Raw genomic sequence first — 234,821 nt, forward strand, 5'->3', positions numbered from 1 at the left:
CGTGTGTGCGTGCGCATGTGTATTTGCTTATGTACGTTATGTATATTTGTGTATGTACGTGTTGTACATACACATAGATTCATAAATATACATACTCAGACATAAACAGACATATACATATACACGCACACATGAACTCATACACACGACACAAAACATACATAAACAAGCAATTCAGCGGAAAAAAAGATTAAAGAAATGAAAAATATTTATGGACATTGCCGAACAAATACTTTGAGAGACTCAGTTTCGGGCTACATTCCTTTGAAAAATATTTTATCACGAACAGGTCGTATGGAATCACATACTAGCTCTTATCAAGACTTCAGAAACTCTATAGCTTTGCCTTTCATCCTTTCGAGGTCGATAAGTACCAGTTGCGCACTGGGATCGATTTAATCAACTGGCCCCCTCCCCTAAAAAGCTTGTGCCTTGTGCCTAGAGTAGAAAAGATTATCTGTCTCAATGCTTCTTTAGGTTCTGAGTTCAAATGCTAAAAAGGTCGACTTTGCCTTTTATTCTTTCGGGGTCGATCAATTAAATATCAGTGAAGCACTGCGGTTGATGCAATCAACTAGTTCCCCCCTTCAACAAATTTCAGGCCTTGTACCTTTGGTAGAAAAGGTAAAAAGGATTATCTGTCTTAATGCTAAGGCGGCGAGATGGCGGAATCGTTACTGCACCGGGCAAAATGCTTAGCAGTGTTTCATCCGTCTCTACATTCTGAGTTCAAATTCCGTCTAGATCTACTTTGCCTGTCATAATTTCTGGGTCGATAAAATAAATACCAGTCGGTTACTGCGGCCTATATAATCGATTTCCTCTTCCCTCAAAAACTGCTGGTCTTGTGCCAAAATTCGCAGCCATTATTTGTTTCAATGCTAAGGCAGCAAGCTGGCAGAATCATTAGTACGCCGGGAAAAAAGCTTAGCGGCATTTCGTCCGTCTCTACGTGCTGAGTTCAAATTCCACCGAGGTCGACTTTGCCTCTTATCCTTTCGAGATCGATAAGGTAAGTACAATTTGAATACAGGGGTCATTATAATCGATTAACCCCTCCCCACGAAATTTCAAGCCTTGTTCGTTGGAAAGATACTTAAACGTTTTAAATACTTAGCAGCATTTCTCCCGATTCTTTACATTATATGAGATTGTTTTAGTGAAGCATTGTGAGATATAATTTAGAGAATGCAGTTGCGTAAAGCCGGAACAATGCGAGAAGGTGCAAAGTAAACTAGAAAATGAAAGGAAAACAGAACAAAGTTGCAATTTTACTATGTATTTTTATATTTCGGGGTGAAGACCCCTTCTTCAAAGTATTCAGAAAAGCGGTGGTAGTAAAAAGCGTGTTGATCAGAAGTGTGTGCGAGCAACATACTTTTTTCTGAATGCCCTGAAGAAGGGGTCTTCACCCTGAAATATAGAAATACACAGTAAAACGTCAACTTTGTTCTGTTTTCTTTTCATTCCCACTGCGTGGCACCTTGGGCAAGTGCTTTCTACTATAGCCTCGGGCCGACCAAAGCCTTGTGAGTGGATTTGGTAGACGGAAACTGAAAAAAGTCTGTCGTATATATATATATATGTATGTATGTATGTATGTATGTATGTATGTATGTAGTATGTATGTATGTATGTATGTATGTATGTATGCATGCATGTATATATGTATATATGTATGTATGTATGTATGTATGCATGTGTCTGTATATGTATGTGTATCTGTATCTGTGTTTGTCCCCCCCAACATCGCTTGACAACCGATGATGGTGTGTTTGCGTCCCCGTAACTTAGCGGTTCGGCAAAAGAGACCGATAGAATAAGTACAAGGCTTACAAAGAATAAGTCCTGGGGTCGATCTGCTCGACTAAAGGCGGTGCTCCTGCATGGCCATAGTCAAATGACTGAAACTAATAAAAGAGAGAGAGTAGTTTACTTTGTACTTTCTCGCATAGCTCCGACTTTATACAACTACATTCTTTAAATATATATATATGTGTGTGTGTGTGTGTGTGTGTGTGTGTGTGTGTGTGTGCGTGCGTGTGTGTGTGTGTGTGTCTATGTGTGTATGTATGTATGTATGTATGTATGTATGTATGTATGTATATATGTATGTATGTATGTATGTACGTACGTATGTATGTATGTATGTATGTATGTATGTATGTATGTATGTATGTATGTATGTATGTATGTATGTATGCATGTATGCATGCATGTATGTTTGTATGTATGTATGTATGTATGTACTGTCTGATGACATCATTTCTTGATCAAAGCACGTTCACCAATGCTGACAGGATATAAAAATTTTAGATATATTAAATATCATTATATATATATACTAGCAGTATCGCCCGGCATTGCTCGGGTTTGTAAGGGAAATAACTATATAAGCATTTTTAGAGACTTAGTTCCCTTATAGATGCCAATTCGGGCTTTCTTAGCCATTTCTGTTTTGGTGTCTTCAAGCCATGAAGTCGTTGTTCTAAAAGAACGCTGGTCTCCTTGACAACGCTTTACGACATTGATTTCCTTACACTCCCTTCCCCACAGTTTCACGAGGGAGGGAAGAAGGGGGAGAAGCAAACAGGTGCAGGTGTGACCATGGACGCCAACTCCGCCGCCATCGACACACGAAAAATTATGCATTAAAATGGAATAAAAAATGATGTTAAATTATTTTTAAAATCGTAGACTCATCGTAGACGCGTGCTGATAGCCAGACGGGCTCGATATTAATCACGACTATAAGATATCCGAATTTGGTTAAACTGCACCGCAAAATGTGGGAGGAGTTAGGAATCTAAATCGAAGGGGACAGACACTCACACAACTAGAGTTTTATATATATATATATATATAAGGGATACTAAATACATTTCTCAATCTATCATAACTTATTAGTTTACACAGGTGCTTCAATTGAGAAATCTATATATATAAAACTGTAGTTGTGTGAGTGTCTGTCCCCTACGATTTAGATTCCTAACTCCTCCCACATTTTGCGGTACAGTTTAACCAAATTCGGGTATCTTATAGTCGTGATTAATATCGAGCCCGTCTGGCTATTAGCGCGCGTCTACGATGAGTCTACGATTTTAAAAATAATTTAACATCATTTTTTATTCCATTTTAATGCATAATTTTTCGTGTGTCGATGGCGGCGGAGTTGGCGTCCACGCTCAAACACCTGCACCTGTGTTTGCTTCTCCCCCTTCTTCCCTCCCTCGTGAAGCTGTGGGGAAGGGAGTTTAAGGAAATCAACGTCGTAATGCGTTGTCAAGGAGACCAGCGTTCTTTTAGAACAACGACTTCATGGCTTGAAGACACCAAAACAGAAATGGCTAAGAAAACCCAAATTGGCATCTTTAAGGGAAATAACTCTCTAAAAATGCTTATATAGTTATTTCCCTTACAAACCCGAGCAACGCCGGGCGATACTGCTAGTAATAAATAAATAAATAAATAAATATATAAATAAATAAAATTAACATCCTAAATATTCCGCAAGTTAATTCAAGGGAAATAACCCGTTGGGAATGTTAGAGTTATGTCCCTTGCATTACAAATTACAAATCACGCAGAACTTTGGAAATGCAAAGTAAATTTACTGTATTCAAATATATTTAATTGGTTAATTAACCACGTTAATAAGTTAGAAACTTCTCGATAGTTTAGTTGGGGAAGTATTCAATTTAGATATCTCTCCATTATAATTTTCAGGAAACATTGATATAACGAAACAAGAGGCAGACAATTTCTAGAATCATCCATCAGGAAGATCAAAGAGTGTCATTCATTAACTCTTTTGATACCAAACCAGCCCGAGACTGCTCCTTATTCTCTGATGTAAACTTTCTGTTTTAAAGTTATTTGAATTAAAACATTCTATCCAAATTCTGTTATTCTTTTCTTCTTTTACTCTTTTACTTGTTTCAGTCATTTGACTGCAGCCATGCTGGAGCACCGCATTTAGTGGAGCAAATCGACCCCAGGACTTATTCTTTGTAAGCCTAGTACTTATTCTATTCGTTTGTTTTGCCGAACCGCTAAGTTACGGGGACGTAAACACACCAGCATCAGTTGTCAAGCGATGTTGGGGTAACAAACTGACACACACACACACATATATATATATACATATATAAGACGGGCTTCTTTTCAGTTTCCGTCTACCAAATACACTCACAAGGCTTTGGACGGCCCGAGGCTATAGTAGAATACACTTGCCCAAGGTGTTACGCAGTGGGACTGAACCCGGAACCATGTGGTTAGTAAGCAAGCTAGTTACCACACAGCCACTCCTGCACCTGTAAATTACGTTACAAACACCAGCTTAATAATAACGAAGTTATTTTAGTAAATTCTTCCTTATCTTCATAATTAAATTAAATAAAACAGTGTATTTCAACAGAAATATGGAAACAAAAGAGCTAATCCAAAATCAGAAAGGAATCGGCTTAAAATTGAACAACTCGATAAAAAAAAAATTAGGCTGTGTGGTAAGTAGCTTGCTTACCAGTCACATGGTTCCGGGTTCAGTCCCATTGCGTGGCACCTTTGGCAAGCGTCTTCTACTAAAGCCTCGGACCGGCCAAAGCCTTGTGAATGGATTTGGTACGCAGAAACTGAAAGAAGCCTGTCGTACATATATATATATATATAATTTCTTTACTACCCACATGGGGCTAAACACAAAGGGGACAAACAAGGACATACAAACGGATTAAGTCTATTACATCGACCCCAATGCGTAACTGGTACTTAATTTATCGACCTCGGCGGAATTTGAACTCAGAACGTAACGGTAGATGAAATACGGCTACGCATTTCGCCCGGCATGCTAACGTTTCTGCCAGCTCACCGTCGTGTGCTATTTTAATATTATTTAATGATGTAGGGTGACGTGCAGGCAGGATTGATACCCTGTTGGATAAAATGCGTAGCCGCATTTCGCACGGTTTGAGTTCAAATCCCGGTGAGGTCGACTTTGCTTTTCATCATTTCGAAATTGATGAAATCCGTACAAGTAGAGCACTGGGGTCGATGTAATCGACTTATCCCCGACCCCGAAATTGCTGGCATTGTACCAAAGTTTGAAACCAATATTCTTTACTAATGTGATATTCTTCTATTTGGCATTCGTTTTAGTTAATATCTTCTTTAGTACCTTCACCCCAAACAAATATAAAGGCTATATAAAACTCCTTATTATGTTTGTATTCCCTAATATTATTATCAGAATCTGTAAACGACCCGATAAATCATCGGACACCATGCGTCGACAGTTGTTTCATCAGGTCGCTTGTGGATTTTATTTAACTGTTGCATACGTGTTTGTATCGTGTGTCCTTGGTCTAGAAATTCTACGGGCTGAGACTCATGGTGCATTGCTGTTTAGAATTATATCTGAACACACACTCTATGTACTGGCAATTTCTTAGCATTTGTTTATCAATAAAATACTCAAATTGCTATAGCATTCAACAACTTGTCTATTAAATATGTGTTCCACTCCTTTTACGCTTTATAAGCATAACATTTCCACACCTCTATAAAACATAAAGGTAGAGGTGACAAACAAACGTATACAGTATAATACACAATAGAAAGTGGACACTAATTGTCTCCATTAAAACCAGAGTAACAACTACAACAAACAAATTCAACCATTCACAAATAACACCTATGAAAACTGCCATTATACATCAAAGTACACGATGCAACTTACAACACATTTATAATACTTTTAAAATACAAAATAGGTAAAACACACACGCACTCACTCACACACTTACTAAGTGTTCATTATGTCGTTCAGCTCCAGTTCAAACATAATCAAACAAACATATCAAAAGCACTCGACCATGGCCGTTCTGTTTTTGTGGGGCGAGGAGTCTCTTCAGCGTGTCGTCCTCATTTTAAGATAGTAGAGAGAGTGTGTGTGTGTGTGTGTTAGTTAAGGGCACTGCAGCTGTCGTTTCTAGCAGTCGAGTACCTGCGTAGAGATTTACTCATTAACCATGAAATCAATGGAAAAGTTATTTCCCCTTTCATTCATAATTATTTCGCATCGTGAAGTTTAATAAATTTGCTCTTCGAACAAGGAATGTTGTTTTCGTCTGACAAGCCATGACTACTGTTAAAAAATATTTAGCAGGAAAAGGTATAGTAATTCATTATGAGAAATGTGGTATATGTAATCCAAGAATCACTTTCGTTTGAGCTAATAATTGCTTCTGATTTAGTCATAAAGCGAGTAAATTTCAAGGGAGGGAGTCTACACGATCAACTGTTGTACTTGATTGCTACTTTATTTTATAGACTTCAGAGAAATAAACGACAAAATTGACCTCGGCAGGATTTGAACTCAGAAGGTAAAGTGACAGAACATATACAGTAAAGCATTTTCCTTTTTTTCTTATAATAATAATAATAATAATGAAATTATTGTATACAATGCTCAGGTGCACCACAACTTGTCAAAAGTGCGTATGAAGTATATGCAGTAATGTACAAATGTCTGGAAAGCGAACAGTGTATGAGTCAGATACATGCTTGCGTATGTATGGAGGGGAGAAAACCAGGTGTAGTGTTGGTGAATCTCGGGAAGCATGGAAGTTTTGAAGGATGCAGTGCTCCAACAACTAACAACTGATGCCGGCAGTTTGTTCCATGCTTCAGCAACTCTTAGCGTGAATCTTAAAGGATTCTACTAGTCAATCACTCCTAAAATTTTTAATTCAGGCATAAAGGCAATGAAGAAAGGTAGTTGATTATATAGACCCTAGCATCACACTATTGTTTTGATCTCAAAGAGATAAAAGGCAAAGTTGACATCAAGAAAATTTGATCTCAGAACATAAAGAGCCAAAAAAATATTGGTTTTAAATTTTGGCACAAGGCCAACAATTTCGGAGGAGGGGATAAGTTGATTCCATCTACCCAATGCTCAGCTGGTATTTATTTTTATTGACTCCGAAAGGATGAAGGGCAAAGTCGACCATTGCAGAATTTGAACTCAGAATGTAATGATGGATGAAATGCCATTAAATACTTTGCTGGCATGCTAATGCTTCTGCCAGCTTGCCACCTTAACCAGTACAAATATTGATTTCAAATGTTAGCACAAGGCCAGCAATTTCAGGAGAAGGGATAAGTTGATTACATCAACCCCATTATTCAACTGTTACTTATTTTATTAGCCCCAAAAGGATGAAAGTCAAAGTTGAACTTGACTGAATTTGAACACAGTAGGTGAAGACAGAAGAAATGCTGGTAAGCATTATCAATCACCATGCTAACCCAGCTCCCCACCTTAACCAGTTCAGATACTGCACAACATTTTGTCGTCTGTTCAAGCTTGTAGAGTATGTAGTCACCAGTGTAAACAATAAGAAACAAATTTTTACTACTTTACCAATGAGATAAGTGGAAAGTTGAATGAAAGGATGAGAGAAATCATTGTTTTTGATTCATCAAATGTTTATTGTTAAAAGATTGTGTTAGACTTGACCATTTGTTGAGAAACAACAGAGTAACGACACAAAGTTCTTTTCATGCAGTCGCTCAGCTTGACTGGCAGTATAGTTATATGTAGGACTTTGTCTGGCCCTGGCTGCCCAAGATTAAAAACTGAATCCATGCACTTGTTGAACAATCAACAAGTGTATGGATTCGGTTTTGAATCCCACACAGGCAGGGCCAAACAAGCAACTACATGTATATATATATATATATATATGTGTGTGTGTGTGTGTGTATATATTTATATAATATATATTAATATATATATATATATACATATAGGCATTGCACGGTGATCGCCATAAGCTTTAAGCTTATATAAAAATACCATTATCATTTTTACAGGATTGTGAAAATGGCGCCGTATAAAAAACCATTTGCACCAAAATATATATATATATATATTTCGGTGCAAATGGTTTTCAATACAGCGCCGTTTCTACAATCCTGTAAATAATAATAATGGTATTTTTATATAAGCTTAAAGCTTATGGCAGTCACTGTGCAATGACTAAGGAAAATAATCTAATAAAGGGACATATAAGCCCTCGACAGAAAAAAAGAAGGGTTTCCTGAAAAGCCTTCTTTTTTCTGTCGAGGGCTTATATGCCCCTTTATCAGACTATTTTCCTTAGTCATTGCACAGTGATCGCCATAGGCTTTAAGCTTATATAAAAATACCATTATTATTATTTACAGGATATATATATATATAGGACTTTGTTTGGCCCTGCCTGCCTGGGATTCAAAACCAATTGATGCCTGATGAATGTACGCATGTACGGGAAACTATTAGTAATGCAATAAGTACATGTAATATATATATATATATATATATATATATATATATATATATATGTATTTATATATATATATATATATATATAGAGAGAGAGAGAGAGAGAGAGAGAATGACAGAGAGAGAGAGAGCAAGAGAGAGGGTGAATAAATGAAGGCTAGTCTCCTCTACCATAATGTAATTTTTAAGTTGATAGCAGTTTTGGTATTTCATATTGCAGATTCTTCATACTTATGGATCTGGTTGTTGACCATCTGAGTTGCTAGTAACTTCAACTTATCTAGAAAATGTCTCCAGTACTTGACTGGCACTTTATTTTTATCATCCCAGGAGAAATGAAGGGTGAAGTTGACATTGGTAGGATTTGAATTCAGGCCATAACTAAATAATGATAATAATACTGCTTTCAAATGTTGGCACAAGGCCAACAATTTAATTTGGGGTTGGAGAGTCGATTGCATCGACCCCAATGCTTAACTGATACTTATTTTATTGAACCCGATAGGATGAAAGTCGACCTTAGCAGAATTTGAACTCAGAACATGAAGATGGACAAAAGGTTGCTAAGATAATATACCTCCTGAATTAGTGGAAAGCTGCCAATTTTAGAATAACATCTGGAGGCAAGAGGTTTCTCACAACCAAAGTGCTGAGTAGATTCATTCTGTGAGATCCAAACTCCATCGCCCTGAGGCTGCAAAATAGGACTATGTGTGTATAACAACAGAAGATGTAATTGAACAAGTATTAAAACTCTCAAATTGGGGAGCGACAGGGCTAGATGGACTCTAAGGCTACTGACTCAAGTGGTTTAGGTCAACACACAAATGAACTAGGTTGCAATTAGATGATTGCCTACAGAGTGGTGTAGTTCCAGAATGGATTGTTGAGGGAAAGACAATATTGTTGATGAGAGTTTAGTCTAAGGGCAGTGAGGTTGGCAATTACTGACCCATTGCTTGTCTTAACCTCTTACGGAAAGTATTAACAAGCATCCTCGCAGGGAAGATATATATGTTCCTTGTGGAAAACAAGCTACTTCCAGAAGAACAAAAAGAATGCTAAGAAAAGGATCCAAGTGCAACAAGGACCACCTTGTGATAGACAAGGTCATAACGAAGAACTGCAAACAGTACCAAAAAGAACTTATGTATTGCATGAATAGACTTTAAAAAGGCTTATGCCATGATGACACATTCGTGGATTCTGGAAATACTCGGGATGTGTGAAGTAGCTGAGAATATGTGTACACTGATCAAGAACAGCATGCCTAGTTGGAAAACACGTCTTTCCTGTAACAACCAAAACTTAGCTGAGGTAACAAACAAAAGAGGTATCTTCCAAAGAGATTCTTGTTCACCTTTGTTATTTGTTTAGCCTTGATCCCACTTTGGAAAGTCAACATGCAGTACAAGCTGAGTAAGAATGAATCTCATCCCAACTATCTTCTCTTCGTGGATGATTTTAATCTGTTTTCAAAAGTAGAGACTGAGATGGAGAGGCTGGTTGAGACTGTACAGATAAGCTGTAAGGATATAGGAATGGAATTCAGGATCTCAAAGGGTAACACCAGTGTGCATGTATGATAGAGTGCAAATGATTTAAGAGAGAATTAGGTATAAGAGGCATCAATTGCAGTGTGCAGAAGTGAAGACTGTGCTGATGCGGTCATGTGATGCATATAGATGAGGACAGCTGCATAAAGAAGTGCCAATATTTAATTGTGGAAGGGGTAGACCCAGGACGACATGGGATACAGTAATGAGAAAGGATCTTCAGATGTTGAGACTCATGGATGAGATGACAAGGGACCGAGACTACCAGCAGTTTGCTGTGCTTGAGAAGACATGTCAAGCTAAGTAAAACTATGGCTGTCCACACATTCAGGAAGGGCCCCTCAATTATTGATGTCACTAACCCTTTCCTCCCAGTTCACCTCATCTCCACAGAAACCATACCAAAACAAACAACTGGAACCTGACTAGCTCCTGTCAAACCGTCCAACCCATGCCAACATGGAAAGTGGTTTTTAAATGAAGATGATGATGACATTTGTATCAATATAACTATTGGGGCACTTAGCTATGTTAGTGAATGTTTAAGTGATTATTTCACAAAGTTAAGATCTTTAGCCAAAGAAAATGACTTTGTAAATACAATATGTGTGGAGGCGCAATGGCCCAGTGGTTAGGGCAGTGGACTCACAGTGGGAGGATTGCAGTTTCAATTCCCAGACCAGGCGTTGTGTGTGTTTATTGAGTGAAAACACCTAAAGCTCCACGAGGCTCCAGCAGGGGATGATGGCAACCCCTGTTGTACTCCTTCACCCCAACTTTCTCCTATGCTTTCTTCCTGTTTCTTGAGTAATGCTGCAATGGACTGGCGTCCCGTCCAGCTGGAGGGAACACATACGCCATAGAAACCAGGAAACTGGGCCCATGAGCCTGGCTAGGCTTGAAAAGGGTGCATAAAAAATAATAAATTAATACAATATGTATGCAGAATACTAAAAATATGCAAGACTTTTCTAAAGTTTGGCATGTAACACTCATTGCTTTTGTTATCCAAATTCCAATGATAGAACTTTGTTTCTTTATTAGAAATCCATTCTTTCCTCGTAGGAGGAATTCAGTTAATTAAAAAAAAACAAAAAAACTAATAAACAGAAAGTGAAGTTATACACACATACACACATACATATATACATATGTCTGACAAGCTTCTGTACTGTTTGCATCTACCAGATCACTCTCACAAAGCATTGATCAAGCCATGGTTATGTTAGAAGATTCTTTCCTAAACTGTTTCACAGTGGAATCAAACTAGGAACCACAAGGTTTTGCCAAGGCCAAAAAATATCTTACCAAACATATATCTACTTAACTTAGTAAAAAAACAAAATTGTGAAAAATTAAACAAATAAATAAATAAATAAAATTAAACAAATAAATAAATATATTTCTTTCTATTGAAAAAAAAAAGAAAAGAATATTGTTTCACTAGATTCAATAATTTCTGAAAATCAAAGTAGACATTTAAATAATCAATTGAACAAACAAACTGGATAAAAACAGAGACAACCAAATTTTTGATCTTTTTAGTATATTGGGTGGTAGGAATGATGGTAGGGATGAACAGCAACAAATACTACCAGCTCACATTTTGCTTTCATTGTTTATAGCAATGAATAGTATGACCACTGAATGGATTCAATAATGCAGAGGTCTATAAACATATATGTGTGTATGTATATATGTATAAACACACACAAACTCACACGCACTCACACACACACACACACACTCACACACATTGGCTGAATGATCAAAGGATGTTATATAGTGTACTTGTTTATGGAAAGCATCCCCCACCCCACCCCAGCAGAAACCAAAACTATGGTTTAAGGATTGTATAAAGTTCTCATTAAAGATATGTGAGGTATAGTTGGAAAAGAAAAGTTGAAGGCATGTGACGTCAGTTGGAAAAGCAATGCTTGTCATAACCAATTGTGGAAATGAGTAAAAGAAGGAGTGGTATATTTGAAAAATACATTTGCATTCTTAAAGTAAGCGAATTGCTTGAAAATGCATTGCCAGTGTAGTGAGTGGGGGAAGTTTTGTTCCTCCGCAGTATCTTTTGATAAATATATCTATCAAGAGTTGAAGGCAACGAGCTGGCAGAAACGTTAGCGTGCCGGGCGAAATGCGTAGCCGTATTTCGTCTGTCGTTAAGTTCTGAGTTCAAATTCCCCCGAGGTCATCTTTGCCTTTCAGCCTTTCAAGGTCGTTAAATAAAGTACTAGTTTCGCACTGGGATCGATGTAATTGACTTAATCCCTTTGTCTGTCCATGTTTGTCCCCTCTATGTTTAGCCCCTTGTGGGATGTAAAGAAATATATATCTATCGATCAGAAGTCACCAGCAGAGCCGCAAATGTAAAACATGAATTTGTCTGAGTACACAGTGTTCTTAATGGAAAGTGATCATCATCCTCGGTCTTAAGTGGATAGCCTTTATCATCATCATCATCATCATCATCATTTAACGTCCACCATCCATGCTGGCATGGGTTGAACAGTTTCACAGGAACTGGCCTGACAGAAGACTACCCCAGGGTACTATGTCTGTTTTGGCATGATATTTATGGCTGGATACCCTTCCTAATACCAACCAGCCTGCAGAGTGGGCTGAGTGTTTTTATGTGGCACCAGCATAGGTAAGGTCAGTTTTGGCATGGTTTTTACCGCTGGATGCCCTATATGGCACTCTGTCGGTTACAATGACAAGGGTTCCAGTCGATCCAATCAGCAGAACAGCTTGCTCGTGAATTAATGTGCGTGTGACTGCGTGCTCCACAGACACATGTACTTTTAACATAGTTCTCAGGGAAATTCAGTATGACACAGAGTGTGATGAGTCTGGCCCTATGAATTATAGGTACAACTCATTTTTGCCAGCTGAGTGGACTGGAACAATGTGAAATAAAGTGTCTTGCTCAAGGGCACAACACATCATTGGGAATTGAACACATGACCTTATGATCATGATTTGAATACTCTAACCACTAAATCATATGCCTTCATAAACATGCACGCACAGATACATATGTATATATGGTAAAGACCCCCTTCAGTCAAGAATGACCATGGCATTGTACCTAGGAAGTTCTCCTCCAAAGCACAAGTCCGGGTAAGGTTGTTTATGAAAGAGCAGCAGCTGCTCCCGCATACCAGCCTCCCATCTCCATGCCACCAATGTTATCGACGGAAAAGATAAAAGCCAATACAGCTTGGAATCAGTGACATCACAACTCATTTCTACAGCTGAGTGAACTTGAGCAACGTGAAATAAAGTGTCTTGCTCAAGAACACAATACACACTCCGGTCCAGGAATCGAACTCACTACTTCATGATTGTGAGCCCAACTCTCTAACCACTGAGCCATGCACCTTCACATATTTGTGCATGCATGTATGTGTATGTGTGAGCATGGAAATTAGCTCAGGCTTGTTATGTGGTTAAGAAGTTTATTTCCCAATCATGTGGGATATAAGAAGAATCACATGTAGTGTGCAAGAAAGAAGCCTGTGATTTTATGGACATGTTATGCATATGGATGAGGAAAGCTGTATAAAGAAATGTTAATCCCTTAATGTGGATGAAACTGTGGAGGAGGGAGATCTGGAAAAGTATGAAATGAGTGGTTAAAACTGATCTCAGGACCTTGAACTTCATGGAGGTGATGACAAAGAACAGGGATAACTGGTGATATGTAGTTTCAGGGAAGATCTGTTCACCTCAGTGAAACTGAGTTCTAGAAGCACTGTGTATGTATCTATATCTGTATATATACATACATACATGTATGAATGTATGCATGCATGTATGTATGTACGTATGTCATTATTCAGTTTTATTTCAAGATTTCTTGCTAATAGAGAAAGAGCTGGTTTCTAACCTGGTCCAAGGCTCCTTCCTTGGAATTTCAACACCATTGAAAGGGTATTTTTATGTGTGTGTATGTATACATGCAGATTTGTATGTTTTGTTTTATGTATGTATTTTCATGCATATAGTCCCATGTCTAGATATTATGTATGTATGGATGTTTGTTTGTATGCATGTATGTATATATGTACGTATGTATGCATGCACATATGTATGTATGTTTGTATGTATGTATGTACACATATACATTACATATAGGACCTTTACCCAATCTCCTCCTTAAATAACCCATTGCCACCCATCATCTCTTTAACTGTAGCTCTCCTTTGATATCACTTATTTTTCTCATTGCCCAGAACCATTTCACTTGGTATCCATTCTTCTTCCATTAATACTGCCCTCTCCACCAACAGTTTACATTGATCACCTCTCTCACTCCTCCCCCCACATGCAATGAGCCACCAACACTCTCCTCATGCATTGTGCCATCATCTCTCTCCCTCCATTCCAGCATCTTACCCAGCCACATGTCATCTCTCTCATCCTTCCCCTATCTACTCTATCATCATTACTATCAGGATGGGGGTTTCTCTCCCCCATCACACATTTTTTTCTGAATTCCCAACCACTCCCAAATCATGCATCATTGACCATTTCCCCTCCCCTTTTCCCTTATTCACTACATCCACCTTCAACCATTCCCAATCTTTGCAGTTGTTGCCAACCTCCCTTTCTCTCCCTCATTCCCCAACTTCTTGCTCTACACATATACTCTTGCAAACAAATATACTCCTATTTCTTCTCTTCCCATTCAATTCTATTCACTTTGTACATTGAGGGGCTACCTGAGAACCTCATCACCACTATTTTATTTCTTTCCAGCTCCACCCGATCATTCTCTCCCTCTCTTCTAAATGTGAATAGCCATGCATCTCCTCAACAACAAGAAATCCGCCCCGCCATCAGCTTTCAAACTTCAACCCATCATCTCCTTGCATAAAACCATTCCCTCAGAGTTTGAAGTACAAGGCCTCAGTAGTGTTGGTGGAAAAAAAAAGCATCCAGTACACATTGTAAAGTGATTGGCATTAGGAAGAGCATCCAGCCATAGAAATTATGCTAAAGAAGACACAGAACACGATGCATTCCTTGGATCCACTGGGTCCTGTCAAAACATTGAACCCTTGCCAAAATGGAAATTGGGTATTAAATGATTATAATGATGATGATGGTGGTGGTGGTGGTGGTGCTGGTAATATATGCTAGCAACACACAGCACAACTTTGACTGACAAGTTGCTATCCCAATACCTGGCCAACTGTGTTCTCAAAAAAAAAAAAAGGGTACATTTCGACTGAAATATAAACACATCATGTGTTTGGAATTTGAAGACAATTATTGATCTGGAGATCAATAGTAGTATGACAGCTTAAGTCATTAATCATTTTCATATTTGCAGAGAGTTTAAAGTATTTGAGTGAAATTTGACATTTATCACCATGGGTTGTGCCTTGATTGAGCAGAACAGCCTGATGGTTAAAAGGCATTCCAACTGTGACCTTTCCATCTTATTTACAGACAGCATTTAAGACCACACTATGTTACGTACCCTTGCTTATTTAAAAAAACAAAACCCCAAAAAAGATGATAGGGTGTAATTTTTGGCAGATTTAGATGCTATTCCCAGCAGGGCAAATGACCATGTTGAGGTTCTCCCATTGGTTCCTTATGAGTTTTGGTAGTATATATGTGAAGGGTAGGTAATACACTGGGTGTTGATTTGATTATCATCTACATCTTTTTCCTTCCCATGAAAACTGGCATTGTGCCTCGTTGAAAGAAATCAATATCATCAGTCTCCCCTCAAATCAATATTACATCATCAGCCTCCCTCCGAATCAATAATATTACATAACAGCTAAAGAAATCAATAATTTCATTGTGTGTTTGTGATAAGCACTGCTGGCTAGAAGTAAGTTCTTGCGTGATTGTTAGTCAGAACCCTCTCTTTCTCCACAGTTCTAAAACCACCTCGTGTATACCACTAAGGACTTTCAGAAAAGTATGAATGCTACAACATCACCTTCTTTCCCCCAGGAGTTTGGACAACTGAACTGATTCCTCTAGTATATTACTGTTACTTATTTTATGAATCTCTGAACAAAAAAACAAAAACAAAGCTGTTCCTTAGTAAGATTTAGACAATTGGATTGTTATGGATGAAAGTAAATTTTTAAGAGGCATTTTGTCTGGTGAACTGCTACTTCAGACATCTTTACTGCTTCTTATCAGACAATATTACTGATCAAAGCTATCACTGATTGCTATGTAAATATTGATTTTGGCTTGCTTCTATTATGTTATATATAAAGACAGTGTAGAAGTCACATAATTTTTAGACAGCTGGACATTTCTGTTATGTAATATTTTAAAAAGGCTGTATAGAAGTCATATATTTATTAGGCAATTGGACTGTCTTATAAGTTCAGAATCTGTTTATGTGGACCTTAAATTTTGCAAAAACAGTCTCACTGTTTGTACTGCAATAATGTTTCAGTTAATGTGCCCCTAGTGTTTACACTAATTTGTTTGCCTAAAATCATTTCCGATATTTTTCTGAGCTGATGCTGAAAACAGAAATATTTTGTTCCTTATTCTATGCACATAGAAAAATAATTTCTTTCTATACAAGGAAGAGAAATATTAAAGTAATGTTCATATAAACACATGAAAATGCAATCATATGGAAACAGACTCTCTCTCTCTCTCCCTTTCTCTCTTTCTCCCCCTCTCTCTCACACACACACATACAAGACTTAAGACAGGATATGCACATCAAATAGTCATACATGTAATAGCAAATGTGCTTGTACAAACATACAGACAAAGCATACAAAAACACATGCTCAAACATGCAGGAAAACTTTTACATTTGAAAAATTATTGTAATAAATAACATTTGAGTTGGTTTCTGCATGTGCACATTTGCTTTTAGTGGTGTTTATGTATGTCATAGTCACAGTTGCCTTGTACATGCATACACACACACACACATATATATATATATATGCATGCACACACACACACATACACACATACATATAGACATGTATGTAGACATATACATTGACAAAGAGACTATCGTATGCAAGCCCAAACATATGTGTACAAGGGAGTGTGCTTGTGTGCGTGTAAAAACTAAGTCTTGGTGAAATTGCTTTGTAGCTGGCAGGCAGAAGAAAACTGATGAGAATGGCTGAAAGAAACTGGCTCATTTGTTTTACAGGTATCACTAATCTATACTTATGTTGAAACCAAATGAAATCACTTAGATTCTAGTTCAGTTTGGATTATCTATATTCACCTCTATTTAGCTTTAAAATAATGCTAAGTTTCTGACAGGTCAAATAAATGGATATTGAGTACACAATCAGAGTACAGTGGAAATCTATGTGAAAACTGAGATTTTGATTCTTGGTCACAAATATCTCCAAAAATGATTTCTATATACAGTAGTAGTAAGAGGTTTGGTTCTCAACCACTCACATCACCTCATGTTCAGTCCTACTGCATGGTGTCTTTGGAAAGTTTCTTCTGTTATAGTCTCAGACCAACTGTTATAGCCTTGTGAGTGGATTTGATAACCAGGAAAGTGAAAAAGGCGGTGAGCTGGCAGACACGTTGGCACGCCAGGCGAAATGCTTAGTGGTATTTCATCTGCTGTTATGTTCTGAGTTCAAATTCCGCCGAGATCAACTTTGTCTTTCATCCTTTCGAGGTTGATTAAATAAGTACCAGTTACACACTGGAGTTGATATAATTAACTTAATCCGTTTGTCTATCCTTGTTTGTCCCCTCTGTGTATAGCTCCTTGTGGGCAGTAAAGAAATAAGAAAAGTGAAAAAGCCTGTCATGTATAAATGTATGTACAGACAGACATAAAAAGTTAGCTTTCCAACCACATGATTCAGGGTCCAGTCCCACTTGTATCCTTTTAACCCTTTAGCATTTAAACCAGCCTTATCCAGCCAAAATATTCTTCCTATTTTTTGTTCAAACTAGCCAGATCCAACCTTTCACACCTACCCTACAATGTTGGTCTGAAATATATACAGTCACATAATTGAAATCTCAAGTCTAAAAGATTAATTCAAAATGATGTGAATAAACAAGCATTACATAAGCTAGAATAATCTGAATGGTAAAGGATTAATATTCCCCATAGGTAGTATAGAAATCTTAATATTTGTCTACTTCAGTAAGGTGACGAGCTGGCAGAAACATAAGCACACTGGGCGAAATGCTTAGTGGTATTTCATCTGCCCTTACGTTCTGAGTTCAAATTCCACTGAGGTTGACTTTGCCTTTTATCCTTTTGGGGTCAATAAATTAAGTACCAGTTACGCACTGGGCTGATGTAATCGACTTAATCCGTTTGTCTGCCCTTGTTTGTCCCCTCTATGTTTAGCCCCTTGTGGGCAATAAAAAGATAAGAAACGTTAGCACACCAGGCAAAATCCTTAGCATTATTTCGTCTTTATGATCTGAGTTCAAATTCTTCCAAGGTCGACTTTGTCTTCATCCTTTCGGAGTTGATAAATTAAGTACCAGTTGCGTACTGGGATCGATCTAATCGACTGCCCCCCCCCCCCAATTTTGGGCCTTCCCAAAAATTTTGGGCCTTGTGCCTAGAGTAGAAAAGAATATTTGCAGTCTTGCAAGTTACTTGGCAATCTCACTAGTGCTGGTGGCAAACAAAACAAAAAAAAAGAAAAAAGAAAGCACCTAATACACACAATAAAGTGATTGGCATTAGAAAAGACATCCAACCATAGAAACCATACCAGAGCTGACATGGAACATGATGCTGCTCTGAGGTTCACTGGATCCAGTAGAACCACACATCCCATTTCATCATAAAATGGATGCTAAACGATGGTGGTGGTGGTGGTGGTGGTTGTGGTGGTGGTGGCGGTGGTGGTCGTGGTGGTCGTGGTCGTGGCTGTAGTGATGATGATGATGATGTAGTTATCAGTAATATACTGGAGATTTAATGCAATATGCAAATAATATTCAACAAAACAGGTATTTTCAATCTTCCACTGCTGATCTGGTTCCTTTTGGGTTATGCAAAATAATTATTTCTTCCTTGGGATTGAGATTATATTCTGTGGAGAATAAAATAGAATTTGTTCCATTTTACTTTAGGTCAATTCTGATGTTTATTATCTTTCCTGGTTTCCTAATGGTGGTGGTGGTGGTTGTGGTGGTGAGAGTGATGGAAGGCCACATTGGTTTAAGTTGTGGTAGTGATGATGATGACAATGAGAATAGTTATAGTGGTGGTGGTGGTCGTCGTCGTCATCGTTGTCGTTGTGGTGGTCGTGGTGGTGAGGATGATAGTTGTAATGGTGGTGGCTTAGGTTGTGGTAGCAATGTTGATAACAATGCTGATGCTGGATGACAATGATGATGGCAGTCACAGCAGAGGTGGTTTAGGTTGTGGTAGTGATGATGATGATGATGATGGAGATAGTGGGGGGATTAAATTGTGAATATGATGATGATGTTGGTGGAGGTAGTGGTTAGATTAGGTTGATTGTGACAGTAATAGTGATGGTAGTGGTGGTGATGACAACAATGCAATCTACAGTGGCAGTGACAGAGATGGAGATAGTAGTGTGGCTAGCCAGCTGATATGGTCTGAATGTAATTACCTACATGTAGTCAGTCTTAACAGAGCCACCCCTGCCCTCCAGCTTGTAAAAGTGTTTCCAACTTCCTCTGCTTGCAATCTACACCAGCTTGTGTGTAATAAGTATTCTGGTTGCTAAAAGCAAGTGCAACTCAGAGGAAGCCAACACCTACAGCAATATACCTGAATATGTTCTTTTAATATGTAATTATATGAACATTCTTTTACACCTTAGATAATAATAATAACAAGAGCACTCAGAGAGCACAAACCTCTGCCAAGACAACACCAACGTTCTCTCAATGATTAGTCAAAGATGATTTTTAAAATAAGAATATCTGAAATAAACTCAACTGCTCTCACAAACGAGAATACTAAAAATGAACTTGGCTGCTTTCAAAAATTAAGTAAAAAAAAACAGGAAAAATAATCCAGAATCTTTGATCAATCCCCAAATTAAGCAGTTTGTGCCAGTCACAACACTAAACATCCCTGAAAGTTTTATCCAAATCCATCCAGTGCTTCTTGAGATATGTTGTCCACAGACAAAGAAACACGGTTGGAAACAATACTTCCACCTTTGCTAAGGCGGAAATAATAATAATAATAATTTCTAGCAATATCTGGTGAATATGGAGGGTGGGGTAACACATCCCAGCCGAGCTGCAGCAATTTTTGTCTGGTTCCCAAAGCATCAAATGCCAAAAATGAACTTTTTTATCTTCCATTTTAAAGGGTTACAGAATTAACACAGGTTATAGGAACATAAATCTTCTTCCACGAAAAGATAGCTTAAACTGTGCTCTAAATGGAAGTATAGTCAAATCCTATTTTATGGAGACTCACCCATGTTCTAAAATAAGTCGAAAGGTAAGCTACTATAAATCGGCACAAACTTTCCAGACAACCAAGATATATATATATATATATATATATATATATATACATGTATATACGAGGTGGGTGGCTGAAAAGTTCTTGGCTTTGGGTAAAAGGAAATATAGGTGGATGAGTTACTTAAGATTTTATTCAGCATATTCCATTCTCAGACTCGCATGCGTATTGCAGTAGCCCTTCAATTTTTCTAATCCCTGTAAAAGAAATCAGAAGGTTGGGACTCCAACCACACTTTTCATGATACCCTTAAAGTCAGGAACTTTTCAGTACCTCTTGTGTATATATGTTCTTTTATACTTTTACTTGTTTCAGTCATTTGACTGTGGCCATGCTTTTAGTCGAACAAATCAACCCCAGGACTTATTCTTTGTAAGCCTAGTACTCATTCCATCGGTCTCCCTTGCTGAACCGCTAATGTACGGAAAATATAAACACACCAGCATCAGTTGGTGGGGGACAAACACAGACAGACAAACATACAATGTCATTATTCATTTTCATTCCAGGTGCCATTATATTAAACATTTGCAAAGAGTAACCATACCATGCACAAAAAATTCAGCGGAACTGTCACATTTTCAAAGAGGTCGTATTGCTGGGCAATCTGAGGCTGGTCTTTGCCAGCGAAAAATTGCCGAAAATCTTCAAATTCCTTTTGCTACTGTAAATAGAATTATAGTGCAATTCAAAAGCCAAGGAAATAATCAACAGATTCTTGTCCCGGCTGCCTTGGCCCTTGGAAAAGAATCTTCGCTGTTTGAAGAGAATTGTGGAAAACGAACCCTGTTCAAAGGCTTCTGATATTGCAGAACAGTTAGAAGTTAGTCCAAGAACATGTGTTACATATCTGCATAAGCTTGGATATTATGGAAGAGCCACTTGAAGAAAACCTCTCCTTCAACCAATTAATATCATGAAAAGAAAGAAATGAGGAGATGCCAGAAAATTGCAGTTCATTTTAGGTTAGAGTGATTTTCTCAGATGAACCCAGATTTGTACTATTTTCAGACATTAGATGTGTTTGGGTCTGCAGGCTTCCCAATCAAGAATTTGATTTGAAACAACTCCAACCAACTGTGAAACATGGCAGTATCTCTGTAATGGTATGGGCAGCTGTTACCAGCAATGGTCGTTCTGAGCTGATTGAATGTGTTGGAACCATAAACTCTGAAAAATACATCGAAATACTTAAGCAAGGACTACTTCTGATGTATTCACATAATAACATAATGAGTTTTTATGGCTCCATGCCATACAGGGAAAAGGAATCAGCAATAGCTGACTGAAAATGGGATGCAAAAGCTTACTTGGCCCAGCCAATCTCTTGACATGAACCCAATTGAAAATCTTTGGAGTATATGAGATAGACATGTCAGTAATGTTATGGATATGCCCTGCCCCTCTGGCGAATTTGATATGTCACGTAATGTTATGGGCTGGCTCTGCCCCTCTGGTGAATCTTGGACATGTCATGTAATGTTATGGGTTGGGTCTGCCCCTGTGATGAATCTGACATGTCATGTCATGTTATGGGTTGGGTCTGCCCCTCTGGCAAATCACCAGATAGCTTCTACTAGGGAACTATCTATATGGATAACCAGTCCTTCTACTGGGTCAACATTTGGCAGACTCTCCTTCTCCCATTCATTCTCCACATTCAGCAGTCTTTCATAATGGCTTCTCCCGGCCTCTTTCTTTTCAGAATCATTAAAAGCAAGTGCCCATCCATTCGAACACATTTCTCTCCTGTGACATCAGAATTTTCTCTCACGCACTGTCTTGCAATCCAAAATACCTCAGTTCTTTGGTCCTCATGTCACTGGACATTGGCAAACTTCTTTTCTGCTTCGCTTTTGGCTATGTATACCTGCCACCCAGCCTCCCTTCTGGCTACCTGGTACCGTTCCCTGCTACAGACATCCTTCCAGGCTTTCCAGTATATATCATCATCATCATCATCATCATCGTTTAATATATATATTATATTTTGTGAAATTTGATTTAGTATTTCTAAATTGAATTTTTCCCTGTAAGTTTGGAATAATATTCGCTCATATATATATAACAGGTGTGCAATTCATTTTACATTTAAAATTTGAAATGAAAATATAAAAAAGCAGACCGTGGAGTGAGAAGAGAAGTCAGTGAGTTACTGAAAAGGTTGCAAGCACCAATGGAAGGACTTTGACTAACAAATAAACAACAAATTGGTTGTTTAACCAACATATTAAGCAAATGATTGATTAGTTAGTTGGTTAGGTATTTAACCAAATTACTAATAATAAAGAAGTGGTATTGAACTTGAGCATGTGTTATTATTATTATTAGCATTATGACTTTTCCTAGACAACAAAACAAAGTTATATGAAAAATATATGCAACAACTTCAACGGCCTCTTATCTAGGTTTCATTCTTGCAAAGATATCTATTACTCTATTATAATCCACCTTAAGTAACCAAGATTTTCAAAAAGAGCAAAGCTAATTGAGACAATCTATCATCACCCATTATAGAACAGCAGTATGACTATATGTGCTTGAGCCAGCTGAAGGACTGTTCTGCAACTGTCTCAGTTATCAGTAAAGTTTGAAAGATGTGACAATGTGGACAGGTTAAGCAAAATGGATCATGACACTAAATTGGTGACGGATCGCTTGCTTGACAATTGGTTTTATCTGCTACTGTTTGTGCTCATTATCTTTTTGTATATGTTTTTGAAAAAAAAGGAACTTTGCTCAATTCTAGTTTGACTGTGGATGACATCTGAGTTTTATTGATGATGTATGTGTCTGCTAAAATTTCAAATTAGTTCTCAATTATCAGCTAGGTTTTTCTTGGCAGACTTAGACATAATATAGCATATAATAAAATGCAAAAGCAACTTAATAAACCTGTCTTCACTATATATATAATGGTTGGTAGACAACTGTAAATTCTAATCAGGTATTTTCTGAGGTAGCAGTGTTGTATGACAAATTTGTGAAGCAGTTATAATATGCCACAATAGACATATTAGTGAATAACAAGAATATATTATAATTTCATTTGAGGCAATGATACTTCATTCATCCTTCACTTCTGGTTATCAATGAACAAGTTATGTAAATACATCCTCATTTCTCTTATATTGCACAAGATATTTCATTAACTATAGTATAAATAATTGCATTCTACATTCATTAATTTCACATTTTAATATGTGTCATTATGGACACAGTGGGCTGGCAGAATTGTTAGCATGCCAGGCAAAATGCTTAGCAGCATTTTGTCCATCTTTACATTTTACAAATTCTTCCAAGGTCAACATTGCTTTTTATCCTTTTGGGATTGATGAAATAAGTACCAGTTGATCACTGGGGTTGATATAATCGACTTAGGGCCCTCCCTTGAAATTGCTGGTCTTGTACCAAAATTTGAAATCAATATGTGTTGTTATTTCTAATATGTGCTTGTATTTGGTGGTTGTGACCATGGCTCGAAAAAGTTGAAACTCTGTGAGATCATCAGCATCAAAGAGGCTTTCATAACATCACAGTTTATTTTGGTTCCCCAGATGCCAGCAGCCACCGATTAAACACAAACAACTGAGAATACAGTTTGAAATACTGAGAGGTTGGTGAAGTAAAGAAATGTGTCCAGAAAGTTCTTTCAAGCCAACACGGTAAAGTGAAGAAAAAAATGCATCTAAAAAAATTATTTGATTCAACTTTTATCACGCAAAGGTATTAATGAATTAAAAAAAGTACCACTTTTTAATAATGCATTCAGGAGAGTAGTTACTCTTCCTGCTTCCCTTCTAGGTACACCACTGCCTTAGAATTATTAGCATTGTTCTAATCTAAAGGAATAATATATAATAATATATTAATAACATAGCATATGATGAATAAATTTTATATTTTGTGCACAGTGCACAAATATAACAATAATGCAATAATATAATAAATAATACAGCAGCAGCTGGTGGTTGTGGTGGTGGTTCTTTCTAACTGGCTGTGTGCCACAAATGAAAAGGAGAAATATTGTAAATTTGAACTCAATCCCAGTGTATTACTTGTACTCATTTTAATAACTCTGAAGAGATGGAAGGCAATAATCTGTTCTGAATTGAAAGTAGCTGTAAATGCTGCAAAAGAAAGCATTTTGGCTGATACTTTATGTTATTACTAATACCACTGCACTAGCATAATTGCAGTTTCAAGAGGTGGTTTATAGTCTGTTAAATCTGCAGTAATACTTGTACTGGTACATATTTTGCTGACCGCAGAAAGACAAAGAGTGAAGTGACCTCTGGGACATGCTTAAATAACATAAAGCAATTTGTCTAATATCTGACTGATTCTGCTGTTTCCATTTCTTCTTACACTCAGTGGATTTCATAAGCAAGATAATAATAATAATAATAAGCCGTGTGTTTACTTCATTTAAACTGAATCTTACGGCTAGACTCTTCCTAATCTTGAAACCACTGGCACAATCTTGTACACAGTTTTGTCTTGGTATAAAAGATGAGCTACAGCAAATATTCTGCTCAATACCACAGATTTGCTTGTCAGTTGTTTAACCTTAACCAGTTAACTATGTCCCTTAGTAGCTGACGACATGTGCGTCTCTGATCATGAGCAGAAGTAGTGGGGGAGCATCATAGCCATGTGTTGAGAGGGATTCTTTGGGGTTTGAATAATTCACCTCTGGAAACATGAGTGTTTTGTTCAACTTCCCTAAACAACACTTATTCAGAGACCTTTTGAGCAGGATGGGTTACTCAACGAGAAGAAAATTCTAACTGGGCCCCACCTGCAAGGTCATGTACTGTTTATCTGGATATGAGATCACCATGTCATGCACATATGGTTGTAATGCATGTGCCTGGTGTACCCTTATCAGACGGGTAGTCATGATGGGTATATTGGGCTTCATATATACCCCAGTGTCACTTTGATGGCATGCACTGCTCTCTCACTCAATAATAATAATAATAATAATAATAATAATAGTAATAATAATGATGATAATAATAATAATAATAATAATAATTATTATTATTATTATTATTATTATTATTATCATTTATTGACCACTAGGTCTGAACACAAAAAACAAGGGACACATGGAGTTTAACATAAAAACTGAGTAAACAATAAAATAACAATGACAATTAACAAGAAAATTCCAACAACTAAAATCCCTAATAGAGGAAAGTTCCACCCAGGGCCAACCAAGGCACCCCACACATCCTAGTCCTTCTGACCACCAAGAGCACCTCAGACAGGCACCCCTCTTCCTCTCAACTGCTCTGGCTTACAAGAGAATGTTCAAAATAAAATAATCCTTTCCACTAAAAGCACAAGGCCTGAAATTTTGGAGGAGGGGACTTGTCGATTACATCAACCCCAGTGTTTTACTGATACTTAATTTATCAACCCCAAAATGATTAAAAGCAAAGTCAACCTCAGCAGAATTTGAATTCAGAATGTAAAGACAGATGAAATGCCACTAAGCATTTTACCCGGCATACTAACGTTTCCACCAGCTCGCTGCCTTAATAATAATGATTTCAAATTTTGGCACAAGGCCAGCAATTTCGGGGCTGGTGAGTAAGTTGATTACATTGAACCTGGTGCTCAACTGGTATTCATTTTATTGACCCCCAAAAGGATAAAAGGCAAAGTTGACCTTGGTGAAATTTGAACTCACAACATGAAGACGGATGAAATGTTGCTAAGCATTTTTCCTGGTGTGCAAACGATTCTGCCAGCTTGCCACCTTCTTAACCCTTTGAGCCTGTAACACCAGTTTACTGGTGGATGGTTTATTTTTCTCTATACCATAGCACCAATCTATTATACCGTAGCACCAGTGCCAGGTATATGGTCAAATAAAGTTCATAAGGTCAGAGCTCAAAAAGTTAATAATAATAATAATGGTTTCAAATTTTTGGCACAAGGCCAGCAATTCCAAGGGAGAGGTTAAGTCAGTTGTATTAAGCCCAGTACTCAGCTGGTACTTATTTCATCAACCTCATAATGATAAGAGGCAAAATCAGCCATAGCAGAATTTGAATGCAAAGCATAAAGACAGATGAAATACCATTTTTGCCTGGTGTGCTAATGATTCTGTCAGCTCACCACTTTGATGATAATAATAACAATAATAATAATAATCTTTTCTGCTATAGGCATAAAGCCTGGATTTTTGTTGGGAGGGGGACAGTCGATCACATGTGAATTTGAACCTAGAGCATAGCAGCAGATGAAATACTGCTAAGCATTTCACCTGGCGTGCTAACAATTCTGTCAGCTCATCATCTTGATAATAATAACAATAATGATAATAATAATAATAATAATAACAATGATGATGATTTCTTTATTGTAATGTAAACACGGTTTACATTAAGAAAAACATTATGGACAGTACAGGACAAAAATAATAATAATAATCCCTTGTTATAGATCAAGACCTGAAATTTGGAGGGGAGAGAACTAGTCAATTACATTAACCTCAACGTTCAACAGGTACTTATTTTATTGGCCTCATAAGAATGACAAACAAAGTTGACCTCAATGACAGTTGAACATAAAGACAGATGAAATGTTGCTAAGCATTTTATTGGGCACAGTAATGATTCTGCCAGCTTGCTATTTTTAATAATAATAATCCTTTCTACTAAAGGCACAAGGCCCGAAATTTGGGGGTGGGGACTAGTCGATTACATTGGCCCCAGTACTCCACTAGTACTTAATTTATTGACCCTGAAAGGATGACAGGCAAAGTTGACCTCGACTGAGTTTGAACTTGGAACGTAAAGATGGACGAAATGCCGCTAAGCATTTTAATTCTTTCTACTACAGGCACAAGGGCTGAAATTTGGGGGAGGGGGCTAGTCAATAAGATCAACCCTTTTTTTCGACTAGTACACATTTTATCAAACCCGAAAAAATGAAAAGGCAAAATCGGCCACAGTGGAATTTGAACTCAGAATATGCAGACAGATAAAATGCTAAAATTGCCAAGATGGCTGAGGGTGTCTTGGCATCACTTACCATTTCTAAAATTGCCAAGAAGGCTGAGGATGTCTTGGCATCACTTACCACATTGCTAAAATTGCCAAGAAGGTTGAGAGTGTCTTGGCATCACTTACCAAGTCCTTTGTGAGCTGCTCTCTGGCTATCTATCTGAGGCTTTATACAGCTATGGTGTGGCTTCACCTGGAATTTGCATCACCGGTCTGGAACCCCTATCATGCCCAGGATATTAATCATCTGGAAACCATTCAGCGACGTGCAACCAAGAGAATACCCTCCATCAGGCATTTGTCATATTCTGAACGCCTTACTTCCCTGGGCATGGATACATTGAAACTCTAATGTCTGGCAGCTGACTTGGCAGACACCCATAAAATTATTAACCATCTTTCTAAAAACAACTCTGAGCACCTTTTTAAACTCCACCTGTCTAACACCCATGGACATGTTTACAAAGTCAGAAAACAGCACAGCTCCCTTGACTTTTGGAAACACTTTTTCACACTAAAAGTTGCTGAAGTATGGAACAAACTGCCGGCATCAGTTGTTAGTTGTCGGAGCACTGCATCCTTCAAAAATTCCATGCTTCATGAGATTCGCCAACACTACACCTGATTTTCTCTCCCTCCATACACATGCAAGCATGTATCTGACTCATACACTGTTCACTTTCCAGACATTTGTACATTACTGCATATGCTTTATATGCACTTTTGACAAGTTGTGGTGCACATGAGCACTGTATACAATAATTTCATTATTATTTTATTATTTAAGCATTTCTTCTGGCATGCTAATGATTCTACCAGCTGACCACCTTAATAATAATAATAATAATAATAATAATAATAATCCTTTCTACTGGAGGCACAAGGCCTCAAATTTGTTGGGTGGGGACTAGTCGATTATATTGACTCCAGTGTTTCACTGGTATTTAATTTATCAACCCCAAAAAGATGAAAGGCAAAGTCAACCCTGGCGGTGGCGGCGGCAGGTGCAGCAGTGGTGGTGGTGGTGACAGTGGTGGTGGTGGTGGCAATGGTGGTGGTGGCGATAGCTGTAGTGCTAGAGGTGATAATGATGATCATACTTTCCACCTTCCATAGCTGCAAGCTCTAATACATTTATATAATAAATGTTAAAACATGAGGGGTACACAGTATGTGGGGCTACACAAAACAAAGTTATATATAAAAACAAAGAGAGAGAAGTAATGACATTATACAATGTATGTAATAAAAATTGATAAAGGTTACAGTCTGTAATTATATAAAGCACAATAATTAAGACCATATGATACATAATCAAAGAAAAACATTTAAGTTTACCCAACCTTAGAGTGGTGAGAACTTTCTTGTTAGGCTAGATCAGCACTATTCATGGCTCTTCTTACCTGCCACTTATATTGTTTCAGAGAACCATCAAAGGCGATCCTGGTGGAGACATTTCCTTAAAAAACTTCATGTCTTTTGGAGGAAAGTAGTTTGCAAGGTCATAAATTTCTTTTGTGATTTTAATCAAAAGTCTTCTGGGTGCTCCCAGTTATTATCCCCAGTCTTTTTACCTGTCCACTTTTTGATTGACTGGTTCTTTTCTAACTCAAGCAGTCCTTTGTTGTAACTTCTGAAAATTATGAACTTGCCCTGTAGATTCTCCTATCTCCTGGTAGCTTCTGAAAGTGCTGGCTTTTTGTTTCTTTTATCATTTTTTTTCTTTTCTCCTGTAACAGTTTGCCATTCTTTGTCAGCCTTCATTTGGTCCTCATTCTTGCAAGTGGATAGAGTGATATTGCTGAGAGGAGAAGTCTTCAGTATCATCTACTTTTGAGATCAAAGTCAATTTCAGCCATTTGTAGATGTAACTAATGATGCAGCCCCCTGTCTGTTTTACTTATCAATTATTAAAACCAAGAATGAGACTAAGTCTTTTAGCTATCCACAGCAGCCGCCATGACGTACTGTCTCTTTTTTTGTGTTTCAAACATTTTGGGTCAGAGAATTATCGTTACAGCCTCAATTATAAAAGCTGGGCTTTTTGACCATGCACTGTCAGACTCATAATTTTTTTTTTTATCTCTGTGTCCATGACACAAAGGAGCACAGCTCCAGAATGACTATAACAGTCTTGGAGTGTCATAAACATTCAAAGTTTACGCTGACCCTTCTCAATCATATGACATTCATCTTCTCTTCTACGCTTGTCACCCAGCCACCTTATACTATAAAAGTAAAAATGAGTCCAGGTAAGTGCCAATATTAATGCCTCTGACATGTGTTACACTGGTCCATGTGAATCTATGAACAGATGTTGCACACTGTTTCTACCTAATGTTGAAAGTCAAGCAGATGATAGCAGAACTCTCTTTAATTGGTTTCCTGAGGACACAGTGAACTCCCCACTGTCTTCTTTCTGTGAAGGAAAGGTAGATCAGTTTTATTCCTTGCTCACTTCTGAATAAGTTCACCAGACAAAGAATCAAAATTCCTCGTGACACTATTCTCTTGCAGCTTCTCTAACTAAACTTAGTCCATCTTCTGAATTTCTTGGAGGCAATTTTTGCAAAACAATTTTTTGAAATTCCCACTTGCCATTGTGGAGGAGTGTTATTGCTGTTACTGAATGCTATTTTTTTCTTCTGGAAAACTCACTACCATTCTCTTTCACACAATATATTTCCCAATATAACCAAGTTTGTTCACATTATTTTACGTTGTACTCTGTAGAATTCTTTTTATTTTTATTCTATTCTCTCGTTGCCATTATTGTATGCAAAGAAAATCAGACCAAAAATGTTTGAGAGAAGTTGTTTCCCACCAACTGAAAGAGATGTAAAATAATTAAATAAATTCTCAGCATGCTGTGTAAGTTTAGGTTACATCTCACACACACACACACACACATACACACACAATAATAATAATAATAATAATAATAATGATAATGATAACGAAACAACCAATTCCTTGGAAAAGATGGTAAACCCAAAAAGTACAGTGAGAATGAATGAAAACAGCCATTCACAGCTCAATACTACTACTACTACTACTGCTGCCACCACTACCGCCACCACCTCCACCACTATCGCCACCACCTCCACCACTGCCACCGCCGCCACCACTACTGCTGCTGTTGACGATGACATTGATGATGATGGTGATGACGAGGAGAAGGAGAAAGATAGAAAAATTAAGGTTTCTTACATAAGCTCAAAGCAATATATATATATATATATATATATATATATATATATATATATACACACACACACATACATATATATATATATATATATATATATATATATATATATATATATATATATATACATGTATACATACATACGTACATACATATATAAATACATATGTATGTGTATATATATATATATATATGAGAGAACATTTGTTTACAACAGTTTTTATAAGAGAAATTCTACCTCATTGCTAATACAAAAAAAAAAACAACATGTAAAAGACTTTGTTATCAAGCTATTTGTAACTACTATTAGCACAAACCACCAATACAGGCTGTTTTAGACAACAGAAGTTAAATGATGCCACAGCTACTGAGTATAGGAATTGTTCTATGGCTACTAATGCAAGCAAATAACTGCCAAGATTATTGAAGAAAAACATCCTCTACAGACACAACCAAGCAACAGATGATTCTGTAGACATACAGAATATTTCCAGATAACATGTAAACATCTAAATATAGGTTTTACTGATATCACTGAAGAATAACTATATTTTTTATCGAAAAAAATTTTTTAAAAAAAACATTGATACTGTAATATTAATTAGGTGTAAAATATATAAATTTTATTGCTGAGAAATATATTTCAGGTGAGCATTCTACATACTAAAAACAAATAGTATGAAGTTACATATGTAATATAAGTTAAAATTTTTTGGTTGTTTGAGATTATCTTGGCAATTAATGGGCCAAAATTAAAGGAATATCTGAGAGCCTACCATGTCTGTATTTAATATACAAAATTTTCCCCTGAGGTATTTTTCCACTGCTGCATTGTTGATATTTATAACCAATGTTATTACATATTGATTACTCTTACTAATTAAGTATATGTTTCACTGAGGTGGTCTAACGAGACTGAAAATTGCTTTCGTTAATCTCTTATTATAAAAGGCAGATTTTATCTGCCTCCCTTTGGGAGTTATACAAATCTACAATATAGGATTTCTTCAATTACAATTTACCTAGCATTTTTAAGAGTACAATGCATCGCGTCATGGCAGGTCCAGTTTTTAAAATTTAAACTCCAATTAAGCAAAATTTACAGAAAACTCACATTCTGGTGTGTGTGTCAAATGCTTTTCTTAGTCTGGTTTACACCACACGCAAACGCACACACACAGTGGGCAAGGAATAAAATGAAAGTAATTCACTTACTGTAGTGAGTGATTCTTTCACTCTGCCTCCCACTTCCTCTTTACACACATAGAAAAAACTTTTATTTTTTTACATAAGTAATGAGAGCGAAAGAGACTAAGAGAAAGCGATTGTATGACGAGGGAAGTTCCTTTGAAGTTACCGTGCATGGGACTCATTGATGTACATGTGTGTGTGTGTGTGTTTGATGGAGTGTGGGAGACAGACAGTATGTTGTGTAAGTGAAGTGCTTCTGTTAGTGTGTGTGAAGAGACAGAGAGAGTAATGTGTGAAAGAGAGAGATAACTGAAATTTTTTACTCGGTTTATGTGTATATGTATGTATGCATGTATGTGTGTGTGTGTTTTTGTGTATGTATGTGTGTGTGTATGTATGTATTTATATATAAAAGAAAGGTTGTGTGTCTGTCTACTCCGATTTAGATTCCTAACTACTCCCACATTTTGCGATGCAGTTTAACCAAAACCGGGTATCTTATAGTCGTGATTCATATCGAGCCCTTCTGGGTATTAGCGCGCGTTTACGATGAGTCTATGATTTTACAAATAATTTACCATCATTTTTTTCCATTTTAATGTATATTTTTTAAAATAAACGGAAGTAACTCTCAAACTTCACACCAATATGCGTGCTCATATGCGACGTAATATCACATCACCAGCATTTCCTCACACCCTCCTTGCACTTGGCGAAGGCAAAATACCAGGGGATGAAAATGGTAATATTGCCATCGATTCCATTTGTACCATTGTTAAGACGCCTTCTGATCTCAGAGATGCAGTGTTCCCAGATTTACAAGCTAATTATCAGAATATGGATTGGATTGGCAAAAAGGCTATACTGGCCCCGAGGAATAAAACTGTTCACCATATTAATGATGAAATGCTAAAACTCATTCCTGGGGAAGTCGATGTATATCAGTCTATCGATACAACTCCTGACCCAGAGGACGTCATCAACTATCCAATAGAGGTACTCAATTCCTTTGAGCACCCCGGACTACCACCACACTTTCTCAAACTTAAAGTTAGTGCCCCTATAATGCTCATCAGAAATTTGGTTCCCCCAACACAATGCAATGGCACACGTTTGGCGTTAAGTCCTTATCTCCCACCGTAAGCTTATTTCAATATTTGCCTGAATAATCATCATAATTCAGTGCAATCATTAACAGTACTTTCAAGCAATTCAGCCCCGAGCAACGCCGGGCAATTCTGCTAGTTGGTTATAAATTTTAGATTTTTAACCCACAGTATCTATATTATCAAACTGATCCTATTTGAGTTAGCCCCCTTGCTTGTTGATTTTCGATTTTTAAACAATATAGGCATAGGTGAGGCTGTGTAGTAAGAATACACATGGTGTGGTGAGAAGCTTGCTTCCCAACCTCATAGTTCTGGGTTTAGTTCCATCGCATAATACATTGGGTGTCTTCTACTATAGCCTCACGCTGACCAAAGCCTTGTGAGTGGATTTGGTAGATGGAAACTGAGAGAAACCCATCATATATATGTATATATATGTGGGAAAAATAAGTTCAAAAGAGAACAATTCAAACTTTTTCTACTAGTTCACCTGTTACATTATATTCTACTATATACACGTGGCCCTGTTTATTATACTTTGTCTTGACCTGCTACCATTTTTTTAAACATACCTGTTAGCGACCAATAAATGTGATAAGATATAATAAAAATTGTGCATCATTATTAAAGCTTAATGAGTCTTCTTTTTGTTTCATATTTATGAATTAGATAATGGTTATAGACCCAAATATAATCATAACCCTCCATAAAGGAGGCAAAGTAATACAGCTATAGCACAAAAGCTTAAAATTAACCATTGTTAAGAAATTTCGAGAGACTGGTTTGACTGCTGATCAACCTGGATGAGGCTGAAAAAGAAATGTGTGGATCTCTCAGCTTATCAAAAGTACCAAAGAAAAGATACAGAAAAATCCTCATTATTCCATTAGAAAACTGACTGTTACAGTAAAAATAAGTTGAACATTAATGTATCGAGTGCTGAAGTTGATCCATTGTCATGAGCTCACACAAGTTTATAAAGCCATGAGACTGGAGAGAAGTCGTCTTATCCTGTGTCAGATTGCTGAAGGCACACTGCCCAACCTGGTGTTCTTGGATGAAAACATATTTGATATTAAACAAACAGTAAACCACCAAAATGACCGACGTTGGAATGTATCTGGTTCCATCGAGGGTAGACTCGTAAATCAATGTCAATTATGGTTTGGGTGGCTGTGACAGCCACTGGAAGCTCTCCCCTCGTTTTTGTGCCCTCACGTATTAAAATTAACACCCAGCAATACATTATCAACATTCTGGTAACTGAACTACTTCTATGGGTGAATGAGCACTTTCAAGGCACACCTTGAAGCTGCCAACAGGACTCAGTACCATCCCACAGCACCAAACAGATACAACACTGGATTCAGAAAAACATACCATCATTCATAGACAAAGACATATGGCACTCAAGAAGCCCCGATCTCAAGCCATTGGATTTTTCTGTTTGGTTCATTTTGGAGACAAGGGTCTCGAGCACTCCTCATGTTTCACTCAATGCTCTAAAGGCAAAGCTGCACCAAGAATGGGCTTCAATTTCGCAAGAGCAGCTGCATGCCACATATAAAGCATTTGCACCTAGACTTAAGACAGTGAATTGTAACAGAAATGGTCATATCAAATAAATGTGGTAATGTCATAATTGTGTTTCCTTTACCACTGCATTGGAGTGTTTGAATCTGAAATGTAACAAGATTTTTCGCTGGCAAAATTGTAAAAAGTTGGTTGCCTTAATTTTGGGACACCTTGTGTATATATATATATATATATATATATATATATATATATACCAATATATATATATCAATGTGTGTGTCTTTGAGACTCACAAAGGCAATGACTGGTGAGTGAGACCTTTGGTGATGTGCTGTTCTTGAGAGAACCTGTATAGAGCCTTGATTTGGTTGAGAGTAAGTAATATAAATTTTGTCCTATTGTAAAAATTTGAAACCATATTATTATTATTATTATTATTATTATTATTATTATTATTGAGTGAGAGAGCAGTGCATGCCATCAAAGTGACACTGGGGTAAAATATATGAAGCCCAGTATACTCATCATGACTACCCGTCTGATAAGGGTACACCAGGCACATGCATCACAACCATATGTGTGTAACATAGTGATCTCATATCAAGATAAACAGTGCATAACCTTGCAGGTGGGGCCCAGTTAGAATTTTCTTCTGGTCGAGTAGCCTATCCTGCTCAAAAGGTCCCTGAATAAGGGTTGTTTAAGGATGTTGAACAAAACACCCGTGTTTCCAAAGGTGAATTATTCAAACCCCCCAAAATTCCACTCAATACATGGCTATGATGCTCCTCAACTACTTCCGCTTGTGATCAGAGATGCACATATCATCAGCCACTAAGGGACATGGCCAACTGGTTATGGTCAAGCAACTGAAAAGTAAATCTGTGGTATTGAGCAGAATATTTGCTGTAGCCCATCTTTTATACCAAGACAAAACAACGTACATGATACTTCCAATCAGTTAAGATCAGAAGCCATGAGAGCCACTGCCTGGTACTGTATCAGAGCATTTATTATTATTATTATCATCATCATCATTATTATTATTAAGGTAGCAAGCTGGCAGAATTGTTAGCACATTGGAGAAAATGCTGAGCATCATTTCTTCTGACACTTTACATTCTTAGTTCAAATTCAACTGATGTTGACTTTGCACTTCATCTTTTCGTGGTCAATCAAATGCATACCTGTTAAGTACTGGGTTTGATGTGACTGACTAACTATCCCAATTTCCCCTTAAACTGCTGGCCTTGTGCCTAAATTTGAAACTAGTTGTGGTGGTGGTGGTGGTGGTAGCAGCAGCTGCAGGTGGGAATGGAGAAATACGTATGTTCTCTTCATTGTTGATATTGGCAACTCAAAAATAATTATTTTAATTCAGGCTATCCAGGCACTATCATCATCATCATCATCATCATCATTTAACGTCCGTTTTTTTTTTAAAAAGTCGAAATAAAAAAAGACTAATTTTTTTTTACATAGCAAACTTTTTAATTTTCACCCATTAGTTCTAGCTTTGACTGAAGCATTTTTATGTTTATATATTTTTTGTTTTTAATTTGCCTTTAAATTTGTTTCTTTCTTTTTCTTTGTTTGTTTTTATAATATTGTCTAAGTTCTAATTTTACAATTGATTGATCTTTTAGATTCTTTATTTTGCAAATATTGATGAGGGGGAAGCATAAAAATAATTAGTAAATTAAGTTTCTGATTGAGTTGTTTTCTTGCGGCTCTTGGTAATAACTCATTATTTATCAATTTTAATTATTGGGGTGAAGTCCAAGGGAGATTTAGCTACTATTTTTAGCATTTTGAGCTGCCTTGTACAAGCTTACTTCGTGGTTTGGGATCTAGTTTTAATTCCTGGTACTTAGCTAGATATTTCATTTCATTTCCATTGCTAATATCTGTTTATTTTCAAGTTAAGATTGTTAGAATACTAGCATGTCAGTATGTATTTATATATATATTCTTTTTTGCCCTTTTCAAGCCTAGTCAGGCTTATAGGCCTGGTTTCCCACTTTCTGTGGCGTATGTGTTCCCCCCAGCAGGAAGAAAGAGTGAGAGAAAGTTGGGACGAAAGAGTACACCAAGAGTCGCCACCACCCCCTGCTGGAGCCTCGTGGAGCTTTAGGTGTTTTCAATCAATAAACACACACAACGCCCGGTCTGGAAATTGAAACCGCGATCCTCCAACCGTGAGTCTGCTGTCCTAACCACTGGGCCATTGTGCCTCTATATATGTGTGTGTGTGTGTATATATATATATATATATACACACGTCCTGTCGTTATGTTCTGAGTTCAAATTCCGCCAAGGTCGACTTTGCCTTTCATCCTTTCGGGGTCAATAAATTAAGTACCAGTTATGCACTGGGGTCGATGTAATCGACTTAATACCTATGTCTGTCCTTGTTTGTCCCCTCTATGTTTAGCCCCTTGTGGGCAATAAAGAAATATATATATATATATTATATATATATATATATACACACACACACACATATATATATATATATATATATATATATATATATATATATATACACACACATATATATATATATACACACACACATACAAAGTTTTATGTATCTCTGGTTTAGAATAGGTACACCACATCCTTGCCTGTTAAAAGACTTAACTAAAGGGGTTGGCAAGAGAATGGGTGTCTGACAGTAAAACCTCCATACATAAAAGGAGATAGGCTGCACGAAGTTTCTTTAACCCTTTAGCATTTAAACTAACCATATCTGGCCCAAAATTTCTACTTGCTTTATGTTCAAATTGACAAGATCCAGGCCCTCTCACCTAACCTACAATGTCATTCTAAAAATAAACAATCACATCATCAAAACCTTCATGCTACAAATCAGTGCATGATTAATTCAAAACAATATGAATAAATAAGCTTTAGATTTGACGGAGTGATATGAATGTTAAAGGATTAAGCAAATCTGACTAGTGTAGTAACACAAATAAAGGAGGAAGTTAAAATACAAAAAGAAATTAAGATTCTGAGAGAGGAATTGTTCATTGTTTATAAGATTTTGAAGGAAATAAATGTCAAAACTAGAAAAACAAGAAGAGCAAAGTCTCCTTGCCATCAAAGAAACACTGAGACAATGCATACAAGTTAAAAGCTATGCAAAACCAAAAAAAATAGAAGTAAATTTTATACAAATAAATGATCCACTTTATATGAATGAAGTTGAGGAATTTTGGAAGAAAATTCTGTAGTAGATAAAAACAATATAAGGAAGTAGGTTGGATTAACAAGAGAAAATGAGTGAATGAAAGATGTGGAAGAACGATGGATTGAAGTGGTAAACCTAAGAAAACTGGCACTCCATCGGTTACGATGACAAGGATTCCAGTTGATCTGATCAACGGAACAACCTGCTCGTGAAATTAACATGCATGTGGCTGAGCACTCCACAGACATGTGTACCCTTAACATAGTTCTCAGAGAGATACAGCATGACACAGAATGCAACAAAGCTGGCCCTTTGAAATACAGGTACTACTCATTTTTGCCAGCTGAAGGGACTGGAGCAATGCGTAACAAAGTGACTTGCTCATGAATATAATGCATCACTGGGAATTGAACTCATGACCTTATGATAGTGATCCAGATACCCTAACCACTAAGACATGTGCCTTTATGGTAGACCTAAGGCATGGAAGTAGCCAGAAAAATAGATCAAATCTTCAGTTATTGGTTTGACACATTTACAGGAATGCACAAGATATTTGCCAAGGGAAAGAGTGCACTAATACAAAATCCAACTGGTTGACAGCAGGCACAATATACCCCACCAAAAAATAAAGAATTATAGACCTGTTATATGCCTAGCCATTACTTACAAAATTCTGTCTTCAGTATTTATTGAAAGAAAACATCTTCATTCCACAAGAACAAAACCAGAAGTAAACATGACTCCAATGGATGTAAAAGGCAACTGATGATTTAAAAAAATGATACTAGAACATGGATGTAAATGCATGTGCACATAAGGATACACATCTTAGAAGAACTGAATGTAAGTGGGGTAAGAGGACAGACAACAACGAAAAGTGAAACTGAAGAGGGCACAGATGTGTGACAAAAGATTTCCGGACAATGGACATGAGTTAAATAAATAAATTAATTAATTAATTAATAAAAACAGTAATAAATGAGTGAAGAACAAATATATAGTGCATGTTTTTATTTGGCAAAAAAGAAATGATCATCCCGAAATACTACAATAAATACTTGAAAATAATCACACAAAGGATAAAGTTAAAGTGGATTGATTACTGAAAAACTTTCGACAGTGTTCCCCATGAATGGATATTAAAAGCTCTTGAAATATACAAGGTCTCTCCAGTCATTTCTTTCTTTGATATGGTATGACAAACTGGACAGTACATCTCTTTTTAAGTCGCAGTAAATGATACTTTATTTTTCTGACTCCAGAAGGAGGAAAAGCAAAGGTGGCCCTTTGTTGGGTTTGAATTCAGAGTACAGGAAGCTGAATCAAAATATTGTAAAGCATTCTAACAGATGCTTTAAAGACTTTCTCAATCTGTGACTGTCAACCTTATACTAGGGATAGCTATTTGGTAAATGATTAGTCATAATTATTTTGTAAATACTGAGATTCTAACATTTAAATATTTAATGGTTGGCAAGGTTTTTAGCAAAATGGACGAATAAACATTGAGGTACACATCAAGTTGTTGCAATAAATGAGTGTACATGAATAGACAAGTTGATGCATATCAGGAAAACAGAAAAGAAAACACTCAGAAAAGATACGTAAAGGAGTGATTGAGAAAATAGTGGCTTAATGTTGTTTAACAACATAAAGCAAATTTCATTGACAATGTTAATTGTAAGGAAGACTAAAACAGAGAGAACGAGGTTAACAAGGTACAGAAGCAAAGTGTAGAAAATTGTTCTGTACTAGAAACAAACAATGTATATATATATATATATATTATATATATATATATATATATATATATATATATATATATATATATTATATATATATATATATGGAGTGGCTGTGTGGAAAGTAGCTTGCTTACCAACAACATGGTTCTAGGTTCAGTCCCACTGCATGGCACCTTGGGCAATTGTCTTCTACTGTAGCCTCAGGCTGACCAAAGTCTTGTCAGTGGATTTGATAGACAGAAACTGAAAGAAGCTTGTCATATATATATGTGTGTGTGTGAGTGTGTTTGTGCATCTGTGTTTGTCCCCCACCATCGCTTGACAGCCAATGTTGGTGTGTTTACATCCCCGTAACTTAGCGGTTTGGCAAATGAAACTGATAGAATAAGTACTAGACTTACAAAGAATAAGTCCGGGGTCAATTTGTTTGACTAAAAAGCCGTGCTCCAGCATATATATATATATATACATACATACATACATACATACATACATACATACATACATACATACAGGATGCGATGGGTAAATTGTCGCCTTCTTATATTTTTAATTTCATGCATACGCATTGTTTTTTTGTGAGAAAAACAGCACCATGATGCAATTCACCCTGCCAGAAATTTGGAAATGACATGGTGTGCTGCTTTGCATTTGCACCGGAAGCTCCAATATGAGTATTTCAGAGTGTTTGGGTGTCAATCTCAGGACAGTGCAATTTGAGGACATGTACCAAGAATGATAAAAATCAAACATCCAGTCAACATAATGGTATTCGAAATGATCACTAGTGATGATGACGTTATGCCTCCATTCATCTTCCCACACAGCCTCAGACTCAACACGGAGGCCTACATCAAGTGTCTGGAGGAGGTAGTGCTGCCCTGGGTCAAGAGGGTAGCTGTTGGAAGACCCTATGTCTCGTAACAGGAGTCTACACCATGCCACACAGGCAAGAGAACCCAGTCATGGCTCTCATACAGTTTCTGCAACCACATCAACTGTAACATCTGAGTACCGCCTAACTCCCCAGACTGCAACCCCCTTGATTATTATGTGTGGGGTGCAGTTGAGTGAGAGACCAACAAAACTCTTTGTAACACCAAAGATGAACTAATGCTATAGAGTTATAGCATTATTCACCAACTTAAACAAGAAGACCATCCAGAAAAGTTGCAGGAGATTCTGAAGTCCTCTAGTGGCCATGGTTGAAGCCAATGGTGATTTTATTGAATAAATTTACTCGTTAGTATTCAAGATATTTTTATGTAATTTTGGTATATATATCTGCTAAAATGAGATGCCAGTGTTATTTTCATTTTTGCATAATTTAGACAATAGTTTATTCATTGCACCCTGTATATATATATGTATATATATATATATATATATATATATAGATTTCAAATTTTTGATAGAAGGCCAGCAATTTCAGGTGAGGACTTAAGTTGACTATATTCACCCCAATGTTCAACTGGTACCTATTTTCTCAACCCAAAAAGGATGAAAGGCAAAGTTGACCTTGGAAGAATTTGAACTTAGAATGAAAAGATGGACGAAATGCTTAGCATATTATAATATGCTTAGCATATTAAAAGTTTGGTTTCCTGAAAAAAGTACCACTTATAGTATGACCCCACTCAAACCCCATCTGCCCACCCACATTTTTTTCTTAACTGAAAATTAATTTGCTTATAGAATTTTTCACATATTTTAATAGTATTTTTAGCATAGATTTTATTATATTTTTAAAGTAATTGATACTCTTCGTTTTAAGTAATGATAAATTGCATTTATCTGTACTGCCAATTTGTCTCACCTTACCTTGCTATTTCCTTTTTGTTTTTTTCTTTCTTTCCCTTCCTCTTCAACCCCACTTTTCTTCTTCTCTTTTCATAATCAGTTATTTTATCACTAACCATACTGTTCACTATTCACTTTCACACCTTTCTAATAAATAAATATATACCTCTCTTTTCTTTTCCTTTTTCCAATGTTTAACATCTTCTTTCTATTATCCATTTCCCTATCTATTTTCTTTCGCAGCAAGTTGGCCTTCCTTTTTTCTTATTAAACAAATTAACACTAAACTTTGTGTATTCAGTATCACACAGTGTTATATCCACATACTCCTTTTTCTTTTTTTATTTTTTCATTATCATCTCTCTGTGTTTCCTTATCTATTATTTTCTCTTCTTTCTCTCTGCTTCTTCCTATCTACACCATGTTGTTTTTATCATTCTGTGCAGTTTATTTGCAGCTTTCGTATCTAAATATGCTTTCAGTTGTTAAATGTCGAAATTTTAGAATCTAAATGTTTACAAACCATGTTTTAACCAAATATTTATCATATATTTATTACCAATACAAACATAGGGATTAAATAGAGTTCAATCATATCACAATACTGTAATGTGAAACCCTTAGTAACACCTAAAAAATGTTACAATTTCTATTATTATTGTTGTCGTTGCTGCTACTATTGTTGTTGTTGTTTCGCAGATATGTTAGAATACCTGACAAAATTCCTTGAGTTATTTGTACAATACTTTTATATTCCGAATTAAAAATCCTACCATGGTCAACTTTGCTTTTCATCCTTTTGGGTTAATAAAACAACATATTATCAGGTGCTAAGATTATTGGAATTGGCTAACCCACTTCCCTCAAAAATGCTTGCCTTGTACATAAATTAGAAGCAATTGTTGTTGCTGTTGTTATCCGTGATACTTTCACTCTGGCAGGTGTTATACCAACACTATACCAAAAGAGGGAGCCATATCCAAGGGTCAAAGGTCCTTTGGGTCATTCCTTCTCTTTCAAGTTTCTGACTTCTTTATTGCCCACAAGGGCTAAACATAGAGAGGACAAGCATATTAAGTCGATTACATCGACCCCAGTGCATAACTGGTACTTTATTTATCGACCCCGAAAGGATGAAAGGCAAAGTCAACCTCGGCGGAATTTGAACTCAGAAAATAACGGCAGATGAAATACCGCTAAGCATTTCGCCTGGCGCGCTACTGTTTCTGCCAGCTCACCACCTTTTTTTTTTAAATTCAAAGGTAAACAATTCTCTTTCAAATTTCTAATACCTTCCTTAGAATCCTTACTGTTCCTAATAAGGCTTTTTTCTGCAACAGCCCCATTCTGATGATAATTCTAAACTTCTCAAGCCATGCATCCAACCTTTTACTAACTGCTCTGTTTTATTATTATTATTATTATTATTATTATTATTATTATTATTATTATTATTATTATCATTATTATTATCCTCTTCTTTCAATTTTGTTTCCATTTCTTGCCAAGTGTCTTCCTGACACCTAAGGCAAAGAAATTCACTGTATACATTGGTAGGCCATTAAAATAAACACACTAGATTGTTCATTTACAAAGTCATGTGGTAGAAAAAAAGGAGGAGGAGACAAAAAAGAATGAAAAAAAAAGAAGAAAAGAATTGGCAAAAAAGAGAACAAAGAAAATAAGGGGGACAAAAAGGAAAGAAAATTCACAGTGACAATGCTCTTCTCAATACAGTTAAAACAAATCTTTTGCACTTCTTGCATGGATGGTAAGCCAGGGATCATCCTCTATTATCATCATCATCATCATCATCATGGTAGTGAGCTGGCAGAATTGTCAGCAAACTGAATGAAATGCTTAGTGGCTTTTCGTCCATGTTTACATTCTTAGGTCAAATTCTGCCAAGGTCAACTGTACCTTTCATCTTTTCAGGATTGATGAAATAAGTACCAGTTGAACACTGGGGTTGATGTAATCAACTAGCCCTTCCCCACAAAATTTCGGGTTGTATACATATAGAAAAAAAGGCATTATTATTATTATAAAGGCGGCAAGCTGGCAGACTCATTAGCATGTCTGGCAAAATGCTTAGCGGTATTTCGTCTGCTGTTATATTCTGAGTTCAAATTCCACAGAGGTCAACTTTACCTTTTATCCTTTTGGGGTTAATAAATTAAGAACCAGTGAAACACTGGAGTCAATGTAATTGACTTATCTCCTCCCCTAGAATTATCATTATTATTATTATTATTATTATTATTATTATTATTATTATTATTATTATTATTATTGTTGTTGTTGTTCACCACCCCTAGGTCAGTTATTAGGATGGGCATCCAGTCATAGAAACCATGCTAAAATGGACAATTGGAGCCTGGGCAACACTCTAGCTGTCCAGCTTCTGTCAAACCATCCAATCCATGCTACCATGGAAAACAATCATTAAATGATGATATACATAGATGTGTGTGAATATATGTGTGTGTAAATCTATGTATATATATATAAAACATACATATATATATAAGTATATATATATATATATATATATATATATATATATATATATATATATATACACACACATATATATAGATGTATATAGAAAGGACTCGTCGTTGGACGACGAATGAGGTTTCGACAATTTCTAACTGGACAACCACAAAGATGATTTGTTTATAGTGATCAAATGTTTGTATTGACATAAGCTCACTCCCTCCATGAAATCGACATTACCTGTGCAGGTGCAACTCAGCGCCACATGTTAAATGTCAAAATGATCACAGAACAATGTGAAACGAAGTGCTTTTCTCAAGAACACAACATAACGCTCGGTCTTGGTAATCGAACCCATGATCACTAAGCCATGCGCTTTCATATATATATATATATATATATAGATATATAATTGTATATGGCTAAAATAACTTTTATTACAGAACAGACCTGCTCAGTCTGGACGGAGGAGGAGGAGGAGGAGAAGATAACATTGATGAAGAAGAAGCTTCAACTTCTCTAACAAATGTATATATAATTGTATATATGTATATATAAAAATGTATGTATGGCACAGATGTGGCTGTGTGGTAAAAAGCTTGGTTCCCAACTCACATGGTTTTGCTTCAGTTCCAATTCATGGCACGTTGGCTATCTTCTACTTAAGAGTGGATTTCGTAGACAGAAACTAAGAGAAGCCCATCGTGTGTGTGTGTGTCTTTGTGTCTATGCTTGTTATTCCCCACCCCTGCCACGCTACCACTTGACAACCAGTGTTGGTGTGTTTACTTCCTTGTAACTTAGCAGTTCAGCAAAAGAGGCCAATAGGATAAGTGCTGAGACTCCCTTTGGTCATGAATGACCATGGGATTGCACCTAGAAAGTTACCCTCCCAGGCACAAGTCTGGGCAAGGTTGTTTATGGAAGACCAGCAGTCACCCATGCATACCAGCCTTCCCTCTCCACACCACCAGTGTTATCCAAGAGAAAGGCAAAGAGGCTGATACAGCTTGGCACCTGTGACATCGCAACTCATTTCTACAGCTGAGTGAACTGGAGCAACATGAAATAAAGTGTCTTGCTCAAGAACACAACACACAGCCTGAATTCGGACTGCCAACCTCACGATCGTAAGCTCAACGCTCTAACCACTAAGCCATGCACCTCCACAATAGGATAAGTACTAAGCTCAAAAAAAAAAACATAAGTTCTGGGATAAGTACTAAACTCAAAAACATAAGTCCTGGAGTCAATTTGTTTGACTAAAACTCTTCGAGGTGGTGCTCCAGCATGGCCGCAGTCAAACAACTGAAACAAGCAAAAGAATAAAATAAAAAAATAAAAGAATATGCTCACACACATACATACATGCATACATAAAATTATGTAACTAATGTGAACACTACATTATCATGATTAATCTACTAGTAATATTTATATATATGTTGTGTTGTTGGCACTGATTGTCATTAATAAATGCATGTGTCCATCTAACAGCTGTGCCTATCATCAAATATGTATAATGCATGTAAGCATCAATGGACAGTGTGATGTTCTTGTTGAGTAGCCAAAATAATATGACACGGCATTATTTGAAGCTGTTATCTCCTACAGCCTGTATGAATTGCTGTCTTACCTCTATTATACACAGAAAAAGACAAAAAAAAATAGTACCAGACTCTTTCAGTGCAATGAATTGAACAAGGGTGCGTCTAGCAGGGCAAGCAATCCGTGACCTGCTAGAAACAGTAGCTAAGTTTCTCTTGGGTCATACTTTACTATCTGTAGCATATTTGATAACGTAGTCTAAGAGATGCAGTATGTTTCCAGAAATGAGGGAGAGAGAGGGGGGGAAGATGGGGCTAAAACAACTTTGATCACAGAACAAACCTGGTCAGTTTGAACAGAGGTTGAGGAATGGATGAAGGATGGAGGGAAGGAGGAGGGGAGGAGAGGAAGAGGAGGAGGAGGAGGAGGAAACATTGACAAAGAAGAAGCTTCAACTTCTCTAACAAATGAAGAAATCTCTATGGCTTCTTGACCTGCCTAGAAATAGGAATCAAATCTTCAAATTACACATTCTACCAGCTTGAGAGAAAAAAATGTGGTTGGTACATTGGACCACATAGTTCTGTAAAAATAAAAAGAAAAACAGAGGAGAGGGTTGTGGTTGGAATTTCTGTTGAGCAACAAGTTATCTCTTATAAGTAATCAAAAATTAACAACAAAAAACAACAGCAAAAATTCCTCCAACCCAATCTATTTACCAGTATTGTTTCTGAGTGTGTATGTGTGTGTGAGTGTGTGTGTGTGTTTTCTGAAAGTAATCTTTGAATGAAGGCATTGATAACTAGGTCAATAAAATGCTGTATAATTAACAAATAAGTCACGAGTTTGCATATTGTTAGCTCAGCTGTTCTGTTTGCAGAAATAGGCAAGCATTGTTGACATGCTCTTTGAGGATCAACTGTAAGTATTTTACAAAACGTTTGGCCTCACAGCTGAGCTCTGAATGAGAAGTTCTATAATTGAATACATTCCAGTCTTGACTATCTCATCCTTTTAGAGGTATGAAGGATTATCCAATAATGTTGTTTCTGTTTTGAAGCAGTAGAAGTGCAATTTGTGGAGGTGTGTGGCTTAGTCGTTATGGTGCCAGACTCTTGATTGTAAGACTGTGGTTTAAATTCCTGGACCAGGTGATGTGTTATTTTCTTGAGCAAAGCGCTTCATTTCATGTTGCTCCATTCCACTCGGCTGACAAAAATAAATAATCCTGTGACCGCCCAGTGTGGGGAGTTGATATGACATGGAAACCAGAAAGCTGGCCCTTATGAGTTGGCATAACTCGAGATGGTAACTAGAGAACTAAAAAGGAAGTGTAATTTTAGGGAATTATGGCATGAAGGTGGCATGTAAAAAACACCATTTGAGCGTGGCCATTGCCAGTACCACCTGATTGGCCCTCGTGCCGGTGGCACATAAAAGCACCCACTACACTCTCAGAGTGGTTGGCATTAGGAAGGGCATCGAGCTGTAGAAACTCTGCCAGATCGGATTGGAGCCTGGTGCAGCCATCTGGTTCGCCAGTCCTCAGTCAAATCGTCCAACCCTTGCTAGCATAGAAAGCAGACATTAAACGATGATGATGATGATATGCTATTTTTTTCATAAGGTTGGGCAACCATGTACTGTCTCTTTTGTTGGCTCATGTATTTAGGCAGTTAATCTAATTCCATATTTCTCACTTTATCTAGCTATCAGGAATAGGTACCATATAATCTAAGCACATCGTATGCAATGCATTAGCATTCTAAAAGGAGCATTTATTTTTCACCTATTTAATCTCTTGGACCCAGAACTAATTTCCAACCATTAATGACCTTTGTAAGCTTAGAAGACACAAATTATATTTGGGTATGCCATATCCATTTTCAAAACACTTCACTCTAAAATGAAACAGACCTTGTAGCATTATCTGTATATATCATGAAAAGTAACCAACAACTTACCACTATAAACAGTAGTAACACTGTAAAATTGATAAATATTTCAGTAGCTTGCAAAGCAGATTTCAAAATCTCTCTCAACCCTTTTGTTACCATATTTATGCTGAAATACCCTGCCTGTCTTTCAATTAATCTTGAAAATAATGAAGAATTTAGTAAGATAACTTTGTTGCTATTAAGTTGGTATCTAGACCACAAATTAACATGAAAATTTTGACAGAAAATTTTAATTTAGATCACTTTAACACAGGGAATTTGTATCATAGAACTGTAGGTGGTTTCAGGCAGGTTGGTATTAAAAGGGTTAAGTAAAGTTTGGAGAGGTATGGGCTCTTTCAACTTAAGAATATTATTTCTTAGATTTTTTTCTTTACCAGTTCACCATTTCAATTTTGCATGTACACATAAGAAAAAGTAGTCATATATACAACACAATTTATTGCATGATAGCTTTATATTAATTTGATATTAACATCCTTAAAATAAACATTAAGGAAAATAAATTCTGCTAACACAAAGCAAACATTGATAACGAATTGTTCAACCTAAAAACAGATTTCTTTCTGAAATCTCCAAATTACCCCTGGAATTTTGAAATTTTGCCCCCAAGTTAATAATTACCACTTTAGAGATACTATGTGAAGACAATGTATATGGCATGCTAACAACAGAGCTTCTAGCAACAAAGAAGTTTTTCTCAACTGCTAGAAATAGCTGAGGCATATCTTTGAAATCATTCCTTATCACCTTAAAAAGGGAAAAGACATCGGCTCATACAGACTAAATTAAACTATTCCTAAAGAAATTACTGGAAGCTCAGGGCTTGAATGTTTGTTTATTAATTAATTTATTTATTTATTTATTTAACATTGATGACTTACTTTGGACAAATGTGGATTTAAACCACAACTATAGCATAATTTGTGGTGTTACAGTGGCTTACAGTGTTAAGGAACTCACCAGTTTCCAGTAAAGAGGTAGTAGCTATACCCTTTATGCTATACCTGGAATGTGTGGAATGGTGAGAGGAAGTTAAATAATGCAGACACAGTAAGTTTTCAAAAGAGCATAGTCTTCTGTACTAATGCTGCATAACATTGATAGACAGACAGATAGACAAACAAACTGACGGAGAGATATGTTTGTGAATAAACATTGTATGGAATGATAACAAGAAATAAATACTAGAGAGAGATGCATGAGAAAAAGAAATTTTAAGTTCATCATCATCATCATCATCATCATCATCATCATCATCTCATTGTTTTGCATCTGCTTTCCATGCTGGCATGGAATTAGTTTGCCAGTTGAACTTAGCACTTAGACTTTTATATATAGGCCTAAATTAAGTGATAGCATAATTAGTGTATAGTTAAGTGCTAGCATAATTAATGAGACAAAGATGTTCTAATTAATTGAAATTACACCCATGATAAAAAGAAAGGGTCATTAGCTTACTCGTTGTCATTCAGAGTGTCACTCTGAATATTTTTCCTTATCTTTTATTTCAATGTAATTACACCTTTTACTCCCCAGCTACATCATCAACATTGTATTTTTTTATAATTGATCATCTCCTCTGCCTTTCTTAACTGGAATTGATTATTAAGTTAATGATTCTTTTCCTCACCAAGTGTCTAATTTTAATAAATTATAATTTTTTAGTTTGCTTGTATAACTTCAGAAAATATATGAAATATAAATGTTCAATAACATCATGTAGTCATGGACAAAAAATTAATTAATTAATTAATTAACTATGAAAAATCACCTGGAGCATTCCCATGAAAGGAATTGGACTTAGTTGGGATAATTGCATAAAAAATAAAACTTCCTGTTGCTTGAATTGATGGAATTATTTGAGATGTAAATTCTTAAATTTGTATTAACTATTGATTTATTAAATGTCTAAATGTATGAAATAGATTAATATTTACTCAGTTATAATTTTCCAAGACTATTAACCGCATTTTTAGAGATGGAAAATATTGTAATATTTACATCTGTGATATATTTTGATCAGTTTAATTTCTGGTCATTATTTGATTTCTTATTCTTGAACATTTTTATAGTACAGTACCAGATTGGATTCATTTAAAAAAAAAAAAGAAAAGAATATAGTATTAGCTAACTGTGGAAGTAAATACATTATGTCAAAACAAATAAAAAAATATATGAAAAAGTAAATAGTATGGCTGTGTTGTAAGAACCACATGGTTCCAGATTCAGTCCCACTGTGTGGCACCTTGGGCAAGTGTCTTCTACTATAGCCTTGGGCCAACCAAAGCCTCGTGAGTGGATTTAGTAGAAGAAAACTGAAAGAAGTCCATCATATATGTGTGTGTGTGTGTGTGTGTGTGTGTGTGTGTGTGTGTGTGTGGTGTGTGTGTGTGTGTATGTATGTATATATGAATGTATGTATGTATATATATATATATATATATATATATATATCTGTGTCTGTCTTTGTCCCCTCCATCACTGCTTGACAATCAGTGTTGGTATGTTTATGTCCCTGTAACTTAGTGATTCAACAAAATAAGTACTAGGATCAAAAAAATGAGTCCTGGGATCGATTTGCTCGACTAAAATCCTTCAAGGCAGTACTCCGGCATGGCCACAGTCAAATGACTGAAACAAGTAAAAGTAAAAGAAAAGAATAAACACCTGAGATTATAGTGGCTGAAATATCTTTCACTATAGGTATATTTTAGTGGTTTTCAACCATTTTTTGCCCAAAGACCTTTTGATTCCTATTTTACTTGACTTAACCTCTTTAACCATTTGCTGTATATTAAAAAAATCTTACTGTATTTTTTATAATTAAATATTATTAGAAATTGTATTTAAAAAATTTTAATATTTCAAGTATTGTAGAAGTGTAACCAATTTATTGAAGATAAATTTTAACAACAAAATCTTATATCGACCCCCAAGGACTATGTGGACCCTGGTTGAGAATCATGTGTTTAGATGATCTGGGTTGGCTTGGGGCTAATCAACAACAAGAAGGAAATCTTATTTAATGATCCAACACAGAAGCCTCTACACTAGAGATGGCCAATCTGCAACCCAGGGGACTCTCTGAATGGTGTGTCAAACAAAAATATTACCTTGAATTTTTTCTTTTTTTTTTTTTTGCAGTGTGGCCTGCCTAATGATGAGTTTTGTCTCATGCAGCCCACTTCTTGGAAAAGATTGCCCATGCTCTATGCTGTCGTTAGTTCAGCTTGAAGTAGTAACCAAATATTCCTTTGATCATAGATCTGCTGAATCTGATCTAACCCAGGGTTAAACAACAACAGTACATGATAAACAGAATTATTTAACTGTCATTTGCAGTAGTATGGTACATACAATGAAATACCATTTTACAAAAGCTTTAATGCTAAAAATAGAATATAAAAATAGACACCACAAATGATGGAGATGAATAATTGAAAAAAAGAAAAGCAAAAACACAAACAGAAATCAGAATTAAGTGTTTTTAATCTCATTAATTTTCTGTTCGCTCTTCAGAACGTGTTGCTGTACATTTCTGTGATACATCTGTTATTATACATACATACATATATATATTATATATATGTAGGGGGGGTTCGTGCATGTGTGTGTGTGTATGTATGTATCTTTTATGTTTTATTTGTTTCAGTTATTTGATTGCAGCCGTGCTGGGGTACTGCCTTGAAGAGTTTAGTCAAAACAAACCAACCCCAGCACATCTTTTTTAAAGTCTGGTACTTATTTTCTCAGTCTATTTTGCTGAAGTGTAAAGTTACAGTTACAGAGATGTAAACAAACCAATACTGGTTGTCAAGTGGTAATGGTGGTGGCAGTGGGACAAACACGAATATGTGTGTGTGTATATATGTATGTATGTATGAATGTATATATACAGAGTACAATGGGTAAATTGTCACCATATTATATTGTTAATTTCATGCATGTACATTGTTTGTTTCTGATTTTGTCAACTACACAATATAGAAGCCTTAGTTGGGCATCTTCCATGAGAAAAACAGCACCATGATGCAATTCATTCCACCAGAAATTTGGAAACGACATACTGTACATCTCAAAGTGTTCGGGTGTCAATCTGAGGACAGTGCACAGGATTCAGAAAGAGTTGAATGAGTCTAATGGTGATTACAAAAGTATGGTAGCTCAGAAAACTCACAATGATCATTCTAGGAAAAGGATTCTTGAATTTGTTGGTGAGATCCAGGCCATGATTGACAACAATTCCTCCAAGTCAATCAGGTCCATTACCAGAGATGAGAGTGTCTGAGTTACTACCAAGTTACTGTTGATTCGGGTAGCCGGTCCTCAACTGGGTTAACATTCGACAGACTCTCCTCCTCCAATTCATTCTCCACATTCAACAGTCTTTTATAATGGCATTTCCAAGCCTCTATCTTTGCAGAATCCTTAAATGCAAGTGCACCATCATCCATGTGGGCACATTTCTCTCCCATGTCATCGCACTTTTCTCTCACACCCTGTCTTGCAATCCGAAATACTTCAGCTGTTTGGTCCTCACTATGCTGAACATAGGCAAACTTCTTCTTTTCTACTTCTCCCTTATGCCTGTCTCCTAGCTTTCCTTCTAGCTATCTGATACAGTTCCCTGCTGCCCCCACTCTTCCAGGCCTTTCAGGCCTGTTTCTTTGCTCAAGTAGCCCTGTCTATTGTATTGTTCCACCACCACGTTACCCTGGCTCTGGAAGGGGCTTTGCACCAGCCACAGATTTGGTCTTTGGCACTCAGTAAGTTGTCTTGCAGGAATTCCTAGTTGCCCTCTAAGTCACAAGTTTGTAGCTCCTCCTCCTTCTCAAATTTCTCAATTAGGATGTCCCTAAATATTTGACCATATGAAGCGTCCTTAAGCTTCCAAATCTTTCTTTTCCAGATTGATCTGCTCCTTGGCATCCTTGTGACCTGGAGTCTAAATTTGCTAATGACTAGTCTATGCTGGGATGTACATTCTTCACCAGGAAGGGTCTTTGTATTTAAGAGTAACCATGCATCACCCTGTCTAGTGAGAATGAAATTGATCTGGCTAGCAGTCACCTGATTTATAGATTATCAGGTGGCTGGCCTGCTTCCTGAAGTTGGTGTTGCAGATCGATAGGTTATTTGCATCACAGAACTCCAGTAGCTTTATTTACATTATTTACAATTGACGGATATTTGTCCTCATCTTGTTTGTTGTTAACACAATGTTTCAGCTGATATACCCTCCAGCCTTCATCAGGTGTCTTGGAGAAATTTCGAACCTGGGTTCTCATTCCTAAGGTATTTTTTGATATTGTTGTTGTTGTTTGTTGTTGTTGTTGTTGTTGTTCTTCTTCTTCTTCTTCTTCTTCTTCTTCTTCTTATTATTATTATTATTATTATTATTATCATTATTATTATTATTATTATTATTGTTATTGTTATTATTCAGGTCACTGCCTGGAATCGAACTCAGAATCTTGGGGTTAGTAGCCTGTGCTCTAAATCACTATGCCATATAACAACAACAACAACAACATCATCAAAAAATACCTTAGGAATGAGAACCCAGGTTCGAAATTTCCCCAAGACACCTGATGAAGGCTGGAGTGTATATCAGCCGAAACATAGTGTTAACAACAAACAAGATGAGGACAAATAACTGTCAATGTAAATAATGTAAATAATGTACATAATTCCTCATCTCTTAAATATAGAACTCCAGTAACCTTGTTCCTTCTTCATTTCAGGAGCCAATTCCATGATCCCCCATGTCCACCATGGAAGATACCAGGCTGCCATCTGACATGCCTATTGAAATCCCCAGCCATGGAGATTCCAATGGGCATGTCGGACAGCAGCCTGGTATCTTATATATATATGTATGTAATGTATGTATGTAATGTATGTATGTATGTATGTATGTATGTATGTGTATGTATGTATGTATGTATGTATGTATGTATGTGTGTATGTATGCATGCTTCTATACGACTGAAATCTGAATCATTGCTGACACGGGATGAATAGCTAACATCTGAATGACTAATGTCATTAATGGTATGAATACATGAGTATAGTCACATATAATAAATACTCTGCTACTTTGATTATTATATGTTATTGTCATTGTTGTTATCATCATCATCATCATCATCATCATCATCATCCTCATCATCATTATTATTATTATTTATATATTTATTTATTTACTTTACACAATTTAATCAGAGTAGAAAGGTCAGAGGACATGACTTTTTTTTATCAAGGCCTCCAAGGCTAGTGAAAAGAAATTACCGTCAGACCAGAAACCAAATCTAAATACTTAGAACAGAGTGAACTGTACTAAAGACTCTCTACTAAAGAGCTAGGTAGTTGCATTAAACCTCATAATGAATTAGGTTTATTGCCCAATAATAGGAACTATCCTGTCAACAGTCTTCCACATAGTTTTCGTCAACTAAAAATTTTGCCCACAAGGCTTACAAACCAGAAACCACATAATAACAGTGAAATTCTTAACCGCAAAACCATGCCTTAGATCAGTGATTCTCATCTGGGGTCCACATGACCCCTGAAGGTCCATATATGATTTTTAGGGGTCCATGCAAGGAAAATAGACAATTGGAATCCATGGTTATAGTTCAAGGGTCAATGAAAAAAAATTTTACTTCAGATGTATTTATTGCAAGAAACTGCTGTTTCTTTCTCTAATGTTTTACATTATTCAAATATGTTTCCACACTGAAACATACTCTCTCTGATAAAGCTAATGCAAACCTACACAAATGAATGGATGAAAAGCAAAAGAGGAATTTTGAAACAAGTGTCTGTAAAACTAGTTTTTAAACATTGAATGGCTGTTGGGGTTCACCAGAATAAAATAGTACTCAAAGGGATTCATAAATAAAAAAAATAATAAATGGTTGAGAATCACTGCCTTAGATAATATCAACCCTGATCAAACAGACTTATATCAAAAGCATTCCAATAGTGACCATCTCATCTATCTCTATATAAGTTGTCTCTATATAAGTTTTTAAAGATGAATATTTAAAAGCTAAAAGTCAAATAAAAATTGAAAAATTTTTTGTTCACCTTGTTTAATTGCTTATGTTTAAGAAAGTGGTAAATTACATGTTTTTAAGACTCACAAGTATTAGTGAAGATTTTGCGATGCCTTAAATTATATTTTTTTTTATTTCAGGTGCAGTTGGATAGCCCCTAGGATAGGTAGGACTCCATAACCTAATAGTTCACAACTTCTGTTTTTACTTTTTATTCCATTATAGTATAGTGAAGTTTAAGGGAAATCTGGCTGCTGTTTTTAGCCTGCTGAGTAGTAGCATTGAATCTCCTAGATTGCTTAATGACTTTTGGTTGGGAAGAACATTCTCAACAATATTTGCAGTGCTGACCAGAAGTTCCTCTTTCAAGGAATTTGTATTTTTGTACTGCAGTTTTACTATGTCAAGCAGTGATTAAGTTTGTTGCTTTCTCAAGATGAATACCGCAGTTTAGAAGGCTTTCAATAGTATCATCATCATCGTCGTCATCGTTTAACGTCTGCTTTCCATGCTAGTGCATTAGACTCTAGGAAGCTATTTATTACGTGCGCACACACACATGCACACACTGGGGATCTGAGAGATGAGAGTATGGCAAGCCTGATTGGATGATGATGATGATGATGATGATGATGAGGAGGAGGAGGAGGAGGGCATAAGGTCTTAGTAAAAGTGATAAAAGAGGCAAGGTGTGGAAAGTTCACTTCTGCAACTTAGTGGGTTGTAGTTGTGTTAGTCAGTGAACCAGAGGCTTGCTGTGTTGTGTTTAAATTCTCTCCATGCAACAGAAAAGAAATGAGATACAGAATCCATGACCACATTTCAGAATGGAATAAGTCTGATTTTAGTGCCTAACCCAGTAGTTCTCAACTGGGATCCATATGGCCCCTGGTGGGAGGGGGGGGGCAGTGTGGCCCTTAGGGATCCATGTAAGATTTTCGTATTAAAATTTATATGCAATAAATTGGTTATATTTCTGCAATGCATAAAATATAAAAAATTTTTATGCAATTCCAAATAATAGGTGCAGGAGTGGCTGTGTGGTAAGTAGCTTGCTTACCAACCACATGGTCATGGGTTCAGTCCCACTGCGTGGCACCTTGGGCAAGTGTCTTCTACTATAGCCTCGGGCCGACTAAAGCCTTGTAAGTGGATTTGGTTGACAGAAAGTGGAAGAAGCCCGTCATATATGTATGTGTGTGTGTGTGTGTGTGTGAGTGTGTGTGTGTGTGTATGTTTGTGTGTCTGTGTTTGTCCCCCCAACCACCCAACATCGCTTGAAAACCGATGCTGGTGTGTTTATGTGCCCGTAAATTAGCAGTTCGGCAAAAGAGGCTGATTGAATAAGTACTAGGCTTACAAAGAATAAGCTCTGGGGTCGATTTGCTCAACTAAAGGCGGTGCTCCAGCATGGCCACAATCAAATGACTGAAACAAGTAAAAGAAAGAATAATATTTAATTATAAAAATACATTAGAACTTTTTTTTTTATATATTCATCAAATGGCTATGGAAGTTCAGTAGAGAATAATAGGAATCAAAGGGGTCCATAGGCGAAAAAAATGGTTAAGGACTACTCGTCTGATCTATTCAGAAAGGAGTAATGTGTGAGTGAAAGATGGGATAGTCACATTTGGAACTCTGTTGATCATAGGTTTCCTTGGTCAGGGTTAATTTGTTGCTAAACAGCAAATAATAAAAGATGGGGAAAAACAAAACAAAGTGTATCAGTAGAAACAATATCCAGAGCCAAAATAGTAACAAAAGTTAATACAGAAAGGAAAAAATGGCAATGGCCTAAACAGCAATTATAGCAGCAGCAGCAGTAGCAGCAGCAGCAGCAGCAACAGCACAACAACAACAACAACAACAACAACAACAACTACTACTACTACTACTACTACTACTACTACTACTACTACTACTAATAATAATAATAATAATATAATAATAATAATAATAATAATATTAATAATAATAATAATAATAATAATAATACTGCTGAAAGAAGAGTAGTAACAGCAGAAGCTATAAGAGACACTAAAACAGTAACAGTAGCAGTAGCAGCAGCAATAGCAGCAGCAGCTGTTGTAGCTGTAGTAGTTCTAACAAGTATTAGCAGATATGACTGTTGTACCAACATCAGTAGTCATTGTAGTAGTAGTAGTAGTAGAAGTAGCAGTAGCACTAGTTTTAAGTGCAGCAACAGGAATACCAGTGAGGAGCCTTTAAATGGTCATGCAACCTATTAGAAATAGCTGTCAAATCATTTTTAAATCACACTCTACAGTGTTATGTAAAGAAGGCTACATTCAGCAATGGACTCATTGATATACAAAAAATGTGATGATCACCGATGGAATATCTTTGATCATAGGTCAACTGAATCAGAGATGAACGGGGACTAAACAACGATAAAAATAGTGGCTACTCGTATTGCTGTTTGTTTAACTCCAGATCTCTCAGCTACTGACGTCGGTCTTTATTTTTACCTCCAAACAGCACCAGATGGAAGGAGGAAAGTACAGCCAAAGAACAAAGAAGTGTTGGATTAACTTGTGTTGTTTAGGTCAAAACTGATAGCCAACTGAAGTATAAAAATAGCAGAGCTATACTAACCGCAATCTACAGTGTTAATGGGCTTTCTTCAGTTGTGTATGTACATAAATTTATGTGCAATAACTGGGCTTAAGATGATCCTTTCGGGCTTGTTGAGAACATGACAATCTCCCTAGTGCTGGTGTTTCAATGAAGTGCACTCAGTACACTCTATAAGGTGGTTGGTGATAGGAAGGACATCCAGCTGAAGAAACCAAGCCAAAAATGAAATACATGAGCAAGATGTGGGCCCCTGGGCTCATCTAAGACAGTAGTAGCAACCAATTAGAATTGACTCAGATGATGATGACTCATCAAACCCTTGCCGAAATGGGAAAATGGATATAAAGCAATGATGAAGGTGATGATGATGGTGGTGGTGGTGGTGGATGAGGAGGAGGAGTATGATGGAGAATTGGCATGGGTGTTACAGTATCAAATAAAATACCTAGCAGTATTCATTTCAGTTCTTTAGATACTCTGAGTTCAAATCTTGTTAAGGGCAACTTTAGCTTTTATTTTTCAGGGTCAATAAATGAAGCACCCATCTAGGTGGCTATATTAGTAGGACATGGTGACTTGTGGTATGTTTCAGCCCTTTGTGTTCTAAGTTCAAACTTCACTGATGGTTAGAGCTAATAGCCTGAAAATAGCAGCATCCCTGCCTAACTGCAATTAGCCTACAACCAGCATAGATGGCATGCTAAGGCTTTCATCCAACAACAACTCAACAATGGAAGTGTATGTGTATGAATTTGTGTACATATGTGTATGTGTGTATATGAATTTGTGTGTGTATATCACTGCTATTATGCATAAGTGTCATAAGTTCAAAACTTTGCTTTATCAGAAAACAAAAACACAAAAAAAATGTCTCCATTCTATAGCAAAACCGTTGTACTACACTTTGACAATTTTTGATAGCTTAGCATCTGCAGCAGCTGGAGATATGATCATTTGACCAAAAGAACTGGCTCTTGGAAGCAAAGATAAATATTGAAAAAAATGTATTTGGCCAAATTTGGACATATAACAGTTTAACATAATAGCAACGATATGTATGTGTGCATATGTGTATGTGTGTATATGAATTGGTGTGCACATGTGTTTGTGTGCATATGACTTTGTGTGTATAGGTGTACATGGAATTTGTATTGCTATGAGTGTGCAGTTGAGAAATTCAATTTTCAATCACATGGTTTCAGATTCAGTCCCACCTTAAGAAAATGTCTTCTACCAAAACCTTGTGAGTGGATTTGGTAGACAGAAACCGAAAGAATTGCATCATATATGTGTGTATGTGATTGTGTTTTTTTTTGTCTTGGCATTGCATAAATAGTTGTTAGTGAACAGTGTTGTCCTTCATTTCCAATTTTTGTAAGAAAAGATTTCTTTGGGTAAATATTACCTTGCTTGGAAACAAGTGAAAGTTTGTAATAGGAAGGACATATGGTCATAGAAAATTTTCCCCAATGAATTCTATCTGACCCATACAGGCATGGAAAAGTAGACATTGAAATGACGAAGATGATGATGATGTGGACATGTACATGAATTTATATGTATGTTTGTATACTGTTAAGATACAGACATCTGCCTTGCACTGTGCTACTCTTCTATGTATCCCTCTACTCTTGTGTGGCTACACCATATTGCACCACATTGAATTGAGCCCTGTAATACTTTTTGCTCTCCATCTATGTTGTAGAACAATATTAATGGCTAAGTTATCATTGTTGTCAGCTCAGCCCTGATAAAGAAGACTTACAATCAAAGGTGTTGAACAACAGCAGTTAGGTTGAATAGACTGTTGAGATTTATGTGTCATGGCCATCAACTCATTAGAGTGCTGGTAAAAGTATATGAACTACTGACCTCTCTGTGGGTTATCTCCTAACTTATGCAACTGGCCATTCTGTCAGATAGGATCAACAGTGATCTGCTATTGGTAATCATGTAAGCCTACACTACCTATTTCTTTGTTGGACCATTAGCAACAAAACTGGGAATGTCATTCTAAGGTCTAACCCTAGTGTTTGAAAGGTGAATGAACACTCTGACAGGAAAAAAAATAATTACTGTAGATGACCTCAACATAGAGTCAGTAGTCATCCATCAAACTTTTTAATGGAGCAAGGTTCCATTAAAGCTTTTAAGTCTTGAATGCCAGCCACAAACATATTGGCCTAGCTCTTCTTCTAACTCAAAGAAATTAAAGAAAGAGAAACCTTTTGGTAGCTGTGAGGATCACCTAAGGTAGCTTGAACTAATGCTAGCTTAATATATTTGTTTTCTGTCACCTTATTGGAGTTACAGATACATTCCATTCCATCCAATTGGCCATCTATGTCATGTTTTCTTAGAAATAATCCTTTTTATTAAAAGTACAAGGCCTGAGATTAGGTGGGAGGCAACTAGTCGGTTACTTCAACCCCAGTGTTTCACTAGTACTTAAGTTTATCAATCCCGAAAGGATGAAAGGCAAAATCAACCTTGGTGGAATTTGGACTCAGAATGTAAAAATGGATGAAATGCCACTAAGCATTTTGTCTGGCATGCTTATGATTCTTCCAGCTTGCCACCTTGGTTTGTTAGAAATAATAACAAATATTTACCTTATATCACACCCTAATATTTAAAAAGAAAATGCAGTCACATTGAATAATACACAATGAATAAAATTTGGGAACACCATTGATTATAGGTGTGCTAGATCAAAATTAACCTGGGGAATAAACAACATCAAGATTGGTTGGTCCCATATAGTTGTTGTAGTTAAAGAAAAGGAGACAGTTCATAGAGGTTTTTGTGAAATTCACACATCTAAATTTAACACTTCCAAATCAGCCATACTTAAATGCTCATACCTCTGAGATGTAGGAGTGTGCTAGATGAGTGTTGCCCTTCCTTAAAGGTGCTAAATTTTCTAAATAATAATTCCGTTCTTGCAGTATCACGATATAAACTGACTGTAATTTGTTTTCATATGTAACAATATACATTCAGACACGGATTCAGTCAGACTGAAGTCATGTTATGACTAGAAATAACTTTTAAAAAGTTTGTATATCTATTTTTGAGTAATTACTTAAGCCAGAGCGGTAAGTTCAGCAAGGAAGTACTCTCTGACAATAACAATCATATGCTCCTGCTGGGACAGTGCAGCTGTCACACACACACACATGCACACATAAATGCACACACATGCATGTATGCAAGCAGGCATACATGCACATATGCTTACCCCTCCCAATTCCTCTCTCACCACTGCCACCACCAAACACACACCATGCATTCACTGCTAATTGCCTGATAGGCAACCCTCTATTATCATTAAACATTCTAGTAGAAAGTATTCTCTCCTCTCTATTTCTTCTATACAAGTGAAACAGACTCTTGTGCTTTCTGAACTTGTTGACTCTCTGCCACCACACTTTACTAGTCTTTCACTTGATGGAATACACCTGCCTCTCTTCTTGTCATTACTTTTACAGAACAGCTGACAATTGCTTTTATCCCTACCAAACCCCCTTCCCCATCCTACCATAGTAAAACATGATTTACAACCCATTTTTTCTCCACAGGGGAGCTTTATCTGAACCCCACTGTCCTATTTATATTTCCCTATTTCACTCTTCCAACTCCTCCTATGAAGTGAGGTGGACCTAAAAGAAAAAAAAAACCAATGGGATTTCTACCTGTTATCATCTAAGGTTTTTATATAAAACATAGGTATAAGAGTTTATGATAAAGCCTCCATATAATCACTTACATTACTAAAAAGAGTAGCTAAATCTCCATCATACCACTCCCTACTTACTATCCTATAAATTGGAATTACTTATGCATTACAATATCTAGTTCTACATACATCACTATGCCTTGAAAAAATATATAAACAGTTGTGATTATGGCTGGAATACCTTTGATCATAGTGCTGTCTGTTCAATCAGTTTTGACCTTGGGCTAATCGACATGTGTGCGTGTGTATGGGTGTGTGTGTGTGTGTGTGTGTGTGTATCTGTGTGTGTGTGTGGGTGTGTCTGTGTGTGTGTGCATGATAGAATTAAAAGCCTGCTTTAGTAAAGAAAAGAATATTGCCAAAGTAGAGGGTAGCAGCTGTACAAAATAGAGAAACAGGAATAATAAAAGAGAGAATGGAAAGATATGAAAAAAAAATTAATAAAAATGAATGAAAGACAGAATGATGAAAGAAGGAAAGAGAAGCTCCAATCCATTAGACTGAGTTGTTCTTTGTTAGATAAATACAATAACAGAAGCAATAGGATGAATATTGGACACTTCATAGAGCATACTGGCTCCTAACAAACAGACTTATGCACACATCTTCATACACATACACACAGACACAAACACACATGAATACATATCCACAAATATACACATGCATAAATGCATACACATACAGGAACAAATATATTAATCCCCACACACATAAATACTTGTATACACACTCTTAAACACATACATACTCATACACAAGAATGCAGTTACATATACACATTAACATATATATGTGCATGTATATATATGTGTATATATATATTATATATATATATATATATATTGTATATATATATATATAATATATATATATATATATATATATAATATATATGTCTCTGTGTGTGTATGTATGTGTGTACTGTCAAATTCTAGTTGCCCTGGGCAACACAGATCAATCATTACAACAAAGTGAATGTTGAAGGTGATTGCTATTGAAAATGACTATTATTAATATTGATAAAAGAAAAATATACTTTTTGATAACTGAAACGTTATATATTCTTGAGATTGCGAAAACATAAACTGTGCATTTTGTATCCAGTTTACTACCCCTCTTTCTTGAATCGGGGTTGAAGGAAGTGGCTGCAGGTCACATTGCTGTGCCTTACCCTTGTGCCCTCCCCACTGCAACTACAGTATAATTTATAATTATTTTTTACATTGGCACAAAGATTCAAATTTGTAGGTGGAGTATATATTTAATTACCATATATATCAGCATACAAGATGACCTTTAATAATATGTCCGACATTCACACTTAGCCAACAAAACAAAAAAAAAAAAGGGGGCATCATCATTGTTATCAGTCTTCCAAACCCAGGCAGGAAACATTGTTTTGACTAGTTTTTCAAATTATTGTTACTATCTGTTGGTCATAGCTTTTCATGAAAGTGTCACAATTTTACAGTGAAAGGCTGGAATTTAAATTCACAATGTACAGAGCTGGATTTTATACAAGACATCCCATCCAATGCATTTACAATTCTACCTATCCACTGTCCTGGAATGGTCCCTTTTTTAGTGACCCCAGAAGGATGAAAGGCAAAGTCGACCCTGATATTACGAGGCATTTTATCCACATTTAACTCTTTACCATTCAGAATACTCTGTCACACGTAATGTTCATTTATTCATATCATTTTGAATTAATCATACATTATCTCATAACTTCAAGATTCTGATGATGTGATGGCTATTTTTAAATATATATAATGAAATTATTGTATACAGTACTCAGGTGCACCACAACTTGTCAGAAAGTGCATATAAAGTACATGCAGTAATGTAAAAATGTCTGGAAAGCGAACAATGTATGAGTCAGATACATGCCTGTGTGTGTATGGAGGGGAGAAAATCAGGTGTAGTGTTGGCGAATCTCAGAAAGCATGGAAGTTTTGAAGGATGCAGTGCTCCGACAACTAACAACTGATGCCGATAGTTTGTTCCATGCTTCAGTAACTCACAGCATGAAAAAATGTTTCCTGAAGTCATGGGAGCTGTGCTGTTTTCTGACTTTGTAAATATGTCCACGGGTGTTAGATAGGTGGAGTTTGAAAAGGTGCTCAGAGCTATTGTTTGTACGATGGTTGATAATTTTATGGGTGTCTGCCAAGTCAGCTGTCAGACGTCGGAGTTTCAATGTGTCCATGCCCAGGGAAGTAAGGCATTCAGGATATGGCAAATGCCTGATGGAGGGTATTCTTTTGGTTGCATGTCGCTGAACAGCTTCCAGACGATTGATATCCTGAGCAAGATAGGGGTTCCAGACCGGTGATGCAAATTCCAGGTGAGGTCTTACCATAACTATATAAAGCCGCAGATAGATAGCCGGAGAGCGGCTCACAAAGGATTTGGTGAGTGATGCCAAGACACCCTCAACCTTCTTGACAATTTTAGCGATGTGTTTTGTCCAACGCAAATCACTGTCGATACCTGAAAAGTCTGTCTTAGATAAAACATATTTGGGATAGAAAATTCTAGAGAGCTGTAACTCTAGGAAGGAAATATTAAGGAAAATGCTTAGTGCAGTATTTGAGAAGTGAGTGCCTGTAGGTGTGTTGAAAGAAGGTGGGATGAGTGGAAAAGTATCAGATTTGCTATTGGCGTATAAATTGCTGTCAGGCATCTAGTAAAAAAAATAACAACTAAATTCATACATTACTTGGATTTCATTTGCTTTTTATCCTTCAAGTGTTGGCCAAAGTGATATGCCAATAAATATGAGTTAATCTTATTCAGTGTATATTCATTCTTCAACAAAATTTGGTCTTAGGTCTCATGAAAAATCCATTATTATTAACCCATTATTATTAATATGACTTTTTTTTTCATCTTCTTGTATAAAATTAGTTTTTCTAATTATTAACTTCATCTGAAGAAAGGAAAGATTTTTCAGCATTTACAGTTACACTGCATTTAAGTAGGTTTCATCTCTGAGCTTATAGGTGAGGCTGGATTCAAACTGGGCTCCTAGTGTTGATGGTCTTTGTATCCATAAGCCCACTGATACACACACACACACACGCACACATATATAAGATAAAACTTACTTGGAAATGGATGCGTGGCATTCGATCATATAGTAATATAAAATATATATATATATATATATATATATATATATATGCATATATACATAGATATATGTACATGCCTACATATATATGTATATATACATGCATATATGGGTACAGGATATCAAAAAACGTGAACATAAGAAACAAAAACATGGAAAAAGAATTTTTTTGAATAACAAAAGAAACAAATAGAGAAACGAGACAGGCAACATAAAGAACATTCCCTTCATCAGTTGTTCCCTGTTCTATCTACTCCGTGTTTCGAATGTAGGAACAAGACACAACTTCATTAAAACAGTCATTCCTGCAAAGCAAATTTTAAAAAATTTGGGATTTGCAGAGGGTTAAAGTGGTGACAAAAACAGGACAGTGACAACAAAACAGTAAAAACAAATGGTAAGCTTTGTTAAGCCATAATGAATGCTGGAGAAACGAACTTTGAGAAGAGACAGGCAAAAGCACATCTTGTCTTTAGGAAGGATGTGGAAGAAAGAAAGATTGATAGCCATTGATCACATGTGAGCAATGAGAGAGTCAAGGAGAAAGAGTGAGGGAGATAGAGATTAGAGAAATGGTGGGAGAGAAAAACAGAAAAGAAGAGGAGCAAGAGAGGGAGATAGAATAGAGGTAGGTTGTAGAGTACACATCAGAATTATTAAGATAAAACTTACTTGGAAATAGATGCATGGTGTTCGATCATATAATAATATAAATAATATATATATATATATATATATATAATATATATATATATATATATATTATGAAATAGAAAGATGAATAATCTTGTAGTAGATTAATCAAAAGTTTAACCGATACCTTAGTAGCAAAAATCACAGCAGTAAACAGCACGGTTGGAGATACAACCATATGGTGTTGCACCGTGCTTTGGTGCGGATATTGAAATTAAAACGTTATTGGTGATTGAAGAAATGGAGCTGAACACAGATTGAACCGATCTTTATTTCATTCTACACGTGTTTCGAAAGGCACAAATACCAAAATCCGATTGAAAATGGGACCATATTGTGTCTTTCTCTTCAGAAGAAAATAGGAAATCCGTTGGAAAAACAAAAACAGAACAGAGGGAGCAAAAACAAATCGAACTATGCTCCTAAGAGCCCATGGCGAAACTGTTTATCAGTGTATGTTGAGACCGGTGGCTGAAGATTTTAACGGTCAGCATCGGTCAATCATGTGGGTGAGGGTGTGTGGGTGTTCTTTGTGACCGAGAATAAAGTTCTGACTATTTAAGGATATTGGATGGTTATAAGGGGCGAGAAAAAATCTACTTAGAGACGTGTGTGTATACTGTTCTATATATGTGGTGTTGCGTAGGGGTAGAAACATTTTTTGTGTACGTGTGTGCGTTTGATTGTTCGGCTGTCAGTGGCTACTGCCGCGAGAACCGTTGGGTGGCAGAAAAAAAATATTATATATATTTTTATGTGTGTGTGTGTTCATCTAAGCCGCCTTGTCAAGGAAACCCGCTGTGAAAAAACCAAGCCCCGTTTGTCTAACAGGAGTAATTCCCCTTGCAGTGGTTAATCGTAGATATCTTAAAGGCTATTTCAGAATTTGTTACCAAGGGCTATGGGTGCCGGTATTATTTATAAACGCTATTTAAAAGCCAGATAAGTGTAACGCCGCCAATGGGGGCATCGAAAAGCCGACTGTAAAAGCCCGTTTACCATCCGGCCTCTGGCAAACAAAATATGGAAGAGTTCGGAGACACAAAGGTTGCACTGCCTTCTGCCCCTATCAAATGGGAGGGCCACCGACAAATTGACCTCCAGCCTGTAGCTTAAGTTCGTACCTTCAGTCGCCATATTAGTTACTGAGTCCCGGGGTCTGGCGCGGTTCATGTCCCGAAAAGTGCGTAATGGGGAGACACGCAAAGACATCTTGAGGATGAGGCCCCTACATAAGTGAAGACATCTGAGTCCGTGTTGTAAACCTTGCATTGGTAGACGGCGTTTTTGATCTTGGAGTTCGCCGACGTGAATCTTATTCTGCTAGGATTAGTTTTGAAATAGAACTGCGTTCCTGTCACTATATTCGTTCAGAGACCTGCAGCCGCTACTACTCTATTTTCCACTACGTCACTATTAACTATAGGAATAACCCCTGATTCTCCACTATCTATCAGGGTGTTGTCATTGCTACTGCCCGTGGTGCTGCTATTGCGGGAATATGCTGGGGATGCTATTGGGGCTCTCTACCCTACTCCCATTGGTACCGCTCACCACAACACCCCTATTTATAACTATACCCCTAGTGGGTACTCCCTGGCTGGAGCTGAGATTATGTGTCACTGTACTGGCTCTCATATCATTATTACTACTATAATTATTCCTACTGAGCATTAAACCGGGAGCGGAAGAGGCTTGTGCCTCGGAAAAAAGGTGATAGGTCTTAGTAAGTAGCCTATTATTATGGGAGGCGATTATCTGGGCGAGGTTTTTAGTGTTGGAGAAAGCTATCCTAACTTTATGCGAGTTAACCGTGGAGTAATATTTGGAATTTCTGGGGAATTTGGCGATGGCTTGTCTAAACATGGGGGAGGTTAGTTCTAATCTGCCTACCAAAGGGGATTACAACCAATATGCTTATCCTATCAGTGTGATGGGTGGGACGCCAGCTCTCGCGTTCGGGTGGGTGATTCTCGGATGAATAACGGGTCTTGGTTAGTGTAAGACCTCCGGACCCGATAATTATCCTGTTCGCTAAATTAAATGCGGGAGCGACTACCCCGGCATCGCCGCGCTCCCGTCCTTACTTAAAATGTTAATGTTATAATACGGCCCTATCCTGATGACCGAATGATGGCATCGGAAGGGCCGGATCAATATAAATTACCTTCTGCCTATAACCGGCCTTGGATAGTGCGGCGTTATAAAATTCCGCTTTCTGCATAAAAATATCGGCTTTCCAACGGATTTCCTATTTTCTTCCTGAAGAGAAAGACACAATATGGTCCCATTATTCAAAAGGATTTTGGTAATTTGTGCCTTTCGAAACACGTGTAGAATGAAATAAAACGATTTCTGTTCAATCTGCGTTCAGCTCCATTTCTTCAATTCACCAATAATGTTTTATATATATATATATATATACATATATGCATACATATATGTACATACCTACATATATACGCTTACCAACTGAACTAGCAGTATGCATTTGTGTGTTTATTTGTGTCAGCAACTCTCCATCCATTAGGATGGGAATTAATTTTTGTCAACTTTTGCCCTGAAGAGATTTTTACCTTTTAAATGCATAATGCAATCTTAATTGAAAAATATGGATGAAGGTAAGAAATTGAAACATACATAGGCAATATGAAATTGACTATTATATGAATAAATTGATTTTTTTCTGTGTTCAAACTCTCCATTTTCCTTATATTATATTATTAAAATTTTGTTCTATATCGAATGGATGCAAACATCTATAACGACTACTGGAACTTCATAAGTGTTAACACTAATACTAACACAAATTAATGAATTCCAAGTATATTAATCGATATGGAGCTCAATGGTATATGCTTGGATAGAACCATCCTGTGAAAGAGCAACCTCTTTCCATATATATATAATATATATATATATATAATATATCTATATATATATTACACATATATATATATATATATTTATTATATATATATATATATATACATACATACATATATAATTATATTATATTTTTATATAGTCAATTCAATGAACAAGCAATACAATAAATGTAAAAAGAAAAACACGAGTGTGAGGACATGCACAGGAATTATATTAATTTGATGCTCAGTGAAAGGAGAGAGTTTTTAACATTTCAAGTATAGCTCTTTGTTGGAAAGAGAAAGGGAGAGGTCCAAAGAAGGAGAAGGAAAATCGCCAAGGCCCACATTTTTTTCTGAAATTATATATATATCATCATCATCATTTAATATTTATTGTCCATGCTGGCATGGGTTGGATGGTTTGATAGGAGCTGACCAGACAGGAGCCTGTGCGATGCTTCTGTGTCTGTTTTGGCATGGTTTTTATGGCTGGATACCCTTTCTAACACCAACCACTCTGTAGAGTGGGCTGAATGCTTTTTATATTATATATATTATTATATATATATATATATATATATATATATATATATATATATATATAAACAAACAATTTTTTTGTGGCCATTGCCTGTACCACCTGACTGACCCTCGTGTCGGTGGCACATAAAAGAGTGGTTGACGCTAGGAAGGGCATCCAGCCGTAGAAACTCTCCCGGATCAAGATTGGAGCCTGGTGCTCACCAGTCCTCTGTCAAATCGTCCAACCCATGCTAGCATGGAAAGCAAACATTAAATGATGATGATGATGATATATATATATCATCATCATCATCATATATATATATATATATATGTATATATATAACATCAAAGTTTTATATAGAGTAACTCAAAGTGCAAAACCTTGGGTAACTCTATATAAAATTTTTTTGTAATAATTACTGCTTTATTTTTTAGAGTGTGCTTCTTTCTGATACGTATATGCTTTTTTTTTTATCAACTGATTACCTATATATACACACACATGTTAGAAGTAAATAGACACCCCATAAAACATCGTTTTCTGTTTATTCTAACTTGTAAAGGTTTATATTTCTTATTAATTGACATTTTTATGTTTCAGATTCTATAAGTGATTGTTTAATCATGCCATGTACAAAAGAAGCCTTGGAACTGTCTGAATTTCAAAGAGGTCGCATTGTAGTTTGAAGGTGGATATAGTCAGTGTAAAATCACAGAAAACCTTGGGATCTCACTTTCTACAGTTAATAGAGTGATTGTGCCATTCACCAGAGATGGGAAGGAGTCCACATCACCTCACCCAGATCAACCAGGATCCTCTAACAGGACCCTTCCCTTTGCTAAGAGAAGTGGGGAGGATAATCCTCATTGCAAGACCTCTGACATAGCAGAGCAAGTTGATGTCAGTCCAAGAACAGCTGTCAGGTATCTCCACAAACTTGGTTACTATGGCAGAGCAGCAAGAAGGAAGTCACATCTTTGACCAGCCAAAGTGGAGAAAAGATTGGGCCAGTGAGATGGTGGAGAGGCCATTAGCACACTGTCATATTCACTGATGAGCCCAGATTTGCTGTATTTCCTAACAGTGGTTGAGTGTGGGTCTGGAGACTCTGTGATCAAGAATTTGATGTGAAAAGATTGCAACCAGCAATGAAACACAGCAGCTATTCTGTGATGGTCTGGGGAACAATTTGAAGCAATGGTTGATCAGAGCTGGTGGAGTGTGAGGGAAAGATAAACACAAATAAATATGTGTCCATATTGCAGAAAGGACTCCTTCCAAACTTTTCCAGGGGTAAAATGATTAAAGAAGACTCTCTATTTATGGAAGATGGGATTCCTTGTCACACAGTTAAAATGACCCAAGATATGTTGGAAAAGAATGGCATTAGAAAGCTTCCATAGCCAAGCCAGTCACCAGATATGAACCCTATGGAACACATCTGGGGCATAATGGACAGGACATTTCATGAACAGAACAAGAAAGCATCTTCAAAGCCAGATCTTTTGAGATTATTGCATGAAACTTAGCAAGAAATTCCGCAAAAGAATATACACCAGCTTATCAGTAACATGCCTAAAAGAGCATGTCTACTAAATATTAAATGTTCACATTATAACAACTAACAAATAATTTGAATGTATAATTTCAGATTTAAATAAATTCTAATGATTATAAGGGTGTCTATTTACTTCTTTCATGTCTATGAGTGTGTGTGTATATATATATATATATATATATATATATATAAGTTTAATAGAGAAGACGGAGTGTGCTGAAAAGCAGTTTATTATCATGACAATTGTTTCATCTTCATGATGCTCTGCTCCTTAGTGGGCATGGAATGGTGCAATAACACCAGATGCAACAGACAGTGCAAAGAAGACTCTTCAGGTGGCATAATATGCTTTCAAGTTTGGGGATTTACATTTCAGTTTTGCTGCATTGAGAAATTCAGTCAGTTCAACTGGATATGTTCAAATGAAGAAGAAAAAAAAAATTCAGGAATGGAATTAGAGAGCACCTAACATGGGTGGGGTGTGGTGGGGTGTTTTTATTTGGGGTCATGATGTTATTATTAAAAATAAGAGTTAGTTCTTTCTTGAGCCATTCCTGGCTCATAAGGGCTGGTTTCCCGGTTTCCGTGGCATATAGGTTCCTCACCTGGACGGGACGCTAGTCCATCACAGGTAAGCTGCAAGATGCAGGAGGAAAAAGTGAGAGAAAGTTGTGGTGAAGGAGTCAGCAGAAGTTTGCCATTACCTTCTGTCGGAGCCGCATGGAGCTTAGGTGTTTCGCTCATAAACACACACATCACCCGGTCTGAGATTTGAAACCACGATCCCCCGACCGCGAATCCGCTGCTCTAACCATTAGGCTATGTGCCTCCACATATTAAAAATAACAGATACAAAATAAAAAAAATAAATAATTGAAAAAATATATAGAATGTAGTGTATATGGAGGGGCCTGAGGATGTGTAAGTCTTTGATATGTGGTGGAAATGGCAGCCAAGTGTGATGACCTGCTCAGATTTAGGCCATTTGCCATCGTGGCTATGAACGTTTAAATAGACACACTACACAATCATAAGTTTATTCATACCTACACACCAGTACACTTTCTAATCCCTTAATCCTTTAACTTTAAAACCGACTTACATATATTTATATATATATTGGCCTGCTCACTTAGCCAGCGGGGTGGCATCATTTGAAGGCTAAAACAATGTGAAGCGCATTGTGACCAGCGATGTGTAGCAACATTTGATAGCTTGGTCGGTCACTGTGATCACGGTGATATATATAATAATAATAATAAAAATAATAATAACAATAATAATAATGATAATAATAATAATGATAATAATAATAATAATTATAATAATAATAATAATATTAGGGAGTATAACTCCAAACTTACAGGGTATAATTCAATTTAGTATTAAATCAAATTTCACAATACAAATATATAAAATATAAATTAGAGATAAAAACCACTATTATGCAATTCAAACAATGATAGACATAAACCAAAACGTAAATAACAAATAAAATATATTTTTATAAAACATATAACTAGATCACAAAAAGTATAAAAATGAATAATCAATATATAATAAGTAATTATTATATATATATTATTATAATTACTTATTATATATTGATTATTCATTTTTATACTTTTTGTGATCTAGTTATATGTTTTATAAAAATATATTTTATTTGTTATTTATGTTTTGGTTTATGTCTATCATTGTTTGAATTGCATAATAGTGGTTTTTATCTCTAATTTATATTATATATATGTGTGTGTGTGTGTGTATGTATGTATGTATGTATCTATAGTTGTAGAAAACTGACTTTCATATTCTGTTTGTATGTATTCTTTTATTCTTTGAAAGCCTAGTACTTATTCTATCAGTCTCTTTTACCAAACCACTAAGTCATGGGGACCATAAACACACCAACATCAGTTGTCAAATGGTGGTTGGGGATCAAACATAGACACACAAACATATATACATACATACACACATATATACATACATATAATGTGACCGCGTGTGCACCGTTGGCGATTTCTTTTTTCCTCTGTCTTCCCTTCTCTGGATCTTTCCTTCTCCTATGTTTCTGACGAAGAGCTCCGCTTGAAACATTAAACCCTCCTTCTTTCCTTCTTTCCTGAGCATCCAAAATACTTTATTTGTTCCACGTCCTCGCGTTGTTGCGTTTTTTTGTGCTTTCTTGTTTGGATTAACTATATATATATATATATATTATATATATATATATATATGAAGATATATATATATATATATATATATATATATATATATATATATATAAAGATATATATATATATATATATATATTATATATATATATATATATATTTTTATTTATAGAAGGAGCTTCTACAGGACTAGAACTGTTTCATTCAAGAGAAATCTTCAGGAAGCTAGTTAACAAGAATTGTATTGGCATTTATACATTTAGGCAGGTTTAAAGGGGTGTTGGTGGGGGACTTTTTGGGGGTAGGCATAGCGCAAAAAATCATACTTGGGGGAGTGGTCAAGGAGTCAGTGTTAAATTAGATAGGAGAATAAATAAAAAATAAAAAATAAAAAATAAAAAATAAAAAATAAAAAATAAAAAAAATAAAAAATAAAAAATAAAAAATAAAAAATAAAAATATATATATATATATATATATATTGTTTTAGGTAAATAAGGAGATTCTCACCCATACCTCTACACATACACACATATATACACTCACACATACATATACATATCTACACATACACATATATATGTATACATACACACACTCACTTGCATACACGTATACACACATGTATATATACACACACGACCACACATACATATACACACAGAAAAATATATATATACACATACACACACATACTCACATACACGCATACACACACAACAAATCCATACACACACATGCACACACAGCACACTAGTCCCTATATACACATATATACACATACACACATATATATACACCCACACATACACATACATACACATATATATACATACATACACATACATATACACATATATATATATATATATATATATATATATATATATATATATATATATACACATATATATACACATGTGTACCCATGCATACCTACACATACACACATATATATATACATATACAAATACAGACCCATTCCCTAATTTTAATTTTATTATCTTCGTTTATTACTTTTGTTATCTTTGGCCGCTTGGTCACAAACATCTTGGCTATGACAGCCAGACCATTTATCCGTCTACTGGAAAACAATTACTCATTTATTTTTTATTTTTTATTTTTTATTTTTTATTTTTTATTTTTTATTTTTTATTTATTCTCCTATCTAATTTAACACTGACTCCTTGACCACTCCCCCAAGTATGATTTTTTGCGCTATGCCTACCCCCAAAAAGTCCCCCACCAACACCCCTTTAAACCTGCCTAAATGTATAAATGCCAATACAATTCTTGTTAACTAGCTTCCTGAAGATTTCTCTTGAATGAAACAGTTCTAGTCCTGTAGAAGCTCCTTCTATATAATAAATTAATTTTACTCTGCTATGTATTGAGTACCTTATTTACTGTGGTTAACCCCGAATCAACCCGGGACCTACATATATTTTTATTTATATATATATATATATATAAGGCTTCGAATGATTTGTCTGTGTTCCGTGTTCGTCCCTTCCTGTATTTCATGTTCATTATATATAAAAACATTCATTCTTATATTATTGCGGCGTTACGTGCACCCCCCCGTTTGTTTGTCCAATTTTAAACCCTGCACGACTTCTATACACACTGTCTTTCCTACCCGCCATTGCTTCTTCACCAAACTATTTTGGCGCCCTCCGATTCTTCCCCCCTCTTCCTCCCATCCTCCTTAATCCCTCTTTCTCCTTTTCTCTTGGTCACTGATTCTGTCCCCTGCCTCCACCCTCTTTGATTCCCTCTCTCTCTGTCTCTCTTTCTCTCTCTCTCCTGCGACCTGCTGATTCTTAACCATTCTGTTGGCCATCGTATCTTGACCAACATGTGTCCCCGCGGATCAGTTGTCTGTTCGTCAGTTTGAGTTCGGTCGTGTTTTTTACGCTCGTAAAATTCGGTAAAAAAAGATCAAAAAGAATTGTTGTTGTTGTTGTGGAAATTTTGAACGGCGTTAAAGCGGTTTCGCGTTCCACTGGTTCTGCGCGTTACACTTTTTCTGTTTTGACGGCCGTTTTGGCCTGTCAGGCGGGAGGAGATGGATGACCACTCCCTAGTAGAGGAGTCGGAGGAAGAATGGATATTTGAGAGCTTGTCGGAGACATCGAACTCTGAAGACGAGCAAATCGGTGATGTAAATAATGTGGAGACAAAAAACAGGAAAACGTACGCAGGAGTTGCAAAAAAGAAGACGGAACAGGAAAAAGAAATAAACCTAGAAAAATTGCCAGGTTTCCAGAGGTATATGAGGAAGGACAGCGGCGAGGTGGAACTGGAACCACCACCAAAGAGAAAGGAATGGTACAATAAGAGGACCATAATTTACAGGGTGTTCGTGAACGAAAGAAAGAAAATAGAGATCGTAAACATGGAATGGATAGAGGAGGCCCTGAGAAGATCGGAGGAGGAAATCATTTTTCTGACTCGAGGATCGAAGTACGGTACTGTAGTGGTGCATTTTAAAAGTGAGACTGCAGCGAGGAGGATGGCGGTGAAGGCGGTGAAGTCAGAAAGGGTAACACTTTTACCTATGTACTTGAATAGAAGGATCACACGAGTAAGGGTGGAGGGAGTGCCACCAAACGTGGAGGCTGAGTGGATTGTGGCGGCTGTGATCAGCGGCCACGAGGAGAAAGTAGATATTCTCCATGCCTCGGTCAAGACCGAGGGCTGGAGAGGCGTAATAGTGGAGCTGAACGCGCAGGCGGAGAGCGAGGTACTGGTGGACCTGGCGGAGAGCATTAAATTGGGAGACGTGATTATGAGAGTGTGGGTGGAGGGCAGAGCTCCACGTTGTTACAAGTGTGGCCTGAGGGGCCACATAAGAGCCTTCTGCCCTCCCCCACCAAGAGAAAAGGAAATCGTTGAGGAAACTCCAAAAGAGGAGGCCCCAAAAGAAGAAATTAAAGAGAAGCAGACGGAAAGGGAAATGACAGAGGAGGAGGAGATGCAAAAAGAGTGTGAGGAGGGCAGAAAGAAGAGAAAAGGAAAGAAAAGGAAAAACTGTGCGAAGCCCCAACCCACCCCAATACCACCCACACCCTTGGAGACCCATCCTGCCCCCGCAAACAGCAATCCCACCCACTCCCCGCCTACAAGAAAAACGAAAACAGACACACAGAACATACAAAAGCCCCAGTCCTACTTTTTATGTGTTGTGGGGAAGGGGGATACTGAGAACGCAAGAAGGCTTTTTGAAGACGATGTATGGCAGGAGTATGAGGACGGAAGCTATGCGGTATTCGATTTTGAACTCATGGGCTCTTTGATGAGCAAGTGCAATGAACTACGTATAAATTGTTTATCAGCATATATGAAGGATGATATGATAGAGAGATATGAGAGAGAAATGAAAGGTGAGGTGAAAAACTTTGGAATCGTGATAGGAAACGGAAAGGTAAGTGATGCTGGCGGAGGGGGCCGTTAGCATCGCTTTCATGTTATCATTTTTTCATTTTAACATTCATTTAATCATAATTTTAATCGCATTGTTTTATGTCCCCCATGTTTTGTAATGTTCCCTCTTCGTGGCCCCTAGTGGGTAATAAAGAAATAGACCAACATGTGTCCCCGCTACCGAAACGGTAATTATTTCTACGTCAGCTGCTATGTTGTTGTTGTTTTGTCTCATTTGGTCTAAAGTCGTATGACAACCACCGTTATATATATTTTGTTTATTCATTACTGTTTTCAATTTCGTTTTCGTCTCTTGTATTTACATCCGTCTTGTGCGTTCACATTCCTGTCTTCTACCAAGAAATCTAATGCTTACAGCTTAGTTTTTTTCTTGGGGCTGGCCGAGTTGGAGCAAATATCAGAATTGAACAGCCGAAATTTGCTATGATGATTCGGTGTCTGACTGAAGATTGAAGGCTTCGAATGATTTGTCTGTGTTCCGTGTTCGTCCCTTCCTGTATTTCACATTCATTATATATAAAAACATTCATTCTTATATATATATATATATATCTTTATATATATATACGGTGGGCTTCTTTCAGTTTCTGTCTCCCAAATCCACTCACAAGGCTTTGGTTAGCCTGAGGCTGTAGTAGAAGACATTTGCCCAAGGTGTCACACAGCAGGACTGAACCCGGAACCATGTGGTTGGGAAGTAAGGTTCTTACCACACCTGTAACTTAGAATCAACATAAAGCAGTGACCTGGTAGAATTGTTAGCGAGTGGGGCAAAATGCTTATGAGTATTTCATCCGTCTTTACATTCTGGGTTCAAATTCTGCTGGGGTTGACTTTGTCTTCATCCTTTCGGGGTCAATAAAATAAGTACCAGTCAAGCACTAAGGTTGATGTAATCAACTAGTCTCCTCCCCTGAAATTTTAGGCCTTGTGCCTATAGTAAAAAGGGTTTTAGACTCAACACTAGATTGTGGTTATAGAAGGATTCAACCTATGTACTTTTAGACATAAGAATTTCCAGCATCTCTGACACCTAGAACACCCTCAGAACAGAAGGGCTTTTTTTTTCATTATTATATCAACTAATACTGTTAGACAGTTAACAGAGAGTACTTTATGAATGTTTTGAGAGAGTTTAGGAAGAAATTCTGTCACAATGGGTTAAAGCAGCTGCACCAGCAGTGTTGGATTAACCATTAAGCAAAATAAGCACGTGCTTGGGGCATCAAGGGAAAAAGGGGGCACCACAGAAATGGTAAACAGTTTACGACATAAAAGACATCACTTTGCTAAAATAATATTCAGGATGCCTTTACCTCTACTAAGTATAGATGCAGATGTGTTACCTAAGATTTATTTTGAGGATCTGATCAAAGACTTTGCAATTCAAAAAAGTAGGAGGAAACTTTTCAAATATAAATAAAGTGGAAGTATACAAAAGTAAACATTATTTTTCCTCTTACTGTTTTGAAAAATAAAAATTTATTTCATGGTTTGTTATTGTTCATATTTTGAATTACATAATCTTTTATGGGGACACCAAAATCTTTTAAGTGCTTAGGGCCTTGATGGATCTTAATCCAGCCCTGTGCACCAGGACAGTTCACTAGTTTATAAACTCATCTGGGTAAACAACTATTTGATAGAGATGGGTATCAAAACTATTCCTCAGCCTCCCTATGGTCCAGACCTTGCTTCCTGTAACTTTTGGTAATCACCTAAGCTGAAAAAGAAGATGAAGAAGGGTGTGACAAAGGTCCTGGAAACCTTTGCCTTGGATGATTTCCAAGAAAGGGTTGGGGGCAGGCTTCATGAAATGGCTAGAGTGCTACAACAAGTGCATTTAATTCTACTTTGAGGAGATTAGAGTTCTGTACTACTTTGAAATTAATTAATGCCTCTCCTGAAGTTCTGGAGTACACTTTGTATGCATGTATGCTTATGTAGTATGTATGTGTATGTGTGTATGTATGTAGGTAGGTATGTATGTGTGTGTGTATATATGTATGTATGTATGTAAGCATGTATATATGTATGTATATGTGTATGTGTGTGTATGTATGTAGCCAGACAGACAAACAGACTGACAGACGGACGGATGGACAGACAGAAAGATAGATAGATAGATAGATAGATAGATAGATAGATAGGATAGATAGATAGATAGATAGATAGATAGATAGATAGATAGATGGATGGATAGATAGATAGATAGATAGATAGATAGATAGATAGATAGATAGATAGATAGATAGATAGATAGAACAATCTTCTTTCAGTTTCCATCAACTGAATCCACTTACAAGGTCTTTTGGTCAGCTCTGGGGCTATAGCAGAAGACACTTGCCCAAGATGCCTTGTTGTGAGACCAAACTCAGAACAATGTGATTGCAAACAATACATAATTTTGATAGTTTAGGAGTTTTAATTATGTGAAGACTAGAAGAAATAAAAATATCTTACTAGAAAAAACAGGTAAAGTTTAGCAAGAGAAAGGGTCTCCTCCCCTAGAGAATTCTGCTGTAATAAATCTTGCTCAACTTATGCCAGCATGGAAAAACTAGAGGTTAACATGCTACTGCTGCAGATGATGATGATGAAGATGATGATGCTGGGTAGATATGTTAGCAGTGTTGGTGGCAATGGTATTGATGGTGACAGCAGCATTTGTAGCCTGGATATTGGTAGTAGCAGTGGTGTTGGCGGCGGTGATGTTTTCTAATATAAGCCATAGGCCATAAAGTTAGGGAGAAGATATTGTCGGTTAGACTGATCTAAGGTACTTAACTGGTTCTTATTTCGTCAACCTTATTCAAGTCCAGTCTCATAAAGTTATGTAAAAGGAAGTGACTACATACATTGAAGTACTCTTGTCAGATGTTTGACCAACTGTACAAGCTTATTTATTTAATCGTATTTATTTAATCGTATTTATTTAATCGTCAACTTAATCAAATAGTATAGCCCTTCCCCAGAGACTGAGCCTTGTACCTAGTCAAAAGAAAGCATGGTAAAGTTTGATCATGTTCACTAAACTAAATGATTGGATTGTCTTACAATGGTCAATCCTATTCATCTTTATTCCTTTACAAGAAACCAAAAACAAATAAGCAAAAAAGATACAATAAATCTGCTAAAATTGCAAAGGAAAAAAAACATCAATTTATCATTTGGATAGAAAAGATAATTTTCATGAACAATTCAGTTCAGTTGTTTCTTCCTCTAGAAGATTAAAGAACAAATAAATTAGAAATACGAAAGCAAAATATATATATATAAAAAAAAAAAAAAACGAAACCAAAAGAAAGCCCAAAACTGCACAGACATCAAGTATAGTCTTTCAGCAAGTTAACGATCAAGTTTTATTCTTTTTTTTTTTTTGTAAATAGTTATCATAGGAAAGATTAAAAGTGAAATAACATTGGCACTTCACCAATTAAAGTAAATTAAATTTAGCTTATTTAACTCTACTCAGTGCCAACCCAACACTGATAAAGTGGTTATAAAGAATAATTGATTGATAAGATACAATAGGAAAACAGAACGGGATTTATTTTATCTGAATATTTTATAAGATATCATCATCATCATCATCATCATCTTTTTAATATCCACTTGTCTCTGCTTGCATGGGTCAGACAAAGTTTAATGAGCCAGATTTTTCTATGGCCAAATGCCCTTCCACCAGTTTTCAAGCAAAATAATATTTCTCCATAGCCAGACATGTTCTCAAAGAATTCTGGAAAGGAACGACACTAATCGTATGGCAATGACAATCATTTACAATCATCACATAATGTTCAAAACAAGGAAGCAGAAATATGCACAAGCACACATGATCACACACACACACAACACACACACACACACACACACACACACACACACACACACACGAGGAGGTGCTGAAAAGTTTCTGGCTTTGGGTAAAATAAAATATGGGAGGATCGGTTAATTATGATTTTACTCAACATATTTTCCTTTCAAATTCACACATTTATTGCAGCTGTCCTTCTGTTTATCTGAGCCCTGTAAAAGAACTCAGAAAGTTGAGCCTCCAGCCAGGCCTTTTGCAGTACTCTTATAGTCAGGAAATTTTCAGCACATCTTCATATATAACAGACATCTTTCAGTTTCCATCTACAAAATCAACTCACAAAGCTTTGGTTGGCCTATGGCTATACAAAAGGACAGAACCCAGATCCATGTGGTTGGGAAGCAAACTTCTTACCACTCAGTCACATCATCATCATTGATGTTATCAATGTTGGCAGATTGAATTAGCTCTTATTTGAAGCAACTACCCTCCCAGACATGTCAAGAATATAATCTCTCTCATAGACTTTACTTTGGCTTAGTTTTTACATCTGGATATCTTTCCTAAAACAGCCATTTCCCAGGGTGTATCAGATGCATTTAATAGTAGTGTGGATACTAGAGAGGCTGTCATGTCCTTAATAAGATAGGCAGGGCTGGTTTTAAGCCAATAGACATATTTGTTCAAATTAGGTCCTGTGCCATGACAGGGCCCGGCAAACATGTCTGAGTTTTTCATTGTGACTAATTGTAGAGCCTCAAGCCTTTTTGGCTGGGACTGAAGTACTACACAAAACGTAAAACATAAATTTTCAGCTTTTGTGGAGTAGAGCCCCCCCACAAACAGTTCTCCCATTGGGCCCCGCAAGTCCTAGCACTGGCTTTGAAGACAGGACTAAAGGGTCCTCTCAACCTTACATCATCCTCACTCATTTGCCAATCATTTTTACAATGTTCTGAGTGAGCTTCATTATGACACTAACCTTATGTGACAGTCTTAGACCTTAAAAGTTAAGAGAGGTCCTCACTAGATTGGGACAAATGTGACCAATAGTATGGATGATGAACTAAGGTGAGAGGGGAGAGTGAAGTGACAGTATGGTGGAGGAGACAGAGTGATGAGTGTGACAGTGTGGAAGAAAGGAGAATTGAGAGATACACTGTGAGAGGGAATGAGTAAGAGGTGGGTGTATGTATTCTTTTATTATACTTTTATTAGTTTCTCTCAATGACGGAAGCACAATGGCCCAATGTTTAGGGCAGTGGACTCACGGTCGTAGGATGGTGCTTTCGATTCCCAGACCAGGCATTGTAAGTGTTTATTGAGTGAAAACACCTAAATCTCCATGAGGCTCTGGCAGGAGGTGGTGGCAAACCCTGCTGTACTCTTTCCCCACAATTTCCTCTCACTTTTTCTTCTTGTTTTTGTTGTACCTGTATTTCAAAGGGCCAGCTTTGTCACACTCTGTGTCATGCTGAATCTCCCCAAAAACCAAGTTAAGGGTAAAACATGTCTGTGGAGTGCTCAGCCACTTGCACATTAATTTCACAAGCAGGCTGTTCCATTGATTGGATCAACTGGAACCCTCGTCATCATAACTGACAGAGGGCCATGATTAGTTTTTCTCATTGAAGTGCAGTCACACTGGAGTTACCACCTTTTAGACCGTTCTATCAACCCCAGCATTTATTTCAATCTGGTACATATAAATCTTTTATCTATCTCTGTTTATTGAATGGCTAAGTTTCTTATTCGACATAAATGTTCCATTTTACACTGATATACATAATGCAGACACACACACAAATGTGTGTGTGTATGTATGTATGTATGTATGTATGTATGTATGTATGCATTTATGAATGGATGGATGGATGGAAGTTTGCATGTATATGTGTGTGTGTGTGTGTGCGTGTGCATTGTAATTGGGTCATCACATACAAAATCATTTGCTTCGTCTTCAGGTCAGGCACTATCCAAATATTGTGTTGAAATTTGATATAGGCCACTTACTCTCATTGTCAATTTAAATCTTTTAATATTTGGTCATCTACACTATCCCACATACAGAGTGAATTGTATCAGAAAAATGAATGAAAATTCAGCAGTAACTATATTATGATGGGAAGGTAGAGAAAAGTTTGGTAAGATTGACTAGTAAATAGAGATAGAGAGAGAAATGTGAGGTTACAAATAAAAATAAAAATTAAATAAAATAAAATTGAAGGCCTTGTCCTGTATATATACATACATACATACATACATATATATATATATATATATATATATATATATATATATATATATATATTTTATAGAAGGAGCTTCTACAGGACTAGAACTGTTTCATTCAAAAGAAATCATCAGGAAGCTTCCTGGTGATTTCTTTTGAATGAAACAGTTCTAGTCCTGTAGAAGCTCCTTCTATAAAATAAATTAATTTACTCTGCTATGTATTGAGTACCTTATTTACTGTGGTTAACCCCGACTCAACCCGGGACCTACATATATATATATATATATATATATATATATATAATATATATATATATATATATATATATTATATATATATATGTGTGTGTGTGTGTGTGTGTGTATGTATATGTATGAGTGTGTGTATATATATATATATATATATATAATATATTATATATCATCATCATCATCATTGTTTAATGTCCGCTTTCCATGCTGGCATGGGTAGGACGGTTTGACAGGAGGCTGCATCAGGCTCCAATCTGACATAGCAAGGTTTCTGCATCAGGATACCCTTCCTAACGCTAACCACTCTGAAAATTTAATGTGTGCTTTTTATGTGCATCTGGTATGTGGACCAGTCAGGTGGCACTGGCATCAACCATGCTTGAATGGTGCTTTTTACATGCCAGTCAAGCAGCACTGGCATCAGCCATAACTACGATTTTACTTGACTTGACAGGTCTTCTTAAGGTACTTTTAAACGGGCCGGTTATGTGATACTGGCATTGGCCACGGCTACAATCTCACTTCGCTTACTGGCTCTTCTCAAGAACAACATATCTCCAATGGTCTCAGTCACTTGTCGTTGCCTCTGTGAAGCTCAATGTTTGATGGTTGTGCTTCACCATCTCATTCCAAGTCTTCCTGGGTCTACCTCTTTCACAGGTTCCCTCCACTGTTAGGGTGTGATACTTTTTTACACAACTGCCCTCATTCATATGCAACACATGATCATACCAAAGCAGTTATCTCTCTTGCACACCACATCTGATGCTTCTTATGTCCAACTTTTCTCTCAGGGCACTTACACTCTGTCATGTATGCACACTGATAATACACATCCAGTAGAATATACCAGCTTAATTTCTTTCAAGCCCACACATGTCCTCGGCAGTCATAGCCTATGTTTCACTGCCGTGTAGCATGGTAGTTTGCACACATGCATCATACAGTCTACCTTTCACTCTGAGCAAGAGGCCCTTTGTTACCAGCAGAGGTAGGAGCTGTATGAACTTTGCCCAGGCTATTCTTATTCCTACCCCAGCTACTGACTTGATCACCTAGGTAATGGAAGCTATCAACTACTTCTGGTTTATATATATATATATATATATATATATATATATATATATATATATATATTTAAATTGGCAGGTTTCTGTACAGTTTCCTTCATGTATAACTTTTCAAGTCAAGAACAACAATAACTGTCTGATAGAAGTTTATGTGATGCTTTTAAATATTACAACTAACATTTGTTAATATTAATTTCTCTTGTAAGCACAAGGCTTATAGTAGGCAAATGGTATGTGTTTTATTGATACTCGATAGAGGAAATGCAAACTGGTACCTGGGGATTCCAAAACAAGAGATTGAGGGATGAAACATAACATTTCAAGGCATTTTTTGAGATCCAGTGGGAAGAAGTTGTTAATATATGTTGATATTAATCTTTAATACCACAGATAATGGAATAGCAGTATCAAAGGAACCACTGTGGATTGATGTAGTTGGTAGAGTATCAGCTAACAACTATATGGTATTTAAGCTGCATCCTTTTGCGTTTTGAGTTCAAATCACATCAAAATTAACTTTGCCGTTTGTCCTGAGGATCAGAAAAATAAGTACCAATAAATTATTCTTTTCTACTCTAGGCACAAGGCCCAAAACTTTTGGGGAGGCGGCCAGTTGATTAGATTGACCCCAGTATGCAACTGGTACTTTTATCGACCCTCAAAAAATGAAAGGCAAAGTTGACCTTGGCAGAATTTGAACTCAGAACATAGCAACAGGCAAAATACCGCTAAGCATTTCACCTGGCATGATAATGTTTCTGACAGCTTGCCGCCTTGTACCAATAAGGTATTAGTATAAGAAGGAAGGTGATATTATTGATTGTTTTCACACCATCTAAATGTGTGACTAAAGGCCAAAATCACCAGTTCCATGTTAAAAGCATTCAGCATACCACTGTAAAGTGGTTGGCATTAGGAAGGGCATCCAGCTGTAGAAACCAAGCCAAATCAGACTGGAACCTGGTGCAGCTCTCCAGCTGCCAGCTCTGGTCAAACTGTCCAACCCATGCCAGCATGGAAAACTGATGTTAAATGATGATGATGATGATGATGACATAATTATAAGATAAAACTTAAAAACATGTGCAACATGAGCTAATATGTTATGTTTGAGATTGTATATCATCGTTTAACGTCCGTTCTCCATGCTAGCATGGGTTGGATGATTCGACCGGGGATCTGGGAAGCCAGAAGGCTGCACCAGGCTTCAGTCTGATCTGGCAGTGTTTCAACAGCTGGATGCTCTTCCTAACGCCAACCACTCCATGAGTGTAGTGGGTGCTTTTTACGTATCACCTGCACAGGTGCCAGGCGAGGCTGGCAACGGCCACGATCAGATTGGTGCATTTTACATGCCACCGGCACGGAAGCCAGTCGAGGCGGCACTGGCATCAGCCACGATTTGGATGGTGCTTTTTATGTGCCACCGGCACGGAAGCCAGTCGAGGCGATGCTGGCATCGGCCCTACACTAATATAATTGTGCATACAATAAAAAGGATAAACTCTTTACTTAGGCACAAGGAAAAATTTACTTCTCTCTTTATGTCCAAGCTGTGCAGTCTAAACCAGTGGTTCTTAAACTGAGCAGCAGCATACCCTAGGGAATACAATTACGTCAATGGGTAAGAATCATCAAGAGGGAGCTACAAGTATTAGAAGGGTTGGGATTTTTTTTTGAAGTAAAATTATTTAAATGAGGCTCAATAACTTATTTGTATTTTTAGCATATTAATCTTTTTACTGCAGAAATCAGGTACGTCCTCTCAGCATTTCATTACCCATTCAGATTACACTATCAAATGTAATGCTTGTTTATTCATATTGTTTTGAATTAATCATTTAGCCTTGAGATTTCAATGGTATGATGGTTTACTTTTAGAATGACATTATAGGCTAGGTGTGAGAGACCAGATTTAGCCAGTTTGAACATCAAACAAATAAAATATTTTGTTTGGATATAGCCTGTTTAAATGCTAAAGGATTAAATGTGGAAAACAGTTTTGTATACCAATCTATCTTTTGTTTGAAACTAATTTAGTTGAAATATGTCAAGTTTATTGAGGCAAAGTGACTTGAAAGAAGATACCAATTCTATTTGTTGGTAGATATTTAACATCAGTCCTAAAATAACTGTGAAATTTAATTTCACATTTAAAGGGTTAAAAAAAAAAGCCTCTCAGTCTTAGGGTATACGCAGGACATTAAGTTATCAGTAGAAACATGATTGATGATGTATCAAGATCTAGTATTTGATTATATAAGTTCTTTATTTATTTTATTTATGTGCCCTTTTCAAACCTAGCCAGGCTCATGGGCTTGGTTTCCCGGTTTCTATGGCATATGTGTTCCCCCCAGCTGGATGGGACGCCAGTCCATCGCAGCATTACTCAAGAAACAGGAAGAAAGTGTGAGAGAAAGCTGGATCAAAAGAGTAGAACAGGGGTCGCCACCACCCCCTGCTAGCGCATCGCGGAGCTTTAGGTGTTTTCGCTCAATAAACACACACAACGCCCGGTCTGGGAATCGAAATCGCGATCCTCCAACCGTGAGTCCATTGCCCTAACCACTGGGCCATTGCACCTCCACATATAAGTTCTTACCTTAAGTAATTTCCATAAAAGTTCAACACAAATATCTAAAAAGTGGTGCATGCAGGATGGGATAATAAAATATTGCAATTAGCTTCTGTCTGATTATAATATTTTGTTTTAACACACAAAAAATAAAATAATAAATGATTTCTTTAGTAGTAAAAATACTAATAATCCTTTCTTTCTACTATAGGCTCAAGGCCTGAAATTTTGCGGGAGGTGGGCAGATACAATTTCATTGTCTCCAGTGCGTAACTGGTACTTATTTTATTGACCCCAAAAAACTCAAAATGTGAGGGCAGACGAAATACTGCTAAGTATTTTGCCTGATGTGCTGATAATTGTGGCAGCTCACTACCTTCGTAATAATAATAATCATAATCCTTTTTACTATAGGCACAAAGCTGGAAATTTTGTGGGAAGGGGTAAATCGATTACATTGACCCCTGTACTCAACTGGCACTTATTTCATAGACCCCCTAAAGGATGAAAGGCAAAGTGGACCTTAGCAGAATTTTAACTGAGAATGTAAAGATGGGTGAAATGCACCCACTAAGCATTTTTCCCAACATGCTAACAATTCTGCCTGTTCACTGTCTTCATAATAATAATGATATAATAATAATAATAATAATAATAATAATAATAATAATAATAATAAATGCCCTGATGCAGTACCAGGCAGCGGCTCTCATGGCTTCTGATCTTAACTGATTGGAAGTGTTATCATGTACATTGTTTTGTTTTGGTATAAAAGATGGGCTACAGCAAATGTTCTGCTCAATACCACAGATTTGCTTGTCAGTTGTTTGACCATAACCAGTTGAGCATGTCCCTTAGTGGCTGACGATATGTGCATCTCTGATCACGAGCAGAAGTAGTGGGGGAGCATCATAGCCATGTGTTGAGAGGGATTCTTTGGGGTTTGAATAATTCACCTCTGGAAACATGGGTGGTTCTTTCAACATCCTTAAACAACCCTTATTCAGGGACCTTTTGAGCGGGATGGGCTACTCAACCTGAAGAAAATTCTAACTGGGCCCCACCTGCAAGGTCATGTGCTGTTTATCTTGATATGAGATCACCATGTCGCGCACATATGGTTGTGATGCATGTGCCTGGTGTACCTTTATCAGACGGGTAGTCATGATGGGTATATTGGGCTTCGTATATTTTACCCCAGTGTCACTTTGATGGCATGAACTGCTCTCTCACTCAATAATAATAATAATAATAATGATAATAATAATAATATATAACATGGGAAGGGACATGTGTAAAATGCCATTCTGTGAAAAGAATCACTGAGCTTCAAAGCACTGAGGGTCTACACCAATTATCATCATCATTTAACATTCATATTCCATACTTGCATGGGCTGAACAGTTTGACGGATCCAATGAGATGAAGGACTGCATTGTGCTCCAGGGTTTGCTTTGGCATGGTTTCTGTGGTTGCATGCCCTTCCTAATGCCAACCATTTTACAGTGTGTACTGGGTGATTTTTTTCATGCCACCAGTACTAGTGAGGTCACTATGTTGCTCGCAAGTCAACAAACTCATGGAAGGAAGATGTTGCGTCCATATGTTAGATGAGGGTTACAGCAAGAGGGAAGAGGTCACAGTAGAGCAGGTTCTTGTAGAGGAGGTGCATGGCTACTCACATTTAGGAAAGAGAATGAGAGGGAATTAGAGACATCTCCACGGAAAATAGACAGTAGTAATGAGGTATCCAGGTGGCACCCCAGGTAACAGCAGTAGTAGTATATAGGGAGAGTAGAGGTTTGCAAGAGTTCATAAGGGAAGAGATAGGGGGAGTGGGAGAGGGAAGTAGGCAACATCTGTAAAGACTGGGGAAGGGGGACGCACAAGTTGGTGGCAGGGGTGTTGACTACAGGGATATTAGCAGTAGGGTATATTAATGACACTATTGACATGTGGTGAGAAGAGAGATGACATGTTTGGGCAGGCTTAGAGTAGTAATGATACTATTGACAGAGGAGAGAAGAGCGAGATGATGTGTTTGGGTAGGCTAAATAAATCAAACTCATTTTTGTAGCATTCTATGTTGAACTGAAGTTTCATTAAATTGATTTTATGGTCATGAAGATATTTGAGAGAAGAGGTTCTATCAGAAATCTATTTTACAATGTTGGCACTGGTTTAATAAAAGTGGTTGATTGAACCAGTAGGATGTTGTACTTGTGGTTCCATCCACTATTGTTCCATCACTTTACATTCTGGGGTTAAATGCTACTGTCACTTTTGTTGTTAGTACTTCTGGTTAAAAAACAAAAGCACCAGTTAAGTACTGGGGTAATTGTTGTTGTTGTTGTTGCTGTTGTTAAGGCAGATTTGATTGCATGCTGGGCAAAATGTTTAGTAGCATTTCTTCTGTTTTTATTATTCTGAGTTCAAATTCTTCTGAGGTCAACTTTGGCTTTTGTCTTTTCAGGGTTGATAAAATACATACCAGTTGCATACTGGAGTTGATATAATCAACTTATCCCATCTCCTGAAATTGCTGGCCTTGTGTCAACATCTGAAACCAATATTATATTTCTTCTTTCCATTCTGTTTCTCTCTCTTTCTGGCTTAATGAGCTTAATGTATGGTAAATTACCCCTCTTTTTTCAATCCTGTACGACCCACTATCTTAAAATCTGGCCTCACTATCTTTTAGTATGTATTTCTCAGTCTTACTCTGAGGAACTTCTGCTGTCAGCTTACAGCACTTTTTCAGCTATTACAGACATTGTGCATTTTATACATAGACAGTGCAGCTTGTCTCTCTTGTATAGCAGCTGGTGCCTTTTGTGCTCAGCTATTCTCTTAAGGTTTGCCTCTCAAGCAGTTTAAACCTTATATATTCAACAGCCCACACTTAATCCATTTTATTCATTCTTCACAGGTTTTTTCCCCATTCGATGACCATATCTTATTAATGTGCAGTATCAAATAGGTAAATTCATTATTATTGAGACATTGTTTTATAGTTGGTTACTCTTCTTGTCACTTTCTTACCTATTTTTCAAGTAAGGGATCTCTTATTCTACATGCAATCAAAGGCATAATGTGAGGAGATAATTTATTAACAAGCTGGTAACAATAATACTACCTGTACATAGCAACTTTCATTGAAGTAAACATGTAAACACACACACATATCATTTATTCATGTGATCATATATTTAACCAGATGTATGTTAATATTTTATATGTTCGGTTATATAGTTACATAGGTGTATGTCAATATTTTATATGTATGGTTATATAGTTACTTAGGTGTATGTTACATTTGTTGGATTTAATTGCATGATATTGGCATTGTATTGGATTACATTATAAGTTTGATTTTCTGTTGTCCTGTAGCAAATGAAAATATTATTTTTAGCACAAGACATAAACTCCCTGCAAGCTAAGTCTACAAGGTATTAATGTATTAGTTGTCCATTAATAGTATTTTAAAGTTATTTATGTTGTTGGCTATTTCTGTACATATGTTGCAACTAAGGCTTTGAATTCTCATAATTTTACTAGAGAGATTTCACATTACCTTTTTGTGTCCTCATTGATTTCACTAACTAATCAATTTTAAATTTTGACTGACTTCTTTCTGCTGCACAGAACAAGGTCACTTCACTATCAGCACAGGAGTTCCGTGATCTCTTCTACTGTTTATTACAGCCTTCTCCTATGTCATCTCTCCTGCAATTTATTACCAAACAAATAAAATCACTGAGTTACTGAGTTCAAGTCCTGTATGACCCACTATCTCTTAGTATTTATTTCTCAGTCTTACTCTGAGGATCTGCTGTCAGCACTTTTTTGGCTATTACATACATTGTGCATTTTTATTGCAGTTATGAATGTCTTATCAGAGACTTTTTTGAAACTTACTCATGATTGAATTGGATCCCATATAGAAGGTGATTTGACTTTCATTCATGTAAGTTAAGTTGTAGGACCTTGGACTCCTGAGGTTTAGGAAATGATTAATTTGGTTCAAGTAATATAAACAATAAAGTTTTGATTCACAGATATTTTCTCTCTAATTTTCAGTTTTTACCATTTTAGACATTGTACAATAAGATTCAGAGCATCAGCATAAAAACGGTCCTGAATTATTTTGCTTTTGCCTCAGAGACTAAGATACATACACACACACACACATGTATATATATATGCATAGGTGTAGCTGTGTGGTAAAAAGTTTACTTTCCAACCACATAATTCTGGGTTCAATCTCACTGCATACCACCTTGAACAAGTACCTTCTACTACAGCTCTGGGCTTACCCCTAGCTTCATGAGTGGATTTGGTAGGTAAAAAATGAAAAAGCTCATTGTATGTATGTGTGTGTGTGTGTGTGTGTTACTGCCACCTTGTCTTCAGATTGCATGATAGTTGGAAATGAATGCCATTCAAGCAAAGTCTTTCATTCCCAGTCATCTGTGAAAGCATAAGGAAATATTACATTACATGGAAACAAGTGAGAGTTGATGACTGGAAGGGCATCCAGCTGGTGAAATCATGCCTCAACAAAATTTCTTGAGAGCCATGCAAATATGAGAAAGGGGACATTAAATCATACATATATATATATATATATGTATAAATCCAAGAAGACTTCGTCCCATGTCTTCTTGGGGCTACCTCTTCCATAGGTACCCTCCAAAGTTAGAAATTGGCACTTCCTTACACAACTATATATATATATTTATATATATATATATATATATATATCTGTATAGTGAGGCTGGTTTTGACATGTAGGGTTAAGGGAATGCATGTATACACATACATATATATATATACATACATATACTCAGCAGGATGGTTGGTGTTAGGAAGGGCAGCCAGCTGTAAAAACCATGCCAAAACCGTACTGACGCCATGGGTCTTCTGCCTAGCCTGCTCCTGTCAAACCATCAAACCCATGCCAGCATGGAAAGTCGATGTTAAATGATGATGATGATGATGATACACATATATGTAGAGGCGTATACCCATAGATGTAACACAGACAGATACACACACTTATGCAGCCATACATATATACATATGTATATGTGTAGAGATGAACACAAACGTGTGTGCGTGCATACATATATATGCACACACATACACATCATCATCATGTATACATATGCAGGAAAAGAGTGGGGAAGGAATGTTTAGTGACAAGGAGTGAGGAAAAGCAGATGTATAAATACCAGTTAGCCTCAATATATGTTTTACCTCCAGTGTGTGCTAGGGTCATGAAATAACCAGAGGTGAGGAAGTTGATAGAGGGTGGTACAAGTGGTTTTAAAAGATACTGAAGTTCTCAGAAGGTAGCCTTTGATGAGAGTGAATGTGATAAGGCAGGAAGTGGGGGGGGGGAGATCTGAGGTTCACCTAGTTGAAATGGTGTTAGCTGTTGAAGCAAATAATATTAAAATATTAATTTTTGAAATATTTGTGAAAATGTATGCTTATTGGGAATAAATAAATCCCCCAAAAATTATCACAAGGTTCCAGTAGAGTGAAATATAAGGTCTAGGGATGTAAAAAATAAAGAAACAATGACTAATATGTATGATAATCAGGCATGGCTGTGCAGTAAGAAGCTTGCTTACCAACCACATGGTTCCGGGTTCAGTCTCACTGCATGGTACCTTGGGCAAGTGCTTTGTACTATAGTTTTAGGCCAACCAAAGCTTTGTGAATGAATTTGGTATACAGAAACTGAAATATATATATATATATATATTTATGTATGTATGTATGTATTTAGGTGTGTGTCCTTGTGTCTGTGTTTGTCCCCCACCATTGCTTGACAACCGATGTTGGTGTGTTTACATCCCCACAATCTAGAGGTTCAGCAAAAGATACCGAAAGAATAAGTACTAGGCTTACAAAGAATAAGTTCTGAGGTCAATTTCTTCAACTAAAAAACCCTTTCATGCAGTGCTCCAGCATGGCCTCAGTCAAATGATTGAAACAAGTAAAAGAATGATGTAATAGAGTAATTCAATATGTTGATTAAAAAAATCTGGTAAGATAAACATATATTTTTTAATTAATGTTTAATCATAGTAGATGAAAAGGAAGTTGTAAACCAGGATAGATGTGGATAAGGGTCAAGGGAAGATAATAAAGTATCGATCTTTTAAATAAAAATGATATGATCATAACGTAAATCCAGTAATTTAATTTATCTCATCACCATATGACCTCACCAGTCAGTGAATATTTGTAAAGTTTAACAATGATGCCCTTCTCCTTAAACTGAAATATACTAAAAAACATTCTTTACTGACTGTTCTGTTGATTTTAGTACCCTTATACGTAGCACTGACAACTTTTGCAAACCACTAATTTACACCTAACCTTTTCATTGTCCTCCACCGGACAACAGATCATAGGACTCTGTCAGAAATCCTCTTTTTATCAACAAGTCAGTTGCTCTTTACTAAGTATTTTTCAAGTGTTTCTTCATAAAATGCTCAGTAAAGCAATTTCTAAGATTTTCATAACAAAAATACAAAAATCTATAATTTACACTACCTGTTTATAAATAAAAGAAAAAGCTATTTCCCTCCCAAACATTATACATTTTAGTGCTTCATTCTCAAGCTTACCAGAATCCAGTTAGACATGGATCAGATTCCTTTTCGTGACTTCCACAATATCAAGTAGTGCAACTAAATTGTTTCTTACAGACTTTTGTGCTTATGTGACCCATAGATCTTTTGTTGATTGCATAGTCACAATTAAGCAAACTTTGAAAATTTCTTTCCATTGGTTGTCAAGTGTTTTATTCCTTCATAAGTTTTATGCTATCTTGAGATCTAAAGAGTGTTAGACCTGTTATAGTCAGACCTTCAATTGCTTTAGATATGCTGAAGGAACCTTTTATGTTATGCATGTCATCTAGTTTCTGGATTTCAAGTGCTGTGGTTTGCCACCAATTATTCTTCATTGCAAGTGTTTGTTTCTGGACTACAGCCTTTGTTTGTTGGCAAACAATTCTTTTATGCTCATTATTCTTATTATTTTGGTAAGGCATGAAAATCTGCTCTCTTTCTGTTATCAGCTCTTTGTTGTAAAGGTTCTCATTGACCTAGTCTTGGTGTTTTCTTGCCATAAATCCCAAGGATTCCTGATTAGGTGCATACTTTTAAATGTACCATGCATTTTCAATGATGTCACAATATTCCAGACGGATGGATGATGACCTAAGCATTGCTAAAGACACCTTGCTTTTTTGGGTCTGAGGATACAATGTAGATTTTCTTCTGGTATAATTTTTGCTAGCAACATTACTGTGGCATCATTAGAATTGTCTTATTAGTTTATATTTGACTATGGTCAAATGTTAGGATGCATGTTAGGTACCCATCCATACAATGGTATTGTCAATGCTAGTACTTTGATTGCTGATACTGCAAGGGATCCTTGTATCTGTTTGTATGAATGGTGTATTAGTGATTAACTAGCTGTATTTCTCATTTAATTAGGAGTAGAATACTATTTAAGTTGAACCTTTCCCAGCCTTTATTTCTAAGTGTATAATTTTAGAGCCTTGAATGTTTGCCAGCTTTGATACTGAAGTTACACATAAGATGATTTTGCCTTGTTTTAGTATTCCGGGTAAGGTACAGTCAAAGTTAATGTAAAATTCCTCTTTAGCTTTCTTATATGCATCACATGCACCATTTGAGTGCATATGTACTGATGACTGTTATGTATCTGTTAGAGTCAATAAGCATTAAGCAAGGAATCATTACTATTACATTGATGCCAGTAGGTAGTCCATGTAGCCTATTGACCAAACTGTTGCACACTGCAAAGCCTATTCCCTGTCAGTCCTATTTTTCTAACTGATTTTCTTTCTAAAAGATATATCCACCACCATGCTTCTTCTGCTGTGCCTCATTGGTTAATCTTGTTTTGCTAAGGCTCACAATGTCAATATTAAAAGCTGTCAGTTTCCTAGAGGAGAATACTGACCATCATTTCATTTTGTTTATAAGAGTCTGAAAATTCCAAGATCCAAATTTTATTTTGTATTGTTTCAACAGCCAAAAAGTGATCCTTCCCCACCACTGCAGATATCTATTTCGGGAAGCTGAACCAAGCTATGCTTGAAGCACCTTTTCGAGTCTCTCTTTACTGTGGTGTGAACAGAACAGACCCAAGAAAGAATTGCCCAGAAATATCAGCAACTGAAATGTATGTATTATCTTGATTCAAATCTTTGACAGCAATCCTCCAGCTATTACTTCCATGCTATCTTGTGATTAGGAGTTCCTAGATGTCACAATCCTCCCAAATGCTATACAGACACAAACTGTGTGTCGATAGCCAGCTGGAAAAGATGTTTTCCTGGGGGTTAAAACAACAGTAACATCGTCCTTTATAGGACCGCCACATTCTGTTGGCATATAAACATTACTCTCTGGTACTGTTACTGAATAACACCTGCTCAGAGATTTAAAACAAGTTGTTTTTCTCTATACAATCCTATTTTTTTTTTCCACTAAACACTTTGAGGCTGTTTCTTGGGAACGTCTCAGCACAGTTTTATTTATGATGGAAAATAACGGTTGGAAATCAATTCCAAAACAATCTTAATAATGGGAATCTTTGGAGCAAGGATTAAGAGCCCAACAGAATGAGGAGGAAGCAAACTGATGCGAGCATCATCTGTTATCATAGTGTTGGTGACATGTTAATTACTTCGCCCATTCCACCAGACTTTGTTCTTGACAGGCCCTAAGCATAGGAATAAGAGAAGTCGTTAGCACTTGACCAAAGTGTCCTCTCAAGTCTCAAGCAGAAGACGTGACTTAAATGTCGCTTTCACAGGTTGACTACGAGGAGTGTCCTGCGCCGTATCCAATGCTGATAATACTGACAAAAGTAGTATAAGCATTGCACGAATGTGTGTATTAAAAAATATCATATAGTGAAAAAGAAAATAATAATAATGATTATAATGATTATAATGATATTAATAATAATAATAATAATATAAAGTGTGTTTTCTGCGTATAATTTAAATGAAAACTGAGTACAGACATACAATGATAATAATGAGGAAAAGGTGGAGCAAACAGCAGCAGACGCTATGCACGCCTCGTGTTAACTGACGCCTTGTTACGAAGTCACTTCAAGGGTAACTTTGAATGAGCGTTTGATCAATAAATTAGTTGTATTTATTTGAGCCGGAAAATACTTAAGAACCTATACATGTGTTATCTGAAATAAATCGGGAACAGCTGATAAGTATTGGCGAATAAAAAAAAAACATAAAAAAACGCCTTGTAAAAAAATTACAATCATACGAAAAAAAAAAGCGAATGGAAAGGTGAAATATTTATTGGTCAAGGGAGATAATCAAATTTTAATTAATTTTTTTTTGTTTCTCATCCCCCCTCGTTTGAAAGATTAACATTTTGCAATATCTGGTAATATTAACAATATTGTAATTGATTGACAAAATAAAAATTCACGTGACATTAAAGAATATTTTCTAATAAATCTAAAATGTCAATCAATATATATTAAATCAAATTTTCCGTACCACCCCCACCACGCAAATCGCTACAAGTTGAATGTATATTTATCTTTATTACGAAACTAACGCTACAAATATTATTAGGACCAGAAGACCTCAACATCGACAAGTATGGCAGACGACCCTTGTGGTTAGTAAGCTTTCTTGTTTTATATTTTTAAACTGCTGCATAATGATTTTACTACTTTTAAGTTACTAGTCGGTGTATGTAGGTAAGCTCCACTTATAAATTTTAGCATTCAAATGTGTACGTCTTTGTAAAACTTCGTGTCGAATCCACGCGAAGTCCCTGCTAGTTGTTAACGAACGGCTCAGCGCTTGGTTGTAACCAATCCTTCTTGATTGTTAACATTTGAAACCGATGTAGTCAGGTTTACACGTAGATATGTACATGGAGATATATATATATGTACACACATACACGTATATACATATCTATACTCAGGTATACACATATACAGGTACACACACACATATCTACGTACATAAACACAAACACCGACATACATTATATCTATCTATGAAGCAGCAAGCAAAACATGTTAAACCGTAGTCACTGTTTCGCGTACCGTCTTCCAATGCATCTCTATATTAATTGCTGTTTTATGTACTACGTACTTTTTCTTGAGGCTTATGGATTCTTAGATGTCTATACATACATGTATATATATATATATATATATATATATATATATATATATATATATATATATATTTACATGTATGTATAGACATCTAAGAATCCATAAGACAAGAAAGAAAAAAAATAACAGTCGCTTATATATTTGTCAATAGAATGTATGTCCATATATATATGGGAAAGACGTAAATATTTCCTATATTCCTTCAAGTCATTCTATTTTCTTGATATTTTTCTTTAAGATGTGTCTGGATATATATGTATATATATATATATATATATATATTGTATGTGTGTCTGTCTCTCTCTCTCTATATATATATATAAATATATATTGTATGCGTGTGTCTATATATATTTTTGTATGTGTATGTGTGTAATCGTGTTAGTCATGTAGGTTATTAAAAATACAGATTACCAAACTGTTTAGTTATTCAGTTTTGCTTTATAATTAATTATTCTGTAATAATGTATTTTCAAGATATTTCATAGTGTGTGTATTACTAGCAATTAATGAAACAAAAGTGGAAATATCTTTATCTAATGACTAATATGATTATCATGGCTATCCATTTGTTTTCGGTTTAACACAATCTGAAACGAAACCATTAGTCAAACAGTACAACTCAGGTATTTGTGAATGTATATATATATATATATACACACGCACTAGCATATTTTATATCAAACCTGATATTAAAGTAGGCATTGTTTATTACATAGGCGGAAAAAAATTATACGGTTGGTTTTTTAAAACTGCTTAATTGCAACTTTTACAATTTTGGTGGTGAGATTATTTCGAATAACCCTTAAAAACTGATAAATATCAGAAAATGTTTCCGTTAGACACAGACTAATATGGGAGCCGTGTTTGATTAGTAAACGTTTATCTATGGAAACTAATGACCTTCCACTCCTGATCTATTCTGATATTCTGTTCTGGCCTGCTATAAAATTATCGTTTTCATGTGTTTCTTCTTCTCTCCTCCCACTCCTTTTTGCTCTGGCAACACCAAGACTAGTTAGTTACACTACTATTATAAATTTTCTACTAATACACATGTACTCTAAATCTGTTTACCTCGCGCTTTGATATCTAGTTGGAGGGAAGGAGTATATATTATCCATCTACCTGTCTTGTTTGTGTCTATCTCTATACAGTGTTGTCATGTCCTCTAAAACTTAACCCTTTGGCGGCTAACTTACAAAACCTTTTTACTTCCTTGTTTGTATATAAATGTTTTGACGTTAAATAGACAAAACAAAATTTTGTAACGAAGTTACGCCTCAGTAAAATCTGACGATTTCTTTCTACCTAACATACGATATTCCTGTTACAGCTTGTTAAAGTGTTGAATAATTTTCAGTTTTCTTTTGCTCTCTTCTGTAACATCTTTATTATAATAGGCTGTATTTATTTCTATTTCATTTAAAGGTTAAGTAGAAATATGTTTATCAGCTCGACATAGTACTCTCACAAAGACGCAATTCTCTCTAAACTAGGACGAAGTACTGTGGTGCTTAGGTTGTATGTGCGTGTGGGTTTTTTTCTAGTTTTATTTTGATCTGGTCAGAGAAGCTGTAAACAAAAACTAGTGTAAAAGAGCTTGTTCATCATACCAATTTGACAGCTAGGGGTTTGTGATGTATCATTCTCCCTCTTATTTTACGCAAAATAGCGAAAAACATGAAATAAAAAAAAAAACAAACTGGAGAATGTTACAAAACATGAAATCTACCCGACATGTAGCAGCAGCAGCAGGAGCTTGATTATGAGTGTACGTGAGTTTTGTACGTGTACAGAATAGCTAAGTGTGGATATGGTGATGATTATGATTATGGTATCGAAGCCGACCACCTTCTCTTCCTACTTAGTCTGGTTTTGTGTGTGCGTGTATGTAGCAGTAGTGTCGACATTGAGTGAAAGGATGCTATTAACTCGAGATAGACACAAGCCAGCTACTACCACCACTAATATATAGCAAATCAATCTCTTCTCCCTCTGTTTAGTCATTTACCTATATATATATATATGTGTGTATGTGTGCGTGTGCCCCTATTACTTGTTTGTTTGATTTTGATAGTCTATATTGATATTCTCTCGCGCTTTTGAGGGGTGGACGTATTTTATATTTAATTATCAGTTGGCGTTCAATTCTCCAACCGTATTCTTTGATAGGGTATATAAATTTTGATATTTACCCTTTCTTTCTTTATCCTCTTTTTTTTTCGTGGTTTGATTTTTTTTAAATGTTGAGGAGGTAATAACACGTATATATTAATAATTTATAGCTAATACCTAGATTTAAAACTTTTCTTGTTCATGAAAGCGTTGGTTTAGAGATAAGCATTTGTGCGAGAAACCTAATGTATTGATCACATTGAAATGCTGCTAGTTTCGAATTACCAGTTTGCTGACAGGACTGTCATTTATAAATATATTTCTCTTACTGACATGGCTACTTATAATGATGTGATTTAAAGAATTCGTAACATTTTCTTCTCTTCTTTATGCCGCAGTTACTCAGTCTCATCAGCTTGAGTAGACCCGTCTACTCTTAAAGCCTACACCTTGTATTATTTCAGTACTCATTGTACAGAGAAAAACTTTCTCTTGTAAAGGTATTATAGGATAAAACAAACCTAAGAAATATCTATCCAAACACTCATTTGTAGACTAACTACATCCGATCCAGTTAATTTGACTTAGGGAATTTGTAATGTTTTGTGTATGACACTGGGATTTTGTTTGTTTTTCTTTTTCTGTAGACAGAAAAGCGGGATAATTTTCGCTTCTTATATTCATTCATTTTATCGAAACAAGTTGTACATACAGATCGGTATTATGTATTGAGATATATAAATATATTTGTAAATCAATTTTACTATTAATGATTATAGTAGCTGTATAGGGATAGATGATAGTAACAAAATATACCTGAGTAATTTTTTTTGTTTCGTTATTTTTTGCATGTTCAAAGATAACGTTTAAATTTCTAGGTCAACATACCCTAACCGAACTGTGAAGGTCAGTTGTCTGTTGCTCAGTCATTTTCACTTGTAGTCGGAAATTAGTATTTTAAGTATTGCAATATGTTGTAACAATCAGCTTCACAACATACTGCGTTGAATATATGCTCTTTCTTTCACCTTTCAAGGTAGATTCCCCGATGGAGCCATTCCACTTACATCGCTAATGTCCTTGGGAAAGGCATGAACATTACAGCTTCCCACTTCCTTTTACAGTTTCTCTCAGTTAATGCTCGCGTAGAAAAAACTATTTTACTTCCATTCTTTTCGTTTTATTAATCGTGAAATAATTTGTTCCCCCCTTAAGTTGTTCCTTAACCCCAGGTCGGACCGGTCGTGCCTCTATGATCAAGGGCATTCCAGTTATAACCATCTATTATATTTTCTTCATACTTCATGTTTAAAGGGATTTATTATTTGATTGCCCATTTTTTAAAATCCTATATTGTGAAGTATAGTCTAGATATGATAGATTTGGCTATTATTTGAAGAAAGTTGAATGATCACTAAAGCAGAAAGAGGCCTCGTTAGTTCCATAACTAAAAAGTTGTATGAAAAGAATGCTGTAAACTTTAAAACCAACTTGCAAAATACTTATATTTACATTGAATACTGTACATATGTTAATACAAATCAGTCAAATAGGATCATTTTTATGGGTTGTATCACCCCCTTTCATGAGACTGTACATAAAGATTGACCCATGGTTATATACATTACCTGTATACCTAACTCTTGTGGCTTACAAAGTTGTTGAAAATCGCTTCAAGAAATGAGCCTTTTGATCTGTTATAACTGAACACTGCAAATAAAATGTTTACACTTTCAATGTCATTTTAACTAGGTCCTCTTTTGAATTTATGAAAAGCAGTCACTGAGTGAAGTAGGAATTTCAGATTCAGTGTCTCTTGGCAAGAGTGAACCAAATCTTTATATTTCTGGCCTTATTAGTGGGGAAGACATTTGATTTGTTTTATAACTTCCAGCTACGACAAATACCTCAAGAATTTTATGGTAGTGTTATCATTTGTTGATTTTTGCCTTGCATGAACCAAGTGAATTGCTTGATCATGATGTCAGTCTATAGATGTGTGTGGCCGAAGTAGATTTTTTTTTCCTATTGGAAGTCTTTCAAGTAACACTGACTATTAATGAAATAGATACAGTTTTGGAATCAGATTACTGATGAAATATACTATTGACAATAACTGCAAATGCATGAAATATATACACTCTCTCCCTTTTACTTGTTTCAGTCATTTGACTGCAGCCATTTAGTCGAGCACATCGACCCCAGGACTTATTCTTTGTAAGCCTAGTACTTATTCTGCCGGTTACTTTTGCCGAACCGCTATGTTACGGGGACGTAAATACACCGGCATCGGTTGTCAAGCAATGTTGGAGAGACAAATACACATACATACATATATATATATATATTATATATATATATATATATATATATATATATATATACACACACACATGTACGACGGGCTTCTTTCAGTTTCCGTCTACCAAATCCACTTACAAGGCTTTAGTCGGCCCGAGGCTATAGTAGAAGACACTTACCCAAGGTGCCACGCAGTGGGACTGAACCCGGAACCATGTGGTTCGTAAGCAAGCTACTTTATTTCATTTTATTTGCCATAAAGGCAGTATACAGAGTAGCTGCAGGCTAGACAAGACATTAATGAGGCGAATGATATGCGAGCGTGACCTAGGCATCACTGTCAGTAGTGATTTGCGTTGGACAAAGCATATCTCTAAAATTGTCAAGAAGGCCGAGGGTGTCTTGGCATCACTCAGCAAGACTTTTGTTAGCCGCTCTCCAGCCATCTATTTAAAACTGTATACAGCTATGGTACGACCACACTTGGAATTCGCATCATCAGTTTGGAACCCCTATCTTGCTCAGAACATTGACCTCCTGGAATCTGTCCAGAGACGTGCAACCAAACGCATACCCTCCATCAGACACACACCTACCATATTCTGAGCGCCTTGTTTCCCTGGGCATGGATTCACTGAAGCTCCGGCGTCTGGCGACGGACTTGGTAAACACCCACAAAGTTATCAACCACCTCACCAACAACAACACTGAACACCTTTTTGATCTCCATGTGTCTAACACATGTGGGCATGCCTACAAAGTCAGAAAACAACACAGCTCCCATGACTTTCGGAAACATTTTTTCACGCTCAGAGTTGCTGAAGCATGGAATAAACTGCCTGCATCAGTTGTTGACTGCCATGACACTGCATCCTTTAAGGCCCTCATGCTTTCCGAAATCTGCCGAAACTACACCTGATTATATATACACTTTAGATGAGTTGTAGTGCACCTGAGCACTGTACACAATTATTATTATTATTATTATTATTATTATTATTATTATTATTATTAATAGATGATAAAGATGGGAGAAGACAGAAAGCACCTGCTGCCCCCCCCCTGCTTCTCTAAAACATTGTTCGTTAAAAAACAACATATATAGAAGTATAAAACCTCTTACAAATATATACAAAAAATTGGACTAGAAGTCCATCGCAAAGGAAACAAATTTTATACATATGGAGGCGATAAACCTCTTACATTATTCCCTCAATTAACTCTTTTGCGGCCTGCAGGTATTCCTGCAACCACCAATCGGAGCCCCAAAGAAGTAATCTGTATTCCTCCTTTGGGAAGGATCTTAACCTGTGGAAAAAATCTTTTCTTTCCAGTACCAGTGCAGCCACCTGTGAAGGCCATTCTGGACTGTCAATAAAAATCGGGCCCATCTGAACCTGACTATCAAGATTATTGTCCACATACTCCTTAATCGCCCCTCCCTTGCGAAAGCGGAATACAAATTCCTCATCACTTTCATTGAGAGGGACCTCAACTACCTCGCTTGGTGGCACACATCCCACCGACAAGGTTTCCTTCTTCTCCCCGTCCGGTAGCACACATCCCACTGAAGGGATTTTGGGACATGCTGTCATCAGCAATGCCCTGTTTTTCTTTTTCTTCTTTCTTTTCCTCTTTGTGACAGGAGGGTGGAGTTCCTTCGACATGTCCAGAGGTCCCTCTTCCCCTCCCGCCACGTCAGGGTCCATTGGTGGCAACCATTGTTGCCCACCTTCTTTCTCTTAGTACCTTTTCTCAAGGAGGTTATCTCCTCCTCTCCCTCAAATGAAGGAGCAGGAGGCTCCGTTGGGGGAACATTGGGTTTACAATAATCAATCAACTGTTTCAGGACCTTCGTCTGGTCACGGCAACAGTTCTTCATCATGTGCCCTGATTCCAGGCACAGGTGACACTTGCGGGGAGGGGCGTCCCTCAATGATCACCGGGTGCCTGGAACCAGCCATTGTCAAGAAATCTGGTAAATCCAGATCTTCGGCCGATTGGGCCCATAGGGTCAAAATTGCTTTTCACCCGACCCAATTCACTGCTGGCTGTATTTTTACATTCAAGATCCTGGCAGGGCCACCACCCAGGCCTCGACGGATAGAATCTTCTATCCATTCAGCCTCTATACCAAGCGGCAGCCCACACACCCAGGCTCTAGTCAATTTACACTCACCATAAGTGAGGAGAAACAAAATCTTCCTCCCAACTATAGGTTGGCTTGCGAATTTTTGAGCCTCCGTAGGGGTATCAAAAAGCACACACACCGTTGCGTACTTTGCATCCCTATGGATGAACCTATAAGTTGGCACAAATCCCACCAACTCTTCTGCAGTTTCACTCTGAGGGAATACACAGATGGTGTCGCAGACCTTGCAATAGATCTGCAATAACACTGTTCTCTCATCATAGTTTTTTAACCACTTCTTGGGGGCCACAATTCGCCACTCCAGGGCTTTTTTACATTTGGTTGCCATTAATAAAATAAACTAAAATATAAAAGTCCATAACAAAATCAAAAATGTTCAAATAAAAGTCTCTAATGCAAACACAAAAAAGAGCAGAAAGTCAGACAAGAGAAAAAGAACAAAGGAAGACAGTTCAAATGACAACAAAATTCAACTTTGGTAATCCTTTTTAGCACAGTTAAAAATCCCTTACAGCACAAAAATAGCAGCAAAAAATTTCTGGTTGTACACCAAATGTTAAAATACTCCAAATGGTAAAATTCTGGCTGTACTCATAAATTTCCGGAAGGACACACCTCCCGAAAACACACACAATTCTCACTAAAAAGTGAGTCTTTTAGTACAACCACTGGCAAACAAATGTCTGGAACACAGTGGAGACCCTTGTTCAAAAAGAAAATAATAACCATATGGACGATGGACTTGGTAGCAGTAAGCAAGCTACTTACCACACAGCCACTCCTACGCCTATATGCAATTATTTTGCGAACTTAAATTCAAACACTTAGTTTTAAATAACTGCATGAAGAAGAGTTTATGTAACATGAATAATTTCTCTAATTTGTTTTGAACTGTAAATTTAAAGTTTTATTTTTTATTACCTCCTCAGTAGATAACCTGCTAATTAATAGCTCTTACATGATAATTCAGTCTTTAACATCTTAGTTTACTTTTGAAAAAAATTAGTTTTCTTTACTTGGTGAATTAGTTGGAGTTAGATATGGTATCTATAATGTTTTGAGTCATATTTGGTAAAACATCAATAACAATTTGTGTAAATGATTAAATTAGTATAAACCTCCAAGTCAGCCAAACTTGTTTTAACTGATATATTTAGCCTATTAATAGAAGGGTTTCTTTAATCATTAATTTTCGACTGTTCACATTGTATTTTTCATCTTATGGTGAAAAGACCATATATGAAATTTGCTTTGTCTTTGGTGGTTTCATTTCATTCATGGAATTGAAAATGATATACTTGAAAATCTTGTTTTCCCTTTCTGTTATCTTTCTCTTGCATAAGAAGTTTTTTGACTGGATACACAAGCTCATAAAATCTGTTATAAACCCTGTAAAAATATTGATATTTAAAAATTGTCACTACAAGTTTAAAATTGACTGAAACTAATGCTTTTTGAATCAGGCAACATATTAAGTTTATTCATTTGTAACTTCTGTAATTTGTAGTGTTACCTTGGAATATTGCTCTAAAGTTAAACTGTTTATAGATTCCTCTCCTTGTATATTTTCAGCCAGACTCTTACAATATGGCAGTATCATATGGGATTTAGGTTTCATTTCTCAAGGCTAAAGAAAATGGTAATCTTTCCAGCAAATATAGCTAATGTTACTGTAAAACAAAAACAAAAAAAAGTTTATTGAAGAAGATAAAAGACTGATTAACTTGCTGGTAACTAATGAAGGTAATGCATGTGTTTACATGTTCATGGCTTGCAAATGCTATATACACCTGGTATATACTAAATCTGTCATTTCAATATACCACATGAGACAGGTCCATAGCAAAAGGGATTTCTCTCATCTGCAGAACTTGATGTATAAGAACTGCAGACATTTTGTGAAGCTGATAAGAAATAGGTGTGTCACTGTCTGTCCAATGATTACAATTGTTCCAGCTGATTAAATTCTCTGATGTCAGAACCAGAGTAATAAAGTAATCCAAACTCAAAAGAATAACACTTATGAATCACTTATATTATTTAAAATTTCAATCTCAAGCACACTTTGTCACATGATTATATTATCCTTCATGTGTATATACTGAAAGTTGTTACAAACATGAACTATGTCTCCTAAATTCTACATTTCTGGGAAAATAATTTTGAATACATAACCTAGGTCTGATCTCTCCATTTACAAGAATGTATGAAAAGTGAAACATAAATCCAATACGATACTGCTGTATTTTAAGGTTTCTGGACGAACTATACAAGAAAAGGAATCTGTAGACAATTTAACATCAGAGCAATATTTAAAAGAAATGGATGGACATCCCAAATGGAAGAACTTAAAACATTTTAAATATGATGGACTTAAAGGATGAGAATTAAAGAGGCCTGGAAGTTTCCAGTTACGAGAAAATTTATAGTTTTATGTATGTAGAGGATGATAAACCACTATGGGATGAGATGCACTATAGTATAAACTAAAAAAATATTAAAAGAACCTGATCAATAAGCTCAGCTCAGACTTCATTTTAATAGGATTGCTTTTATCAGAATATGCTTAATCATACTATACAGACATTTTGTCTATGAACACATTATCATCATCGTTTAACGTCCGCTTTCAATGCTAGCATGGGTTGGACGATTTGACTGAGGACTGGCGAACCAGATGGCTGCACCAGGCTCCAATCTTGATCTGGCAGAGTTTCTACAGCTGGATGCCCTTCCTAATGCCAGCTGCTCTGAGAGTGTAGTGGGTGCTTTTACGTGCCACCGGCATGAGGGCCAGTCAGGTGGTACTGGCAACAACCACAAAAAAATCATGTTTTTTTTATGTGCCACCTGCACACCGGCACAAGTGCCAGTAAGGCAAGGCTGGTAACGGTTACACTTGAATGGTGCTTTTTATGTGCCACTGGCACAAACGCCAGTAGAATAATGAAACTTTGAGCTACAATTTTTTTTCGATTTAACTTTATATAGAAATGACACTTTAGGTGAATGGAGTATATATGTGTATGTATGTGTGTATATATATATATATACACCATTTAAAATTTAATTTAAATCAATATATACAAGAGGTAAAAATGTGTCAAGTCTGTATTTATCTTAATGTACAAAGGTAACTTGAAATTTGCTTGGTAAAAATCTCGCACATCATCTGTATTACGTATAAGATTTACAGTTCCAGTTTTAGTTTATACTCTTAACTCTTAAACATTGCTTCTCAACTTTTGTCTTTATTGCAAATATGAATAATATTTTTGGTGCCTCAGAGCCAAATCATAGATGAAATTAATATTAGTCATTGTAACCTTGGATACTAAGAACCTATTTACCATCTTAGACAATATTAAGTATTCTACATAACTGCATTTTAAATGGATAATATGACTATAGTAATTGAAATGTGATGTGACAGCTTGGCTTTGCCACACTTTCAAATATTAAACTATTGTCAGCATGTGAGAGCAAACATCTTAGTTCTATCTGGTAAACATGTTATGATTATCTCTGTTATATGTTTTGAAATATCTGCCATACATTTAAGAAAAAGCAAGTCATTATTTGAGATTTGAACTGTCATAACATTTATGAAATTTATAGATAAACCAACCCAGATACAAGACAATAGACATTGGCAGAAGTTAACATAAGCCTCATTTTAAACTGTGCAAATTTCACAAAGGTGACTGCTAGAAAGCAGTGAATAGGAAATTTGCTGATCTCAAACCTGTACTGACTCCCCACTGTAGAATACACCCTCTTCATTATTCTCTTGTAGTAATAGGATACAATAATCTAAAAATATTCTACTGAAGTATTAATTTTACAGTGACTAAATATGAAACACATTCTTGTTGCTATGACCAATTTATGGAGTTGATTCAATAAATGTATGTTGAATTAGAAGTTGATGTTGTACCAGCCCCACAACTAAACACTTAGTGGTAAACAGCTCTACTAACAATAATGACTGCCAAATTTCCACACCCATATGTCAGTGCCATTGAAAACTATGTGATTAGCTGAGTTGTTACTTTGCATTTATAGAGTTTTCTTCTTGCTGGGGGAATAAAAAAATTGATCCATTCCACAAACTTTTAACTACAGTTAAGCAAAGCCTTGGAAGTTATTAGTATGTTATTACCTTAAATGTGTCACAAACCAACAAAGATTTGATTTTTCTAGTGATGTAACAGTGATGGTGCATAGCCAGGTGGTTGCACTCATGATTGCTAGATTATGGGTTTGTTTCCTGGACCAGGTGACATGTTGTGTTTTTGAGCTAAACACTTCATTTCATGTTACTCTAGTACTGTGTGGGGACTGGCATGTCAAAGAATAGACCCAGTATTTCTTCTGCGTCATAAAAGGTGACTAAAAAAGGTTGAGGAAGGATTTGCACTCTATCAGCAATAACTATCCAAACAGACTCGTGTGTTAGAGGGTTGTTGCTTTAGTATTGCTAAGGTGTCATCCCCTAGGAGTAGGGACTCCCCAACAAATAGTGAATGCTACAATGCAGTGTTATGGCACATACTCCCAAACTACTACTTCTAATAGTGCTTGTAATACTGTAAATTCAAACCAGACTCATAGCTTTGGAAGACCTAGGTAACAAAGGAGCTTCTATGACATCACTTGGTCTGCTAGAAATGGCAGCCGAATGACCCTCCATGTACATTACCACCTTTAAAAAGAGGATTCATTGGATAATATACTCTTAGATACAATTAAAAAAAACTTGATGGTCACAGCTGAAATATCTTTGATCATAGGCCTTGAATTGAACAACAACCATAGCTATAGAGAAATGTAGACATACAACCTTTACTCAAATACTTTTGTGAACATTAAAGCATAAGAGAAATGATTTTCTGTATTAACAAAGCCATGATATTCCTGACTAACAATTCCCAACAACAAATAAAAAAAAAATGACCAGCCTAAACTTACCACCTACCTACATTCTTTTATAAAAAAAAGTTGACACACCTAATTACCAAGCACTAAAATACTAGAGTTTGTACCATTGACCTTCACTTTCAAAGTGAAATTATTAAATCCAATAATACCAAAAACAACAAAAATACGCTTACACCTTGAGCCTACCTAACAAAAGAGAAATCCTTACAGACTTGTTTACAAAGTTCTACATACATGAATAAATTTTAAGCAATAACATAACCCTGATCAATTAAAATTTATCCAAAAACAATTCCCCATAACAACCAACCATAAAAACCTAATGACCACTGCACTCAAACCCACACACCCAAGGAAGATTTTAACTCAACAGAGACTATATAAAGGCAAGACTAACTCCAATGCATCACAGTCCAATGATAGCTTAGCTGGCCAAAACTTTGAAGTCACTGTCAAATACACACTTGTTTAAGAGTGTGTGCCAGTATGGCTGTATGGCTAAGAAAGCTTACTTCCTAATCATGTGGTTTGGGGCTCAGTCCCACTATGCTGCATCTTTTTGCAAGTGTCTATTGCTATAAGTCCTAAGCTGACATTAGCCTTGTGAGTTGATTTGGTAGACTGAAACTGTAAGAAGCATGTGTGTATTTGTATGTACCATTGACTTGACATCAGGTGATGGTTGTAAATGAATGCCACAATCATATGATTAATGTAATTCATTTCTAGTCTTCCATAAAAAGCATATCTGGCCATGGAGAAATATTGCCTTGCTTGGAAATAGGTGAAGGATGTGACAGGAAGGCCATGTGACCATAGAAAATCTCCCTCAACAAATTCTCTCTGACCCATACAAGTGCAGGAAAAAAGGACATTAAAACAGTGTTGCTGCTGCTGATATATTATAGATGCAGGTATGACTGTGTGGTTTAGAAATTTGATTCCCAATCATGTAGTTTTGGGTTCAATCCTACTGCATAGTACCATGGTCAAATGTCTTCTATATAGCCCCAGGTTGATCAAAACCTTACGAGTAGATTTAGTTGACAGAAACCAAAAGTTCCTTGTAATATATATGTATGTGTTTGATTCTTTTTTCTCAGTAAATTGTAAGCTACAATTTAGAGAAGTGTTAGTGACAAGAATGGCATCCAGCTGTAAAAACAATACCTTAGAAATATATCTATCTAACTCATGGTAGCATGGAAACATGGACATAATCACAAATGAGAAAATAATTATATATTTACTTTTTCCGACTAGTTCCAGTTTTAGTACAAGAATATTGGCTTGGTTAGAGAAAAACAGGCAGCATCCAGGCTTGGAGGTTGGGGATTGCTGCCTTAAGAAGCAGAGCTTTAAAATTTATACTTATCTTCAGGTTAGGAATCTAGTGTAGTTGCTTTCATCATAGTGGACTCTGCTAAAGGTACCCAAAAGGCAAGTAGTGGTTTGAAACAAAGTGAGGGAGTGATTGTACCAATCAAAAATAGGTGCAGTCCTGTAGACTACTACACTGATTCTCTCAACCCATTTTCAATTGGATTGCTTCAGGTAACCATTGTTAAAGTACAAAATGCTTAAGTTACTGTACAATAGGATCCAACACAGAACCTTGTGATTGCAAAGCAAGTTTTTATGTACAAAGCTATTTAGCCACAGAGGAAAGCTTCAGCTTCACTTAAATGTATATACTCTATATATATTAAATAGAGTGGCCTAGTGGTTAGAGCAGCAGACTCGCGGTCAAAGGATTGCGGGTTCGAATCTCAGGCCGGGCGATGTGTGTGTTTATGAGCGAAACACCTAAGCTCCACACGGCTCCGGCAGAAGGTAATAGTGAACTTCTGCTGACTCTTTCGCCACAACTTTCTCTCACTCTTTCCTCCTGCATCTTGCAGCTCACCTGCGATGGACCGGCGTCCCGTCCAGGTGGGAAACCTATACGCCAAGGAAACCGGGAAACCGGCCCTTATGAGCCAGGCATGGCTCGAGAAGGAACAAACAACAAACAATATATTAAATACTTCTTATTTATAAAATTAAACACACATATTTTGTGTATGTGTATTAAATTGTTTATATAATAACATTATAGTATGTTCTTATCTAACTACCTTTTCAAAGGTGAAAGAAAAAGAAAGCCATAAAAAAAGAAGGGAAAATAAGAGATGATAGATGGTGGTGATCATGATGTTAATTTGTTGTTTGTTGTTAGCAGTCCTGGTTGTGTTGGTGTCAGCCATGTCAGTTGTTGTAAGGCGACAGAATGAAAAAATTCAGTTCACAAAAATTGTTTGCCATTATTTCTTTACTACTTATAAAAACTACCATGACTATCTCCATTAACTAACACCATACCATCATCACCACCACAACAAACTATTACAGTTCTTATTGTATGTGCAAATATGTGTGTGTGTGATTATACATCTATGGATTCTGCAGCATTTCATTTTGTTCTTTTTTCCTGTCTTTCACTGTTACCACCTCAACTAACACCTGTTAAAACTTATCTCTTATTTTTTCCTGTATCCCTCTGTTTTGCCTGCCATTTGCTCTTGTCTTCTCCATAATAAGAACAAAGTTCCCCAGTTCAGTAACAAAAGCCTTGGAATTCCCATGGGTTTTGCTTATAAGACTTATTTGAAGACTTTTGTAGTGAAATCAGATATCAGTGAAGAAGGGCAAATTGGAAATAAGTATGAATGGATGTAAATATAATTAGGAAGCCTAAAAAGAAACCCAGATAAGCGAAAAATGTTATTGAAAATTGAAGTGCACTTTCAGGATAAGATTCAGGTCATAAGCTTATAGTTAGTGACAATTGGGTAAGAAAATATAAGTTATTCATAACTGAAGTGAAGAACAAGTAAAATGTTGCTTTGATATAGCTAAAATTAACCTAAGCAGTGTGATAGTCAAAAAGAAATATGTTGAAGGTAAAAGTAAATTAAGAATAGTAGTCCAAAAATTACGTTTGTGTCAACATAGAAGGATTAACATGGCAACATTAATTATAGTGATATCATGTATTTAGGAAAGTAATTGCATTCTTATAATGGCTTATTAATGCTTCTGTTTGCATAAAGCTCATTGCTTAAGATACAACCAATACAAAATGTTTCTAATTGAGTGCTAATAGCACATTTGGTTCAGAACTTCATTTAAACGTTTCAATTGAAGATTGACTGAATTGACTGTTTACTGTTAATTAAAGAGGTCACAGGTTTGTTTCATTTGAATGCAATATTCAGCTTTCTGAATGGAATTTACAATTTTATTATTAAAAGAAATCATTATTAAAAAGATTAAATTTTGTATTTAGCATTTTCTATATTTCATATTATTTTTATTGACAATTTAGCAGAGACATGTACATATGGATATTTCTTATATTTATAGATTTCAATCATAAATAAAGTATTGTATTTCCTTTTGGTAATATATTGTTTGTTTGATAAAATTTAATTATTTTATCACATTGTAACTTAAATGTATGAGTAAACTAATTTAATGATTATAACTTTTTTTTTTGTACTAACATGGACAGTACATCACCACTTGTTTCAGTCCTTTGTCATTTTGTCTCAGAGTTCCTATGTCATTGACTGTGACCTTATAATTTTTCCCCATATATTTGGTTTTCCTCTACTGTAGGTACCTTCTCTTATCACAACAATATTCTTTTATCTAGCACTCTTCATCCATTAACTTTCAACATCTATCATATGTAAACACTGCCTATCTGATATTCTTTTGATAAAGGCTTTTAATGCCTAGTTATTCTCTCAACTTGCATGTACTCCACCATTTATGCATATTAGCATTAGGTCTTTAATGGATCATGTATAACTAACTTTTCTCCAGATTACACTAGTCTTCCACATTCAGTGATGCGTCTTTCTATCATACAGTATCACACTTATATATACTTTATACTATCTACCTTTTGAATGGAAGATAGGAATACTTTGTTGTCAACATCTTGAACTTCATTTCTCAATCATTCTTCTGTATTCCGGCAAGTATTTTTCCATAAGCCACCTATAGTACTAATTAGCAGAAACTATCATACATAGTGAACTGTCTGAACTTTATTTTATAGATGCCAATTATTGCCAACTAGTCCTGTACATCTCTCACATCTCAAGTTCTTGTTCTTGATCATGCTGCCAGAGATCCAACTGTACTTCCTTGTATGTCCATTATTTAAACTGAGTTAATAGCATCAGCTATTACATAGTGAGCCTTACATATTGAGGGAGGCCTCTTGATAGCACTGCAGTTTCATTAGTCTTCGATATATTTACCATTTTTAAGTTACTGGATTTTTGACAGTTCTTTCAGGTTTGGAATGTTATTTGCAACTCCTAAAGATTCTGCAATGAGAACCATGCTTTCAGCATATAAATATTCCCAAAGATATACATTATTTGTTCATTTTTCTCTTAATGTTTTCATGTTTATATTAATAGATAACCAGGCTTGTCTTCATAAGCTTTTAGTCACTAACCAGCATGTGGAATTTACATTGTTACTTTTCCACAGTACATATGTACCCGCTTAGACAAGATGAGCTTTTCTGCTATAATGAAAGAAACCCAGCTAGGAAGATTGGCACTCCAACATAAACCTTTCAAATATTTGTACAGAGTTGACAATACTTCTTATGGTATGATGATAACATACTTTCTAAGAGAGTAATCAGTCTAAAATAAAATTGGTACAAGGTGGTGAGGATCTCTAATACTAGTGTCGTGAAAAAACTGTTATTGATGTTAGGAAGGGCATGTAGTAATAAACCTTTAGCCAAATAATAATGCAGTTCATTCATTGAATCACAGGGCAGAATTCCAAAATATTATAGCACGTAACTGTACGAATGTGAATTAAACTTCTATTCATGTTCATAGTTGTATAAGTAGAAGTAATCTTTAGAGTGTACAGTTGTAAGATTAGATTAAGAAAAGAGCTAAGGATAAGAAATTTTGTTTCTCAGTCCTGTCAGAATGCTAAAAAACTTGCTGTAAATATGTGTGATTATGATGAATTTTCTGTTAACACAGTCAACAGCTACAAGGGAATGGATAGTGGTTTAGAACAATTCTTAGGGTCTTGAAGCTAATAGATTAGCTCATGAAATTTAAGAGAGAGTCAAAATAGAGTTAATGAATCGGATTGGAATTGATGCAAGGCAAGGAACCAAGGCTGTTGTGGCACTAATTGAGTTGTCCTCATGAATAACCATACAGCAGTCTTTGATAAGCAATAATAAATATAAGTCATATGTAGACTAAAATAGGGTCTAAGATCATATAGTCAGTAAAGAATTTCAGATTTAGATTATCTTTTATTTCAGTTTCTTCATTCTTTTTTCAAACTCTTACATTGAAATGTAAAACTAATTTTGGTGATTATAATCTATAGAGTCAAATGGCTTGAAAATGTGAGAGACTAAGACCCAGATTCTGTCCAAGTACTCTCTCAGTAGATACACAATTCTTAATTACAGACTGAGCAACTAATAATAAATTTATTTTTATATAATAAAAATACAAACTATAGAACTTTTTTTTTTTGCTATAGGCATTACATAATTAAACCACCATGAATAACTGAAATTTGCAAACAATAGTTTTCTGGTGGTGGTTGTCAAAGTTCCAAAAATATTTTTATGAACCTATACTAATCAGAATTTTGAACATTTTGTTACATTAGATTATTGATAGTAAAGATTAAGTTTCTAATTACTAGTTTAGAATGAAAATACCTTTAATTGGTTAATAAAGCTTTTACCTTGTCAAGTTAGGTTAAAATAAACAGTAAGCACATTTGAAATTATTTTGAAAAGAATTCATTTCAGCATTCTCATCATTATACACGGTATATCATAAATCATTAGATTGGTACTACTTGGAATTAATGAATCCAGTTTGTTCTGTATACTTCCCACTATAAATTGAAATAGTCATCTTTCTTATTCAATAATTCAAATTTTAATTTTTTTTCTGTCCTTGAAACCACCACCATCATCATTTAGCATCCATATTTCTTGCCTGGATGGGCTGGATGGTTTAACAGGATCTGACAGGTCAGAGAACTGCATAGAGCTCCAATGTCCTTTTTGACATGGTTTTTATAACTGAATGCTCTTCCTAATGGCAACCATTTTAGAGAGTATATTGGGAGATTTTTCATCTTACCTGCACTTGTGAGGTTGCCATATAGCTTGCTAGACGAGGTCCCTTGATTAAGGTGGATGTAGTGTTGAGGGAGGTTGCTCATGCCAGGCATTACGAGACAAGAGTATGATAGCTGGAAAGAGATGTCTGGTTGTTTGAGGAGATACATATCTACTCCAGCAAGCAAAGGAGAGAAGATTGTGATGTGTCAAGATGTACCCTCAAGGCACAAGAGAGTGACTGTGAAGGGGACAAAGACAGAGGAACAGATGATGGGGATAGGGATGGAGGATCAGGTAAGTTCACAAGAGTGTAAGGTGAGCAACAGATGGCTAGAGGTAGGAATATAGGTGATGCAGTAAATGGTAAACAAGGGAGTGGGTTGGTCTGATGTAAGATACTGTTTGTAATTATTTAGCCTGCACTTTGGCAGGATTCATGAACAATTGCAAAAGAAGCTAAAGTTCCTCAGTTAAAATGGGGTCACAGCTTTCAAACCTTGGGGTAAATAGTTTGTAAAAGCTTCAAACCTTAATTAAATTTGAGATTATGTTTTATTCCTCACAGCAAATTATTTGTGAAAAGCTGAGAGAGACTTTTAAAATGAATCTGTTACAGTTGTAAGTATGTTCTATAATGAAAGGTATAATTCTTAATGTAAATTGGCAGTTTTAATTTACTCTGTCATATTTTTATGCTAAATTCATTTTAAAATATATCAATAATACAGTACAGTAGTCCTTAAGGTTAAGGTGTTGGATTAACTCTACTCAGTTTATGATATCAGCTGCACTGCTGCCCTTTTGTCCAGCACTGTCATCCACATTCCCTACCCTGACTTTCACCTTCCTGCTATTCAGTTGCTCCACTAAAACCATTCTTAACAACTGCTGTCTTTTATAGTTCGACCCTGCAACTTTTCCCATCTTCCCTGAAATTCCATTCTTTTCATCTATAAACCTCCTCTTCTTTCATCTTCCTTGAATCTCAATTCTTCTCTCTCAAATGCGATAAAAATTTACACTGCCTTCTGGTCAAGAGCTCTTTTAATCCAACACCCAGAACCTTCACTTGCTCTTGCATCCCAGTGCAACACTTACAACACCACAATCAGTTGAGGCCCCAAGCCTGCTATCCACATTTCTGACCACTTTGATTGCACTTCTGCTAATCTGGTTTACTGCATTGCATGCCATCACTGTAATGCCTGATTTATTGGTCAGACCACTTGATGTCTAGGTGACCACTTCCATGAATACTTGATTGATGATGTCTGCAATATTCTTGGCATCTTGAAACTGAAACCTCACTACCTTAACTCCCCTGACCACCCTCATCACTCTCTGCATTTTCAGTTTGCCAGCCCAATGGTTGAAAGGCTACCTGCAAGCTTAGTGAGCAACAGCTTATTTTCCAACTAAGAACTTCCACTCCTTGTGGTTTGGATACTTATCTCTAATTCTGCACCTCCTTATGTTTTTCTTCACATCACTCCTTTTCTACCTTTTTTTTTGTTTTGTTGCAACTGTGACTCTGTGCCCTTCACTGGTTAATTCACACTACCCTGCAAACCCTTCCTCACATACCTTTTGCACTAACCACCTCTCTCTACCTTCCTTCCTTTTAATCCACGCTTTACTTTCTACCAATCACCTCTTCCTCATTTCCTGTCTCTATCTTTTAATCTATTCACTTCTTTATTACTTTTGCCAGCCGTTACTGATTACTTTGTAGAAGGACTCATATCCAAAATTTCAGATTGTTTCACTCCTCATGAAAACCTAACTTACTGGCACCTACAAACTCTTTTGGATTTTATTACCATTGTTGGTGAGGCAGACTTTCAATAGTTTCCTCCGTTTTCAGATTTTATTCTCTCTAATGAGATATCTTCTGCATTATGCATCTAAATATGGCATATAACTTTGCTTTTTCCCTCTTTGGTTGACTCATAAACAAGTTCTAATTCACAGTTGAACTTTTAATGTATGAAGAGCACCCAAAGGATATAGAAATGCTAACAAAACAAAACAAAAAAGAAAAACCCTGTTCATAAAAACTTAATGAAAAGGAATATAAACTGGAAAGACTCTTCTGAAATGGGATAAATGATATAAAAATGTTTTATTTATTTTGTAAGTTTATATTTATTATTGCAGTGTGTAATCAATCTTTTTAATCCCTTACCATAAAGATCAATCCCAACTTAGAATTCTTCTTTTTTGCCACTTCTGAACCATCTTACTTCTGTAAGCAATATACCTGCTGAGAAAGCCTCTACATTTACTTTTTACTTCACCTGTAACTCTCTCCACATTGCATTCTCCAAAACTATCCTTCCCCACTTTACCATGCTCCCCATCTTCAGTATGAACAACCCACAACTAGAACCCTCAATATTGTTAGAAATGCTAGATTTCACATCACCTTCTGTGTGCATTTCTCCTAATGATCATTCTTCCTCAATATTACAAAGAATACACCACTTCAGTCTCCACAAACTATTAACCCTTTAACATTCAGATTTCTTTGTCAAATGTATTGCTTATTTATTCACATTGTTTTGAATTAATCATGCATCATCTTGTAACTTTGAGATTTCAATGGTGTTTGTATATTTTTAAAATGACATTGTAGTGTAGGTTTGAGACATTGGATCTGGTCAGCTTTAACATAAAACAAGAAGAATATTTGGGTCAGATGTGGCTGGATTAAATGATAAAGGGTTAAACCTTTACAAACTTGATCAAGTGAGATCTATAATGGGGTGCTGCTCCCATATTTGGCATGGTACAGCTGCTACACATAAAGATATCCTAGACCACATCGAAAGAAAGAGTCACTCATGAACACATTCTAACCTGGTCCATAGGTTCTCTGCTTTTCTTACTACTACTACAATGGTCTCTCTTACTTGGAGCTGGCTGGTCTCATGTACTCACCTCTTAGCCACCCCCAACTTGCTCATCTCTCCTCTCATCATCCATATTGTACCTTACCTCAAGGAATCATACCAACCACTGTGCCTGTCCTTCGAAACATTAGCTGTCTGAAAATCTTTCCATGCCCATATTTTTTTTTCTGCAGCCATCAACTTGCAACAATTTAAGAGTAACATTAACTGCTTTCTCTCCAGTGTTGGAGAGGCTGCAAATGCCTTGGGTGGCACAACTTAACTCCCAATCATACAGAGAAAAAAAAGTTGCAGCTGTTCTCTGTTGCATAATTAAATGATCAATTGTACAACAAATAATGCAAAATATTGTTTGAATCCATAATTATATTTATTTTCATAGATTTGTTCTTTTTGATCTACTGCATTAAGATTTTATCTACTGATTTTATATTTTGCATCAAGATAATTTTTTTTTCTTTTTCAGATAAATGTATTTCATAAGCTTACTAGTATTTTTCTTGTTTTTAATTAATTTCTTTTTATCATATTTTAAAGTTTTTCCTCTGAAGTGTGCAGTCCAAAATTATGTGTGGGGTAAACTTGGTAACCAGAGCGAAGTTGCTCGACTTTCTCAATCAGGCAATCCAGATTTCAAGCTTCAACAAGATGTTCCATATGCTGAAGTGAGTATTAATGTTCACTGTGATTTTTCTAAATGTCAAATAGTCTTCACTTTTTCTGTGTATGTTCTTGATTCACAACAGAATCTGGATGAGTGTGAAGAATTTTCAGTACACTCAACATTTTAAAATCTGATGTTTGCTGACGTTAGTAACTATCATAGTAAAAGGATAATTTATAGTACCACAAATATAGATTTTGTATACATACATGCCCACATATATATACACTCTTACACACACACACACACACATTTATAGACTCTTATACACACACACACACACACATATATATATACACTCTTACACACACACACACACACACACATATATATGTATATGTATATATTTACAAATAGATAGATAAAATCTGAGAGATACAATTGACAATCCAATAATTTATTTGTATTATAACAAAATATACTATGAATATAATATAACAAACAATTATTAAAACATCAAAATTTATATGGTATTCAACTGATGTACCAGTGAATTTGGATATTTCACACACCCTTCTGAAGGAATTTTTTCCTTAGTCAGTTAATTTTATATATATATATATAATCAAAAATAAGCAACAAGAATGAATCCAGTAATTTAGTACAATTGTTTCATACTACAACATTTTATTAAAAGCTGTAAATATTACAGCAGATTTAATATATCGAGTAATCATCGGCTAATTTTATATAGGTTTTCCAATAATATAAAGTTCTCAGATCAATTAGTAACATCTTAGGGAAAGTAAATATACAGATAAAGATGTAGATATGAATCTCAGGAACATGAGGTAATGTAGTTAGGATCTGGTTGGCATCCTAACTATATTACCTCATGTTCCTGAGATTCATATCTACATCTTTATCTGTATATTTACTTTCCCTAAGATGTTACTAATTGATCTGAGAACTTTATATTATTGGAAAACCTATATAAAATTAGCTGATGATTACTCGACATATTAAATCTGCTGTAATATTTACAGCTTTTAATAAAATGTTGTAGTATGAAACAATTTTACTAAATTACCGGATTCATTCTTGTTGCTTATTTTTTATTATAATCACCCCGCATATTTTTATGGGTAATACCATAAAAAAAATTCTGGTGCATCTAAATTAAGTACCATATTCATTTGAATCTAAATTGTTTGCTGAGTATATATATATATATATATATATATATATATAAAAATAAAATATCATAATGTAAGAATTATAAAATGTATATTAATATATGTTATACAGTAGCAAACATCATTTTATACAGGCCTCTTACTTGAATTAGAGTGAGAAGATATGTTTAATATAGCAAAAACTGACAGTTAACTCAAGCTTTTGCTAGATGAAACGTAGATTGTGTATTCATTACATGACACCATTGATTACACCAAAGAGACCCAGCCAACTTCTGCCAATTTAGGCTATATATATTTAAACCTTTTAGCACATCTGCATCAGCAACAATTGTATAATACTATTGCTTTCTGTGACAGAGCTATCAGTAGTAAGCATGCAATGTATATGCTTTGATGGTAGCTACCTGTTCGATAGACTTTCAATTACTCTACTATGTTAAACTGAAGTAGATTAGCCTATCTGGTGACGTTCAGTGTCTATGAATGTTTGTTATTTTCATGTGATATGTAACACAAGAAATTTCCAATTTATTTATGGCTTAATTTGGAAGGTTGTCATCACTCAAAACATGATAGATACAAAGTTTGAGTTTTATGGGAGAGCCTGTTCTTATTTTCTGTCCTAGATTTTTCTTGTAAAATATATATTTAAAATCTTAAAAATATTAATGTATAACTTTACTTCATCACCATCATCATGGTATGTCTTCTTTCTATATTGCCATGGGTTGAATTGGTTGTAACATCCAAGTTGGTTCTTATTTAGAGCTACTGTCCTTCTAAACAGGTTAGGGAACCAGGTTTTGTGTGAACATTTCATTTCATGATGCCCTTCTTGTTAACCTCAGTTTTACAGAGTGTACTGTCACATTGCACCAAAGAGGTTGTCATATTCTCATCATGACTAAAGGGTTCTTTCAACCCTACTCTACTGGTTTGCTAAACACTTTGCTGCGATATTACATTCAGTTTTACATGTGATATTGGGGAATGTAAATTTAGAACTGTATTAAAAAAGAGGAAAATGATTAGCACTTATTTCATTCTTATGTATAGTGCATATTCCTAATTTTTAGATTTAAAATTCCAGATTAAAAAAAAAAATATGTGTGCTATACAAGGTACTTGTATTTAAGAGACTTTTAGAGGTTTTTATTAAATTGATTGCCCTGATCTCTGGTTAGCTAACAACAAATATACCTTTAAGTTTGTAAACACCAAAACCATCAAAATTATAGACATGTTAAACTCCACTTTGCCAAAGAATCCTTGCCATTAAGAAAGGCAGTTTTCAGCACACATAGTTATGTTTAGATGGCACGTGGTCTGATGTGTGAACGAGATTAATAGTCCTTTGGAGTATATCCTTTATTATGGAAGTATAAAAATTGATGGCATTGATTTAGATCAATTAACATTTACTTTCAATTTGATTTCATAGAATCAGTTAATAACTTCCGGTTCATCATAGTTTTAAAGTTCATAGAGTGCTTATTAGTCATTCCAACTTATCTATTTATTTGTTGCTAATCAAATCTAACTTGGACTTCACTGATTTCAATCTGCTTGAGATCACCTCTAGTCCTACAATACCATAATCACTTATTTTCAAGTGTTCACATTTGAATTAAACCTTCCCCCATGATTATGTAGAAAAACACAAGTTATTTTCTGGACATTAGATTAATAATAATGGGTTATATTATTAAATACCTCCAAATTCTTGATTTTGTTTTTTCTCAAAACTAATTGCATGACATAAATTAATCTCATTAGAAATATTGTTACAAAAGGTTTAATCTGTGTATCAGAATATTTTCTTCAGTTTTATGAATGCTATTTTAGACAAACCTTTACATTTGTCTTGGATTTTGAGATTGGAATCTGTGTGATGTGTTTCTTGTTTGTTTTATCTTCAAGGTAAACCTAGTTCTGAAATATTTAAAAATAACTAGTTACCCTGAGTGGCTTTATTATTTAGTCCATGTTTGCTTAGGATAAGTAAATTGTCTAGAAGAATGATAATGGCCTATTTTGCAAACATGGATTTTTATGTATCCTTCCTAGATTAATTATATTGAGCTGTTGAATTTTATATAAATTGAAATTTATTTTGAATCTTACTACCTGAAATTTTTAGAAAATTGAACCATTTATTTCATTGAAAATGATGAGTGGATGGTAAAATCAGTAAAGTGTTTTGTTTCATTTGATTATATTCTAAGTTCAGTTCCTACCCTAATCCACTTTCATTCATTCTAGTATGATCAAATAAGTAGTAGGATCGATGCAATCGGCTATACCCTAGAGGTCAGTTCCTTAGCATGGCCACATCACAATGACCAAAGTTAGTAAAAAGTAAAAGAATGTTTCACTTTAAATAGTTAACCATTATGTTTCACCTTAATTCTGTTTTCTTTTTCTCTTAGACTAAGAAAAGTATGATTGTACAAATTGTTTTTTGATAGTTTAATTTTGGCTGAGTTTCTTAATAATCTTTCAGATTATTATTTCAAATGTAATGCTTATTTAGTCACATTGTTTTGAATTAATTACGCATTATCTTGTAGCCTTGAGATTTCAATAATGTTATTGTTTATTTGTAGATTGGCATTGTAGGGTAGGTGTGACAGGCTGGATCTGGCCAGTTTAAACAGAAAACAAGTAGAATATTTGGGCCAGGTATGGCCAGTTTAAATGCTAAAGGGTTAAACATAATGTCTCCTAGTCTTGAAGTTGTATAATAGTTGTAAAATCATTGCCACTGTCATACAAGCTGTGCTATCCATTTCAAATATTCTGTGAGGACATGTCTGGCTATAAAGAACTATTACCTCACTTGGAAGCAGGTGTTGGCAACTGGAAGAGCATCCATTTGTATCCCTGTAAATTTGGATTTATTCCCTAATATTTATTATTATTTATTGGCGTTAGGAAGGACATCCAGCCGTAGAAACACTGCCAGATCTGACTGGGCCTGACGAAGCCTTCAAGCTTCACAGACCCCAGTTGACCCGTCCAACCCATGCTAGCATGGAAAACGGACGCTAAACGATGATGATGATGATGATATATATATATATAGGGCAAAGTATAAATAGTGGTCATTACATATTTTTGCAGCTGTTTCCAGTAGTCATTATAGGTATATTATTGATATGTTTAAGCAATTAGTCTATTGACCAGTTGAAAAAATTGAATGACCTTAAAAAAATTTTAACCCCTCCTGGGTATTGTCTATTCTTAGAAAACAGCCATGTTTTGATGGTGATAAATATTACTTCTTATTTTAAAGTTAGTTATGTTAAAACAGGTTAGTTAATTGTCAACTGCTTTTTTCTTTTCATACAAGCTGTTATCGGTGAATGAGATTTTTTGAAGCAGTATTCTAAGGTTGTCATTTCTATTGCCATCCTTACTTGTTTTACTAGTAAAGTAGTTTATTCCATTGGTCTTTGCACATTGAACTGCTGAACTGTGGACTTAAAAAAAAAACAAAAAACATCACCAGTGCACAGATATCTTGGCAAATATGTGAGTTCACCAAACTGTTAATTTAGTAGAAATATTCAAAGAAAATTATTTCTATGAACTTTAATGGATTAACTCAGTGGTTCTAAATGGGGTCTATATGAGAGTTTGATAAAGTTTATGTGCAATAAATTGGTCATAATTTTACAATACCCAAAATATTTTAACAATTTTTTCTACAGTTCCTAATAATATTTAATTATAACAAAACACTTGGATTTTTTTTTTTAAATATCAAATGATATAAGGGTCTACTGGAGTAATATAAGAATCAAAGGGGTCCGTAGGTAAAAAAATGGTTAAAAACCACTGTATTAACTTGTCCTAATCAGTCTCTGGACTCTGATTGTCATCTATTTCCTTGGATTCTTTATCTTACATGCTAACTTCTCAGAAATGTTGAATATCGCTAAGTGCATCGATATATGAGAAGCATTAGTTAATGAAAGATAAATTTTCTTAGTTTGGAGTTACATAATGTAAAGAAGCCATAAAATGGATAAAAAGTTGCCATGCCTTTCATAGTGTTAAATGTTGTACAAGTAAGGTTGAGCGTTATCTTATACACTCGGTTATTATTTGATTGACCTTATAAATGAAATAACACTCAAGTTATGCAAAAATTACAATATTGCAAAATCACCTAACCTATGCCAATCTGAACATCGATAAAATAATAGTAATAATGAAATAGTGTTATCTAATTTTGAATTGACTGATTGATTGATTTTATCTTGTTGAGAATGTCTGTAGTACCTTCAATACTAGATTTGAATACAGAAATGTCAGTTATATAACCTTTTGCTGAATATTTTATTTTCTCCTGCATAATTAAAAATACAGAGATGTTAAAACTAAGATTCTCCTTATCATTAAATAGCTAATGATAGAGAGAGATAGTTTTCCTTCTAATAACAATAATTTCTTTTGTAATTGAATTTAATACTTTTGTTGTTTTTAATCAGTTTTTCCAGAAATTTTTTCTATGTATTTGGTGAACTTTATTGGTTATATTCAGTATAGTGTGTTGTTTAATGTCTGAAATAAAGTCAGCACCTAGGTTTGTTAGTTTCAATTAGTGATAATGATACATCATTAATTTTTTTTTCTTATTAGGGTTTCATTGATTTTGTAACAAAGAATAAATTTCTGCATTTGATACCTTTTGACTTTCTATTAATATTCGTCTAAAAATTATCAAGCAGTGCTGTTTATTACGATTTCATGCATTTTATTTAATATGTTATTTTCTTGGCTTTTCATATGTAATTCCTTGTGTTTACCTATATCTTCTTTGTCTATACTTTGTAAATTTCCAAACGTTTGTAGAATTAGAATTTTGAACTTGTTTCAATGTATAATACCTTAATGACACATAGATCCTTCAAAGTAAACAATTTAAAGTTGCCTGTTTCTTTTTGTTAATTTACCTAAATCATCTTTTTTCAGCTGTTAAAAATTCATGGATCTTTGATTGATATTCATAACAGTTCATTTTTTTTTTTTTAAGGCAATGGTTGCTATCTGTATTATTAGTTCAGATGTGTAACAAATAAACAACCTTTAATAAGCAAGTTCTTTGTTGATTTAATGTGTCTCTAATCAGTTTCTTAATTTACCTGGCATGTTAATTCTATATTCCTTATGAATTGTATTTTGTTGGCTGTTTATATTAGTTGTTTAAATAAAGAAAATATGTTTAATCTCCAGTTGTTAGAATGTTTACAATTTAATTGGAAATAATTTCTTAAGCACAATACCTTTGATTTAGATAGTATAAGTGCTGTAGTTGTGTAATATCCAACCCTTTCTTAAGGGGATTCATAATATAATTAAAAGAGAATTGTAATCTGAAATGAAATCTGGTCTCAGACTACTTTCAGCTGATGCCCTGACTTGCTTTGTGATGATAGCACTTATTTCATAATACATTTTCTATTATTTTTCTCTGCTAACAATCTTTCATAAACTTCTCTTTATTATAGGTAAGTTATATATAGAATAAATGAATATTGTTTACTTATCGTTTCTCAACAAATAGCTTACTGTTGAATACTAACAATTTCTTCATTCTCATCTGTTGTATATCAGTTTTAAAAATAAAATTCACTGTTAGAATAGACTTCTTGATAAAATGTTGGTAGTGAGCTGTAGGTAGTTATTCTTTTGTAAACTGATTGTCTACAAACTCTGAAATCTTGATGTCTGTATATATTGATCAACACTGTTTTTTGTTTCCACCCCCGCTACATTCTCTTTGAGTTAAGTATTATATTAGCTGATTACCTTATCAACTGTTATTGTTCTCAAGAAATTAGGCATGCCATTCAGTTCTACAGGCTGCAAGTTTGCCCATGACTGACTTACAAGACAGTGAAACATAGATCATAGTTGCTGAGTTTGTAAAGTCATGGAAGCTGAAGGAAATTGTGTCAAGTTCGCTCTACTGAATATGTAATGTCAATTTACATTAAAGGTAGACCAAAATGAATTTAGAGAGCAGCTGAGCATTAAAGGTATCAGCTAGTGTATGCTAGTTCAGATATAATTTGATTAGCTGATGAGTGTCCTGTGCTGTCAGAAAAAAAAAGGAGTGGTGAAGTCAGTTTTGAGAACACTGCCTCAAATGTCCACCTATAACAGCACACACACAAAAAAAGAAATATTAAAATGTTGAAAATTTACTAAATGCTTAAAATTGAACTGGTTGAAAACTGAAAATGTATATTACCTTAACTTTGTGAGTTGTGTATTTTGTTTAAAATATTTATTATTACAAAAATTTTGTCTTCTTAATTACAAAATTCATTGTTTTGTATTTTTTTAAAGTTATGGATGGGAACACATCCAAATGGACCCTCTAAAATATATTTGGAAGGAATGGAAGAGAAAGATCTTGGAGAGTGGATCAGTGAACATCCAGAACGGTTAGGAAAGGAGACTAATGACTACTTTAAAGGAGAGTTGCCTTTTTTGTTCAAGGTACTTTCTGTTAGAACATCCCTCTCAATTCAAGCACATCCAAATAAGGTGAGTAAATATTTTTTAGTTTACTCTTACAGTATTTTTCACCAGACATTTTATGACAAATATCTTTACAAATAAGACTTATTTTTTTTGTTTTCCCAGCATTGATTATTTATATTTAATAATAATTAGTGCAGGAATAGCTTTGTGATTAAGAAATTGTATATCTGATCCTATGGCTTAGCATCTTGGGCAAGTGTCTTCCACTATGGGTTCAGGTTGACCAGTTCCTTTTGAATGGAATTCTAACAACAGAAACTATATAGATGAACATCATGGTTTGTGTGTGTGTGTGTGTCTGTGTCTGTGTGTCTTGTACTTAGTGGCTTCATCAGAGATCAATAGAATAAATATTGAACAGAAATAAATTCTGTGGTTATGAATCCAGCATGGCTGCAGTCCAATAACTGAAACTAATTGGTTAGTAATTGATTGGTTGAGAAAATTAACTTGCAATGTTTCAATGTTCTGCCATCGAGACCAAACTACTATTACTATAAGGCCTGGAGGGGGAATGATCAAATACAGCTTAGTTTGTTGTACAAAGTCTCTAAAGATAGTCTTTGTTGTTGAATGGATAGGTAATAAATTCCCATTGCGTATCAGCATCTATTTCTCCCTTAGTGTTAGTCATTAGATGAGCTAACTTGATTGCATTTTGGTACCACCTTGAGTGACAAAATAACAAAGGAGCTCCAGCCTGTGAGAAGGTCTCTACATGGTTGCTGAGATTGCTAGAAACAATAAACAAATTGAGCCAATAAAGAAAATCTCTACATAGTCTTGTTTCTTACTAAAAATACCAATCAAACCTCCCTCAGATCACACCTGTTTTAAAATGGAAGTTCATATTGGATACAATAGTTCGAGATATCAAATTGAAATGATCATGTTTGGAACAGCTTTGATAAGTCAACTTAAGGCTGACTTAGGGTTAAGAAAACAAAAGCCTTGAATACCAAGCTAATCTTCCTTAACCCTTTAGCATTCAGGTTATTCTGTCAAACGTAATGCTTATTTATTCACATTGTTTTGAATTAATCATGCTTCTATAGTTTTGGAATGACATTGTAAGGTATGTGTGTGAGGCCAGATCTTGTTGAACATACGATATATAGAATATTTGAATCTGATGTGGCCATTTGAAATGCTAAAGGATTATATCTCACTCTCCAGTTATAAAACATATTGGATAAGGTAGTCAATATACATCACATTTGAAACAAAAACAGAATGGTCTTGGCTGGAATGCCTTTTATCATTGGTCAGAATCTGTAACAAATATTGATATGCAAAGACTGTTTTACTTGTATTGTTTCTTTTTTTTTTACTTTTTGGTACCTCACAGTTGAATAAGTGGTTGTGTTGTGTGATTGTCAGGTAGAATGCCTTGCAGTATTTGTCCAGCTAATTACTTTCTGAATCAAAGTCTTGCCAAAGTCAACTTTGTGTTTCAACCTTTTGAGGGCCAATACAATAAAATACCAACCTAAGTTGGTGTATTGGTGGGTTTGATAGAACATTAGACAAGACACCTAATGGTACTTGTTCTTGTTTCTTTGCATTGTGAGTTCTTGAACAGGAAATTTCTTGTGTTACCCAATTTAACAACCATTTCTTTCTTGCCTGTTATTGGTGGAATTTACTCTGTTACAAGTATTTGCGGGCTATGACTTTTGTTTAATGATAGATCCTTCCTATTAGTCTTCAAAGTCCTTAAAAAATAAAGGGTTTTAAGCATTGTTATAAAAGCACATGACCTAGTGATTAGGGTGTTCAGCTCACAGTTGATATCTTCAATTCAAGTTCATATCCTAGGTAGGGCAACATGAGGTCTAATCACTAAGCATCTGGACTGTTGCCATAATAACGAAGCTAAGGCATGCAGAGTAAAGCTACTTGGCAAAGACTGACCTTGAACTCTGCTGTGCATGTGCACTAAGTTTTAATGTTCTAGCTTTAATTCAATGTAAAGATTTAGGCTACTGAAAAATAACATGATATCCTACCTCTTATTTCATAGACGGCCTCTAGTTCCACATCCCTTTAAAACTGATTTCTTTTTCCAGTTCTGTATTTAAGAGATGAGGAATTGTGTACATTATTTACATTTCACAGATATTTGTCCTCGTCTTGTTAGTTGTTAACACAACGTTTCAGCTGATATACCCTCCAGCCTTCATCAGGTGTTTTGGGGAAATTTCGAAACTGGGTTCTCATTCCTAAGGTATTTCTTGATATTATTATTATTCATGGGCAAATGGCGTAGTGGTTAAGAGCGCAGGCTACTAAGCCCAAGATTCCGAGTTCAATTCCAGGCAGTGACCTGAATAATAATAATAATAATAATATTTGAAAAATGCCTTAGGAATGAGAACCCAGGTTCAAAATTTTCCCAAGACACCTGATGAAGGCTGGAGGGTATATCAGCCAAAACGTGTTAACAACAAACAAGATGAGGACAAATATCTGTCAAATGTATATAATGTAAATAATGATTTCTTTTTCCTTACATTTTAACCCACAACCAGTAAAATGATACATTTATTTATAAACCTTTAAGGGTTTCGGTTTGTAATTAGAAATTTAAATTTTGCTGTTTTTAAACGAAAGATTTCGAACAAAGCTTTATATCTCTAAGTATTCACGAAAACCTTTCTGAAAGTTAAGGTTGATGGAAAAGAACACCATCTTGTGAATTACATAAATGAAAGTTGCTAGGGATTTTATATATTCCAAAATATTAATCCTTAAAAATTTTGTTATGTAACTTTACAAACTGTTCAATTGCATTATTTATTGATTTTGAAAGTCTGTAGAAATATTGAATGTTTGCTGATCTTCAAATTCTGTATATACAACCACAAAACTTTTGAAATAAATTTTTAATCATACTCTTTTTTATTTTTAATGTCATAGTATTTTTGTTTTATTGTGTGGTTGCATTACTGAATGTATTGAAGTAATATAGGATTAATGTATGTCAAATATTTTCCCTTAAATTCTTTGAGTATATTCTAATTAAGGCAATTAAGATAAGAAATACATTTAGTTCTTAAAATAGTAGATTTCCTGTTCTCTAGTTCTGAATTATTTGTGTGATGCTGCAATACATAAGATAGCTATTGTGAAGTATTAACAACCTTATCAAGCTCTGCAACAACTAAGTTCTTAAGCTTTGTTTTAATGTAAATTATCATTTTATTTCATTCTGGCTATTTTTATTAGCTTTGTACTGTTTTAGAGCTTAAATGCTTTTTCATCAATTTGTTTCAACATACTTGACAGGATTATATAGAGATACATACATCACTTGCAATCTTAGATGCATATTAAGAGTTGAAGTAACAAAGGCTTTTTATGTTTGTATTAAAAAGATAGTTGTTCAGCAATCACTATGGTTACACATTCACAATTCAAACTTTTGTTTGTAAGGAGATCTAGGTCACTTTCAGTCTAGGGGTTGCTTAGTGATCTTGATATATAGATGAGTAGGGCTTCAATAAGTATGACCAGTCACAAGAATTGAGCTGCTAGTGTTTGTGACTCTAAGTTTACTGGATATGAAAGCTAATTTGTGTTATCTATACCATCCTAATAAATGGTAATATATTGTTTATTGTTCAAGGTGAATGGAATAATCCAAGGCATTAGCAATTGCAAAAAGATGTTAAATATAAGCAATGGAAACTGAAGACTTTTGAGAAGACTAATCTACAGAGTATGCATGTAAATTTCAGACAGATGTACACTTTGAGAAGTGAGCTGAGAAAGTTATTAGCTTTAGAAGGTTTCAACTGATGAATGCAGGAGAAATGATAGTGCTAATGTTAACAAAACATACAAGATTGGTGGGAAAGCGCTTCAGGAGTTGGGGTATAAAGGATGACTGGAGGTTGTTACGAATTTAAGTTCTTTCTTCTACAATAAAACCTTACAGCCTTGATACTATAAAGTTCAGTAACCAGGTTATTGATAAGAATTTGTTCTTCATTCATCATCATCATCATCATCATCATTTAGCGTCCGTTTTCCATGCTAGCATGGGTTGGACGGTTCTACTGGGGTCTGTGAAGCCAGAAGGCTTCATCAGGCCCAGTCAAATCTGGCAGTGTTTCTACGGCTGGATGCCCTTCCTATTGAAAATATATTGGTGTGCAAATTTATGTTTACACATTTCATTTTTAATTTTTATTAACCCTTTTGTTGTCATATTTCCCTTGAAATACACTATCTTTGTGTTAATTATTTTTAAAAATAAGGAAGAATTTATTAAAATACCTATCATTTTTAAGCTGGTGTTTGGAACATAAAGGAACATGAAATTTTGATGCAAGTTTTTAATTTAGATCACTTTAAAATTGAGAATTTGTATTATAAAACTAGGAGTTACTGCAGGCAGGTTGCCATCAGAAGGGTTCAATAATTTTTCTTTAGGAAATGTAGCATTTAAACTTCAATATTCTTACTTATTTCAGATCCATGCAGAACTGTTAAACAGAGAAAATCCAAATCTTTATAAGGATGCTAACCACAAGCCAGAATTGGCAATTGCTTTAACACCTTTCCAAGGCTTGTGTGGATTCCATGTAATTCAGGATGTAGCTAAGTACCTTCAAGGTAAATTTTCTCTTATTAACAGAAATTCAACATTAAGTTTCCTTGTTGGCATAAAATTGGGAAATATATTGCTTATTAGTATTAGCTTTTATGGGCACAGCATTTTTGGGTTGGTTGTATATGCTTATATGTTACAGGTATTGGAGCTTGGGGAAGGGCAAACTCAAGGGCTGTTCCAGGTGGCACACAGCCTAGCTATACCACTGCATGTCTGCTAGCCTTTATAAAATACTACAAAGGAAAGACATTGAGATTCTTTAGGGCTATGTCTCTCAACCATTTTTTTACCTCTGGACTCCTTTGATTCCTAGTTTACTCAGGTAGAACCTCATGGCCATTTGATGTTTAAAAAATCTTATATCTTTATAATTAAATAACATTAGGAATTGTATCAAAAAATTAAAATATTTTGAGTATTGTTGAAGTATGACCAATTTATTGCAGAGAAATTTTTACAACAAAATCTTATATGGACCCTGGTTGAGAACCACTGTTTTAGATAGATGGCCCATTAGATATTTATGGGTTCTGAATTATTTTTCCTGTTTTTTAACTGAATTTTTGAGAGCAGTTTGGTTCATTTTTAATATTCTTGTTTGTGTGAGCAGATGAGTTTATTTTGGATATTTTCATTTTTAAAATCATCTCTGGCTAATCGTTGTGAGGACATTGGTGTTGCCTTGACAGAAGTTTTCACTCTGTGAGTGCTCTTGTTTAATTTAATTTGCTTTTGTTCATTTGACTTCATTTAATAGAAATAATATTTGATAATGTGTTAATGCACTTTTACAGATATACAAGAGTTTCGTACTGTTGTTGGGACTGAAAATGCTATTAAATTGATAACTGCCAGCAGAGCTATTGACATGGCTTCACACAGAAGTGTGATGAAAAATGCTTTTGAAGCAATGATGATGAGAGACAAGGAAACATTACAAAAAGAAGTGCGGAAATGGGTTTCAAAGGTTATGGACATGGGTAAATATTGTAACCATTTTAACTTTCTTTTTCCTCTACACACACACACACACTCACTAACTCTCTCTCTCTCTCTCTTTCTCTCTCTCTCTCTCTTCATATATTGAGGATGAAAGCAAATTAAAATCTAAAATATTAAATAATGATATAATTCCGGTAGTCTAGGTTAAAACACTAATTCAACTAATTTATTTATGGAGTTTTTAGTCAACTACTTTTGCTATAACTGGTTGATTGTGAACTGTTGAATGAATATTTTCTTGTGATTTCTCCTAATTGCAGCCATTTCTGGGATTGTATAGAATGTATTTGATCATTTCTTTTCCAGAGGAACAAGGAGAGGATATTTCTCAGTACAATGGAGAGGTGCTTCTAAAACTTCATAGAGAGTTCCCTGGCGATGTTGGTTGTTTTGCTGTGTATTTTCTCAATCATATCACCCTCCAACCTGGTCAAGCTATGTTCCTTGATGCAAATCTACCACATGCATACTTGTCTGGAGGTAATGAATTTTCTTTTAAATTTTAGAATATGTTATGTTTTCTTTAAAATTCTAAAGAGAAACTAAACTCAAATATCTTGTTTATGTTCATCCAGATTGTATGGAGTGCATGGCCTGTTCAGATAATGTTGTACGAGCAGGGTTAACTGTGAAATATGTTGATGTGCAGACATTGTGCAAAATGTTGGACTACACTGGTCGGCAGCCACAGAAAGCTATATTTGCAGCTATTCAAGATACAGAGGACCCTTATGCTGCTATTTTCAAGCCTCCAGTAAATGATTTTGCTGTTATCCGTATTATGGTAAGTGATTTCTTTTCATTTTAAATAAAAGTTCTAAGCTTATTTTTATTTGATAAATAGATTAACTCTTTTATGACTGTATTTGTTTTGAAATATGAAATACACAGTATATGCATTTCGATTGATTTTAAAGTAATCAAAAATTTAGAGAATTTAGTAAAATAAATATTCTATTTTTTAAGTTGATATTTTGGAACATAACTAAACGTTCTTATTTAAGTTGAAGATATTTTAAATTTAAATATAAACACTTTAATGCAAATGGTATTTTACTGTGGGACAAGGGGTGATCTCAGTTCAGTTGGTATTAAAAGGTTAAACTGCAAAATTCTTTGTTTTCTAAAATTTACAACTCATTGAATATTTTGAGAGATGAATCAGTTCAGCAAATTTAAAACTAATCACTTTCTAGCATTTCCAGACTAACATTAGCTGGATTTGTCTCGCATAACATTTAAAAAAAAATAGTTACTTATCCAGCAAAGCTGTGAAACCCTTTTTTTATTGACAAGCACTTTCATCACCATCGTCATTGTTTAATATCTGCTTTCCATGCTGGCATGGATTGGATGGCTTCACCGAGAACTGGCAAGCCAGGAAGCTGCACCAGACTCCAATCTGATTTGGCAAGGTTTCTGTCGCTGGATGTCCTTCCCAACGCCAACCACTCCAAGAGTGTAGTGGATGCTTTTTACATGCCACCAGCAAGGGAGACAGTCAGGCAGCACTGGCATTGGCAACGCTGAAATGGTGCTTTTCATGTGCTAGTCAGGTGGCACTGGCTCGGCCATGCTCAAATGGTGCTTTTTACATGCCACTGACACAGGTGCCAATTGTCTGTTATATATATGTATATATATATATATATATATATATATATATATATATATACATACACACTCACACACACAGGTATACACAAGTGATTGAACAAATGAAAGCATTCAACAAACTTGGTTGAAATTACCTGTATTTTATAACAGTTTAACTTGGCTCTATGTTTCATAAAATTGCATGGATGTAGGACTTTCCATCTCATCAGATATTTGGAGAGATTCTGTATGTATATATCATCATTTAATATCTGTCTTCCATGTTGGCATGGGTTGGACATTTTGAAAGGATCTAATTATCTGGAGGATAGTGTTGAGCTGCAATGTCCTTTGGAATGCTACTTGGATGATTGCCTCATCCTATGGTCCCACACACATGACCAAATCAATGATTTCCAAAACTTAATCAACAGTGTCAACAACCATATCCAATTTACAATGGAATATAGTCAAGACCAACTTCCTTTTCTTGACATTCTTATTATAAAAAAAAATGCACCAACATGGAAACTGATGTTCACTACAAACCAACTGATTCCAAACAATACATTCTGTTCACCTCCAAAGCACATGAAAACAAACATCCCCTTCAACCTAGCGAGAAGAATCTGTACAATTGTCTCAAATTATAGAACATGAAATAAAAGACTTCAAAAACTAAAGGCAATTCTTCTCAAAAGACATCCAGCATCAATAGTTGACAATGGAATAGAATGGGCCAAGACAATTGCTACCCAAGACTTATGAAAACTGAAACACACTCACAGTACACTAAATAGTCTCCCATATCTCTCAACACACAATCCAAGAAATACAGAAGCTTACACGATTATATACAAGAACATCCCACTACTGAGTCAAGATCCACGTCTAAACAAAGCACTCAAAACCTATAAAATAATAAAAAGCAAAAGGCAACCCAAATCCCTAAAAAAAATCTACTCACCAATGCAAAATTACCCAACACAAGCCCACCACCCACCGTCAAAAAATGTGGTCATTCCAACTGCAAGACTTGCATCCACTTAATTGAAGGAACAATATATAAATTCCAGTTGGGACACTTTTGTCGTAAAAATGTAACTTCGCCTGCACATCAAAGAATTTACTTTATGCCATAAGGTGTGAAGGGTGCCACAAAGATTACATAGGGCAAACGAGCCTTACCCTCAGAGAAAGGATGACAGTCCACTGCCAACAATTGAAGGATCCCACCACAAGACAGATGCCACTTAGTAGTCACTTAGATATCTGTGCACAAAGCAAGTCCCCCAAATTCCTAGTTTTCTCACTATATCAATGCCCACACAACACCACTGACCAAACACGAATAAATAGAGAAAATAATCTAATTCAAAAATACAGACCACAACTCAACATATACTAACATACCCCTCCAGGTACACACCCTCAACAAACACACACAGAAACACATACAGATGTACAAAATCACACAAATACAATGCAAACACCCCACACAAACACACACGCACAAACACTATCCCCACGCTAGAACACAAACCTACACACATTCCAAGAGAAAACACATATGCACACTTGCAATACGATTCTAGCAACTATAACCAACACGTACATGCACACACCTATTCACACCACCCTGACAATCACAAATCACATTCACACAGATATACACACAAACATGCAAATACAACACAACCCACACAAACACACAGACATGCATATAGGCACACATGTACACACACACACACATGCATATAGGCACACATGTACACACACACACACAAACACAATATGCCCGTTCCCCAGTAAAAAATCACACACACACACACTCAAAAGGAAAAAAAACTTACATATACACACAATACAATCCCAACAAACACAAACACTCACAAACACACATATATACACAAGCATGCACACACATCCCCAACACAATGACACACACCTCCCCAACAATACAAGACACATAGACACACTCACACAAACACACCCACATGTATACACACACACACTGCACTAACAATACAAACAAAACAAATCACTCACTAATACAACATACACACCTGGAAAACTACATAAACCATACCCACAAATATACACACACAAGCGCATACTCAGTACCAATGTGCACAGAATGCACACACATACACACCACCCAGATAAACCCAACACACACGGACACACACAACCACTGATAAATACAACACACTCACACACACACCCACACACAGACATATGCACCCTCACAGACACATACAGTGGCTCACATATGCACACACACCAGGACAATTATAACAACACGTACATACTCAGACAGAGACACACACCCATAATATCCCCACCAACACAAAACACACATACACATGCTCATACACAAACACACATATATACACAAGCATGCACACACACCTCCCCAACAATACAAGACACATAGACACACTCACATAAACACACTGACAAATACTAATCACACACACACACCACCAGGACAATTATAACAACATACATATACTTAGACACACACACACTCACGTACACACACAAAAACGTGCACACATACACACCATCCTACCAAATATAAAACACAAGCACATGTATATACACACACACACCATTCTGACCTCTGAGACCAGTCCCAAAAACCACTGAACCATGACAGACTAGCCCAGAAACAAAAAAATCTTTTTGATTCAACATTACTCTCCCTCCCCCCACCAACCAACTCCCACACTGTCCCTTAAAATAGCAAACATTTCTTAGCTACACACAAGATGAAATGTCAGAATGACATATCAATTATTCCTCTACAATTTTTTTGTAAATTCTTAAAAATATCTCCTTCTGTGTGTGTGTGTGTGTGTGTGTGTGTGTGTGTGTGTGGTGTGTGTATATATACTGCCAAACAAACATGATTAATTTAACTCAAGATACTTTTTGGAGTCCCATTCTGATTACTTTCTTAAATACTTTCTTGTAAACTGTTTTTAATATTTTCTTAATATCACAAAGAATGTATATCTGTATTTTAATACTTTTGTGATAACCAGTACTTTACACAACAAAGCTCATACAAAGCTTTACATCTTTAGGGTTAAGGTTAAGGTTTTAGGGTTACGGTTAGGGTTTTAGGGTTAGAGTTTTAGGGTAGAGTTATGGAAAGAAGTGAAAAATGGAGAAATTAGAGGGGAGGTGAGGGGGGCAAAAAAGTCTTTCCGAAAATAGTAGCTGAAAAACAGGAAGAGAAAACTAAAAGCAATAGAAATGCACGAATGATTATGGTGGTGCCATGAAGTAAACATGCTTCAGATACACTTGTTTATTCATACAAACGTAATTGAGATGAAATATGTCATAAATAACAGTGACAAATAAAATATACACCACCGGAAGTTGTTGACAAACAACAGCAGTAATTTTATTAAGCTGAATGCACGTCATTGATTGGCTGAAATTACCGAAATACGACAACTTTAACACAAAATGACTTTGAAAATAGAAACTTTTCTCAACAACACTAAGAGTAAAAGATGTTTTATATGACACATTCTATCAGTGTCCGAAGTTTGAAAATGTTTAGTTGCAAAAAATTAATTTCTCAATCTGCCATTGAAAGGGAAAAGATCCATATATATTATATATATAACACACCTGTAATGATTATCAGAAGCAGTTGTAAATCAAATTTATTACAATAAAGCAATATATAATGACCAAGGGTGATGAACTATATCATTGGACCCTGCCACAAGATTACGTGGATTTTTGTTAGCCTGGTGAATGAACAGAGCTTATAAAGTATTTTGCCCTGATTGATAATCCCCCTTTACCTCTGTCCTGTTTTGTCCGTAATCTCCAGGACCATTGAAATGACTTCCTCAATATAACATGGAATATCCTTGACAGAGCCTCTCCTTATGCACATACTCTACCAGCCTACAGTTTCCATCAGTAGGAAAGCTGGCATAATCTGTTGTCACTAGAGCTGTACCCTATTAATAAACTTCAAATCATTGGCTCCCACTAACCTGGATATAACACTTTAGACCTACTTGACCCATACACAATGTCAATATATATTAGAGATTACTGTCACACAAATATATAACTCCATCAAATTGGTTATCTCCCCTTTTAGTCACTGCTATTGCTGAAATACTACACCCTTCAGAATGCAGATTGTCTGTTCTATCATGTGAAGCATTTAATGCAAGAACTGATACTACTAGGATAAGTAAGACAACAATGTGGCCTGAACTGACCAATGGAGGTTTAAATACTCACACCCAGAAACCATTTTAAATTCCTTTAATTCTGATACTAAATATCTGATGATGTAGACATTTTCTATGCTAATGAAACTTTATGTGGAGCTGTATCAAACTGTTATTAAATACATGTAACTCTGCACTATTAATTGCCAAGTAAAAATAATACATTGATGATGATAATCTGAGGAATTCTAAAAAAGTAGATCTATAGCCAAAGCTATTTCAACCATAGCCATTCTCCCTGTTATCGGATGGATTCTCTAGAATTACATTATCCTATCTGCCTTGTTGGGATGATTTGTGATTTGAGGGAGATTTGGCTACTATTTTAAGAAGTTCCTTCATTGTTTCACTTTGCTAATAGTATGTGTAAGTGCTGTTGGTAGCGTAATTCTGTATATTATATCTTTTTACTTATTGAAGCAAACTTTCTCAGTGACTTAGTAAATTTTTTAAAGAATTAATTCATAAATTTATCATCATCGTTTTTTTGTGGAAACTTACTGATGCTTTATATATATGTATATTTAATAAGCTTTTTGCTGTTATTTCTAGTTCTTGATGTTTTTCTTTTCAGCTTCCGGGAGATGTGGCTCAGTATCAACTGAGACCTCTACAAAATGCCAGTATCTGTATTGTAATTAGTGGCAAAGCTGAGGGAACCACAAGGTCGCTTGCTAACCCTCTGAAACTTCAACCAGGTTCTGTGTTTTTCATGTCTGCCAATGAAATTGTGACTTTAAAACTTGAAGTAGGTAGTATGCTCTTGTTCCGAGCTCATCCCAACCTATAAGTTGGTTATCTCTTGGAGCAGCGGGTTGGCTTATTTAGTAGGTCAGTGTTTATTTTGATCTCCCAGCCACCCACTACTCGCCTTCTAAATGGTTAACTCCAAATATTAGTAGCTGTTAGAAAGATTGTAAATTTGTGAGGAGCAACTTGAAGAAAATGTTGTATTGAGCTTAACAGCTAATTAGACCACAAAACCCTCTTCTTAGCTCCTTATTGGTAACTATGTTTTGGTAACCGTGTGTATTGAAGTTGCTCACTACATTGGAAAGTTTCAAATTCATCTTTCACTTGTTCTCTCCCTCTCTTTCATATACATACACAAAAACACATGCACCAAACATATAAACTTTACTATATAATTTTTTGATAATATCCATTCATTTCAAGAATGTTCTCACTAGTTATTGTCAATCAATATTAAGAGGAATTCACATTGAGGTTTTGCTTTCTATGTAACTTAGTTTTGATGGGATTTTTTTTTTTCAAATTGGTATTTTCAATAGATTTTCATAGATTGTCATAATTTTTTTTTTTTTTCTTTTCAAGCTAAGAAAAAGTATGCTTTCAAGTTGTCTGTAATGGTTTTGCATCCACGGTAAAGCATTCTACATCTTCTGTATATCTCTGCTTATTTGGAAGCTGATTTCTGTTACAAGTGTTTTCTAATCACCAGACCTATTGAATTTTCATCATTGTCATTCAAAGATTTTCAGTTCTTTAGTATTAAGAAGTTTAAATCCAAATTTGTTATTAATTTTCATGAATTCTTTTTTATTTTTATTTATTGAAATTAATCAAACAAAATTCAAATGTGAATCTCAAAAATTAATATTTAGTATAATTATTGGAACTCGTCTATATCAAATTTTGTGCTTTGTTAGATATATTTATAATTTCATGTGAACTTTCTACTGCACCAGTTAACCTTACTTTATATTCATTTTTAAATTAAAAGAATAACTGTTTGCCAGCTCAACTAGACATATTTCTTGGACATCTCAGTACAACAGCTGGTACCTGATATCTTGAGAAAATTTACACATGAAATTTAGTCTTAAGTTTAGGGTTTTATTTCTACTTGCTTTCATATTTTGCTGGTATATATATGTTAATTATATCGTCAGAATATTTTCTTCTAAAATATACCTGCCTGTTTCAAATGGGCTGAGGAGTATGCTCTGAGCCATTCAGTACTGCTCTCTCTCTCTCTTATATATCGAAATGGACACTATAGAATAGTTTAATTGTTCATCAGATGGATTCTGGAATATTTGAATAGGATTTCGTACATGTTGCGCTGAAATATTAAATTTTATTTCATTCAGTGTGATTTGCATTTCAAGTTCATTTTGCAAATTAATATTTTATTGTTCCAGTTACTTTGTTTCATTCACACAGACAGACACACACACACATACAGAAACATTTCAAAAAGTTACCATTAGTAGACTAAACTTAATGAATACTACTCTATAGTTGTGTGTGGAAAAATAAGATAATATACCTGCAAGAATGTTTTGAACATTTTTTTCTACCAGAATTTATTTTTTCACAGACATTTTTGTATTCTTGTTGTTAGGTTTATAATGATTGACAGAAAAAGTCAAAAACTATTTTATTTTTAGTTTTTGTGTCTATTTTTTGAGAGCTATTAATTTCGTATTCTAGCTAATTTCTTATGTTGTTATTCCTCCGGAATGCTGCTTTTTCTGCCACTTCTATGAAGTTACTATTGTGAGAATATGTTAAAGTTTTGAAAAGAGAGGTTTAAAAATATAAAAAAAAAAACGCTTTGGAAAATGTTGATGTGCTATGTTGAACTTTCCAGTTGAATGATAATCCTTTATACACTAAGGAAATTATATCCTATTTTAGCTGGCTTTCAATTTGTTGACAGTGACTAAGGCTTTGATTAAGTTCAATTTTAGATTGCAGTCATCTCTGAATGTTTTGTTAATTTTGAACAAGTCTTTTATTACTTGACTTCTGTCAACTAAGTGTAACTCTCTTCAGAACATTTAATACTTTTTCTCTTCTTCCTGCTGCCTCCTTGTCCATGTCATCATTAATCCAAGTGCTGACAGGCACTTCCTTTTCTCCACTTCACTTTCAGTTGAGTGGAATTGGTAGAATTGTATATTTGGATTTAAACAAAATGATTAAAAGGTAAGCTGTAGCACTTAAAAAAAAAATCCAATCTTTTGGTCTGTTCATCTATTTTTCTGTCAAATGGATGTTTCTCTCAAGCAAAATGTTGAATGAAATAGCTATGTAGCTAGTGTTTATGATTCTTCTGTGGTGAAACAATAAATATTTGGATTGAAATATAAACAAACATCTCTCTGTTCAACTAATTCAATGTTTTTTACCAATGTTCTCCAAAAATTTTTTTTTTTTCAAATCTTTGACATGAAAATATTTGCTCTTGAAATAGTATAACACTTTCAACTAGGGTATCACTTAAAATGATAATTATAGAAGATAAGCCAAATTAAAATCATTTAAATATTTATTGATGTAAAAAGAATTGTTCTTTGTCTTTAACATATTGATTATATTTGATATTTATTTTAAAGATATCTGTTGTAACTTGTAGACATGTCAAGTTGTTGTACTGAATAGCAGTGAAAGGAACGCAAGTTGTGAAGATTAAAAGTTTGTTAAAATGTACTTCTCTTTGTACAATTTCAACTTATTCTTCCATTTAAAGGAACTTTTGACATTCACATTAGACACAATTTGATAAAGAATTGAATCTAAGGAAAATGGAAACAAAATTAAGTTACTACAGGATGAGTCCATTACTAGATTGAATAGACGTCATTTTAACAAGTTTTAGTCCATGCTGCCATCAGTGAGCCCCCAGTCTAGCACTTTTTCACCTACCTGACTTTTAGGTTAAATTTTTAGACCCATCCACCTTGGATTTGACTTCACTATAACTTTCCATATCTGTCTTTCCCCAGATACTTCCAATTGTATCTCATTACTTTTTCTCTCAGTAGGTGTCATTCAGTTTCATATTACTTGCAGTATCTTCTCACACTTCAGCCAAATCCTTTAATGCCCTTTTACCATCTCGGTTCACTTGTGCTTGGCCTTTCACTCAACCCAAACATAAATACATTTTTCTTTCTTATCTAACTTTACTCTATAAAACAAGTGTAAACACTAACTTATTACTCTATTTTATTTATTTGAAAGTAGAGTTGCTAGAATAAAAACTGGCTGGAGAAAGTTTAGAGAACTTTTACCTCTGTTGGCAACAAAAGGCATCTCTCTCTGAGTGAAAAGCAGATTGTATGATGCCTACGTATGAACAGCAATGCTACAGGATTGAGAAACTGAGGCTTTAAGTGCAGAGGACCCATGAAAACTAGAAAAAAAATGAAACCAGCAACTTCTGATGATAGAGAGAATTAAAGATTGAGCTTCTGTTGGATGCCTTTCCTGTTAGCAAGCAACTACTTTATAGTGTAAACTGGGTGCATTTCATTGTCTGACTAATACAGAAAAGTGACTTGTAGCTAAATGAAAATCTACACTTAAGTTTTTTTCATTTGACCATAAGCTCAATTTGCTTTGAATTGTCTATATATATATTAAGAACAAGCTTAAAACCCCAACTCAGTCTATATACACAAGTCACCAATATCTGTATTGCCATGGCAATCTTAAGATAGTCATATCTGTATCCTAGTACAGCCCTTTTAGAGCCAGAGCAGAATGCAATGTTCGTTAATTGCTGACTATCTGTAAAGCAAAAGTATGAACAACATAACGATACTGCTGACATCTGGTATAATGCCACTACCACACACAAATCCTGGACTTTATAATAAATGAAAAATGAAGAGCAAATCCCTCTGCAACCACTATTCCATAGTTTCTTTTACTTCTCTGAACTAAGTGCCAGCACTTACACCAAATTCATCTAACTCACCTTATTCATACTGTCTCTTAAAAGAACAGTAAATGTCACAAGCATGGCCCCTTCCAACTAAATTTTACCAAACAAAAAAAAAAAACTTTTAGAATGTATTCAGAAGACAGACCTATTGTCTAGTGTTTTGTTTATTCCACTGTAGACAACCTCAAAGCATTCTTTGAATTCAAGCTTTAGGTCAATCAAAATCCAGTGGAAAAATTCTGAAAGCCCCCATTAGAACAATATGAACAGAGGCAGTGGCAAGAAGACACATTTGAATTGTATACCAGAATTTCTATTCTGATAGAGGTTGAGCATACTGGTAACAGCATAAAATTGAGCTGTACTGGTTTTTCATAATTCTTTCTAGGATCCATCTTCAGTACATGACAAGATATTTTTACTCCATGTGATTACTTTCTCTTATTACATTTAGTTGAAATTCACTACATTCTGGTGTCCTAACTAAGGTACATAACTCTACAAAAGAGTGAAACCTGTTAGCAGTAAAAATAAGTATAAACATGGAAAAAAACAAAACAAACTAAAATGATGTTTGTCTCCAAGTGTGGAGTCTATCTTTTAAATAATTTTGCTTGAATCCTTACAATGTCAGAACACCATAAATTTGTAAAGAATGAGAAGCAGAGTAATTAATCCATGCCTGGTACTTACTTTATCCTGAATGATGTAAGGTAAATATCAAAACAAAATTTCAGTTCAGAACAGAAACAAAAGTAAACAGTAAAACATTGTATAACCCTCTTATTTATGTCTTACACATTGGCTTCACTTTTATGTAGTTTAAGGGGAGGGGAATAAAATGTTAAACATCATCAGGATTTCAACACACAATGTAACTATACAAGGTAATACCACCCCACCCTTGGTTTTCTTCTGTACATGTAAAACATGCTCTTTGCTTATAATTTTCAGTTGATAGTTATGCTTGACAAATACATTGATATACTTATTTCATAGACTCAAAATATCACTTAAAACTTTCTTTGGAATGTTTAAATCCTCTTTCACTCAAATGCTTCAAACTCCTTTTAACTGAATGGCATTCAGTTTAGTTGATACATTACAGTCGTTGCCCTTTCCCCAGAGTTTCCCAATAAGGGAAAAGGAACACTCTTGAGTTGTTTCTGTAGGAAGCAATACTGTAAGTATAATGGGTTCTTCTTCAGACCTGGTCCAAATACATGCAACAGTGAATTCTGTAAAAGGCACTCAAGAGCCAGGTGGTGGGGGTTAAACCAAGCAAACAATTTAAGTACATTTATATTATATTGATTGAAATGGATTGTTTTTAAATGTAAACACTTATAATCAATATTTGGGTTGAATTAACAATCTATGCTTCACCAATTTAAAGTGAAGTACCAATAATTTAAGTATCAACCAAAAGCACTGACAAGCATTTTGTCAAACGTTGAGTAAGATACATGAATTAAAACTGGTTTTATGTGTCTAATCTATCCTATAAAATTTTCAAACAAACATATAGAAACTCATAGATCAAGTTTGATTAATTATACCAATTAGAACATTCCTTGTGAATGTAGTCTTTATTTTATATAAGCAAGAAGCTTTACGTAATGTTTTGAAAATAACTTTTGGAAATTTACAAGACAGGAAATCTTGTAGAAAGAACGATCTGGTTGCAAAAACGTTATATTAAAGAAAAATATTGCAAGGTAATTTATTATAATATACAATCCTAAACTTGAAAAACAAAATAATTTACAAAGAATATTAGAGGATAAAGTTGTTTAAAAAATAGTTATTTTGGACAATAAAGATCTCTTCTTGCATGTACAATTAAACTAACATTTGGTTTAGTGTAAAGTATATACCTCATACATACACACACACGCGCACGCACACACATTTCATATACATGTAAATTTCAAATGTAGTCCCACCCCCATGATTTTCTGATTAATATATCGCAACAAATAACTATAGTCAGAATTCAGATAATGTCTTAACAGAAAGGAAGCAAAGTGTGAGATTGAATATACTTTTGTAAAGTTTGGACATGTCTGTTGTTTTAACACAGATATTTTTAATAGGAAGAAAGTAATTATTCTGCCTCATTAAGAATGTGTAAGGTTTTTTTTTTAAACATTTTTCTGAAACACGGGAAAAGTAGGCTGAAATTAACTAACAAATTATATAAAAGAAAATGGTATTTTGTATCAGCACTTTTTTCCTTTCTACTTACTAAATGTGTAGCGAGAACTGGAGAGAGGGGGCAATGTTTTGAGAATACATGTGGAGGTGTGTGGAAAAGTGTGATCATGATGTCCTTTATTTTTAAATTGATTCTGAGGAGGGAAGGGATAGAAAAAAAAATTGATACTGTATGTATCAATACTTGATATCAGACAGGAGAATGCAAGTCATTATTCTTTAGAGCCTCTTTTGGCAACAAGAATTTCGAATGGTGCAATTTGTGGTATTTAATCTCAAAAGATTTCAGTCTCTCTGGCAAGGTTGCCTCAAACCAGGTGAGGATCACAAGAAATATTTTGATTTAAGTATTTAATTTCTGTTGGAGATTTTGAGTTATCATGTACTGGTTGTTCAACTAACCCAGTGAGAAGACCAGAGAAATATGAAATGTAAGGTAACCATAAAGTCCATTTTAAATCTGTGGCAACTGTTTTCAATGTAGTACACTACTTACATCCCACATCTGGAAAATAAATAAAGAATAAAGACCATAAAAATCAATGAAAATGTTACATGTGTACATTCAACAGCTATATTATTTTGTTGTGTGTTTTTATGAATACATTTCCCATATATTCTGTACAAGATGTATATTTAGAAATGTATTTGTATTGGATTGATTAACACTAATAAAGAAAAAGGGAGGTGGGTGTTTTATAATTGGCACCATTCTTGATGTTATGCTAGACTTATTTAAAATAAACTCATATTTAGACATGATTAACACATGATATTTACAGGCCAACAAGGGAACCGATATACACCAACTCAATCTGCTAAGAATAGTAGTCAAACCTCTCATTACACTTTACTGTTGTACTAAAAAGAAATGAAATAATGTACATCTAAACATAGTGATGATATTCATAGTTGGAATACATTCGACCATCATGAAATATTTAATGTAATCTGATTGGCTAGTTTGCCATCTAAGTTAAATGTAGTATTATAGAGGGAAAACTCTCAGGGGCAAAGCAGAAAGAATCGGGACTGTACAAGCTATAAGGTTTTTAGTTCTCTGCTGCAAGGAAGAAAGTGAAGTTTGGTTGAATTTGCCTCTGATGAAAGAAGAAATGAAGTTGCATGGTAGAAAGAGGAAGGATGTTGACAGGTAAAGAAAGATGAGTGAGATGTAAGCATACAGATTCTAAGCATAGTTTGTTGCATGGGTGAAGGACAGCAGGGGATGCAAATACACATCAACAAGTGAAGGCTGTACTTGTGAGTGGTGATATTTTGTGTATGGGTGTGGATGTAAGCAGCTAAGGAAGAATTGAGTTCAAGTCATGAAGAAGTATCATGCCAAGGCAGAAAATAAGATCCATTTCACCGTATAGTTGGGAGTAGAGAACTATGGTGAAAGACAATACTGGAGAAGGAAAGGTGCAGAAAAGTGTCGTTAGGCAAACTGAAATAGTGAACCCTATGTGATCAAGTGCTGTGGCATCAGATGTCTAGCAAGAACCCTTTAAACTGATCCAAATAACCTTTGACCAGTGTCACCTATATACATCTGGCTGCATAGCTGACATTTTATGTAATAAATGTGTCTAGTGGGAGAGATGAAATAGTGATGCATAAAGAAGGACAAATGCAGCATAGGGTTTGGGTTGAGTGTGCTGGGATGTGGAAGAATGATCGATCACTAAGTTATGAAGATTGTGGGTGTGTCAACAGGAAGGGGAATAGTGGGGTCAGACAAGGAGATGGAGATACAGTAGGAAAATGCAGGAGAGGTAATGTGGCAAGATGGTAGGGAGGTAAAAAAGATGCAGTTGGTGATGGGGAAAATAAGCAATGAGGGCAGAGGTGCAGTTGACATCATAGTTGAGGAAGTAGATAGTGTTTATCATTTGGAGCTAACACACATGAAGTAGTGGACTATATGCTGATACTGAATCTCAGAATCAAGGCCATAGATACGGAGGTGAAAGAATTGTGAGAGGGGGATGGCAGATTTTGTGTGAGTGGGTCGAGGTAACATTGAGAGATAGAAATAGAAAATAATGGGTTTGTAAAAGATACGGCTAATGGATATAGAAATGTCCAAGAAGTTGATAGATGTAGATGTGAAAAGAGATGACAAAGGTGATGTAGAAGATGTGCTGATACAGTCATCAATGTAACGATCGCATAACGCTAGGATGAGTAGTTCAGTGAACTGTGTGATGATTTGGATTTCAAATTACAAGCTGACATAGTTGTTGCCCATCTTGATTCTCAAGGTCCCCTAGATCACACAGACTTTTCATGAAAGCCAACCTCAGACTAAAACAACAAAATATCTGCAAATCACAGAAAACAAACTGAAATGAAACAAATATGGAAGTAGTTTCTATTTTATTGCATACCTTAATAAGTCTGTCTTTACCAACTGTGAGGAGTCTTTTGCGTGTTGCATCAAGATGCATGTATACAATACTATGCTTGGCATCATGAAATGTTGCAAGAGGAGCTCTTCTGCAATTAAAATTTAAAAATTGGCCTTTTTAAAAAGGAGAACAAAAATAGCCATTTGGATTAAATCTATTTTGTCAGCTAGATGGGTTTTTTAAAACTATTTTTCAAAAGTGTAAAAATTACCTGTATGCTTCAACATGCTCAAGATTTTGGACAGGCTAAGTAAAATAACTACAACTCTGTTATACTGGAGTTGGCTAACAGAAATCTTATTCTTGTGATGAAAGCAACATGGGAAAATTGGTATTAAAAAGATTAAAACCATTGATAACAAGACTTACGCTACTATTTTACATTCTTTACTATGGTAATGTCTGCAATACAGCATATTGCTTTTGCATTAATGTTTTCAAATACACCCATGTGTTGGAAGAATCTTCTCCAGTACAGAATCTTGCTCTTGTTTTCCTTTATCATCTTCATGAGGGTGAGATTCCTGAGATCATTTTTCACCACTTCATCCTCTGTAGGTTCCATACACTTGAATCACTTTGTACTCTTTAACCCAATTGTCATTCTCCATAGACATCCCAAGTCTGTGTGCCAGTGCAGTTGCCTTCTCCCTTACACACTACAGCTGATTCTTATATCTAGTTTGCCTCGAGTGCATTTGCTCCCCAAAGTTGATGCACACTAATGTTTACATATCCAACTGAATATGTTCACCTCATATCTTTCTTCACATATCCTCCACATTCAGGGCCTATGTTTCTTTACCATTCAATATCATACTTTGTACACAAGCATGATATAGTCTACCTTTCACTGAGAGAGAAGGAATTCCTTTGTTGCCAGCCTCTTTACTCTGTTCTTACTCTGGCTGTGTACTGTAACATCCACCATTTCTAATTAGTTCAAAATGACTAGATCTGACTTCTCACACCTATTCTACAATGTCATTCATAAAACATACAATAACATCATCAAAATTTTAAAGCAATGAATATGAGGTGGTATCAAAAGCTTCCCAGACAAGTTCTGTAGCATACCAGCAGATGGCAGTATATGGTTGCGTGCATAAGGACCTTCATGAAGCAGTGTGCTGAGTAACATTGCTGTGCTTATTTCACAAGTTTTGAAATTTATGTTCTTGTGATCACATGTATGCTATAGTCTGCAAATTTGTCACACAGGAATAAAGAACCAACGTAAAATTCTGCATTAAACTTGGGAAGTCTGCTACAGAGACATTGAGCATGCCTTAGCAAGTGTATGGTGATGAGGCAATGGGTCGTATGCAATGTTTTGAGTGGTCCAGGTATTTCAAAAGTAGAACATCCCTGGAAGATGATGAGCAATCTGGAAGACCTGCCATGGGCATCACCTCTGGAATTGTAGTGTTGTGCATTGAGAATTCATTCCTCGGGGTCAGACCATCAACCAAGGGTTCTACAACAACATTTTAAAGTATTTGAGGGAAGGCATTCAGCAAAAGCAACTGGATCTGTGAAGTGTAAAAAATTGGATTCTTCATGACGACAATGCACCCTGTCACCGAGATCTTCTCACTTGTGAGTTTCTTGCAAAAAACAACATAGTATTGCTTCCACATCCGTTCTATTCACCAGATTTAGCCCCTGTGGACTTCCATCTCTTCTCCCAGATGAAAATGCAGCTCAAGAGTCACCATTTTAACACTGTTGTGGAGATCCAGAGCAAATTGCAGAAGGTCTTTGACCTGCTTATGGAAAATGACTGCCAGGCTAGATTCCAAAAGTGGCAGGAATGCAGGGACCGGTGTATTGCTGTGCAGGGTGACTATTTCAAAGAAGATGATGTTAAAACTTAAGTAAATAACTTATTTTTTTATTAAACATTATTGATCCAGGAACCTTTTGGTATAACCTCATAAATAAGCATTACATTTGACAAAAGTAACCTGAAGGCTAAATGGTTATTGACCATTTTGACCAGATAGCCACCATATAGTGGTTCCTATATTTGGTGCACTTGAATTATTCCCTTTCTATTCCATGTATTCTCTTAATTCAATGAATTTTCATAGTAACATTTCCATGCCTCTTATCAGCATTGGAGAGGTTTAAGCACATTGCCATCATTATGTACACACATTTTGCCACTAGCATCCTGTTCATATAGACACACTCCTTTGCAATCCAGGACATGGCATGCTTCCAATCCATGTCACTACCACTTGAAGCCCCTCTGCTTCCTTCCATTCTTTACTGAGCTGTCAGTGAATTTTTAAGGCTCTATCTACTGTACAAGTATACCCCATATGTCACCTTCTACTCTATAAGGTATCATAGATCTGGTCCCCTTCAAGCCACACCTTACCAAACTAAAAGGAAAAAAACTTTGGTTAAAGTAGTCTAGGTCTGAAAAAAAAAAAAATAAAAGACATGATGATCATGGCTGGAATGCTTTTGATCATTGGTCTGCTCGATCGTTAACAGCCTAGAACTATAATTATCTCAGTGTCAGTATGTGAGACTCACTAACCTCGTCGCAATCTGACCAGTAATAAATACATCATACATTCAACATAAAAGATAAAAGACCCCCTTTGGTCATGAATGATCATGGGATTGCAGCTAGAAAATTACCCTCCGAGGCACAAGTCCGGGCAAGGTTGTATATAGAAGACCAGCAGTTGCCCATGCATACCATCCTCCCCACTCCACACCACTGATGCTATCCAAGGAAAAGGTAAAAGTTGATACTGCTTGACACCAACTCATTTCTACAGCTGAATGAACTGGAGCAACCTGACATAAAACTGTCTTGCTCAAGAACACAACACACAGCCCGGTCCGGGAACTGAACACACTACCTCATGATTGTGAGCCTGTCACTTTAACCACTGGGACATGTGCCTCCATACATTCAACATACACAGTGATAAAGCTGGAATTCATAAAATAAATTAATAAGAAAGAAGGATGAATTGCAACAGCCATACTTACTCCTCATCTGTTATGCCAGAGAAACATTGATCACAAACACGTACTTCATATTCATAACCAAGTGGAGGAATAGTTGTCTTGTTACCACTACACTTGCCACACACAGCACGACCACACTTTCGGCAATGGTGCTGCAAGAAAATAAACAAAAAATTTATACAGAAAGAGATAATGTTAGGAGATGTGAATTACAATCATTTTACAACTATTCCTCATAAGCCCTTTAGTGGGCAACTGAACTGCTAGAAATAGCAGCCAAATCACCATTTTACAAAGACATAATCATATATATATATATATATATATATTGTCTGGAAAAATAGGATGAACATACTGAAAACTCTGTCCATAGATACGCTTGATCATAGTTCACTTGAGGCTAAATGAGATATCTCTCATCATACTTCCATTGTAAGTAATTTAATTATGCATGTCTTCATTACTTAGCCTTTCAGTGAGAGGTAAATGCTCTGAGGGCTGTCCTGATTACTACTTCTCAGGCATCTTCTCAAAACGTCTGACTTCTCTCAATGGGTTCTTAAGTTTTGTATCATCCATTTACAGCACACACCCAACATTTAATTTAACACTCAGTTTCTTTCTCTTAATCTTTTATGCTCAGTTTCACATCCATAAGATCAAAATAAGCTTATTCCTCTCCACTTGAAAACATTTCAAAATGACAAAAAAGCACAAGACCAAGGTTGCAATCAGTATCTGTTGTAAAGATGCAGAAATAGAGAATATGAATGCATAACTCTTTATTTTCAATGGATGAATGGGATATTCTTCATCTAAGTTTATACTGAAAGTTTTATAGAAAATATTACTTCGTGTGAAGTTCTGCATTCCTTCATTAGAGCACTAGAGTATTTTTCCCTATCTTGCTGATTGGTAGTCATTTTCTCCAGTACAAAAAAAAAATATGGTCTTGTCATTTAATATTTGTCAAATATTATTACATATTGTTTATGGCCTCTTTAATGTGGCTGTCCTCTAAGAGAGGACAATACTGTCATTTAACCCCAGGAAGGTGTCATCTCCAGCTGGTTTATTCAGAGTGCCTTGCGCACTTGGTATTTATTGCAAGCAGGAGATAATTCTTGCCACCCTCGCTTCAAGACCACCAGACCACATAGTTTTAATCTGTATTGGATCTCTTCGGTGATGGGTACTAGAATGGTCTATTAGAAAATCTCTGAGATAGAAGCAGTATATGGACCAAAAAGTATCTTTACTACTCTAGGAACAAGGCCCGAAGTTTTTTGGGAGGGGGCCAGTTGATTAGATTGACCCCCAGTATGCAACTGGTACTTAATTTATCAACCTAGAAAGGCTAAAAGGCAAAGCCGACCTCCGCAGAATTTGAACTCAGAGCATGAAGACAGACGAAATACTGCTAAGCATTTCGTCCAAGTGCCACAAGGGTCAACTTTGTCTTTCATTCTTTGTTTGGGGGTTGATAAAATAAGTACGAGTTGTGTACTAATGTCAATGTAATTGACTAACCACAATCTCACTCAAACCAATATTTCAGTATTAAACATCTACACCAAATTTTAACAGTGGAAATTCTAAGAGTATGATAATAACAGTAGTGACAATGGTGGTTGCTGTTATAGTCAACATTCTATATTTTTTAATTTCTATTTAAGATAAATAACATCAGAGCTGAAATCTCAGAATTATACAACATGGTATGACACTATACAGAACACGATTGTACAAACTATAACATACCTGTCTGTTACCAATTACTTTTTGCTCCCACATTTTCTGAACATTCCAAAAGAATGGTGCATCACACTTTTGACAAATATCACTTTCAGCCCAATCTGGAGTCTACAAAACAAAACAATATAAGAAGTTTTATAATGTTTACATTACAAAGCAAAAGTGACAAAAACATGTTTCATATCATTTTAAGATTCTGCAATATGTGTCTAGTTTTAGCTTTTAGCATCTTAGGAAGCGTAGAGGGTGTTGGAGCATTGTGAAGTCATGAAACACCTCTCCACGAGCATGGTCTGAATGCTCGCAACAAAGTGTATTCGTCTAAAGGCACCCAAAGGCCAGAAGGTGTTGTTGAAGTGGGTAGCACTATGTACTTGCCACTTCTTAAATAAAAGGAGAATCTATATGCCAACATTAGGTAAATGGTGACTCAGAGTCACACAACATATGTTCACATACATATATGCATAAAGGGGCATGGCTTAGTGGATAGGGTGATACAGTCACAATCTTGCGATCAGGATTTCAATTCCTTGGCTGGTGGATGCATTGTATTCTTGAGCAAAACCCTTCATCTGCATTGTTCTATAATCACTTTGACACCTGATGCTTAGTACACAGTGCACTAGTTCAGAAAACATTGGTTCGATGGAGAGAGTGAGCTAATGTGCGGCACAAACATTTGATCCCTATAAACAAATCATTTGTGCAGGTCGTTCATATGTCATCTTTGATGGGAGAGTCCTACATACATACACACACGCACACACTTTAGTCACCAATATAAGGAGATATTGCTTTATAAAATTGTCCTAGATAGTCAAAACTATCCACACACAAAAATACATTTTCACAAATGAAATTTTCTTTCTGGCAAAAATAAAAAAAGCACTTCATGTATTGGCAATAATTGTGAAAAGAACCAGATAAGTGTCTTCAAACAGGATATTGAAGACAATTGAAGTGACATAAGGAGAAAGAAGGAGAGAGGGAGGTCACATATAGTGTCTGGGAAATTACTGAACTAATCATAGATCCAGTATAAATAGAACTGTTATCAATTGTTAGTACCAGGTTGAATTTGAAAAAGGAACATACATTTTTAGAATGTCACTGATATTTACAAATATATGTTCTTAGTTCAAATCCAGCCTTAGATTATGACCATATCAAATCCTATGACAGCTGACAACAATCTGAGATAAAAAGTCATTGAATTACTAGATATTATTGTACATTTACTAAAAGTAAAATTTAAGTTTGGAATATTATAATCTTCTGAAAATAAAAACAAATCAATGCGGTAAATTAATTAATACACACCTCAACTCGTTTCCCATACATATTCCAAAATGCTACCATACAATCATCACCACCAGACAGGCATTGGTTAGAAATTGGGCAGTATATTAAAGCTTGAACTTTGTCACTGGAATGAAGCAGATAACATAAACATAAAGCAATTTTTTTAACCCCATTTAAATGGAGAAATCAAATTTGCAAGTTTAGAGCAAAAAAAAAAAAGATGTGGTGAGGAAAAATAGACAATGATAATAGGTATCAATGATACAACATGAATGACACTAAGTGGAAAGTCCTGGTTTTGTCATCTCTGTTCACTACACTACTTGGGTTTTGGTGTACTCCAGTCAGTTGGTGGCCCCTTGACTCAGTATAAATTTCTATTGCATAATGTGATCTGCATCTACTTCTGTAGGTATATACAAATGTATATGGTTGGTATATTTGTAGACAACACAATTGCAGTGTATAAATATCAAAAATAATGTCCATTTCTTTGCAGAGCATAGCTTCAATCAACAGACTTCTGAATTATGAGGCCAGCACACTTCCACAGCACTACTGTGTTCAACAAAAACTTTACAAAATATATGATGTATTATTTCTTTTATTGTCTGCTCTGGGTTACATCACCCATCAAATGTTATTTATTTTTATGCATTAGACTGAGTAACTATAGTAACTACACAACGCATGCTGCAGCACTAGGATGTCAATTTATTCACCAAAAGGTGACATTTCACTCTGCCAACACTTCAAGAGTCACTTTTGACAAACCATATGCACAGATCTATGCAGTGCAAATTTTTTTTGGGTATTTCTCCATTTGGCTTTTTTCAGATCAACTAGAAACAAATCAATTACATAAATACTTCCCCAAAGCAGCATAGCAACCAAACTTGCTAGTGCTATAACAGTATTTTATCCAATGGCAGTGACAACATTTTTAGTCAATGCCAATTATATACAGAAATGATAACTCACTAACTCACATGCCTGAATTATGTTTACAGTCGTGGCCAAAAGTTAGGAACATTTTTTTAAAAATTAAAATTATTATGCCCAAGTACAATTTGATTCAAATATAACTTTGGGCATTTAACCCTTCAGTTAGAAGTAATACTTATTTATTCACTTTGTTTTGAATTAATCATGCATTATCTTGAAATTTTGATGAGGTATCTATTAATTTTTAGAATGATATTGTAAGCCTGGTGTAAGAGGCTAGATCTGGACAATTTGAATATAAAACTGGTAGAATATTTTGGCCAGATATGGCCAATTTAAATACTGAAGGGTCAGTATAAAAATTCTAATTTTCAGACCTATGTTCCAAATTTTTGGCCATGACTAAGTTTCAAGTGAACTATTTTTTTCCGGTTTTCTTTTTAATGCTGAAGTTTTTTTTTTCTTTTTTGTTCTTAAGATTTTCTGAAAACAAAACTATTGCCATTGGCTTTGTGGTGTTTCAAAAATTAGAACAAGGAAATACATACTTCTGAGTAAAAAATTTTAAAAAAACACTTTAGAGTATTTGGAAATAGGAATGATGTGGCCTTGATAGTTAGTCTCACACACACACACACCAATAGTATGTGTAAATCATTATAGGACGCTTTCTGAAGAAAGATACTGTTGTGCTGACATCTTTGTTATTACTGCACACATAACCATTTCTGATACAAAATCCTTAATTTCACAGTTTAGTTTCAGTAGTATGTTGTTGATCTGTTAATCATTTCTGGATCCTAACATTTTTTGTTATAGCTAAGTAAAAGGAAGATGGTGGGTAGTGACCAGGACCTATTTAGCAGAGTTTCCAAAACTGAAGGAAGACACAAACAAAAAAAAAGAAAGAAAGAAAAAAAAAACCCAATGAAAGTCTGGTCCAAATGCTTGTAATATAGTGAAAGGAACCCCTCAAACCAGTTGATGGTGTTACACCAGTTGACAGGTTAAGTTTAGAACTACAGAACTGATAAAGTCCACCTAATGAACTTTTACAATTTCTGTCTACCAAATTTCATTTACAAGACTTCTCTCATAACACCTCAAGTCACTTGCACAAAGTGTTGTATAGTTGGACTGAATGCAGAACATCAAGGCAAAGCAAACCTTTTAATCATATGGCCGTGTCTATAATCAGTAACAATACACATTTATAACAAAGATAGGGGATGTAGAAAATTTAAACTTACTGATGTCCTTGCAATTCAAAAGCAGTTCCCCTTCGGCCACCTATATCCCACACAATGATGGATTGGTCAAAACTACCAGAGAAGAGTAATTTTCTAGAGGAATCCCAACTCAGGCTACGTACACTTCCTGTTGACATTTGGAAAGAAAGGTTAAAAATAAAACCATGATTAAATAAAACTTTTTTTTTTTTGAAAATAGGGAATAATATTCAGCATCTTATTGTGAACATTATCATCTGAAATCAATCTACTTTATCAAAAGATATCACATGACAAAGTTTTTTTTTGAGAGTTATAAGTGAGACTGACTGAAGAGGAAAGAAAGCTTTCCTATCTGCCTTCCTTTTTCTGTCAAGGGCTTATATGCCCCTCTATTAGACTATTTTCCTTAGTCATTGTGCAGTGATTGCCATAAGCTTTAAGAGCATCTGCTCGAAAAGTTAAACCATCATTCTTTCCTTTCCTGAGCGTCTGCTAATACATTACATGTACCACATCCTTGCATTTTTCTTTTTGTGTTTGTTCATTTTTGGATTTACAATATATATATTTTAGGTTGTTTCACGTGAAATGTCGTATTTAAAAGGTAACAATAAAATGTTTCAGAAGTGTTAGAGAACTAATTTATTTAATCAAAGTATGTTTACCCAACGTTTCTCTATGTCATATATTCCATCTTCAAAAAAAAAAAAAAAATCATCATCTTTTGCTGTGATAAACTGTCTGAACACTTCAATTATCTCTTCTCTATTTAAGAATGTTTTATTGCTTATGAAAAGCTCTAAATGCTTAAATAAGTATTGATCAGTAAGAGAGATGTTAGGGAATAGGGAGGATGTTGCAAAATCTCATAATTCAGGCTTTGCAACTTTTGGACCATAGCTTGAGGAGTGTGAGGACATGCATTGTCTTGGAGCAAAATTGAGCCATCTCTATTCACTAGTCTGGGTGGCTTCTTTTTCAAATTCTCATGCATACAATCAATATGATGTTGCAGTTATTTTTTTCTTTATTGCAAAAATGAATAATGAATAACTCCCTTCGCAGACCACCATACAATGACCAATAACTTTTTAGGGTGCAATGGTGGGTCTGGGTAGTGTTTAGGTGACTCTCCTGTTCTCTAGCTGTTGTCAAAGAGCATTCATTTCTCATCACAAGTAATGATCTGAGGCAAAAATGGTCTTTTTCCAGTTGAGAAAGCAATAAGGAGCACACTTCGAGACATCTAGTTCAGTGGATATGGAGCAAAACATATCTGCTTTCTTGACTCTTACAGGTGTCCAAAAACAGTTGTGCAAGATGTTTGGAGTTTTGTTGAAAGTTTTTGAACCTTTATGCTCGGATTTTGTTCAACCAAAGCATCATGCCACATAACTGATTTTGGCCTTCCTACCCCTTGGTTTATTTTCAAGGCTATCATCTCCTGAATGAGAGTTTTGGAACCATCTCCGAGTAGTTCTGATGTCAACAAAACCATTACCCAAGGCCTGCTTGATATTCCGTAGAGCTTCTGCAGCAGAGTGACCCAGTTTGTACTCATACAAGAAAATCATTCATAGCTTGCTTGTTATCATTTTCATAAGGTCTATGGGTTGGGTATGAATTTTGTATACCAATATTGTTGAGAAAGAAAAAGAGTCAAGATTATATGCAAGGTATACTTAACTGAGTGTTTTTAAATGACTGAAATAAATTAAAAATGCGACATTTCATATGAAAGAACCTTGAGATATATATATATATATATATATATATTATATATATATATATATATATATATATATATAATCATTTAGCATCTGCTTTCCATGTTGGCATGGGTTAGACAGTTTGACTGAAACTGGTAAGCTGGTGGGCTGGACAAGGTTCCATTCTAATCTGGCATGGTTTTTACAACTGGATGCCATTCCTAATGCCAACTACTCCAAGAATGTAATGGGTGCTTTTTACATGATACTGGCATCAGCCATGACTACGGTTTTACTTGGTTTGACAGGTCTTCTCAAGCACAGCCTATCACCAAAGGTCTCAGTCATTTACCATTGTCTCCACGAGGCCTAATATTTGAAGGATGCTAGTTACATGATACCGGCACCAGCCACAACCATGATTTCATTGTCGGGTAGCATGGCTGTTCGCACACAAACATCATACAATCTGCCTTTCACTTTGAGCGAGAGGCCCTTCATTACCAACAGAGGTAGGAGCTCTCTGAACTTTGCCCAACCTATTGTTATTCTAGCAGCTATGCTCTTGGAGCATCCACCTCCGCTACTGGCTTGGTCACCAAGATAACAGAAGCTATTAATTACTTCTAGCTTTCACCCCTGACTTTTGATGGAGTCTATTTTCTGTACATATATGTTCAAAAGAAGTTTAAGTTAGAACTTTATTGTAAGCTTTATTCATTTGTTACTTATACTCCATTGCAAAGTAACACATGCCACATCAAAATATTGCTGCTCTCTAGCAACGTAGCATGCATCCTACCTTGAGAAACGCCTGTTTAGATAATGTTTACAAACTATAAAATTTAGCTCAATAAACAGATGGTAATTACTAGAAGGAAGACAGGCAGAAGTGAATGAGAGAGTGAGTGAGTTAGAGAGATGATTACTCACCTGAATGTCCCTTGAAAGTAGTAATTAAATCAAAACAGTTGTTTTTAACTTTTAACACAGATATGTGTCCAGAATAATCTCCAACAAAGGCATATTTTGATTGCTCATCAAATCTTAACAATGGTTAAGTAAAATAAATTAGTTATCACAACAGGAATATTTTATTCTCATTATGAATAGCAAATGAACTGAAAGGTCAAAGATTATCTCAAAAGCCTTTATTCAAAGCTTGGTTAAAGGATAATGTTAGAATGTAATTTAAGTCAGATAATGAGAAACAATATATGTTTGTGTGTAGATGCAAATGTGGAGAAAAGTTAGAAAGCGGGGTGAAGGGATAAACATTAACTGTATATATATATATATATCAGTATATTGGCAGGATGAAAGGGCAACAGAGAGAGAAATCAAAGAGATGTAGAAAGAGGCAATGATATTAAAATACAAAAGAGAAGGAATAAGAAGCCTAAATGATACTACAAATAAATGAAATGATGAAGTAGATACTCTACAAAAGAAACATCCATTATTTAATGGTTTAGTCATGAGAAACAGGACTAGAATCATGGTCTTTGCTTGACTGTTGAAACTGATGCAGTTGGTTTTTGACTTGAATATATCTGTAAAGTGACAGCAATGTGAGGGAAAAGGAATTCCAGATGGTTGATACTCTGTGTTGGTAATGATCATGTGACGGAAGGAAAGGATACAAAAGATTAATACAGGGCCTTTGGGTGTAATGGAAATAAGAGACAAGTATGGTGATAACTTGGCGAAAGTCATAAGCAAACAGATATATCTGAGGAACAAAGATCATTGTAGTAGAAAAAGCAAAGTAAGAAGATGGCAAGTCATTGGGCTAGACACCTAGCAGAACTGGCTCTATGGAAGTCACACTAGTGGTCACCAAAGAGAAAGAAATCTGAAGTGATAAATGTCTGTAGTCAAGTTTGCTTGTTCACCCAATTTGGAAAAATTAAGCCATAACCATCTCATCTTTTTCTCTGACAAAGTACATTATTCAATGTGTCCTACATAAGACAATATGGTGTGATATGAGGTTTGACAGCTATTTCTAGCAGGTTGGATGACCTTAGTCACTTCTTTGGATATGGGAGTAAAACAGAGTGAATGTTGGTGGATAATAAATTGTTTCATGGATTGCTGCAAACCACTGTGTTAATAATCCCCGAGAGAAACAATCAGCTGGGTCAATGACTTGTGGCTAGGTTTCATATCCAAAGTGGATTAGTTGAAGGATAATACAGAGGTTAACAGTTCAGTTAATATATGTTGAATTTAATAATTCTTTCTCTAATGTTTGGTACAAGGCCAGAAATCTTGAGGGAAGGGTGAAGTCAATTACATCACCCCCAGTGCTGCACTGGTACTAATTTTAATGACCTCAAAAGATGAGAGACAAAGTTGACCTCAGTGGTGTTTGAACTCAGAATATACAGTCAGAAGAAATGCCACAACTAAGCATTTTGTCTGACATGCTAATGATTCTGCCAGCTCACCATCTTGTTGAAGTGAATAATTAAGCAAAAAGATGGATGACAGGACAGAATTTTAATCACAAGTGGCTTTCTGGATGATCCTGTTTCATATGTATGCAAGTAATAGGATAGAGGTTAGTTTTCAATTAGTTGCTTTTTCTTTGGAAAGACAGGAATCTCAGTCTCAAATGGTGGTATTTTATATCAAGGGTGATGCAGAAGATAATGCATATTTTGCAGCCCGAGTAGAGTTGGCACTACTTCTCACTCCTGCCTTTTTTTTTTGGCCTAGTCAGAAAAGGAGAGCAGCATTCATGATCTTTTTTTCACAAGACTTCTAAGAGTGGTGCAGTAGGGAATGGCAGGAATCAGGACTTATGACTTACTGCTGCAGGAAATGAAGTTATCCTCAAACTGGAGATCTCATCCCTCTGCTTATCATGAAATAGCCAAGTTATGGTATTAAACCAAGAATTATTTTAGGTCTGGCACTCAAAAATAAATACAGTTTGATGGGCTTCTATATAGTTTCCATCTGTCCAATTCCAATCACAATTCCACTTTGGGTTGACCCAAAGTAAAGGCAGAAGACAAAGTATACACAATGGAATTAAACACAGAGCAACAGGACTGAAAAAGCAAGCTTCTGAAATATGTCTCATGCCTGCAACCATTAAGATAAAGAACTGGCCCTCAAATCTTTTGCATTCAGGTAAATGTGTTACTGATTATATCACGAAGTGCACATCATTTTTTAAAGGAATGCAACATAGTATAGTTCTGGAGATGATTAGGTGAATTGCGAATCCATGCGATACATATGGTGCTTATGGACAAGAGTAAAATAGCTTGTGAATGGCATGGCTTTTAAGTTTTAAGTTTCCTTCACAAGTCACACTGACTCATAGGGGCCAGTTTCTTGGTTTCCATGGTATGTAAATTATTCAGCTGGACAGGATGCCTGACCATCACAGGATTACTCATTTTTGCCAGTAGAGTTGACTGGAGTAATGTGAAATGAAATCTTTAGTTCAAGAACACAATGCATTGTCTGGTCCTAGAATCAAAACCACAATCTTACGAGCATGAGTCCAATACCCTAACCATAAAGCCATGCACCTCCACAGGGCATGGTTTTGCAATGTGTTGCTGTACAAGATGGGTAGTTTCAGGACATAACAGTTGTGAATCAACAGAGTGAGGTCCCATGTAATCGTTGAAGAGTAGCCCAAGTAGCCATGGAAAATGTAGAGGAAATTGCTGGATAAATGTCAAGATAACAGAGCTTGAAAAACCTCATTTTAAAAAAAAGTTTAACATTTGTAATTAAAAGACCTGAAATTTTGTAGGTCATCTAATCTAAAATTATATATATAATTTGACATCAAAGTGTATATTTATCTATGCACGTAAAAAAATGCATACACACACATGTACATCAAGTAAGCATGTACACACATACCTAGCAAATATGCATGCACACATTCACACACACACCATAAAAATTATTTGTAAACCAGAAGTGTTAAAGGATACTCAAGGCAGAGGCACCATGAAGTGGCTTGATATCCTCCTAATCGTCGACCAGTTTCTGAACAATGCCACTGGAAGTAACGGTCCCGGCCACAGCTGAGGACCCATTCACAGCTCAATGAAAATATAATAGCATTTACTCGACCAAAATGGGCTGCAAAAGGAGAAGTAAATAAATGTTTGTTAGGTGAAGAAAAGAAAAAAAAATGGTGGTATTGAAACAAATAAACAAGCAAACATGCAACACAGTCTTTACCAATGCTATTGCTGTGGTTATTGTTGTATCCATTATATTCATCGTTACATGCAAACCACCAACTTTTAAAGCGGGAGTGGCTTTTCCAACATCAAGAGAATAAATTGTCAGTAGGGTCTTCTACTCTTTCTATCACTTCAGACAGTATGAGGGTTGTGCCAGTATTTTCAAAGCCAATTCTGTGGTATGGGAGAGAATCAGATTTAAACCCAGTACTTAACTGGTACTTTACAGACCTTGCAAAGGTGAAAGGTATAATTGACATCAGTGAGGTTTGTACTCAGAGTGTAGAGAGCCAGAACAAATACCACTAAGTATTCTAAGATTTTTTTGGCCTGCCTCATTATATAACATATCACTATATTTAACCATCAATTATTATCAATGAGGTCACTTAAATTGATAGAAATAATAGCTAAATCTTGTTTAAATCACAGCTCATCATCTTATAAGATGGGGGAAGGACATTAGATAATGCAGTCCTAAATATCTCTAAAAATAAATTAGGATGGTCACTTCTGGAATGGATATTCACAGGGTTGCTTGATCAGAGTTGGCTTGGAACAAACAAACAACAACCACAAAAACCATCATCACCACCAATATGGTTCTATGTAGGCTGGTATGGTTTTGTTATTCATCACTAGATTAATTTTGACCTATGAACATAGATACATTGGATACAGGGCTGAAAAAGATGGGATAGTAACAGGTGGAACATCTCTGATCATAAACATGATCAAACAACACTGAGGCTAAATAATAACTCTTATATAGAGTTACTTGGCTCCTTAATACAGCTCTCAAGCAAGGGTAATTGTAGTTAAGTCACCATTATAACTAACAACATCTGTTTTAACATACAAAAATAGATTTTAAATGAAAATTATCGTACAGACATTTTATAGATCATGATTAACCGTATCTGTTACTATTATGCAAAACTGCAAAAGCAACCTGATGAAGTTTTATGTCTAATGAAGGAATATTACGTTACATTTATTAAAATTTGGAATATCTATTAACTGTTGTCTAAAGAAAGACAGGCTTTGATTTCAAACTTACCAAGATAATCCCTGACATGCGTCATCCGATTATAATCTTCAGAAATTGTAAACTCCTGGAAGAAAAAAAATACATACATATATATATCACCATCCTATCCTAGCATCCATCAGACAAGTTTTATAATTGATGTAATTTTTCTATGGTCAGACACTTTTCCTGTTACCAGCCTTCACTTGTTTCCTAGCAGGACAATATTTGCTACTGTCTTTCATATGAGAGCTGGACATAAAACAGCAGTTGTAAATGAAGACAGTCTATATGGTGACTGTTTATTCTGCATACATGCTTATGCAACACTCAATATCAAGACTAGGGGAAGATGCACGCGTGCGCATGCACACACACACACACACAAAGCTTTGTATAGTTCCTACTGACAATTTTACTCACAAAGCCTTGAGGTGACCATTACTATAGCCACCTTAAGGCAGGTGCCTCTAGAAATAGACATCTACCCCAGGAGAAAGCTGAAATCGCATGGTTGTGAAGTAAACTGCTTAACCTCGTGTGTGTGTTACAATAATAATAATCAAAATACGGTACAAGGCTGGTAGAAATTGGGATGAGATGGTGGGTGGAACAATGGGTTAGTTGATTAATCCATTAGCATTTAAACTAGTCCAGAAATCCTTGATTTATGTTTAAACTGGCCAGATCCAGGTTCTCACACCTATCCAATCATGTCATTCTAAAATTAAACAATCATTTTATCAAAATCTTGACGCATCAAGATAACATATGATTAATTCATAATAATGTGGATGCATTAGCATTACATTCGACAGAGCAATCTAAACATTAAAGGGTTAAATTAACATAGCTACTTGACAGGTACTGTATTTTCTTGACTTAGAGGCATAAAGGGCTAAGTTGACATTGTGGCAGAATTTGAACCCAGAACAAATTTGAAGCCAGAATAAATATTGACCTCAAATTTTGGTATAATACAATTACATCGACCCCAGAGTTCAGCAGGTACTATTTTATTGACCCCAGAAGGATGACAAGCAAAGTCGTCCTTGGTGGAATTTGAACTCAGAATGTAAAGACAGACAAAATGCTGCTAAGCATTTTTCCTGGTGTGCTAACAATTCTGTCAGCTCACTGCCAAAGAGCCAGAATAAATATTCCAAGGCATTTTGTTTGGTACCCTAATGATTTTACTAATTCACTGCAACAACAGTAGTAGTAGTAGTAAATTCTGAAGTTGTTAATAATGCCACAAATTTTGAAGACAAGATATAGTCAAAGAATTCAGTGCTTGACTGGAATGTATTTTACTGACCTCATTGAAAGGATGAATGTCAAAGTGGCCCTGAGAATATAAAGGAGGCATCTAAATATCACAAGATACAAGCATCAAGTTTATGGGTGAAGAAACTTGATTGTATCAAAACCAGTATTTCCCTGCTTCTCTGGTACTTATTTTATCAAACTCAGAATGTAATGGGATGGCTAAATGCCAAAAAGTATTTTGTTCAATACTTATCTCATTGCTTTATTTTTTTTTATATATAAAATTATATTTTACATAGGCACAAAACCACAAATTTTGGATGGGGAAATCATTTATTAAATATGTTACATTATTGACCACAGACAGATGAAAAATAAAGTTGACCTCAGCAGGACTTGAACTAAGAACATAAAGAGTCAGAATAAATATTGTGTGGCATTTTGCTTGATACTTTAACAATCCTACCAACCCACCACTTAGGCTTAATTTCAAGGGTTTACATCCTCATCTGCCCTTAAAGTCCAAACAGTATGAAGATTCATTCAAGATTCTGTCTGCAGCTTGAAGAAGCTTAGGAGACACTAGCATTAGTTACTTAAAACAACCCCCCCAGTATTTGGTTGGTACTTATTTTATCAATCCTAGAAGGTTGACAGGCAAAGTAAGCTCAGAACATAAAAAGCCAGAAACAAAGAACACAAAGCATTCTGTTCAACAAACAATTCTGCCAACCCATCATTTATTGAAGGACATCATTTATTGAAGGACATCATTCATTGAAGGACATCATTTATTGAAGGACATCATTTATTGAAGGACATCATTTATTGAAGGACATCATTTATTGAAGGACATCATTTATTGAAGGACATCATTTATTGAAGGACATCATTCATTGAAGGACATCATTTATTGAAGGACACACATAAAAAGATCAAGAGTAAAATTTAATCCAAATTTCATCTCATACTCTTTTACTTGTTTCAGTCATTTGACTGCAGCCATGCTGGAGCACTGCCTTGAAGGGTTTTAGTTGAAGAAATTGATCCCAGGACTTATTTCTTAAGCCTAGTACTTATCCTATCAGTCATCTTTGCCAAACTGCTAAGTTACAAGGATGTAAACACACCAACACTAGTTGTCAAGCATTAATTGGGGGGGGGGGGAGAGACAAACACAAAGACACACATAGATATATACATTTATGAATGTGTGTGTATGTATATACACACATTTATGTGTCTACCAATGCTTTGGTCGGTCCGAGGCAATAGTAGTAAACACTTGTCCATGATGTCATACAGTGGGACTGAACCTGGAATTGTGTGGTTGGAAAGCAAGTTTCTTACCACACAGTCATGCCTGCATCTATGGAACTACTTAATAGAACAGAGGTCTATAAAGTGTCAGTTGCCAGGTCTTAGATGTATGATGGAAGGATGCAAACAGACAGCTGAGTGGATAGGGGTCACAACAGTCTACAAACCCATGGATAGGAAACTTGTATTTTGCTGGTTTTACTGTAACAGGTCTATAGTTAAAACAAGTTAATTTGAAATGCTCCAGTCCAGATATTTATAAGTCATACCATAAGGTAGCACTATGAAACAAGCAGTTTGTTAGCTTCTAGAGTTAGTAAAGACTAGTGTGCAATAAATATATTTACTCCAGTGATTCATATGATCATCGTTTAACGTCTGCTTTCCATGCTAGCATGGGTTAGACGATGTGACTGAGGACTGGTAAACCAGATGGCTGCACCAGGCTCCATCTTGATCTGGCAGAGTTTCTACAGCTGGATGCCCTTCCTAATGCCAACTACTCCTAGAGTGTAGTGGGTGCTTTTACGTGCCACCGGCACAAAGGCCAGTCAGGCGGTATTGGCAATGGCCACGAAAAAATCTTTTTTTTTATTTTTATCCCAAATTTTTACAGATTTATCTGTCCACTCTGCTGGGTTGTTGGTGTAAGAAAGGCCATCCAGCAGCAAAAACCACGTCAAAAGAAATACAGAAGTCTGGTGCAGGCTTCTGTCAAACCATCCAACTTATGCCAGAATGGAAGGCAGATATTAAATGATGATCTCTGGGTTTGCAAGAAACAATGTGGAAAAACAAACAAAAATTACATGAATAAATAAACTGGCACATTCTGTCAGATACGACGACGAAGGTTCCAGTTGATCCCATCAATGGAAGAGCCTGCTCATGAAATTAACATGCAAGTGGCTGAGCACTCCACAGACATGTATACCCTTAACATAGTTCCCAGGGAGATTCAGTATGACACAGAATGTGATAAGGCTGTCCCTTTGAAATACAGGTACAGCTAAGTTTTGCCAGCTGAGTGGACTGGAGCAACATGAAATAAAGTGTCTTGCTCAAGGACACACCATACTGCCAGGAATTGAACTTACGTTCTTGTGATTGTGAGCTGAATAGCCTAACCACTAAGCCATGTGCCTTCACGTAAATAAATGTTAGAACAGATGAAAATTTTTGGGTGATGGGCAGCAATGGAAGTTTATGATTATTTCTTCCACCTTAAATCTATTACATGGTACATACAGTATGTGTGTATATTATATTCTTTTATATCATTCCTGTGTCTCTTCAAGGAGTGGGCAGACAATAGGCTAATTAGTTTTTCATTGACTTAGCTGAATTTTATTGTAGAGGTTCAACACAGTTCATGATGTAAATGCAGCTAATGCACGACAATAGTAATGAGCATGATAATAATAATAATAATAATTAGAAAAATAATAATCATAATATAACTAGCATAAAAATAAATAATAGTTTGTCTCTTTTGACTACTTCATTGTTCTAACCAACATCCAAAGTATATGCAGAAACCAGTTTGACTGGCAACAGTCATCAGTTTATGAACATGAGCAAAATATCTGATGCTATAAATAATTAATCAATAGGGAAAAAAATAATAGGATAAAAATATTTGCCCTACTTTTATTTTATTTTGCTTTATTTTATTTATTTATTTTAGTTATTTATAAAATTAATCCCCACTGAACATTATGTGGTCATATGATCAAGAAATTGTTTCTCAGTCACGTGATACTAGGTTTCATTCCTCAACATGGTTCCAGTGTCTTCTACCATAGCCTTGGGTCAACTAATGTCTTGTGAGTAAAATTAGGTCGACAAAAACTGTGCAGAAGCTTGAAGGATGAGCAGTCCCAATTCTTATGTGATAGACTTAATCTGTCACCAAATTTAATACCACCAACACCAGAGCCTTGGGTCAACTAATGTCTTGTGAGTAAAATTAGGTCGACAAAAACTGTGCAGAAGCTTGAAGGATGAGCAGTCCCAATTCTTATGTGATAGACTTAATCTGTCACCAAATTTAATACCACCACCACCAGAGCCTTGGGTGGAGAGGATTCACTGTAAGGCAATTATTCTGAATATATTTCCAACCCGAGAATTATTTGACATTTTGATATGTTGTTTCTTAATGCAACAATCTTTGAACTAGTAGTTCCCTTCCATTCAAGGAAGCCCTGTAATAAAATGTCATGAGTAATGCCCTTTCTCCTTTAGTTAAGCAAAAAATAACCCTAAAATATAGCTGAGTGTGATATATAGACTGTCAGCAGGAACTTAAGAAAAAACAAAAATGAGAAACAATAGGCTTCTGCATGCAAGAACATAAATTAACTCCATGTTTCTGGCTTCAAGTCTCAGGTTTTTAGTTTTAAATAGAATTTAGTCAGATAATGGTGTTAATGAGAAGTTGCTGGAGTAGTGGTAATTATGATATATGACTGTGCTTCAGCCTTGATCTATCAGTAGAGATAAATTGGTCAAACGGACAATGCTGGGTTTCAGAGAAATGATTTTATTGTGTGTTGCCTCAGTTTTTCCACCTGTCAAAAATAGGTGCTAGATTATCTTGGAATGTTGCTGATGATGGATTACTGTGTTATCCAGGGAAAAAGAATTTTGTCATCCACTTGATGATATAAAACTAGTTTTTACAACTGATCATAAAAAGGGCTATGACTAAAACAAAATTTACCAAATTTTTTCCTTTTAATTCTGGCCTTCCTTAATACAGTCAAATGGCTGACATTGATGAGTCAACACGACAACCTGCTAGAAATAGTAATCCAACTTCCCTTAAATTGCATACCCAATAGTTTAAAAAAAAAGAACCACTGTAGATAAGGTAGTCCCAGATACATTATGACTGATGAAAAATACATTGGATGGTTATGGCTGGAACATCTTTGATCATAGGCCTGCTTGATCAAATTAAACACCAAAAAGAATATAACAAAAGTGACATTACAAATGAACAAAATCTAAATGGAATTTTCCTCACAAGGACTAAATATTTGATGCCTGTCGCTGTGAGGTCAGAAACAAAAAAAAAAAACATGAAATAAAGAGAGACCAGCTGACAAGTTGATTTATATACTCAGAATGCTTTCAAACCCTCTTGAACAAATGAAAGACCAAGCGGCTTTCTTTCACTAATGTGAAATTGTGGTCATTAATACAGAGGGAATATTGAACAATGATACACATACAAGGAGTGTTCAAAAAGCATTCAACTTTTATTTTTTCTCACTAAAACTAAATCCTTTGGATAAGAGGTGATGCCACCCTTCTTGCACACGCATGAAAATTTGTGTTGGTAGGCTGTGTCAGTTCCTGGCTGTTACACTCAGAGTACTTCTTGAACACACCTCATAAATGCATACACAGATATATCTACATGCAAGTATATATATCTAGACACATGTAATTTTTAACACTTTAGTTGAGTCCAAGAAATGAATTCTTTGTGAAGTGTTAGTGTCTCCATCCTCAAACATGTCCTAATCTTTCTAAGTGCCCCACAGTCTCAATAAACACCACATTTATTTCTTTATTGCCCACAAGGAGCTAAACATAGAGGGGCCAAACAAGGACAGACAAAGGGATTAAGTCAATTACATCGACCCCAGTGCATAACTCGTACTTAATTTATCGACCCCTAAAGGATGAAAGGCAAAGTCGACCTTGGCAGAATTTGAACTCAGAACGTAACGGCAGACGAAATACCGCTAAGCATTTCGCCCGGTGTGCTAACGTTTCTGTCAGCTCGCCACCTTTAATAAATACCACACTACTAAATTAAAACCTCTACCTTTATAACGTACATTAACACCCATCATTGCAAAACATTTTTTTCACATTTGAAACTAAAAATGAAATTAACTTAATCAATAGACTGGCAGACATGTTAGAGCATCAGAATAAATACCTCACAGTATTTCTCCCAGTTCTTTATGTTCCAAGTTCAAATACCACCAAGATCTCTTCAGAATGAATAAAATAAAGTACCAGGATTGATCTAATCAACAAACCACTTTCCCCAAATTTCAGGCTTCATAAATTTATTTCTATGTTAAAATCAATTGTTATTAAAACGGATGAGGTCAGTGGAATCAGAGCTTCAGAATAATCTTCACATTCTCAGATCGAATCACACTAAGGTCAACTTATTAATAAACTAAGGTGCCAATCAAGTACTAGAGTTGATTTAACCAACACAATCCCTCCCACAAAATTTCAGGCTTTGTTCCTATGATAAAAAGATTTATATTTTATTCTGGATTGGAAGAATAAATATAGTATCAGACTATACATCTTATGGTATTTCTTGCAGATCTTTGCATTCTGAATTGAAATTCCACCAATGTCAATGAAATAAAAACCCATTTCTTTTAAAATTGCTGGCCTTGTGCCAAAATCATCATCCTCATGGCAGTGGCAGCATGAGGATTGGCAGAATCATTAGAGTCAGCCAAAATACCTTACAATGTTTTTTTTTTATATTTTGCTGAAAGTTCAAATCCTGTAAGGGTCAACTTTGCTTTTCCGCCTTCCAGAGTAAAAATAAAAAAAGAATTAAAAAAAATAAAGTACCACTCAAGACTTGGGCTCAATAGTGTTGGTTAACTTTCACCCCTTGTCATCATCGTTGTCGTTGGTGGCATCGGCGTCATCATCATCATTATTATAGACATCACACAGTATACAATATCGTGAGGTTGTTGACTGAAGATATTGTGTCTACTGGGAGTCTGTACTGTTTGTCAAGTCACAATAAGGACCTCAGACAGACAGTACTTTATGCAATATGCATGCAGTTCCAAGTAATGCCAACTTTTACAATACACCTATATTGTAGGATATTTCTAAAGTTTTCAAATGTTTTTTCAGATTGGGTGGTATTGAACCCAATGCTCCAATGACAATAGGAATAACTTTTATGTTTAACTCTCATAGCTGCCACATCTTAGCAATCTCAATTCTCAGGTCTCCATATTCATCAACCTTTTCTCTTTCTTTCATGATATGGTGATTTCCTGGCACTGCCATGTTAATTAGTAGGCACTCTATTGTCGTTATTGTTAAGATGGTGAGCAGGCAGAATTGCTAAATCACTGGACAAAATGCTTAGCTGCTTTTTGTCTGTCTCTACATATGCATCCAAATTCCTAAGTCAACTTTGCCTTTCATCCTTCCAGGGTTGATAAGATAAGTACCAGTTGAGTACTAATGTTGATGTCATCATCAACTAGCACCTTCCGCTGAAATTGCTGGCTTTGTGCCAAAATTTGAAACCACTATTACTATTATTAATATTAAAGGAGGTAGACTGGCAGAATTGTCAGAGCATCAGAAATAAGGTTGTATGGTATTTGTTTGGGCTCTTTACATTTTAAGTTCAAACCTTGCCGATGTCAACTTTGCCTTCAATCCATTCGGTGTCGATAAATAATTTATCAAATATTAGGATTGATGGTACTGACTAATCTTTTCTCTTCAAAACTGTTGGATTAAAGCTTGATTAGAAACAATATACCCATGCCAGCATGGGAGGCAGACGTTGATGATGATGATACAAAATAATAATAATTGTTTCAAAGTTTTGGCACAAGGCCAGCAATTTTAGAGAGAAAGGGATTGTTGATTACAACAGCTCTTGTACCCTGCTGGTAGTTATTTTATCAACTCCAAAAGGATGAAAGGCAAAGCCGACCATGACAAGATTTGAACTCAGAATGTAAAGTGTTCGAAGAAAGGCTGCTAAGCACTTTGTCTACCAAATCACTGCTTTAATAATAAAAGTATAGAATAGACAACACTACCAATAGTGACAAATGCAGAATGTATGGTGAGAGGGGTGAAATGGTATGGCACATTGTTAGTGAATGCCCGAAATTGGCACAATGCAAATACAAAAGATGCCATGACAATGTGGCAAGAATGATCCATTGGGATCTCTGTGGAAATCATGGTCTACAAAGAGCAAAGATGTGGTATCAGCAAATCCTAGAAGGAGTCACCAAAAATGAGAATTGCAAAATCCTATGGGATGCAATGATCCAGTGAAATCACCTGACCAGACATAAGAAACCGGACATTGTTGTAGTAAATAAAAAGAAAGAACACGTACGATAATCGACATAGCATGCCCTGGTGACAACAGGATCAATGTGAAAGAAGAAAAAGTAAACAACTATGACGATTTAAAGTGGGAAAGAAGAAAAAATAAACAACTATGACGATTTAAAGTAGGAAATATGAAGGTTGTTGTCAATGAAGAGAGTAGACATGATACCAATTGCAATTGGTGCACTTGGAAGTATCAGCACTCAACTACTAATATGGCTGAAAAAGATCATTGCAAGTGTGAAGGTAGAACATCTACAAAAATCAGCATTGCTTAGAACTGCAAGAATTCTTCGCAGGGTTCTTGAAGCATGACAAGTAAAAGAAGTGTTACCTTAGTCTGCGTGCTGTGGATAACTGACACTTTTTATCATATCCAGCAATATAAGCTGTGAGTTTTAATACAATAATAATCCTTTCTTCTATAGGCACATGGCATAAATTTTTTTAGGGAGGGAATAATTCGATCATATCGACCTCAGGGTGTAACTGGTACTTATTTTATCGACTCTGAAAGGATGAAAGGCAAAGTCGACCTCGGTGGAATTTTGCCCAGCATGCTAATAATTCTGCCAGCTTGCGACCTTAATAATAATAATCCTTTCTACTAAAGGCACAAGGCCTGAAATTTGGGAGGAGGGGACTAGTCGATTACATTGACCCTAGAACTTCGTCTAGCATAAGCATTTTATTCAGCATGCTAACAATTCTTATTTCTTTATTGCCCACAAGGGGCTAAGCATAGAGCGGACAAACAAGGATAGACAAAGGGATTAAGTCGATTACATTGACCCCAGTGCATAACTGGTACTTAATTTATCGACCTCAAAAGGATGAAAGGCAAAGCTGACCTCGGCGGAATTTGAACTCAGAATGTATTGGCAGACAAAATACCGCTAAGCATTTCGCCCAGCATGCTAACGATTCTGCCAGCTCATCACTTTCTTAATAATAATATTTCAAATTTTTACCACAAGGGCAGCTTGGAGGAAGTAGGGAAGAGTCGATTACATCAACCCCTGTATTCAACTGATACTTATTTTATCGACCCCTAAAGGATGAAAGGTAAAGTTGACCTCGGCAGAATTTGAACTCAGAACGTAAAGACAGATGAAATACTGCTAAGCATTTTATCGAGCATGCTAACAATTCTGCCAGCTCACCACCTTAATAATAATAGATATTATAATGGTTGTTTCTTGTTGGGCATGACATGTTTATGTATTGCTCTAGTTTGGAGGAACATACAAGGTGGATGACTTGCACAGTTGATAAAACCTCGGATACAATACTTTGCAGTATTTGTCCCAACACTTTACACTCCAAGTTCAAATCCTACTTTTCATCATTTTGAAGTTGATAAATGAAGTAGCAGTCAAGTACAGAGGCTGATCCTGCTTTCTACACCTCACTGTTTCTTCCTCTTTCTCACCCCACTCTCTCTCTTTCTTTCTTTCTCTCTCAAAACATTCAGACCTGGAGAGATGGGTTTCAACTGGTATAAAGCATCCAGAATGTAGCATGTGTCTTTACAGCACTCCTATGACTTCACTGTAGATAGATATATGGAGAATTATTTCTTAGAATATCGCAGATTTATTACACCCCTTGCCAGCAAAAGAATGCCTGAATAACAGGGTTTGCATAATTTAATATCAAAACTAACAACAAAAATACTCACCGATATTGTTCCATTATCTAGACCAACGAATAGCCGTCGGGTTTCACCATTATAATCCATAGCAGTTGCAGCAGCTGAAATGTAACAAAGCAGAAATATCTGAAGTGAAGCAACATAATAGTAATAATACTGAGTGCAAGAGACAAAGAGAGGCTATTAAAATTAACATAATTGTTCATTTTATGAATAATAGCATTGTAACTGACAAGTCTTCTATGAGCCAAGCACAGCTTCAGTGCCTTTACAATGGCAAGAGCGACAAAGGAGCATCTTTGTAATGCTGGCACAATAAATACTACAAAGTATTTTTGTTTGAAAGCACAGAGTTATCAGTCCAATGTTTACATCTTTTGTCAAAATATATTGGTAAAAGATATACTCACACAAAGGCACATATAGACACGCCCACACTAGCCTTACTAACTTTGGAACACTTGGTTGCCACATATTTTGAAGCTGTTACAAGTGTTACAGTCTTGTTACTTGTGTGAGGAAATCTATCTTGTCAGCAACATTGGACTTAAGGTACTTGAAGTCGGGGACCCTGAATTGAGTTGTGTGCCATCACTGAACAAATTAGCAAGTGGTTTCCATCTTCAATGGTAGTCATGTATTCACACTGCTTTGCAGTCTTCTCTATGGAGCCATGGATTATGAAAAAAGCTTTAGGATTGTCTTGAGAGTACAAACACTAAGCTTCCAGTGAGGACCCAAAACACCTTGACATGAGCACATGTCAAAGAGAAGATTTATGGACACATTCCACCTATCCCTATTATTGGTAGGCTTTGATGGCCATTACTAGTGTGCTCAACACCAAACCATACCAAGTGCTGTATTTTGTTAACTTTTACACTCTAATAAAAGAAAAGTACCACTCAACTGCATTGATGTTATTGGCACAGACTCACAAGAAACTGAGGGTCCATTAAAACTAATTGGGGAGAGAGATTCCTGTTGTGGAATAAAGAAATACATCTTCATTGTGACTACTTGAAGAATATGCATGCATGCATGCACATAAAATTGTTGTCCTGCACATCAGTAAAGCATTTCACTTCCAGCTAAGTAGTTCCATTATGGACTGCAGTGGTTACCATTATTTTTTATTGTAATATTTTGTCAGATCACTATTACAGTTTGTATTGGATGGGCTTTTTTATTCAAATTCTCTGAATTCAGGTGCTCTACAAGGTCCAGTTATGTCTCCCAAATGCAGTAATGATCTAATGACTGCTACTTGCATGCATGCACACACACACAAACACACACAAAGTAAATAATACTACCAGGTACTGCTCCATAATCCTCCACACACAAAATGATATTGTGACAGGGAGCTCCTCTATAAAGCACACATCCACAGAGAGCTCCTCTGTACAGCATATATTGTGACACAAAGCTCTTCTATACAGCAGGTGTTGTGATAGAGAGCACATCTGTATAGCATGCATGATGACCTCTATACAGCATATATAATGACAGAAAGCTCATCTATACATGTATTCTGATAGAAAGCTCTAAACAAATGCTGTGAGAGAGCTCTAAACCTCATGTGCAACACAAAGTTCTGACAATAAACTGCAAATGACATTGTGACAATAGTCGATCAAAAGTTTCCAAATGATTAGTGTTAAGTAGAGCCTGAAGGCAGGAAGCTTTTCAAAGGAATATGAAAACACCTCTGCCAAATGTTACATTCACTTTAGCAATCATGTGTTCAGATATATAATCTATTAATTTTAAGTAAACAGTGGAAAAAAGTCAATCAACTTAGTCTACCATCTGATGCTAATCAGTTAAAGTATGGCAGATGTAAATTTTATCCTTGATATATTAATAGGTTTGTACTGAAGCCAAGTCTTAATATGCAGTTAGTTTATCTGGCTTTGATAGACTTACATATATCTATCACATAGCTTCTTTGATAAAAATATGTAGTCCCAGTTGTTATTTAACCTCAGGTTGGCTCTGACAGAGAAAACCCACATCCAAAGGTAGTTCCAGTTATGATAATCTAAGTTTTTATTTTTTGAAATTTGCTTGCAAGCATTCCCCATGTTACAGCCACCTCAAGTTGCGTGATTTTATGGAAATTGTAAGGCATGACCATTAATTTTGGGATATGGTCCATAATTTTGCTCTTACGGAAATTTGTATTGCATAGTTTTAAATTATTAACAATTTAAAACTACACTTTCTTCTTAGCTCAATGGCCACTTGCATTTTAGTTAAGATCAAAGTACATATTTAACAATTTGAAAAGCTATCATCACATCACACACACATATGTATATATAATGTACTTAATGTGATTGTGTGTGTGTGTGTTTCTATCATCACCATGAGCAGAAAGACCAACAGCAACAGTAATATGTAGTATGAAGACAAGCAAATCCATTTCAAATAAAAACATATAAAGTGGTATCCTAGCATATTTAAAAGTTGAATGAAATATGTCATCTTAGGTCTATGAAGACTGACTCGAGTCTAAACAGCCACAGCAATAAAGTTAGTAAGAACAGTATAACACCAACAACACCTGCCCACCGTCACTAACATCTAAACCAATGCAACCCAGATTATCACCACTATCAACCCACCAACTTTTGAATCCAACTGTCAACAGATATCAGAATGTATGCTAACACATGCTTGCATGACTGTGTGTCTGAAGTCAGAAATGCAAGAGGTGAATTATCTATAAAATCTGGTGAACTGTAAGCTATCATCATGTAGTATTTTCTCTTCCTCAGTCATTCCTTTTTATCTCATTTTCACTATTGCATTGATAGAAATAAGACAATTTTCTGCTCCAACAAATCAGATTTTTCCTGGGTCAATGTCTTTTACTACATATTTGTTGTGGATGATTAATCGCTGCTGCTGTTGAATTCACCTTCAATTTAAGATGGTCAATCAAACAACCCTGAAGGCAGTAATGTGTATAGGAACCACAAAGTGGTTACGCTGGATAGTAAACTTGATGATTTAAAAAGACTTTATGCAGAAGTGAAACTAAGTTATATTGTCAGAACATGAAATCTTGCATCAGGAACAATATGTGACAACAGAAAAAATTATGTCAAGTGCTCAAGAAGCTACTCTGCTGACTGTCCAGACCATATTTTCCCATTGATCCAATATAATGCTTAAAATGGAATGATTTTTGAGTGTATGTATCAAGGATCAGAATTGACGTAATGTGCCAATAATCATGATGGTAATTAAAAAAAAGAGCCAAAAGTTTATGTGATGATTTGCAGAAAAAGGAAAGTGAAACTTCAAATGAAGTTTTTGAAAAGTAAAGTCTTGTTTGAAAGGTTTAAGAAGTGCATGAATTTGCACAACATAAAAATGATTGGTGAAACTTTAATCAGTAATACAGAGGACTGCTACTAATTATCCTAAACAGTTAAAGAAAATGATTGCTGCAGGGGGTTACATACCAAAGCAAGTATACAATGTTGATGAAACTGCACTTTTCTGGAAGTGCATGCCTGCTAGAACCTTTATTTCTTGATAACAACAATCATTTAAAGCAGCCAGAAATCATCTGTCACTTCTTTCAGGAGGAAATGCCACAGGTGATATGAAATTAAAGCCCCTACATGTGCATCACTCCAAAAATTCTAAGGCTTTCAAGGGTTACACAAAGTTTAACTTCTGATTTTGTGTTCAAATAAAAAGGCATGGATGACTGAGACCCTTTTCAAAGAATGGTTTACACAAAAGTGTACAGTGCAATAGAAAGGTACAGTGCCAGACACAATATTTCCAACAGAACATTGCTTCTTTTAGACAATGCACCAAGCCACCCATCAACCTTAGATGACCTTTCTGATAATGTAAGAATAGAATATATCCTAAAGAATACAACTTTGCTCCAGTGTGATATCTAACTTCAAGAGATATTGCATGAGAGGAAGTTGTAAAACAACTTATGAAAACAATTGACTAGGAGGATAAACCTACAGTTAGAGATTTCTGGAAGAAATTCAGCATAATGGATGTTGTGTATAATGTAGCTGAATCATGAGTTGAAGTGAAACCTTCAACTTTGAATAGTGCTTGGAAAAGAATATGGCCAGACTGTATTTATGACACTACAAGTTTTCTTCCAACAGAGAATGTCTGCATCAAATTTGGAAAGAAATTGTGACACTTGCAAAGGATGTAGGATATGAAGAAGTCAAAGAGGATGATGTAGTTGAGTTGCTAGTATCCCAGAGAGGAAGTTTATCTAACAAGAAGCTGATGCTGTTAGAAAAAGAAAAAGCTGAGAATACAGTGGAGACAGCAGAAGTTCCACCTAGACCACTTAAATTGGCTACAAAAATTATTGGTAGAGGGAGGTCTGCAGGTTTTTACTAATAATGATTCTAATCATGAACATTATAAAAATTACAAGTGGAGTTTACAATGAGCTTAGTTCCTGTATAAAGAGATGATGCATCATAAACAATAAACAACTTTGGATAAGTTTTTCACCCTTCAAGGTGATGTTGGTGATAATGAATTATTAGACAGTAAATATTTATCTCAAATTTTGACAGAAGGCCAGCAAGTTCAGAGGAGTGATAAGTCAATTATATCAACCCCCATGCTCAACTGGTACTCTTTTTATCAACCATGAAAGGCAAAATCAACATTGGCAGAATTTGAACTAAGAACATGAAGACAAGCATTTTGCCCGGTGTGCTAATGATTCTGTCAGCTTACTGCCTAATGAATTATAAGAAAGTAAATATTGTCCTGCATCTTCCTAGTAATTCCACCATTCCACCACCACCACCCCTCACACAGTACTCTTACAATATAATGATTTTTATTAATTCCCTAATGTATTCCTCTTGAAATGTCTTTTGTGTTTTTATGTCTCTATATTGTACCAAGTATGTTTAGAAATTGTTATTTTCATGTATAAAGATAATAGGATTGCTTGTTATTTGTTGCTTTTGTTTTGGAGGGGGTATTCTTTGAAAAAGTCCATAGGAACATAATCTCACTTGATAATATGAAAATCAATAGAAAAATTCCACATTTCAGAAGTTCACATTACAGCCAGATTTTCAGGAACAACTTAATATGGATTCCTGTATATCCCACACTACATCACCCATTGTATTCTTTCTAAGACAGTAGTCCTAATTGCTTTAGCAAAAATATAATTCGCAACCCAACTATAAAAGCTGATTTACATGTACACTAGTTTCCAGCTTATTATAGCAAGCCTAGGTATTGATTTGTTTTTCTTTTAAATGGTCTATCAGTAACACAAGGACAAAGTAACAACTTTTTATGACTGTATAATGAGTATATTACCATTAGAAGTAATAGGTTAACTGTCAGGTTAAGTTGGTTCCATTCAAATCTCTGGGATGACATTAAGAGTAAAGTGATCAATATCACCCAGGAGTGAGCTGAGAGAAAGCTATTCCTGAAGGTTGGGCAGAGCTGACAAACATCTGCATCATGTCCATCATATAGTACTCTCTGAGCCCATCACGGCTTGCTCTTGTTTTTGCCTGTTCAGATTGAAGCATCTTTTATTTCACTGCTTGTAAAAAGAGCAAATTCTACTGGCCAGGAACACCATCTGCTACAAACACCATTGCAGACATCTCAATGGAATGCAGCAGGATGGTAGAATTTAGCTTCTGCTTATTTTGTTGAGGATGTTTGGGAGCACAATCAACATCATAAATGGGAGGGAGCTTAAGGATGGTTGGGTTGAGAGGTCTGAGATCACCTATGTATGCTCTCAAAAAATTTAACAGCTTTAGTGGAAAGTCAGTTGAGTGCCAGAGAAAAGGTAAAATATAGGAAATAAGACAGAGACCATGCTACACTGCATTACTATAGCAAAGGCAATGCACTTCAGAAGACTGACCATGTTGTTTGCAAGAAGAGACTCAATAGATCACAGTGTGGTAGCTGCTCTATTAAGCAAGTTACTCAGAATGGCACATCAAACTGTATGCAAGTGATCCTTTTTATCTTGATCTCTCCAAATAAGGTGAGTAAGGCAGTACCAAAATGTCATCCCAGAATGGCAATTCTATCAGCATCTTGAGGTTGAGACACTTTTGGAAACCAACTCAGATCCAGCTACGGTTTCTTCTTGGAGGCATTCAGCCATTATCAATTGGAGGTAGCCTGGCATCATGCTCTTTTATCAAGTGAATATGCAAACCATTACTCTGACTCCATGATTCCTATTGTATTGGATGGAACAGCTATAACCAAACGATGTTGCTGGCATTACTGTCGGTCAGCTGGAGCATCAGCATTGAATGGCATAGACTATGTTGAAACCCTGACAACTTGGAGCCTCACATATGTAGATGCACTAGTAGTATACAACTAACATATTTCATGATGGCTTAATCACAGCTCACATACCCTGTCAGTGGGTGAACAATACAGCACTTTGTGAATTCTACTTTGCATTGAGAGGAAGAACCCCTACATTGATGGATCAAAAAGTAATATAACTGTGCAAGCTTGGTTACTACAAGCCAGATATCACGGTAGTAAATTTTCTGATATTCTCTAGGCAGATACACAGATCACTGTTCAGAAAAGATCAATGAGCACAGAAGGCTCAGTGTGCACCATAGCTGATGCAAGGACATGCTGATCCTGCAGTGCTAGGTCAGGCAAAGAACAGAACTAGGCATCTAACATCTGGTATGTTGTCAGATGCACACAAATATCAACAAGTCAGGTAACGTGACCAGTATAACTCGGATATCAGTTTTTATAGAGAGGACTAATAATGATGTACTCAACAAAATTTTGTGTCAACAAGAATCAATAGATTGGTTTGTTTTAAAAGACTTTCAACTTGGAGACTAGATAACTTTCAGAAATCCCAGCCAGGCAGTGCTATCAGAATTTTTGAGTGGGGATCTTGCCAATACAAAATAAACTCAATGGAACACATGAATGTTGTTAGCTAGGCTACTCTCAGCTGCATGCAAAATGACAAAATGATACTACAAGCACTTATTTGCAAAGTTATGTAGAACAACTGTTATCACATGTTCAATGGGTCTGGCAATTGGCTGAGTCCATCAGAAAAACTGCACTGTCACCTACCTTTAGCTGGGAATGGAAATCAACTTTTCTTTGTCTGATGGCTATGATCAAAGAGGTTGTATAGTGGATATAACTGACAAGACATAGAAGAGATACTTTCCTTGTCAACCAAGTCCTTACTGATATTAAGTTTAACTTGGACAGGAAGGTGGGGGCAGAGAAGGCAGTGTTACCTTCTAGAAAATTTATTAAAAGTTAGGTGAAAGTGGTAAGCATGATTTGAATGAGTGAGCCTACAACTGGAAAAGAACTTGGTAGTCAGGATAATGCTATAATTGTGGTGTTCCTTGAATGACCAAAGGTAGTAGGGCCTCCACATAGGACTTTATCATATGTTTGTTTTGTGTTTTTTTTTATATCTTTTACTTCTTTCAGAATTAAACTGCAACTATGCTGTGACACTGCCTTATAGAATTTTAGTTGAATGAATCAACACCCCCAGTCTTTTTTTTTTTTTTCAAAGCCTAGTACTTATTCTTGCTGCCTCTTTTATTGAATTGCTAAGTGACAGGGACAGAAACACACAACACCAGTTAAATGGTGATGGAGGACAAAGACAGAGAACAATACATATATCATTCAGTTTCTAAATAGTAATCTGTTCCATTAATCATCATGGTTGTGGTAATAATAAAGACATTATTATCTGTCAGAGAAAGACATAGGAATGAATACAAAACACTTCAAAGTAGGTACTTTAGAATTGTTAGGGTTGATAAAGTAAATTGCAAACTAGCTATCAAACTTACTGTTTAATCTCCAAAGTCTTATTTCATTAGGCCAACAAAACTATTCCTTTATGCCTGCTTAATGCAAAATGCTTTCACTCTTTCACTCACAAACACATATATAGGCACAATTTATGATTTAGTCCAAAGTTGTATCTGCATGTTTAGTATTAAATTGTGAGTTAAATCAGCAACATTGTGCGGGTATGTTTTAAGCTATAGAATAATAATTCTTCTCCAATGCATCTTACACATAAACACTGCAACTTGCTCATATTTCATAAATTTTAATGAAAAAGAACTAGGTAAAATAAACAGGTGAGTGGACAATTCCAAAGTGGCTTGAAACTATACAAGCAATATATTTGTGTGTGTGTGTGGGGGGGGGGGGGTAGACAGACAGATACACAGATAGAAAGGTAATTTTATATCTGCATTTTGATGCTGGCATATAGCATGGATTAGATGGTTTGAGAAGGACCCAATAAGTCAGAGGTCCAAGATGTTCTCCACTATCTCTGTTTTTGCATCATTTCTATAGCTGGATACCATTCTTAACACGAACCACTTTACAGAGTGTACTGGGTGCTTTTGTTAATGGCACTAGGACGGGGGAGATGGCCTTGTGACTTGTAAATTAAACACACATATAAACACCCACTGACACACACTAAGAACTTATTGCTTTACACATGAATACAAAATCACTTCAGAATTTTTTCTTGAAAATTTAAATATACATGCAAATCATGATATCTATAATTTCTCAAGAATTTGTGTCAGTCCCAAATCTGAATCCAAGAACACACCAAGTTTTATATCTCAAAACAAAGAAAGATTTACAACTGTTTTATTATAAATATATATAATGTCTAATTGTAGACTATATGCAGAAAATATATCATCTAATTCTGCCCCTAATTAATTGGACTATTACTCTCGCCTGATTCAGGAATTTGATGCCTTTGTAATTATTTCTACCTCAGGCATCTTTTTTACTATTGTAACAATTGACCTTAAAGCTGTCATTGGATGTATCACCTTCCTGTACAACTTGATTAAACTATGTGAGTGGCTAGGCCATATTCTACTCTACCAGATATTTTACACATCTCACTGGTGATTTTTGATGGATCAAGAGCTTTCTGGTCTTCGTATCCTTAATTGCTTTATTTACTATACTGCTGTCAACTAACAAAGCTGGTTCTTCTATTGGGTCCACATTAGGAAGACACTCTCTCATGCATTCACTACATGTAGTACCCTTTCAAGGTAGCACTTCCATGCTACCTCCTTTTCAGACTTACTAAGTGCAAGTGTACCGTAATCCATCAGCACACACTCCTCACCCACATCTCAATTCTCTTCAGTATACTATATAGCACACACACACACTTACAAATACTACATATACCATATCATTGACCCACTAAAAGAGCTTCTACAGTGTCAAATAACTCAGCATAGCAATCAACTATCCAACAATAAATGTTTTGAATTTTAAAATGAGAGTCCACATTAAGTCTGAAATGTCTAGACAACATGAACCACATTAAAAATAAAACCTATCCAATGCTTTGTCCAGTTATTTCTTTGTCATAAGTTTACTAAAATAAAGCTGACCAGACATATTGTATGTTTAGCTAGTCTTCTAACAGAGACCACCACCAGTGTATTTAGCATGTAATGTGTCCTAAGCACCAAGGGGCTTTTATATTGCTGATGCTTAACTGCTATTTCATGACAGTGTGGATTGAGAGAATATTCTCCAAAACAAGATGCCAGTTTATTGCAGCTAACACTACCAGATTACATTATTATTTACATTATTTACAATTGACGGATATTTGTCCTCATATTGTTTGTTGTTAACACAACATTTTGGCTGATATGCCCTCCAGCCTTCATCAGGTGTCTTGGGGAAATTTTGAACCTGGGTTTTCATTCCTAAGGTATTTTTCGATGTTATTATTATTATTATTATTATCAATTATTATTATTATTCAGGTCACTGCCTGGAATCGAACTCGGAATCTTGGGGTTAGTAGCCCATGCTCTTAACCACTACGCCATACCTAACTGAGAGACAAACAAAGGTAATTTTGAACAAAATTTTCTCCTCAGAAACACAAGAAAATCACCATCAGATTTGAACACATGATCAAAGAGCAATAGTCCTATACTTTATCCCATTCAGCCAATTCACTTTACTGCTTGGAATGGCACTACAGAGCAGTAACAACAATGAAGTTGCTGGTTTCAAGAGTGTATAAAAAAAAAATTGATTGTGTTAGCAAAAACTCTCAATAATGACTTCTCAATTTGTAGCCAGTGACATATAACTAGTTGATCAATTAATCATATCACAGCTGAGAACATGACTGGCTTTAGCCAAACAAATAATTACAAGCAAACAGAAGAAAGAAAGAATGTGTAACTTACAGGGCATAGAATGGCATACACTCGGCCAATACTGTCCAGTGTCTCGCTTCAACCATATTCTCACAGTCCTGATGAAATAGGTAAAATAGAGTTAATAGAAAGAAAAGAAGGGATATAGAAAAGGAGAGAGTAGAGAGACAGAGAATGAAGGAGTAAAGAACAATAAACATACAAATAAAAGAGAGACAAACAAGCTGGAGTAAAGGAGGAAGATATTGAGACAGTTTGTTTTGCTTACTGTAATAAATTCTGAAAGAGAGAAGTTGCCTATGTTTAATTTCAAATTTGTTCCCATTTAAACTGTAAAATATGCTGTTGTTGTTGACCATAGTTTATATAAATAGAGCTCCACCTGAACTGAGAAAAATAGTAGTTATATGGTTACACAACTTGCCAGAAACAGCAACAATCAAATCTCACTAAAATTATATCTGACCACCTTGAAAAATATAGGGGAGAGAGAGACACTGGATAATATAACCTATGAAATAGATGGAATAGTCTTCACTCAAATGTCTTTCATCATAGGCCTGCTCATCTAAGGTTAAGCATCAACAACAGTATGGTTATACACTAACATTTCATGATTTATCTAAAATTCTTTTCACCTAACTTTTGACAATTAAAAAAAATTTTATTTTGTTCAAAGAGAAGTAGCCAAGTCCTATCTATCAGAGTTAGTACCCATACTACAATGGAGAAAGCAGTTTATTAGTTAGTAACTTTTACTAAAAGAAAGCAATCATTAAGGGTTAGACTGTCTGGAAAATTTTCATAAATTCCACTTTTAATATATTCTTGTCAAAATGCGGATTTTGCAACTTCTTCTATCACTGAATATTTCAAATACATGCTTCAATCACAAATGTTATTCAATGAGTCATATCATTTTACTGCGGGGCAGTACTTTGTAACATCTGTTTATATATCTGGAAATAAATGTCGTCTAATATTTTCAACACTACTTTCTACAAATTATAAGTTTAATTCAGCATCAACCAAATCTTTTCATATTTGTTGGGTGTTGTTGAAGAAATAGAAAACTGAATAATGAAATTAGCTTTAATTTACTTATGTCAACTGGACATTTTGTCTTCATAACTTTCAGGACAGTAGATATTTTTTAGTGAAAATTTCTACAAAAACTTTTCAGATGTCATAGATTACATCAAAATTTAATGTGAAATCTAAATGAGGAGGAGATATTTATTCCATGCATCTCAAATTTATTTTCCTCATACATTTTGATGATTTCATAACAATTATGTTGAAAAAAAAATTACTTTTGAGAACTATTCCACCCTTTCCTGAAAATTCTATGAAAGAAATCTTTGTAGAAAGCAGTGTACAATATGAACATTAATTATTGAATACATATTTCTTTCAGTATTTTACTGCAATCTTAATTTCTCTCTCTTAAACAGTCTGGAAGGTGGTCTATCCCCTACATGGTTGTTTAGTATGGCTAGAAATAGAAGGGATCACATGAGTCTCAAAAATAATCTTTATTTTCAACATAACCGTAATTAAATCATTGAAACATTGAGGAAATAAGTTGATATGTGTGAGATATCCACCTTCCCCAATTATTTTTTTCCACACTAAATTCCTATATAATTATTATCTAAACCATCAAAAAGTTATTTGTAGAAAATTTCACTAAAAAAATTCCCACAAATTCCAATATAATAGGCACAGGTGTAGCTGTGCAGTAAGAAATTTGATTCTCAACCACATGGTTCCAGATTCAGTCCCACTATGTGACACCTTGGACAAACAAAAGCCTTGTTAGTGGATTTGGTAGATGGATGCTGAAAGAGGCCAGTCATGTGTGTATCCCCACTACCACCACTTGACAAGTGTTGGTTTGTTTATGTTCTCATAACTCAGCAGATCAGCTAAAGAGATCAAAAGAATAAGTACCAGGCTTATTTGGGCTGATTTGTTTAACTAAAAATTCTAGGCAGTACCCCAGCATAACCACAGTCTACTAACTGACATTAGTGAAAGGTAATCATAATCTACCTCATCTGAAGTGTATTTGTAGAAACTTTCATTAATAAATATCCATTTTTCAAAAAGTTATGAAGAAAGAAATTTGGTGGGGCACATTTCTGTAGTTATGCCCTAATTTTACTGGTCAAGTAAGTTATTATTAAACAAAAAAAAAAAGAGGATTCAGAAGAAAATTGGACATAACATAATCAGAAAAATTACACAAACTAAGAATCAAATGTGTAAATTTGATTTAGTAACTAGCAGAAAACTGCCCAGAGAGCAGTCTTTCTGCTAGTTTTGTAAACTAATTGCTGCTAGTTTTGTCCTGAGAGGAAATGGTGTCACATACAGTTTCAGAAGTGAAACTCAGTAAAGAAACAGATGGAATGCGCATTGACTAACTACTTCAGTGGAGTAATGCAATAGCTATGGTAGAAGAAACAGAGGATATAGTAATGCACCATCCCAGATTTGTATGTAATATTACACTATGATTTTGAAAAGAGAAGCCTTAGATCTTAAGGAAGGAATTAAGGACAAGTTTAAAAATACATTTGTGGCTGACACGAAGGCTAATAGTTGCAGATACTGTGAAGTTTTTTTTTTTTTTAGTTATGCATCGTTCATGAGTTGAAAGATGGTCATGGTGTTTCCTTGAGTATTTAACAAAGAGGAGAACAGAAATATGATGTTAAATGGTCTACCAAGACATCTTAGAAATATTATCTTCCTTGAAATAGGCTAAAAGCTAATACCAAATCTGTGTGGAAAGTTCAGGTCCTCTGAAGTTGGTGAAATTGATGTAAGAAGGTCGGCTGAAAAGTTCATAGGCTGCATAAGATACTTTTATGGAATGTGACTAAATGAGGTTTACTTTTTAAAATAGTCCCCCTTGTAGTCCACACACTTCTCCTACTGGTAATGCCATGCTTGGATCCTATTGGTGAAGGAACTTTCATCCTGTCACTCAAAAATGTCATCAGCACTGTTACAGGGACGTAAACACACCAACACTGGTTACCAAGCAGTGATGGGGGACAAACATAGACACAACACACACAAAGTGCTTCTTTCAGTTTCTCTCAACCAAATCCACTTATAAGGTTTTGGTCGGCCTGAGGCTATAGTAGAAGACACTTGCCCAAAGTGCCATGCAGTGGGACTGAACCCAGAACCATGTGGTTGGGAAGCAAGCTACTTACCACACAGCCACAGAAGAAAGAACTTACAAGTAAGAGAAGGTTTCAATAAAGAAATTAGTTGTAAGAAACAGGAACTACAACTTATTTAACACAAAATCAATCCTGATTTGTCAAATGTATGACATGAACCAGTTTCTCTCTTCCTTTTCTTTTTCTCCCTAGAGACAACACAATGTATCAAGAACTACATTATCCAATGTATTTTTCCATTTTTAAAACAGCACATTGAAATTTTAGGAAGATTTGATATCTATTTCTAGCAAAACTTATAGATTTCCTTCTTTAGTTCATAGGACCAACAGTACATGAAGAACATTTTAAAGACTAGTATGTTATTCTGCATTCATTCTGTTATACAAGACATAAGACAAAGCTAAGGAAAATGCTACAGACACAGTAAAAACAGAGAAAGTGGTTCTTCTACCCACTTATTTGGGAAGAAGGACTTCAAGGATTAGGGTGGAGGGAATTCCACTGGAAATTGATGTGGATTGGATCTTGGCAGCTGTTCTGGGAAGTGAGGAAGAAGTAGCTGTCCTCCAAGCCACAAAGAAGGAAGGCTCGGTTTGGAAAGGAAAAACAATGGATCTGATTGTACAGGCTGCAGTGGAGACACTCGAAAATTTAGTGGAGATAGTATCAATCAGAGATATGGTGTTGAAAGTGTGGGTGGAGGGCAGGACTCCTCACTGCTTTAAACGTGGCCCAAAAGGCCACATTAGAGCACACTGCCCTCTGCAAATGTAGGCTCCAGAAAGGATGGACAAGAGGCTGGAAAAGAAGCAAGAGGAGGAAAAGGAAAGAAAGGAAGAATGGAAAATTGCAGAAGGAAGACGGAAAAAAGGTGAAACGAACAGTGTTATGTGGAACCCCAAACCTCACCCACCTCACCATTACTCTCTGAGACCCACCCCCTCCCTACAGATACCGAACCCACCCATCCCCCTCCTATACAATCCAAAAAAAAAAAGAAATGCAATCACAACAAAGTACAAAGTATTCCCTTCCCTGTGAAGTAAATTATGTTTGTATACTGACAGACAACGAGAATAAGGAACTAATTTGGAAAGTAACAGGTTGGAAGATGGCAAAAATGGTATATACAGAAGGATATAACACAATAGGGTGGCACATGGGTGTGCTGCTTTCAGAAAAGCAGATAGAAGAGGTGAAAAATTACAAAATAAGTTTTAAGTTTTGGAAGATCAATACAGACATTAAAAGGATACCGGACAACATAAGGTATGAGAAACTATTGGTGAAATTTGGTGTTGATGTGGTAAAAAGACTCCCAAGGAAGTAAGTGATGCTGCTTGAGGTGGGGAAAGCAGCACATTTCCATTTTCTCAATCTCGTTATTCATTCATACTATCATATTTATAACTTTATTTGAATTTTATTTTAATTATTTTGTGTTATATGTCCCCACATGTGTTTGTGTTGTCCCCTCTTTGTTAGGCCCCTTGTGGGAAATAAAGAAACAATGGTTTCTTCAATGTTTGTATATTTATACTTTGCTTTTTGTACTGGTGTTTTATTCTTTTGAACATGTTGTGCTGCTTTGCTGCAGTTTGTTTGTGGTTTGTTTGTGCTTTCTCTTCTCGTGAAAGGAGAAGTAGCTTAGTAAAAACATATCTGTAGAAGATTATGGCTTCTCAGACATATTGTCGCTGGAAGAGGAATTGTTGGAGGCGGTTTGGTAGATGGACAATCAATTGAAGGGGAAGAGGAATTTTGCCAATGTGGCAAAATGCCAGAAGGAAATGGATATCGGAAAATTTGGAAGGTATAAAGATTTATTAAGTTGGGATGGTTTTGAGGTGAAGCTGTCCCCCACCACAAGTGACACATAATAACAATAGGAAACAATAACGTACTGAACCTTTTCAATAAGTAAAGGAAAAATTGACATTGTGACTACAGACCAGGTAGAAAAGGCTATGAGACCGATATGGAGCGATATTGTGTACCTCGCAAGAGGTTTGATGTTTGGAGTAGTGGTGGTGAGGTCCAAGGACATAGCAACAGCAAGGAAACAAGCAGCGACATCCATCAAGAGTGAAGAAGTGGTGTTTCTGCCCACTTACCGAGGATTAAGAGCAACAAGAATCAGTGTAGAAGGAATTCCACCAGCGAGACAAATGTGGCCTGGGTAGCAAACACTGTCTTTCTTGGAAACGAGGACAACATAGTGGTTATCCAGGCCAGAAAAAAAAGAAAGCATGATATGGAAGGGACAAACACTGAACCTGATTCTTCAAGGATCAACCAAGACTCTGGAAAATATCAGAGTCAATAATTATGGATGATGTGATAATGACGGTCCAGGTGGAGGGCAGAGTCCCCAGCTGCTTTAAATGTGACCCAAAGGACCACATTAGACCAAAAAAGCAGAGAAGTGACTGAAGAATATGGAGGAGCAAAAGGAAGAGAGGTTGGAGAGTTCCAGAAAAGAGGACGAAGTAGTAGCAATGAAGGACAAGTGGGAAAAAGTCACTGAAAGAAAGAGAAAGCAAGTGTTTTGAACTCTAAACCTCAACCCACACCCTCTCAGACCCACCCTCCCCCCACAGACACCAAGCCTACTCATTCCTCTCCGACACAAAAACAAAAGAAAAAGAAAACAAGTACACACAAAACCCCTCAAACTCCCTCCAGCCAGACAGAAAAGAAAAAATGTATTGTAATAATGTATGATGATTCAAATGAGGAATTATGTAAGGAGGTAATGACATGGGAAGAGTGTAAAAAATGGAAACAGAGGGGTATGACAATGTTAAGAGGTGGAACCAATGTGTGGTAACCACAGAGGAACAAAAGGTGAGGTTAACAAGGCATGAAAGTGGATATGATTGGTGGGAAGTGGAACTTGATTGGAACAAACTACCAGACCTTTTAACATAAGAAAAATTGTTGGAAAAGCATGGTGTAGACAATTTTGAAGGTTCAAGGTATAAGAGATGTTAGAAGGCAGAAATGGAGTTGCTCAGAGGTGGGGCTGAGTAGTTTCATTGCATTTTCTCATTTTCATTATCATCATGTTCTCATATGTTGATTTGATTTTTTGACCTTTTCTTTCTTTTTTTGTTTTGTGCCCCCATGTATTGTCCCGGCTGTGTTAGCCCCTTGTGTGCAATAAAGAAACAATGGTTTCTTTCAAGGTTTGAAGAGAAGTCTTTAACTTAGTTTTTAATGAAATGACAATATAGAAAACATAAATGAAAACAAGAGTATTTTGTCTTTGGACGAATCCGATACTGATATTAGTGAATATTCGTTGGACGAGGAAGATATTGAGAACAAAAGTGATAAAAATGGTATGACAACATTGTCAAAGACTACAACACCAATTACTATTCTTGATTTTACAGAAAACACTGGTCCACAACACAATTTACCTCTTGATGCTCAACCATTGGACTACTTATTTTTATTTTTACTAGGAAGTTTTTTTTGAAAATGTTATGGAGGAAACAAACAACTATGCACAATGTATAATTTCTATTCATGGAAGAAACAATCCACTATGTCAGCCAATTTATACTGTGTAAATGAGAGCGTTTTTCACAATCAATATTATGTTTGGTGTTAAACAGCTTCCTCAACCGTGGAACTACTGGAGTCCTGATAGATATCTCAAGTATAAGACAAGGTATTCGAAAATATCTCAGTATTTACATTTAATTGATTCTGTTAATGCCCCCAGCAAAAACGATCCACACTACAATCCCTTGTACAAAGTATGTCCTGTAATTGATTTACTCCTTAATAGTTATAAAACTGTGTATGTACCTGAGAAAAATCTCAGTGTAGATGAAGCCATGATAGTCTATAAGGGCAGAGTACATTTTTGGCAGTACATGCCTGCCAAAGCCACTAAATGAGGGATCAAGGTATGGGAGGTTTGTGAATCAGACACTGGATATTGTATAAACTTTGATGTTTACACAGGTAAAAAATATAATGGGAACAGACCATATGGATAGGGACATGATGTAGTACGTTCTCTTACTGAACCATTTCACCATCAGCACTGACACTGCTAGTTTGAATGTTATTTTTTCTTCACTGGCTTTGGCAGAAAATCTTGCCCATGTAAGTACTTACATGTGCAGTACTGTTATGGGCAGCTGTAAAGGTTTACCCCGTGAAATGAAAACAAAATTTATAAAAAAGAGGGGTCATTTTACAAATGCAAAAGGAAAATTTATTAGTTACTGCTTTCAAACACAAAAGACAGATTTTATTTCTGTCTACTAATGAACAACTTGGTATTGGTGCTGAGGAGAAATCCCTAGTGAATAGTTATAACAAATATATGGGTGGGGTTAATAAATCTGACCAATATTGAGCACATTACCCTGTTGGTCAACCTGGGAAGAAATCATGGAGGTATATTTTATAGTTTTTTTAGTTAATTTAATTACAGTTAATTCATATATTGTATATGTAAAAAGCCACAAGGTACCTCCACCACCAAAGGACTATGACCATTTGAAATTTCGGTTGACATTGATTCTCAGTTATGTGAGGGCTTTTCTTCTAGAAAGCACACAACTGGGAGAAAAGCAAAATTAACTGAAGTGGGTGTCAACAGAGAAAATATTGACTTTCATAACATCAAAAAGATAAATGGTAAAGAAACGGTTTGCAGACTGTGTTCGCTGCTAAAAAGAAAAACTGCAAAAGGGTATCAGATCAAGACTTCGTATATGTGTTTCTTTTGCAAAGTGCTTTTGTGTAAAAGGTGCTTGGGCAGTTTCATGACAGAAATATGTCATAACTATATTATTTTATCATATATTCCTTTTCATTTTATTATAAATAATATGTGAAAGTGAGAAATACATATAAATTTTCAATATGTTACACACCTGTATTCACCTTTATCTCACCTGTTAATGAGCTTTTTTTATTAGATGCATTCTGTTATGTAAATGAATTCATTAAATTGTATAAGAGTACATAGCCAATGGTGTATTGACTAGTAAAAGAGTTTTGTACTTCATTTTCAATGAAATACAGAGAAAGAATAAAATCTTGTACCAGTTACACCGGTATTTTAATTAATTCAAATTTAAAAAAGCTCATTAACAGGTGAGACAAAGGTGGATACAGGTGTGTAACATACTGAAAATTAATATGTATTTCTCACTTTCACATATTATCTTGAAAAATGTAAAATTGTTTCCATTATATTTTTTAAATGTGTAAACATCAAATAATTTTAGTAACAAATGAAACAGGTAAGATATATTAAGAAAATGAATTTTAGTGTTTATTCCTAATGTTATTGTTTCTACACCTGTAAATTAAATTTACCTGCCCATAGAAGTCAAATTTAATTAGAAAGATCAGCTAAAATTATGTAACTATAAACCACTGGCATATAAGCACCCATTTACAAAATTTCAAATCTGTATGTAGAAAATTAACAAGTTACAAGCAAATATTGTGGAAACCCCACTTAAACCTGAATAAATCAAACAATGTGAACAGATAAGCCTTACATTTGACAAATTCATCTGAACACTAAAGGGTTAAAGCTTCTGTAGACTCCTGTTTTACAGCTTTGTAAATCAAATCAAAGAAGAACAAAGTATTTTGCTGAGGACCACATTGAAATGCTAGTGATGCATTTGAATTGAGGATCCATGAGAAGACAGCCCCAAAACTAAGCAGTTTTGAACTGTTGCCTCTATCAGTGGAAATCTAGATATAACAGTATTTTACTAGGCAAAATACCAATCAGTCACTTGTTGAAAATCTGATTTTTTTAAAAATGTAAACAAGTTAGAAAGAGAAGTTACTCATCAGACTAGAAGTAATATTGATTATGCTTAATGTACAGAGGTCATGCTCTGTATCTATCTTAATTAATTGGTCTGGATGGCTTTAACGTTATTGAGCCATTGCAGCAATGTTAAGTCATAAGATAACATCGGAGAGAGAGTGAGACAGATTATCATTAATATTATCAAACATTCACAAATGGCATACAGATGAGATAGAGCCCCCACTACTGAACTTAGGCACAAATTTCACCGATTTGTTTTCTTTCGTAATCAATAAATCACATTTAATCTGTTGAAATAATTAACCATAGAAATGCTTCTTTGCCAAGAATAATTATTGCTTCTTAAATACTAAAATACACATTTTCAAAATGATACTAAGTTTAAAGGAAGCCCTAATATGTGTAGCACTGTCTGTTGCTGATTCAATCAAGTTTCCTCTTGAGAGTAAAGGGGTATATGTTACTCATTATCATATACTAACTTAACTGTAATAACCTTGATAGATTAGATGATGATGATGATGATAAATTTCTAATATAGAGGTAAGGCCACATATTTGGAGAGATGTGTATAGTTAGTTAAATTAATCCAATGTGCTGGACTGGTACTTATTTCATCAATGCCAGAAAAATGAAAAGCAAAGCTGATCTTAATGAGATTCAGATTCCAAATATCCTTATTCATCTCTCCATATAGAAGATAACTATGACATCACTATTGGATTGGTTGGGGAGTGATTACAAATCAATATGTAGGCAGCCCAAAACATTCTCAGTATCCTCAACTTATTTACTCCTAGCTTGCTCAGAAGTTACACTGCAATATGAGGTTGTGCTAGATAAATATCTCAAAAGTAAGATTCTCCCAGGATTCTGGATTGACCTTGAAGTCTTTTAGGGAGACCTCAAGAATACTCTACACACCAAGTGAATGTTCCCTCACTTACCAAAAACAAAAAAAGTTTCCGCAGTTCTGGCATTGTGGTCAGGCAGTGCATGCTTCATGATTGAGAAACCTGTGTTTGAGATGTTGTCCTGCCAATTAATGTACAGCATTCTAATTTCTTTATTGCCCACAAGGGGCTAAACATAGAGGGGACAAACACGGACAGACAAAGGGATTTAGTTGATTACATCGACCCCAGTGCGTAACTGGTACTTAATTTATCAACCCCAAAAGGATGAAAGGCAAAGTCGACCTTGGCGGAATTTGAACTTAGAATGTAACAGTAGACGAAATACTGCTAAGCATTTCACATGGCCTGCTAATGTTTCTGCCAGCTCACAGTCTTTCACAGAATGTACAGCATTCTGTGAAAGCAGTTCAGTTGGAATCTTAAGCTCATCCTGTCTAATAAAGCTGAATTTACCAAACCATTACTCTCCATAACAATAATTTTCATCCCAGCACTGAGAGTTTATATTTTTTAGAGCATGGAGTCAATAAGGACTATCTTATCTTTAAAGAATGATCAAAGATATTTTATAAATATGTTTTCTTTCATTTTCCCTTTCACTGTCACAAATATAGGTAAGAGTATCAATGTCACTCATGGAGGAAATTGCTTTTTTATGAAATTATAACAGCCAAGCTGACAACAAGGTGAAAGATATCCACAGAAGTTCAAATTGTCGACCACAAGTTTCTCTCTCCATGTAAAGAGTAGACTGTATGAGGCAAAGATTGTTTATCTTAAACAGCTCAATGTTATATGATCACATAACATGAATAAAAACAGAAAATCTTTTAAAAAATGAGGAGCAGCAAACTGAGTTTGCTGCAGAATAATTGACAAGAATAGCTGAGTACAAGTGAATTGCAAAAGTAGTTAATGCATATATGACAAAGCAGACAATTATGCTAGTAGGGATATATAACACAAATGGACAAGTACTAATGAGAGTAGGGGGATAAATAAATAAAATATTAAGTATTTTAAGGAAACAGTTGAAGCTATGTTAACCTTAGCAAAAGTGGATCATGAGAATTTTGGGAGAAGAACTAAGATCATTATTAACCCTTTCGTTACCGTATTTATTTTGAGATGCTTTGTTTTTCTCTCAATTATTTTAAATATAACAAAGAATTTAGTAAAATAACTTAGCTATCATTAAGCTAGTGTTAGGAATATAAATTGCAACTAATGTTTGGTGGTATATTTTGATGCAAAACTTATGAAAACAAGACATTTGTACTACAGAGCCAGAGCCAGTTTTGGCCGGGTTAGTAACGAAAGGGTTAAGAATATTTGATGTCAGAGATGACAATATGCATGTTTTGAAAACCTATCATATGGGCATGACTGTATGATAAGGAGCTTGCTTCCCAACCTCATGATTCTGGATTCAGTCTGTGTGGCACCTTGAGCAAGTGCCTTCTACTATAGACCAGGCCAACCAAAGCCTTGTGAGTGGATTTGGTAGACAGAAACTGAAAGAAGTCCATGGTCGGTGTGTGTGTTCCTTATGCATTCAGAAACTGAGTTGCCAATTTTGGCGTATGGGGTATCTAAAGATTCAATAATCTTTCTGCTACCAAATAAACTTTATTTTCGTTTACATATTTTCTATGTTTTCTCAACAACCTGCTATAGTTACTTGAAAGACACTGCTCTACATCAACCAGGTTTCATTAGAAAGTGAAAATAGTTTCACACTTTCAATTTGAACCAAAATTACGTGACGATGTGTGAATAATGAAAGTAATGTTTCTCTGAATTAGTTACATCCGTACTATAATAATCAAAAACAACCTGCTATACTTACTTGAAAGACACTGCACTACAACAGACAAGTTTCATTAGAAAGTGAAAATAGTTTCACATTTTCAATTTGAACCAAAATTACTAAGTGTCGCATTACAAGAGTGACGATGTGTGAATAATGAAAGTAATGTTTCTCTGAATTAGTTACATCCGTACTGTAATAAACAAAGCTGCTTTAACATCTATCTATATACACAAAAGCTACCAAATAAACTGTTTTTGGCACAACACATTTTTAATGCTAAAAGAGGTCGGGTCGCACAATTTTGAGGTCACTTTCAGGCAATATTTTGATTTGCTTCTAATGTTTCACTTTCATCCGATGTTTCACACATGTATAGAATTCTACTCTGACAAACATTATGAAAATGTACATGTAAATATTGTATTAAAATAAACCAAAACCAAAAAAACTTTCATTAAAAGACATCCATTTCTCTAGGTGTCACTCACTCATACATACAAAACAGATGTATGCATATATATTTATGTACATGTATATGAAAGATAATGTGTGTGTGTGAGATAGATCAGGAGAGAGAGAGAGAGCAAGCGAGTGCCACTTACACATACATGCAAAAAGAAAAAAATACATACAACACAAACTTTCACTCTCTCTATCTCTCTCTCACACACACACATCCATCCATTTCATATACACGTACATACATCTTTCACTTTCTGACCTCACTTCAAAGCAAATGCTGCCTTTTCACTTCCTCCTCTCTTTCAATTCCTGCTCTCTTCAAATCATAAAGAAAGAAAAATTTTTTTACAGAAATTAACGAACAGTAATATGATCTCATATAATCGGGATAAAAACTCTACTGCTTCAAATGAAAGAATGCCATAAAATAACTTCTTTTGGCATACACACACACACTAGGTAAAACTTTTGTATGAATTATGTTATTTCTTGCTGTGTGCACATGCAAAATTACAGCTCAAATCCAATTGAAATGACCTTTATCCATTCTGTAATTTGTGTTTGTGATGAGCATATTTAAAAACCTGATCTTTAATATAAACTTAAAAGGAAGTTTTCCCAGAAATCCTGTCCATTACCTGTTGTTTCTAGCATGTCTGAGGTGACATTTGTGCCCCACCACTTATTTTTTTTCCTGAATTTCTTCCAATTCCTGTTTTCTATACAAGAAATTAGGATTTCACTCGAACAACACCTTCTCAATATTTAAATTTTCTCCTTCTCTTCCCCAATATCTTCATTTTTTTTTTTCCAAATTTTTTTTCTTGGTAATCCACAGAAAGTATAAATCTTTAAGAATATTCTTCTTCCTTTCTTCTTAAAAGAAACACTAAAATCTCTTTTCTAAACATCAACCCATCACCTCACCACTTTCAGAAAGCTACAAACTACCACTGTTTCACTTTAATCTATCTGGAAATTGGGGAAGTTTCTTCAGAAATAATGATTACCTGTTGTTTCTAACATGCCGGATTTACTGGTGGTGGTCTGGTATTTCAGAACAATTCTACGCATGTGTGAAACATCAGATGAAAGTGAAACATTGGGAGGTTTTAGCTTTTTGAAAGCAGGTAGGTGATGGGTGGGCACTGTGGGGGAAGGGGCATTAAGTAATTTCCCAGATTCGTAATCTCTGTATTTTTCTAGGTCGTTAAAAAAGAATTTGAAAAATGTTACAAACTAAGAAATTTCGATAGGGACAGGGGAAAATTAAAATTTAAAAAATGTGATTTCTGGGCAAAATTGTATTAACCCCCTTTTATACGATGAAACAATACATAGTTTGTGATCCTTCTTAAGAACAGAAAGCACTTTCATGCAAACCCATGCAAATAGTACCCTTGCCCAATTCACTTTTAAACAAACAATAACTTCCATTACACCAGTAATCCAGTTCACTATATATCAGCTGTGCTGATTCTGCCCATAAGAAAGGAACAAATAATAAAATGTGGCTGTAGGTCATAACATCTGGCCAATGCTGGGATGCATCACTAGTATGTATGTATGTATGTATCTCTATCTCTCTCTCTCTCATATATATATATATATATATATATATATATATATAATAGAAATATGTTACCAAAAGAAAATAGAAACTACACGTGGAAATGTAAGGGGAAAGTAAAAAGAAAAATAATCGAAAATGCACATTGGAAATCAAAAACAGTAAAGGCTTTTTATGAAAAGTAACGAAAGATATATACAAGTAGATGAACTGAGGTAGGGATAAAAGTAATAAAAGCCATTATTGTGAATTGTTAAAGAGATTCAAAAGCATACCGGTTTCGTAAAATTACTGATCACTGCTTTGAATGCACACCGATTAGCAAACGTTGTCAGGTCTACTAGTCTCTGAGTAAAAAGATTATGTGTAAGGGACGTAAGTAGTTCTTGATTTGGGGCAATTAGGGTAGATATAGATCTGTAATGTGAATGGTGTATGGGATGTATGGGGATTAGTGGTATTAATTGAAAGGTTAGTAGTGTTCTGTATTAAGCTATGTGTTCATATTCAGTTGTGGAAGATATTTATTGATGAAAGTTGCCTCTTTATTCATTCTTTGTTGTACAGAGGTGTTCTGTGAACATTGATAGAAGGGGAAAATTAGGAAATTAGGATTAAGGTTCCTAGCACACCTTTCTATGTGTTCACTGACCTGTATCTGTCTGTAATGTAGGTGACAGATTTCTTCTTTGTAGAGAGTGGTTCTTCGAGGGAATGATATTCCTATTTGGCCAATATAATGATTACTACACCCTATGCATGTAATGGCAAAGATTAGATTTTCTGAAGCACTAGTGAAATTTGATATAATCTTAAATATTTCACCTTGTTTAAATCACAGGTGATCTAAATGACTAAGTATGCTGGGTAAGTGTTGTAACGGATTACCAGGGCTTCAAGTTTAAAGTCAAGACAGGAGTTATGGAACCATTGTAGATTTCCAATATAGCAGATATATAATTGTTAAAGAGGACAACAAATGTTAAGGCAAGTCAAAAATCTCAAGTGATATACATTATTATTATTATTGGAAAAATTCAAAGTCTTACAGCTGTTTCTGGGATATCCCAGAGTATGGAATATTCTGTCATTGGAGACAAATAGAGAAAATGAGAAGAGTATAGATTTATGAAATGACAACATAAAGGACAGGAAAAAGGAATGTGATGAAGAAAGAGAAAAAAGAAGCATAAAAGTTCACAGTTCAACTATCTAATCATGTAGATGTTAGTCCATAAGTCCTTAGGTGCAATCCTGCATAAATCCGTGTAGGTTATAGTCATAATAGTGTAAATATCTAGAAGTGGACGCGAACGTACACACACACACACACACACACACACACACACACGTGTATAGGTATGTTTGTTTGTGTCCCCACAACTACCACTTGACAATTGGTGTTGCTTTGTGTCCCTGTAACTGATAGGTTCAGCAAAAGAGATCAGGGATTACAAAAAATAAATAAATAAAATTACATAATAATAATAATAAGTAAAGAGGCCGAGTCATTCAACTTAAATCCTTCAAGGTGGTACCCCAGCATGGCCACAGCCCAATGACTGAAATGAGTAGAAGATAAAAGATAATCTATGAAGTAGATAAATACAAATGGCAATGATGATAAAATAGAGAGCAGAAAATTAAAAGTAGTTGAAATACCATCCAACAAAAGTAATTAACACATTTGAAAATTACTGCAATTATGCAGGTCAGGGTAATTTGATTACGTACATGCATATATGTGAGTAGTGACATATATGAGAGGAAGACATAACCAGTGAGCCAAACACATAAAACAACATTGTATAATAATTTAGTGACCTCCACTGTTAATTTAAAATTGTGTGACATAATTTTACAAATACCATTTAAGGACAATGAAGATATATACGCTGATGATGATGATAATGATGAAAGTAAAAATAATGAATTTATTTGCCTGCTGGACAGAAAGGTAAAAGACATTACAAACAGATATATGAGACAATATAAAGTATAGAATGTGCTATGAATAACAATGAGATAGACAACTATATGAGTCACCTTGTTCTTCCACCAACACCACCTCTAATGATGTCATTGATAAGTAAAGTGATTCTAATGTCAAAACAACTGGTCAGCTGTCATCTTGAAAATAATATGTTGATCAACAGTCTTATTAAATGTTTTGTTTAGTAAGCAGAACATTGAGATTAGGCTTAAACCACTCACTGCCATTTCAATCAAGTCATGAAGCAGATAAAATACAACCAATTGTTAAACTCCAACAATGTATTAACATATGACTAACTGTGAAGTAGATAAAAATATGTAATATGGGAAATAGCTACTTCCTGAAATATTAATCTCATTGAAATATTCCAAAAAGTTTATAAGTTTTTTTTTTTTTTTGCTTTTTCTTGTGAGTATGCACTGAATTGTTAAAAATTGTAGGCCATAGTTTTAGGCATCTGACAGTGTTAACTGTGAATGAGACTGACAACTAATATTAAGCATAACTCAACACTAGTAACAAATGCTTGAAATGATCCATCCTCCCAGCTCCAGAAATGTCTGGGTTGAAAACCTTTGACAATAGATCTGCTTGGCCATGGGCTTCAACAACACCAACTATTCAAATTAATATTATACACTGTTGTTCAACTTGTTAAAAATAGCACCCAAATCACCCTCAAATAACACCCTACTGTATTAAAAAAGAGAAAAGACATGAGGAATAATATATCTCCAGATAAACAGAACAGAAGCACAATCACTGTTTCATATCAAGGAAATAATCATGTACTTCAAGTTCTTGTTTGGGATACCATACAATTAAAACCCTCACAGTTGTTCTCTTCACAGCCTTTAAACACCTCAGTTATGATCAACTGCTACCCTCAATAAAGCTTACCAAAAGCCATCAGAAGGGTACAACTTCCACGTCAGGAGGGTATGTTTTGATTGTCGTTAGTTTGTCCATCTATGTGCGAAATAGCTCAAAAAGTTGTGAACGGTATTCAATGAAACTTGCAGGAAAAGTTGGTAATGACACAAAGAACTGATGATGAAATTTTGGTAGTGATCCAGGAATTTTTATGGATTCTTGAAGGATTTTTCATTTGTTATATTTACTTTACATGAAGTATTGTTACGTACTTTGATTATCTCCCTTGAAAACACTTCAGCTCCATGTAACCTATGGTGGTGTTGCTGTTTCCAAAGTTTATTTTTGTTTCTCTATTAGTAATTTTACTCGCGTATCTATCTTAAAATGAGCTGCTTGGCAGAGGTCTGCAGAGGATGACATGACAAGCCTTGACTATTGGGATCGACTCAAAAAGCTCAGGCTTTGCTCCCTCCACTGCCGCTGTGAGCTCTATTTCATCTGTATGATGTGGAAAATATTCCATCAACATTGCTCATCTTTAAAATTTGTCCAAGGCTTGGCCCCCATGCCATCTGTCCACTACAGAAATGTTCATGTCATATCACAACACTATGACAGAACTATTTCACCTCAATTGGCCCTGCTCTCTTCAACATCGTGCCAGACACACATAAAGGAGGAAACTGACTTCCTGGCATTCAAACGATCCCTAGATGATTATCCCCAACAAATACCAGATAAACCACCCACACCCAGATATGTGTCTCAAAACAATAACCCTCTGCTTGAATGGACTATAGCTCCTCAGAGCTGACTGTGTATCTTTTTCAGATGGTGCTATTAAATTAGACATGGCCTGAATCAACTTCGGCCGAAACTTATCTAAGTAATCTAATCTATGCTGTAACCTTTTAATCAAAGCATGACAAGGGTAGAGGCTGATGTCTTAAACATTTCTGATGGTCTTAAGTATAAATAAAATTATTAAAGATTTATATAGAACTACATTCAGAGTATGTCTATAAGCTATTGCGTTTAGACCTGGTTTCTATCCTCAAACTGTTCCGTTTTGTAGATGCAATTTTTTTTTTTTTTTTAATAAAGCACACCGAAATTAGAAAAATTAAAAATTTGCAACAATCTCAGTCCCATGAGTATCAGATAATGGATTTTCAACTGTGTAAAGAAACTGATTGTGGTGATCGTAGTTTTGATGGTGATTGTGGTGAAAGCAGAGACAGTGTTGATGATGATGATGGTTGAGATAGGTATGGGAGAAGGTTATGGTTTTGCTGGCATTGGTTTGGGAAATTGGGCAATTTAAAGCATGCATGTGTATGGGTGGAAATGAGCTGCTTGGCAGAGGTCTGCGCTCTCCGAGTGCTTTTCTAGTTTCAGGTAAGTGTCTTCCATCATAGATTTAGATCAAACTGAACTGTGTGAACAAATCTGGCGAATGGAAACTTTGCAAATGGCTATCAGAGGGAACTATATCAGTTCTTATGTGGACTTGAAGATAACTCAATATTTTGCTGCACTGCTTCCTACAGCAGCAACCCATGAGTCATGGTTTTACCACCCTTTCCAAAACAGTCTCAGAGAACTTGTATAAAGACTATAGCTACTGCCTTTTACCTATGACTTAGTCATAAAGTAAAAGTTCCAAGTCAACCCAGATCCAGTGAACCTATATAATCAAAGACCTTCCAGCCATGATTACTCTGTCTTCTAACTAGATAGTATAACAAACACTTCATTACCTAATAAGTCCCTTACTTTATTTCAGAAGGGTAGAATATGATTCAGCTACTATTTCTAGTAAGTTAAGTGAGCATATAGAAGTTTCCTTTTTAGCATGAGGGAGATATACTGCTTGCTGAATCTGCCTAATTTAAGAAATAGATTCCAGATTTGGATTCAGAATTAAATGCTTAAGAACAGAAAAATAATATATCCAGGTATGAAACACTTGAGGTACACAAATGTTATCTCTCACTCTGTTTTGTATGTTAACATGCAAAAACTGATGTAAACAAAAGTACTATCGCTATCTCATGATGAATATACAGAAATTTTTAAGCTCAATTGAGAATTCTGATGCACTGGAAAACAATTTTAAAATGAAAATAAAATGTCTTCAACTTGAATACATAGGGAAGAGAGGGCAACTATGTGAAACAAACAATACAATTTGGTGTACAGAATGCCCTTGGCCAAACTAATAACAGTTAGTCAATAATCAGTGTAAGAGTTCAATTAGTTACCTAAAGCACTATATCCAGCCTCAATCCAACCAAGGCCTTGTGAGTGGATTTGGTAAAGAGAAAATGAAAAAAGTCTGTTGTATGAGTGTGTGTGTGTACCTCTTCCTCTTGACATTACATTATTGTTGTAAATGAGTGTCACAGTTATACATGCAGTGTCATTTGTTGTTATGGGGAAATGTAAATTTGCTTGGAAACAAGTGAAGGTTGACAACAGAAAGGACATCTAGCCATAGGAAATCTGCTTAAACAAATTCTTTTTCACCAATGCAAGTATGGAAAAGTGAGCATTAAGGTGGTAGCAGTGGTTGTGTTGATGAAATGGTGGCAACAAAACAGTACAAAAATTTTATTTTATATTACTAGCTCAAAAGACACTATTTAGAAATTGCTCACAGGCCACTATTGAAAAACTAAGCTGCTACAGCTAAGATGATTATTAGCATTAGATTTCAAATAGCATTAGTACCTAATAAATAAATTAGGGTTCCTGATATGTATTGGATAGATAGAATTCTCAACACCAAAGTGTGAAACAAAGAACAGCCTATAAGTAAGCTCCATATTCTAAACCAACAATATCTGAGATGACAAAAATATGCTTGATGATTGGCTGCTGAGATTATTCCCAAAGACTTAGATGAAAATATAATCCTTAATGACAGAGTAAACAAAACTAGATTAACACAGGACCCAAAATGCTAAAGCAACTGGAACAATCAAAATATTATCATTTTAACATTCATTTTATAACATACAGCATATTGCTGCTTATCTTGGACTTTTTTTGTCACAACTGTAGTGCTTCAATGTTATAAAATCTAACTTCAGAAAATCAACATATTACAATATATTAATAGCACTACAGTATTTGTAGTTCTAAGTGAGCAGAAGTCACTTTACAGCAAGAACTTGCAACTTCAAAGAGTGATTAATGATGTTAAAATGAAATTTTGCTTTTTCAAAGTGAAAAAATATTGATTTCAAAGTGGGATTAGGACAAACAAGTTTATTTCATAGAAAATATACCACCAAAATTTCGCTTACAAGTGGTGTTGATGACAAATCCAATATTGTACCTTCATTTATGCTTCATAAGGTGATGGATTGTTATTTATTACCATGTACAAATAATCAGGTAGTTCCTCAACTTACACATTGCTTCTACCTCAGTTACTCAAATCAATGCTGTAGATCGAGAAAGGTCCTAGTAGTCAATCCCTAATCACAATAATATGTAAATTTTGAGCAATGTTGGACAAAGCTATCTTCATGCCTTATAAAATGAACTGCACAGGAGAAACTACTTTTCAGAACTCTGTATAAAGTTTGGCTTCCAATGGTTGATAAATAGTGGGGTTCTGTTTTTGTTTTATTTATATCAATACTGTATTTTCTGTATGATAGTCTTCCTTGTTACATCTTTACATGTAGATACCTGATTTAATTAGCTAAGAACAACCCAAGTTTAAGTTTTGTTTAATTGAAATGTCCTCACTTTGAAATAGTTATTGCCCCTTTGAAGTGACAAGTACACACTAAAAATTACAAATACTGCAATAGTAGTTCAATATTTGATATTCTTGATTGATTTCCTCCAGAAATCTGGTCTACAAGCAAACAGGAAAATAAGTAAGATATAATAAGCTACTGAAATGCTCAACAACAGAAATGAAACCAATCGATTCTATAAAAGAAAGGTATAATGAGTGGGTAACAGAATCAGTAGAGCATTAGTTGAAGTGAGTTCTTGCTCAGGTCCACCTTGCCCTATTATCTTTCTGTTATTGAATGTTATCAACATTAACAAAAGTAGAGATGGCCCAATGTAACTAACAAATCATTGACCAAAATCAGAAGATCTTGGGAACTTTCAAATAACACATGGTGCCACTGAGACATCAGGTTATGATGAACTCTCCAAAAATGAATACATAAAATATGCATTTATGAAAAAATAAAATCAAGAGAATAAGAAGTCCTATAGAAAACACACACAAAAACCCCACCTCATATAAGGCTTTAAAATGTTGGCCAGATCTAACCCATTAGAGTTAAGGTGAATCAATATACTTAATGTGTCAACAAAAATATGATGGAAGATTATTTTTCCTTGGGTCACGAACTGCCATGTAGATGGCAAACTTGAGGCAAAATTTATTTATGAGGTACATTCCAGAAGTTTTGAGACTTTTTTTCAGGAGAAACAGTTATAACTGTCTGAGATTTTATTGTCATTATCATCATCGTTTAACGTCCGTTCTCCATGCTAGCATGGGTTGGACGGTTCGACCGGGGATCTGGGAATCCAGAAGGCTGCACTAGGCTCCAGTCTGATCTGGCAGTGTTTCTACAGCTGGATGCCCTTCCTAATGCCAACCACTCCATGAGTGTAGTGGGTGCTATTTACATGCCAGGCGAGGCTGGCAACAGCCGCGATCGGATTGGTGCATTTTATGTGCCACCGGCACGGACGCCAGTCGAGGCGGCGCCTGCATCGGCCACGTTCGGATGGTGCTTTTTACGTGCCACCGGCACAGGGATCACAACTGCAGTTTCCATTGATTTTGATGTTGGTGTACTTGACTCAATGGATCTCCTCAAGCACAGGGGCGAAATGGTGTTTCTTCACTTGCCACCTGCACAGGAGTCAGTCCAGCGGTCCTGGCAACTGCCGGGTGCCAGTCATAGGATTGGTTCAATTTCGATTTCACTTGCCCCAACAGGTCTTCGCAAGCAGAGTTTAGTGTCCAATGAAGGGAGGTTGGCATCGGTGCCTGTCGTTGGATGAGGTTTGATTTCAACTTTGCTTGCCTCAACAGATCTTCGTGTGTCCAAGGGAGGAAAGGCATGCATAAGTAGGCTGGACTCACTTGTCCTGCCGGGTCTTTGATTTTAGTATATTATTACTGTACATCTAATAAGTTGGCCTGCTAACTTTTTAAAATCCAGATTGAAGGAGTCAGCTGCAAGTGCACTTTGGATACACCCTACTAAACACTACTTGTCACAGCTGACTAATTTACAGAATGCAGTTGGGATGTGAAGACAATTTGGAAGCTCACTATGCATTAAAGATCTGTGTTAAACAGGGCAGGAATACTACAGAAAATTATGAAATGCTCCAGCATGTATTTGTATTAACTTGTATGAGTCGAGCATTTGTTTCTCGCTGGTAAAAGAGGCCAGGAAAAGCAAGTCTGACAGGAAGCTCATGATGATACCCTCTTTTGACAGGAAGGGTAACATCAACATCCACTGGGTTCCCTCTGGTCAGACAGTCAACCAGGCGTACTTAATGGAGGTTTTGAGTGAGTTCAGGAAGAGATTTCATTGCAAAAGTCCAAAACACATGTACCAAGACAATACAACAGTCCACAATTCCATTGTGGTAACTATCTGCTTGAGAGATATGAGCATCAAAATTGTCCCTCACTCTTTCTAAAGTCCTGACTTTGCTCCCAGTTTTGGTTGTTCCCCAAGCTGAAGGAGATCTGACAAAGTTCTTGGACACCTTCATTTTGGAGAATTTCTATGGGGTCTTCACAAAGTGGTTGGGATGCTACAACAAAAGCACTGAAGTCAGAGGATCCGACTTTGAAGGTGATTAGTGTTTTACACTCCTTTGAAAATAATTAAGGTTTCCTCTTCTGAAAAGCACCTTGTACAGTTCAGATTTAATTTCTAATCACAACTATTTCATTTACCTAACTAACACTTTTAAAAAGATAAAGTATAAACATCATAATTTCTGCTCTCCAGCTCCTAATATCAAGATAAATTACCAAAGGATGGATATTTCTGATAATGAAAATTCAAGTAATTAACTATTTATAAGTGGGTGGAAATGCTTAGAATTATTTCCTGTATTTTCAAATGACAAAGCAATATTAGTCACCATAAACTAATATTGTTTTTATTTTTTCATGATGTAACATTTTTCATGTTCCAAACTTTAAAAATATTATAGCCAATGTAAATATCATGTGGAGGTTGCCCAAGGAATTGTCGAAATTTTAATTTTCTCTTTCTCTCTCTTCACACACACAGAATAGCTATCTCATGGATTAAAAATACGACATAACATTTCTGCTCAAGATTACAAAGCAAAGTAGAGTGTCCAGTTACATTCCAGAACTTGACAATGGATATATATCATCATCATCAACATCGTTTAGCATCCGCTATCCATGCTAGCATGGGTTGAATGGTTCAACTGGGGTCTGGGAAGCCAGAAGGCTGCACCAGGCCCAGTCTGATCTGGCAATGTTTCTACGGCTGGATGCCCTTCCTAATGCCAACCACTCCGTGAGTGTAGTGGGTGCTTTTTACGTGCCACCAGCACAGGTGCCAGACGAGGCTGGCAAACGGCCACAATTGGATGGTGCTTTTTACATGCCACCAGTACGGAGGCCAGGCGAGGCTGGCAATGGCCACGATCGGATGGTGTTTTTTATATGCCACTGGCATATATATATATCTATATAATTACCCACCAACTATTAATATTTTTTTCCACAGCATATTTTAATGTTCCAATCATTAAAAAATACTTTAAAATGCACTTAACTCTCTTACACCAGCACTTAACTATCGCACTGGTAAGGAAATTAAATAAAGACATTAACATAGATAAGCAGAATAACATTTCCTGGTTCCTAAACACTTATCAATATGAAAGAGATGCTTTCATAAATAAAACATGATTTAAAGATGCTTTTATGCCATCATGACTAACACAGATGAGTCAATGAGAGAGAGAGCCTTTACATGGCTATTTGATCCACTAGACATATCGGCCTAATATCCCTCATATCACACACTACCATCTTAATAAAAGGACACTTGACATAATGTGTTCTATATGTCCTAAAGTAAAAGGATGGTCATGGCTGGAATGATTTTAATTACAGGTCAACTCAATTAAGACTAGGACGCCAGGCTAGACAGCAATGACTGTGTGCTTAAGAAGTTTGCTTTGCAACATCATGGTTTTGAGTTGAGTCCCACTGCTCAGCACCTTGGATAAGTGTCTACTGCCATACCTCCAGGTCAACCAATGCCGTGTAAGTGAATTCAGAAGATGAAAACTGTGTTGAAGCCTGTCGTGTGTGTTTGTATTCATCCCCTCCACTGCTTGACAACCGGTGTTGGTTTGCTTACATCCCCAAGGCTTAGCAACACATAAAAACAAAAAAAAATTATAGAATAAATACTAAACTTAAAAATAAGCACTGGGCTTGGTTTGTTCAACTAAACCCTTCAACACAGTGCCCCAGCATGGCACAGTTCAATGACTGAAGATAAAAGATATGTTAGTCAAGTCAAACTGGTGTGGAACATATAAAACAAATATTAAAAAAAGTCAGTAGAGAAAGCAGTTTCTTTGAGGAAATGGCATAATAACTATCTACCATAAGACAACTTCAAAAGAAGTATTCAAGTACCACCAGATGACCCCCTTTCCCCATGACCTAAAATGCTGGTGATAAATTCTTTTTGAATTTTCCAATAAAAATGAGCATAATAAACCAGACTATACATGGTTTAACATAGCAAGGGGGAAAAAAGTGGTTTTATGAATGGATATCATACATAAATTATGCAGCTAGTGATGAGAGAATCTATGGCAGTTGAGAAATTATACAGATAGATTTATATAGCATCATCATCATCATCATCATTTAATGTCTGCTTTTCCATGCTTGCATGAGTCAGATGGAATTTATTGAAGCAAATTTTGTACAGCCAGATGTCCTTCGTGTTGCTAACCATCACCAGTTTCCAAGCATAGTAAATATTTCCCCTTTAACCAGACAGACATGTTTTTTTTTACAGAAGATTGGAAATAAAATGAGCTTTTATGATGGTGGTGCTCATTTGATAATGATTACATGATGTCAAGACAAGAGAATACACACACACACCATCATAATTTAATATCTGTTTTCCATGCTGGCATAGGTTGGACAGTTTGACCAGACACTGTGAGGCAAAAGGCTGCAACATGCCCCACATCAGCTCTGACATGGTTCCTATGGCTGGATGCCTTTCCAAGCACCAATCATTTTACAGTGTGTACTGTGATGCCTTCCCATACCAGTGGCACTAGTGGGATTGCCAAGTAACTTGCAAGACAAGAAAGAACAAGAAAAGGGGAAAAGGAAAAAGCCCACTTGACTAAGTGGATGTGGAGTATTGGAGAGGTGATTTTATGCCAGGGATAAACAGAGATATCTTGCTATAGAGAAGATATATGGCTACCCCATATTTACGTAAGGGTTGATAAGAGTATCAGAGAAACTGGCAAGATGGTAGAGATGGAGTGCCAGAGCAAAACCCTCAAAGAAGCAAGAGATATGGGGGAGAGGGCAGTTATAAGCATGCGAGGGGAGAGAGAGAGAGAGAGGGGGTACTAGATGGTAGTAGAGGTGAATGTAAATATGTTGAGGTCATGAACAAGGATGGAGGTGCAGCTTGATGGGAAATATCAGTATGGGTGGAATGACTGTAAGATGAGAGAGGGGAGTGGCTCAAGGATGATAGTTCAGGAAGTAATGATAGCTAATATGTGAGGAGTTAGGATGAAACATGGCAGGTGAGAGAGGGGAATGACTGGAGGCTTATGGCCATGATAATAATGAACAGGAGTGATATGAGTGGTGGGGAGACAGTAACTGATAGCAAAAAAAGTTAGGGAATGTTGAGAGAAGGGGGTATGTTGAGAGATGAGATGTGGTAGAATACTTGACAAGGCAGTATGGGTGTAAGGACAGCACCCAGTACATGGAGGAGGGGATAAATAGGGAGATGAGATGTGGGGAATGCTTGAAAGGGCAGAGTGGGCACAGGGACAGCAATCAGTACATGAGGAAGGGGATAAGAAGGGAGATGAGATGTTGGGATACGAGGGGTGGGGAATAGGGAGAGGCAATGTGGAGAGACTAGGCTGTTTTTAGTCTACTACAAAATCTGATCACAAGACTTTGGTCAGCCCATGTCTATAGTATAAAACACTTACCAAAAGTGTCATATAGAGCAGTGCTTCTCAAACTATTTGATTTGGTGTACCAGCAGTTTCTTTTCCAATGTGCCAGGGACCGGTAATATTTCTTAGTAATATTAATTTATACCAGAAACAATAATGGATATAATAAAAGTTGACAATTTCTTTTTATTTTATATTTGTTTTGTAAACAAATAATATTAGTTAAGCATTTTATAAGCATGTTATAATGTTTCTTTCTTTTCTGGAAACTCACCACATACTGGCAGCTTATGGCTTGCAGACCGACACCAGTCCATGGACCACCATTTTGAGTAGCACTGATGTAGAGGAACAGAACCTGAGATCATGTGGTTGGGAAGTAAGCTTCTTAACTACACAGCCCAGGGTGCATCTATAGATTTATACACATAGATATAAAGACAGTAGATTTCTTTTTATGCTTCAAAAAAATAACTTGGAAACCTGTACAAGCGCTATTTGATAAAAGCAATATTGGAAGTGCTCCAAATTGACAATTAGTAGAACCAAAATTTAAATAAAACAATAAAGATTATACAGGCAAGGGAAATCTAATTATAAAACTCTTATGAATTAAACTGGATATTTAAATGTATTTATAATTTGTGTGTGTGTATCTCTGTGTCCAACCCATGCTAGGATGGAAAAAGCATGTTAAACAAATGAATTATTTTATTCTTTTACTTGTTTCAGTCATTTGAGTGCGGCCATGCTGGAGCACCGTCTTTACTCGAGCTAATCGACACCTAGGACTTATTCTTTGTAAGCCTAGTACTTATTTTATTGGTCTCTTGCTGAACCACTAAGTTACGGGAACGTAAACACACTAGCATCGGTTGTCAAGCGATGTTTTGAGGACAAACACAAACACACAAATACATATAATTATATATATAATATATATAATATATATATATATATATATATATATATATATATATATATACACACACACACATGATGGGCTTCTTCCAGTTTCCATCTACCAAATCATGTCACAAGGCTTTGCTTGACCCAAGGCTATAGTAGAGGACATGTAGTGGGTGCTTTTTATGTGTCATCGGCTCAAGGGCTAGTCAAGCAGTACTGGCATCAACCATGCTTGAATAGTGCTTTTTAAGTGCCACCCACATGGGAGCCAGTCAGGCGACACTAGCAATGACCACGCTTGAATGATTTTTTTATGTGCCACTAGCACAGGACCAATCAGTCAGCACTGGCGTCAACCATGATCGAATGGTGCTTTTTACGTGCCACCGGCACAGGTGCCAATCAAGTGGGACTGTCATTGGCCATGACAACAACTTCACTTGCCTCAGCAGGTCTTTGCAAGCCCAATTTATTGCCCAATGATTGAAGGGTACTCTTAAATGGGCTGGTTATGTTGCGCTGGCATAGGCTACGGTTATGGTCTTATTTGGCATGCCGTGTCTTCTCAAGCACAGCATATCTTCAAAGGTCTTGGTCACTTATCACCTCGGTGAGGCCCAACATTTGAAGGTCGTGCTTCACCACCTCATCCCAGAAAGGGATACATATATATAACCTGTGTATATAACATAACCTACATACACATGTGTGTGGAGGTGTGTGGCCAAATTTAAAGTGTTGAGCACACAATCAAAATTCACAGGTTTAATTCCTGGACTAAGTGGTATGTTGGCACACCTTGAGTAAGACATTTCAGTTCACTTTGCTCCAGTCTACTAAGCTGAAAATTAGTACCAGCCCAGTGTTGATATAGTGCTCTCTCTCTCTGTCTCTCTAGCTTCCGTACCCAGCATTGTTCAACTAGGTCAAAAGTGAGAGGTCCAAGAGTGTCTACATTTACTCCTGACTAAATAGACACCTACAGCTGTCAGCAAAAGCATGGTACATACTACTGATACTAGACCATAGTTGTTTAAAAATAACTATTATACTGCTTTATTTTCATTTTATTTATTTAGATTTACACTACATGTTTTTTTTTGTTGCTCTATTTCCTTTCTCTGTGGCAATGAATTATCATGCTAATTTTTCATTATAAATACTGTATTTTGTAATTTCAAATATCAGTTCAATAACCTAAAACTACTCAGTTGTAATAGAGTGTAACCTCACAACAAAAGGATATACAGGGTGTTTCTGCTAAATTTGACAGTTTACACAGGAAAAGAAAACAATATCCCAGCCAAAAATAAAGGTATTTTAGAACATCAAAAAATATCAACAAGTTTATGGCTGAGAGAACGATTTACTCAAAGTAGCTGCTCTCAGCTTCCAGGCAGCTTTTGAACTTGTTGCATGCATTCTTCACAGTTCCTGAGAAGATCTTCAAACACCTCCTTGATCTTGGCCACTAGCTCAGCCTTGGTGTTGCAAGCAGAATAGTTGGGTGTCTTTCTCAACCATGCTCCCTACACAGTAATCCATGGGATTACAATCAGGGGAATTAGAAGGCCAGAAATTGGGGCTGGTGAAGTCATAGAAATTCTCCGACAACCACTTCCATCTTTATCTGGATGTATGGCAAGGAGCCAAATCCTGCTGCTACATGCATGGCCTTCCAGCAGCAAACCTTATCAGCAGCTTTATGTAGCTGTCTGAATCAAGCCTATGGCTTTGTTCCTGCAGTTGGGATGAAGTCCAGCATGTAGATGCAATCAGAATGCCTGCTGTGTCCCTTCCTGCTAGCCACATCTTCATACTCTGTTGCAGTAGGCCATGGCACGTCTTACAGCCTTTACAGTGTTTAGAGAGCATTGAACAGCAGTGATAATGTTGGTTTTTTGGTACCCTGCACGAATCATCATAAACTGGGTAACTCTTTTCCAATATTCAAATGATTTCCAGTTCTCCATATTATCTAACTTTTTCTCAATAACAACTTGCATCTTTATGCTCTCCAAAACCATTAACTGTTCATCAATAAATCAAGGTATACCTGAAAAATGGAGACATAAAAGAAAAATCATCAAATTCAGCCCGAATACCTTGTGTATGAATATATATATATATAGTTGGAAAGGGGTTAGTAAATAAAGTTGGAAAAGGCACAAAAGTATATTTTAGGGAATGTTTATACAGTGAGTCGTTTAAAATATAACTGGTTTCGATTTGTTCAATCTTATTGAAATTTTAAATGACTCACTGTAACAAAAATATTAAACATTCACTAAAATATACTTTCGTGAATTTTCCAACTTTGTTTACTTTTTTAACTACATACATATATATATATACATCTAATATTAAAATACCTTTTAAGGTGAAATTTATAAACAACTTATAAATAAGGGCAAAGGAAATTGGAATGTTTTCTTTTGCCCTTGTTTATAAGTTGTTTATATATATATATATATATATATATATATATATGTGTGTGTGTGTGTGTGTGTACATACATACACACACATATGCATAAAATTATCATTGTTAAGGCAAGTAGATACAACTGGAAGTTGCTTGTGTGCTTAGGAAGCTCACTTTACAACCACATGGATTTGGGTTCAGTTCCACTGAGTGGCACCTCAGGCAAGTGTCTTCTACTATAGCCCCAGGACAACTAACACCTTATGAGTGAATTTGGGAGATGGAGCCTGTGTGGAAGCCCATTGTGTATACTGATGTGTGTGTGTGTGTGTGTGTGTGTGTGTACATGTGTTTATTACCCCACCCACCAACTGACTACTGGCGTTGGGTTTCTACATCCCTGTAACTTAGCAATTTGGCAAAAGACATGGAAAGAATAAGTACCAGACTTAAAATGATATTGGCGTCAATTTATTGACTGCACCCTTCAAGGTGGTGCCCAGCATGGACACAGGCCAAAGTCTGAAACAAGTAAGAAATAAATTTAAAATATCAAATCAGTATCTTAATTTTATTTTATTTTATTCTGTTCACTGAAATAGCTTGATAAACAAGTAAAGCAAGGCTGAGAACATAAATTCTGATAGGCAGTTTGTGTTGGCAAAACCTGTTAAACATAACTGAACAGGAATTTACTTCAATAAATCACATAATAAATGTTTATGACTTTATCTTCTGAAAAGGTAATCTAACATATATTAAATCATTTTATGGCAATTTTTCTTAAGATTTTAGTCTTGACCTCTTAGCACCACATACATGATGTAGGTCTGTTTCTCAAAGAAAGAGAAGATAGAATAAGAACAAGGCTACAAAATGATAATGAATTTTATTCATCTGATTATATGAAGATGGCTTAAAAAAAAAAGAAAAAAATGTTTATATATATATATATATATATATATATAATATATATATATATATTATATATATATATATATATATATATATATGAGTGCGGCTGTTGCCAGTACTGCCTGACTGGCCCTCGTGCCAGAGACACGTAAAAGCACCCACTATACTCTCAGAGTGGTTGGCGTTAGGAAGGGTATCCAGCTGTAGAAACTCTGCCAGATCAGATTGGAGTCTGGTGCAGCCATCTGGTTCGCCAGACCTCAGTCAAATCATCCAACCCATGCTAGCATGGAAAGCGGATGTTAAACAATGATGATAATATAGATATAAAACCCCAAAACTTTGTATTAATTTATGCACAATATAAAGCTTTAAGTGAAATTCACCAGATTTCTAGTATTATGGGAAATGGTCTCTGTATGTGTGCAGAGAGAGAGAGAGGCAAATGGAGTAATTAACAGGTCTAATGATAGGTAACCATGGAAATAGCCATTACAGCATGCCACAGAAGTTTCTTTGATCAAGTAACTATATTGCTACTAGCAAGAATAACAAAACAAATGATTTGGGAAAAGAGACATTTTTCATATGAATTGATGGAAAACAGCTAACATCCTGTCTGAGCTAAATATGACTTCGGGAATAATAACAGCTGCAACTAAGATGGTGATGTAGTGGCTGTTAGCAATGTTAACGATAAAACACAAAAAAGTCCATCTATAGCTGTTAAGTTATATAGGTAAGCCATAAGTAGGACTGTTTGGTCGCCTAGACTATAAATGTTTCTTGGTTTTTGTAATTTGTCTTTGATTAAAATTTCAGGGTAGAATGTAAGCAAGGCTAATTTTGAGGTGGTTGGTATATTAAATGGTAGAAATGACATCATCAGTGAGAAGGTCAGGGAGGGAAGAGAAGGCGGAAATGGTAAACAAGTAGTAATAAATGAGAATTGCTTGGAAAGATCTATTTCATGACATTGACTGTAGCAATAAATACTGAAAGAGCAACTAAAAGAGAGTCTCAGAACACAACTGATTAAGAGCCAAAGAGTCATTTGGTAGAAACAGCAACCAAATCACCTTCAAATCACACCCCTACTCTCTGAATAAGTGAAGGACATATTAGACGATGTAATCCTAGATGTTTTTCTTTTTACTTGTTCCACTCATTTGACTGTGGTCATGCTGGGGCATCGACTTCAAGAGTTTTAGTTGAACAAATTGACCCCCAAGACATTTTCTATTGGTCACTTTTGCCAAACTACTAAGCTATGGAGACATAAACAAACCAACACTGGTTGTCAAGTGGTGAGATGGGTGACAAACTCAGAGACACATACATAAATATATATGACAAGCTTCTTTCAGCTTCCGTCTCCTAAGTCTATTCACAAGGCTTTGGTCGACCCAAGGGTATAGTAGAAGGCACTTGCCCAAGGTGCCACGTAGTGGGACCAAGCCTAGAACCATTTGGTTGAGAAGATAAAACATGATAAATCTATTCCATCAGAGCTGAAATGACTTGTGGACTAAACAACAACAAACTAGAATAAAAATTCAGTTAACATATACTTTGTGCTTATGTACAGATGTACATAAACACAAAGTATAAATACATTAAGAAATAAAACAGAGTTCTCCAAAACACAGATGGCAACTACTGAAATGATAGTTATTTTGGTACCCTTAAACTTTGACATACTCCCTGTTGGAGACCAAGGACCTCTGACCACACTAGCTTACAAGGGTTTAACCCTTTACCATTCAGATTATTCTGTCATATATTAATACTAATTTCTTTACATTGTTTTGAATTAATCATGCTTTATCTCATAACTTTGAGATTTTGATGATGTGATTATTTACTTTTAGAAAGACATTGTAGGATAAGTGTGAGAGACCAGATCTGGCTGGTTTGAACATAAAACAGAATATTTTAGCCAGATATGTTAGTTTAAATGCTAAAGAGTTGAAAGATTTCTAGGAGAAAAAAAAAAGGGTGTTTGGGCATCTATACCTATTACAAATGGGGTTTAAATTTGTGAACTAAAAGAGCTTCTAGTTGATGCATGTGTGCGTACATGTACCAAGGCTGAAACTAATCCACTTGATTACAACAATGTATTGAAGTGGATCATAATATGGGCCACAACAATCCATTTGACTACAATTCATCCTGAACTGAACTTGTATGTGCATGCACATGGTGTGTATGTAACAGGATAACCATTCTAGCAAATGGCAGCATAAGGAGACACCAAGCTTGTATATGAATTATGTTGACATGTATGGGAAGAGAACTGCCATATAATGAAAAAAAAAAGTCCTGTCTGACGAAAGAGACATTGCAAAAGTGAGAATCACTGACGCTATGAGAAAAGACAAAAAGAAAGAGTACAGTATAGATAGAGAATACCTATAAGTGTTTTGAGCTGACATAGGAAAGGCTTTTAGCACAAGGGTTGGACTGCAAGTGCACGAGAACTTATGAGAAAATATCAGTATAGAGAAAAATTAAGAGTCTTTAATTTTACAAATTCGTAGGTACGGAACTTCTATCATATTAAAGCTTAAACAATTTATTTCATATGAGTTTTTAGAGACTTAACCAGCAAGCAGTTTCAAATTTGAAAATGAATGAAATTACACCAGTATGAAAAGGGTTCTCCAATCCCAGGTTGATAACATATGAACATCAACTGACTTCAACACCTCATCTCACAGGATGTGGTCCCATGCACATGAAAGAAAATAGCGTTTCACTACAGTGGAGCTGTTAGTACAGATATTTAAACAATTGAACTGTATACGTTCTGATTATCAAACATTGGTGCTTCACTCTGTAACAAGTTCAAATAGTTGATTTTGCCATAAATTTTTTTTTTTGAGCTTGGTAACATAAATTCTAATAATTTTCTGGAAATGATTCAATAAATTATTTTGGTTACCTCCCCACACGCAAAATAAATGGACTTATGCCAAGCAAGTAAAAGAAAAAGAATTGTGGAAAGCAGAATCAAACTGCTTTATACAGGGTGGCCTAGAAATGGTCTACCATATTATATCCGTATAATTGTCAAGCCATTCATGGGCCACTGTAGTTTTTTTTTAGCTATGTCTAAAATTTAAACTGCACCTAGTTGACTAACTTCATCATTTTAGGGTCCATAAAATAAAATATTAAGACTGATTTAATAAACTACACCTCTTCAAATATGTAGCAGTGTTCCTATTTTACAGATCCATATTATTACAGGAAGGTTTAGTGGAATTTGTTTGTCTATATGTTCTGAGTTCAAATTCTACTGAAGTCAACTTTGCCTTTCATCCTTTCATGGTCAGTAAAAGAAGTACCAGCTGAGCACTGGGACCATTGTAATCAACTTACTCACTCCTTTAAAACTACTGGCCTTGTGCCAAAATTTGAAACCATTATTATTCTAAGTTCAAATCCTGCTGAGTTGAACTTCGTTTTACATCCACTTAGAGGTCAATAAAATAAAGTAACAGTCAAGAAGTAGACGTAATAACTAGAACCCATCTCTGATGGACTAAATTAGAAACATTATTAATAAAGCAGTGGATCGTGGAAATGTTAAAGAGCAGAAAAAGATACATTGTAATATTTAGTAAGATTAACTCTTTTGTTACCGTATTTCTGTTGAGATGCTCTGTGTTTCTTTCAGTTATTTTTAAATATACAAAGAATTTAGTAAAATAACTTAGTTATCATTAACCTTTTAGTGTTCAGATTATTCTATCAAACATAATGCTTATTGATTCCCATTGATTTGAATTAATCATGCATTATCTCATATCTTCAAGATCTTGATGGTGTAATTACTTAATGTAGAATAACATTGTAGGGTAGGTGTGAAAGCCTGGATCTGGTCAGCTTGAACATAAAACAGATTAGCTATTTTGGCCGGATATGGCCGGTTTAAATACTAAAGGGTTAAGCTAGTGATAGGAACATAAATTGTAACCAAGGTTTGGTGAGCGATTTTAATTCAGAACTTTTGAAGACATTTGTACTATAGAGACAGAGGCGGTTTCAGGTGGGTTGGTATCAAAAGGGTTAAGAAAGCGAGCTGGCAGGGAAAATGCTAAGCGGCTTTTCATCTATCTTTATGTTCTGAGTTCAAATTCTATCAAGGTTGACTACCTTTTTTTTTTTTTATCATTTTGGGGTTAAATAAAATAAGTACCAGTTGAGGACTGGAGTTGTTGTAATCAACTTACCCACTTCCTCGAAATTGCTGGCCTCGTGCCAAAAGTTGAAACTAATATTTAGTATTTAGGCTTTGAGGGTTCAAATTCCAGCAGAGTTGATTCGGTTTTTTTTTTCTTCTTTTTAAGTAAATAAATGAAGAAAATCAAAATCAATATGATCAGCTGCATCCCCTCCTCTCCCACAAAATTTGTGGCCTTATACCTTTGTTAGAAGTCATTATTGTTCATTGATTTAGTAGACATCTGTTTTTTTTTTTCAGCAGACATGTTACTGAGCAATGGATTTTTTATTTTTTTTCATTCTAAAAGGTTTATTGGCTCTGCCACAACAATAACACTGAATAAATGAATAAGAAAATAATCAAGATATATTTAAACAAGATGTCTATTTATAGCCCACAGCTATGTTGAACAACAACAACAAATGAAATAAAATTATTTATGAATTCACAATGCATAGAGTTTTGGAAATTTCCACAAGAAAATTCTAGATTTCATCTTATTTGAAAGACATATTATCATTTGTCTGAATGAATGTATTAATCACAGGTAAATGCTATTCTTGGCAGCAGCAATAATAATTATTAGTTATTATTATAATAATTATATTGTCATTATTAGTATTACTGAATTGTTAGCATGCCAGACAAACATGCTTAGTGGCATTTTTTCCACTTTTATGTTTTGAGTTCAAATGCCACTGAGGTCGATTTTGCCTTTCATCCTTTTGGGGTAACCCCCCCCCCCCAAAAAAAAACAAGCACTGGGATTGATGTAATAAGCCATACCCTCCCACTACATTTCAGGTTTTGTGTCTAGAGTAGAAAGAATTAAGGCAACAAGCTGACAGAATTATTAGCATGCCAGACAAAATGCTTAGCAGCATTTCGCCTGACTTCATGTTCTGAGTTCAAATTCCACTTAGGTCAACTTTGCTTTCATCATTTTGGAGTATATAATGTAAATACCAGTTGAGCAATGGCATTGATATAATCAACTTACCCATACTCCAAACCTACTGGCCTTATGCCAAAATTTTAAACTATTTTAAATCATTATTATTACTATCAAAGTGGCAAGCTGGCACACTGTTAAAATACCAGGCAAAATGCTTAGCAATATTTCATTTGTCCTTACATTCTGAGTTCAATTCCACTGAAGTCAATTTTGCTTTTCATCTTTCCGGGATCAATAAAATATGTGCCAACTGAGCACTGGGGTTGATGCAATCGATTAAACTTCTTCCCCAAAATTGCTGGACATGTGCCAAAATTAGGAACCATCATTATTATTATCAAGGCAGTGAGCTGGCAGAATCATTAGCACACTGGGTGATATACTTAGTGGAATTTTGTCTATCCTTATGTTCTGAGTTCAAATTCCGCTGAGGTCAACTTTCATCCTTTTGGGGTTGATGAAATAAGTACCAGTTACACACTGGGATCGATGAAATCAACTATCCCTCTCCCCCAAATTTCAGGCCTTGTGCCTATAGTAGAAAGGATTACTACTACTACTAAATCATTAGCATGTCAGCAAAATGCTTAGCAACAGTTTGTTTCCATTTTCATGTTCTGAGTTCAAATGCTGCTGAGGTCAGCTTTACCTTTCATGTTTTCAGGACTGATAAAATAAAGTACCAGTTGTGAGATGGGGTTGATGTAATAAACTTTTCTCCCTCCCCACTAAAATCACTGGCCTTGTACAAAAATTTGAAACTATTATTATTATTGACAAGCTGGTGGAATTGTTTGCAAGTCAGACAAAAATGTTCAACAGCATTTCTTTTGACTTGGAGTGTAGAACACTCCAAGTTCAAATATCACTGAGGTAGACTTAGCTTATCATTTTTTCAAGATCAATAAGAAGCAGTTGAGCACTTGGGTCAATGTAATCAACTTCCTCTACTCTCAAAACTGCTGGCCTTATGCCGAAAATTTGTATTATCATTATTAAGGCAATGAGTGAGCAGAAATGCTTAGTGGTATTTTGACCGCCTTTACATTCCGAGTTCAAATTCCACTGAAGTCAATTTTTCCCTTCATCCTATCAGGGTCAATGAATTAAGTACCAGTGAAACACAAGGGTCGATGTAATCAACTAGTACCCTTCCTCAAAATTTCAGGCCTTGTGCCTTTAGTAGAAAGGATTATTATTATAATTATTATTATTTTGTAATTACTTATTTATAGAACTTACAATTATGGTTTGAAATATAGAAATCTAAAGAAAATTTCAAAAAAATAATCAAAGAGGTTACAATGGGAGTGCCTATTCTGAAACTCAAACCTTTTCACATTTTGTTAAGACTTTTTATGGATAATTATAAAGGGTAATTTTTTTTTTCTTTTTTGAAATGCAGCCTGTCAGATGACATTTAACCAGAAAGTGGCTCTCCATAAAGTCCCTCCCCTCTGGCTTAATCAATAGAATCAATCCCAGTACATAGTTGGTATTTTATTTTATCAATTTCAAAATGAGGTGCACCCCGACACATCTTCTTCATTATCTTTTCTCTCCCTCTCTCTCCTTTTCCAACGGAGGGTAGTTGTGTATCTCCTCTACTGTAACACACCCATTTGTATCCCTCTATCATAACCTTTCATCACTTAGCACAAAGCCACCTCTCTCAATACAACTCAGTGGAGGGATTTTCTTTTGCAAGTTACTAGTAGTGGCCTTGTTGGTGCTGGTGGAACCACATAAGATGCACCCAGTAACCTCTGTAAAGTTGTTGGTATTAGGAGGAAAGGTATCCAGCCACAGAAATCTCACCAAAGCAGACAATAGAGCTCGATGCTGTTCTCTGACTTATCAGTTCCTGTCTAACTTTCCAACCCATGTGAGCAGGAAAGACAGACATAAAATGATTATTAAGAGCATTAAATAAAATGTTCTGTGATATTTAACTACATTCCTGTTCAAGTTCTGTTGTTGGCTCCACCTTTTAACCTTTTGAGGGGTAGTCAATAAAACAGAATACCAATGCAGAACTAAGTCAACTTAAGTGATTATACTGCAACTCCAAGGCTGAGACCCTGTGCCTATGTCAGAAATTATTAGCTTACTGTCTTATATTCACTGTTTGTTTAACACCAAGTCAGCTCTGGTCAAGCAGATCAATGAGCAAAGGCTTTCCAACTGTGATCACCTCATCATGTTTTCAAGTATAGGGTATCTACAATATGTCCAGTTCTTTTAGCTCAATAGGATTTATTGTAATTTGAGGGTGATTTGGTTGCTATATTTAGCAGGTTGAACAACTACACAGAGGCTACATCAATGGCTTGTTTTACATCTGATGTCATTATTTAACCCTATGTTGGCACTGATTGAGTAGACCAATGAAAGGCATCTAACCATCATTTCTTTCAGCAAAAGTGTACCTCCAATTTCATTATTCTATGTGTCTCATTTTAAGACAGAAAGGTGTGGTTGAGGGAGATTTGATTATTATTTTTAGCATATTAAGTCGCCACCTAGAGTTTAGTTTTGCAAGGGTAACATGAGTTTAAAGGGTTTTGCAACTTCAGCATTTCTTATGTGTGTGTACAAATGCATGCAAATGTTAAAATTACACAGCTTCACTTGTCATCCGAGCAAAACAGTGATATGTTGTTTACATCCTTTGTGAACATTTCAACTGGGCATTCTCTGTGTCTGGATACCGGTGAAGAAGGAAAAAAATCTTGTTGCCAACTCTTAGCTAATTTTAAGAAATTATTGAAAGCAAACATTTTAATAACAAGATAAAATAGTAACAGTCATTCTAGATATAACAAGGGATAGTTGAAAAAAAAAAAAAGAACCAAGCTATATATATATATAATGTATAAAAGAGAGTTTATATGTGTGTGTGCATGTATGTTCCTTACACATTCGGAAACGGAGTTGCCGATTTTGACGTAAGGGGTATCAAAAGATTTGGTAATCTTTCAGCAACCAAATAAACTTTATTTTCATTTACATATTTTCTACATTATCTCAACAACCAGCTATAGTTATTTGAAAGAAACTGCTCTACGATGACCAGATTTCATCAGAAAGTGAAAATAGTGTAACACTTTCAATATGAACCAAGATTACAAAGTGATGATGTGTGAATAATGAAAGTAATGTTTCTCCAAATTAATCACATCTGTACTATAATAAAGAAAGCTGCTTATCTATATATAATAGGTCATCCCATAAGTAATGCGGTTTTTTCAGTTGCATGAACTAAAAGTCGGAGAGGGACAGGATAAACTTCCTGCATCAACTTACTATAAAAGTAGGCAATAACTTTACCTCATCCTTATTCTTAGTACAAGTTTTAAAGAGTGCAGTTCAATTTTAACAGTTATTTTTTCAAAGCTATAATAGAAGTGACAAAGAAGCATATTCGGCATATTTTGCTTCGTGAGTTCAATAAAGGCAACAATGCAATAGAAAGTGTGAGGAATATTAATGCAGTATGTGGGGATCAGACAATAAGTGTAAGCCAGTCTTAAATGTAGTTCCAGAAATTCCAAGCCAGAAACTACAACCTAGAAGACAAGCCTCATCCTGGAAGACCTGTAGAGCTCAACAAGGACGTCCTGCAAACCCTGGTGGAACAAAATCCCATTGAAACTGTCAAGAAACTAGCAGTGAAGCTTGGATTTGGTCATTCAACCAGTCATTCAAGTCAGCACTAGAAGAAGAACAACCATCTTTGGTTTCAAGACAAAAGGTGTTCTTCCATCAGGATAATGCTTGGCCACATACAGCAAGGATGACGTTTCAAAGGCTGGAGCAGTTTGAATGGGAAATAATGTCTCACCAACCATATTTGCCAGACATTGCTCCATCTGATTATCATTTATTCTGCAGTCTTCAAAATCATTTGGATGGAAAAAATATGAATTCTATAGACGAGGTCAGAACAGTAGTGGAGGAGCATTTTTCGTAATGGACAAGTGAATTTTGGAAGAGGGGCCTTGCAAGTCTACCAGATAGATGGAAGTGTATTGTAGAAAATGAAGGTGAGTATATTTTAGATTTAAAAAGAACTGTGATTATCTTAATTTTGAAAGATAAAAGACATATATATATATAAAAAAAACACATTATTTATGGGATGGCCCAATATAAAGACGATCAAATAAACGATGCTTTTGGCATGAAGGGATGGTTTCATCCAAGGACATACTGGTTCAATACCTAGTATTTTGGAGGAATTAATTTCCTTAAAATAATAGGTATATATATATATATATATATATATATATATATATATATATATATATATATATAAACATATAAAAGAAGAAAAAGAAAATGGCGATTGGGAAGTTAATTGTTTATTATCAACAGCAAATAAATCATTTCCACTTACATCTGTTTCAATTAATACTCAGTATTAAATTTGTATGACCTGAGCATAATATCTTCAGAGGGAAAAAAATATACCCTGGATATTTTATTCATTATAGCAGACTGAATGTTACGAATCCATAAACACATAAAATATCCAAGGGAATATTTTTTCTCTGAAGATATTATGTTCAGATCATATAAATATAAATTTAATATTTACTGAGTATTAATTGGAACAGTTGTAAGTAAAGATGATTAATATGCTATTAATAGTAAATAATTATTAACTTCACAATCTCCATTTTCTTCTTTTACATATGTATGTGTGAGGTGTGTGTGTGTGTGTGTAGGCATGGCTGAGGGGTAAGAAGCTTGCTTCCCAACCACATGGTTTGGGGTTCAATCCTACTGCATGGCACTTGAGCCAACCAATGCCTTGTGAGTGGATTTGGTAGATGGAAACTGAAAGATGTGTGTGTGTGTGCTTGTCCGCCACCACCACTTGACAGCTGGTGTGCTTATGTCCCCATAACTTAGTAGTTCAGCAAAAAGCAACCTATAGAATAAGTAACAGATTTTAAGAATATGAATAAATACTGGGGTCAATTCATTCGACTAAAAAATTCCCCAAGGTAATGCCCCAGCTTGTCCACAATCTAATGACTGAATCAAGTAATATATATATATATCAGTGGGCTGATAGTTAATTCTCTTGTAATTCCTCATACATCACAATTCATTTGTTTTTATCAAAGACAACAGTAAACCAAACATTCTGATGACTGAAGGTTTTATAGTTTCATCTTCAATCTACTTTTAATCCACGTTAATCTATAGTGCACGTGCACTGATCATTGCCTGAAGTTGGGATTGAACCTCTGTCACATACTAGGTGCCCAGAACTTCCTACTACACCTTGAAATCCAACATGTCCAAGTATTACAGATTTGTAAAAGATTTCAAATAAAGCATCATAGCAAATTTAGTCTCTGACTAAGGAAAGTTTACACTGTCAACTGCAAATATGCAGTACAACATGTCGGTTCAACATGAAATATCATCTGTATTAATTGATTCCATGGTATAAGAATGAGCTAGCATGGTAACTATTACAGTCATTGTAGTTTTTCAATCAATAGACCACATTTTAAATCAAATAGTAAAATCGCATGCTCTACATGAACAGGGTAAACTTAACAAAACCAAACTCATAACAAGCTAATAAAGGAGTTTCTATCCAGTCATAAAATTAATTAGGCAAACAAAAACTATCTTAATACATTTTTCATTGTAAAAGTGCTCCAATGGGGCCGTAGTTAAAAAAGACACACATAGAAAACAAGAGTGAACTGGTCTGAATTTTAATTCTATCTTCACGGTTTGAATCCATATGATAGGGGGCTAAAAATGAGGCAGAGCCTGTTGTGACAGGTGATTTAATGGGTTGGAGGTCCTTTATAATCAGAAATTGAGTGGGGAAATGTGTTTATTTTTCACCGAAGTTGAACAAACTAAATAGCAACTCTTGCTTAACGGATACAACCCAACGGTTGTATTAAGAGAAATAAAGTCTTTTATTATAATATTTGGTTATCAACAATTAAATGATGATCAAGTGTCCCTTTGAGAATATGTCTTTCTTTTTGTGCCCTTCGCAGTACAAAAACAATCAAGAATTTACCTAATAAGGAATAATCTCTATTTTAAAATTAATCAACACAACACAAAGTGAAAAATACCTAAAACCTTTGAGGTAAGGAGATAAAATTATTTCGACAAAACTTTTAAATTCTAAATTACCTTCAAAGTTTCAAATGACCAATATCTATATAGGAATTCGGTAGATTTTGACATATGTAATTGAAATTAAAAATCAAAACAACAGAAATAAGTATAACACCAAGTAGCTTATCTAAAACTTGCAAGGGACGGGTTAATTCAGAAACTCTGCGAACTAAGATTAAACTTTATGGAGAAGACTATGCCGTCATTTTATTTTAGGTCTACAATAATCTAGGACAGTTCAACATGCCCTTCCATTTATATGACTGTAAGAAGGGGGTGTGTGAATTGGCTCGTTTCAATCCACGATAACACCTGGCAACTGGTTTGTATGGGAGAAAAAGTAAAGGAAAATATTAGAACACTGTTGAACTAGTTTTACGTTGTTTATATTTACCTCCAATTTCTCAATGGTAATCAGCAATACATTCAAGTAAAAAGTTACGAAGTCAAATCACTCATCCATTTCAGTGAAACTATTCGGAACGTAGAGTTAGGTTTGGGACAGACCATGCAACGAATAGTAAACATCCGGTCAACCAAAATAGTGTTAAGATAAACGGGAAATCCTTCAAACAAGTGGGTTTAAAAGAAAAGGGGATGAACACTGCGTGATGTGACGGATATGCTTAGATAGTAAAAGCAAATTTTCTTTTTCAAAAGAAAGAAAAAGAAAATTTGCTAACTTATTTGTAAAATTGGTTAGTTCCAAAACTTACGAGTAATTTTCGCGAACAGAAAATTCTATTTTAAAATTTTAATATATTTCGTAGAAACTATATAAATCTACATCAGATTGTATGGAAGTTGTATTAGATCACAAGAACTAAACCCACCCCAATTTAGAAGACCTAACTAGCTTAGTGATGTTACTAGAAATAAAGTGTCACACACACACAAAAAGAACTGACAATTTTCTCAGTCACTAGTTTTAATTTATTCACAAATCAATGCAGTTATATTTGTTGGTTAAAACTTGATTGTTTTGCAAGCTACGTTGCTATGTAAGTAATATAACGATATCCCAACCAAGACTGAAATAATGTCAACAGACAATACAATACTCTCACACCACTTATAACCGATTTCAAATTTGTTTAACATTTCAAAACATCGCAATAACCTTAATTAGTTAGAGAAAACAGGATATTTCAACATTTAGATTCATACAGTAATTCTATAGAATTTGCTATTTCTAAATTCACACTATACTTGGAATACGTAATAAACAACATTCATTTTGACGAGTAGGCTTTGAATTAGCTGGAATATATCAAGGCCTACGACATACACAGCTGTGTGATGGCTTCAGGGAGGTTTCACCCAATTAATTTAAAACCATGTACCCCTCCCTCCAATACGTGGAAATATATAACTAAAACATTCGAAAGGTTACATCAGAATATCTGATGACTCAAAAAATAAAAAAATAATAATAATACGAAAACAAATTTGAACAAAATTGAAAATAAAAATTACTCTACAAAAATCAAAACAAGATGCCCCAATGTTTATATAAGTTAGTTTACATACAAACATAGTTTACATACATATATACCATATTATCATACAGATTAAAGGGTGTAGATCAACGGTAGGTTATTGTTATGATACACCATTCAAGTTGGGACTGAGGAAAATAACAGAACAAAATGAAAATAGACCGCGGACTACTAGCACCAACAGTGTTGTATTAGTAAGGAGGAGTACAGAAGTTTAGAAACCCTGACTGATACTGAAAGGGGTGGGAGAATATATAAAACGGTTGCTGTGTATCTTAAAGTGATAATAGTAAGTCTAATTCCACAACTTCGGGTGGGTGGTCAATAAGAAGAAAAAAAATCTTACCTGTCCAAGCATCCCAGCCCACCACCTCCCGTAAACAGTAGTCAATAACTAAACTTACCTGTCATCACAGATGCTAATCACCCCATCTTCGTGGGGAATAAATACAGCCATGTTGACATTATCACTGTAACCTTCCAATTTGTTAACCAAAACGGGTTTTCGTACATTTCCTTGCTTACCAAGACTAACGGGCTTAATTTCAGCAGCCATGTTATAGGTTTATCACGTGATACCTGAGTACCAGTTAAATAGCGAGCGAGTGATAAATAAAGAGAGACAGAGAGAGAAAAAAAGAGACAGACAGAAAGAGAGATAGAGAGAGGACGGATAAATAGAAAGGCAGAGAAAGTGATACACAAAAAGGGAAAGACAAAGAGATTGAAAAATAAACAGAAACACAGACAGACAGATGACAGAGACAGCCAGAGAACGAGCACACTCCTTTGATTACTAACTACTGTTATCTCCTTTCTTCTTTCTATTTAAGTATCTCATACATTCACAGACACTGTCTGATTGGATGTTGATGCATTTCGTATACGCTACAACCAATTTTGCTTTTGTCAGATTGCCCTATGGTTCTTATCTAACTTTATAATTATCACTGGATTGTATTAAATTAAATATTACTAAATTTTCTAAATTTAGTTCCCCTCCACAAAGCTTTATTTTTTTTTTCGCCTTCCATACTTCCGAGGCATATACTGGAGACGATTTAAACAAGGATATCCTTCCTCCAAATAGATTAATGGTCTTGAGTCAATGTGAGAAATATTTATTATGTCGTTCGTCGTGATTACTGTGTTTTTGTCTGCGATTGAAACTGGCGATCCGGTTTCGATACTTGATTAAAACGAATTTATTTACGCCACAATTACATTCATGAGGAGAAAATCATTAATGTCACAACATCTCATTTTTCATACATTCGAGCTTCCCAGTGTTTATCAAAAGACAATTATTATTCGAATATACAACAGTGAAAATATTGACTCCTAAACAACCTAACACTTGATACAACTCAATAAAATGGCTACGTTTTATTTACTTCCGGGATACTGGGTTTCACTTATAGCTGATAATGTCTTTATCTTTTAGCTCTTGTTATTGCAGTATTTTTATTGGTTTCTGTTGTTCTTTGTTGTTGTTGTTTTAGTAAACAACGTTGTATTCTAAATGTAAATATTTAACATTACAACAAAATGTTACATTTTAAGGTAGAACAGGAATGGGCTGTTGTGATGTTTATGCACGCCCCCCCTCCCCAAATCAGCACTATAAATGATGGAAATGGAGACGACTATTGCACCAAGTCATCTATTATTTAATTCTTCTTCTACTTCTTCTTCTTAGATGATATCATCACAGCTGAAACAGAAATCACTCATATGGCTAAGGTATCTAAGAAATACATTGTATTTCTTAATGTAAATTTAGGAGTTTGTTCCTATATAAACCATTGGATCTTGGATATTATAAGAATTGGAAAATTGTGATGTTTCTGCATGTTCTGGTACAATGGAGGGTAGATCTAGTGAGATAGTTACTCAGAGACATCTTGGTCCTGGTGAACTATTAATGGTCGATAACAAAGTTTTAGTGATCTACAACTAGCTTTATAAGATCAATGAAATCACTCGTTTCAATTTCAAAATTTATAGAAAAGGCAGTCTAAAATCAAAGTTAATTAAAAGTAAATTTATGTACATCAAATTATACAATGCATAATCAATTTCTTTATTTAAAATATGTCCTACTGTGTAATGTACAGTAAATTTACAGTTGGTAGTCCATGAAGTTTTCTACCAGAATTTTGAGGACTTCTTTCTGAAAAAAATGTAATATCATTGGTGTAAATGTTAGGAGCTGAGACAAGTGAAAGTATGTGGTGTACAAGAAGTTGTGTAATTCCAGATAAGCCCAGATTGAACAGACCTATGGCAGACCTGTTATGTTAGAAAGTGTTAATGATAAATTCCTGTGGAGAAAAAAAAAATCTGTCATTCTGTGGAAAAGGGATAGTAAAAGTGTGTGTGTGTGCAATAGAGAGAGAGATGGGGGAAGGAGGGATTCAAATAAATGCTAGTGGTACAAGCATACTTTCATTCATACACACATACAAGCACTCTTGGTACACACACAGATGACAATTAGTTGTATGTATGAAAGTGTGGTGTGTATGTGTGCATGCCATTAATGTTCAAATGTGTGCATCTATCAGTAATGTTTGACTTTCTCTCCCCCTATTCGACAGATGATTTAATGTATGCATCTTAGAACAAGTCATTGTTGTGAAGATTGAATATCTATCTATTCTAATAGAGGCAGATTAATAACCATGTTTCTTACTTCCTTTATGAAATGTGTGTAAGGGGATGTCTTGGATACAGAATTTTTCCAACTGTTCGAGCGTGATCGTTGCCGGGACTGCTGACTGGCTCCTGTGCTGGTGGCACGTAAAATGCACCATTTGAGCATGATCATTGGCAGCGTCACCTGACTGGCTCCTGTGTTGGTGGCACGTAAAAAAAGACCCATTTGAGTGTGGTCATTGCCAGTGCTGCCGGACTGGCTCCCATGCAGGTGGCATGTAAAAAGCACCATTTGAGCATGGTCGATGCCAGTACCACCTGATTGGCCCTCATACTGATGGCGTGTAAAAGCACCCACTACACTCTTGGAGTGGTTGGCGTTAGGAAGGGCATCCAGCTGTAGAAACTTTGCCAGATCAGATTGGAACTTGGTGCAGCCTTCTGGCTTGCCAGCCCTCAGTCAAACCATCCAACCCATGCCAGCATGGAAAGCAGATGTTAAACAATAATGATGATGATGATCTATATAGTTATAACCATGTTCCTAACTTTCTTTGTAAAATATGAGTAACTTTATATCTTAAATATGGAGTTTTTCAAATTATCTATATTTTGGTTTCAACTTTGGTTCAATGCCAACAAGTTATATCAAGTGCTTCTTAAATATGTTTATTACCGAAACCGAGTTTCATATGTATGCTGGACAATGGTCTTAGAGCTTAACTGAGAATTGAACTGAAAGCAGTAGAGAAGAAACAGGGAAATATTAGTAAATTAAAGGACTAGGTGAGATACACAAATCTGTTACTCCAGATATTCTACACTTTTGTTTAACTGTAGACTATACTGTGCATTGTAGGGTTTTTGCATGACAGTTTGGAAATGTACTTTTTCAGTATTCAGTTTACTTCTGCTGTTGTTTGACTTCAGATCAATATTGAGAGAGAAAACTTTTGGTTATAAATATCCCATATTTTTTATATGACTCTCTATATATTAATAACCATGTTCCTAACTTTCTTCATAAAAAGTGTGTAACAGTATATCCTGGATACAGGTGTTACTAACTATATAATTCTATTACGTGTGATTTGAGGAAAATGTTACCTGCTATTTCTAACAGAGCTAGTGATTGCATAGCTTCTCTGTTTTTATTTCATACAGGCTTGCTCAAAGAAAAGTTGCCACTAGTTACTTTTGAAGTCTTTGAAATCACATGTCAGTTTACCTGGAAATAAACAATGCAGTTATTAATAAGAAAAGTTGAAAGTAGTTGTTTTTTTTTTTTTTTAAGTAGCATTATTGTAGCTTGCTCATTGGTAAGAGAGAATAAAGCTTTTGCAAGAGGTCAGAAAGTGCTCAAAGATAAAAGTACTTTTAATAACTGATGATGTGGATTCAACAATGGGAAGAATGCTATATTTTACAGGTTGTTAAGTTACTATAGGGTATTAAATGTTATATTTGCTGGGGTTGAATGTGAACTTTGCTTTGTAAGTGCGCTATTATCTTATCATATTTTGACCCAGAGATCTTGATTGGTTACTGGTTGCAAATGATTATATTCTATTGATCAGGGAAAAGAATACAAAACAGAAATACATTTTGGTAATCTTACTTCCTCTTAGTAATAAAGCTGAGATATTTGAGGACATTATTCTATGGCTGATATATGTCACCTTATCACTATGTCTCTCTCTCTCTCCTCTCTCTCTCTCTCTCGCGCTCTCTCTCGCTCTCTCTCTCGCTATGTGGTGTCGGTTTCTCCCTCTGTTATCACTGTCTCTCTCTCTCTCTGTATATATCTCACCTTCACTCGCTTCCACAGGCTTAGCCAATACGCAGGATGAAAATATCAGCTAAGTCCTGTTCCTCTTTTCATTGTTTTTGCAAGTATCATCATCACCATCAAGCCTTCTTATTATTATTGTTTCCCCATATATTAGCGTTATCGTTGTCTTTCGTCTCAAATGCTAGCTGAAGCATATAAACTTTCACTCACAAAAACTTATTCACACGACCGCAAAAACATCTCGTCTCAAATCTGGTCTTTCTTTCTGTCGCTTAATTCTCTAACCCATCTTTTCCCAACTTCCACTCATAGAAACTTATGCACACGATCGCAAAGCATTCCATCTCAAATCCTGTCTTTCTTTCTGCCGCCTAAATCTCATCTTCTCCCAGTGCCTGGCCCCCGTAAAAGCACCATCCGTTTGTGGCCGTTTGCCAGCTCTGTCTGGCCCCTGTGCAGGTGGCACGTAAAAAGCACCCACTCCACTCACGGAGTGGTTGCCGTTAGGAAGGGCATCCAGCCGTAGAAACTCTGCCAGATCAGACTGGAGCCTGGAGCGGCCCCTGGCTTCCCAGACCCCAGTCGAACCGTCCAACCCGTGCTAGCGCGGAAAACGGACGTTAAACGATGATGATGATGATGATGATTCATGCAACTCATCAGCTTGAATTGCTCAGTGTAATTCTGGTTGAATATAGACCAAAAATAATGTTTCTAGTTGTTTGCTGCTGATTTGTTCCAGCACAAACAATGATGAGCTCAACTATAATGAGTCAGTGTGGGGTGGAAGCAGTATATTTTGATTCTATAACAAACATATTTTTACGCTATTCCTAACTATTTGATACTTTTACTCTGTAGTAAACAATAATTTATCATTTAAACACATGGCATTTGTTTGATAAAACAATATTCAAGTTTATAGTATTTTTATTTTAACATATTTATAATGCTTAGCACTGATAGTTTCAATAAATATGGTGAAGGATTCCTGAACAAAATATGGTGGAGAGGTTTTTTGAAGAAGAAAGAAAAAAACAAGGTTTTATTTTGCGTGTAATGAGAAACAAGTTGTTCAATCTTTTATAATTAAGGGGCCCTTTTTTAAAAAGAAGTTAGATAAAATAGAAAAATTCTGAACATCCTTGTATTGAAAATAATATTAGTGCTCATTTGCTTCAAGTTCAATGAACCAATGCTGAGTAGCAGGTGCTTCCTTAATTAATTGATGTTGTAATTTGAGATGATCAGAAGCATCCCCATCAACTTTGTCATTGATATCATCATCATCACCACCTCTGTCATCATCGTTTTAAAATGGCTAGCATGTGTTTGGTGAGTCTTCTTTGACCCTACATTATCCTGTGTGATCAACTTAGCGATTGTTGCAGTCATTGTTATCTTTAACCCTTTAGCATTTAAATAGGCCATATCCAGCCAAAATTTTCTACCTATTTTATGCTCAAACTGACCAGATATGGCCTCTCACACCAACCCTACAATATCATTCTAAAAATTAACAGTTAGCTCATAAAATCTCCAAGTTACAAAATGCTGCATGATTAATTCAAAACAATGTTAATAAATAAGCAATACTTTTGACAGACTAATCTGAACCCTAAAGGGTTAATGCTGCCTTGAAGTATATTTTCCCATGCCAGCAAGAATTAGATGGGTTAGCTATACAGAACACTATCACTTATCATTCTTTTATCAATTTATTTTCTGTGGGACTAAATGTTCTCAAATCTAAATTCATCCTTTCTTTCTACATCTCCCTCTTCCTTTGGAGCTGTCCACTTAGAGTTTCTTTTTTACTCAACTCATATCATCTACAAGCAAAACGCCTCCCGTCCAATGGACGGTGCTGAGTTGTCAAACATTTAAACCAAATTTTCTCAAAACAACTTGTCCAACCGTCCCATAGGCCTCCCCTTTGAGAAACACTGATTTAACCTAAATTTGAGACACCAGCAAAAGAAGAAATAAAGATAGACTTTTTTTCTATTCCAAGGAAAACGATTTTACAAATGCACGTTCCCACGCCTTTATCGATCGCATTCTCACCTGGAATCGATTTTTGTAATTTTTTCAAGACTTATACATGCCCTGATATCGTCGGTATCTACATATCAAATTTGAATGCAAAATCGGATGGAGGATGCCTGAGATCCTAGAAGACACACACACACAGACAGAACGGATTTTATATAATATATATATACGAGGGACGTTCAATAAGTAATACCTCTACCCTACTTGCAGTTGTTTGATCTAGCTGTAATTTGGCATGTGCAATTATTTATATCTCTATAGATTGAGTGAGAAATTACAGCTCTGAACTCACTGTGGTTTCTGATTTACAGGTGTTTGAACTGAGTCAAGTGTGAAATGAAGCCTGTTGAGTGTCGAGCAGTGATCCGGTTTTTGTAATTGAAAGGACGCACACCATGAGAGACTTTTGATGAAATGAAAGTAACTTATGGTGATGATGACCCATCATATGACCTTGTAAAACGCTGGCATCGTGAATTCAAACATGGTCGGAACTCTGTGAAAACAGCTCTCAGATCTGGTCGCCTCCCTTCTGCCATTGATGAGGCATCTATCCGTCAAGTTGAGGCTGCCATTTTGGAAGATCGACGCATAACTATTCGCCAAATAGCCCATGAGGTCAAGATTAGTACCTGGTCTGTGGAAACTATCATTCATGACCATTTGCATATGCAAAAGGTGTCTGCCAGATGGATTTCCAGGTTGCTCACACCTTTCCAGAAGCAAGAACTCGTCGAGTGCTCGAGGGTGAATTTGGAGATGTGCCAAGAAGATGAGTCAAAATTTTTCAAAAGACTGATTACACAGGATGAAACCTGGGTCCATCACTATGATCCAGAGACCAAAGCCCAGTCAATGCAGTGGAAGCACCGTGACTCACCTCTCCAAAGAAGAAAAGGGTGCAGCCCTCCACTGGATAGGCCATGCTCACAGTCTTCTGGGACCAGGACGGAGTAGTGATGACAGATTTCCTGGCAAAGGGTACCACAATTACAGGAGCCTATTATGCTTCACGTTTGAGGAAATTAAGAGAAGCTATCAAAATCAAGAGGCGGGGCAAGATCAGCAAAGGCATCCTCCTCTTGCAGGACAACGCTCCGGTCCACAACTTGCTTGTCGCCAGATCAGAAGCACAGGCATGCGGCTATGAACTCCTCCCCCATCCCTCCTACTCTCCTGACCTTGCACCCTCTGATTTTCACCTCTTCCCAGCCATGAAGTTGTTTTTGAAAGGAACGCGTTTCCCTGATGATGCAGCCTTGATTTCTGAAGTCACGTCGTGGTTGGAGGAACAAGCTGGGGTCTTCTACAAAAATGGTCTCCAGAGCTGCATCAAACGATGGGAGAAATGCGTACCTCGGTGTGGTTCCTATGTAGAAAAAGACTAATAACTGTGCCAAGTTTTGTTGCTCTACTGCTATGGGAAGTGGGTCAGGGGCATTACTTATTGAACGCCCCTCGTATATGTATCATGTGTCCATGCCTGTGCAGTTGTTGCTCTAGTATACTCTGTAACTGATACTTTTAATACAATCATTCATTTTACTTCTGCTGTGCTTTTCACACACCCATTGAGGTCATACATGCTTCCTCTATCTTCGACCTCAAAAGTGTTTTACATTTATTGTCCTTGTCTTGCTGCCATGTGGCATTACACTTTTCACATATGCTTCATAATTGATGCCTTTTACACAGAGAGAACATTTTCCAAATCCTAATGCATTGCATTATAGTCACAAGAACTATAATGACTAGAAAAAGGTTTCATACGCAATCACAGAATACTAAGTTTCTCTGTGAATTTACCACAAACACTAATCTTGCTCTCAACACTTTCATAGATGACTTGCACAACTTTCACAACAAGCCATTCTGCTTCACATACTTCCCCTAGTACCCACCAGACTAATCTATCAAAAATCTTCCCTAAGTCAACAAATATTAAAATGAATGGTGTATTATTAGCTAAGATATCAGTGTAATGTTCAATGTAAAATTATATAACACATCTCACACTCTCACCTCACTGATATACTCCCTGTGTTGTTTATAGTAGGTCTACAGACTGTGGATTTTCTAATCAAGTTTGTAATGGAATAAGGTCCAAATATATTGCACTCTTTGAGTATGCTCTATTGATGTAATGTATTCTAAAATCAGGTTGTATATTTTGTTGCCAGAAAGTATATTTTATAGTTAGGTAAAATTTTCTATAGATCAGTGAATGTTAGAATACTTATTGCAAGCAGAGTTACATATCTAAAGTAGGACCAAATATAAATACTAAGATAAATACTAGCAAGATTGATTTATTTTACATTTTTCCAGTAAGTAGAAGAGGCAACTCCATGCATATTTCTACCTTTTTCTGACTTCTTAGAAAAGTATAACTTCCTTGCTGCTGGTTGGATTTTATACATCAGTAACTAATCATATATTTTATTGCCTGGCAAATTAAAAATCTAAACTAAACTAAATATGCAGCGAGAAAAAATATCAGTCAATGACAATTATTATTATTATCAATTTCTTCATTTTGCTTGTAAAATTTTGCTTTACCTAGTTTCCTTAGCAAAATATAGCAGGCTAGATCAGAAGTGAATGAATCACTAAAGTAAATCACAGACATGCATGTGCATGTGCACGCATGCACCCCACCCCCACCGCACACCCATACACGTTTGTAGCACAAAAACTTTATTAATATTTTCTCTTCAAGTATATTTTTAGTTTGGGTCTTTAACATTCCATGCATTATATATGCTGGTATTCTCTTATCTATTGATTTTAATTTGGATTAAATATCCACAACCCATGCTAGCATGGAAAACAGACGTTAAACGATGATGATGAGAAGGAGGAGGAGGTATCAGGGATAATTTCATGTGTTTGAAATGCCTATCAAATATAGATCATCTGCTGATGATCTTCCAGAATCTTCAGATTATTCAGTAGCTACTCTATTCAATAACAGGACCTTGACTCCCTGATTACTGTTCTTTAATCCAGGATGTTATCCTTGATCAGACAGCCCTATGGTCACAGACATTATAGTCATGACCATCCCGCCTTTTTATATATCAGAGATGATATCATTTTCATCCTTCCTTTCTTTTAAGGTGGTAAAGTATGATTTGAGGGAGATTTGGCAATAGCTACTAGCAAGCTTCATTAAACACATAGAGGCTTCCTCAATGAATCCCTGGTTGTTAAATAAGCCAATCTATGAGATGAGTCATTGAGGAAACATCTGCAAAGTCAGTAACCAACATATGATTTGGGCATGGGTATTAGGAAAGTGTCTTCTACCATAGCCTAGGATTATTTTATATACTGTTAGTGAAGTTTGGTAGAAAGAATCTGTTCAGAAGCCCATCATCTATGTATATGTCTGTGTGTGTATGTATATAAATATAAAACATGTGTGTGTAACATCTATACATGGTGCATCATTTCTTTGAGGTCATTTATATGAATTTAGAAAAATATGCAGAGTTAATCAAAGAAAAGCTGTATTTGAATACAAATTGGTACAAATAATCTTGAGAATCCTCTTATCACACCTATTCAAAGAGTCCACTGTTAGCGTCAATAGCTGTTTTAATACATGTTGGTGGTATTGACATGTCCAAATCTGATTATCATTATCAATTTCCTAATTAGTGCTAGTTATGGTGGACTTGAGAGATTTATGGTGTTATGGGGTTGTTGATTGACCTCTCTTTCTTGACTACATGCTTTATGCAATAGGTCAATGGATTGAGATCTGGTAAGTAAGGAGGACATATGTTTGGGAGAACAAGCTCATGAATATTGGCACACATCCACATTTGGGTTGCCCTAGCTATATGAGATGGGCCACTGTCTTGTTGGAAAACATATTGTCTTTCATTGTGTACTCTGTCTATCCAGGGCCTTACAACTTTCTCCAACACCTCTGTGTTGATACTGACATTGACTTTGAACCCATGGAAAAAAAAAGTGAGGAGGCATGACATATCCTTCATTGCTGATGACTCCCAGAACCATCACAGTTGCTTGGAACTTTCTATGCATGACCATTGGAACCTTGTTCTGGTTTCTGCATAACCATCTGTTATTCCTTCAGTAAACCTTTTGTTTGGCCCTGATCGAAGTTTTTCTCAAAAAAACAAACAAAAAAACAGAACACAAAACAGCTTCTTAGTGTTTTAACTTATTTGGCAAGTACCTTTTACAGCTCAAATGATTTTCTCTAGTCACATCTGATATAAACAGACCCCTCCATTGCTTAATAAATACATGATGTAAAAGTAACAAAAATAAAACGAAAAAAGAAGATACAACGTATAATGGAAAATATTGCAATTCTAACTAAGAGATAAAAAATCTCTGAATCACTCTGTGAAAAACACAACACCATGAAAATCAACACACTGTGATACTATCCAGTGGAAATAAAAATAAGAAGGTAAAAAAGAGAAAAAAG

The 234,821-nt window shown here is 35.7% G+C and overlaps 2 protein-coding genes across 2 annotated transcripts; one reads left to right on the forward strand and one right to left on the reverse strand.

Moving 5' to 3' along the window:
- The first annotated feature begins 94,498 nt into the window (after positions 1–94,498).
- On the forward strand, positions 94,499–138,618 carry LOC115209304 (mannose-6-phosphate isomerase). Its single transcript, XM_029777644.2, has 8 exons — positions 94,499–94,662; positions 116,325–116,452; positions 123,951–124,151; positions 128,627–128,768; positions 129,561–129,746; positions 130,075–130,248; positions 130,344–130,552; positions 136,213–138,618. The coding sequence occupies exons 1-8, from the start codon at positions 94,644–94,646 to the stop codon at positions 136,426–136,428; spliced, it is 1,275 nt and encodes a 424-aa protein (XP_029633504.1). The 5' UTR covers positions 94,499–94,643; the 3' UTR covers positions 136,429–138,618.
- Positions 137,196–224,503, reverse strand: LOC115209305 (WD repeat and FYVE domain-containing protein 2). Its single transcript, XM_029777645.2, has 12 exons — positions 224,253–224,503; positions 180,865–180,932; positions 170,591–170,664; positions 160,195–160,249; positions 158,877–159,027; positions 155,842–155,954; positions 153,218–153,344; positions 151,041–151,146; positions 149,724–149,825; positions 147,984–148,114; positions 144,948–145,056; positions 137,196–143,059 (listed from the first exon to the last, which is right to left on the reverse strand). The coding sequence occupies exons 1-12, from the start codon at positions 224,402–224,404 to the stop codon at positions 143,030–143,032; spliced, it is 1,218 nt and encodes a 405-aa protein (XP_029633505.1). The 5' UTR covers positions 224,405–224,503; the 3' UTR covers positions 137,196–143,029.
- Between the last annotated feature and the right edge of the window lie 10,318 nt (positions 224,504–234,821).

The sequence above is a fragment of the Octopus sinensis genome, linkage group LG3 (genome assembly GCF_006345805.1).
Source record: "Octopus sinensis linkage group LG3, ASM634580v1, whole genome shotgun sequence".
Taxonomy (NCBI): Eukaryota; Metazoa; Mollusca; class Cephalopoda; order Octopoda; family Octopodidae; genus Octopus; species Octopus sinensis.

Coding starts and splice junctions, on each gene's coding strand:
- LOC115209304 (XM_029777644.2), top strand. Junction 116,453..123,950: donor AAGATGTTCCATATGCTGAA/GTGAGTATTAAT, acceptor ATTTTTTTAAAG/TTATGGATGGGAACACATCC. Junction 130,553..136,212: donor TTGCTGTTATCCGTATTATG/GTAAGTGATTTC, acceptor TTTTCTTTTCAG/CTTCCGGGAGATGTGGCTCA.
- LOC115209305 (XM_029777645.2), bottom strand. CDS start 224,404: ATGGCTGCTGAAATTAAGCCCGTTAGTCTTGGTAAGCAAGGAAATGTA. Junction 153,345..155,841: donor TACTTTCAAGGGACATTCAG/GTGAGTAATCAT, acceptor AAATGTCAACAG/GAAGTGTACGTAGCCTGAGT. Junction 148,115..149,723: donor AAGTAATTGGTAACAGACAG/GTATGTTATAGT, acceptor ATTTTCTTGCAG/CACCATTGCCGAAAGTGTGG.